Source organism: Bemisia tabaci, chromosome 10 (assembly GCF_918797505.1).
Source record: "Bemisia tabaci chromosome 10, PGI_BMITA_v3".
Taxonomy (NCBI): Eukaryota; Metazoa; Arthropoda; class Insecta; order Hemiptera; family Aleyrodidae; genus Bemisia; species Bemisia tabaci.
In genome coordinates this window covers 37,819,562-38,101,413 of record NC_092802.1, presented here as the reverse complement: position 1 = coordinate 38,101,413, position 281,852 = coordinate 37,819,562, and the positions used below count along the sequence as shown (strand labels likewise).

At 38.6% G+C, this 281,852-nt stretch overlaps 6 protein-coding genes and 1 long non-coding RNA gene across 14 annotated transcripts in view; 3 read left to right on the top strand and 4 right to left on the bottom strand.

Moving 5' to 3' along the window:
• Positions 1-18,907: 18,907 nt before the first annotated feature.
• Positions 18,908-30,794, top strand: LOC140225696 (uncharacterized). Its single transcript, XR_011900666.1, has 3 exons — positions 18,908-21,535; positions 22,706-22,755; positions 27,926-30,794. It is a non-coding gene; the product is annotated as an uncharacterized lncRNA (long non-coding RNA).
• An 8,201-nt stretch (positions 30,795-38,995) lies between these two features.
• LOC109040562 (uncharacterized) lies at positions 38,996-52,841 on the top strand. 2 transcript variants are annotated; one of them, XM_072305385.1, is made up of 3 exons: positions 38,996-39,622; positions 43,050-43,324; positions 48,388-52,841. In XM_072305385.1, exons 1-3 carry the CDS (start codon positions 39,499-39,501, stop codon positions 49,654-49,656), a joined length of 1,668 nt encoding a protein of 555 aa, XP_072161486.1. In that variant the 5' UTR covers positions 38,996-39,498; the 3' UTR covers positions 49,657-52,841. The 2 variants fall into 2 exon arrangements, with proteins under 2 accessions (XP_072161486.1, XP_072161485.1); XM_072305384.1 differs by having other exon boundaries at positions 39,001-39,622; positions 42,993-43,324.
• Positions 52,842-52,998: 157 nt separating this feature from the next.
• whd (carnitine O-palmitoyltransferase whd) lies at positions 52,999-166,176 on the bottom strand. 4 transcript variants are annotated; one of them, XM_019056545.2, is made up of 18 exons: positions 165,891-166,176; positions 156,310-156,392; positions 110,265-110,467; positions 93,331-93,467; positions 84,233-84,342; positions 74,164-74,333; positions 71,643-71,764; positions 70,264-70,465; positions 68,785-68,984; positions 67,549-67,753; positions 66,946-67,053; positions 65,900-65,925; positions 64,870-64,935; positions 60,981-61,230; positions 59,598-59,732; positions 57,693-57,842; positions 56,351-56,560; positions 52,999-55,318 (listed from the first exon to the last, which is right to left on the bottom strand). In XM_019056545.2, exons 3-18 carry the CDS (start codon positions 110,403-110,405, stop codon positions 54,983-54,985), a joined length of 2,568 nt encoding a protein of 855 aa, XP_018912090.2. In that variant the 5' UTR covers positions 110,406-110,467; positions 156,310-156,392; positions 165,891-166,176; the 3' UTR covers positions 52,999-54,982. The 4 variants fall into 4 exon arrangements, with proteins under 4 accessions (XP_018912090.2, XP_072161483.1, XP_018912089.2 ...); XM_072305382.1 differs by lacking the exon at positions 64,870-64,935 and adding an exon at positions 63,285-63,347; XM_019056544.2 differs by lacking the exons at positions 156,310-156,392; positions 165,891-166,176 and adding an exon at positions 140,036-140,356.
• Positions 166,177-171,593: 5,417 nt separating this feature from the next.
• Positions 171,594-202,285, bottom strand: Elp2 (elongator complex protein 2). Its single transcript, XM_072304792.1, has 13 exons — positions 201,838-202,285; positions 197,761-197,941; positions 195,578-195,712; positions 194,277-194,498; positions 192,336-192,554; positions 190,634-190,863; positions 188,271-188,435; positions 186,047-186,236; positions 184,738-184,890; positions 182,528-182,693; positions 176,513-176,649; positions 174,857-175,229; positions 171,594-172,031 (listed from the first exon to the last, which is right to left on the bottom strand). The coding sequence occupies exons 1-13, from the start codon at positions 201,973-201,975 to the stop codon at positions 171,857-171,859; spliced, it is 2,484 nt and encodes an 827-aa protein (XP_072160893.1). The 5' UTR covers positions 201,976-202,285; the 3' UTR covers positions 171,594-171,856.
• Positions 202,286-214,903: 12,618 nt separating this feature from the next.
• On the top strand, positions 214,904-248,010 carry LOC109040564 (uncharacterized). 2 transcript variants are annotated; one of them, XM_072305591.1, is made up of 10 exons: positions 214,904-215,103; positions 217,127-217,325; positions 221,232-221,450; positions 223,623-223,739; positions 224,652-224,959; positions 240,717-240,918; positions 242,361-242,569; positions 244,096-244,323; positions 245,642-245,761; positions 247,203-248,010. In XM_072305591.1, the coding sequence occupies exons 2-10, from the start codon at positions 217,205-217,207 to the stop codon at positions 247,215-247,217; spliced, it is 1,539 nt and encodes a 512-aa protein (XP_072161692.1). In that variant the 5' UTR covers positions 214,904-215,103; positions 217,127-217,204; the 3' UTR covers positions 247,218-248,010. The 2 variants fall into 2 exon arrangements, with proteins under 2 accessions (XP_072161692.1, XP_018912084.2); XM_019056539.2 differs by having other exon boundaries at positions 214,904-215,181.
• On the bottom strand, positions 225,326-231,206 carry LOC109040563 (uncharacterized). The gene has a single exon (XM_019056538.2). The coding sequence runs from the start codon at positions 230,499-230,501 to the stop codon at positions 226,170-226,172; it is 4,332 nt and encodes a 1,443-aa protein (XP_018912083.2). The 5' UTR covers positions 230,502-231,206; the 3' UTR covers positions 225,326-226,169.
• Positions 248,011-265,025: 17,015 nt separating the features above from the next.
• gpp (DOT1 like histone lysine methyltransferase grappa) overlaps positions 265,026-281,852 on the bottom strand; it is a 135,023-nt gene continuing 118,196 nt past the window's right edge. For 2 of the 3 annotated variants that reach the window (XM_019056541.2, XM_019056540.2), the window contains 2 exons: positions 281,097-281,308; positions 265,026-272,970 (listed from right to left, as the gene is read on the bottom strand). In XM_019056541.2, the coding sequence (XP_018912086.2) occupies positions 272,510-272,970; positions 281,097-281,308 (673 nt within the window). In that variant the 3' untranslated portion in view covers positions 265,026-272,509. Of the gene's footprint in view, positions 272,971-274,853; positions 274,950-281,096; positions 281,309-281,852 lie in introns of all 3 variants that reach the window. The other variant, XM_019056542.2, reaches the window with a different exon arrangement.

Here is a 281,852-nt window from a genome sequence, read left to right as displayed (position 1 = left end):
GAAATTGCCCATTTCGGCACCCATTATCACTTCGTGTGAAAAAATAAGAAGAGGTACATCCGATATTATTGTCCTACCTCATGAATTAGACACTTAAGTGCATTTAGTCAAAATTTCGAGTCGATCAGAGTGGTGCGCAACAACCGAACGCGCCGATTTCTAACCTCAAAACGCCCAAATTGCCCATTTCGGCACCCATTATCACTCCGTGTGAAAAAATAAGAAGAGGTACATCCGATTTTAATGTCCTACCTCATGAATTAGACACTCAAGTGCATTTAGTCAAAATTTCGAGTAGATCAGAGTGGTGCGCAACAACCGAACGCGCCGATTTCTAACCTCAAAACGCCCAAATTGCCCATTTCGGCACTCATTATCACGCCGTGTGAAAAAATAAGAAGAGATACATCCGATATTATTGTCCTACCTCATAAATTAGACACTTAAGTGCATTTAGTCAAAATTTCGAGTCGATCAGAGTGGTTCGCAAGTACTCGCAAGTGGTGGTGCCAGTACTCATTGCAATGAGTACTGGCAAATTCAAGTCAATAAATTAGCAAGAGGTTAGAAAGAATCCTAAAGTGAAAGGAAAACACTTTTTCAGTAAAGAAACTTTTTTATGAGTGAAAGAAACGGGTTTTTTTTTTAAATATAATTAATATTTACAATAAAATTGTAGAGTTGACAAAATTATTACTTAAGGTAAGACATGATATGCAAATCGGAAAATAAACAAAAATCAGTGGCAAGAAATAAAGACGAGTGATCAATGGTTTTAAGTTGCTCCATTTTGCTGGTGTCAATCGCAATTTTGCGTTTGAATTTACAGGATAGATTTTTTTTAAGAAGCACGAGATAAATTTGACCTAATTTGGTGGATATTTGGTATGATTTCTTATTGGCGAAGAAGGTTCATTTTAACAGACTTTGTCAACAAACACTTGCTCATTACAATTTTTTTTGTTTACCTCTGAAACAATGTGTACGTATATTAGATTAAAACAAAAACCAAAAACAAATTGAAGGTGTGGTTTCTTTTTTTTTTTTGAAGTGGGTCAGACTTCACGTGGTGTGTCTGGGGATTCATGAAGGGAATCCCTCGGGGCGAGCTGAAGGGTATACTGAGGCCAATGCTAGACCACGGTAAATACGACTATACATAAAGTCGTATTTACCGTTTTATATTAATTATATTTAAAAAAAAAAAAAACCCGTTTCTTTCACCCATAACAAAGTTTCTTTACTAAAAAAGTGTTTTCCTTTCACTTTAGGATTCTTTCTAACCTCTTGTTAATTTATTGACTTGAATTTGCCAGTACTCATTGCACCGCTACGTATTATGGAAGTTTGGAGGAGGGAACGCTTCTTCGTGGGGATGGGCGAGCCTCCCTACCGTCTTATATATCTTGGGAGTTTAGAGGTTTCCCTGAGTGCTTCTGTGTTGCGAACCACTCTGATCGACTCGAAATTTTGACTAAATGCACTTGAGTGTCTAATTCATGAGGTAGGACATTAAAATCGGATGTACCTCTTCTTATTTTTTCACACGGAGTGATAATGGGTGCCGAAATGGGCAATTTGGGCGTTTTGAGGTTAGAAATCGGCGCGTTCGGTTGTTGCGCACCACTCTGATCTACTCGAAATTTTGACTAAATGCACTTAAGTGTCTAATTCATGAGGTAGGACAATAATATTGGATGTACCTCTTCTTATTTTTTCACACGAAGTGATAATGGGTGCCGAAATGGGCAATTTCGGCGTTTTGAGGTTAGAAAATTGCGTGCTTGGGTGTTGCGCACCACTCTGATCGACTCGAAATTTTGACTCTAGGTACTTAAGTGGATCACTTAAGAGGTGAGACGATAAAACCGGATATTTCTCTCTACATTTCTCCACGCCTAGTCATCAAAGGAGGCTAATGGTGGCATTTAGGCCGTTTTGAGGTTAGAAAATTGCGTTTTTAAGTATGGCGCACCACTCCGATCAACACGAAATTTTTCCTGTATCTTATTGGATGTATAAATTAAGAAAAGAGACAATTTTTGTTTGTGTGCATGTTTCCATACGCCACCTAGCCGCGAAAAAAGGAAAAAAAATGATTTTTTCAAAAATTTTACGAATTTTTTTAGGGGCTAAAATACTATCCGATGATAATGAATTTTTTTCTACACAAACTAAGCTAATTGATGTAGATTCTGACAAATTTTGGTTCAATTCTATCGAAAATTACGAAAGTTATGAGGAAATGACGTTACCATAGTCAAAAATAGCCCAAAAAAGCGGTTTTTGGGGGTCTGAGGGGGGGCGGAGGGGGTTGTGGGGCTAAAACCCCCCAAAACCTAAGTTTTAGGACCCCCTTGATGACTTAAAATGGTTAAAATAAAAATCCATTCACAAGGGCATTTTGACATGCTTATCCCGGGATACCCTTTTGATTATGAAACGTGTATCAGAATGCAGAAATTTGAGCCTTGTCTACTGGTCCATTTTGCGCTGTTTTTAAAACTGGAGGACGCATATCACTATACCTTTTTACAGGTTTTTTCCATCTGTTTCACTTTAAAAAATGTAAAATAGGGAATATCGATATTTGCACGATTATTTTTTTTCTTTTTTTTTTTTGACATCGGAATTTACCATTAACCCGCATCAAGTAGAAAAAATTGATTTAAGATGGTCTCCTAAAACGAGAGGCGCACTCGTGGCTCTTTGCGATTCGGTTCTCTTGTTTAACAAAATCTCTTATGAATCGAAACAAGTATAAAATAAGTGTCAACATCCTTAGAGTCAGCTCTAAAGTTGAAAGGCTGATGATAATTTCATAGAATGAGACCTGATTCAATCGGCCTTAATTAACCCTCCAAAATGAGTTCGGAAAATTTACTCTCAAAGGTTGGGGCTAGCCTTTCAGGAAGGATCAAAGGCCTTGCCGTCCCGGGAAAATAAGTCAACGTCTCAGCGCAAATACTTATCCTCCTCCGCGCTTACTTCGACCGCAATTATCTATAGTGTTCCGCATTTTTCATCTCTTTTAATTGAACCGTTCGTTATGAAAAAAAAAAATACACCGAAGCGACAAAAACTCATGGCAGTCTTGGTATGAAAGCTAAACGACTCATAAGTTTCTGACGCTTGAGTCCTTTTAGACATAAACGGGTTGATTGACCGACCAAGCCCTTTCATTTCAAGGAGATTACACTGGGAAAAAAAAACACATTGGTTCTAGAGCCAAGACTCTTAAGAACATCGACAAGAAAAAATACTCTTGATTCAATCGGATTTTTGCTTAAATCAAGAACCGAGCCTCTTGATTTGAGCGAATTTCCTTTTGATTTAAGCTTAAATCTGATTGAATCAAGAGTATTTTTTCTTGTCAATGTTTTCAAGAGTCTGGACTCCAGATCCAATGTGTTTTTTTCCAGTGTAGAACGCTATTCATATTTGGACGTATTTCTATCAGACGAAACTAAGCGCCATTGGGAGAGGAAGGGAGAGGGGGGCTTGGATTGGCGGGTGTTGCGGAACGCGACGCGATCGTTCCGTCCTATACTCGCAATGCTTTTCTATGGCGCTTAGCTCCGTTTGACAGAACGCGCTATCCGGGATTCTAAAATCCTCAAAAGGAACTCAAATTGGCGCTTAGTTCCGTATGATAGAAATGCGTCCAGTGCATCTCAAGACCACCGGTCGCGCTTTCAAACCGTGGAGCAAGTAGATGATGATGAAAGAAGCAGAAAATGACGTTGACACTTTAAAATCTTATGCAGGGTGTCACATAGTAAAAGGTGAATACATATGTTATGAACGTATTTTTGAGATAAACATAAGACTATTTTGTTCTATACCACCAATGCCCCCCCCCCCCCCACCTAAAGCATCCCTTAAGGTGATTCGATGGACGCCGTATTTTGTGGCAGAACGGCATGCGATATATCGCATCAATTGGTTCTATTTTTTCAGCTACTCGTCATTTTTCTCCAATTTTGAGATCGCTATTCTGTTGTCAGGAGACTAAAGCACTTACTTACCAATCTATAACGAAGAAATTCAACGTAATAAGGGCGTGGTTTTCTTAGAGAGAAAATATCGCATTCTAGGGCAGTTTCGATATCAGTATCGAATGCGATGTTTTCTCTCTGAAAAAACCACGCCTTTATTACGTTGAATTTCTTTGTTAAAACTGGGAAGTGAGTGCTTTAGCCTCCTGAAAAGAGAATTGCGATCTCAAAATTGGAGAAAAATGACGAGCAGCTGAAAAAATTGAACCAATTTATGCGATTAATCGCATGCCGTCCTGACACAAAATATGGCGTCCATCGAATCACCTTAACTGGATTAACACAAGAATAAATTGATGGTTTCAGTTTTTTTCTTGGAGGCATTTACTTCGAAGAATCGACTTAAAGCCTAGCTATGCAACCATAGAGCCTTTCGAAAATGGACTTCATTTTGCGATTAGGAACTACAAATTCCGGCTCGAGAAACAACGTGTATAACTTTAGTTTCCCTGTGCACATAAGTGTTTTTACGGAGTCAGAAATTGCAGTTCCTAGTTACATATTAAAGGGAGCCAGCGGCCCGGCGACAGTGAATCAAAGAAATTCATCTATCTCTCAGGGGCCGTTTATTAATTACGTTACGCCCTGATGGGAGGGAGGGTCTGGGAGAGCGTTACGTCACGTTTAACGTGTTAAAGGATAGGGACCTACGTCACAAAAAAGTTATAAAAGGAAGAACGGGGGGGGGGGGGGGGCAAAATTCTAGAAAAGTGCGTCACGTAATAATTTATGAACGGTCTCTTAGCACTCGAAAATGGCTGTGTTGAAAGAAAGAAGAATAGGAAGGAGGGCGTTCTCATTGATCTATATGAAAATGGTCAAAAATATATGAGTTGGAAGGAGATGGAAAGAGAGGGAAGGGTTATATGGAACCCCCCTCTTTCTCCCCCCTGGACCCCCCCTTTCTACCCTTTCTACTGACCCTTGACCCTTGACCCTTTTTTATCAGCAAACCGACGGCCGTTATTGTGGAAACGCTTTCTCTTTTCGTCGTCCCTCTGACGTATAGGCGTATCTCGATTTCCTAATGAGCCCCAAAAAGCATAGATTTACATGTGATACAGGGCTCACCTGAAAATTGAGATACGCCCTTACATCGGAGGGACGACCTTCTTGAGTGTATGTACCGCTTTCACCTGGGAAACCCAAAAAAAGGGAAATTTTCGAAATTGAAGCCACGCCTTTGGGACGAATGAGGAAAACGTTGCAAAACTCGAGAGCTCGGAAGTTCTGACCGGGTAGTTGTAGTTGAGTAGCCGTGGCGTGAGAGTGTGAGTGTAGTGGTTAAATAAGTCGGAAGATTTCATAATTAGGATCATCTTGAACTTGTGATACGAAATTATATTCATCTCCGGTCCGCGTGTGAAAAACTTGTAATGCAAGTGCTTTACCATCAGTTTTATTTGTGTTCGGTATTTCATTTCAGTAATTTCTTTCAGCGAATAATTTTCTCGCGAGTAAAAGTGATGAAGTGAATATAGTTGAAAAGTCGGAAGGTTTCATAGTTACGATCATTTTGAACTTTTGATATGAAATTATATTCATCTCCGGTCCGCGTGTGAAAAACTTGTAATTGAAGTGCATTCCCATCAGTTTTATTTGTGTTCGGTATTTCATTTCAGTAATTTCTTTCAGCGAATAATTTTCTCGCGAGTAAAAGTGATGAAGTGAATAGTTGAACGACCGTGCCCTCCGCTAGTTTCTATCTGCCGAAAGTTCGCACTCCATGCATGGAACTGAAGGATACACTACATAAGGATATTGTGTGAGGTAAGAACTAAGTTCCGCATCACAATTTTAATATTATGAAATCTCGCCCCTCCTGCCTACAGTAAAAGCTCGTTAAGACGAAAACCGAAGGGACCGAAAAAAATTTCTTCATAAGCGGCTTTTCATCTTAACCGTTCTCTGCTTAAGACGAAATTTTTCGGCATAAGCGGCAACTGAGCTTAAGACGAAATTTTTCGGATTATTTTAAGTGAAGGACTTTTTGAAAGATTATTATTTATCAGTTTTAAATATTTAAATTTTATACAATACGAAATCCAAATTTTAAACTTTCCTAAAATACGCAAATCGGTTTATCGTCAACTGTCGATTGCATATCAGTCATCCAGCAAAACAGAGGATACCCACGAGCTACTCTCAACTTACTCTTTTTATGTCAAGGTACGTAAATCTAAGTCTATTTTCCCTAAGAATTGGCTCTTTTTTGTCGTTTTTACCCAATTTCAGGGGGAAAAATCGGAAATTTTTCTTCGTCTTAACCGGCTTCGGTTACGGGTCCAAAATTTCGAAATTTCGTCGAATCTGTATTTTTTTTTACATTGACTCTTATGGACGTGTCAAGGGACCGAAAAAAAATTTCGTCTTAATCGTATTTCGTCATAACGAGCTTTTACTGTACCAACGACTGCTAAAAACTTTCAGAAGAACTCGTATATTTTTTTATAAAAATAAATAAAAACTCTTTAATTATATCTTATTATCAACATTCTCGGATCAAAATTAATTACATTTCCATGCACGCCAATATATCGCAGCTCTACAAACTCAAAATTCCGCGCTCGAGATGGTCATCTGGAAAAATTGGCAACAGATCATTGCTGTCAAGTCCTTTCCCGACCAATCATATCGGCTTCATATTTTCAGCGTATTTTAAATAATGTCTAACTGAAATTTCAAAAATTTCCACACGCGTCGAAAAATCGTAGTTCATGAAACTCATTTTGCTGATTTCCTATCCGAGGCCAATTGATTGCAGGTGGAAATAACTTTTTTTTCTCTTTCTAACATTTCGCATTCCGGAGAGGTGATGTAGGTATGAGAGAAGTAGAAGTATATCCTATTAGAAAAATTGAAATGAATTTTGTCACTTGTTTCTGCATCATGAACTTGACCTCAAAAATCACAAATCATGATCTACGAGTACCTAGTTTTTTTTTGTTGTTTAAAGACGATTCTTAAGAGAGGCTCACAGTGATTACTTCTACCGACAAAATTTCCACCACATGACTCCATCTGCGCAATTTGCATCGGTTCACACTGGTCATATTCGACAGTAGCGTGGCGTGAATTGCGATATATCGATTGTTATGCCATTTAAACCCATGGTAAGAAATCGATTATTAAGGTGTTCGCTGCGGACACCCTGTTTATCGATCCTTTTCCATAGATTTAAATGGCATAACAATCTATACATCGCTATTCACGCCACGCCACTGCTATTCGAATTCTAAACTTAAAAACCTCCTGATCCTATTTCCAACTCGTAGACTTATTTTCTTTCATCCGGAAAATGCACTGGAAAAAACACATTAAATCTAGAGTCCAGACTCTTGAAAACTGACAAGAAAATATACTCTTGATTCAATCGGATTTTTGCTTGAATCAAAACGAAATCCGCTTAAATTAAGAGGCAAGGTTCTTGATTTAAGCTAGACTCTGATAGAATCAAGAGTACTTTTTCTTGTCGATGTTTTTAAGAGTCTGCACTCTAAATCCAATGTGTTTTTTTTTCCCCCAGAGTGTGACTCCCAATTTTCACTGTAAATCATGGCTCTCATCCCTTCGATACATTTCGATTATTCTTTTCTTTTCGTTTTATTTTTCAGATTTCCCAGCTTCACTACTTGTCTGTTTCAAAATTATGAGTCGCTGAAGGTATGTAGTCCTATTTTTTTTTACCCGTACCCGATTTCCTTGATTTTCACAATTTTTCCTGACATTTTTTCATTTTCTTAATTTGTCCTGACGAATTATTTTTCTCCCTGCTTCAATTTTCATGAGGGCATGTGCAAAGAATCTGCTTTCCTAATCTCCGTCAATTCGCCCTCCGCCCCCTAAAAGTACGGATCTCCATCTCAATGTTGCCAAATCTCTCCCCGCAAATTGCACAATATTAAGGAAAATTGAGGACATTTCTAACTGAAAATTTCACTGATTATTCCGTGGACCTCACGCCAAAATCGGACAGATTTTGACTAAGAATTGCTCGAGTACGTTTTAGTAAAATAAATTTATTTATTTAGTCAATTTTGGCAACCTTGGAATAGAGTTACGTTCTTTCGTCCGGGAGACTACGAATTGGACCTGCCTCTCACGAAGAAGAAAAGTCACGGATGTTTTTAAGAATTTATTGACGTAGCATTTTACCTAAAAAATTAAGAATGGCAGAAAATCTGATGCAACGTCACAAACCGAGCTACAAAGTTTTGGGAGTTTTTCCGTCGATATGACGTTAAGGTGATTCGATGGACGCCATATTTTGTGTCAGGACGGCATGCGATATATCGCATCAATCGGTTCCATTGTTTCAGCTCCTCGTCATTTTTCTCCAATTTTGAAATCGCGATTCTGTTGTCAGGAGACTAAAGCACTCACTTATCAATTTTAACAAAGAAATTCAACGTAATAAGGGCGTGGTTTTTTCAGAGAGAAAATATCGCATTCTAGGGCAGTTTCGATATCAGTATCTAATGCGATGTTTTCTCTCTAAAAAAAACCAAGCCTTTATTACGTTGAATTTCTTTGTTAAAACTGGGAAGTGAATGCTTTAGTCTCCTGAAAAGAGAATTGCGATCTCAAAATTGGAGAAAAATGACGAGCAGCTGAAAAAATTGACCCAATTTATGCGATTAATCGCATGCCGTCCTGACACAAAATATGGCGTCCAGGTGATTCGACGCGACGGTTGCCAGTTTCTGTGTCAGAGCGACGTACGGTATATCGCATCAATTCGTTCCATAATTTCAGCATCAACTTTATGCGCATTTCGGAACTTAGCGCGATTTCTTAGTCGAAAGTCGAGAGTCGAGAGTCAGGAGAAACGAGAGATCGGGTAGAGATTGCGCGATGTTGGAAGTATCCCTTTAGTTTTGCGGGCGCTTCCCATGATCGTTTGTTGCGCAAGGTTCAAAGCCTCAGACATTTTTTTGGGGAATGAGTCCCTTTTCACAAATTCGATCACAATTATGAAGGAACAAATCTTTCTCGCATATCGAGAAGGATGAAATGGACCGCGTTGAACAGAAAGGAACCAAGTCACATAAGCTATTGCCAAATTTAATCGGGCAATTTAATTTTTTACACGTAAACGGTTGTGCGGATTTTCGTGCAAATTTCGGTGAATTTTCTATACAGTGCGAAACAAATTCCTTAAAATATTCAAAGGAATCGCCCAAACGTTCTCTCGTAATGAATTAAATCGCCCATTTAAATTTGGTTGTTGGTTCTTTTCTGTTGAACGCGGTCTTAATATAGTTCGGTCTCTTTTTCGCTGACTCGAAGACTTTAACGCGAAGGTAGAAAAGTTGGACGGGGCAAAAGCCGAGAGCGAGACAACACTTCGGGTTCTGCCGCAAAGTGGATCGAGTTATCAGAGAGGTCGGACATGAAATTTTTGATTAAAACCGCAAATTTTTAGGTTCATTTCGTCAAATTTTAAATTTGAAGGGGTGTTTCTGGAGGAGAATTTTACGAGAAAACCAATGGAGCCATATTTAAATCTCAAAGTTTTGATTTAATGGAGTTAAAGGCAAAGTTTCCAGATTATGTCCGACCTCCCTATTGACCCGATCCACTGTGCGCCGTAGCGTAGGCTCGACGAGATAGCGCGATGCGTGAAGTATACCTACAGTTTTGCAGGCTCTCCACAATCGTTTTTTGCGCGAAGTACAAAGTTGCGGAATCAGAATTGCATACCTACCATTCATAGAAATGTTTGTGTTTATTTTCTGGGATACACCTTAAGGTGATTCGATGGACGCCAGAACGGCATGCGATTTATCGCATCACTTGGTTTCATTTTTTCAGCTACTCGTCATTAGAGTACCTGTACAGCAAGAGTATGGACAGATCGCTTCATGGAGATGGAGGTCTTAGGGCCCAAAAGTGCGGTCATCCCTATAATCAACTTCTACCACACAAAATCATCCCTATAATCAACTTCTACCACACAAAATTTCACCGCCAGTCTGCAGATTCTAATTCTAACCAAGATGGCCAAGAATGTACAGAAATGAGCGTTCTTCCGCACAAATGAGTAAATTTATGCATAAACTGAGTCAAATACGTGCTTTATAAACGACGGTTCGTAACAATAGTATTAGTAAATCGATCTGGATAATTGAAATTCATAGGTTGGCTGCATTTCTGGGCCCTAACTTTATTCGCCGAAGCATCGGTGAACGCCTGATGGATTTTCGGAGTTTCACATCTGTCCATACTCTCGCTATACAGGTACTCTACTCGTCATTTTTCTCCAATTTTGAGATCGCAATTCTGTTGTCAGGAAGCTAAAGCACTCGCTTACCAATTTTAACAAAGAAATTCGACGGAATAAAGGCGTGGTTTTTTCAGAGAGGAAATGTCGCATTCGAGTGCAGTTTCGATATCAGTATCGAATGCGATGTTTTCTCTCTAAAAAAAAACACGCCTTTATTACGTTGACTTTCTTTGTTAAAATTGGTAAGTGAGTGCTATAGTCTCCTGATAACAGAATTGCGATCTCAAAATTGGAGAAAAATGACGAGTAGCTGGAAAAATGGAACCAATTGATGCGATATATCGCATGCCGTTCTGACACAAAATATGGCGTCCATCGAATCACCTTGAACTTCAGAGGCTTATCAGCCTTTCTAAGGCAGCGCTTATCGTGTCCGTAAAGAACAGGCTTTTAAAGGAAATCTACTTTAATTTTGGCCTAAGCACACGGCGGCGTCTTTTAAACCGGTCCCATGTTCATTGTTCATCTAACGTCCACTTTTTCAATTTTTCTGAGGTATGACTATGGCGTGTGAGCAGGGCATGTAATTATATCATTACGTTCTCCTAGACGCGCATGGAGTAAGAATAATAATTTGACTGAATTTTGCAATTTAGAACTATAAATTCTGCCTCATCTGGAAAAACACTTGTGTGGATAGGGAAACTAATGGCACATATGTTGTTTTTAAACCGGGCCAAAATTTATAGTTCCAAATTGCAAAATGCAGTCCAATTGAAATAGCGTACGGTAAAAGTCTGATTCCTCTTACACGATGTGTTCTTTCTTACTAAAGTTCCATCATTTATACGTTGTAAATGTCCGTATATTTCCTCGAGATGGAAAAGACGAGCTAATAAGTTGACTCAAGTTGTTTTCCTAAATCTGTAAAACCAATCCAGAGACGTATTTCAAAGCCCAGTATTTTTTTTTTCTTTTCTTTTTTTTCCTTTTTTCTTTTTTTTTAAATTAATTAACAAGTTAAAGCCACAATCTGTGGTTCGCAGATGAACAATTATTTTGGTCGGTATTGTAAAGTTTAATTTTTTTGAGCCGTAGGGATCGTATACATACATCTTCATAACACGTAACGGAATAAATAGCGGGAGGGCGGTAGTAAATTTTGCTTTAAAATAAAATCAGCAAATGTTCCAATAAATTGCGATTACATGGCAAAGTTACTGCCATCAGATTGGAGTGATGCGTATATTGTCTAACCCCTGTCTGAAGGGACTCCTCTTTTAAAAATGTATTGGAATAAAATTGCGATAAGGTGCACTTTTTTGTATTGCAAATCGCTTGACTGTCTTATACATAGAACTATTCGATCGTTTACGATGGGAATGTATTAATCAAATCATGTAAAAATAATGCAATTCAAATGGTAAAAAATTTCAATTTTTTCCATTAACTTTGACCATTCTTTCAAATTTCCGTTGCTCTATGCTCCTTGGGAACAATATTATTATAATATTTATTACAATTTTATGTGGAATTGATTTATTAAAGCATTCTTTTCTTTTTTTGCAGTGATTCTTTTGCGGTTTCTCCAACATTCGTCAAGGCGGTGTACGAAAACTGGGAATTTTCACATTGCGTCAGAGCTTTCCCTGAATTCATGGATCATCGCTTCGTCACGGTAAAATCTCTCCAACTCCTTCCTGCTCTCAGAATTAATCGCGAACGAATCGACCATTTGTCTATTCTCTCAGTTTTTCAAATTGAGCTGGCACAGTATTCTTCCTCACCACTGATACTAGCAGTCGCCATTTGGGCGGATTTTAGTAAAATCAGCAGTGGCGTGGGGTGAATTGCGCTATATCGATTGTTATGCCATTTAAACCTATGGAAAAGGATCGATAAACAGGGTGTTCGCAGCGAACCCCTTAATAATCGATTCTTTACCATAGGTTTAAATGGCATAACAATCGATACATCGCAATTCACGCCACGCCACTGAAAATCAGTCTAACTGCATTCCACGTTGCCTATTGTGCCGTATACGGAAGAACGACGTATGAACATCCGAGAGTTGCCAAATTTCCTTCGATACAAGGTTGATTTTTGAGGAAATTTACGAATATTTTTCTTTTGAATTTTCAGGGGTTTTAGGTTAAATTGCGAACCAAATCATTCAAACAATTGGAGGAAAAATATGCATGCATTTAATAGGAAATTCGGGTTTTATCAGGGGAAATATGGCAACGCCTGAAGGTTCATACGGTGTTTTCCCCTAGCACGGCAGTATTATAATTGGATTGCATTTTGTAAAAAGGAACCACTAGCATTGCAGAGATGCTAAGATTGTGCAACTTCATCTTTTGCAATAAAATTGCGGAAATCGTGAAAAACTATGAAATTTAGATGGTAATTTTTGTCTTAAATTTACAGTTTTTAGCGAGTAAAATAGAAACTATTAATGGATAATCGGGTTTTTCCTCCAAGACAAAAGAAGTTGCACAATCTTAGCAACATTGCAATGTTAGTGGTTCCTTTTTGCAAAATGCAATCCAATTGTATCTCTTAGTTCGAAAACTATCAAACTCGGCATGGTGCTCTTGAAGGGGGTTTAAATCGAAGTTGGTCGTGAACGAAAAATTTGAGCTGGAATGTCAAGAGAACTCTCGGATACTAAAAACCACAATTGGACTATTTCTATCAAACGGGACTATGCGCATTCAGACATGAGCCCTGAGACCCTTAAGAATATGTGCAAAACAGAGCTCACGTCATAATGCACATAGTTCCGTTTGATAGAAATACGTCCAATTTTAAAACAGGTTGTTGGAGCTCCTACAGATATAATTGCGACTTTATGGGTTTTTTAGGCTTTTTAGAAAAAAGGTCCACGTAGGGCAACTGAATTCCCTCCGCAACATTTCTTATTGGATTTATCTGAATTTTTAGTACATATTCTCCTGTATAAGGTACGACTTTTCTGAAATTTTCATGACCAAGAAAATCTTTTTGCTTCCGTTGCAACGTTGCGAAGTTTTAAGCTTCACAATTATGAATTTTGCGAAAAAATTTCTAACATTGGCCCCTTTTTTTCTCGGATTGGTCTGAATTTTAATCTCCGATATGAGAGATGCGTAAATTTTGAAATGTGTATGATCGGGAAATTTTTTTTCCTGCAACGATGCTAAGTTTTAAACTTAAAAATTTAGGGTTTGGAGGTAGCACGATGGCATGGGCCCGTTTCTCGGTGAATTAATCTGACATTTTAGTCTCTTGTCCTCCCGTTTGAAGTGCAACTTTCCTGAAAGTTTCATGACCGAGGTAAATTTTTTTTCTCCCGTTACGACATTGCAAAGTTTCTAACTTCAACAATAGGGAGTTGACCACAAAGTGATGGCGTTTGGGCGGGATATTTTGCAGAATTTCCTTTATTCATGAGTAATTATACCAAATGTTTTAATAATTTATCCATTCGAAACTGTAAAATTGTCTTGTTGCCGTTTTCATAATGTTTTCCGGATGAATGTAATTCATCCTGCTGCAACTGCAAATATGCCGGTTTTTCATTCGCTTCAGCAGCGGCTGGAGGATCATGGAGATAAGCTTGTCTTAAATTTTTGTTGGGTTCAGTTTTTTTCTCTGGAAAATGTAATTGCCAGTATCCCACGTTTATTTTAAATGCAAGTTCTTCATTTCTAAATTTTTCCTCAGAAACATGTGAAATATACGTCCATTTTCTCTCATCAAAATATTATCTTCTTGTGAATGAAGCGTCCTGGATTCGGGCCCTCCGATTCCTCTGCGAACGGAAGACGAGTCCCGGGCCTGCAATTCTGATTGTTTCTTCTTTTTTTCTGTGACATATACATATGTTTACTTTAATTATCCTTGAAAAAGTGGTTTTTAGTTTTTCCTTCAGTGATATATTTCTGGGATTTTTCTTATGGTGGAGAGTCCTGGATTCGGGCCCTCCAATTCCTCTGCGGTTGGAAGACGAGTCCCGGACCTTCAATCATGATTTTTGGGTAAAATATACGTATATTTACCATTCATTTTTGAATGGGCGGATTTTAGTTTTCCTTTTTTACACAAGCTCATCTCTATGATTCTCCATGCGCTGCTACAGCGAATGAAAAAGCCGGCATATTTGCCGTTGCAGCAGGATGATTAAAAGTCATCCGGACTAAAAAATTATTGAAACGGCAACAAGGCAATCTAACAGTTTCAAATGGATAAATTATTGACACATTTGGTATAATTACTCATAAATGAAGAAAAGTTTGCGAGATATCCCGCCCAAACGCCATCATAGCGATGAGATTTTTGTTTCGGGGCTGAAATGCTCCCTTCTTAAACGTGAATCCAGAATTTTCGCAGTGCTGGGCGTCCCAAGATTTGCCATTGATTTTGCATTCTCTTACATCGAAATACTTTATCAATTGAGTGAAATTTATTCTACCAGAGAACACGAGACAGAAATAAAGATATAGAAGAAAAGCGAGAGAAGAACAGGAAGTAAAGAGAGAGATAAACAAGAAGAAGAGAGAGATAAACAAGAAGAAAGAGAGAGATAAACAAGAAGAAAAGACAGAGATAAACAAGAAGAAAAGAGAGAGAAGAACGGGAAGAAAAGAGAGATATTATTTACCTACCTGTATCCTAGCCTGACTGCTCATCGGAGCAAGTTACGCTTCTTAGCATCCCAAATACAATATCACCTCCAGCTCCAGTATGAATACTTGTGAGAAATACATGATGGGAATCTACGGATGAGGAGGACTCGCTCCAGTAAAGTTATTTTCGTCCGAAATTTATTTGATTTGCTACAATTACAATATGCAGCCCCTGCTGATGTCGAGTCGAAACCTACCGCAGATGGCGCCACTGTTTTTGCGGAAGTTAATGACACGTCTTTAATGTATATTATGCATTTTATTTTTAATCGATAATTGTGCTGTGTTTGAACAAGTATCAAAACTTCATAGATATATATCTGTTACAGGGTGGCAAAATTGCATGAAAAATAAAATCTTGAAATTTCAGGCGAAATATTTCATGAAATTTCAGAAATTTATGAAAGATATCGAAAAATACCGGTTGCTTTTCCTGTTTCGCGAAATGTAAAAATAGTGAATTTCCTCTATTATTGTGTGTTTGAGTGCGGGTTGCATACTCTAGCCCCTGAAAAATATGAAATATTTCACAGCCTCGTTGAATTTCATGAAATATTTCCAATCTTTCATTTCTTTCTTACGTTTCATGCTATCCTGATCTATTATCTATACTTCCCCACCATTCCCTTTTATATCTTTTTCAGCTACTTTAATACTTTATCGTATTGTACTGACTATTCAAACGCCTACATGAAACACGAGACAAGGAAAGAGACAAGGAAAGAGATAAGGAAAGAGAAAAGAAAAGAGACAAGGAAAGAGACAAGGAAAGAGATAAGGAAAGAGAAAAGAAAAGAGAAAAGAAAAGAGACAAGGAAAGAGATAAGGAAAGAGACAAGGAAAGAGAGTAGGAAAAGTGAGATGGAAAGTGAGATGGAAAGATAGATGGAAAGTGAGATGGAAAGTGAGATGGAAAGTGAGATGGAAAGTGAGATGGAAAGTGAGATGGAAAGTAAGTGAGTTGGGAAGAAAAGTGAGGAGGAAAGTGAGACGGTAAGTGAGACGGAAATTGAGATACAAAAGTGAGAAAGAAAGTGAGAAAGAAAGTGAGAAAGAAAGTGAGACACAAAAGTGAGAAAGAAAGTGAAAAAGAAAGTGAGAAAAGAGAGAGAAGGGTCTGGTGCCGGAGCCTCCTCGTGGTGGACCTGGGGCGGGTCTCTGACCCGTGCCAAACGCCGGCAAACTGTTGTGATTCTGCACCCTCCCTCGCCTCTGGTTGTTAGCCCATATCTCTTCACACATCGTAACGAGCAATTTAGGATCAAGCGCATCCTTGGTACGTTATTACCTTGGTTGTTAGCCCATATCCCTAATACGCTCGGGCATGGATCAACCACTTCCTCGGTGCCTTGCTTCAGCAAGGCTGTTCACACCTTGGATGTTAGGCCATATCCTTTCTCTGTCTTTTTCTCTGTTTTTTGCCAGGTGAGATTGATTAATACCAGCTGGGGCACCCCTGGATGTTTTGTTCCCTTAAAAACACGTATCACATTGCTGAGATATGTACCCTGTCGCCTAGGTCAATGATTCGCCTTCAATTGGCCGGCTATGCAAAATGACTGTCGTGACGCTTGAATAGTGGTATCAGAATTTACCATTAAGATTACATAGTGGATTGAAGGCTCTCTTATGTATTGTATCTGAGTGTCCCTGTACAACGATGTTGACCAGAAATGTTTAGAGCTTTGGAGTCTTCAATCGAGCCGTAATTTTGAAATATGCCCGAAGAACATTATTGCGCTTTCCAAATTTTTTTTTTCGGTAATTCTTATTTCAGAAAAGAGAGCCCAAACGCTCGGTTCAGATTGTGGTTTTAAGTCTTGTAGTTTTGGTCATCGTATTCTCATGCAAGATTGAGAGAGTCGCCGCTTACAAGATCGCAAGATGGAGTCTGAAAAAGCATCTTATTCTTGCTATCCTCAAGATTTATTGCCCTTCTACTAACAATAAAGAGGAATGTAGACAGTTTTTTTTATTATCCTGGGAAATCGTGTTTTCTGAGAGACGCACTTCTGCACTTTCACCATCGATCTATTCTAACTACGGGCCTCGCATGCCTTGGTTAGGCGTTCGTGTAGGTAAGAACGGTTAGTCATCCAAGGGTTTAATAAAAAATAAAAAAATAAAGTCGACAGTGAAACTGCAGGAACGCGTATATCAGATAATCAGATTGCGAACTTTGCGGATTTCCTGTCTTGCTTAATTTTCAAATGGAAAAATATATGAGTCCTCAACTTCATTTCTCGAAAATTGATTCTCCAGTCTCTGATTTTCTCATCTCTGTGTGAAAAATACTCCGTGAAAATGTTGGTTTTTTCATTCCTGATGAAATAAATTAAGAGCGGAGATTCAGAGTCGGACTGGCCATAAAGCCAATCTGCCATTGGCAGATACGCTCCCCTGACGCATCGAAGACGCGCGCCTCTGCCAGATATAGCAAAATAAGATAAGAGAAAAAATGCGGGAAATTCATAAATGAAGGAAAGAAGAGCGAAAGTAAGAGTAAAGAAAGGTCCTCGTACGCATGATAGTGGTGAATGGGGGTCCTGGAAATATAAACCGGATTTAAGTTCTCAGAGGCGCCTGCATGGGCCTACAAAAATGCTGGAAAATTGATGTTTTGGTTTTTTTCTATTTGCTGAATTCAGATTTTGTATCCGTAGCTCAATATTTTGAAGAGGAGAATGTGAAAAATTGGGACATTCTTGTTTAATCAAGCTGTAATGGATGACAATTATTTCACTCACTAGCATACATCGGATTAAATAAAGTGCAAACTTACGCTATCAACATTTACGCTTTTAGCTTTCGCTATTACCTACGTGAAAAATTGGTCAATCTTCATCGTAAAATTAGCTTTGAAAATTTTTGTTGATTATCCTTTTCGAAAAGGGGATTATGAGCGTCATTAAGTGAGGAAATCAAAATAGCTCTCGAACTTTTGTCAAGTGTCAAAATACCTATACCCACATGAACTTTCTGAGATCGGTAAAAAATTCTTTTCTTCGAAATTTTCACCTCTCTGGTAACATAGAGACGCATTATCACCCCCCGTCCTCATCCGCCATGTGTCACTCCCTCACATGAGGTAGCACAGTCAATTTATAGACGTGCGCCTTTTTGATCGCTTGAGTGACCTTTAACATTTTTTTTCTTTTTAAAATGATAATTGATCAGGGCACATCCTATTTTCGGCTGTGTTGCTCACGTAGCCCTTGAAGCACCACTACAAATGAGACAAACGAAACTAACACAATATGGAAATTAATAGCAGTGCAAATGGAAAGATGGCGCAGAGATACAACTATTCGTGCTTGCTGGATGTCCGCGTTGCATCTGCAAAATTGAAGGCGCGATGGCGCGAGCTGCGGATTCGCGATGTTCCGCAGCTCCGCTTTGTGCTGCTAATGAGGTGTCGTGAGAAAATTAAGAAAGGAGGCTCGATTATTACGCCTCTTCTTTTTACGGCTGTGTTGCCCATACAGTCTTTAAAGCACCGCTACAAATACAAATAAGACAAACTGAAACAAACATAGTATGGAAATAGAGCAAAGTAAAAGGAGGCGCGTTGATGACGGCGCAGAGATACAACTATTCGTACATGATGGATGTCCGTGTTGCATCTGCAAAATTGAAGGCGCGATGGCGCTAGGCGTGAACTCTCAATGCTCCGTCCTATGATGCCAGTGAGGTGTCGCTCAGATTTGAGAGAAAAATTTAAAAAACTTGGCCCGATTACGTCTCGACTCTGTTGTTCCTCAATTTTTTCTTCTTTTTTTCAGTTTGAAGTTTGATTCTTTCTCTAATGTATTAATATTTACAGAGCTACATCTACGGCTCGTATGTACTGCGCTCCCATACAACTCGCGTGGTACGTTTCTTAAAAAACGGGGGGGGGGGGGGGGCAAAATATCACTTTACGCCCTTTTAGCCGGCTAAGGGTCTACGCCTTGAGATGTGGGCCAGTCAGACCCTAGCGAAGATTTCGAAACATCGCATCAAACAAGTTATATGCTCTCTTCCGCTGCCACCCTCGATGTATTTCTTACAACATTAAGTACTAATATACTTACTAGGTACTTTATTTCTTACTATATTTTGCAATGGAGGGGCTTGGAGGACAAAGCGCATATAAGGGCAGTTTTTGTCATTTTGAGAAATATGTGTTTGAAGTTTCAAAATTACATGAATCCTCATGGTGGAAAGAAAGTTCAAATTGACTTTTTTATGCATAAAAATTGGAATTTGGGAGCGAATTTTTCATACAACATGCGTTAAGACTAGTTATACTTAAAATCGTTAATAACTCAATTTTTTTTTTTTTTAAATCTGCACTTAAGCACCTTGCCCTTCAAATCCCTTAATTACGAAAAGTCAGCACATTTTTTCTCACCTTGCACTGCGTTTAAATTGTTGGAGGATGGAGTAGGAACTGTTTGACTAAGAATTTGATGAAAACTGTCGGCAAGTCTCTTAGATCATGAGCGCATGTGATTCAATTGATGATTGATCCAATCGTCTCGATACAACCTCGGATCACTTATTTTAAGTGCGGCACGCTTGTATGAGTAGTAGTGAATCGGCGCCACTGAAAACACAAACAAGCTGAAGAATATCAAAGACGAAAAAGTTACATCATAGTGACATTTTTATAATTTAAAGAAGCATGCTCTGAAAATTAAGAAAATTACGTGGCAGTTTATGACACCAATAATGCCCTAATGCAAAACGTAAAGATACGAGAAAAAGATCTCTAATTCAATGTTTGCGAGTGTGCAAATATGGGGCGTAAAATTTCATTATAATCCAGCACCCTGTATACAACTGAATTACCTGGATATCCATAATCATTTCTGAGCATGGGATATTGGAATTTCAAGTAGTTTTCCCTCGAAACTACGTTCGTTGAACTGCTGGTTCCAAACCCTTCTAAATCCGGTTTGTTTTGATATCTCAGGATATTTTTCGTTCCAATGTATTTCAAACTAAATTTTACATGAATTTAGATTGATTACATGAATAATCCGAAGAAGTGGTGAAATTGTTTACTATGTAGTTTCAAGAGGGGGATTTTAAATAACTGACCGATCACTTAAATAACCCATACTGCATTGTGCCTTTCGGCTCAATTTCGTCAGATGGAATTCTTTACCATCGCGGTACATATTTTGGAGTGCCGAGTCTAAAAGTTACCTTCATTTGTCTTATGCATTCATCAATTTCCTTTTTCTTCGGGAAAATCTCAATTTTCCAGAAATTGGTGGGTATTGAGAAAAACTGAGGTCATCTTCGAACTCACACTCATGCGCTGAAGATTACATGAGATTCAACCATTATATTCCTGACGATTTTTTTTGACCTTTGTAATTTATTAAAGAAAATACGGCGCAAAAACACATTTTTCACAAAAAAATTTCAGTCAAATCAATGGCCGATTTTCATTTCCCCGGCCATTTTTTTCTGAAGTATTCCTCGGTAGTTTCCCAGTTTTAGATTTGAATATCGCGAATTTTTCATAATTTTGTTAAGACTACCCGTATACTGTTTGAGAGATTGTTCGTAGGTCCCTTTCACCCCCCCCCCCCTTGTCACAACCCTGCCCGGTTGGAAAAATCAGGTCCTTAAGTCTGTCGTCGCGTCGGCGTCGTCAAGAAGAGACCCAGACAGCTTGTTTTGATCAAGAGATCTAGACAGATGACAGAGTCTAGACGGGGTAACAATGAAACCGGCCTGAAAGACAGGTGGCAACGAACCCCAGACACACGCAAATTCCTTGATAGTGTGAACAATTGAACGTTCCTCTCGGAGACGACCAAAATTTCGTTCTCGAAACTTCGAAATGATTACATAACAAAGGACATGATGAGCGACAAAGGGACTGTTCGGTTGCCCGTCCAGAAAAGTGTCTCTGAAACGTCAAGGGTTGGGGGAGAGCCGGGCCCACACACACACACACACGAACACGTCTTTCAGTTCGCCAGGTAAAAATTCCTGGTGGTTTCAGGCCGTCCGAGTACACGTGCGACCCTCCCCCTCCACAATGCCTCTCCTGTTGCTCTATCCTTTTCCTGAGCTTGATGCTAGTTCAGTTGAGCGATTGACTCCCACACCGCCAACACGTAGTGTTCGTCCGGTCTCAAGTAGTCTAGCTCAAAATCTGAAATCGGATCACTCATCGTAAAAACGTTTCTTTTAAATTGTGCTTCTCTTTTCTCGTAATGGAATTTTCAAGGTATCGTGAGTGAATCCTCGCTAAAAGTAATCGTGGTGAGAAAGGCATTTTCGTTGTAAAACATTCTCGGCCTGATCAGTTCGCCCGGTCCAGATTGCTGTGGTTTTCGTGGAGGTCGGCAATTTATTTTAAGGCTCCGGTCGCGTTCGTCAAGTTTCTAAGTGACTCTACGTTTGCTCGTGTACTTTCTTAGTGTAAAAAAAGCAGCTTTCATTTTATATATTGTTCCGCGTGAGATTTTCTCAATTTCATTTCGCTGAACAGTCAGACTGATACCCGAATAAAATAACGCCTCCTCTACTTCGTGAAATTGCAGCATGTCACGCTGAAGTCGAGCAAATGGATTTCCGTAAGTAATTAATTTTCTCCTATGTCCTCCTAAAATGCGAGTTTATTTGAAGGGCTTGGAGTAAAGGGCGCACAGGTGCAGTTTTTGCTGTTTCGAGATAGGTATACGTGTTTGATGTTTCGCAATTATATTGATCCTCATGGTGGAAAGAAAGTTCAAACTGACTGTTTTATGCTTAAAAATTGAAATTTGGGAGTGAATTTTTCACATTATGTTGTTATAAGAACTCATCAATTCTTTCAAAAACTGCGCACTCACGCGCCTTGTACTCTGAGCCCCTCATTTTATTTACTTCTCTTTTCCTTCAAGGCTTCAATCGATACGAAATTTCGCAAAGATTTAAAAATCTTTAAGGAGTGTTCATTTAAATCCTAAAATTGGGTAACACCTGAGATTTCAATTAATATTTTAACTTGAAACAGGTATTAATTAGAAACTTTGAACCGTTCCAGTGGCGATATGTCGAATTAATCTCTATTCAAGGAAAATCCACTGCAAGGGGGAACCGACATTTTTTTTTTTTTTTTTTTTTTTTTTTTTTTTTTTAAGTTTTCGCATCTTGTATAATTGATATCTGATGAGAGGAGTATCCCATTATATTAATGAGATTAATATAAATATATTTGCATGTTCTTGCATCATGAATGTGGCCTCCAAAATCGCAACTGAGGGGTTTGGAGGATAAGGTGTATAAGTGCAGATTTTGACAAAAATTGAGCTATTAATGATTTAATGTAAAACTAGTCGTAATGCATATTCTGTGAAAAATTCGCTTCCTAATTCCAAGTTTTGAACATCCAAAAGTTAGTTTGAAATTTCTCTCCGCTATAAGGACCCGTGTAATTTCGAAACTTCTTACACGTATTTATCAAAGTAGCCAAAACTGCACTCATGTGACTTGTCCACCAAGCTCCTCAAATCATTATTTAGATTTTTATAACACTTTTTATCATACAGTCGCAAAGATTACGTTTACAGACAAAATTTCCACCACGTATCTCCTTCTGCGCACCCTCCCTGCATCGTTTCAAACTTATAGCTCCTTATACTGTATTTAAGTCACAGACTCATTTTCTCCCATCCTGAAAATGAAACGCCCTATTCTCACTTTAAATCATATCTCTGGTTCCGTACATTCCAATAATTATTTTCTTTTGATCTTTTTTTCAGAGTTTCCCACTTCCCAACTTGTTTATAATGAGCTTACGAGTCTTCGAACGGTATGTAGTCGTATTTTTTTACAATACCGCACGTTTAATGCGGTCATCTTAAACATTTTCTGAAATTTTACGTTGTCAGCATTGTATCATATTTAGTAAGGGTCACAACAAATTGCATACGTTTGCTTCAATTAAAATGGATAATACGTTAGCGGAGGTTTTAAGAGGATGAAATTGCATATCCACAAGATAAAAGAGAATCTCTTTTCGGCCGACTGAGAGACTTTAACGCAGGAGTAGAAAAGTTGCATGAGCCAAGAACCGAGAGCGAGACCAATAATCGGGAAACTTTCAATATTCTTGCTCTAATTTTTTTACGTTTTCATCCGCACTCTAATCTTAAGTTTTTTGCTAAGGCAAGGGAAATCCTTATCTTTCGTTGCAAATAAATATTTTATTAAGGATTTGGAAACATTGGAATGGTTTTACCGAATTCCGCCTTGGCAAGACGGAATTGGGGAGACGAAGAGAGACGGATTGCCCCCTCCCCCCTCACATTAGGTACATAGTGTGCCTTTTTCTTGAGAGGACAATTTTTAGCTTCAGGGGCAATTAATTAAGGCGGTAGGTGTAGAAAGAGCACTTCTTGATTGCCGTGTTTTAGAATCTTTATTGCTGAATTATATTTAAGAGAGAAAACTATTGGTGGATTTTCTAAAAAATTTTGTTTTCAGCATTGCAAAATCATAAGGAAACCAAGAAAAGACCTTTCTGCACCCGGCGCTTCAATATCCAGATTTTTTTTGAAATTTGCTCCACCCTCCTTCTAAACGACCCCCTTCCGCACAATTTTCCCTCTTTTAAATTTCTGTTACAATAGCGACCTCGAGCAAACGACAAAACGTGCTTCGTGCACGACGTCATACTGCCGCGCAAAGGAAGAACGCCGTAAAAGCCTTCAAACTTTGCCACATTTTCTTTGATAAATGTGACTTTTCACAGGAATCTGTGAACATTTTCTTTCCAATTTTTCATAGAATTTCATTCTATTCGCGATCAGATTTCAACTGTCCGCAAAAGTTATTGGAAATTATTCACAACTCTCCTCGAAAATAAACATTATCACGGGCAACTGTCGAATGCTGACACAGCATTTTCTTTAGGATCAGACGGCAGTACCTACTGCCGTGCTACGGAAAAAACGTCGTATGAACCTTCAGAGATTGCCCCTCCGCAATAAAGAACTGATTTAATGGAAAAATTAGGAAGATTTTTCTCCACATTTGTCGGACAATTTTCTTGCAATTTAATCTCAAATATCTGAAAATTTAAAGGAAAGTATGCATAACGTCCCTCAAAAATAAATATTTTAGTCGAGGAAATGTGGCAACTCTCGAATGTTTATACGGCGTTTTACCTTAGCACGGCAGAGTAATATATTTCGTAACGATGGAGATTTGCATTTGATGGGGGTGGGGTGGGGTGGGAGGGGGGGGGGGGGGGGGTGCGGTCAGTCCGTCAAGTTCTTCGTTATTCGAGTGTCCCAGACAGGTGTCTTATCACCATCGTTTTGACCAACAACACCTCTTTTGTCTTTTATGTTACCGATTTCTGTTTTCCTCCTCACGCCCTCGTCTCAATTTAAGGATTTTCTCCGACTCCGCGTCGCCGACAGCCAGACCGTCGTGCTAAGGAAAAACGCCGCATGAGCCTTCAGGCGTCGCCAAATTTCTTTTAGTAAAACACCAATTTCCTGGTAAACTTATGAATATTTTCCTTCCAATTTTCGATAATTTTGTCCGCAATTTCACCTGAAACCCCTGAAAATTTCAAGGAAAATTATTTATATCTTTCTTCAAAAATAAACATTTTATCGAATGAAATTTGGCAACTCTGGAATGTTCATACCGCGTTTTTCTTCACCACGGCGGAGAAGCCGGACCGAAATTCACCAAGCCGCCCGGATGTTCGGCACGTTTGACCGCCCCTAGTCCCCCTAGTCCTGTACCCCCTCTCCAGGATTGATCGGAGACGTTACCTGAAACGGCCGTCGCGGCTGAAGGAACGGCACGTGGCAGTTTGGCCCGTGAAATCGAGAGTGACGGTTCAGCCCCTTCAGTCGCTCCTGATTTTGAAAAGCCTAATTTTCTCTCCGGTTGGAAGTTTGCTGTGTTCCCCAACGAGCAGAGTTAACTATGTTGTCGCTAGTATCAGTCATCATTGTGTGAGTTTTCAGTACCCGTTTTTTCGCGGTTTAACTTCATATTTGGTTCGAGGATGTCATTTGTGAAGTCAGTTTGTCCATACGTATGTAAACCCCTCAGTGTTAATTTGGTAAGTCGCTGCTCATTTCATCTAAGTTTTCCTTTTCCGCCGAAATATTTTATGTACAGTATCAGTCTCTGACTTTAGAGTCTCTGAGGAGCGTTTTTTCTTTTTAATTTCCTCGAGGTTTCTTTAATCTTGAGAGCTTCACAACCAGTGGAAATACCATTTCGCCATCCGTGTCGGATGTCATTGTATGAGTTATTGATAACTTTATTTCCTCGATCCTCTCGTGATATTTGGTTTGAGGATATCTTTCAGGGAGTCATTGTTCTTACGTTAACTCCCGTTTTCATTTGATAAGTCTCTTGTCTGGATCGCAAAATATTTTAATTGTTTGTCTCTTTCTCCTTCATCGGCCTCTTATCTACTATACCGATGCGGAATGAAGCATGCAACTTATGGAGATTCTGCGTGTGTTGTGGTATCACTCGCAATTGAAGGGGCTCTCCTATTCGTCATAATCTATCGTCGTCGTCACGCATCGTCGCGTCGCGCTGAATGTCTGCCTCTGTCAGACCCAGGTCAGACCGGATTTAAGGTGATTCGATGGACGCCATATTTTGTGTCAGAACGGCATGCGATATATCGCCTCAATTGGTTCCATTTTTTTAGCCACTCAAAGCATCGAAGCAAAATGCTTTTTATTTTCTGATAGAAAGCGTGGTTTGGTTTGGTTTAACGAATACTTCTCTCATGAAGATCACAAGTATGTAATTCACATTCCGACACTTTGAAACTCCGTGCGAAAAATTATCGCGGGAAGAGTCTGTAAAACTGTATAGGTGTACTTCGAGCATCGTGCCCCCCCCCCCCCCCCCCCCCGGTCAGCGGAACACGGCGTGCGGCGCAACCCGATTTTTAGTCTCGCTCTCGGCTCTTCCAATTTTTTTACTTCTGCGTTTAAGTTTCTCTGACAACTGAAAAGAGATTCTCCTTTATCTTGTGAATATGCAATTTTATCACCTTAGAAGTCGAAATAGTCGTATCGCGCGTTTTGCCCCGTCCAACTTTTCTACTCCTGCGTTAGAGTCTCCGAGTTAGTCGAAAGGAGATTCTCCTTTATGTTGTGGTTAGGCAATTTTATCTTCTTCGAAATCGAAATAATAGTCGTATCACACGTTTCGTTGGATTCAACTTTTCTGCTCCTGCGTTAAGGTGATTCGCCGGTTGTCATTTTTAGTGTCGGAGCGACGTGCGATATATCGCATCAATTCGTTCCATAATTTCAGCTACTTGTCATTTTTTCCGAATTTTGAGATCGCACTTCTGTTGTCATGCGACTAAAGAATTCATGTACCAAATTTGAAAAAGAAATTTAACGTATTAAAGGCGAGGTGATTGTTTCAGAGGAAAAATATAGCATTCGAGTGCAGTTTCGATATCAGTATCGAATGCGATATTTTTCCTCTAAAATAACCCTGCCTTCATTTGTGAGGCATGAATGATGGACCTGTTATGAGAAAGAGCACAGCGTGTAGGAGGTAACAGGCGTTTACCGTACGTCATTTCAATTAGTACAGTTCTTACTCGGCGCGCGTCTTGAAGAACTTAATGTCATGACAACATGCTCCTCTCACAAGCTATAGTCGTGCCTTAGAAAAATTCGAAAAATGAACGTGTGAAAAATGAGGATGGAGAATGAACATAGGGCCGGGTTGTAAGACTCTGCCTTGTGCTAAAGCCAAAATTGAAGTTTAATTTCCCCTAAAAGCCTACTCTTCATGGACACTATAAGCTCTGTCTTAGAAGGGCTGACAAGTCCCGGAAGTTTTTAACGTATCGCAGAAAATAAATACAAAAGTTTCTGTGTATGGTAGGTATGTAATTCTGATTTCGAAACTTTGAGCTTTGCGCGAAAAATGATCGCGGAGAGCCTGCAAAACTGTAGGTATACTTCACGCATCGCGCCGTCTCACCGAGCTTGCGCTGGAACCCGTTGTCTAGTCTCGGTCTCGGCTCTTGATCCATCCAACTTTTCTACTCCTGCGTTAAGGTCTTTGAGTCAGCTGAGAAGAGATTATCCTTCATTTTGTCAATACATATGCAATTTTATCACCTTGGAAGTTGAAATAGTCGTGTCGCGTCCACCTTTTGTACCCTCGCGTTAAAGTCTCCGAGTCAGCGGGGGGGGGGGGGAGGCGAGTTTCATCCATTGCGTGAATACGCAGTTTTACCAGCTTAGAAATTGAAATAGTTGGGTTGTTGAGAGAATAGACAAATGGTCGATTCGAAAAATTTTTCAGGGCAGACTATGAAAAATCAGGATGTGAAGGTCGGTGAGAACGAAAAACACCAACACGAACATTTTTAAACGCTCAATTCTCTGTCATCAAACATGGTGTATCGATTTCAACTTGATGCATTACAAAGTCTCTAAGTACTTGTCCTTTGGCACCAAAAAGGTTTTTCTTAAACTAACTTCCTCGCCCGCTGCGCAGTTTTAGGTGTTTCCTGAACAATTGTTTTTCTTCGAGTTGTTGTGTTTTCGAACTCACTGATTCAATTAAAAGCAGCACATGTTCCAATAAATTGCGATTACACGGCAAAGTTACTGCTATCAGATCGTAGTGATGCGTATTTTGTCTATTCTCTGCTTGAAGGGACCCCTCTTTTTAAAATTTATTGGAGTAAAATCGCGATAAGGTGCACTTTTTTTAATTGCAAATTTCCTAACTGCCTTATACATAGAAGAACTATTTGATCGTTTAAAATGGGAATTTACTAATCAAACGATGTAAAAATAATGCAATTTAAATAGGGAAATATTGCAATTTCTTTCCATTACCTTGTACCATTCTTTCAAATTTTCGTTGCTCTGTGCTCCTCGGGAACGGTATTATTACATTTATGACAATTTTATGTTGAATGTATCTATTTCAGCATTCTTTTCTTTCTTTTGCAGTAATTATTTTATGGCCTCTCCAACATTCGTCAAGGCGGCGTGCGAAGATTGAGAATTTTCACTTTGCATCAGAGCTGCTCCTGAATTTACGGATCATCGCTTCTTCCCGGTAAAATCTCTCAAACTCTTGCTCTCAGAATTAACTGCTCCTGAATTCACGGATCATCGCTTCATCACGGTAAAAGCTCTCCAACTCCTACTCTCAGAATTAATTGCGAACGAATCGACCTTTTGTTTATTCTCTCAATTTTTCAAAGTGAGCTGGCACAGTATTCCTCCTCACCGCCGATACAATAAGCAGTCGCCATGTAGGCGGATCTTAGTAAAATCAGTCTAACTCCATTCCGCGTTGCCTATAATTGTATCTCAATTTTCTCGCAAAATCCATAAGATTGCGAAAGCGAATACTTACCCACTGAATCCCAGCAGCATTCAGTTTAGCAGTATAGTTAGTTTTGCATCGGCAGCATTTAGTTTTATATTTTTTATCTAATGAAATGAATCGTGAGAGAAATATTATATATAGGCCACATTTTGGAGTTAGACTAATTTAGCTTGAAGGCTTCCATCAAGCCACACGAATTAAAGCATGGCGGGGCGCTTGTTACAATCGATATATTTTCTTTTGTTTTAAATTTGTCCACCTATGAACGAGTCTGAGGAAAATTAAAAAAAAAAACCCTCCCTCAGCAAAGTCAACCAATTCTCCGCAATGGCGGCGAAAGGGAAGAAAAAATTCAAATATATTCAGCATCATTCCCCGAATAGGCTCACACAAACTGCATTGATGAAAAACTGTGCAGGTTGCATACCCTTCAAATTGCAGGGTATTTTTGGAACTTACAAAAATCAAAATTAAGGCCTCAATTATTCAGCGAACGCCAACTTAAAAAAGAGGGATAAAAAGCAGTGAACACATGAATCTCGAAAACTGATTAAATTGACCTCTTTTAGGCAAGGGGCTTGGATGACACTTGCGAAAAAACCGCTTTTACTATTTCAAGGAATACGTGTTTAATTGTGCAAAATTACACGGAGCCTTATGGCGGCAAGAAAGTTTGAACTTTTTTGCTGTTTAAACATTGGATTTTAGGAGTGAAATCTTCACAGCGTGCATTTCAAGACTAGCTTTAGTTGAAATCATTTACATGTCAATTTTTTCAAAAATTGCACACATCCCACTTGCCTTCCAAGCCCCTCAATTGACGCTCTCGTTACGAAAACCGCTTGATAGATTAAGGTTAACTAGTTGAATTCGCAGTTTAGTTGATAGGTATGAGATATTTTGATTTTTTAATTCTTGATTATTTTTTTATTTTTTTTTTTCTATATAAGCTTGATTAACTTTGAATCATACATTTCATGGCCGATTATATGGGGCGAATTCTTGACTCATGCATGGATTGCCTGTTTTTCTACAGCGTCCAATGAGAATCATGCATTTGGTTACATTCATTGGCTGCGTGATAACCAGTGTCTGAAGTTTATTACTGGCTACTGGGTTTCTATTCCTGGGAATCCTATTGACTATATACATTATGTAATAAGGAATTAATATTTGTGGATCATTCATAAATGCACCTATCTGTATAGAGAAAATCAAAGTGGGAGAGGAGGAAGAGCAAAGAGAAGAAGAAGAAGAAGAGGAAAAAGAATGGAAAGAGGAGGGAGAAAAAGAGACAAAAGAAAGGGAGAAGAATGGGTAGAAGAGAGTGAAGAATAGGAAGAAAAGAAGAGAAAGGAAATCAGGGAGAAGCAAGACAAGACAAGAGAGGAGAGAGAGGAGCATGAAGAAGAGAGGAAAGAAAGGAGAGCACGACGAAGTGAGAGAAGACGATGAAGGGAGAGGGGGCGAGAGAGAGGGGGAAAGGAGGGGAGAGAAAACAAGGAAGGGAAGAAGAGAGAAAAGAAAAGAAGGAGGAGGAAAGTTACAGAGAAAAAGAGGAAGGAGAGAATAAAGAGGGAAGACAAAGAGAGTAAATAAGAGAGAAAAGAGAGACGGCAGGAAAAGAGAGAGATAAAAGAGAGGATAATAAGGAAAAGAAGGAAAAGAGAAAGAAGATGATCAAGAGTAAGGAAAAGAGAAGAGGGAGAAGAAGTAAAGATGTAAGAGGAACTAGAAGAAGAGAGAAACGATGAAGAACAAAAATAGCAAGGAGAGGGAGGGTTGGACAAAAAGGAAGATAGAGAAGAAGAAGCAGCACACATTCTGCATAAGAACATAAGAACATTGATGGCACTTGCGCTGTTTTAAAAATGAGCCTAAAATATTAATTCCTCATTGCAAAATATAATTTTACATAACTAGGAATAAAGTAATGTTATCAAAAAGATTTCATAGTGTTATAATTCCTGAGCGGCAGGGATATATCTAACAAATGACGAAGGTGAACCTACTAGACCGCGCATCTCGTTTCGATTGTGCGAAGTCATCTGAATGGAGGGGAGTTATTGGTGAAAGAGGGATGATTAAAGTTTTCGTGAGTGTTCTACGTTTGGAAAATAAAGAAAATTTAAAATGAAATTTGTCATATTATCATCTTCATTCTACATTCTATCGACAATCTCCATTTCGTTCCGCTTTTTTTAAATAGTAATGATAGTTTCATCTTTGTTAAATAATTTCCATAGCAATATATTATTCCATTTATACAATTTTCGTTCTGGGGCTGCAATGCTCCTTTCTCGAACATAAATTTAGAAATTTTGCAGCGCTTGGACGTCTCAAGACTTTCCATTGATTCCGCATGCGTAGCCTCTTGCATCAAAAAACTTTATCAATTAAGTGAGATTTATTCTGCCAGAGAAGAGGAGGAAGAAAAAGAGATAAGAAGACAAGAGAAGAAAAAGAGGTAGAAAAAAGAGAAGAAAAGAGAAGAAAAGAGAAGAAAAGAGAAGAAAAGAAGAAAAGAGAAAAGAGAAGAAAAGAGAAGAAAAGAGAAGAAAAGAGAAGAAAAGAGAAGAAAAGAGAAGAAAAGAGAAGAGAAGAGAAGAAAGAGAAGAGAAGAAAAAGAGGCAGAAAAAAAGAGAAGAAAAAGAGGTAGAAAAAAGAGAAGAAAAAGAGGTAGAAAAAAAGAGTAGAAAAGAGAGAAAAAAGAGAAGGGGAGAGATGAAAAGAGAGAAGAAAAGAAAAGAGAGAAGAAAAGATAGGGGGAGAGATGAAAAGAGGGATGAAAAGAGAGATGATAAAAGAGAGATGATAAAAGAGATGAAAAGGGAGATGAAAAGGGAGATGAGAAGAGAGATGAAAAGAGAGATGAAAAGAGAGAAGAAAAGAGAGAAGAAAAGAGAGAAGAAGAGCAGGAAGTAACGAGAGAAAAGGAGAAAAGAAAGAAGAACAGGATGGAGAGAAAGTAGAAAAGAACAAAAATTCAATTAACTTTCGTACTTTACTTTTCAGTCCCTCCCCCTCAGGGATTTTAAATATTCTAGCGCCCAGTATTATTAGAACGGGGGGCGTACGATACCGCAGCTTTTGGTTTGGGGTCGCAGTAGTGCTTGCACTTCCGTTGGACGGTCGGCAGCCATGGCATCCGTTGAAGGCCGAAACCAATGACCCAGGACCCGGGTGCACGGCAAGGCCTGAGGGCGGTAGAGAAAACCCCTTCGGCAGATAAAATATGTCTGAGTTGGCAGGGGTCCATGATGTCGGGACGAATAACTAAAACCTCTTTCTCATCTCTGTTTTTTTTCGTTTAGTTTTTGTTAAAGAGTGGATGGGTTTAGGTCTAATGGGTAGGTATGGGACTATTTTCTTTTTAACTTTTCTTGATAATTCAAACGCACAATGCTCACGAAAATTCTATACCCTCCTCTTTCACCAATACCTAACTCCCATCCATTCATGTGACTTCATATGATTATCTTCATTTCGTTTCTCATCTTTTTAATTAGTAATGATAGTTGCTCAATAGGTAGTTATTTTTCCTAACAATAAATTACAGCTCCTCACCCCTATCTTTTTCATCAATACGATTTTTGTTTTAGGGTTAAAATGCCCCTTTCTCTAGCATAAATTAATTATTATATAGAATAGAGGATGAATAAGGAAAAAAGTTACTTGGGGGGGGGGGGATTCCGTCGTAGAGAGTGGAATTGAGACACTAAAAGTGGAGTAGAAGGTTTAAAAATTGAGTTTGATGCAATTGAACAATATTCTCGTCGTAATACCCTTGAGACCCAAGGTGTCCATTTGCTTGTCCTCGTAGCGTCGCCTGAGCAGACCCGTGAAATTGTTATGCGTGTCGGCAGTGCTGCCAATATTCGTGTTGCCCCGGGTATGTTAGAGTACTGTTACTGATAAAAAAATTGAAGAGATGGCAAACCGTCTAAATTAATTATTGAATTCGCCCGGAGATTTTATAGAAACAATTTTTTGAATCAAAGGAAAATATACAGCAAGTTCAGCTGTACAATTTAGAGTTGCAATGCACGTCCAGTGCTCTTATTTACCCATGTCCTAGCCTGACTGCTCATCGGAGCAAGCGACGCTGTTTAGCATCTCAAAAGCAATATCAACTCAATTATGAATACCTACTTGTGGGTAAGACATGATGGGGGATATACGGATGAGAAAGGACGGACTCCATTATCTAAAGTTATTTTCATTCGAAATTCATTTGATTTGCAATCATTACAACATGCAGCCCCTGATAATGTCACGTCGAATCCTCCAGCAGATGGCGCACAGTGGATCGAGTCAATAGGAGAGATCGGACAAAATTTGGAAACTTTAATCGCTTATAACTCTGTTTAAACAAAACTTTGAGACTCTAAAAGTGGGTCCATTGATTTTCTCGTGAAATCTTCTTTAATCACCCCTGAAATTTATAAAGGGACGATACAAACATCAAAATTTGCAGTTTAGTCAAAAATTTCATGTCCGACCGCTCCAATAGACTCGATCCACTGTGTGGCGGTACTGGCGGTACCGTTTTTGCCAAAGTTAATGAGCCATCTTTAAAATGAAGCATTTGATTAAATTTAATTGGTGACTGTGCTTTATTTGAACCAGTATCTGAACTTTATAAAAATATCTATACCTCCCTTTTACTCCCATGTACACATACGTTTTTACTTTACCGTATACAATTTTATTAAATTTCCAAATGTCAACATTTTTCTTTGCCTATTTAAATGGATGAGGTAATAAAAAAAGGACTTTCCAAATTTAATATGTATGCAGATTTATAATTAATTGAAAAATTATTTAATGTAGCTCATATAAATATTGAATCATTTGCATCTTGTTGGTATGAATTCGAACTAAAATGGAAGTGATTACTTGGATGTAAATGCCCTCACTAAGACACGAATAAAGAGATGAAAAGGAGACGAACAGAAGATGAGATGAAAAAGAGATGAAAAGGAGATACAAAGGAATGCAATGAAAATGAGACGAAAAGGTATAGAGATAGGGGAGATAGGTAGAGATAGGTATAGAGATAGGTATAGAGATAGGTAAAGGGATAGATGATATAGAGATGAAAAATAGATGAAAAGGAGATGAGATGGAAAAGAAATGAAAAGGAGATGAAATGAAAATGAGATGATAATGAGACGGAAAGGTGATGATAATGAGATGAAAAGGTGATGAGATGGAAAAGAGATAAAAAGGAGAGGAGATGAAAAGGAGAGGAGATGAAAAGGGGATGAAAAGGGGATGAAAAGGGGATGAAAAGGGGATGAAAAGGGGATGAAAAGGGATGAAAAGGGGATGAAAAGGGGATGAAAAAGGGGATGAAAAGGGGATGAAAAGGGGATGAAAAGGGATGAGATGAAAATGAGATGAAAATGAGATGAAAATGAGATGAAAATGAGATGAAAATGAGATGAAAATGAGATGAAAATGAGATGAAAATGAGATGAAAATGAGATGATAATGAGATGAAAATGAGATGAAAATGAGATGAGATGATAATGAGATGAAATAATAATGAGATGAAATGATAATGAGATGAAATGATAATGAGATGAAAATGAGAGAGCTGAGGGTCTGGTGCCGGAGCCTCCTCGTGGTGGACCTGGGGCGGGTCTCCGACTCGTGCCAAACGCCGGCAAACCTGTTGTGATTCTGCACCCTCCCTCGCCTCAGGTTGTTAGCCCATATCTCTTCACACTCGTATAGAGCGATTTAGGATCAAGCGCATCCTTGGTACGTTATTACCTTGGTTGTTAGCCCATATCCCTAATACGCTCGGGCATGGATCAACCGCTTCCTCGGTGCCTTGCTTCAGCAAGGCTGTTCACACCTTGGATGTTAGGCCATATCCATTGCAGCCTTGGATCAAGCTGAACCTTGGTACGTTATTACCTTGGTTTAGCCCATATCCCTGGCTTACGGAAGAGATCAAGCGGAACCTGAGGAACATGAGGGGAACGATGATCTTCAGAGGACCACTGATAGTAGTTAGGCCATATCCTTGAACCGCGAGGTGCAAGGATCAACCGGTACACAGTGGTCTGAAAATCCCGATCTGTGACCGACTTTGCGCGATTCGTCAGCGACCAAATGCAGGGGTGACCGATCGAAGCCTGGCAATCCTGTTCTGGTCAACCTCCGGTATCTGCCGATGCTTGCGCATTAAGTCTAAAGCCGTCATCCCCCCGGGACACTTTAGACCAGGCAAAGTCGGAACCGGAGGGTCGGACGCCTCTCAAACGGGCTGGTGGTTGGGGCGATGTTGCAGATTGAAGTAGGTTTTGATGCAGGAGAGCCGAATACTTCACGAGAGTTCCGGGGCCTCGTGGCTCAGGGTATTCTGTTCTCCTGGGCCGAACAAGCCGGACAAAGTTTCAGCAATCTCTATCTCTGTAGAGAGTATCCAGCTACGAGTTTGTTGTCTCACTGCTGGATCGCACGGTGGTAGAGGAGTTCCCTGCATTCGGTCATTGGCGAATTGTTCACTGTTGTGAGTGAGGGTGCGCCCAAATCGCCGACCCAACTCTTCATGGCATGAGATCTTGAAGAGGTCACTGGTTATCCTTACTAAATCTCACTCGACCAAACCTCTGATCTCGTAGGAACTGAGTAGATCCGTTGTGCTTCGTTCGCGCGGGAGTCCGTGTGAAAAAAGCAGAACGGAGAAGAGATCTTAAGGAGGAAACTGGTCGGTCCGGACCGGCTATAGGGCATCCGATCTCGAGTGAAACACAGGCATGAGCCCCATGCCTTTGTCTTTTAAAATTTCTTCTCAATTTCTTCAAAATTTCTTCAAAATTTTGAATTTCAAATTAACGTAATGCCATGGGAGTTGTAAGTTGGACGGTGGAAGCGTTGCCGTCTGATGTCGGTTCCTCCTCGTGGTGGACGGTGGAAACGAGGGTTTTACCCTCGGCTAAACGCCGACAAAATATGTGCTGGTTTGTTAGTAATACACAGGGGTCGATAATTTAGTCAAATTATAATGTCTCATTGTCTCATGCCCCTTTATCCCAGCACCTTTTAGATATGAATAACTCTTTAACTGATAATGTCTCCCTAGCATCTTTTATGCATAAATCAAACTTTAACTGATAGTGTAAAAACCTTTCAGAATAACAAAAAGTTTTCGCTCCGCACCAAAAAAATTATCCATTTTATAGGAAAATAATTGTAAATTTTAATACTACATATCTATATTATACAGCTACAAGCAAAATCTTGGAAGCACTATTCCTGACGAACTGCCGGACCGATAAGGATGATCTTTACATGTATGTCATCTGTAGTAGATGTAGATGTGCAAAAAATTATGAAACCCCGAACTTTTAATGTTGTAGAGCTTTTAAAGCTCATGTCACTTAAGTCCAATGTTAATAGCATGAGAAATATGTCGTTTCCGCTAGAAAGTCAAGGTGTGGGATTCTACCTGAGTGACTCGAATAAACAATAAAACAATGGAAAAGCTCGTGAAGGGCTCCTAATTCGAAGAGTTGAGGAACGGTGTATCGCTCAGGGCTCAAGGTCCAAGGTATAAGGTTCAACTCAATTTTTCATGCATTCTTCCGGCTTTGATTTGTGGCATTGGTCAATTTACTTGATTGCTGAATTTCTATTAATATCTATAGCAGATAAACAGCAGATACAAAGTGAGAAGGCAGGCGCTGCGTCGCGTCGGGACGGACCAAATATTATTAACTCTTAACGGTCGAAATCCGATTTTTTTTCCCTTTAAATTAAGTATTTCAAAATAACACAATAAATAGAAATTTCTATAGTAAGTGGACTGTGAAATTATGTACATCCAGCTATTCCTCATCATTTACAAATCTGCGTGTTACGTCAAAAATTTTGAAATCGATGCAGCTCGAACCTAAAATGGTGTATTAAAATGGAAGAACATTTTTGCCTATACATATGCGTGTAGGGCCCGCGAAGCGGGCCTGAGGGCGCGAGGCGCCCTCCCAGGGGTTGGGCCGCGTAGCGGTCGGGGGGCAGGGCCCCCTAGTTTTGAATATTTGTAGAAGAAAAGAAGTTGCACGATTTTGAGAACACTGTGATCGCGCTGGTTTCTTTGTGCTAAATGCGATCAAAATGGCTGTTCACCCCTCCAAAGTACATTTGAGGAGCTTGGAGAACAAGGCGCATAACGTCGTTTTCCTCACGAAAGAGCGTAACTACATTTCAATGTTGCCAAATTTCCTTTCGTAAATTGCATTTTAACCAGAAAAGTATTGGGCATTTCTAACTGAAAATTTCACTGATTTTTCTTCCGATTTCATGCAAAAATCAGACAAATTTGGATATAAATTGCAAACTTCCATTTTTGTAAAATAAATTAATTGTTGAAGTCAATTTGGCAACTTTGGATTGGAGTTACGTTCCTTCGTGCGGGAGACGACGATAAGTGCAGTTTTTGCTATTTCAAGAAATACGTATTTAAAGTTTCAAAGTTACATGGAGCCTTATGATGGGAAGGAATTTTAAACTAACTTTTTGGTGGTTTAAAGTTGGATTTTAGTTGTGAATTTTTCACAGAATATACGGCGCAACGTAAGTTAGTTGAGTTTATGAATATCTCAATTTGGCCAAAAACTGCACTTTTGCGCCTTGTCCTTCAAGCTCCTCATTTAAGTGGCGCAAGTCCGCGATGCATATTGGAGACCACCTACAACTGTTATAAGTAATTATTCATTTAAAAAAATCGTACCTAATAATTTCTTCCGGCAAATCGTTAAGCCAACTTAGATCGATAACTTTCGCGGTTACGCCTCAAGTACCTCATCTTCGAATTGATCGGAAGATACACCCGTATAGCGGAATTTTCAAGTACTCGAATATTTGAAATTTGTTTAAAGAGAATAAAAGCGAAGCTCCTTCCAAATTTGATTTATGCCAAAAGGACGTCGCGTCTGTTCAGCATCGGTAACCTCATGAGCATTGTTCCTGTACATATATCATAAGTCAGTGCAGATAGTTGATCCCTATTCTTAAACAGCTTATGTAACTTTAGGATGTTTAATTTGAAGACATTGACTGTTAGTTTATAACCTTTTATTGCATGTAGAAACACTGTTGGCTACTGCTGTATTGCTTTTTATTTGAATAAAATTGTATTTTTTTCCAAATGAAAAAAGGAAAAGAAGATTAAAATTGTATGCAAAAGTGTTTGTTGGTGATGTATAGAATTGTGAAAACCGAAATTTAAAATGAATGGAAAATGAAAACGATCCAATGAAATAAAAGAAATTCGAATTTACAATTTTTACTTATTTTATTAGATTTGTTTATTGCAGTGTCCTGTATAAATCCGTTTGTCGAGATACATTTCAATGGTCTCTCTCCTTACATATTATTTAAACATCCAAGGAAATAGTATTTCCCAAATATTATTTATCTGAGGAATACATATCGACGGGGAAACTACCAAACCACGTATCTCGTTTGCGGTGTTTAAAAATCTACGCTCGCATTTTATTTTTTTGAAGTCGACCAAATCAATATCATTCCTTGAAATTTTTCACAGAATTTGCTCCGCACAAAGGGGAAAAACCACAGAAATTTTCAAGACTAGACGTTAAGTAGTTTTTCATTTAAAAAATAAAGTATGACAGGAAGTCTGCGACGTCGCAAACCGAGATACGTGGTTTGGTAGTTTCACCGTCGATATATGAAACTATATACTATGTTCATGCCGCGAATCTCGGATTTTGAAGCTTTGAGATAATCTCGTTCCAAGTTTTTTAAACTTTGTATTTTTATGTAAGTGCAGCAAATGGGGTTGGATGAAAGTATAACATTTAGAGCAAATTCTCCTCTAAAAAATTAACTTTAGAATTTTAAATTTGAAGGCAATGGTCAACGATAAACAGTGATTTTATAAAAGACCACATCCGCTGTTTTTCAAAAGAGCAAGTGATTTTTCGCGCCCCGCATGGAGCAACCGTCCCCCGCCCAAGCCATCAATTTCATTTTTTTTCTTTCTTTTTTGAGAGTTAACAATTAACATCAATGTACAGAGCTATGTACTTGTTTGACATTGAAAAGGACACCTCACAATCAGTGGCGTGGCGTAAATTGCGATGTATCGATTGTTCTGCCATTTAAACTTATGGTAAAGAATCGATTATTAAGGTGTTCGCTACGAACCCCCTGTTTATCGATCCTTTTCCATAGGTTTAAATGGTATAACAATCGATATAGCGCAAAGCACGTCACGCCACTGCTCACAATTGGATTGCATTTTCCAGGAAGGAACCATGAGCATTCTAATGTTGCTAGGATTGTGCTAACTTACATTTGTTGAAAAAAAATTCTAGAATCATGCAATAATTTAAATGTACAAAAGTAAGTCTCGTCTTGAATTCATAGTTTATTGGGAGTAAAGATACAACTTTTTTATGTGATCAGTTTATATTTGCAAGGTAAAAAAAGTTTCACAACCTTAGTGACATTGGAATGCTCATGCTTCCTTTTTGCAAAATGCGATCCGAATCTAAACTCAATGAGAATACATAGCCGTCTATGGCGTTACTTTGTTGAACAGCTGACTTTATAAACATGAGCGAAACTGTATAAAAGACAGCCTTCCGAGTGGATTTAGAAACAAGCTGCAATTTTATGTAGATATAACTTTAGGGGTTATTAGTACATCACCGAAAGGAAGAAACCAAATTGAGGAGTATTTAAGGAAGAGCAGAATGAAATAAGAGGTCATTGATGCGAGCCAAAATTTTTGATTATGAATTAAACAATCGCACAACTCTGTTCAAATATCTTGAGTAAGAAGAATAATTGAGAGCCGTTGGAGGCTTGTGGTTTCTCTCACTTCCACTCCAAAAAGTTTTAAGGAGCAACGCCGAATGAACCTTCAGGCGTTGCCAGATTTCCTGTTATAAAATAAAAATTCAGCAGGAAGGTTTTAAGTAGTTTTCCTCCGATTCCTCAGAAAATCTTGATCGCAATTCAATCGTAAATATCTGAAATTTTCAAGTGAAAGTATGCATAACCTCTCTGCACAATAAATGTTTTATCAGACAAAATTTGGCAACATTCAAATGTTTATACTGCGTTTTTCCTTAGCACGCCGGTGTATCCTTCTTTACTTTTCTGTATCGGAACCGTTTTTTCATGGCCGACAAGGAGAGGTTAAATGTTAATTAAAAAGGGATTCACTTGGGCGTTTTTGACAATATGTCTGTTTTCATGTTCGACACTTTCCACTGGACACGGGAAACAGAATCAAGGCGATCGCAGAAAAAAAGAGTCTCAAAACGGTAAGTTCCGAGCTATAACCTACATTATTAGCCTAAAACTCTTGAAGGTGCGCACATGTATGTATTCCTGAAGTTAGTGATAACTGAGAGAAAATGCTAAATTTTTAAAAACAGGAAAAGTTTCTGAGTATTCGTAAAGTTGGATTGCATTCAACAAAAAGGAACCAGTGCGATTACGGTAATTTCATAATCGAGCAATTCTTCTTTTTATTTTAAAATCGCTCAATATAATGTACAGTACTGATACTGAAATTTACACAGTAATTTTTCTTTAAAATGAACAATTTTTTGGTGGGAAGCAAAAACTATTTTCCATTCTGAGAGATTTTTATAGATAATTATGAAGAAGCAACATTTTTACAACATTGTAACCGCGCTGGTTCCTTTTTGCTAAATGCTATCCAGTTGATGATACCGAAGAGAAAAAGCTAAACTGTCAATAACAAGAGAAATTCATGATATTACGTTAAAAACTTACTTTAAAAACGTGGATCTTTTTCTCGCCTGTTTAATCTCCATGTTCCATTTAAGTGAATTAAACATGCGAGGGGGGTCCCGAGCTTTTAGAATAAGTTTTAAACGGAATATTCCCTGGGAATTCTATCAATTCCTGTAAAGTCTGAAAAAATGCATTTTTTAATATCCTGATTTTTATGAGAAGTGCCTAACAATCTTCGGGGAAAACTGTGATAATTTTTATGAAAAATTCATCTTGTAAGTACCTACTCGGGTTGAATTCGCACAAGTTTTCACGAATCAAAGATACTGCATTGTGTATGGGATATCACATGTTGCTTATTCTAACATGAAACAATTCGTCGCTCCTCTGCCGCACGGTGGATCGAGTCGATCGGAGAGGTCGGACGTGAAATTTTTTTCTAAAACTGCAAATTTTGATGTTTATTTCGTCACATTTTAAACTGTATGGGGTGTTTTCAGAGGGAAATTTCACGAGGAAATCAATGGAACCACTTTCAAAATCTAAAAGTTCTGTAAAACTGGGATTATAAGCTTTTAAAGTTTCCAAATTTTGTCCAACCTCTCCTATTGACTCGATCCACCGTGCGACGTAAGAGCGTATCTCGATTTCCACATGTGCCCTGTTTTCCATATAACGCTATGCTCATTGGCGGATCCAGCAAATTGGCAACATTGTTTTCTCCCCATTTAAACCTATGGAAATGTATCGATTCTTAGAACGGCCAGATGCTCTGACAAGAATCGATTATTTAACATAGGTTTAAATGGAGGAAACCCGGTGTTGCCAAATTGCTGGATCCGCTTCTGGCTATGCTTCCCAGGGCTCATGTAGAAACAGAGATACGCCTTTACTTCAGAGGAGGGACGAATTCGTCGTTCCCCTCGCGAAAAAACGCAACAACATTACAATGTTGCGAAATCTCCTCTCGCAAATCGCGCCTTTACCGGGAGAATCTCAGGCATTCCTAACTGAAAATGTCACTGATTTTCTTCAGATCTCATACAAAAATCAGAAAGATTTTGAACAAAAATGGAGATGTTGCATGTGTGAGGGATTTGCGATTTGACTGTTGATTCTTATGTAAAGTTCGCGAGAAACACGATGGTGCCACTGGTTCTCTCTGAAATCAACTCCCAAACTCATAAAAAGCTCTCAAGTTAAGGCCAAAATGGAGGGGCTATCCCTCGCTATCCTGAGAGTCCACCTCTACATCAAGACAAACTCTCCATGCTAAGATAGGGAGCAAATACATTTACAGGGCTGCCACTTTATTTGGGGACTCCAAAACTGAAAACACGGCAACCCTGCTAATGTATTTGGTCCCTATCTTAGCATGGAGAGTTTGTCTTGATGTAGAGGTGGGCTCTCAGGATAGCGAGGGATATCCCCTCCATGTTGACCTCGACTTGAGAGCTTCTTTTGAGTTTGGAGTTGATTTCAGAGAAATCCAGTGGCCACATCGTGTTTCTCGCGAACTTTTACAAAAGAATCAACAGTCAAATCGCAAATTCCTCACACATGCAACATCTCCATTGCACAAGCATATTTATGTAAAAAAAAAGGAAAATTAAACTGTTAAAGTCAGTTTTGCAACCTTGGAATGGAGTCAAGTTCCTCCGTCCGATAGTATCCTCGTCTTAAAAATTTGTGAGTCTGCTCAATGATTATCGACAATTATGTGGAAACTGGAGGGAAATCTTCAAGGAGAAATCCGAGTTCGAGGGAAAATTTCGGAAAAAGACGGAATCTTTGGAGAAGCTGATTTTCTCAGTTACCTGATCATGATAGTGCCACGATTAAGCGCAACTCTCTGCACAGACAGATTGGAATGTGTAATACAATTATTTTAACTCCCGAGTGGATGGAATTGCATAACCTCTGGATTGAAGGCGGACTCAGTTCCGCGCATTGATTCTCGCTCGTTTGATCTCAGGACCCCGAGGCATATTAATATGGGCTTGAGGGGCGTTCTTTAAAACAGTAGAAAGGAAAAAAAGGAAACCCGATGAGAATATTTTTAAATTTAACGTAAAAATTGTATCCCGTTTTAGTTTTCTTTAAAACAGTAAAGGACTAGAGAAAACCTTATCGATGAGACTATTATTAAATTTAACATAATTATTGCACTTATCCTGCTATATTTTTCGTGTGTTTTTTTTGCTGAGCAGTGTTGAGGGGGGGGGGGAGGGGCACATGCTCCACTTTCATGTAAACAGATTGACCAGATCAAACTAGTTTATCAATTTTCTCAAGTTCTAAAAGTTAACGATAGCTCTTTAAAATTTAGACTTTTGCTCAGTAATACCTTCCGTATGCAAATAAGTACTTTTATGGATGAGTTTGAGATAATACCTAGTGCCTCATTGCGAAATGAAGTCTAATTGAACCGCATTGGCAGAAAGGAACCAAGCCACATCAGCTATTGCCAAATTTAATTGGGCAATTTGTTTTTTTTTGTTTTTTTTTTTTTTTTTTTTTTACAAGAGAACGTTTCAACAGATTCCTTTGAAAAGTTTCGGGAATTTGCTTCGTACTACGCAGAAAATTCACTGAAGTTTGCCCAAAAATCCGCACAACTGTTCCCATGTCAAAAAATGAACTGCCAAATTAAATTTGGATATAGCTGATGTAACTTGGCTCCTTCCTGGTAAGCGCGGTCCCACTAATGGACTGCACTTTGCAATTTGGAGCTATAAATTCTGGCTCATCTGAAAAAACACGTATGTGTATAGGGAAACTAATGGCACATACGTTGTTTTTAAACCGGGACGGAATTTATAGTTCCAAATTGCAAAATGCAGTCCTAATATTCGTCAGATTTGAAATTTTACCACAAAACTAGAGATTTGGGAACAGCTACGGTGAATTTTGATGTTGTTTCTCTTACAGACTTAAAACAGCAGTGCTCGAAAGAGCTAGGGAAGCCTGAAATGGTGCTGATTTCAGGTGCCCAGAAAAATGACCTTAACCTGGAGCCCCTTAATGTCGCGATGGCACCTGATGAGGTCTACCAGACCAAAGCAGGCGAGAAACCAATCGTTATATCTGTAAGCAACGATAAACAGGTTTTATCCGAAGAAAATCGGATACTACCCAATCCAATTTTGGTCAACGGAGGCAGCGTAGTTGATTTAGACTTTTTGCGCCAGACCTTGTTCGGCAATTCCTCTCTAGGGAAACACTCTGGAACGAGACCTGATTTCAGAACAACCAACGCAACAGTAAGTTTTCATGTTAGCTTATCATATTTTTACACAGTTCCCAACATTAACTGTACTGCGTTTAGCAGAAAGGAATTAAGCCACATCAGCTATTGCCAAATTTAACCGGGCATTTTAATTATTTACAAGAGAACGGTTGTACGGATTCCTTTGAAAATGTTGAAGAATTTGCTTCGTACCTATTATGCAGGAAATTCACTGAACTTTGCACAAAAATTCGCACAACCATTTACAAGTGAAAAATTGAATTGCTCAATTAAATTTGGTAATCGCTGATGTGACTCGGTTCTTTTCCGTTTAACCCGGTCCATTTGAAAACAGTCTCCAACACTAGCCTTCCTTGCCCTTTTAAAGCGACCCGATAGGCATATTGCAACAAAAAAAATTCAAAAGAATTTGTATTTAAATACAGTCACAATGGACCACTAGACAAGGTACGAATTTAAGCAATCTGATACATGTTTCTTAACCAGAATTTCACGTAAAACACGATTCGCGCAACGAAAATCACTGAAACTAACTCCTAACGAAGATATTATCGTTTTTATTTCACATTGGTTACGAGGAATTTGAACTGCCCGCTCTCAAGAAACTCAAAGCTCTACGTGAGTCAAATCGCTCACTACAACGGTTTCAGCAAGCTTCTCAATCGAGCAATGTTCATTTTCCACCATGTGTTGTTCAAACTATAGGTAAGCAATTTGCTATAGCTGAGCCAAAGCGTCAAGATTGAGGTTGCCAGATTTTTATACAGCAGAGACTGTCATAATAACATTCAGCGCGCGATGTGAATCACGTAGAGAATTGAGTTTTCATGAGCGGTGGTTTGAATTCACGTATCAAGAATCGTTAAATATCTTTGGAAGGAGTTGAATTCGGTAATTTTCGTTGGCGCGTCGTATTCTACGTGAAATTTTAGTTACGAATCATGTATCAGAATGCTGAAATTCGTACCTTGTCTAGTGGTCCATTCAATTTTTTACGATGAAATTGCAATATTTACACGCATTTATTTTTTTATTTTTTGATTTTATTCGATGACCTGAATGCGAAAACGCGTTTCTCCATTGGGATATTTCAACATTTTGGCTCTTACTTCATTTTTTTCGAAGAGAAACAAGGCAACTCTATGACTTGAAATCAATCAATAATATTTGGCAAACGAAGACGAAAACTCGAGGAAGTTTTCACGAAATAGCGTTGACTAGTTTTCCGAAAAAAAAAAATGATAGGAAGTCTGCAACGTCGCAAACGGAGATACGCACTTTGGTTATTGGACTACATTTTGCAATTTGGAACTATAAATTCTAGCCCGGTTTAAAAACGACGTATGTGCCATTAGTTTCCCTATGTACATATGTGTTTTTCCAGAAGAGCCAGAATTTATAATTCCTAATTGCAAAATGCAGTCCTATTGATGTGGTCTATGAAAGCCAGTTTTACACGATCAATGAAATGAATACCTTAAATTTGAAAAATGACGATGGACAAAGTACGAAAGGACGTATCTCCGTTGGCGAGGACCCAGCTTTTTTTGGGGGCGGGCGGGAGGGAGAACGTAATTTCTTGAGAACTCTCTTGATTTTTCCTCCATGTTACCAGCATATTCTGCATGAGAATCAAGCTACATAGTTGGCTCGCTTTCCTTCGAAAAAATAAAATAGGGGCGCAAATGAAACATTGCAATGAAGGTACGTGGTTTCCAACTTTGGCCACGGATGAGCATTTCACAATAGAAAAAAAGCGAAAAAAAAACAAACACTGAAGAAAAACTCCGGCCATGAAAGCCGTACTCAGGGTCTATATAGACATACCGTCTGCGTCCCGGACTCAGAGGCTGAAAGTTCCGGGCAGGGTCGGACTGGCTCTCATCTGAGGGTATAGACCCTTGGTTGGTTAAAGGGACCCAGGAGGGCGTACCCCCTACGTGGGGGGAAGGGGGGGGCTCAGAAAATGTTGGCAAAGCAACACAAGTTTACGCTATTCTCAGGTTCAAAGTTGATTAATCGTACGTAGGAAAATTTGCCAACTTGAACGTATTGAAGTAATCGATAGACTTTTGAAGTTTAAAAAAAAAAAAAAAAAAAAAAAAAAAAAAAAAAAAAAAAAAAAAAAAATTAAAGCTATTAGACGCATCCAAGCACCATTATTTTCAACGGAACTGAGCAAGAGCTGCGGTCCAGGAGAGCTCTAGCTGTGGGTCTGCAAATCCATCCTATAAAGGAATCAGACATGAACCTGAAAAAAAAAGGATCGAGTATCAACACAGTTGAATCAGTGAGTTCGAAAACACACCAACTCGGGTTTTTTTTTCGATTTTCACTTTTTTACGTTTTAGTAACACTCATGGATAGAAGCATCTGCACGCAAAAGGAAATTTCGAAATTGCAATCGGAAATGCTCGAAACAGCGACGGGAAAAGGGAAAAATCGAAGTATTTCACTGGAAATGGCAATTTTTGGCCATTTCAAGGGAAACGGGTGACCATCCGATTTTAATGTTTTCTTTTTTCGGTTCAGTATACCTTGCACCAACAAGTTATATAAATATTCAAGCGTTATCCAGGTCGAAAAATATACATTTTTCAGGGCCGACTATGAAAAATCAGTATCTGAGCGTCAATGAGAACGAAAACACCAACTCGGAAATTTTTGAACGCTTAATTCTCTGTCATCAAACATGGTGTATCGCTTTCAACTTGGTGCTTTACAAAGTCTCTAAGTACTTGTCCTTTGGCACCAAAAAGGTTTTTCTTAAACTAACTTCTTCGCCCGCTGCGCAGTTTTAGGTGTTCCCTGAACAATTTTTTTTCCGAGTTGGTGTGTTTCGAACTCACTGATTCAGTTGAAGATAGGAGAGAAGTACTCGGGCTGACAGCATAGCGATGCATTGAGAGTTCTCGCCTCGCGCTAGCGCGCCTTCAATTTTGCAGACGCAACATGGACATTCATCAAGTACGAATAGTTGTATCTCCGCGCTGTCAGCAATGCGCGTCCTTTTCCTTGCTCTATTTCTGTATTGTGTTGGCTCCGTTTATTTAATTTGTAGTGATTCTTTGAGGGGAGCGTGAGAAACACATCTGAAGATAGGAGAGACCGAATCTCACTAGCAGCGTAGAGCACGGCATTGCGAGTTCACGCCGCTCGGCCCACGCCATCGCGTCTTAAATTTTTCATATGCTATGTAGACATCCATCTTGCGCGAATAGTTGTACCACGTTTAGGTGTCTCTTATTTTTGAAATTTGAGATGAGCTGGGGTCAAGTTGCTTGAAGTATGGTATGATATGTCCAAATCAGTAGTAATTTTCTTTTTTCTTTTTTACTTTTTTCAAATAACACACAAGAGGTAATCCTTGCGCTTCCAGTTAAAGCTCCTCCCCCTCCGCGCCTATTCTGTACCAGCTCGAGGCAACCGTTGTTTGAGACCAACAAACTTGGGTCGCCTAGCCGGGAGTCTAACCCGAGACCTCTTGAATATAGAGCTAGCGCTACAACCACTACACCTCAGGAGGCCGACAAGAGGAAACAATATGTATAAAGGTTTCTCAGGCGCTTTATAAAGGCGCACGTTTAAAAATCGAACCGACCATCGCTTCCAAGAAGTTACACATGGTGGATGAAGGAGAGGGGTGATAAAGCGCCTGTATGTCAACAAACAGATGAAAATTTAATGTGCTGGTTACACGCTCAAATTTCCATCAATTTCCGATTAAATGGTGACTGGTGCGCACCATCTACCATCAAATTTCTGCGGCCTGCAAAAATCTGATGGTAGATGATGGAGCTGTGGGGCTCATCCTCCATCTGATTTCCACACAGACACAACCGTGCTTATTTCATGCTTATTTCAATCAACACGCTGTTTTAATTAATTTTACTCATCAATCTAGATAACTCTCGACCGCCATCTTGGTCATCATTTCGATTGGAATTTGACGGAAATTTGAGCGTGTTACCAGGCTATTACAGAAAAGTGTTTCCACTTCAGAAAGTAGTTCCTGAACCTCCATTCGCCACTATAATGCGTGCGAGCACTTTTCTTTACTCCTTACCCTCTCTTCTCCCCGTTCATTGAATACATTTTCCGCATACTTTTTCGACCGTAATTTTTTTTCTCTTCTAATTCTGCTATCTGTCAGAGGGGCGCGTTTTCGGCGCTCCAAGGAGGCGTATCTGCCAATGGCAGAATGGCCTTATGACCAGTCCGAGCCTGGTTCCGGGTGTACCATCCGGAACAGTTGGACCTACGACTTCAACACCCAGAACTTTCGGTCACAGAGCCTGGAACGACGCGACGTCTATATGTAGCCCGTAACTTTTTTTTCAGTGAACCTTTTTCGATGATTGTATTGCAAAATAGCAATACAATACAATGTAATTTCAATACGAGAGCCCCTTCAATTAATGTATAGGCAGACACGCAACACTGATGCTGTAGCAAATCATGTAATCTCAATTTACTATGCGCGATGGAGAATTTGCAGGTGTCTGAAATTTGATGAATTCCGTGTTTGAATGGACGCTACACAAAGTGAGCTGAACACGAGGATACCCTTGGTTCATAAATTGAACAATATTATTGGAGGAGATATGACAAAATGATCTAATCTGCTAAAATACATGCGTTTAAATGGGAAATGCCGCCAGATGACGTCACTAGGCGGTGCATTTTCTCACGTTTAAATCTATTTTTATACTATTTCCCATGGCCGGAAAAAAGATGAAAATTCCGCAAAAACAGTTCTTAAGGCACTTTCAAATGAAGCAATAAAAATTTGCGTGAAGTAGGGGGATACGCCCTCTGACCGCTTTGCGGTTCAAACCCCCGAAGCGATCCGATCGTCAGGCATTATGCGTTACGTGTTACTCTTATGATTTTATCTTGTAGAGTATGATTATTTGGATTACATTTAGCAATAAGGAACCACTATTTCTGGCAATTTTTAAAAACAACATTTATGCCATTGGTCACCCTATGCAGATACGCGCTTATATGGAGGAGCCAAAGATAGTGATTCCTTATTGCGAAGTGTAATCCATTTATGTTTGACTTTGTATTCAGACACCATCAAAGAATTCACCGACTGAGGCAAAATCAGGAGACCTAGGTCAGCTGAAAAGGAACGAGATGAGACCCACTTTAGCTGCCCTCTACAGGGATGAAACCGCCCTTGATGCTGCAAAAAGCTCTTCGGACACTCTCGACCAAAGTTTGTCCAGTGACCAACTTCTCTGCATCATTTTTAAACTCCTGTCCATGTACAAACCTAATATCACAGGCCCTGAAACCATTGCTGGATCCAACTTCCAAGAAACTTCCGACTTGGAAAACCCCTTGACTCTGAGGCCTACCAATAAATTACCGCTCAACATGGCACGATCAAAGTTTTCCGACGCACAGCAGTACAAAACCCCTCTGCTTTACCATCATTTCCACCCCTCTGATTTCCCCCATAGTGATATTACAACGGAGCAGAAAGCAGGGAAAAGGTACCCTCAGGGTCCCTCAGCTGGTAAAGCTGCTGAAATTCTGGATGATATTTCACTGATAAAAACCTTCAACAAACACACCCCTAGTCTGTCGGATGAATTAGGGATGAATATTTCGTTCCCTGCCTCCGAGTCTGACTTAGGCATCCCATTTAGAAATCATAAAAAAGAATTTTTGGACAGGGCTTCCCGAATCAGATCGCACGATGTTAAAAGTCACGACAGTGTATTGAGAGAACTTGCTGAGCTTTCACACGAATTCCCAGAGAAAAAATTTCCTTTGCCTGCAATATCCCCAAGATTACCTGCGGAAACTTTGGGTCTTTACTCGAGACTCTTGGAGCAAGTTCAGGATAAGAATCCTTCGCATCATCTTGACAATCTAGAATCAACGGGGGACTTAATAAAAACTTTATCACACATTCAAAGAGCTAACTCCCACGGCGATAATCGAACCGTAATTTTCCCTGAGCTTGATTTTTTTTCCAGTCATCTGCAAAAACATCCGGACACCATTAACTTTTTACGAAGCGTCCATCAGAAGGAGAGATCGGGTGTAAAGAGGACGAAAGAACCGCACTCTATTCTGTCGGACGTGGTGACCCAGGATTTGGACCCTCTAAATTCCTACAGCTGGGATCCTTTCGAGACGGATCTTCGATCAACGGCACAGATTAAGGGGAAAAAACATAAAGAAAGACAGCGCGGTAAAAAAATTCGTTTGAAATTCAAGAAGCGATCCAAGGAGGAACGAAGAAAGAAAACTCATGATTTAGACTTCCTAGACTTATTGAGTAAATCAATGATTCGGGAATCCAGAAATTTTATTGGGAGAATTTGATACGATATAATTCAATCAAAAATCCCTAGTAGCAGTGGCTGTTGAGAAAAGTTGTAAAAACTCGTAAACTTTAAGAGAACTTAAAATTAACTTCAAAACCACTTGAAAATTACGTAAAAAAACTATTGGAATATTCGTATCAGGAAACCCTTTTTGGGCCTCTTTTACATGAAAATGAGGAAAACTTTTGAGTGAATTTTATACGTAAGTTTTAAGTAAAATTTACGAATTTTTTTTTTTTGGTACTTCCTGCAGGCAAAGACGAGGAAAAAAAAGTGAACAGAAAAGAATAAAAGGAAAAGTTTCAGCCCATAAAAAAAGAGGATATAGTTTGTTGATTTTTACGTAAATTTTACGTTTTCTTTTAAATAAAATACCTAGGTAACACTATTATTTATTTAAAAAAATTCCCCAAAAGGGTTTCCTGAAACGAGTACTTTAGAAGTTTTTTCACTTAATACTTACGAACTCTTGAAATTTACATGTTTTTTACAATTTTTTTCGCAACTTTTTGTAGAATTTTTTTGAGAGCCATTGCTACCAGGGTGGCTTTGAAGTGGTCTTGTGACATCTCATTGGTAGTGATGATTTGGCAAGATTAAGGGATGGGTGGTTGTTTTAAACGTTTTTATGACTCTCACTCATTGGTGACTGAACCATTGATGAACCTGTTTGACCTATGTGGTATTGGACTTGGACCTACAGTTCAATGCTAGGTACAATAATTTTGGAGACAATTCTTAAAACTTTTAAAATTCTGATTAAAACTTGAAAACTCCTTACTGCTGATGACTGCATGTCATCAGTGAGTGAAAAATATGTGCGCAATATATTTGTCAAAGTGCAGACTTGTTATGCACCCCTCACAAGAATTTTAAGGCTCCATGTGTGTCATGAGAAAGTCCCAGCCTTGAAACTTAAGTGCACAAATCTTGGATTGTTTCTTAACTTAAACATAATTAATTGTTCCACATTTGACAAGTGGAATTTCAAAATCTAGTGAGCACCATCAAGTGTTGTGAAGATTGTGCTATTAATTTACTCATTTAACATCCAGTGTCCCAAGAATAAAAGAGAGAAGAATGCATAATTTTACATGTGCTTTTGTGGCATAAGAAGAGGAGAAAATGAGATCAAAATTAAGAGAAAATTCCTCAATAAAAGGTCCATCAAGCAGAGGTTTCTGGGTACTTTTAAAGTGAGGGAGGCCATGCACAATCTTAGAAATATCTGATGGAGCTTAATCACCAGGATTTGAACTTCCACTCTTCATTTGGACGTATTTCTGCCAAACGGAACTTTGTGCATTAAGACATAAGCCCTGAGACCCATAAGCATATATGCATAACAGGGTTCACGTCATAATGCACATAGTTCCGTTTGACAGAAATACGTCCATTTGTCCTTGAATGCTAATCTCTTTGTAGTTAAAAAGATAGATTCCTCTTGAGGAAAAATGAACGCTATGGATTCTTAATTGGTTTCGTGTCAATGCTTCACTCATTTCAGTAAAACTTTTGAGAACTATGAGCTACTTTGAGGCTGTAAAATTAGGAGGTAGAGCGACTTGATCAATCTTTGGTTCTTCGAGTTTTCCTTTTGAGTGAGAGTGGCTGGTTCAACTTCAGCAACGAGATAAGCAAATGGACCGCGTTAAACAGAAAGGAACCAATCCACATCAGCTATTGCCAAATTTGATTGGGCAATTTAATTTTTGACATGAAAACGGTTGTGCAGATTTTCGTGCTTTCAGTGAAAATTCTCCATGGTACGAAGCAAATTCCTTAAAATTTTCAAAGAAATCCGAATAAACGTTCTCTTGAAAAAATAATTGCTCAGTTAAAATTGGCAATAGCTGATGTGGCTTGGTTCCTTTCTGTTAAACTTGGTCCAAATATAATTGTATTCTTTGCAAAACTCTGTTAATTTTAAGTAAATTTGTACATAAAATCATCAGTTAGCGAGTACGTTCATTTTTGAAATTAAACACATTTTAAAAGAGGACTTTCCAACCAATACACATCTACCTAGTTTGACACTGTGAAAGTTAAGCGACATTTTTGCTGCTCGATGGAGGGATCTGCTTTGCATTTTCATGCTTCCCTGAAAACTTCAACGGAGGAATCTAAAAAAATTGGTGCTTATTTGCCTATAGGTACAAGGGAAAGTAGAAGCAATCTCAGTGACACTAATAAATCAATGGTGAAACTAACAAAAAATGTATTGCAGTTAGGGACATAGCAGATTTCTTGTTACATTTTGCTTTTTAGACGGAGAGTTGAACATATTTATCAACAATGGAACTGGAAAAACGCATATCTCAGGTGTGGAGTTTTAAAATCTTTGCTTCTATTTAATTTCTTTAAAGGACACTGAGCCATTATCATGGCTTGAAATTTCCACAGAATATTCTTGAAATATAAAGGAAAAACTATTGAAGTTTTCTAGAAATTATATGTAATAGTTTTCCATATAGAAAAATAGTATGATAGTTAGTCTGCAACACTGCAAACCGAGAAATGCATTTCTGTAGTTACACCATTGTTATCCTGAGAGGAACTATGCAAAAATGAATTAAATTAAAAAGAACTAGACGCATTAAGTTTTTGAGCTACATCGTCCCTTTTAACTTTACTTTTGTTACACGGTTCTTTGTGGCATAAATACACAAGTCCAACCGATCATTGTTTTTGGGTAAAATTTTCAGTGACTTTTTTAGCTCTTTTAAGCTTCTTCCCTGATTTTTTCCTGCAAAAATGTCGAAAAATATTCTTTTAAAAAATTGACGAGGAGATCAACATACTACATTGGAATTTTTAGATTTCGTAGTTTCACCATCAATATGTTCTACTGTCAAAATATTCAACTATGTTGGATCCAAAAAGATTGGTGGCATTGATAGATCTTAGTGACAATCATGAAAACTCTTTACGCACACATTGTACTATTTTCTAACTAGTAGTGATATACAACCCTCATTTAAGAATGCCACCATCAAAATTCGAATCAACATAGCACTTTGGATTTTCCTTGACAGTTTTTTGTGCCTTTAGGAATCTGAAGTCAAATCTTCTCTTCAGAGACTGATTCAAAAGTAAGAAGAACATAATGTTAGGGTTTTGAGTATGTTTCATAGTCAATACAAAATCTAGATTTGAAGTCACAGTAAGATTTTAGCCTGCGAGAATTTCCTGGGGCCAATTTTGACTACACTCATAAAATTATCTCCGAATTGGGATTGAAAAGAATTCCATTAACACCTTTACAGCAAGCTAAGAGTTTTCGCAGTTTTTGAATAATGAAAATCAATGGGTGTTCAGAGAAAAGAGAGAATCAAGAATCTGATTTTTTCATGTTTTGTACTTTGATTTCAGACGATATTCTTATATTTTTTACACATATCACAGAGGATAAAAATACAGAATACATTGAAATAGAAAATAAGACCTAGAAAAAAATAAATAATCAAATTGATAACAAAATGATAACATATTTGCGAATGATAGTTAGAAAATAAATGGTGGGGCGGTAAGTCTTCAGTTCCTTGGAATCAGACAGGAATTCACTATTATCAATATAATGAAATCAGCAGAACGTTCAAGGAGCAAAGAGTCAAATCGACCACGATACAGTCATTTAAAGTATGAACTTTGAGGTTAGAAACATAACAATGAGAGGAAGATAACGTTTAAAAGTCGGAACAACCTGGACTCTGAAAGAAACGCAACTGATCCTCCAAACGGATCAAACAAAATTTTTCTACGTGAATAACAAAAGAAAAATTATCTACACAAAAACAGTAAAGGAGGTGCTAGTTTCGTTCATTACTAATGAAACTGAAGTAATGGATACATTAATACGGCTCTTTCTAGAGTCATTCCTGAGGTAAGAATGAAAGTGGTAAATCTTCTTGTAAAATTGAAGACACAAAATTGCGATATTGAAATCAAATTTCTTGTTCACAGAAAGACTAAAAGAGAAAAAGTAATGACACTTGAAACAGCATTGTGTGCTGCTGTAACAAGCAATACTTTTCATTTTTTTAAAGCAAATAAATAAACTTCGAAATTAAAAAAAAGAGCTGGAAGAAAGTTGGCATCACTTGAGCTTTCTACTAAAATAATTTGCGGTAAAATTTTAAAATCAAACAGATGAAACTACGGAAAAGTATACAAAGAAAAACTTTTAAAATTGCTCTGTGATCATGAATTGAAAAAGATATGCTGTTGTTACCATTAATAAATAATCAAAAGACACAAGCAAGGAAAAATTAAATTACACAAGCACAAATAAATTTACAGAAAACTTAAATTTCATACGTTGATGTAATTATATACAACTTCAATTATAGTTTTGCTTTTCCTAGACGCAGTACAGTTGATCCACATGTTCGAAAATGATAACTTACAGTCTAACAGAACTAAAGTAATTTGATATCGTTAAAATCACACTCAGCTGCGCATAGTTCCGTATTTTCCTGCCTTTGTAGCTTGGCAGTCGTTGAAAAATTAGCACCTTTGTTTCGAGTAAAAATCATCAGGACCGAAAACGATGATAAACGGTAGTTTTCCACCACGAGGGTGAAAAAAAATTTCAAGTTGATAAATTTAAATTGGGTAGCCTTTGAGGAGTCTTGGATAATTTGCGCCTTGGAAAAAATTCTTAAAAAAGAATAAAAGCCTTCTTTGTAAAATAAAGTATGTTCTTTGTAAAATACACAGTAAAATCGTCAAATGAGATGGCTGACTTTTAGAGCGAGACCAAAGATCTACCATAGGAATTCTGGCCTTTAGTTTCCATGCCAATATAAAAACAGCCCATCTTCCGCAGCTCTCTTAAGTTGATCGACTAATTGGTCATGTAATCTGTTGAACAGATTAGTACAAAAAATAACTTAGGTTCTCTTAAGTTTGCTTTTTTACTGCGTCAAACAATCCAAAAAATTCCTCTTTAAACAAAAAACTTATCAGTCTTTTCACTATGAAAAGATGATCCGAGCATGTTCCGCAAAGACAATCTACGATTCGTCTTGCGAAAGGTGGGAACAAATCGAGTATAAATCAATGATATGATTTACTTTACCGCATAAGAAGTCTGAAAAAAAATTACACAGATTCAATGTAGTCCTTAAAAAATGAACTATCAAGGATTGACTAAATCCGAGTCTGAATCAAGACTTCATACCAGCGGAAGTTCGTTTTCCGTTCGATGACGAACATCCACAATTTTTACAGACTACAGCAGTGAGATCAGTACATAATTTTCAACGCCAAGGCAAGAATATAGGAAAACATGAGAAATACACATATTTGAATTGCTAGGGTCACTATACTTTGTTGATGAACTGTTTTGTTTCTAACAGCTCCGAATCAAACCGGCTCAACTTGTCGGACTTTCCGCTCTCAGAGTCAAGAAAGGAGCTTTGGCAGTCTTTACCATTGGGTATTTTTTGTTCGTTTGGCCTTGAGAGGACCTCTTCAGGTTTTGATCCTACATGGTTGCTTTCTAGTTTTTTGGTGTGCGAGTTATTGGAATTGGCTACTTCAGGTTTGGAGGCGTTTGCGCTATGTTTTTTCTGGTTTTGGATCCGCTTCCAGTCGGCGAACAGATTCTTTAGGTCATCTAACGCTTTCTCGACTGCGAGCGCGAACCTGCTTGAGTCCTGAAAGTAAAATGACGCAGAATGAAAATATTTGACAGATACCAAAATTAAATGTTTTGGGGGAAATTAAGAAAATATTCACCTCTTTCAATTTCTTTGAAAAATGGACACAAATTATACTCCGTTCGAATTATACTGAAATACAGACGTTGTAAATAAAGTGAGGCACTCGATTTGGCTTAATTATCTGATGCTCTTTACGCCATGGAATTTTACACACAAGGACACCATTTTGCATTATTTTGCATCTGAAAACTTCAGTAAATTTAAGAGACTTTAAGAAAAGTAAAGGGTACAGAAACCGATACAGTCCCTGAAATATGTGAACTAACAGAATGCATAGAAAGAAAAATTGTGAAAGACTGTTTTGTTAAAACCAGTGCATTCAAATTTTACAGAATTTTTTTTGAAATGCATTCTGTACATTTCAGTTATTTCAGTTACAGTTTTAGTGGTGGTATCCTTCAGTTCTACTTAAACTTTTTTGAATTCACAATAGGTGCCATATTTTATACTTTTTGATTCACTTCAAAATTGAACCACAGTGCATATCTTAATTACAAAATGTGTTCAATGACCTAAAGATGAGCTGAAAAATTCCAAACAGCCATCGTTGTCAAAAAAAAAAAACCAACTTCTTCTCATATGAGGCCAGCAAGAAAAATAATAAAGTAATCAGAATAAAACCCAACAAAATGGAAAAAACCATTTGACCCGGATAAATATTGCTCTCCTCCACTGCTAGTACTCCTGCTGCTTGTTGACATATCTGGACGTATTTCTGTCAAACGGAACTATGTGCATTAAGACATGAGCCCTGAGACCCATAAGAATGTGTGCATGACAGGGCTCTTGTCATAATACACATAGTCCTGTTTGACAAAAATACGTCCATCTTTGTTAACTAAGGTCCTTTCGCCAAATGAAAATCACAAATTATGTGCAGATGGTTTCACAAATTTTTTCATGGATTTACAAAACTTCTGAGAAAAATAATAATGAGTTTCTAGAGGTTGAGTTTTCAATACGTACAGTTACTGGTGAGCTCTTCTTGCTTGAAATATGGAAGAAGAGGAGATCTTCGCCGGCGATTATGTAGGAAACTCCATAACCATCGTCAGCTACGGGTCCGAAACCTCCTCCGGCTGAAATGCATTTTGGGTGCTTTTTCAGGTCCAGTCTTGAGGTCTGTCCATGAGGTGTTTGGGATGTTGATAACCTCCAGGGCTCACTCAGTACTTCCTGAAAAACAAACAGGAGAGTAGGTCTTAGTGAAGAGCGATAAATTTCTATCAATACATGGACGAGATTAAAGCTTTAACCTTCATTTTTGAAACCAATGGCGTAGCATGCTTTGCAATATATTGATTGATCTGCCATTTAAACCTATGGAAAAGGATCGGTAAACAGGGTCTTCGCAACAAACACCGCAATAATTTATTCTTCACCAAGACTTAAAGTGAGGAAATATCGATAATCGACCATTCACGATTTGCCACTGTTTGAAACCTGTATATTTTGCTTCTTATAACTATCGTAACTTGAAGGAAAAATATTGCCTTAGCTTCTGTGCAGTTAGAAAAAAGCTATGCTGGTCTCTTAGTCACAGTTTTAGTTTTCGAACACTTTTCACTGGTACTTCAAGATTTAAACAGGAATTTTGGCTGCGAACGTACTGAACTCAAAATCAGCTGATTGGAAATTAATTTGCTTTATTTTTTTTTACATTTTAAGTAATTTATTTTTCTTCTTTTTTTTTGTTTTAATGGTGCCTTTTGATCCGGTTCACCGTAAAATTTTGTGCAATTCATTTCCAGAAATATTCAAAGGATAATTCATAGAAATACTAGAGTTTTTTTTAGAGAAATGTCGAACCCACAAAAAAATGGGTACAATGATCATAAGTTCACACACTTTTCCATGAACCAAGGAAATAAAAAGGAATTTAAAACAAGTTCTGTTTCTCTCATCCAGAGAAAAAGAAGTTAAAATCAAGGGAAGAGAGGAAAATAGCAGAGAACTGAAAAGCGTAACAATTTAAATGTAAGAAACTTTGATATGAATAATTAAGTTTGATCGCTTCTTCAGACAAGAAAATAAATACCTGATGTATCACATTTTGCAAGTTTAAATTGATAAGAAAAAATTAGTTGGTTATTGATGCCCAAAATGCATCCATTATAAAAGACCTTTATAGACCTTGTTAGGGTGTTGAGATACAGTGAACAAAATTCTTCCTTATCACATTAAATAAGCATAAGAACCCCGTTTCTCTGCAATGGTGACTATAAAAATTGTAAGTAAAAATGAACTATTCACAACATGGCATTACAGCAATCAACTCGAAAAGTTCATAGAAGAAGTTGTGGCTTACCTTCAGGAATGGAGAATCAACTTCTAAATATTTCGATACTACATAGAGACAGAATAAGTGTCGGTCAATGCCTTTGCCGCACATGGCGTCCTGGTAACCTCTTTGGTGCTGCAAACAAGCATCGTTCAAGAGCTTGATGCGCTGTTCCGTCTGAAAAGAGAGAGAGAGTAATAAAAAATGAGTGACCGAGCAAATTAAAAAGAACAACGAAACAATCAGATAGTCTGAAATTTGAATGGACCATGTGTGTCCTGCTTACTCTGATTTTGCTTTAATGAAAATATAACTCCTACTATTGATAGATAAAAATGATTTCTGGTGTTATTTTTTTGTTTTTTATCTTTTCCAACAAGAACCTTGCAATTCAATAAGTTCTAACTAACAACTAATTTTGAGAAGCATAGAAAAACAAAGGAAAATGTCCATCACCATGTTATCATGATGATGAAACTTGCTTTTCGAAGGAAGACAAGTACAAGACCACACATCTCCGTCTGTGACATTGGAAATCTCCTGTTATAATTTGCTTTTCTGAAGGCAACTGATCCTCCCCTTCACGCTAAAATTCATTCAATTTTTCTTCATTCTCTTAACACTATTCTCTTAAAAATTCCAAGCAAAATGAATTTTTTGCTACGTTTTGTGATTTTGTAGTCCCAAATTACTTTGTTTCCCATAATCATAAAAGTTTATGCTGCTCCATTATTTTTCACATAAATTTCTATAGGATCATGAAAATATTTTACAGAGATAAAAGATGTATTGAATTTTGTTTTTAAATCTAGGAAAAATAAATGCAAAGTTGAAGGATCATGAAAACTTGATGATAGACCTACGCTCTGATTTCCCTGAGCTTCTCATTTCTGTTGAAGTAAAAATTCTGATCCCCACTTTTAAAAAAAATATCAAAAACTGTCAATATAAAGGATGGAGGCTTCAACCTTTTTGAAATGGCTGAAAGGGACATTAGAATGATTTAGAACTGATTGGAAAATAAATTCTTCCAATTCTATCTTGGATTTACATATGAACGAGTATTGCTGGGATGTCCTATTAGGCATCAGCTCAGGGGAATAAAGAAATGACACAGAAAACTTAAGGACTAGTTCAAACGCACAAGAAAAGGAAGCAAAGAAAGAGAAGTGAAAAGCTGTGGTAGGAAAAGGAGAAAAAAACTTACCTTATAAAAGGAGGCAAAAAAGAAACGTGCACGCTTTTTTGTGCTAAGAGGATAGTGCTCATCCGAAATGCTTCGGTCATCCATGCTGAAGGTTGCAGCCACGAGAAGAGAGAAGAGGAGGGTCAGAAAGGTGAAGGTAACAGGAGGTTGGAGAGAGGAAACCAGAAAAGGTTGATCTTTTCACACACATATCAAAAGCGTAAGCGAAAAGTATAAAATAAAATTACTTTCTACTTGCACTCTCATCTAGAAAATTGAGGAAAAAACAAAAAAAAAAACCATGAGAAAAATAGCACTCGACTAAAAAAAGTTAGCACTACATAGGGAAGCTTGAAATCTTTTGTAACAGCATGAAGAGATTAGCGGTGAGAAAACGAATGCGGGGAAAAAACAGAAGATGTGAGAGAACAAAAGCAGTGAGAAAACGAAAGCAGGAAGAGAATGAAAGCTGTGCTTGACTCGAATGATGACAGAGGAATGAGCAGTTTGCGTTTTATGGGCATTGATCTGACCTATTTTGAGCAGCATTGCCAGATTTCTCAATAACTCGCTTGCGCCTTTTGCAGTGGTGCAATAATTTCAGAGTACATGATTCTTCAGCGGATTCAACAAGGTCAAATGTTTTGATAGCAGAAAGTGTTAGCTTTCATAGGTTCATTGAAGAAAAGCTTTGGATGACTTTGAAAATGTTAAAGTGAAGAAGCAAAATATTTGCAAGCACTCACCGTGACGTTCTTGTCTTCCATTGCACGAACCCATTTGGCAGATTCGATTGTGCACGGCCTGACAGTTTCAGTACGACCTTCACGGTAGAGCCTGGTCATGGAGGCTTCGTAGGTGAGACTAAATTTGCCTGCATCCTGAAATGAAAGCAAAAATGTGAGAAAGACGTGTAGATCAATCAGACAGAGATATTGGATAAAACTTAAATATAAAAAGACACATGAGTTTCCTTTAAAATAAAGTTTCAAAGAGGGAGACTAAAATAATTTGAAATAAAAATTGAAGTCGGATAATTTTTTGTTCATTTGTTTTCAATTTCTGGTAACTTAACTCGAGAGTCCATGACTTGCAAAGGTAAAAATGACAGAATTTAACACAAAGGCAGCAACACCATCAAGTTTGAAATGAGAAAATGAGGTTGAAAGTTTCAAACCTCCAAAAACCCAGTTTTGGTACAAAGTTTAACGACTAATTTCACATTCAAATCTTTTTTTTCAGCTTTGAATTTCTAGCAGGTGGACCTCAATGATTAGTTGAATTCAAAACTATGTCCAATTCATTTTCTTCAAAATGCGACTTAAAGCGTTTCTGGTAAACTCGTTCCGAATAGTTGATTTGATTAAAACTAAGAAAGAGATGAATATGAGAATTCCATGGTATATTTTAGTTGACTTTTTATTCCCTTGTTCCTCCATCCTTCTTTGCCTATAGCATTTTTAGCATGAACAATGTATTTTCAATTTTTGTTTATTTTTTCCAGCAAAAAAGAAATGATGACTTCTAATTCTTACGTAAAATTTCACAAACATCACAGCATTGCACATTTTTGACAATGGTACATCGTCAGAAGTAACATTACTAATTCCTGAACATTTTCTAATGCTGAGTTCAAAAAAGATGCTTGTAAACTGATACTTCAGGATTTACTGGCAAATCATATCTTCCTCAACAGAGTTGCCTTCTCTGGAAAATATTAAATTTAATGGAAAACTGCGGAAATTTAATGCTTCATGGGCGTAAACCAAAGTTGTTTTAAGATTCAATGGCAACGAATACACAAAAAATAACCTTTAGCTACACAGCATACAGCTTAATCCTGACGAGGAAATCTTTTTGTTCAAACTATCCTTATTAAACCCTTTTGGCATTTACCAAATTAAACTTTTACATTTTATTTTGCGTCTAGAAGTAGGAGTGTAAAAATTTGGACAAGTGTCTGACAGTCAGTTTTTGCATTTTTTTTTTTTTTTTGTTGCTAAATTAGAAAATGACTGGTTATTTTTAATCCTCTAATTTTAGAAAATTGAATTTTCATCCCTTCAGATATAAATAAAGTAGAAAACTGAAAGCAGTGAAAAAAATAAAGTTCTTCAAGGAAATCTTACTCTAAAGTATGCTAGTTGGAGAGCCATTTGGATGTATGCGTCTGGGCTGACTCGGCACTCTTTCATGAGTCCTTTACCGTAAGCTGTGTGCATGAAAATTCTGAGGTCAATGTCATTGCACAGGCCTTGCACCACTTGGTACGAGCGCTCGATGGCTGATTGACAAGATGCGTTCAATTCCCACTGTAACCTTACTGGTTTCGGCGGGTTGAATTCGGGGGTTCCAAGAGTGTGTCCATCGGGTCCATATCTGTTGGAAACAAACATAAATGACAAATTAACATTAGCTGGCCGGCAAATTTCTGTGATAAACTTTTCTGGATATTTAAGCTGAAGAGGGATGTTACGTTCATAACTGAAGATTTTGAAAGCAAAACTTGCCATAGACCATTCAATGTTTTCAAATTGTGAAATTTTTTTTTTTTGCAATACTCAAGACCTTTCCGTACAGGCAGTCTAATATTCTGAGTTGAAGTCTCTCCTTAGGGGAACTGGCCGCATTAGGGGCAGGGAGCATACAGCTGTATTATATTTTTCCTAATTATAAAACCGTTCAAAACTTGATCAGTGCACAATCAATAGTTCTTGAGAGTCCCAGAGAGGATTAACATTTGAACAATCTGTAAAAATTGAAAAAGCCCTGACAAGTTTTTCATAAAACGTTTTTGATTGGTAGATTCTATTTTACGAGATATGCACCATGATATAAATAATGCGTTTTTGAGCAGCAGTTGAATAGTCGATACACTCTTGATGACTTTCCCTGTACATATTTAAAAAAGCGAGTGTTGACTCAACATCTGAATGTTAAAAAAATGTACACCAATAGTCGTGCATATCGTCTCATTGCTATTACACTGTTATTGATAACCAGTGTTATGTTTTTAATCGATGCTTCTTTTTCTTCAGGGCATCTCTGTCTACTTTCTTTACACAATTTGTGTTCGAAGGATACAAAACTGATTTAAAAAAATAATAATAATATTCAAGAATTAGTGTCGAAGGATTCTGTCAATCATATTTGAGATTTCATAAACTTTTATAAAGTCAGAGATTTAATTCATACTTGAGGTGCTAAAGTTTCACATAAAAATACCAATTGGTGGTGCGTAGGCCGTAGAGTTCTAGCTAAAATATTCAGAGCAGAAAATTTATTTTTCTATTGATACTCTTTACAATAAAATCAAAATGCAGATTCATGCCCAAGCTTAGAATTAGACGTATTTATACTAAAAGGAACTATGTTGCACGTGAACCCTATGCACATAGTTCCTTTTAGCATAAATACGTCGAATTAATGCAAGTTTTAAAGCGGATATGCGATTAAATTGTGGGGGAAAAAATTATTGAGGAGGATTAATAAATGGATGCTCAGGTAAATTTTGTGACAAAAAGTTATTTGCAAACTAGATGGTTTGGGGGAATGTTTGTTTCTTCCTTTTCTTTTTTTCATTCCTTTGAAAACGGACAGTGGTAACAAGCTGCGAAAGAAAGTTTTAGCTAATTGATTATTAAATTAAATTACGTCAGTGTGAATTCTCTGCAAGATAATTTTGAAAAATTTACTTCTCTCAATTTTGAATGCAGTATTAAAGCAACGAATAAAATAAAAATTGTATGCCTTTGCAGGATTTTTAAACTTCTCTTCTCATGGGTGAAAAATAATTGAATGATAAATACAGCAAAGTTACTGACTGCAAAGTCTTGGTGCTCCCATTCTTGAGAGACAATCAGGGGAGAAAAATACTATGAAAACCTATCTCAGGAGGCAAGCTACAAACAGCGCGTGCAAGAGTGAGGTCATTCATGACGCCTCCTTTCGATACAAATTCATAGGTATCAGAGCAGACACTCTTCACAAAATTAGAAATTCTATAATATATTAAAAATATCACTTTTAAGTCTGATGCATTACTCTCGAACAATTTTAAGAAGCGCTGGCAAGCAAAAAGCTCAAACAATGGCTGTGAAACTGTTAACTGGTCAAAATAAATCAGAGGATGGTGGGCAAAATAAAAGATGTTCTGTTTGTGCCTTTTTCAATCAGAAATGAAATAAAACAGAAAACAGTAAATTTATCAGGAAGTTTCAACGGGAAGTGTGAAATTTTATACAATAAAAATACTGGGAAAAGACTTGCGAGACAAAATTGTCCCATACATTACTAGTCACTTATTTCACTTCTTATTTGACACTTTTAGCGGAAAAAAATATTGGAGGGGTAAGCACAGAGCATGATTTTGAACAGTTTCCAGTACCAACAGCAAAAAAAATTAAAAAAATTAAGTGTTAAAAATACCATACCCTGATTCAATTTCAGTTCCGATACAGAACTCCCACAAATGTCCCATGACAGGAGCATCGGCCCTAAACATCAAATACCAACACCGTGAAAAATCAGTTTGTGAACGGACAAAGTCAAAAATGCAATGCAAAAACAGTCACCGACAACAACGATGAGCGACCACCACAAATCACCAGAGCTGTCATGAGATGTGTCGTTTTTCTTGGCGAGAGGGGGTAAAAAAGGCAGGTAGGTGGGGAGGGAGGGACCCGGACCAATTGGGAGGCAAATTTTGATGTATGGGCAAACCACCTAGCGTTAGAGTTTTTCAGGTGTTTGCTTTAAACCAAAATGTGCATCAGGATGACAGGGGAGAGGAATGGATAAGGATAGTTGAGGCGTTCTGAATAAACTAAAGTTTATCAATCAAACTGAATGAAAGTTTTGAAATGAATCTGCTGCACTTGTGAGATACAATAATTGAAAAAAACTTTTTCCGAGTAAAATCTCATAAAGATTACGATGAGAGCATAGGAAATGTTTAAAATCCACTCCCTAATGCACAATTTGCATGGTCTTTGTTCAAGTTTTCTGCGCCTGCAAGCTTTTTTTTGACACAAGCTAGCAACATCTCCTCATATTTCTTAGGTGGAAGATTTAGTTAGCTGCTGGCAACTTAGGAAAAAAGGCACCTCGGTGCAAGGAATTTGAAAATAACAATCGACTACACTTACTGTGCATCAAAGAGTGAATTTCAGCTTTTTATGATGTGACTTTTATGCGATCTTACTGGCAAAAAGTCTTCTCAGTTTCCTATGTCTGGCTTGTGCCATAGATCCATTTAAGAGAAAAAATCAGTTAAATGTAGTGCTCTATTTCTAAACTTCTCTAAAAACCATATTGCAAGGGGTAATTTTGTCACTATATTCTCTCATTATAATTATAATTTTACATTTCAGCTACTTTTGAGTATCTCAGACGACCTCAGAAGAGAGACAATATCGGGTAAATAGGCAAACGGGATGAGAAGGACATAAGGTAGTGATACAACTAGGAGGTATAGGTAAGTCAAGATCACTGCAAAGTCTGAAGTTTTACTTTCTCATGAAAGAATGCACACTAAAATTGAAAGGGACCGTACTTATTCTTCACTGGAGCAAGTGAGAATCCATTTGCATTTGCAAATGCTATTTTAAAAACAGCTAAATGTAGATACAAATGGTCTGCGTTGTGGTATCCAAATGACGCAGTCACTTGAACAATCTAGTTGCCATCATTCTTCACAAGACAATTATTTCATTCACCATCCCTTCTAAAAATTAAAACTTAGACAAGAGTGATGTTGACCAGAGTGCAAGAACAACGATCAGAGTTGAAATGAACATCATTTTGCAAATAGGAACTACAATTTCAGGCTCATCCATAAAAGCATCTATCTGCAAACGGAAACTTATGTCTCAAACACTGTTTCTAAAATGAGCCAGAAACTGAAGTTTCTGATTGCAAAATGCAGTCCGAATGAGGAAGAAGGGACAGAGACGGACAGAACTAGACAGGATAGAACGAACGGTACAAGGCAAGAAGGATATCAAAAAGGATCGTTACCCAGCGCTCATCGTTTCCTCGGATATGATAAACTCCCACAGGTGAGACATGACAGCTGCGTCGGCCCTGAAAATTATCTCATTAATTCAAGTTTCACCCAAAAATCCTTGGAGAAATAGGTTACAAAACAGATTCAGAATTTAATAGAGCGGTACCTTATGAAGGAATAAGGATGGTTTTAAGGTGTAGTGCATGGACCAATCTTTCAGAGTTACACAGTGGATTGGAAGTTTGAGGAAAGGGACTTGCCTCATGATTTTGAGGCGTTGTAACGCGGCTTTTACAACTCCTCTGCCGTCTACAGCGAAAACAGTGAAAATCACAAACTTAAATCCAAAAATTTTTCTTCAACACAAACTGTTCCATTAAAAGAATACCTAGATGCACTGGATAAAATTTGTTTATTATAAAAGCCTTATGATACGTCAGTCTACTAGAAAAAATGAGGTATGAATACTCTTCAGATTTCTTGTGAAACAGCATTTTGTCAGAAAACAGTTGAAAAATGTAGAGTGGAGATACTGTATTTTTATTTAGGACGGCAGTTCTGCTGAAAAACAAAAGTTGCTCTTTTTATGAGCTTTTGGTACTTGCTGTAAAAAAAATATTAAATACAATATGCTGAGGTTGCTTGATCGATTGAAAGATAATGAAATTTGATTGTCAGATTAGGATACGATAAAATGTACAATATTTTTCTTCATTTTTTCTTTTTAACCCGTGGACAAAACAGTCAAAAACTGCTTTTTCTCAAATTGAAAAATTTTACGTTATTTTTCTGTTTCCCACCAACAAGGGAAACTTTTGTGAACAGCAGAAATCATTAGATGGTTTGAATGTCAAGTGAAACAATCATAATGCAATAATAGACTGTTCAAAAATTAATTTTTGAGTTTTCTTTGATGGTTTATCATACCAAATTATAACTTTATTCAACAATTCTCTTAGACTTCCATTTGTAGGAATTCAATTTCTTTGAAGTGTTTATCGAGAAATCTTCATAAACAGGAATTAGTACAATTGTTCTTACCATGAGTGCTCAGCATTGAAACCAATCTGAAACAGAAAATAATCAAAGTAAAATAAAGTATGAAACAACGCACTAACCTCGAATTGAATCAGTGAGTTCGAAAACACACCAACTCGGTTTTTTTCGATTTTCACTTTTTGACGGTTTAGTAACACTTATGGATAGAAGCATCTGCAATTCTGCGCGCAAAAGGAAATTTCGAAATTGCAATCAGAAACGCTCGAAACAGCGACAGGAAAGGGGAAGAATCGAAGTATATCGATGGAAATACCAATTTTTGGCCATTTCGAGGGAAACGGGTGACCATCCGATTTTGCGGTTTTCTTTTTTTGGTTCAGTATACCTTGTACCAACAAGTTATATAAATATTCAAGCGTTTTTCAGGTCGAAAAATAGAAATTTTTCAGGGCAGACTATGAAAAATCAGTATCTGAGAGTCGGTGAGAACAAAGACACACCAACTCAGAAATTTTTAAACGCTTAATTCTCTGTCATCAAGCATGGTGTATCGATTTCAACTTGGTGCTTTACAATGTCTCTAAGTACTTGTCCTTTGGCACCAAAAAGGTTTTTCTTTAACTAACTACTTTGCCTGCTGCGCAGTTTTAGGTGTCTCCTGACAATTTTTTTTTTCCGAGTTGGTGTGTTTTCGAACTCACTGATTCAATTCTTAATAACAGTTGTAAAGCATGAAAGCTGTACTTTTTTTACCTCAAGAAAAAAAATACAGCAATTAAAGTATAAAAAATGCCAACTTTACTTTGACTAAATGATTCCAAGATGTAGATCTCGCAGTTCCAAAAGAACACAGAGAACTTTAAAAAGAAATTGAAATAGTGAGATTCAAAATATGAACAGAGATATTACAAACGTACGTATTTTAATAAATTAAATAAAAATTCAAAGTAAGCTGTGAGGTCTCATAAATTGCAAGATAAAAGCACTACTGAGTTTGTTATTTAGCAAAGTTTAAGAAAAATTTTGTACGGAGAACCATGTTTCACTGTGAAAATAATAATGTTGGTAGAGAATTTGAAGGAACTTACCCTTCCATTTGTACTGAAGCAAAGGGTGAATGACTTGTCAAACCATCTGTCGTAACCTTTACCACAAAGCAAAATTTTACCGTATTGGTCCAGTTTACTAGGGTCATTCTGGAAAGAAAAAATGAAAATCAATAAAGCAATGAAATCAGAAATCAAGTGGTAATTTAGAGAAGAGACTCACAAAAGTCTGTTAAATTACAATTTTTCAAAATTTATAATGAAACGTGGGGTGATTCAAAGGAGTATGGTTTTCATTAACAGCTCTCAACAATGACAACTAACACAACTTCCGGAAATATGCAAAGTTAATTTGAGAATAAACATTTTATAAGGTTCCCATTATACATATTGTAATTTCCAATTCCCTGACTTTTCCTTTACTTTTTTGAATTTTCCTGACATCTATAAATTTTGAACTACCTCGCTTTTTCTGACCTTTGAATAAAAATTTGACTTAGATTTTTTCCTTTAGTTACACTGCAAAAACCAATGCGCTACGCACACAATTCCTTGACTTTTCCCATAAATTCCCTAGTTTTCCAGGTTTATCAGATTATTGGAAAATCTTGTTTAGTTATTACCCCAAAAAATTACTCTACTCACTTCATCAAATTCATATGGGATATCGTCCAAAGCTACAACGAATGCAGCTTTCTCGACAGCGTCCAAGGATTGTCTGTTGGTGCCTTTGAAGAAGAATTCGGTTCGGGCATTGGCCCAGGCTGTCCTTTCTCCAGCTGTCAAAGCCGCTAGTCTCTCTTCACCTGCTGCAGGAGCTGATGTGTCTTCTAGGATCATTTGCATTTGACTGAGCAAAATAAAAAAGTTGTCAAATTATTGAATCACAATTGAAAGACGATAAAGAAATCATGGTTTTTAGGCACATGGAAAAAAATAGACACTCTATGAATTCTAATATTGAGATTATCCATAAATCAAGAGACAATAGATATATAGGTGCCCTAGAACGGTTTGAAATTGCAAAAGCAGTGAATGAAGGTATTAAATTATTGAACATCCAAACCGTGATCGATCTAGCCCAGAACTCACTGTACAAAAAATGTTGTGAGATGCTGCTCTCTGGTGGAGGATAAACAAGGCATATATCCCCACCACCCAATGTAGCCTTCAGCGTACCGATATCCAGTAAGCTTTGAGCCGATATTCGCATAACTGTAATTCAGCATTGATAATTGTGACGGCAAAATGTTTTTTAAGTGTTAATTGTTATGTGTTTTTTTGACCTTTCTAACCTAAGCTCTGATAATGGCCGAAAGCCGAAAAGCTTTGGCGCATATTTTATTAAATAAATAAATAAGTGAATACACATATATCACCTTGGCTACTCTTTTCTCTACAATCAGATAAAGAAATCAATTTTTTTTAAATATTTGAGTATCTTAGCGAATCAATTACTGGGAAAAAGAGTAAAAAAACAAAACAAAAAATAAATAATGAATACTAAATTCAATGCTTGAGGGTAAAATATTCTTTTTTGGTGCAACGCAAATACATAATTCTATGTTACATTTAGACACCAAAAAAGTAACATTTTGTTTAGCTTGAGCCAAAGAAAAAATTTGAAATGCCTTCGCCTTCAATGACAGAAGATAAATGCATGATGAATGGAATTATAAAAGTTTATCAGTTCAAAGAGATTCCAAACTCGTATTTGAGGAACAGCATTCGCTGAAGAATCATGACACTAAAACTTGCCTAGCGCTAAAACCATTGTAGAACTAAGAAAGTTCTCTAAGGACAGTGATACAAAAAAAAAAAAAAATTATATAAAAATGTACTTGGCAATTGCTACAGTAGTGGAAAACACTTATTTCTTACATTTCAATTTCACAAGGATGGAGGATTCTGTTCTGGTGGTAAATGTAGACTTTAAAGTAACGCCCTTTGTGGTAGACGACGATATGCTTAGTGTCGTTGTAGTGAACGATTTTGTCCGTTTCTACTCCAGGAACACGGGTTGTGTTGAACACTCTTTCATATTGCCAAGAGCAAAGAGGGACAAGTCCTTGAATGAGAATCTGGAAAAGTAAAAAATAAAAATTTATTAACACCGTAGCAGATTAAACGATTTTGTTTACATGATACCGAATCTGTCATGCACAAATGCTTTGAAGGTTGCCACAGAGGCTAAAAGGAAAATGGAAAACTAACGTAGACACCCAACGTAAAATAAGAGCACAAAGAGAAGCAAGCATCAAATATTTTCTGTGGAAAATGTATTACCCAGTAAAAGGGCGAATAGATGTTCATTTTGAGATGGCCATTTCTCATTGAATTAACACGCTGAATCTTTGAAATTTTGACAGGTAATATCGGAAGGCCATCCCTAAAATACGGATTCTTATTTTTTAAAATCAGATAAAGGCCTGAGAAATCTGAGCTTTCAACTAAAAAATACAGTATTTTTAGAACTACATTGTCTGCTTACACTTTTTACCATATAATGCTTCACTGAACGTATTTCTGACAAACGGAACTATGTGCATTGAGACATGAGCCCTGAGATCCATAAGGATGCATGGATGCAAAAAGGAACCAAAAGCATTGCAATGTCGCAAAAATTGTGCAACTTTTTTACCTTGCAAATATATACTAATCATCTGGACAAGTTTTATCTTTACTCCCAATAAACTACATATTCAAGACAAAAAGTACCTTTGTAGATTTGATTTTTTGCACGATTTTAGTAATTTTATTGCAAAGGATGTGAGTTGTACAATCCTAGCAACATTGAAATGCTCTTGGTTCCTTTTTGCAAAATGCAATCCACATGCATAACAGGGTTCACGTCATAATGCACATAGTTCCGTTTGGCAGAAATACACCCAATTAAACAGTGCCCTTTTCTTTTTAAACAGACACAAAAAGACCCTCTACTGGCCTCTTGGCGATGGGTGGAAACTTTTAATTTCGGGGATTCAACACTTCTTTAAGGAAAAGGGAGCAACACCATTATCCTTTTTTCGGCTGTTGACCAACAAACTGGGTGGATGATGAGCTTTGAGTGACGCAATGAGCTGAACAAGTTACCCAAGCTTTGGTATGTTTGCAAATGAAACACCAAACCTGTTCAACATCCAATTAGTAGGTAAGTCAATTCTTAAATAATGAAGTCCTGAACGTAAAAGCTTCCACCATTGTCAAGATAGCAATAAAGGGTCTCTTTGTGTCTGTGTTCAAATGAACGAACAAAGATTTCATATATTACGGATTGCAAAATTCTAGTATTTATTCACAGTAATTAGTCTACTTCATCAGTAATTCAATGTATAAGGTATAAAATGAAAAAGTACTAACCGGTTCCAATTCTTGTCTTTCGATGAGCCGACGGTACTGGAGACAGGTGTGGATTATCATGGCAGCTCGGGCAGCTTGCGACTGGGTCGGACTCATGAGGATGGCGTCGATACCGTAGAAGTTGGAGTTGACGATGAGGGGAGATCGACCTCTGAGGTAAACATACTCTTCCCACCAATCAGAAACGTAGTTACTGGACCACCTGTTGAGCAATACAACAAAATTACTTTAGTAAACGGCGCAAAAAGGTTTGAAACAAATTTTCGCGTTGAATCAGACAGGTGTTCTGAATCTACTCATCAGAAACTGTATTTCCTAGTGAGAGCGATCCTCATTGTCGAGGTTCACCAATCATTGGTTCCGTGAACCTCGAAAACTAGGATGCTACTTTAGTGCTCTAGGGGAATACAAGGTTGCTACTCTCGGTAAAAACTAGGTTGGTGCTCTTTGGTGTCAATATTGGGATTCAACTTGTACCCTGAGTACCTTATGGGCTTGGTGAATCTTGCGGGAAGCTCTGTAATTGGTCCATTCTGATTGATAGGTTGGTCGCTCTACTGATGGCCTCATGTCAGCCGTTTCGTTCGATTCAGATCTCAGATTTCGTTAGATATCCGATGGGACGCAAAGACTTTTTTTTTCTTTTTTTATACTAAACTTGACTTTTAGAAAGAGGGTAAGATGGTGTTGGATTGGCAACATACTTCAAATGACACATGTTGCCTTTGTTCATGAGGTTTTTTGTTTTGTTTTTAAACGCTTAAAATAGATATGACTGAATAACTCAATGCCATCAAATTTTACAAGAAGACATCAAAGTAAGGAAATGAACCTGTTACCTTTGAAAAAAGATTAGACATAGAGTCTCAGATCAGTGAAATTAAAACTTACCCAAAAATATAATTCTTATGATACTTACAAAACACACTTTTTCAGGATAATGGCATTAGCCTGGACTTGCTGTAAATCGACGGTGTAAGTTGGCAATCACATGACTCGATTTGCGACGTCGCAGACTTCCTATCATACTTCATTTTTTAAATGGAAAACTACTCAACGGCAATTCTTTAAAACTGCTATGATTTTTCTTCTCTGTGCGAAGAAAATTCTGCAAAAACTACAAGGAATGATGTCAATTTGTTCTCCTTTAATAAAATAACATAGAGGCGGAGATTTTCAGACACCGCAAACGAGTTATGTGATTGCTGACTTACACCGTCGAAATGTCAGTCTCAAACGCATCTCGATTCCAATTAAATCATGTATGGAAAACATTTCTCTGTGGTTTGTTTCTCACAAAGCCTAAAAACTGCAATGTCCCCCTTTCCCTACAGAAATTTTCAGCTGAACCATTTATGAGTGACTTGATTATTACTCACCAAGATTTAAGAACGAGGTATCTTTGCAACTTAGTGGCGATGCCACTTTGGAATTCCTCGGCTAGTTTCTCAACTTTGGTGTACTTCTCATCATCATACAATGGCCTCACACTTCGCAGGTACTGAAAAACAGAAGAATTAAAATGAAAAGTGATAATCTGAACACAATCAAAGACAAAAGAAATCCTGAAAAATAGAAACATCTAAAAAAATATACTCGAAGAGGGGCTTCATTCTGAAGTCATTGAATTTCATGCGTATAATAGACAATAACGATTTGTACATTGAGTCCAAACTTATCTCTAACTAAACAAGATGTTCTTGAAAAGCTTTTTGGATTTCAATGAAATTTAACAGATATAAGATGACCTACATCATATCATCGCCCTTGAAAAAAAACAATAGTTACTTCTGTCACTTAGCTTGGATACATCAGTCACTTGAATAAGCGAAAATAAAAATTTGCAGATAGTGATCTCAGCAACAGAATTAAAACAAAGTTATTATTCATACTCTAGTGGCAAAGCCATACAAAATTCTACCTCTTGATAGTTTTTGAACGATTTTCTGGCTCTCAATTGAATTTTCCTGGCCTATAAATATTTAGTACCCACTGGTATCCAGTTTTAAAAGTTTCCAGGTTAAAAGGAAATCTGTCAAACTGAAAAGGTACTTAATTTGTTTCCAACAGGAAAATCAAGAATTGTGACAAGGGGCTTTCGGATTTCACAACTCCATGACTTTTCAAGGGTGCTAGGCACAAAATACTTCCATTTACAGGTTTTTAGCAGGAGACTGTTGGAAAACAATAAATAATGCAAAATACCCAATTTTAGCGGGACAAAAATATTTAGAAGCATAACATGGTAGTTTTTTGTCTTCTTCATTACTGTTGACAGCGCAAAATTTACGGAATTTTCCTATTTTTCATTGAAATTAGACTCTTTCTCAGTATTAATACATAAACAAAATCGCATACAAGTTTTTGAAATATCCCAGTTACTTAATTCTTCAGACTTATTTAGAAACTAATACCTCTCTATTTTAAAGATTTTTGAGAGCTACAGACATACAGGCTAGACTTTTTTAGCTGTATCCACCTAGATAAGTGTGATTTTACTAGCCAGCGACAACAAATCCCTTTGATTTTTCCAGAATCCTAATTAAACTTTGAACTGGTACAGTAGGCCTGATTGCTCTGTCTCCGAAGAAAAGTAAGATTACAAGTACATTTCAATGCAATTTTGACAATTTATTACAGGACGTTCATATCTAAGGAATCTGATCCACTTATCAAAGGGAAATTGCGCCTAAATTCCTTTTTAACTATGAATTCATTAAGCACAGAAGCAAAGAACCATCTGATTAAAACGGTTGATGTCAAAACAGAGAAAACTCATTATCTGACAAACCTTAGAATACAAGCATTCTTATGGATCTCAAGGCTTGTCAAAAATTCGACTTACTAAGTTTTAACATCGACCATTCCAATTAACAAGCAACAATCGAGGGGGGTATCTGGGTGGCTAGGTGAGAACTTTGGATATCATTGTTCGAATGCAGGAAATGGCGTTGCACGATTATCATATTCATTCATTGTGTATCACTTCCATCGTATATCTAGTCCTCTCCTCAATCATGAAACGTTCCAATATTGAGGCACTTCAGAGACCAAAGGAAGCTTTTGTAGCACAACTCATTTGTCTCAGAGGTATGACACAATCACTCTCCGAGCGTTCTGATGGCTGATGACTCAAAAAGGCTACCTCTGCCTTTTAAATTTCTTATCTAACTTCACTACCACACAATCTTAATCTAAAAATATATTAGGGTGAATAATATTGAACACAGGAAGAATAAGACTCTTGGATTATGAGTCCAGACTCTTAACAAATTTGACAAGAAAAAATACTCTTCAATCAATAGGATTTTTGCTTGAATGGAGAGGAAAATTCGCTTGAATGAAGAGACTTGTCTCTCGATTCAAGTAAAAATCCGATTGAATCAAGAGTATTTTTTTTTTGTCATTTTTTAAGAGTCGGGACTCTGCATTCAAGGGGCTTCTCCAGTGAAATAGTTAAACTTTCCGCTTGAAAAAGCAAAAATTCCTGAGTCAACGTCGAATTCCCTGTGTCTCAAGCTTTTCCTCAAAAATTTAATTCCCTCGGTTTTCTCGATTATTCCAGGTAGTAGACATTGGCGGATCCAGCAATTTGGCAACACCGGATTTCCTCCATATAAACCTATGGAAATTTATCGATTCTTGGAGGGTCCAGGTGCTCCGACAAAAATCGATTATTTAGCATAGGTTCAAACGGAGGAAATTCGGTGTTGCCAAATTGCTGTATCCGCCTCTGGTAATAGAAACTCTGAGATAATGTAGCTAGGATGTGACTTTAACAGTCAGTGAGTTCATATCATCATCCAAAAGTTGTTGCGCATATTGTGAAAATTCCAGGATGTTTCAGCGAATTTTTCTTTCTGTTTTGATGCAAAAAAAACGATATTGATCCGGACTTACCCTTTTCATGGTCTCCTCAACGGGTGGCAGTGGGAGACGCGGCAAGGATCCCTGGTAGCTGTAGAGAAGGGGTTTGTTTCCGCCGGACGAGAGGATTTTAACTGCGAGGAGCCAAAGTTTCGTCTTGAGCGAGACTTGCCTGTTCTTGCCTCTTTGTTCGTACATCCATCCTGTAACAAAAAAAACCCAGTCGTATTCAATTGCAGTTTGTAATACACTTCAAAAAAGGGTGTTCTACAGCAGTCTCCAGGGTGATTTTACCTAAAGGGATCCTTAAGCAGTAGCGTCATTTGGTGGGGGCGATTCCCTTTCCAAAAATTTTTACATAAACTTGAAACTTTTTGGAAAAACCGATTAATATCGAAAATCGATTATTTTCGAAATGGTCATTGTGCATAGAGAGTAAGAAAGTAAGTGATATTAATCGGTTTTTCAAAAAAGTTTTAAGTTTATGTAATAATTTGTGTATAGTGCCGATAAAATTTTACAAACCGTGCAATAAGCAACAACATAGTGATTCCCTTTCCCCCACTGCGTTTCAAAAGGCCTGGATAAGTGAGAAAAAAATGATCAAATTGCTGAAAACTTGATTTTTTTTCTTCCGTAAGTGTCATGTCAAGGATCATGTTAGGGATCGTGTCAGATCTATCGTTTTGGTGAAATAATGGTACGGTCCTTAAAGGCAAAGAGTATATACTTACATAAGAAGCTCACAGAAAAAATTAAATTGCTGATTTAACAATTTAATTGCTAAAAAAAGTGACTGCAATGTTTCAATGTAGATTTTACATAAAAAAATGCTAATGTGACCACCACCGTGGTTAAATTAGCTCACAATAGTGATTAAAGTAGCATTTTTCTGTTGTAGGATTTACGTTGAGACGTTACAGTCACTTTTTTAAGCAACTGAATTGTTAAATCAGCAATTTAATTTTTTCCGTGTGAGCAAAGCGCCATCAGTTCAGTGTCGAATGCGACGAACACTATACAAGTTTTCTGTTAACTCTCGGATGCAACTATTCGGGCTCCATGGATGTCCGCGTTGCATACGCACGGAAATGAAGGCGTTTTGACACCCCAGGCACTCGCCACTTCACCCGAGCGCGGGCCTTACTGCGAGGATGCAAAATGTTGGAGCGCTTTCAATTCTTCGTTTAACAAAAGTAGGTCCTAGACACAATCAGTTGCATATAGGTGTAGGATGTGAGTATCTTTTGTGCTTTAGTTTTGATATCGCGATGTACTGAGCATGATTTTTAGAGCAACTATTCGCGTATAAGAGATGTCTTTGAATTATGAATGAAGAATTGAAAGCACTTTTGCCATTTTAGATCCTTGCACTAAAACCCACCGCACAATGAACCGCGCCTTTCAGAGAGGTTGGGCATGACAATTTCGACTCAAACTGCAAATTGTGATGTTATTTTCTTCTCATTGTAAATTTATGGGGTGCTTCTAGCAGGAAATTTTACGAGAAAATCCATGAAACCACTTCTAAACGTTCGAAAATTTTCCCGAAGATTCGTGATTAACCATAGGAAATTTGGCAACGCCTGAAGGTTCATACATCGTTCTTCCTTAGCACGGCAGTACAGCGAACTGGAAAAAAAACACATTGAATCTAGAGTCCAGACTCTTAAAAACATTGACAAGAAAAATTACTCTCGATTCAATCAGATTTAAGCTTAAATCAAGAACCAAGCCTCTTAATTTGAGCGGATTTCCTTTTGAGTCAAGCAAAAATCCGATTGAATCAATAGTATTTTTTCTTGTCAATGTTTTCAAGAGTCTGGACTTTACACCGAAACAAAAAATTCTCGGCGTTTTTACCGAGGTCCGTTCGTAACTTTACCATCTCACTTTTTTTACCAATTATTGGTAATCTTACCAAGACAGACTGGTAAGCTTACCTAAAAACCGGTATTTTTACTGTTTTTCTCAGGTAAGAACACCACTTTTATTGGTAATAAATTCCCAGTAACTTTGCCATATATCTCGGTAATTCTATCACAGTCGATAAAAAATATTGGCGTTTTTATTGGGATCCAGTAAAATTACCGAGAAAGTCAATAATTTTACCGAGATTTCTCGGTAAAATTACCAATTCCATAAATGGTAATTGTACCAAGAAAAAACTGGGATCAAATAGAACCCTGAATTCTTGATAATTTTGCCCTTTTCTTAGTAAATACACAGAGATTTTTTTTTCAGTCTAGATCCAATGTGTTTTTTTTTCCGGTGTTCGGTGCCACGAGACTCAGGCTCCGCCGCGAATTGGACGGAGCGACGGCCGATTACACCGGGTCTGGGGGCCGGTCTGTTTGTTTTCGCCGGTCGACCGGAACTCAAATAACAGGAACGAGTATGGTGGATGGAAAGCACTTGCCTCGAGTTCGTACTCGTGAATAATTCATTAATCCACCGGGGCTTGACCGTCTTCTGCCTCTTTTCTTGACTCACACTTGAATCAGTGAGAACGAAAACACACCAACTCGTAATTCGAAAATGCTCAAATTGTATTAAAGACAGTTAATTTACGTAAAGGCCATTGAAGTTAGCGCATCTGTTCCTAATTGGACCTTTAAAGTGTCCATAAATACTTGTCTTTCGGAAGCATAACGACGGTGAAACTACCAAACCACGTATCTCGTTTGCGGTGTTTAAAAATCTACGCTCGCATTTTATTTTTTTTAAGTAGACCAAATCAATACCATTCCTTGAAATTTTCACAGAATTTTCTCCGCACGATGAGGAAAAATCACAAAAATTTTCAAGACTGGACGTTAAGTAGTTTTTCATTTAAAAAATAAAGTATGACAGGAAGTCTGCGACGTCGCAAACCGAGATACGTGGTTTGGTAGTTTCACCGTCGATAAGTCTTTTTCTTAAACTAACTTCTTCGCCTACTGTGCAGTTTTAGGTGTGTCTTGATGATTTTCATTTTTCCGAGTTGGTGTGTTTTCGTTTTCGCTGATTCACTCACACTCGCTGTCTCAAATTCTCACTTTCAACTGATTCGAATCATGCACTGGAAATACAAGTCTCTCGGATTCAGAGTCCAGACTCTTAAAAAATTTGACAAGAAGAAATACTCTTGAATCAATTGGATTTTTGCTTGAATCGAAAGGAAATCCTCTTGGAATAGGAGACATGGCTTTCGATTCAAGATAAAAAATCGATTGCATCAAGAAAGGGTTGCCACAGAATTTAGAAAATGAAATTCCCTGACATTTCCCTGATTTCCTTGACACATTTTGGTGGAATTCCCTGACAATTGAAGATGTGACGGATGGTTAAGAGGGCATAATTGAAAATAGTTTATAGGCAAAATTTGTTGCTCGAAATCTCAAACTCATTCCAGAAAGCAAATGAAGGTGATTTAATAAATTTTCTCTGAAATTTCCGTTATTTTCTCTGACATTTCCCTGACTGTGGCAACCCTGTCAAGAGCCGAGAGTGAGACTAGAGATCTCGAGGAGACGGCGCGATGCTTGAAGTATTCTGTCGGTTTTGCAGGCGCCCTCGATCGTTTTCCGCGCTAAGTTCCAAGTTTTGGAACTTTTCCTCCCGAAAATGAGAGCCCTTTTCATAGATCCTTTTTTCGTCGTTCCCCCTGACATTTCCCGGTTTTCCCTAACTTCTTAAAATCCCTGACATTTTCAGGTTTTCCCTGACTGTGGCAACCCTGTCGAAAGTATGGGGAGAGGGTAGAGTACGCGAAGTATGATGTACGGGGGAGGAGTAGGAATTCTTCTCCCGCGACTGGTTTGCTGAGATGGGGGGGGGGGGGGGGGGGCAATTTCTTTCCCAAAAAGCCGGAACAATTCTTGGCGGCTGGACACTTATTTCACGACAGAAACCCGCACGGAGCTGGAAGAGTCAACACTCAACATTTCATCTTTCACCGCGAGTCAACATAAACCATACTCGGCGAATGGATGCCCGCGTGTAAAACTACTCGAAATTTTTGGCAACGACACGAATGTTAACGAGCCAAACTGAGAACAGCTTAGCAACGTTGCCAGACACGAGCAAAAGTGCTCGGTTTTCAGTGCAGCTGGCTGTTGATATGCCTGCGTGCAATTAGCGGTAAATTCGATCTTGTCCCCCATGAAATCACGGGCGCAACAGATTGGACCACATTTCGCAATGAGGAACTACTTTCTGCGACTCATCCTACAAACGACATATCTACGGTCTGGAAAGCATAGAATTATATGGACTACATTTTGCAATAATTGGGAACTATAATACCTGCACTGGAAAAAAAAACATTGGATCTTGAGTCCGACTCTTGAAAACATTGACAAGAAAAAATACTCTTGATTCAATCGGAATTTTGCTTGAATCAAAACAAAATCCGCTTAAATTAAGAGGCTTGGTTCTTGATTTACGCTAGATTCTGATTGAATAAAAAACCAAGAGTCCTTTTTCTTGTTGATGTTTTTAAGAGTCTGGACTCTAGATCCAATGTGTTGTTTTTCCAGGGTGGCTCATCTGCAAAAAACACCAATGTGCACAGGGAAACTAATGGTGTATACGTTGTTCCTGCATTTCCTGCAACGAACCAGTATTTGTAGTTCCTGATTGCAAAATGCAGTCCATATGAGTGATAATGCTCGTGAAGCAGGTACGACCTCAAGTCAGAGGAGCGAAGATACGTTGTCTCTGAAATGAACTAGAAATAGTGCTTCCTTACTGCAAAATGTGGTCTACAAGTCAACCTGATTTACTGGTTAAGCAAACGTGAAATTTATTGGGCTGCTCTTTAAATCTGGTTAATCCGAATCTATGTCTGAACTGGCTCAAAAGCCAGCCAGACAAATAATTGGACGTATTTCTGTCAAACGGAACTATGTGCATTATGACGTGAGCCCTGTTATGCATATATTCTCGTGGATTTCAGGGCTCATGTCTTAATGCGCATAGTTCCGTCTGGCAGAAATACGTCCAATTGGTCCCTCCTCCTTCCTCCCTCCCGATGAATTATTTGTGGTCAGGTGGTTTTTCTACTCCCCCATGATTTGAAGGTGCCGTAAAAGAGCGAAACAACCTTAAAGACATTTATAAGCGGTGGTGAGTAAGAGAATTTGATGACGGAAAAAGGCTGATTCCAGTTACGAATAGTAAAAAAACAAGCGTGGAAAAACTTCACCTGAAAACGATCCGAGTTGCAAGGTGTAAGGCATTTAGGCTCGGGGTAAATTGATACGTGGATAATTTGGACTACATTTTGCAATGTGGACCTATAGATTCTAGCCCGGTTTAAAAGCAACGTATGTGTCAGTAGTTTCCCTATGCACATAAGTGTTTTTCCAGAGGAGCCAGAATTTATAGTTCTAAATTGCAAAATGCGGTCTATTTGAAGAGTGTATCTTGGAAGGGACCCAAGGGTTGAGCGCTTTCGCAGTAATATTCTAAAAAATTCAACGCTTTCGCTTTTTTTGCAGCTTTATACAAGTCAGATCGTTCGCATTAATTTTCACAAAATATCAACATCCTTGTAATGAGTTTTCGTAAGGGTCAGTGTGTTGAGCGTTCACTCTTCAGAATAAAACCGCTTTTATTATTAGAGTAACCGAACGTTCAGTACATGTAACCCACCTTTTTCCATCGGTTTTTTTAACCTTGTAAGTTCGGTTATGTGAGCCGAACGTTTGGTTACACGAACTGAGAGTTGGGTTTGCCGAGCCGAAGAGTTGGGATAATGTAAACAGAACTGTTTAGTTTCCTTCATTTTGTGGATATGCAATTTTACCTTCTTAGGAGTCGAAATAGTTGTATCATCACGCATTTTGCCCCACCCAACGTCACTACTCATGCGTTAAAGTCTCTGAATCAGTCGGAAAGAATGTCTCCTTCATTTCGTGGATGTTCAATTTTACCTCATTGGAAATTGAAATGGTTGTATCACGCGTTTCTCCACGTCCAACTTTTCTACTCTGCGTTAAAATCTCTAAGACAGTGGAAAAGAGACCAAGCTTTTTACAATTAATTGTATTGGATATACGAGAAAATTTTGTTGTTTCATAATTGGGGCCGGATCTATGAAGAAGGACCACCCCTTCCGGAGGCAAATTTCCGAGACTTTGAACTTAGCGTGAAAAACGATCTCGGGACGCGCCTGCAAGACTGTGGGAATACTTCAAGCATCGCACTGTTTCCCTAATCTCTAGTCTCGCTCTCGGCTCAATAGAACATTCAAGTATGTTATTCAAGGGACCAATAATGGCTGCTTAGTCACAATAACATAAATCTAATTAAGTAGGTACTTCAAATTTCGGCAAAATTTGAAAAAGATATGGTCCCTAGGCGGTGGATGAAGAGCTTCCCGGTTTCTGGAACGAATGGAGAATTTGCATGCAAATTTTTTATTGCTTCATCTGAAAGTGCCTAAAGAGCTGATTTCACGGAATTTTTTACAATTTTTTTCTGGCATGGGAAATAGTATAAAAATAGATTTAAAAGTGAGAAAATGCACCGCCTAGTGACGTCATCTGGCGGCATTTCCCATTTAAACACACATATTTTAGCAGATTAGATCATTTCGTCAAATCTCCTCAGATAATTGTTCAATTCATGAACCAATAAGGGTATCCTCGTGTTCAGTTCACTCAGAAGTTTCCACTTAAACACGGAATTCATCAAATTTTAGACACCTGCAAATTCTCTATTCCCCGATTTTCCCTAAAATAGTTCTTTCCCTGATGAATCCCGATTTTCCCCGGTTATTTCCGGTTCTAGGCACCATAATAATCAGCCTAAAGTTTATGAGGGGACGGTTTTATGAGTTGTTCGATTTCAGGGTGTCTACTAAAACAGACGGGCCAAAAATCAGTACTTTTACTGTACTTTTCCAGTACATTCCCAAAAAATTCAGTACCTCTTCAACAGAAAAATTCAGTACTCTTTCAGTACTTCCATTTGACAAAATTCGAAGAAGTTAAAAAATTTGAAATTCTCGCTCGAATTGAGACAATTCACTGGTAAAAAAACCTCTTGGACCAATGCCGCGGAGCATTGACTTAAGAGTGCAGTTTCTTGTCGCCGGATTTAAGAGTCTTAAACTCTTGTTTCAAGCGGATTTTGCATTGAAACAAGAGTCCAGACTCTTAAATCCGGCGACAAGAAACTGCACTCTTGAACCAAGAGGTTTTTTTTACCAGTGCAAAACTGACGAGAAGATGAAAAAATTTCCGGACCTTTGGCGGAATTTCCGCTTTTTTCAGTACTTCCGGACCCTCTTGAAGAAATCGGTACTGTTTCCGTACTTTCCGGAAATTGCGGACTTGTAGACACCCTGGATTTATGACCGGAGCGGCAACTGCTGCATCCATGCACCAAGGATGAGTCACGGATCGGGAAACGTGTTTTCCAGCTTCTCGGGCAAATTACTGCCATTCGTATGCAAACTCTGCTGGTCAAACCGACCCGACGTATCCTATTCATTACCGGAACGGCAGGATTCGCACAGACTTCTCGGTTTCTAAAGCTACATCGGTATAGCCGAACGAGCCGGAATGGCGGCTTGTATACCTTACCAGGTGCGGTTGGGTAGAGTTAACTACGACGAAAAAGTTTCCATCACTGAAAGCTACCTAGTCTGCCGTGACAGCGAAGAGAGCAGTAAATGTCAAATTTTCGAAATCGAGTTTGCTTCAAAATCTAAAGGAGATTAAACGAATTTTGTAGGAAACTCAATTTCGAGAATTTGATACTACTGCTCTCTTTGCTATCAAGGCAGCACTCTAGGTGTAAGAAAAGCCAGTGCGCCTTCAATTATTGCACTATGCAACCTGGGCATCCATCGAGTAATAATTGTATCCAATGGTTGTATAATAATTGAAGGTGCACAGGTGATTCTATAAGAATGGCAGGAGCGAATACGCAGAACTGGTGGCGCAGCAACGCCTGGATACAACTATTCGTACTCGACGAGTGCCCGTTTTGCATAGGTAAGTAATTGAAGGCGCACTGGCTTTTCTTACACCGAGAGCGTTCGTTGCCTTGATAGCAAAGAGAGCAGTAAATGTCAAATTTTCGAAATCGAGTTTCCTTCAAAATTCGCCTCAACTCTTTTAGATGAAATCACTGAAATTGCTAAAACAGCGAAATTCATCTTAATTGTATCCAAACGAGACATATGAGAAAGCCGTAAGTGCGCAAAAAGTGACGTAGTTTTAGGCAAAACAGCAGTAAGTGACAATACTCCTCCAGAGAGCCAATAAAAACAGTGCTTTCAAGTAAAGTGCAGCCCTCTCCTGCCAATTTCTAGCTTGAAAATGTGTTTGTTGTGTCCAAAATGCAACCACGAAAGCATGCAGAAGATAGCACCTACGGCTGTCTTTCCGAACAATAACCTAGCATGAAAATGAAAAATACCCTTTACATGTAATTGAAATAAAATCAGTAGATTTTTAATTATGCAAACGATTTTAAGGAGTCTTTGGGACGATCACTGGAAAAAAAACACATTGGATCGAGAGTCCAGACTCTTGAAAACATTGACAAGAAAAAATACTCTTGATTCGATAGGATTTTTGCTTGAATCAAAACGAAATCCGCTTGTATTAAGAGGCTTGGTTCTTGATTGAAGCTAGATTTCTAATTGAATCAAGAGTACTTTTTCTTGTCGATGTTTTCAAGAGTCTGGACTCTACATCCAATGTGTTTTTTTTCCCAGTGATTGGTGGCAATTTGACAAAGAACGGATGTTTCTTTCAATAACATTTTCCGGTCAGAAGCTTCTGATTCCGTTTTCTCAAAGCTTTATTTTTGCACTTACTTTCTCTTCGCTAATACGGCAGACGTGAGTGCGGCACTTGCCACGGAAAAATTTCGGACACGATGAGATCGGGTCGGATCCGCTATCGATAAGAGCGAGACAACCGATGAAAAAAATTGCGAACGACCCGTTAAAAAGAAAGTCGGAAGGTGAATAAACAAATCGTCGTTCCCTGGACGAAGGAACGTAACTTTATTCCAGGGTTGCACAATTGACTTGAAAAATTCAATTTTCTACAAAAAAAAATACCTGGACAATTTAATCAAGAATTTGTCTTATTTTTGCATGATACCTGAAGAATAACCGGTGTGGAAATTTTCGGTTGAAAATGACCAGTTTCGCCTGGTAAAAACGCAATTAGCGAGGGAAAATTTGGCAACATTGAAATGTAGTTACGTTCTTTCGTGGGGAGATCAATGAAGTGAGGGAGATGGCAAAAATCGTTGCCGCATATTTGCCAGCAAAATTGGATTACATGCTGAATCATGGAACCAATATCTCCGGCTCTTCCATGAGAGTACTTTTCTGCATACAGAAACCAATAGCATATATGGATTGCATTTTGCAAAAAGAAACCACGAGCATTCCAATGTCGCTAAGATTGTGCAAAGTTTTTTACCTTGCAAACATCAACTGATCATCTGAACAAGTCTCATCTTCACTCCCGATAATCTATAAATTCAAGACGAAATTTACCATTGTAAATTTAATTTTTTCCATGATTTCAAAAATTTTACTTCAAAGAATGTATGTTGCACAATCTTAGCTACGTTGGAATGCTCTTGGTTCCTTTTCGCAAAATGCAATCCATACGTTGTTTCTAAAATGATCCAAAATTGAGGTTTCTTATTGCAAAATGTGGTCCAATTTATTGTCCAATGGAACTTAGCAACAGCTGATATCGATTGATTTTTTTTTCGTGGAACACCGCCAAAAATGACCCCAAGAAAACAATCTCCAAAAAAATAAAAAAATAAAAAAAAAAAATAAAAAAAAAAAAAAAAAAAAAAATAAAAAAATAAAAAAAATAAAAAATAAAAAAAATAAAAAAATAAAAAAAATAAAAAAAATAAAAAAAAATAAAAAAAAAATAAAAAAAAATAAAAAAAATAAAAAAATAAAAAAATAAAAAAAATAAAAAAATAAAAAAAATAAAAAAATAAAAAAAATAACAAAATAACAAAAAAATAAAATAAAAAAAATAAAAAAATAAAAAAAAATAAAAAAAATAAAAAATAAACTCAAAGAGATGGATCAACTTGGAAAGTTAAAAAGGAGACTGACCTTTGTACATAAGCAGTAGCTTCAGCGTGTAACGAAGGGTGTAGATAACAGTAAGCCAGATAACAATCGCCATGATGGTGCAGGCAGTGAATTGCCATTCCAGAGTTTTCCTAAACAAACAAACAGAAAAAAATTCGTTAATACTTTATCAATTATTTTTAAATACCGGAAAAATACTCCTGAATAATACTGTTATTTTTGCAGGTCGACGAGTCACCGACCCACGATTGGCGAGATTCCACCACTCGCGGGAAAACTTTCCACTCGCTTGAGGAATGGACCGTTCGAACTGGGCAAGAAAAGAAGAGACAAAAGTCACATCAGTCTGGATGCATCAATCATCAGTTGGCCCATAGGTCAGCATGTAAATGGACTACATTTTGAAATTCGGAACTATAAATTCTAGCCCGGTTAGAAAACAACGTATGTGCCATTAGTTTCCCTAGGCACATAAGTGTTTTTCCAAAAGAGCCAGAATTTATAGTTTCAAATTGCAAAATGCAAGTCTGAATATCTGTTGAATGGTGCAATTTTTGAATGTGACATTTGTCTTTTCTTTTCTTTCCCCAGTTCTATGCTCAGGAAAAACGCCAAATCTACCGGGTAAGAGAGAACGCCTCGGATGTTGCGAACAATCCTTTCAGAAATTATTCACTTTTTAGGAAATACACGAATATGATCCCTCAAAATTTTCAGAAACTTTCAATTAAATCACGAAATAAATACTCTAGAAAATTCCGGAAAATACACGATTTGCCTGAGTAGGTTTTTCAACATCTGATGGTCCATACGGCGTTTTTCTTGGCGCGGCAGATATCTTCGCTCCTCTGACGTAAGGGCGTATCTCAATTCCTGCGTGAGCCCTGTTTTACATATAGATCCATGTCTTCTGGGGCTCATGCGATAATCGAGATACGCCCTTACGTCAGAGGAACGACGATATAATCATTTGAATATTATTAAGCGTTCTTCGATAAAAAAAAAAAAAAAATAAAAAAAAATAAAAAAATAAAAAAATAAAAAAAAAAAAATCATGTAGTCCAGTTTTCAGAGGACCAAGCGTCTTAACAGCGGGAATTCAGCAACATTTGGACCACATTTTGCAATAAGGAATCACTATTTCTGCCTCATTTCAGAACCAACATATATGCCACAGGTTTCCCTACTCAGAAAGATGCTTTCATGGAAGAGCCAGAGATAGTGGTTCCTTATTGCAAAATGTGATCCATTTTGTGTGCATACGGCACTCACTCAGCAAATCGGTATAGTACATATAGGTCAAATGGGCTGAATTACGTAAGAATAACTTCTACTTCTGGCTTATTTTCGAATTAGATTCCTGCTTGGATGGGTGCTTTCTTGAATAAACCAGAAATGACAGTTTCTTATTACGTAATGTAGCCCGAATGCACCTTTCAAAACCATTAAATCTGTGAGAACAAGCCGCCACATTAAAAAAGCGAAAATGCGTTAAAGGGCGGGTAGGATTAAAGGCAGTGGAAAGTTTTTCGCAGCTGATTCAACAGCATTTCTGCGAATGAGTTCTGTTCAGTAATTTTCAATCCTCGCATTTCTGAAAAGTGGATAGTACGCTCGCTTAAGAGGAATTTTTCTTGGATTTTCATGAGCGTCATTAAAGTGAAAAGAACGAGTTCATGAAGTTGCGTATTTTAAGCTCCCATATAATCTGTGCCGGAGTATTGTTTTTGAAGCGGGAAGCTTTAAAAAACCTGTAGTTCTTAGGCGAACTGTGAGGTCCGGAGTAAATTTCAGACTTTCTCCATGTATTCATCGTGATTTTTGAGCTATTTTACTTTCAAAGAAATATTTCATGAAATTTCACGAGACTGTGAAATTTTTCATATTTTTCGTGGCTAGAGTATGCAACCCGCACGCAAACACACAAAAATGAAAGAAAGTCACAATTTTTACATTTTGTGACACATGAAAAGGAACCGGTATTTTCAATATATTTCATACATTTAATAAAATATTTTTCGTGAAATTTCAAGAGTTTACTTTTCCTGAAATTTTGCCACCCTGGCTGGCCCAGCAGGGTGTCTACTAAAACAGGCTGGTCAAAAATAAGTGCTTTTACAGTACTTTTTCAGTACATTCTCAAGAGATTCAGTACTTCATCCAACAAAGAAATTCCGTACTTCAGTACCTCCACACGGAGAAAAAAACTTCGTGCTTGGGACCCGAAGTGGAGGTCATATGGATCTCTGAAGTTTTCTGATCGCGCATCCGAAAACTTGAGGTCGAGTTGCCGAAGTTCGGGTCAGACATCGAGGCACTTCAGTATGTACCGGAGTACTTCAGATGTGTGACCCCAACCCTTCGGTATATATCGAAGTACTTCAGATGTCTGACCCGAACTTCGGCAGCTCGACCTTAAGTTTTTAGATACGTGATCCGAGAAACTTCAGAGATCCATATAACCTCAACTTCGGGTCTCACGCACGAGTTTTTTCTCCGTGCATTTGACAAAATTCGAAAAAATTCAAACATTCGAAATTGCGACAAAAATGACAAAAAATGACAAAAATTCCGGACCTTTTTGCGGAATTTCCGCACTTTCCAGTACTTCCGGACCGCCTTTAAAAAATCAGTACAATTTCCGGACTTTCCTGAAATTCCGGACTTGTAGACACCCCGCTGGGCCGCAGTGCAGCGTAAACACGTCATCCCATCATGACGTGAAACATTCGTCGACAAATGACACATACTATTCGGAAACCGGACCGGACGTGGCGGCAACTCGTTAGCGGATCGGCTGGAGGTAAAGAGTCGATTAAAAATAAACAAAACATTCCGGTCGGCGGTGTCGAGTGTGGAGTCGCGCGCCGCGCCGCACAGTGGATCGAGTCAATAGGAGAGGTCGGACATAATTTGGAAACTTTAAACGCTTGAAACTCCGTTTAAACAAAACTTTGAGGTTTTAAAAGTGGCTCCATTGGTTTTCTCATGAAATTTTCTTCTCGAAGCACCCCTTAAAATTTAAAATATGACGAAAATAACATCAAAATTTGCAGTTTTGGTCAAAACTTTCATGTCCGACCTCTCGAATTGACTCGATCCACTGTGCGCCGTGCGCTGCCGCTCGTGAACTTGGCATTGTGGCGCGCGCTCGGAGCGTGGCCGGCGACCTTGCGCCCGGCAACTTTTTGCAATGTACCCGTAGTCCAGGCAAGTAAGCCATGAAAAGGGCTATAGCCTGCAAAAATCCCGGGTAGCAATGTTTTCATCGATTCCTATGTAATTTTTGACGCTGAATCCGAATTTCAACTTTGCGCCATTAAATTCGGACCGGAAAGTTGCCAAATTTGGCAAAAATGGCCTAAAAATCGGACTTTTTTCCGGATTATGGCCTGTAACTTGCCAAAAATTGATCTGACGATAAAATTAGTTATTTTCAGAAATAAAGCTCGTTAAATTTCCTATAAAAAAGTCCAAACACTTTTTTGCTCAAGGCAAAATCAAGCGCGCTGGCGGGCTCCAAACTTTGAAAAATTAGCGAAAATTTGGTTATTTGCGGGTTATGGCCTGTGACTCGTCCAAAATTGATCTAACAACAATTTAGTTGTTTTAAAAAAAAGTTTGTTAAATTTCCCATAAAAAAGTTCTTATACACTTTTTTGCTCAAGGCGAAACTAAGCGCGCTGGCGGGCACCGAACTTTGAAAAATGAACGAAAATTGCGTTTTTTGCGGTTTTTGCAAAAATCCCGGGTAGTTATGCTCTCAGAGAACCCTACGTAATTTTTGACGCTGAATCCGAATTTCAACTTTGCGCCATTTAATTCGGACCGGAAAGTTGCCAAATTTTGCAAAAATGGCCTAAAATCGGCCTTTTTTCCGGATTATGGCCTGTAACTTGCCAAAAATTTATCTGACGATAAAATTAGTTATTTTCAGAAATAAAGCTCGTTGAATTTCCTGTAAAAAAGTTCTTATACACTTTTTTGCTCAATGGAAAATCAAGCGCGCTGGCGGGCTCCGAACTTTGAAAAATGAGCAAAAACTGTGTTTTTCGCGGTTTTTGCCCGATGTCTCCTGTTTTGATCGTCCGACGAGTAATTTCTGGACAAATTAAGTGAAGATGATAAAATTTACACTGAGTGAAATGAATTGATGTAAATAATAAGGATAACCCAACACATTACAGTATGCGCAATTTTCGCACATCTTACAAAGTTCGGAGCCCGCCAGCGCGCTTGATTTTGCCTTGAGCAAAAAAGTGTTTGAACTTTTTTATAGGAAATTTAACGAGCTTTATTTCTGAAAATAACTAATTTTATCGTCAGATCAATTTTTGGCAAGTTACAGGCCATAATCCGGAAAAAAGGCCGATTTTAGGCCATTTTTGCAAAATTTGGCAACTTTCCGGTCCGAATTAAATGGCGCAAAGTTGAAATTCGGATTCAGCGTCAAAAATTACATAGGAATCGATGAAAACATTGCTACCCGGGATTTTTGCAGGCTCTTTTCCTTGTTTGCCTGGACTACCGCTCGTGCAGACGTCTAAGTACCCGCTCGGTGCAGTGCGTTGCGACGCATGGATGACGCGTGGACGCCCGCGGGGGGCGCTGTTGGTAAACAAAGACTCGGAGACTCCACAAGGACGGATGGGCCTCGAGCTATGTTGGGCACGCCGAGAGCTAGATGAGATGGACTATCTACATCGAGAAGTTTGAAAAAGAACGTCTGTGTCAGAAATAATCTGACAGATATTGGCAACGAACTACACCTCTAGAATGGCTGACCAGTGTCAGAGACCCGTAACGTTTTGAAGTTGATATAGGTTAGTTTACTTGGGCTCTCACAGCAAGCTGCCATGTAAACCCATGTAAGTCACTGCCCAATTTTGCCCCAATTTATTTGAATAAAGTGATAGCAATGAAAAGATGGCAAAACAATCGCACCTCAAAAGATTTTCTTTACTCAAAAAATAGGAAATTTGAGAGCAAACCTCAAAATAATTATTAAACCCATATGTTAACCCTTGATTATGGTGTAAAAATACTGGCCATGCTCATTCCCCAATTTTTTCCTTGATTTCAGGAGCTCATTCCTAATGGAAAACCGGAGTTTTCTGCTACTTTCCCGAGATATCAGGGGGAAAAACTATAAAACTCTCCGAAGTTTCAGATATGAATATCGATTTTGTTCATACTTTGACCGATCGTATGGTGCACAATTACGGTTTCCTTACAACATAGTTTGTTTCAGCACAAATAAGTCCATTTGACAAACGGGTGACGAGCACGAAATTCAACATTGCCGGTTCTCGCGTTTAATTCCCCTCGCATATATGCTCGGCAAGGAAAAGCTGTACGGTTCACTGCGGATACTTGAACCATACATTTTGGTGATAGAAAATAAAATTTTCAGCTCATCCATAAAAACACATGTCTACGTAGGCAACTAATAGTACGTACATTGTTCCTAAGATGAGCCAGAAATGAACCTCATTTTGTAATACATACCAAGAGTGACTCATCTGTAAAATCACCTATCAGCATAGGGAAACTATAATTGCACATGTGTCATTTCTGCAATGACCCAGAAATATTAGCTCCTTGTTTTTAAAATGAAGTCCTATTTGACAACGATGTTGCAAATCGTTGTGAATGGAAAAGCGGATGTCGCGGTGAGATTGAAAATTAATTAAACCGGATATTGATTGATGGTTTCGACGGATTTCTGACAGTGGCGTGAGGTGCTTTGCGATTTATCGATTGTTCTGCCATTTAAACATAAGGAAAAGGATCGATAAACAGGGTGTTTGCAGCGAACACTTTAATAATCGATTATTTACCATAGGTTTAAATGGCAGAACAATCGATAAATCGCAATTCACGCCACTGATTTTTGAACACCCGTGTCCCAGCGCAGCGTTGAGCTGGTGTAATCCATATTCACCGACGACGCTGCATTGCGAGTCCATTAGCTGGACGACAGTATTTGCGATTGAGGTCGCTTCGGGCCGCTGCGGTTCGAAAATGAACAGCGTGAGTAAAAATGTGTTTTGCAGAAAGACCATTTTTCCGGTAATATAAGAAGTAGAGCCTCATACCGTATTTGCTATTTTTCGTTAGAAGTATACTTAAAATTTTGGCTAGTTATGCTCGAAGGTAATACCTGAAAACGGCTTTTAAAGTGTTTAGAAAATAGAATAATTATCAGCTTAGTAGGGCCTGCGTTTTGAACGATCAAATGCAATTTTTTCAGGATTGGATTTTGCTGTACGCGCCACTATAAAATACCTCAATAATCGTCGGGCGTTTTAAAATTTTAGCACTTCTTGATTTGATTTTTACAAGGTTTCCACAGAATTTAGAAAATGAAATTCCCTGACATTTCCCTGATTTTGGTGAAATTCCCGGACAATTGAAGATGTGATGGATGGTTAGGAAGGCATAATTGAAAATAGTTTTCAGGCAAAACTTGTTGTTCGAAACCTCAACCCATTCTAGAAAGCAAATGAAGATGATTTAACACATCTTCCCTGTCAGTTTCGTCATTTTCCCTGACTTTTTAAAATTCCCTGACGGTTCCCGGTTTTCTCTGACTGTGGCAACCCAGGTTTTAATACAGAAGCGAGGAATCATTGAAAGATTCCCATATTTTTTCTCACTTTGAAATATATTCATGTCCGCACTTGGTAAATGAATCGGTTGTTTTCAAAGGGAACAAGCCATTTTTTGCATGAGCCTTGGCTTGCATAAAAGGACATACTAACTAAAACTCATCGAGGAATGGACCTGTTTCTCTTTTGAAAACAACTGATTCAATACTGTGAAACTTCTCCTCGCGAGGAACGTAACTGTTGTTGATGTCAACGCGTGGATACAACTATTCGAACTCCGCGGATGTGCAGGTGGTATACGTCAGAAATCGAAGGCGCTCTTGTTTTACTGTTATTGGTTACTTCATGTTAGTGGTTTACGCATAGCGAAAGAAAGGGACACATCCTAATCTCATTCATTAATTTGTTCATCTATAAAATACCTTTCGTTCCTCGTCATTCTAAAATTTAGAATTGAATCTTCATCTCTCCACGTTGTTCCAAAAATTATCTGTTCCCTTGCGTTTCATAGCTAACAAAAGTCTTAGAGTCAATCAATTTTTCAAGCTATGACTACTATTAAATGTTTTATGATATTGTCCCAGGTGTCCCAGGTAAAAACGCCGTATGAATATTCGAGAGTTGCCTTTCCTCTCAGCAAATATTCATTAATGAAATATTCATTATATGTATTTTTCCTTTAAATTTTCAGACGCTCTAGATCAAATCATGAACAAAATTCTCCGTAAAACAGGGTGTCTACTAAGACAGGCTGGCCAAAAATCAGTACTTTTACAGTACTTTTTCAATACATTCCCGAGAAATTCAGTACCTCCTTAACGGAAAAATTCAGTACTTTTTCAGTACCTTCATTTGACGAAATTCGAAAAATTTCAAACATTTGAATTTCACTCTCAAATTGCGACAAAAATGGAAAATTCCGTACCTCCAAACGGAATTTCCGCACGTTTTCAGTACTTTCGGACCGCCCTTAAAAAATCAGTACTATTTCCGAACTTTCCGGAAATTCCAGACTTGTAGACACTCTGGTAAAATCTAAAGAAAAATATTGAACAATTTCCCCCGGAAATCCGTGATTTATTAAAGGAAATTTGGCAACGTAAGGAGGCTTATATGACATTCTTTCTGACCACACTGGAAAAAAAACACATTGGATCTAGAGTCCAGACTCTTGAAAACATTGACAAGAAAAAGGACTCATTGATTCAATCCGATTTAAGCTTGAATCAAAAAGAATCCCGCTCAAATTAATAGGCTTGGTTCTTGATTTAAGGTTAAATCTGATTGAATCAAGAGTCCTTTTTCTTGTCAATGTTTTTAAGAGTCTGGACTCAAAATCAAATGTTTTTTTTTTTTTTTCTTTTTTTCTCTTTTTTTCTTCTTTTTTTTTCTTTTTTTTTTTTTCTTCTTTTTTTTTTTCCCCAGTGCACGGCAACGTAACTATCACTATATCAACGACCAACATGCTTTCACCGTAACGTCTCCGTGACGAGCCACGAAACAAAATCGTCTCCGATCATTCAAACGTGTTCAATACTAGGCATGTCGCCTTCCTGATATAAGGACGTAACTCCACTTGGTGATGAACCCTACCGTCCATAAAACTCAATGCTTCTCCGGGCTCATCTCAAAATGTAGTTACGTCCTTTCGTAAGCCGAGTGACTATATCCGTCCTCGATTCCTGAAATCGAGAGCAGTTCGGCAGACAATCAATAATACATGATGAGCTCCGGTTGCATGCCAAATGCGGCCACCGTTTTCATCGCTCCGCAAAGTTTTCCTTGTTGCGCTCTTCGTCTCTTTAAAATTTAAGAGGGGAATGTCTGATTCTATCGGCATATTTAACAGCGTTTCAATAGAATCGCCCGATTCTCGAATTGATTTAGAACAGTGGCTCGCGATCCCGCTAAATTAAATTCGACGGATTACGGGCCGGATCGGTGGACCGTTAGACAAAGTTTGAGCGGTTTCTCGGAAACGCGACAAAATTTAAAGAAGCGAGTGACTTATTCCGAAAATTGAGATGTTACGAGGTCCTGTGATGTACCAGAGGGTGTCTAGTTTTTTTTTCATTTTGGGAAATCCTTATGAAACCCTGATTTATACTGATTTTTGACTGCTAAATCCTGATTTCAAAATTTTTCCACATCCTGATCAAATCCTGATTTTTTGCGGAGAAAAATTAAAAAATGTGCATAAGCGTATGCGAAAGCATAAAAAAATCCGATCGGACGGCCGACTTTTCTCAAATTCTTATTTTACGATCGATTTTTCCTCATATCCTGATAAAATCGGGATTAAATCCTGATTAACCTCAAATCCTGAGTAGCCTCAAATCCTGATAGAATCGGGAAAATCGTGGAAATCCTGATGCTAGACACCCTGTGTACTATTCAACCAACCTGTCCGCTCTCAATTCTCGCGAAATAGGATGGTGCGACTGCGGGCTTTTTTTGCGACTTCAACTTGGGGAAAATAAGGAAGAAAGAGAAATGGATTAAACTTACCCAGGTAGTAACGTTAGTATTTTGTCTGTTAAGGAGTAGGGCATCTTGAAGCCAGCAAAATGTAAACTCGTAATGATGGCCACCATCGCCCAAAGACTTTGGAGCGGCGCTGGATAGACGCCATTTTTTACGCTATTCTGAAACACGAGAAAAAGGAACACATATTAGAACCGAGAAAAGCCCAAACTTACGTAAAAAAATACAAGAAAAAAAATTGAATTGACGGATATGAAAGTAGCCGCGTTTCAAACACTTTCTTTGACTTCATGCAGTGAAAGGATGAGATAACATGAAATGTTGAAATTTTATTGAAAATCTAGATTTCGCTTGTCTGGAAATAAAAGGAGGAATCCACGATCTTGAAATTCTTTTAATTAATTTAATTAATTTATTTAAATAATTTAAATTAACTATTTTAAATAATTTAATTAATTAATTCTTTTTTATTCATGAGACCGCCACAGATGATCCGATCGACATACATTTTTCTGGCTTCGGCAATAATCACAATAATTTTGAAAATGTCATGACGGCATTTCCTGTCCTCAAAAAGTTGCGTAAAAGTTCTGTGTAAGACGGCTTTCAAATTTTGGATATTTAAATCAACTGTCCCCGTGAAACTTTTAGAACTAAACTATTATTTGCGGCATGAAAACGGTGGGGGGAGGGACTTTCCAGCATTTTTGCACGAAACCAAACAAGAACATGATGATGGACGACAAAAATGACGATTCAAAATAATACCTTCGGAACTGACGACAAAAATGACGATTCATTCAACATTTTACATTTTTTCGGTATAGTTGGCGCATATTTCCCCGACTTCACAATCTATGGGGAACTGCGAGATTACACTCTGATCTCCGGATTCTCAAAAATTCCGTCTTTTTCCTGGCTTCCAGGTCACAACCCTGAATGGGACAAGATTTTGCAATTAGACCGCGTTTATACCAAAAAGGAATCAAGCCACTAAAAACTGGACAATTAGAGTTTCTACATGAGAACGTTCGTGCGGATTCCTTGGAAAATTTCAAAGAATATTAGTGTATTTTCGTGCTATGATGAAAATCGACTGAAATTTGCACAAAAATCCGCACAACTGTTTTCATGTTTAAAATTAAATTGCCCGATTAAATTTGGCAATGGCAGATGTGGTTTGGTTCCTTTTTGCTAAATGCGATCCCATTGGGAACTACCAAATTCTGACTTGTCGATGAAAACACTTATGCCCGAAGTACTACTAATACCCGAAGTTATACTAATTGTAGTTACGTTGTTCCTAAACTGAAAGAGAAATTGTAGTTCCTAAGTATAAAAAGCAGTCCAACGTTAGCTCAAAATTGAGAATGATTTTCGATGCTCACCACTAGATTGTATACAGATTTCTTTTCTTTATTCAACTGATGGGGTAGGTATCGGAGTGAGAGAGCTCTGGTTAGAGCTGGCACCCGTTTCTGCTCTTGACAAAGACGGCACATTTTGAAGCTGAGATCAGTGTAGAAAGTGGTAAGATGACGCTTACACGATTACTCTAAAAATCGAGTCAAGCGTGACTAAGCACATTGGAAGACGAAACTTCCAAATCTACACGAAAAACTTGAAAAACTCGCAGAACGGGAAGACTAGAGTAGAAAACACTCGAGATAACTGAATTATAGAGATAGAAAATCACGAAAAAGTTTCACAAACTGATGAAGTTTTCAGACTGTAGAAACAGCAGAAAAAACGCCGTGCTTAAAATACGAACTGAGCGCAAAAAACTGATTCCGAGAAAAATATATTCACAACGCGCAAGCTGCAAATTTTAGAAACTGAAATTTCTGGGCTAAAGTTAAGTTAAAAATTTTGGCAGAACAAAAAAAAACACTTTCAGACCAGAGAGACTTTATATTCGGAGAATCCGATCGGGCAGTCCGGAAAAAATTTCGAACAACAAAGATAATTTTTGAAAAAAACTTCAATAAACGGGGAGCAGCCGAACTTTGGGTAGAACACAAACTTTCGGCCCGAAAACACTTTTGAAGGCGAAAACTGTGAGAAGTCGGGATAGATTCTTACACAAAAATTTCCTCCCAAAAATGAGAAAAACTCAAAGATGAAGAGAACTTGCAAAATTTCAGGAAACCGCGAGTTGATCAGTCACCAAACTATGCTTCGAACACAAATTTTTGGCGAAAAAAAAACCACTTGGACGAAAACGAAAAACTCAACGAAAACTCTTCGACGGTGAAAAACGATTTCCGGAGAAAATGTCACACGAATTTTCGGCAAAATTCAAAAACTCGAAGAAACTGTTCAACGGAGAAAAACGATTTCCGAAGAAAATATCACGAATTTTTTTTTCAAAAACGCGAAATTTGACGGTACTTTCGATCGACGAGAAAATTCCTTCAGGAAACTACTCGAGCGCGGAGAAAACCGTCTTGGGGTATTTTTCTCGGAAAACTGTGGCTTTCCACTGGAATCCGGCCGGGAAATGCTCCGGGGTTTATAAAGAAAATCAGATCGGTCTAATTTCCATGAAAACTGCGTTAACCTTCCCCGGGAGAACTGCAGGAAGTCGTCGAAATCGAAACGGCGGCCCTCAAGGTGAACCGACTCGCGCTGACGGAAAACTAACCCGCGGATGGTAACTTTGTATACTCGGTCGGGGAGACAAAGACCAGAAAACAGGTACGACAACTAACAGCTTCCAGAGAGAGTTTCGGTGAAAAGACGTGGAAAACTTGCCGGCTAGGATGCCGGTTTTAGTACTCGTATAGTGGGTTTGTTGTAAACTTCAGCTAGAGGGAGTAGGAGTTATTTCACACAGAAATTTACTGGCTCAAAAATCACGATGAGTGCATCACACGGAGAAAAAAACATCGTGCGTGGGACCCGAAGCTTAGGTCGTGTGGATCTCTGAAGTTTTCAGATTGAGCATCTGAACACTTTAGGCCTAGCTATCGAGGTTCGGATCATACATCTGAAACTTCAGTTCTTACATCTGAAGTACCTCAGATGTGAGAACCGCAGTTTTTCGGATGTGAAAACCGAAGTACTTCAGATGTAAGGACTGAAGTTTCAGATGTGTGGTCCAAACCTCAGCAGCTGGACCTTAAGTGTTCAGATGCTCAATCTGAAAACTTCAGAGATCCATCCTAAACTTCGGGTCCCACGCACGAGATTTTTTTCTCCGTGCAGGAACTAGAATTTTTGGCTTTCCTAAAAACGCGCATGTGCGTAGGAAAGTTAACGGCACATAAGTCGCAGGCAAATAGTAAAATCAGGCATTTTGTCAAATATTCTAACTTAGATTGAAATTCTGATTCTTTTCCTAACTTCAGACAAAATAATTCATTGCTCCTGCAAGAAAAAATTATCAGTAAAAATTTGCACATACAATAGTATTTTAAACAATTTTTAGCTCCTTAATAGACACTGATCTTGAAATTTTTAACATGTCGTAAAATACCAAATTTTTGGAATTTCAAAATTTTAAAAATATGAGAAGCAATTGAAGAGGAAGGTACAAAAAGAGTACGTAGGTTTTATGAGTTATTTTTCCAAAAATGTAGTGAAACATCGTGAGCTCTTCGCCATAAATTCACAAAATTTTGTAGACCGTCAAAATTTGACTATCTGCCTAGGCATTTGACAAAATGCCTGATTTTACTATTTGCCTGCGACTTAAACGTAATTCCTAAATTGAGTCCGAATACTGCCATGGAGGAAGAACGCCGTATAGACATTCTGTAGTAACCAAGTTTTCCCGGAAAAAATATGTATGTTTGAGGAAAATAATGCATATTTCTCCTTGAAATTGCCAGATATTTTAGATATAATTGCGAACAGTATTGGTTTAACAATTTGAAGAAAAATCCGGTCGAATCCAGTCGAAAAAACAGCCAAGAGTTTTAACGAAAATTGCGGAGACATCTTGATACAAACGGAGGCCTGGAACAGTTGAACCCCGGTTGACATTTACAATATCCGTGCGAAATCAGCCACAACATCAATTCACTTGTAAAATTCACACGTGGAATGGTGATGCTGGAATTCGCAGGAAAAAAACCGAGTCACTGCAGTGCTTCTAAAAAAATCTAGAAGGCAGGGAGCAGCAACAGCAACACCCAGTCCGCGACCTGCAGACGATCAAAGGTCGGTCGCACAGTTGCGTCGCGTGCAGACTTGCGAAAATTCGGCGACCGAAATCGCCAGAGCTCAACGAGAAGTCAACAGTCTCAATTTGATGTATTTCTGCCAAACGGAACTAAGTGCATCAAGACATGAGCCCTGAGACCCATAAGAATACATGCGTAACAGGACTCACGTCGTAGTGCACATAGTTGCGTCTGGCAGAAATACGTCCGATTCGAACGGATCGCCGCTAAAAATAATCTGCAGGAACTACATACACGAGCCTCTCGTAGATGTTGCCGGTGGGTGCTGGTGCCAAACCGATGGAAAAACTTTTATTTTTTAACCGCGAGCTTTCAAGAACAGTGTTCGAAACTCACCTTCGAGTTTCAGGAGCCATGTGGCGCATCAAGCTCGAATTTTAGGGGCCAAATTCACTTTTTGCCAATTTATCGCAGCGCATTTAGTGAAAAATAAGACGCAAGATGTTTTAGTTACAGAACTAGTTGCTGTAACTTGGGGGAAATTTCGAAATTTTGTTGGTGTTTTTTTTTTTTTTTTTTTTTTTTTTTTTTGGGGGGGGGGGCAATTTTTAGGGGCCACGTTGGCGCAGGGCATTCAATTTTTAGACGCCATTTCTTGGGCGCATTTGGCGCGTTGGCGCCTGTAAGTTGTTTCAAACACTGTTTGAGAATACGAATGGGATGTAAGTTTGACTGCGTTTTGCAATGAGAAGGTACTATTTACGTAGTAACTAATAGATATAAAATGGTAATTCCTTATGGGAAAATGTAGTCTGATTGCTATCATGTAAAAAGTGTTACACACATAATTTGGATAGGAATTGCTGCAACAACTTCTTGACCACGCGACGGTGGCGGTGGGTGTTGGATTGCGGTTTTCCTCCAGCGCGTACATGAATGGGAAGGCCCCAAAATCTTATTTAGTAAATAAAAAAAAATAAAATAAAAGAAACCTTTTTTTAAAACATGAGAGGTATACGGCTCGCATCATAGTGTCGATCGCGTGTTTATTGCAAATTCGTGGCAAATCGCGATGGACGAGCAAGAAAAATTGAGAGAGAGAAAAAATCATCATTTGAAAATCTAGGGAAAAGAGATTACAAAAATTGGGAGGCAAATTTGTGAATTGGGGGATCGAAGAACATTCTGCATCCCTGAAAAAATATTGTGAGCTCAGCTCATTAGAGACACTTTCCCTTGCTTAATGAAATTCTCTCGCGCAAAGTCTTCATTAAGCTTTATTTCATTGATTTAAAGGAAATTGCTAATGACAAGATTGACCATTTGCACTTCTCCTTCAATTTCGCCGGATAGGCAACAAATATTCCTGAGAGCTCGAATAGTTGTATTCAAAAATCGTACATTTATATCGCTCCATATGTATACTTTGATTCAATAAAAAAGACAACGCAGGAACTAACTGAGACCTATTTTTCAAGGTAGCAATAAGTTCTGGGGCTCCCATTTCTCAAAGTTGCCAATTTTAAAAACGCATTTTCCCTTATTTTGAATGGATTAATTCCGTTCCTTTCTCTCAGTTTAAAGGAAGCCAACGGGCCGATTATAGAAATTAATAGACAAAGTTATAGACAAAGAAGACTAAATGAATATAAAGGGACCCCATTGGTAGAGGCGGGTGATTGCAATGGCCATAGGAGGTAGGTAATAGACTAACTAACGGCATCCCCTATAGAGTGTCCATCATTTTATCCTTTAGTCTATAAGAACCCCTCATTTCAACCAATAGGATCGCTCCTTACTCCCTATGTCTTCTTTGTCAATCGGTATGTCTATACATTTCAATAATCGGCCCGCTGGTGAGTTAGGTATATTTTTTGGGGACAGTCATGATGATATTCTCTTCCTTTTTAACTTTTACAGAAAATAACCTACTTTTTCTGGTATCAGGGACTTTATACAGAGATATAACCTCACACTCCGGGGTAAAGAGGGCCGACAATTTGGCTTGCGGTTCCCAAAATCATTCCTTTGCTCTCTGTTCGTGGCCGTGCGGGCCCATTCACCCGCAACAGCAATTACTCTTTTATCAAGTGTTGAATGTAATGAGCCAGACGATAACACTTCGCAGAACGATGGATGTGTTTTCCGCACAAACAATTTTATGTGCTTCGCGAATAGCTCCTAATCAACTACCTCTGCTCCGAGACTGATGTCTAAACACTTCGCAGGATAATGCCCTTACTGACGAAAGAAAAAAAGGGGGGAGGGATTAAAACCGAAGTAAGATTTCTGCTGCAGTTTCTACTTGAAAGCCTCCAGCCGTTGCGGCGCATTTTCTTATGAATTATTTTTTCGCGCGGTGTGCAATGTAGATGATCGTTGCTTACATGTTTTCCAGGATTACTTAAGACATTTCTGAACAAATAAGCTGGAGAAAAAAAACGAAAATCAAAAAGCCATTGGAGTACATTTTGTGACGAGGAACTACAATTTCTGGCTTAGTTTAGAAACAACATCAGTGTCATTAGTTTCCCTGTGCAGCTAAGTTTTTTTAAGGATGAGCTAGAAATTGCGGTTCCTTATTGCAAAATTAAGTCCAATTTTCCCTCGATTGGATTGCGTGAAAACGGCGGAGCATGAAAAGAGATCGTTGCAGATGCATGGACCTTGTCGATCATCATTTGGACGTATTTCTGTCAAACGGAACTATGTGCACTAATACATGAGCCCTGAGATCCATAAGAATATATGCTTAACAGGGATCACGTCATGATGCACATAGTTCCGTTTGACAGAAATATGTCCATTTATCAAAGATCCTACAAAGTATCTTTACTCTGTTGAAATCTATGAGGAAATTCGATGTGTGCGTCGCAGTCAGCAATCGCCGGCAATCAGTATGTATGTACTGAAAGTAAGAAATACCTCTCTTTTTGCTCCAGCTGAGGTTTGCAACAAATCCATGCGTCCTTAAGTTTTTTTCCTTATTAAATAATTGAATTACTTTTCAGATATTTCATGATTATTTCATTAGTTCCCTCTAGAGGGAATCTAACGGTTGGGCGGAGTTGCTATCTGGTTTGTTTACCTACGGCCAGTATAGCGAGGCGTGAATGATCGATTTTCGATACTTCCCCTTTGGATACTTTTGACGCTGAATTTGGCAGCTGAATGTGGTAGTCAACAGTCAGCGCTCAACAGCGGAAAGTTCACTAATTCGAATTATTTTTATCCAACTGTGTATCAAATCTATTCGATAAGTTCAGACAAATCCGACATTATTCAATGGTCGCTGAGAATCAGCATCGGGCCGATGACTTCCACATTCAGCGTGTGATTCCGGCATGTGCACGGCCGACCAATAGGATCGTTCCTTACTCCCTATGTCTTCACTGGAAAAAAAACCACTTTGGATCTAGGACTCTTGAAAACATTGACAAGAAAAAATACTCTTGATTCAATCGGATTTTTACTTGAATCAAAACGAATTCCGCTAGGCTTGGTTCTTAATTTACGCTAGATTCTGATTGAATCAAGCGTACTTTTTCTTGTCGACATTTTTAAGAGTCTGGACTCTAGATCCAATGTGTTTTTTTCCCCAGTGTTCTTTGTCTATCGCTTTGTCTATACAATTCAATAATCGGCCGGCTGGGCGTGAACCCGCTGAAACGGCGGCGGCAAGGCGCTTGGCCTGGAAACCGGGTTTCTCCGGTACGACCGCGACCGGTTGCGCAAGCGATGAGTGGAATGAGAGGTAAACGATTTTGAAATAAATCCCGGGCCGTTGCCAACGGAGCAATAAAAACACTCCATCTTCCAACGCGAGAACCGAAGACCCGACGGATTTTAAATTCAATCGTGACGACGGCGGCCTGGTGTCGTTTCTTAATTGTTGGCTCAAACGCACTCCGAGGAGCGGCCAAGCTAGGAAACAACCTCTCGGAGACTCTGCCGTCTTGGGGAAGAACGTCGTATGGGTCTTCAGCACTGGAAAAAAAAAAAAAAAAAAAAAAAAAAAAAAAAAAAAAAAAAAAAAAAAAAAAAAAAAAACACACATTGGATCTAGAGTCTAGACTCTTAAAAACATCGACAAGAAAAAATACTCTTGATTCAATCAGATTTAAGCTTAAATCAAGAACCAAGCGTCTTAATTTGAGCGGATTTCCTTTTGATTTAAGCTTAAATCTGATTGAATCAAGAGTCCTTTTTCTTGTCTATGTTTTCAAGAGTCTGGACTCTAAATCCAATGTGTTTTTTTTTCCGGTGTTCAGACGTAGACATATTTCCTCCGATAAAAGTCAAATTTACCGGGAAAATTGTGAATATTTTTTTCGAATTTTTCAGAATTTTTTTTTTCACAATTTGGATTGCATTTTGCAAGAAGGGTCCAAGAGCATTTCGATGTTGCCAGGATTGAGCAACTTACATTTTTTGCAACACAATTACTGAGATCATGCAAAAAATTAAAGGAGGAGTTGCGTTTTGGGCCTTTTCCGGCCCCACCTGGATTTTGCTAAATGTTTCATATTTTCAAAGTACTAGTTTTAGGTAGACTCTGTGCCAAATATTAGACCGAACGGAGCCCATGCAAGGGCGCAGCAGCGCCTCAAACCCAAAATCCTGGAATCGAAAAACAATTATTTTCGTCGACTTTTTCGACTGTTATCACTCTTCCAGCATATGATTCTTATGTTTTTTTTGCGTACTTTTCGTTTCTGGCCTTTTTAAAGGCCTCCGATAAATTTTAAGGGGCCTTATGGCCCATTGTTGCCATTTTTGGCCCATTTCTAGGGGTTTTTTCCATTTAACACATTCAAAACTCAACTTAATCCAAAAACTGTGTACATTTTTGAAAAGTACGTAAAAAAATGAATAAAACATGTTCAGTAAAATTTTTTCCTATGTTGCCAAATTTCCGAGAAAATTGGTCCCAAAGTGTCGAAAAACGGCAAAAAATCGATAAATCGCCGCGTCTAAGGTTCAAGAAAGTGGAGTACATTTTTCATACTGTACCAGATAACAGCTCTTATCCATCCATACAACATACTAAAATATCATAGTTGTACCTGGATTCCCACGATGTGAAAATTGACCGAGGTGCCGATTTTAGCGGCCTTTTTATACTTGAAGGCAGCTCTTTTGAATGTTTTTCGACCTTAGTCACCCTCTATGGGTGTGTACTATATGTATTTTTTCTACGTACTTTTCATATCTGGCCATAAAAATGGCTTCCTGTGAGTTTTAAAGGCCTAACGGTCCATTGTTGCCAATTTTCACCAATTTTTAGGGGTTTTTTCAAGTTTACGTGTGTGAAACTTAATTTAATCTAGAAACCGTGTACAATTTCGGAAAGAACGTAAAAAAAATACATGAAGTGTAATTTGTACCTTTTCCCTACGTTGCCAAATTTTCGAGAAAAATCGTCCTGAAGAGTCAAAAATGCCAAAAATTGGATTAATCATCACGTCGGAGGTTCCAGGAAGTGAATTTCGAGTTTTTTTTCACTACAAAATCGAAAATGGAAAATTGCAATGCATCTCAAGGAACATGTAATGGCGCAGATGAACGTGACAAAACGGGCCCTCAAGGTGCTTTTACTTTATTCTTCACTCCAGTTCACCTCTTTATTCCTGTAACCTCGAGATAATCCTTGGTTCTCAAGATGCTTGCTACAGGCCAAATATACCGAAGAACAGAAAATGCGTGGAGAAAGTGTCCCACGATCCACATGAATGTCATAATTCACTTCCTGGAACCTCCGACGTGATGATTAATCCAATTTTTGGCATTTTTGACGCTTCAGGACGATTTTTCTCGAAAATTTGGCAACGTAGGAAAAGGTACAAATTACACTTCATGTATTTTTTTACGTTCTTTCCGAAATTGTACACGGTTTCTAGATTAAATTAAGTTTCACACACGTAAACTTGAAAAAAACCCTAAAAATTGGTGAAAATTGGCAACAATGGACCGATAGGCCTTTTAAAACTCACAGGAAGCCATTTTTATGGCCAGATATGAAAAGTACGTAGAAAAATACATATAGTACACACCCATAGAGGGTGACTAAGGTCGAAAAACATTCAAAAGAGCTGCCTTCAAGTATAAAAAGGCCGCTAAAATCGGCACCTCGGTCAATTTTCACATCGTGGGAATCCAGGTACAACTATGATATTTTAGTATGTTGTATGGATGGATAAGAGCTGTTATCTGGTACAGTATGAAAAATGTACTCCACTTTCTTGAACCTTAGACGCGGCGATTTATCGATTTTTGCCGTTTTCGACACTTTGGGACCAATTTTCTCGGAAATTTGGCAACATAGGAAAAAATTTTTACTGAACATGTTTTATTCATTTTTTTACGTACTTTTCAAAAATGTACACAGTTTTTGGATTAAGTTGAGTTTTGAATGTGTTAAATGGAAAAAACCCCTAGAAATGGGCCAAAAATGGCAACAATGGGCCATAAGGCCCCTTAAAATTTATCGGAGGCCTTTAAAAAGGCCAGAAACGAAAAGTACGCAAAAAAATACATAAGAATCATATGCTGGAAGAGTGATAACAGTCGAAAAAGTCGACGAAAATAATTGTTTTTCGATTCCAGGATTTTGGGTTTGAGGCGCTGCTGCGCCCTTGCATGGGCTCCGTTCGGTCTAATATTTGGCACAGAGTCTACCTAAAACTAGTACTTTGAAAATATGAAACATTTAGCAAAATCCAGGTGGGGCCGGAAAAGGCCCAAAACGCAACTCCTCCTTTACAAAGGTAATTTTCCTCATGAATTTATTGTTTGTTGAGAGAAAAGATGAATCTACTTCAGATGATCAGTTTATATTTGCACGGTAAATAAAGTTGCAAAAGCTTAGCAACATTGGAATGCTCTTGGTTCCTTTTTGCAAAATGCAATCCATTTAATGTTTGAAAATTTCAAGGGAAAATATGCATAACTTTCCTCAAAAATGTATATTTTGTCGGGGAAAATTTGGCACCATTCGAATGTTCAAACGGCGTTCTTCCTTAGCACTGCCATCCTATGGAAGAACGCCGTATGCGCACCTTCGATAAAACACACAATTTGCTTATAGTTTTTCCAATTTTTCGGAGACTTTGAATCGCAATTAGATCCGTGGTATCGGAAAATTCCAAGAAAATACATTTTCAACTCTCCTCTGGAATAAACATTTTATCTCAAGAAATTTAGCACCATTCATTTCGAATCTCCATACGACGTTGCCAAATTTTCTTCGATAGAACACAAACCCCCTGGTAAACTTATGAATATTTTTCTTTCAATTTTTCAGAGAATATTCTTTGTATTTTGATCTAAAGCCCTGAAAATTTCAAGGAAAAATGTTTATTATTTTCCTCATAAATAAACATTTTAGGAAATTTGGCAACTCTCGAATGTCCATACGGCGTTCTTCCTTAGCACGGCAGTATTGTAGCCGTAGTCCTGAGGTCGCCACCGCCGTCCGAGCCACATCTGGACTGCATTTTGCAATAAGGTACTACTACTATTTCAGGCTCATCCATATAAGCACCTATCTGCATAGGGATACTAATGACACATCCGTTGTTTCTGCGGTGGGCAAGAAATCGTTGTTCCTTATTGCAAAATGTGGTCCATCTGCCCGGCATCGAATCCAATTCAAATAGTCTATCGTCGATATCGAGTATATCGCGTGCTTGACTATTAAAGCTTTGTAATGAGGAAAATCCAAGGCAAAACCGAGACGGTCGGATCCGCGATACTTTGACATTCAGCGCGCCGTCTACTCAAACATGGTTGAGCATTCATTGAAATGAGAAACAAATAAAAATGCAAATCTACCACTTGCTGAGAAAATTGTTGTGTATCGATACACCTTGAACCTTTCAGCAACTGATGGCTGCGATCAGTGTTGCTTGAATGGAACTCTGGCAATTGGCAGATCCAGCAAATTGGCAACACTGTCTTGTCTCCATTTAAACATATGGAAATGTATCGATTCTTGGAGGGGCCAGGTGCTCCGACAGGAATCGATTTTTTAGCATAAGTTTAAATGGCGAGAATCCGGTGTTGCCGAATTGCTGGATCCGCATCTAACTAGCATGCGTCGCGGATTTACAATGGAGATGTTGCATGTGTGAGGAATTTGTGATTTGACAATTGATTCTTAAGTAAAAGTTCGCAAGAAACACGATGGTGCCACTGATTTTCCCTGAAATCATCTCCCAAGCTCAAAAAAAGCTCTCAAGTTGAGGCCAAAATGGAGGGGATATCCCACGCTATCCTGAGAGTCCACCTCTACATCAAGACAAACTCTCCATGCGAAGATAGGGAGCGAATACATTAGCAGGGTTGCCGTGTTTTCAGTTTTAGAGTCCCCATATAAAGTGGCGGCCCTGTCAGTGTATGTAATCTCTGTAGAGAGAATTGGCAGTTTCGGTCAATTTTTAACCGAAATAATTTCCCGCACTGAAAGATGCGATCCGAAAATGATTTGGCCGTGTAGTTTCCTATCTCGTGAGTTCGTAACTGGATTCGGCATGCACCTTGAACTATGTACGGACGCATTATTTTCACGACTCATGTTAATCTGGACTGCATTTTGCAATTTGGAACAATAAATTCTGGTCCGGTAAAAAAAAAAAAAAAAAAAGAAAAAAAAAAGAGAAAAAAAAAAAAAAAAAAAAAAAAAAAAAAAACAAAACGTATGTGCCATTAGTTTCCCTGTGCACATAAGTGTTTTTTCAGATGAGCCAGAATATATACTTCCGAATTGCAAAATGCAGTCCATCTGGGAATCATGAGTGCATCGAGGCTTAAATGGACTGCATTTTGCAATTTAGAACTATAAATTCTGGTTCGATTTACAAACAACGCATGTGCTATTAGTTTCCCTATGCACATACGTGGTTTTTCAGATGAGCCAGAATTTAAAGTTCCAAATTGCAAAATGCAGTCCAAATGTAGAGGCTTTGTTTATGCCCTCTCGCTCAGTGGCGAGGCGTGAATGATCGATCATCGATAATTCTCCACTTGAAGCTATAGTAAAGAATCGACAGTTAAGGTGTTCGTTGCGAACACTCCGTTCATCGATCCTTTCCCATAGATTTATATGACAGATCAATCGATATATCGCAAAGCACGCCACGCCCCTGTTCTTGCTCTCCTTTGTCCTGAGAGTGGCAAAGAAATCAACTGCAACAAACGAAAACCTGTTTTTATACGATTTAATTAGTGTGCACCGCATTCGTGCGTCTACTTGGAAAAGCCACAAATGAGGTACATAAAACGGATTGCATAGATTTAATTATTTCAGATTGAATAAAATCGACACTGAGCGTGCGTGGCTTCTCAGACGGTAAATAAATAATGTTGAAGAAATTCCCGGTAGGTCCTCAGAAAATTGGCGGAGAAAGTTTATTTTATAATGGGGAGGCAAGCTTTTAAATAATGCACGTGTTCAATGTTAAAAGTATTTGTATAGGTGCTAAAAAATAAAAATGTAAAACGTAAAAATGCACTGAATCTCCAAAACCTCCATATCCTCATATTCAGTTCATTGGGTAGTTTCTATTTAAACACGAAATTCGTCTTTGAGACACCTGCAAATTCTCTATTCCCGAAACAAAGGGCGACTTTTTGAGCGGCTTCAGCTGGTTTTGACTGCTTATCACCGACGTTCCTTTAAAATCTCACGGATCCGCCCTAGTTTCACTGGAGCTTCCGGAAAGCTGGCCGCATGGACGGACATAGAGCAGACCACTTGTTGACGTTGTCTTCTGTCTGTATGGGACTTCCGGAGTGGTGGCGCTGGCGCGTTGAGCCAAGGTTAAGGCGGGTCACCGCGCGGATATCAGTATATCACCCGTTTGAGATCACGTCTCCTACGATATGAACGTACTTCTGTCAAACGGAACTATGTGCATTACGACGTGAGCCCTGTTATGCATATATTCTTATGAGTCTCAGGGCTCATGTCTTAATACACATAGTTCCGTTTGACAGAAATACGTCCATATATCAGTCCGGTCCGTCTCCGTAGAAATAAATAAACTATCGCGTGCATCACGTACGAACACACTCGTTAGTAACTTCCCTGTTGCCGCACTTTTCCGGCGCTTGGGACTAAAACTGAATTAAGTGTTTAGACAATTTTTTTTTGGTTCAAATTATATCTGTCAAGTAAATCAATTTTTTTTTGCGAGGTGAAACAATTTTTGTTTTCGATTCACGTAAAGTTTTTTTGTGATTTTGAAAAGTGTAATTCTGTCGTCGATGACAGTTCAATTCGATTTTCATTTCCAAAATTTCAATTTTATTCCCTTTGAACGAATTTTCTGAGCTAAACAATGATTAATTTGAATTACTTCGAAAAATTTTATTTAAAACGTATTTTTTTTTTAAAAAAAAATTTAGATCAAAAAGATTTTTTTTAAAAATATTTTTATCGATTTTTTTCAACGAAAATGAAGATGAATACTTGATTAACCACTAAGAAATATCGAGCGATAACTGCTGATACACTGGTTTCATTTCAAATTTTTATTGGATCCGCTTTCGGCCGGAAAATGGAAGAGAAACTTTAAACTTAGCAAAATTAACTCAATAATAATTGGACGTATTTCTGTCAAACGGAACTATGCGCAATATGACATGAGCCCTGTTATGCATGTATTCTTATGGGTCTCAGGGCTCATGTCTTAATGCACACAGTTCCGTTTGATAGAAATACGTCCAATTATTGAGAAAAATTAATCAGAAGTTCGGCAAGCTGGAGGATGTGACACGCGTTGAGACCAGTCGTAGTTTTATGGATTCCGAGCACGGCGTCAGTAGTTTTTTAGGTTCTTGCAAGTTTCCTTCCTTGCAGCAGCTTTGTTCTCGCTCGATGGAAAATAAAAGTTACTTCATGGCGGCCGTTGAAATCGAAATGGAGGCTTGTGTGGAGATCGAGATACTCCCTTTACGCCTGAGAGGAGCGAAGATTAAAGAGACGAGACAGTGAACAGTTAATTTTTGAAGTGTTATCATAACGATTGTTCTTTCTCGATTGATTTTTTTCTAATCTTTCTTGCTAGCTCTTGCCTTACGTTCCTATTGAATCAATGCATTTAACTGATTGTAATTGTTGAGCCACTAGGCTGTAATTTCCCCGTGAATCATATCGGCAATCTTCAGTTCAAGTTTATCTCGAGACCAGCAATCAATTACAAGCGTGAATTTGCACTTTATGAATGGGCGCGAGATTGCCCGCTTTGTGAGTAGTGTTTTTTCTGACTGACCAATGACCATTCAGTCCGATTGATTCATTAATCAGTAAAGACTCACGGTTCATCTCGGTTATTTTTCAATTTGCAAGGTCAGGCTTGAGAACTCCGTACTCTCCTTGCAAAAATGTTCTATGTCTTTCGAACGGCAATATATTCTTTAATATTGCGTGTATACTACCACAAAAAACGGGTCCTGGTAGATATTTTACGGAGAATACGATAGATGCATTGAACATATTCGAATTCGATTCATTAGTAAGAGAATAGAACTTTGTATAGGTCAGGTCACAATTTCAACAAATCCAAAATTGAATTTTCTTCAAAAGCTGAAATTTCTTGCAATTGCATGTGCAATGAAGCGATGTTATGTGGATTACATTTTGTAATATGGAACCACTATTTCTGGCTAATTTTAGAAACAACATAAATATGCCATTGATTTCCTTATGCAAATACGTACTTTTATGGAATAGCGAGAAATAGTGGTTCCTTATTGCAACATGCAATCCATGTGATGTTTTGGCTGGAGAAAAAAATGTCACAGGGTGTCTACTAGAATTTCATTTTGGATATTTCTGATATTTTCCTGATTTTTCTTGATATTTAAAATGAAATTTCCTAATTTTTTAGCACGAATAAATGGACACTCGTTTGAACTCACAAACCAACATATTTAATGAATTGAATCAAATCTAAATTTTCTGGCTTTTACCTGACTTATCACGGCTAGACAAAATTACTTGACTTTCCAAGATATTTCTAGGCATTTAAGGAACTTGTTAGTCTCCTAAAACGTTGCTTCATAATCTATTGTGCGGATATTCTCATGATCTACTGTGCGGCGGATAGTATCTTACTCTATTGTGACGGATATTATTGTAATCTACTGTGGCGGACATTCTCATGATCTACTGTGGCGGATCAGGGTGACTATTAAAACAGGCTGGCCAAAAATGAGTACTTTCACAGTACTTTTCCCGTAATTCCCAAGAAATCCAGTACCTCCTCAACAGAAAAATTCAGTACTTTTTGAATACCTCCAATTGACGAAATTCGAAAAAGTTCAAAATTTGAACTTCTGGCTTAAAGTGCGACAAAAATGACAAGAAATGAAAAAAATTCTGGACCTTCTTGCAGAATTTCCGCACTTTTTCAGTATTTCCGGACCGCCCTTAAAAATCAGTACTATTTCCGGACTTTCCGAAAATTCTAGACTTACAGACACCCTGCGGATATTCCAATAAACTATTGTGGCGGATACACGGAAAAAAAAGAATTGCTGATTCAGCAATTCAATTGCTAAAAACAGTGAGTGCAATGTTTCAACGCAGATTTTACAACAAAAAAATGCTACTTTAACCACCCCGTGGTTAAATTAGTTTACAATGTGGTTAAAGTAGCATTTTTTTTGTTTTAAAATCTGCGTTGAAACATTGCACTCACTGTTTTTAGCAATTGAATTGCTGAATCAGCAATTCTTTTTTTCCCATGTATTCTCATAATCTGCTAAGGCAGATATCCTCTGTTCGACGAGACCCAAACCCATGGAAAACTGATGGTTGCGACTTACTTTGAATCTGGCGAGCCTCTTCTTCCAGGAGCGGACGCCGGAGGACCAGACGAGGTTGAGAACCTCGCGGTCGAAGTTGACGTCCCACCCCTCGTGGGTGATGGCGAAGGAGAACGCGACCGCAGAATGCGCTTCTGCCATCCTCGGCGAGGGCTAAACCACTCACTCGGATACCCTCAACCGCTCATAAACACAGGATAACTCTGCAACAACAACAACAACAACAAAAATCAATCGGTGAGTTTACGTCAGAAAGAGATGCACCATCATCGGGTGAATCCTTGGTTGATCTTATCGACACTTTTAACATGGAAAAGAGAGTTTGGTTCTCGCTGCTAGGCTGATTTTTGAAATTTATACGAGGAGGACATAGGGAGCAGGGAGCAATCCTCTCAGTTGAAATGGGTGGTTCCTATAGACTAAGGGAGAAAATGACGGACTAACAGGTATAGGGTCTCTCGTGGGTTGCCGTTAGTGTCTATTGCCTACACTGGAAAAAAAACACATTGGATCTGGAGTCCAGACTCTTGAAAACATTGACAAGAAAAAATACTCTTGATTCAATCAGATTTAAGCTAAAATCAAGAACCCAGCCTCTTAATTTGAGCGGAATTCCTTTTTTTGATTTAGGCTTGATTAGGCTCAAATTAAGAGGCTGGGTTTTTGATTTTAGCTTAAATCTGATTGAATCAGGAGTATTTTTTCTTGTCAATGTTTTCAAGAGTCTGGTCTCTAGATCCAATGTGTTTTTTTTTCCAGGGTATCTACTTCGTCCATTGCAACCACCCGCTTCCACCAACAGGTCCATACCCTTCTTGTCTTCTATGTCTAGACAAAGAAGACCAATTTTAACGATCTAGCTGCAGGAATGCCTATTCACTGGGAGAGAAAATTTCCTAACTTTTTCAGGCATTCTCTGATAAAATTCCCTGATTTTTTAGAGTGACAATTAGCAAAAGAAAATGAAAAATTAGTTTCGGCAGTGATTTAACTACAAATACCAGACACATGTAAACCTTTTTTCTTCAGACATTATATCATTTAAAGGAACTAAAATTACAATGCCGCATTGAAAAGCGTTCCTCTTTAGCAGAAACGCACCGTGGCGCATTTGAGGAAAAAATGAGTTGGGAGCAGTATTTAATCATCAATTATAGTCGTGAATTTTCTCGAGGATTTGAGTAAATATCATGGTCATGTAGGCAAATAAAATAGCATTATCTGCACCTAGAAATAGTCTGCATCCGACGTTCGCGATTTTCTCGGATCCTAGAGGCTCCATAAAAGGCCCAAGATGGCTGAGCCAATCGAGAGTGCAACCTTCAATGACTATGTTCCGTCTTTCAAGGTACTTCAAGAAGGGTCTTCTACGTGGTCACAAATTGCTTCCTCTGTAGCAAGAAGCACGATAAACCCACGGTACCAATGCTGGTGGAGTTAAGAGTACTAGTTACGCTGCTTGTTGTGCTCAAGTGTCTTTCGAAAACAGAAGAAAAAGTGCACGCAGTATCTGCATGCACTTTTTTACTTTAAGAGGGCTTGATGAAAGCACGTGAAAACTTTCTTCACCTCGTCTTTTCAAGCCGAAGCTAGTATACAGATTCGAGAAGTAATGTCTCAAGAGCTTCACCATACCATGCAAAAATACACTACGTTATCACTAAAACAAACCTATCGTTTCCTCAAACGATTTATTGTCAAAACACTTGAAAGTTTTAAGCCGGGAAACGGTGTAGACGATAAGGCTGAAAAAATGAGGCAATAAGCTATTCCTGTGAAGCTAATATTCAATAATCGTTCTTCCTACCTAAATGGAATACAGCTATGCTGGATGAGTTTGTATGTAAAAATCAATTCGGCTTGAAAAATAATTGATGTCGAGATTTGAATCAAAGATCCGCGCCTTGGAAGTTTTGAAGTGCCGGAGATCAGGCCGGCCCCTTCAAAAGTAAGTTGAGCGTTACATCGTCTGATTGTCTGATTTATTGCATATTTGACTTTTTTACTCACAGCTATGTCACCGCACACGCTCTTTCAACAACGCTTCTCTCAAATGAATGATGCCCACTTCTTTTAAGAGGTTGAAGTTCCGGAAATGGGAATTATTACGGAATCTTTTGATCAAATGGACGTATTTCTATCAAATGGAACTATGTGCATTAAGACATGAGCCCTGAGACCCATAAGAATACATGCATAACAAGGCTCACGTCATAATGCACCTAGTTCCGTTCGACAGAAATACGTCCAAAAAAATGGCAGCACTGGGGGGCGACGATTTTCGAGGCAAAAAGGGGTCACGGTCAAGGTGCATCCTCTCGGTCCCTAATTGGGCTATCGAGAAGGGCATGGGCGAATCACGGATTGCAGCAGGCAGGCGTCGCGACGCCATCGCTCACGTCGTTGGACGGAAGGAAGGGGGGGAGACGTGACGTCACGCGAAAAGTGAGAGTAGCGGCCCGGTCGCGGGGCGGGAGTCCGGGCGAACGCAAACCGCGGAGCGATCGCGGAATGGAATGGAACGGGGCCATAAATAGGCTAACGTCCCCGCCACCACCGCCGCACAGTGGATCGAGTGAATTAGAGAGGTCGGACATGAAATTTTTGACTAAAACTGCAAATTTTGATGTTTATTTCGTCACATTTTTAATTTCAAGGGGTGCTTCAAGGAGAAAATTTTCCGAGAAAACCGATTTAGCCACTTAAAGAACCTTAAAAGTTTTGTAAAAATGGAGTTATAAGCGTTTAAAGTTTCCAAATCTTGTCCGGCCTTTCCTTTAGACACGATCCACTGTGCGGCGCACAGTGGATCGAGTCGATAGGAGAGGTCGGACAAACTTTGGAAACTTTGAACGCTTTGAACTCCGTTTATACGAAACTTTGAGGTTCTCAAAGTGGCTCTATCAGTTTCCTCGTGGAATTTTCCTCTAGAAGCACCCCTTGAAAATTAAAATGTGATGAAAAAAACATCGAAATTTGAGGTTTTAGTCGAAAATTTCAAGTCCGACCTTTCTGACTGGCTCGATCCACTGCGCGCCGCGCCGCGACGCCGACGACGTCGACCGACGCGCGTCCGAGACGTCGCAGCTCCACTCCTGACACACAAATTCGTCCACGGCAGCCCTCGCTTTTTCGCTGCTCCGCCCGAACCGAAACGCCGGACATCTTGACCCGAGCGAGAATGCAATCAATTCATTCGTTTGTTTTCAGACTGTTTTCCGGACAAAATGGGTCAGTTACGCTGGCAGGGTGTCTGCCAGTTATGCAAAACCAAAATTGGGGACTTTCGGGGACTTTTAGGGAAGTTTTCCAAGAAGATCGGGGACTTTTTTCCCGAAATTGCTTGCGATCCCGCTAAAATCAGTGGCGAAGCCGTTATTATAAAAAAACATAATTGGGGACTTTCAGGGACTTTAAGGGGAGTTTTTTCAAGAAAATCGTGAACTTGAAACGAAAAAAGAAATTGCTGATTTAACAATTTTGTATAAAAAAAGTGACTGAAAAAAGTGTTGTTTCAATTTAGATTTTACCAAAAAAAAATGCTAAAACCGCCTCCGAAAAGGAAATGGCCTTCCACTATTGTAAAATGTACATTAGAAACATGTCAGTCACTTTTTTTAACCACAAAATTGTTAAATCAGCAATCCATTTTTTTCGGTGTAATAATTTGAAACATAATCTGGTCTATGAATGTTTAAAGAGAGCTGCAGCTGCTGCTCTATACTCTAATAAATAATTTTCTGTGCAACAAGTTCTAACTTCAGATACAAAGAGGATGAAGATTGCGCACTTGGCTCTTTAAAGCTGGAACATTCATGCTTCATAACCATAGATCCAGCATGCAACTATTTGAACTCTCAGGAGGGTATTTTGCCTAATCGAAAAACTGAAGGCGCGAAAGATACGAAGAGGATGAAAATTGCGCACTTGGCTCTTTAAAGCTGGAACATTCATGCTTCATAACCATAGATCCAGCATGCAACTATTTGAACACTTAGGAGGGTGTTTTGCCTAATCGAAGAACTGAAGGCGCGAATCTCTGCGCGGAATCTCTCGCGTTCAGAAGTTAATAATTGTGTCTGAGTGGATATTTCCAGTTTTTAGCGCGAAGGGTCCGGAAAACACGCGAAAACTGAATACAAAGATATTAGTTTGGTGAGTACCATCGCATTCTGTAGGTAGAATCTCCGGACCAAACGCGTTTAGTCGTTTCAAGCGCGACTATCTCCAAGGTCTCGCAGGTTTTCAAGCAGTTTGAAAGGAAAAAGAGTATCGTGCGTATGCGCCGACGAGTAAATGGATAAAAAATTGTCGACTGGTTTATTACCTACTTCTGGGCGTACCTTTCCACGAGAGGAATATTGAAAGTTTTTCAATAAGTGTTGCCCCATGAGGAAAACTGTTGCCACATGAGGAAAACTGAAAATTTCCAAGCTTTGAATTTTTACTTCAGCCTTGAAGCTCACGTGGGAACAGCGTTGCAATTTTTCATGAAAAATAAAATGTTGAAATTGTAGGTGAAATATTTCATGAAATTTCAGAAAAATATGAAAAATACTGAAAAATATCTGTCGAAATTAAATGCAACATTAAATGAAGGGCGACTGGTTTTTGCTTTATTGTGTTTTCTAGTGCGTGTTGCATACCTATTCCTTGAAAATATTTTTCATATTTTTCACAAATTCGTGAGATTTCATGAATTATTTCACGGAAATTTTCCATATTTCATATTTTTCATTTCACTCGCGTAACCCTGTATGGGCCACGAAAAAAAACCCGACTTGGTGCGGATTCTGGCCTTCGGACCTGAGTCTGATCCTCCATTTCGTACCCAAGAATTTTTGTTCTCGCCGAAACACAAATGGATTGCATTTTGCAAGAAGGAACCAGGAGCATTGCGATGTTGCGAAGATTGTGCAACTGGCACTTCATCCATTGCAATTTAACTATTAAAATCCTTAAAAAATGTGAAATTTACATGGTAATTTTTGTTCTAAATTTACAATTTTTAGCACGTAAAGTAGAAACTGTTACTAGATAATCAGGTTTTTCTTCCAAGATAAAAGAAGCTGCACAATCTTAGCAACATTGCAACGCTCCTGGTTCCTTTTTGCAAAATTCCATCCAAATGTTTTTGTAAAACAGTCATCATTGACAAAATATCGAAAAACCTCTGAATTTCGGGAGTAGCCCGATTTTGGCCTTTATCGATACCCCTCCTTTCACACATCCATTCAATTTCCAAGAACAGATCGATTCTGAAAAAATGAGCTGAAGCCGCAAATCCATTTGAGCGGAGGCATTAAAAGCGGGTGACGACCTTGCTCCTGGTGCTATCATCTGATTGGAGTCCCGCTGACCCCCTCGGTGATCGCGCACACGCACTGGTGACCCGGTTCAGCGCCGCGAGATAATTACCTGTATTATCGCCCAACGACTGTTATTACGACAAATTAATTCCCTCTCGGAACGGCAAGGATGCCCAATACGCCGCATTGCGCTGCACGAGTACAATTACGACATTTTTTAAGGCAGAAACCACGTATCAGCTTTGAAATGCTGCTCAGATTGTGCGAATTGATATGTATTTTCCGTTGAGAAAAACTGATAAAGAACATTCGCTATCAATTAACACATCAAAATTATGTTTGGATTATAGAAAAATGTTCAAGGTGAAGATAATTTTCCTTTTTGTAGAATGCAATTTTTTGCATTGAAGGAGAGATTTGATAATGAAAAAGTTACTCTGGTAAAAATTGGCGGTAGAATCTGTGTTCCAAAATACCATAGACCTAAAGCCGGCTGTACAATTTCTTATAGCCTTTTAGAGCCGATGGCGATTAAGCAACAGCCAGACGATAAAGTTTATGCTAAACGTTACAAAATACGGATACTAGGACTTAGTTAGTTTTCGGACTACCGCTCTCTTTTTGTATCTTGATTTATTTTGCGAGGAAAGCTCCGTACTTTTGAAAGATGCCTGTCATTCTTAATAAGTTGGAGCGCCTTCAATTTCTTATGATACTGTGCAATACCGCTGGTGTGAAATAGTTGCTTCAGACGCCGTGGCACGCTTAAATATTGCGCAATGCGAGAAGTATCCCTGTTAGGTTTGTAGGCGCCAGTGCGTCGCCGCTCCGCTTAGTGTTAGGCTCCAATATTTAATCTCGGCGGAGTCAGCGTTTTTCAACTCATGATTTTGAAATGTTTGAACACTCTGTAATTCTGTACGGATTATTTTCTTTTAATTGATGAAAAAAAATATGTTTTAAAGGAAAATATGAATAATCTGTGTACAAACGGAAAAAAAGTTGGGTAGCGTTTACCATACTCTCAGGTTAAAAAACGGAACAACCAGACAGTATGGTAACTTCCACCAAAACTAATGTCATAGTAAGGAAAAATCTTGTTACTTCCACGATAATTTTGATGAAAGTTACCATACTCTGTGGTCGTGCCGTTTATTGACCAGAATATGGTATATGCTACCAAATTTTTTTTTCCGTGAGCACACCGAACAGACAAATATACTGCCGTGCTAAGGAAGAACGCCGTATGAACATTCGAGAGTTGCCAAATTCCCTTCGATAAAATGTTCATTTTTGAGGAAAGTTAAGAATATTTTCCTTTAAATTTTCAGGAACTTTCGGCGAAATCGCAGGCAAAAGTATAGGAGAAATTGGAAAGGAAATATTCATAAGTTAACCAGAAAATTTGTGTTTTATCAAAGAAAATTTGGCAACGTCTGAAGGTTCATACGGCGTTTTTCCTCAGCACGGCAGCATAAAAGTCAATCATTTTCATGGAAAAAAGGGTAAAAATTGAGTGAATTTCGAGGTAAACATTTTAAAATGACCTCCATCATTTACTTGCAAATGAAGCACCAAGTCGAGCGATCTGAATAGCCTCGCGAGGCTGATACGTCGTTTCTGCAAACAATGGTTCAATCTATGGCGACTAAACGAGATTACACGCACGAACGAAGCAGCGCATGCGTGGACGATTATCCGATGACACGAAGCGTGGTCGTCATTACCGAGATTATGAGAGGTCTCGATTATTTTTCAATGTTATAATTCAGCGATGGAAATGCTTTAATGGACCAGTGGACAAGGTACGAATTTAAGCAATCTGATACATGTTTCTTAGCCAGAATTTCACGTAGAACTTAATTAGCGCAACGAATATTACTGATACTAACTCCTAACGAAGATATCAACAATTTTATTTCACATTGGTTACGAGGAATTTGAACTGCCCGCTCACAAGAAACTCAAAGCTCTACGAGAGTCAAATCGAGCACTACAACGGTTTCAGCAAGCTTCTCAAACAAGCCATGTTAATTTCCCACCGTGTTAACTATAAGCAATTTGCTATAGCTGAGCCAAAGCGTTAAAATTGAGGTTGCCAGATTTTTATATCGCAGAGACTGTCATGATAAACGCTTAGCGCGCGATGTGAATCACGTAGAGCATTGAGTTTTCATGAGCGGGGTGGTTTGAATGCACGCATCAAGAATTATCGAATATCTTCGTAAGGAGTTGATTTCGGTAATTTTCGTTGTGCGCATCGTATTTTCCGTGAAATTTTGGTTAAGAAACATATATCAGAATGCTGAAATTCGTACCTTGTCTAATGGTCCATTCAGACGATTTGTTTTGATGCTAAAGCTTGGACCTACGCGTTGCAAAATTTTGAGAATTTAAAATATTAGAAGCAATCTTAATTCAGGTCTGGAGGTTTTAAAAGTTCTAAAAAGTAAATCGCTTTTTCGCGAAGCAGCGAAAAGCCATCACACACGGTGAAAAAAACTTCCTGCGTGGGACCCGAAGTTGAGGTCATATGGATCTTTGAAGTTTTCGGATCATGTTTCTAAAAACTTGAGGTCCAGCTGCCGAAGTTCGGGTCATACATCTGAGGTACTTCGATGTATACCGAAGGGTTCGGGTCACATATCTGAAGTACTCCGGTACAAACCAAAGTTCCTCGATGTCTGACCCGAACTTCGGCAGCTCGACCTCAAGTTTTCGGCTGCGTGATCAGAAAACTTCAGAGATCCATGTGACCTCAACTTCGGGTCCCATGCACGAAGTTTCTTTCTCCGTGCAGGAAAAAAGCAAAGCCTCACGTTTGCCCTGATACGTGGCTCATGAGATAGGGCATTTTAAGCACCCTTATGAATAAAATTTCAAAAGAAAAATTCTTTGTTTTCCTTCAATGGACCACTAGACAAGGTACGAATTTAAGCATTCTGATACATGATTCTTAACTAGAATTTCACGTAGAATACGATTCGCGCAACGAAAATTACTGAAACCAACTCCTGACGGAGATATTAACATTTTTATTTCACATTGGTTACGAGGAATTTGAACTGCCCGCTCACAAGAAACTCAAAGCTCTACGTGAGTCAAATCGCGCACTATAACGATTTCAGCAAGCTTCTCAATCGAGCGATGTTCATCTCCCACCATGTGTTTTTCAAACTATCAGTAATTTGCTATAGCTTAACCAAAGTGTCAAGATTGATGGTAGTCAGATTTTTTTATCGCAGATACTTTCACGATAACGTTAAGCGCGCGATGTGAATCACGTAGAGCATTGAGTTTTCATGAGCGGTTGGTTTCAATTCACGCACCAAGAATCATTAAATATCTTCGGAAGGAGTTGATTTCGGTAATTTTCGTCGTGCGCATCGTGTTTTACGTAAAATTTTGGTGAAGAAACATGTATCAGAAAGCTGAAATTCGTACCTTGTCTAGTGGTCTATTGTCAGTGGGATGATTATTGATCTTGATAGACGAAGCGATAGACAGAGAGGACAAAGAGAAAAGAAGCGATCCTAGTGGTAAAAGCAGGTGGCTGCGATACAGGCGAAGGAGGTAAGTACTGCCGTGCAAAAGAGAAACGCCGTATAAGCCTTCAGGTGTTGCCAAATTGCCATCAGTAAAATACGAATTTTCAAGGAAACTGTCGGATATTTTTCTTTAACATTTTTAGACACTTCAATCTAAAATATCCGAAAATTTCAAAAAAAAAAAAAAAAAAAAATTAGCATAACTTTCCTCACAATACATGTTTGATCCGGAGAAATTTGGCAACTCTTGAATGTTCATACGGCGTTCTTTCTTAGCATGGCACAGTAATAGACAAACTAAACGACAATCCACAACTTGTGGACCACAAGGGACCCTACCCGTTAGTCCATCATGCTCAGTCTCAGTCTTTATGAACCACTCGTTTTTAACAAATGGGATCTCTCCATTTTTTAAAAGGTCTTTTATGTCAATGGCTTCGTTTATCAGTCACAAAAACCAGCGCACAGAGGCGGGAAAACTTCTTCTTGCGATTTTCCGAGAGTTGCCAGATGGAGAGCAACCATGCTGAGCTTCAAACGTTTTCCCTGGATTTTCATCGCACACCGCACTACAGCCCTGATAACGGTACTTAAAGTAATTAACTTCACCGTGTCGCCTCTGAAAAGCGCTTCGGCGAACTGAACTGGAGCGAAGCGCATTTCCCGTTCTCAATTTCCGATTTTCAATTGGCCCCGATGACGTAGTCCACTGCCGCAGCGAACGTTAATCGAATCGCTACTTCTACTTCCAATCTTCTACTCTTTCCCGCTTCCACACTTTCTATTTCAATCCCAAAAGTTCGGTGTTCAATATGAACCGAAGTTGAGTTTCTGCAACCGAAGTTTTATCTCGAAGTATTCTCCATCCAATGACAAATTCAGGAAAAGAAATAATTGCATAGCACGTTTATTTTAACGAAGTGCCTTAGTATCTGAGGAGCCACTTTAAAAAAAAAAAGAAAATATTAGTAGTTTCCAATTTGCTTACACCGAACACGCACCGGAAAAAAAACACATTGGATCTAGAGTCAAAACTCTTGAAAACATTGACAAGAAAAAATACTCTTGATTCAATCGGATTTTTGCTTGAATCAAAACGAAATCCGCTTAAATTTAGAGTCTTGGTTCTTGATTTAAGCTAGATTCTGATTGAATCAAGAGTCCTTTTTCTTGTCGATGCTTTTAAGAGTCTGGACTCCAGATCCAATGTGTTTTTTTTCCAGTGCGGTGTTGGTGGTTAAATCCAATCCATGCCGAAACCAACAAAGAAATGACATAACCACAAAAAGTTTGTCTTTCGATCTATGGTCGAAAACTACGCTCATTTGGACTAAATTTTGCAATAAGAGACAGATAATGCTAATTCATCCACAAAAGCACCTATCTGCCTGAGGAAAGTAATGGCGCATACGTTGTTCCTGAGTTGAGCCAGAAATCGTATAAATCATTGCTGCAAAATGAAGTCCGAAACTTATTTCTCCTCATACTCTCTTTCGCCTTCTGGCTTCTCTTCTTTCCCGAAACTAAAGATCACAAACATTTACTAAAAATGGTAATATTCGTCAATTTTCACCGACAAAATTTCATGTTTCAGAGCCTGATTCAATAAATACTAATTTACAGAGGTTTAATTTTCAAAATTTCCGGAAAGTGAGTTGGAAGGTCGTCCAAAATGGCCCCCTCCTTAACCTCTCTCGCTATATCTCTCTTTACGAGTCCTGTTCTCTGTTTCCCCCTTCTCCTCTTCTCTCCCTCTCTCCTCTCTCATAGAGTGGCGAGCGGATCTACGAAGTGCGTCAAAGCTCCAACAAGTTTCCGGCACGAGGCGCTAGCAGACGCCCACGCTGCCATGCTCAGGAAAATGAAAAACAACGTGTGAACATTTGCATGTTGCCATATTTCTCCCAATAACCATCCGTTCTTGAGAAACAAAATTGATATTTTTACAGGGTTGCCACAGAATTTAGAAAATGAAATTCCTTGACATTTCTCAGATTTCCCTGACATATTTTGGTGAAATTCCCTGACAATTGGAGGTATGGCAAATGGTTAAGAATACATAATCGAAAACAGTTTTCAGGCAAAATTTGTAGTTCGAAACCTCAAACCCATTGTAGAAAGCAAATAAAGAAGATTTAACCAATTTTCCCTGACCTTTTTGACATTTTCCCTGACATTTCCCGGTATTTCTGACTGTGGCAACCCTGCAATGACATGACGCCCTGAAACTTTTGGCAAGGTTCCCGTATGGATCATGAGGGGTATACCTACAAAATTTTAGGAGAGAAATTGATTAATTTTCTGTTGAAAAAATAAAACATAATAGGAAATCAGGCAACGTCTGGTGCAGTTGGGCTGATATTCTGGTAGAATCCGTCCATTGGACGCTCGTAAATTCTGTCCTAGAATGAGGGCGGAGCTCTGGAAAGACGACTGTTGCATCTGAAAAAAAATCTGAGCTACTAAACGCTGTCGATCACAATTATTTCCTCAAACAATGCACCGAGCTAGGCGTGGTTTTATTGGTTTAGTCAGCCGAGAGCGCGAACGCCTGAAGCCGCGAAGCCCGAGTCGGTCACAACTGTGCCAAACCGTGCAACTTTTAAAGTTACGCGAGATATTAAAGCTTCTTGTTGGTTTTCATTTTTAAGTCTCCTTGTCAAGATGACGATGCTCTGAAACATGACTTGGAATCCAGGAGTGTAGTTTTTCTCTAGTAGCTTAATTTACGTCTTAATTCCATCCAAACGCATGATTTTACAGATTTTCTTTCTTCGAAGCTTGCAGGCGCCATGCAAATATCTATTAAGACGTTAAAAGGATTTGTGAATGGTTTTCTGAGTCGGGGAAAAACTGGGAAATCTCTTTACAGATCGTCGTAAAAGTTTGCGAACTTCAGATCACTCTTGAAACTTGAACTTACATACTTTATTCCCTCTCTTTAAATACTAATTTATCAAATAGAGTGGTGGTTAAATTTGCTGAAAAATGTGAAAGAACTTCCTGATCGGTTCCTTCTATTAATATTTTTTCAACTTGTTTTCTGTTCTTAAACTTTCATAAAATGCAGGAAATAAAATCAGGGGACTTCTATTGAATAAACATACTATTTGAACTTTTAAACGCTCAGCCCTGAACACTCTGCACATAAACCAGGAAAAATGTTAAAAAAAGTCAAAGTCACTCTGACCTCCGGCATTTTAACCCTTTTTTACTTACAAAAACAGAGTGACAAGTTTTCTTAAATTTAAAAATTCTTTAACTTCACAGGGATTCCAAATATAAAATTCTCTGAATTTTTAAGGACAGTATTTCCATTTGGAGGGGGGGCGTAAATTCTGATAAAAATTCTTTTCACGAAAAATTTTGAGCACGAATTCTCTTAATATCAAAAAAAATACAAGATATGACTACAGGCAAAAATGTCAAGGTTCGGCCGCAAAATTCCTACGTTTTTCAAGTACTGTCACCCCGCAGAACGTAAAAAAAAGGCATGTATCAAAAATTTCCGGTGAAGATGAATGAATTTTTCTACTCTTTACAGCCATCGCGCGGCGTCGTTGAGCTGGTAAGCTTCATTGCCAGCCAAGGCCGGCTCTCACGAAGCAAGCTTGTTCTGCACTCGTGAATGTTGATATTGCACGCTGTTCTCCTCGCCAAGAACCACGCAACTCCTCGAGACAACACCACGAAGATGCGTGGTTTTCCCGGTCCAACAACGGCGTACACACACCGGGTAAAAGGCCCCCTTCGCTCGCCTCTTGGCTCCGCGGCACCGACAGACACGCTGAGTCTCGCGGTTGGCGGAGACCGCCTCTGGAGGTGCAATCGTTTGGAATTTTTTCCTCGAAAAGAAAGACAGCACTATTAAGTTGTATTTTTTCGATGTCCTTGAGGGGAAAAAAGTAAAAATTTGCAGACCGCAGACAAAACCCATCAAGCTTTTTCCGGGTTGCCATAGAATTTAGAAAATTAAATCCCCTGACACTTCCCTGATTTCTCTGTCCCATTTTGGTAAAATTCCCTGAAATTGCGGATATGCTAGATGCTTAAAAAGACATAGCTGCCTCAGCTCGCTACGCTCGCTTGCGCCGCTAGCCGAGGGCTTCGCCCCCTGTTAGGAAAATCCGTGCAGCGTCTCTACAATATTTTTCCCAAATATGAGAATACAGAACCTGTCGAGAAATGCTCTCATTCAATCTGGTCCACCGACCCAATCCACTACATGTTTTTGAACTTGAGACATGGACACAGTAGCGAAGACCAGCCACGGGTTTCCCTCGAGACGTGAATAATTCATCGCGATTTTGTTGTTGCTCACCGCCGACCGCTCATCGCGGCGCACAGTGGATCGAGTCAATTACCGAGGTCGGACATGAAATTTTTTACTAAAACTGCAAATTTTAATGTTTATTTCGTCACATTTCAAATGTCAAGGGGTGCTTTAAAAAGAAAATTCCACGAGGAAACCAATGGAGCCACGTTTAGAGCCTCAAAGTTTTGTATAAATAGAGTTGTAAGCGTTTAAAGTTTCCAAATTCTGTCCGACCTCATCCATTGACTCGGTCCACTGTGCGGCGGTTGCATCCGAAATCACGGAGTTTCCTCGGATTTGGAATGATATTTATGGCGATCTTGGCACAGTTGGCCGCTGCTCGGCCGTCCAGGATTCACGCCGAGCACCTCGAGAGATTCGATCCTTGAAGGGCAGTCGTAAGACAACTAGGTGGCCACTCTTCACGCTTGTCTAATTTTCAGATATTTCACTTTGCGCCGGCATGTGTGGCGTTGAAATTTTCTGACAAAATACGGAAAGCAGGCACTAAAAGCCCTGGATAGACGATCAAATTCCCGAACCAATTCCGATCAAAGTAGCGTCGAAGTGTCGGGAGTCATCAGTCTTAAACTCATTAATTTGCTTCATTTGAAAATGAAAACTTGGCAGAAATGTTTCCTGTGGCAGGAAATGATGAATGGTGACACTCCATTCTGATCTTACTTTGAACAAATAAGTGCGGCCCGTCAAAATTTGATGGTAGATGGTGACCACCAGTCATCAGCAATCAGCATGTCTACTTTGATCAGAATTGGTTCGGAATTTGATCGTCTATCCAGGGCTATAAGATCCGAGAGTTTACCATATTATCCGGCATTGGAAAAAAAGTCTCTTGAAGCCAGAGTCTACACTCGTGAAAAAAGTGACGAGAAAAAATACTCTTGATTCAATCGGATTTTTGCTTGGATTAAAAGGAAATCCGTTTAAATTAAGAGTCTCGGCTTTCGATTCAAGCAAAACCCTGACTGAATCGAGAGTATTTTTTCTTCTTGTCAAATTTTTGAAGAGTCTGGACTCTAGATCCAAGAGACTTTCTTCCCAGTGTACGGCGTCCTAAGTACCAGAAAATGTCATTTACTGCCATTACAGAGTAAAGTAATGCTATTCTATCAAATTTGTAAAATTTGTTCGAATTTGTTGTTGTCGAATTTGCATATTGCCCATTCCCGCGGTTTTCAACCGGTGGTCCGCGACGGTCCGCCGACATTTTTCGTCATCCGAAAAGTTGAATAAAAAAAGCATCAGACCAATAAAAGAAGAAAGAAGGAAAACATCGTTAAATTTTGTTGGCGTTTCGCAGCCTCCCCCTAGGCAGGAGTCCGTGGCCAAAGAGGGTTGGGAACCGCTGGTTAATTCACGGATTGAAGAGGCTTTCTCTTATTGTTAGGTTAGGTTAAAATAAGTCGCAAATTGTTTTGCTGCCTTGCAAATTGCCTACCTCTCTACGTGAAACTCATTTTGCTGATTGTTTAAAGTCGCCATTTACTGACCAAATGACGTGAACAAACTGCAATTTGCACAAACAATTTTTTATTCACAGAGGAAAAAACAGGCAACTTTTTAAGAAATGAAGTTGAGTGTTTATAGGTTTTCTCGTGTTTTTGAGTGTTTGTGAAAAATAAATTTAAAGAAGAAGTCTGGAAAGTCACAAACCGAGATACGCATTTCTGCAACTTTACCGTCGAATAATGAACGTGTTTCTATCAAACCGTGGAACTACGTGCATTATGACGCGAGCCCTGTTATGCACATATTCTTATAGGTCTCAGGGCTTATGTCCCAAAGCACATAGTTCCGTTTGACAGAAATACATCCAAATACTGTTCAAATTTAAAGAAGAAGTCGGGAAAGTCACAAACCGAGATACGCATTTCTGCAACTTGGCCGTCGAAATGAACGTATTTCTATCAAACGGAACTAGGTGCATCATGACGCGAGCCCTGTTAATGAACATAGTTCCGTTTAATAGAAATACATCCAAACACTGTTCACTTGAATGTAAAAATTGCATTTCTAAGGAACTCTCTGCGAGGTTTGCAGTGTCGTCGTGTATAAACCTGCGAAAACAAAAAATACTCCAGTCCGTTTGAGTGTACAACGTATGCGGCTTAAATTTCTGCTGTTCCCACATTTTCCACGCGGCGTTGAATGCACACGATCCTTGAAGGTTTCTACAGTTTCGCGTCATTTCGCAACGGAGCTGTGAGGGGACTCTTTGTTCTCCTCGGTGATCGGGGAAACCGCTCATACCCGTGATTAGCGCGTCGAGTGCTTCGCTAATGCGCTATCACAGGAATGCGCCGATCACCGTGTGTACCACTGTCAGGGTTGGGCTGTGTTTGAAGTTCCGACTCCGAGACAGGAATGGAGAAATGTTCAGGCGAATGGAGAATTTTAAAATTTGGCGAATTTCTTCGTTATTAAGATGAAATTGAGCACTAGAATATCCTTGGACTCTGAATGGAGATGTTGCATGTGTGAGAAATTTGCGATTTGACAATTAATTTTTGTGCAAAAGTTTGCGAGAAACACGATGGTGCCACTGGTTTTCTCTGAAATCAACTCCCAAGCTCAAAAAAAGCTCTCAAGTTGAGGCCAAAATGGAGGGATATCCCACGCCATTCTGAGAGTCCACCTCTCCACCAGGACAAACTCTCCATGCAAAGATAGGGAGCAAATACATTGACACGGATGCCACTTTATTAGGGGACTCTAAACTGAAAACATGGCAACCCTGCTAATGTATTTACTCCCTATCTTTGCGTGGAGAGTTTGTATCTTGGTGTAGAGGTGGACTCTCAGGATAGCGTGGGATATCCCCTCCATTTTCGCCTCAACTTGAGAGCTTTTTTGAGCTTGGGAGTTGATTTCAGAGAAAACCAGTGGCACCATCGTGTTTTTCGCCAACTTTTACATGAGAATCAACAGTCAAATCGCAAATTCCTCACACATGCAACATCTCCATTGATAGAGAGTGAATATTTATATGAAAATCCGCGGAGGAGTGTATGACAACCGTGCAGTCACTAAGTGGGATGGCAACAATAGTGGCGATTATGGTAATAGCAGGTCTATCAATTATCGTTGTTGATTACTAATGGTGGAAATAACCAGGGATCCGAGATCTTGACGTAATCCGCTCCTCTCGTGTAATTGCTACTCCGCGGAAAAAACTCCCAATCCTCCGTAGTTTCGCAAAATCGTGGAATTTTTCGGGTTACTCATGAAAAGATGCAATTTTCTTCGTTTCGAAGTATACGCAAATTGAAATACTAGTAATTCTTCCACTGGTAAACTTTCTTTAAAATACTACACTGGAAAAAAAACACATTGGATCTGGAGTCCAGACTCTCAAAAACATCGACAAGAAAAAGTACTCTAGATTCAATCAGAATCTAGCTTAAATCAAGAACCAAGCCTCTTAATTTAAGCGGATTTCGTTTTGATTCAAGCAAAAATCCGATTGAGTCAAGAGTATTTTTTCCTGTTAATGTTTTCAAGAGTCTGGAATCTAGATCCAATGTGTTTTTTTCCAGTTTACCGTAATACTGCCGGGCTAAGGAAAAACGTCGTACGAACATTCGAGAGTTTCCGAATTTCCCTCGGTAAAACATGTATTTTCGACGACATTCATGCGTATTTGGACTGCATTTTGCAATTTGGAACTATAAATTCTGGTCCAGTTTAAAAACGCAAGTGCCATTAGTTTCCCGAAGCACATAGGTGTTTTTTCAGATGAGCCAGAATTTATAGTTCCAAATTGCAAAATGCAGTCCATTTTTCCTTGAAATTATCAGATATTGTAGATGATGCGTACAAAATTGTATGAAAATTTTTGGGGGGGAATAATTCACGATTATCGAAGGAAACTTGGCAGCGTTTAGAGGCTCATACGACGGTCTTCCTTAGCACGGTAGAATAATAGGACGTATTTCTATCAAACGGACCTGAGCGTCATAGGGTGAGGAAGGTAGAGGGGGGCTTGGATTGGCGGCGGAATCGGACGTCGGTATATTCGTCCTATACTCGCAATGCTTTTTCATGGCGCTTAGGTCCGTTTGATAGAACGCGCTATCCGGGATTCTGAATTCCCCAAAAGTAACCCAAATTGGCGCCTAGTTCCGTTTGATAGAAATACGTCCAATAGGTCCCTATCTTGCACCATAAAGGTCGCTATTTTGCAGATCGGTTAAACTCTGGTCAGAGGGACCTGCGGGCTGATTGTTGAAATTGATAGAAAAAGCTATGGACCAAGAAGACAAACGGAAAATTGAGCGATCGATGGTTAGAAAAGTTTGTTGTAACAGACTAAGGTAGAAAATGATAGACTAACTGGGCGTATTTCTGTCAAACGGAACTATGTGCATTATGACGTGAGCCGTGTTAAGCATATATTCTTACGGATCCCAGGGCTCATGTCTTAATGCACAAAGTTCCGTTTGACAGAAATACGTCCAACTAAATGGTCTCTCGTGGGTTGTATTTACTATTCTTGTTTTTCCATGATTCCGATTTTGATCCCTAGCATCCCTGATCCACCTGACAGTCGCAATTCTCCGCCTGTTGTTGCGCGACATCATACGTCACTGCGACGGGGCTTCAATTAAAACAAATTCATCGAGGCCGGCTCAGACGGGACTGGCAGGCAACCGCGATGGGCTGCCGCTGCGATGATTAAATTGTTTTTCGCCGATGCACACTGCGCATAAATTTTGTTTTCAATTCGCTCGGTCACTGCGCAGGCGCTGCACATGCCCATGCGTCGCGACGCGAGCTTGGCGTCGGCGGTAAACAAAACTGACCCCGAGGGATACCGCACCGGTGGAGAAGGAAGGTACCACAGCCATGGTAACCTTGCGGTGTCAACGCGGGGCACAGTTGCTGTTAGCTTGCCAGTGGCGCTAACAATAAGTCTTTTGTACTGGTGGAGGATAAATGAACGTAATGGAGAAATTGCATGCAAATTTTGTATTGCTTCATCTGAAAGTGCTAATAGAGCCGATTTCGCGGTATTTTTTCAAATTTTTTTCTGATATGGGGGATAGTATAAAATAGATTTAAAAGTGAGAAAATACACCGCCTAGTGACGTGATCTGGCGGCATTTACCATTTTCACACACGTATTTTAGGAGATTAGATCATATTGTCATATCTTCTCCAATAATTGTTTATTTCATGAACCAAGGGTATCCTCGTGTTCAGTTCACTCTGTAGTTTCCACTTAAACACGAAATTCATTAAATTTCAGACACCTGCAAATTCTCTATTATGCTAAAAGGAAGTATGTGTAAGTAGAAAGATGGGGTGTGCTCGTGCAAACTGCATTAGAAACAATGTAAGAGTGTATATAGTTCCTTTTGAGAAAATGGAAAAGCGGGATTTTCAATTAAATTAAAAGGAATTGAGCGCTAACTCGTGAGCCGTGGGCATGTGACAAGAGCGTTGTGGACAGGGCTCATGAGTTAAAGAGTCCCGCCACCCATCTCCCCGTCGTACCCGGGCTCGATCGTTGCCGCTGACGTCACAGGCGCTTTTAAAGGCCCATTCATTCTTATGACCTTCAACAACGAGCATACCCCATCTTTCCACTTGCACATAGTTCTTTTTAGCATAAATACGTCCAAATATACAAATAGAAACTGAAGTTACTGATAATCCCGAATCGCGAGGCGAATTGCGATGGCTACTAGGTCAATTCCAAAATTTTAGGGCCTGCCTGTGGTCTACCTGTGTTCGGAGAAGACCGCAGGAAACCGAAAGTACTACTTTTTCACGTCTCAACACTGAATTGGGCTGCATTTTGCAATTTGGGACTATAAATTCTGACTCTTCTAGAAAAACACTTACGTGCATAAGGAAACTAATGACACATACGTTGTTTTTAAACCGGGCTAGAATCTATAGGTCCAAATTGCAAAATGTAGTCCAATTAATACTCCGGCCGAGGAGGCCGTATTTACGGGCTATCTATACTATAAGCTCCAAGACCTCCTAATTTTGCGAAACTGGTAACGCTTAGTTCCAGCGTTCTACCGGGCCGATTTTCATGATTTTTGCGGCTATCGACGGGCAATTGCCTCTAGATAAGCCAACTCTTTTCAGATTTTCAAAATATGGCCCAGGTTTTTTTATATTACGTGGTAAAGTTGCGAATTCTCCCATTTAAACAATGTAAATTTATACTTTTTGTCATAGTTCGTTTGAGCGTTCTACCGGGCCGATTTCCATGATTTTTGCGTAAATCGACAGGTAATTGGCCCTAGATGAGCCCGCTGTAATCAGATTTTGGAAAAAGGATCCAGGTTTTTTTAAAAACACGTTATAAAAGTGAGTGAGTTTACAGAATGCTCCGGTACTGCTACCGCTATGCGCGGGAGGATGCGCAGTGGTCAAGGAGGTTGCGCAGTAGCTGTGTAGCCTGCGCATCAGCTCTACACTTATCTACACAAGATTCGTATCCAGAACCTCACGTCGAGCGGTGGCCGAGTCGTCTAAGACGTCGAGTGCGTCCACTTTGATCTCGGTGTGGGTTCGATCCCCGACTCATGGATTCATAATTAATGTCTGCCTATCGTTGCTAATCGTTTTACTGCAATATTTCATCAAGCAGTCATTCCAAAACGCGTCCTTTTAATTTTAAAGTAATTTCAAGTAAAGTTTAAAATTAAAGTATACCTCATATTGTAATTTTTTAGGGGAAAAATAAAACTAACACTGATAGGGGTAAAAATAGGGCCGCGAAGCGGCCCATTGATGGCGCGGAGCGCCTTCAGGGGGTTGGGCCGCGTAGCGGCCAGGGGGCGTAGCCCTCTAGTATAGATATACCGTCCGCGTTCCGGGCTCAGAGGCCGAAGGTTCCGGGCACAGCACCCGGCGCAATCAAAGCTACGGCTTCAGCACCCGTAAGTTTCGGCCTCTGTGCCAGAAAAGGAGGTATGACTATATAGCCCGTAACTTTGTTTTTCAGTGAACCTTTGAAAATCTCTTTCTCGCGAAAAAGGTTACTCGGCTCACCTCTTCTAAGTGAACGAAATGAACGTTCGACTCAAAAATGTTGAGAGGGAAATAACTGTGAATGACTTGACTCACCACTGTTTCTTTATCGTTTTAGCGGGATAAAATTTGTAAATGACATTGTCTCCTTACCTGAAACAGAGAATAGACAAAAAACAATTAGTATATTTGCATGAGGAAAAAGGGAAGAAATGAACCAGGAAATCTTCTAAAGAATACGATGGTTACAAAATGAACAATTTTGTTTTTCTCCTGGTTTTTGCTTGCAATCTTGGCCGCAACGAAACAGATATTTTCCGATGCCATGTAGGTTTTTTCGGCGATGCGCATTAAAAATGGACCTCAAAATTCGCCCCTCATGGAAACTCAAGTTCCGTAAGTTTGAGTACACTGAAAAAAGAACTCCGACCGTGGGAGCCGCAATTACGGGCTATATAGACATACCGTCCGTTCCGGGCTCAAAGGCCGAAAATTCCGGCTACTGGAGCCGTAGCTTCGGCCTCTGGACCCGGAGCAATCGAAGCTACGCCTACATGCAGAAGGAATTTTCGGCCTCTGAGCCCGGAACGGACGGTATGTCTATATAGCCCGTAATTGCGGCTCCCGCACGGCCCGAGTTTTTTTTTCAGTGTATCATTCAAACAAATGCGGGAAAATTCCTGAAACTAATTTCACTCTCTACTTTTCAAAAAGTGGACAAGTAAAAATTACTAAACAAGCTGATTCTTCTTCAAGTTTTATTGGTTGCGATACATTCGAGTTCTGCAACTTAATAATTGTTCATTCATATTAGCATCCTGAAAACCGGCGGAACTAGCTAATCAGAGAATTCATACGTGGTTTCAGACAGGTCGGGTCATTTGCAACGGAAACAAGGCGGACAAGAAAACTTGGAGCCTGGCCAACAAGAGGCACAATTACTCATCGATGCGCCATTCTCTGCGCTCATTTCATGATGTGAGAAAAAACATTTGACACCGTGATAGGATATTCATAAACAGGAGCGACATTCATATTCTGCTGATGATTAACTTACGATCAGCACATTCAAAATATTAATTCCAAAAGCGTTTTCAAAAACGCAATAGTGTATTACCTTCGGAAAATACACTAAAATGTCATTCGTGAGGTGGATAATGGCGACTCAGGTGCAATAACATAAAATTTAAAAACGGTAGGGGCTTAAAATTCCCGCATTTAAAAACAAAATGGTCTCTCAGCGGTGGAAGAAGAGATTCTCGGTTTCTGGAACAGTTTCTTTAATTTTCCCTAAAAGCTTTCATTCCCTAATGAATTCTGGTTATTCCAGGTCTTATACACCATGCTTTCTGACACATTTTGGTGAAATTCCCTGACAATTGAAGATGTGACGGACTGACGGATGGTTAAGAAGACATAATTGAAAATAGTTTTCAGGCAAAATTAGTTGTTCAAAACCTCAAACCTACTCTAGAAAGCAAATGAAGGTGATCTAAAAAATTTTCCCTGATATTTTCGTCATTTTCGTCATTATCCCTGATATTTCCTGGTTTTCCCTGACTGAGGCAACCCTGATTCAGAGCATTCCGCATTTCAGTTCATCCGCAACAATTCATCAGTCCCCGATGAGTTTTTTTTCGGCGGACATAAGGTCTGGATACACGATCAAATTCCGAACCACTTCTGATCAAAGTAGACCGGTTGATGGCTGATGGTCACCATGCAACAGTCCTTTTTGATCAAAATTGGATGGGCCGTCAAATTTGAGCAGAAAGAGTGGCAACATTCATCCTTTCCTGCCACAGGTAACATTTCCGCTAAGTTTCCATTTTAAAATTAAGCAAATTAATGATTTTAAGACTGATGATTCCCGACACTTTGATGGTAATTGGTTCGGTAATTCGATCGTGTATCGAGCACGAGACCTATATTCGCAAGCGTCTATCGGCGCTGTCTCAACCGGTTGGAAGGCTGTCGGTTGAGTGAACTGGGGTTTGCGGCCATTGTTACCGGAGCGACTTCCCTGCCGCGGACGTCTACGACGTCGGGACGTCCTTGATGAGCAATTTTTTCAGCAACGGCGTTGCGTCGCCACCGACCCGACTGTTTGCGATTTCACTTCTGGCGCAGCGCGACCCGCGACGCCCGCGTCAGCGTCACCGCCGCACTCGCCGTCGCACAGTGGATCGAGTCAACGGGAGACGTCGGACAAAATTTGGGAACTTTAAACGCTTATAACTCCGTTTATACACTACTTTGAGGTTCTAAAAGTGGTTTCATTGGTTTCCTCGTGAACTTTTCTTCTGAAAGCACCCCTTAAAATTTAAAATGAGACGATTTAAACATCGAAATTTGCAGTTGTAGTAAAAAAATCATGTTCGACCTCTCCCATTGTCTCGACGCTGATAATCACTGTGCTGATAATCGAAATTATCAGCCGGCGGGCTGATAAATGAAATTGGCTGAAATCCGTCGAAATGGAGAATTTGCATGCACATTTTTTATTGCTTCATCTGAAAGTGCTTAAAGAGTCGATTTCACAGTATTTTTCTTTATTTTTTTCTGATATGGGAAATAGTATAAAAATAGATTTAAAAGTGAGAAAATACACCGCCTAATGAAGTCATCTGGCGGCATTTCCCATTTAAACACACGTATTTTAGCAGATTAGATCATTATAATATATAAAAACGCTTATAACTCCGTTTATACAATACTTTGAGGTTCTAAAGGTGGTTTCCATTGGTTTCCTCGTGACATTTTCTTCTAAAAGCACCCCTTAAAATTTAAAATGAGACGATTTAAACATCAAAATTTGCAGTTGTAGTACAAAATTTCATGTCCGACCTCTCTTATTGACTCGATCCACTGTGCGTCATGTCAGCGTGCCAAGTGTTTGTTTACACAACTTCCCCGCAGCCACCGCGCAGTGTGGAGCGGAGGTGTGCGAGAGTGTTGTGTATTTACACCGTGTCGCACCCCCCCCCCCCCCCCCCCCGCGACCAACTCTGCGCTGCCGTCTGGTGTATTTCTCTGCAATTCATGGTGCAACAGATAGTTGCGATTATTGAAACTTGGCAACATCGTTTTTCCTCCATTTATACCTACAGTCCCTTTGTACTGAGAGTTAAGACAATGTGAATCCATTTCTGATTGGTTCCCGTATTTTGGACCTCCGCAGTGTCACAAACGGGAATAAAGATTGCATTTTCACCGATTGGACTGCATTTTGCAATTTGGAACTATAAATTCTGGCTCATCTGGAAAAACACTTGCGTGCATAGGGAAACTAATGGCACATACGTTGTTTTTACACCGGGCTAGATTTATAGTTCCAAATTGCAAAATGTAGTCCAAGTCATCTGACTGATCTTGACGATGCAAGGAATTCCGCGCGCTGCTTTTTCAAGAAACAATTGGACTACATTTTACAATTTGGAACTATAAATTCTAGTCTGGTTTAAAAACAACGTATGTGCCACTAGTTTCCCTATGCCACATAAGTGTTTTCCCAGAAGAGCCAGAATTTATAGTACTGCATTGCAAAATGCAATCCAATTAAAAGTACTTTGACTAATCCAAAGTGAAATCAGAGTTAAAACTTGTAGAATAACGGGGTTTGGCCACCTCGCCGGTTCAGTCAACCCGGATTAAGCCCCTGATTCACATTCGCGTAAGAATCACGTAACATAGCAACGAGCGTGGCTATTTTCTAATGAGCCACAATCAGTCACGAGGCGTGAATGATCGATTTTCGATATATCACCCTTTGAAACAATGCTAAAGAATCGATTATTAAGGTGTTCGTTACGAACACCCAGTTGATCGATCTTTTTCCCCGGGTTTAGATGGCAGATCAATCGATGTCTACCTAAACAGGCTGGCCAAAAATCAGTGCTTTTTCAGGACATTCCCAAAAAATTCAGTACCTCCTCAATAGAAAAATTCAGAACTTTTTCAGTACCTCCATTTGGCGAAATTCGAAACATTTGAATTTCTCGCTCAAATTACGACAAAAAAGCAAAAAAAAAACCAAAAAAAAAACGGATGGTCACCCGTTTCTCTTGAAATGGCCAAAAATTGTTATTTCCAATCAAACACTTCGATTCTTCCCTTTTCCCGTCGCTGTTTCGAGCACTTCCGATTGCAATTTCGAAATTTCCTTTTGCGTGCAGATGCGATGCTTCTATCCATAAGTGTTACTAAACCGTAAAAAAGTGAAAATCGAAAAAAACCCGAGTTGGTGTGTTTTCATTTCACTAATTCATTTGAGGCTTCGAGTGGCATGTGTTCAAACAAAGCGGGATGCGACTCGATAGGCATCGCTTGTCGGCTACTAATGCATGCAGTTCAAGCGGTCGAATTACGGCCTCTGAATCCGATGCAGGTGGACTAAACTTGCATAATTTTAACGAGTCGCGTCATCGCGCACTATTTCTCAGCTCAATTCGAGGCGACTCGTCCGGCTTTTATACTCTACTTTTATCGTGCGGTGATAGTATGATGAGTAAATTATTCCCAAGTCGTCCCGAGAGCCAGACGATATTAGTGACAAACTCGTGATACAATTTTTGACCACTTAAAACAATAGCCGACGTCCAATGCAAACTGCCTGAGCTAAACAGTTTTGTACTGATACTCGTTAGAGTTGAAAAAAAATGTATTTTTGACTCTAATTATAATTTTTGGAACTTGTTGGCTTTGATTTCCCCGCGAAATGGTGTGGACCCATCATTTCTCCACCTTGTTAAACATACAGTATTCGGGACATTTCTTAGTGTGTTTTTTCTTTTTTTTCTCATTTAAAACGATAGCCACGTACTGACAAAGAAAATGGTCCTTTGCCACTTTGTAGCGTGTGACATTACATGGCAGAAAACCATTTTCTATATCAGATTAAATTTGTCAAATTGTTTTACGATTTTGTTATTAAATATTGTCTGGCTCTCGGACAAAAGAGTGCGTTTTAAAATTTGCAAATGAAAAGGGTTAATAAGCAGTCTAAAAATTGTCTACGGAGGAAAAAATCAAGTGTGAAGAGTGGTCAAGTGCTTTGAAAGCGAAACAAAGTGAGTAGGGTTGACTAAGACAAAGAAAGATGGTTATTAAATATCGTCTGGCTCTCGGACTAAAGAGTGCGTTTTAAAATTCTCATATGAAAAGGATTCACGGTCTGAAAATTGTCTACGGAAGAAAAAATCAAGTGTGAAGGGTGCTTAAGTGCTCTGAAATCGAAAAAAAGTAAGTGGGGTTGACCAAGACGAAAAAATTTAAATAAAAATAAAGGAATGGCTAAGAAAGGGATTTATCGACCAAGGTCACCAACCCAGACACCAGTGGACTCTGTGCTAGAGGCATGACAAAGTTTATTTTCCTTAGAAGTGAAAATCACTTTCACTGTTAGTAGTATACAATATATTGGACACTTTCCTTGTTTAAAAAAATCCGTTATGAGAAATTTCAAGACTAATGAAAAATCGGTCGTTCTCTGCGTGAATATGCGATTTTTTAACCCATGCGCTCAAGTTTCCATTACTTCGCTAAATTGTTTTCCTTCTTTGCCTCCGTTTTTTTCCACAACCAGATGGGCTAAAATAAATTACCACCACACGAGGTTTATCTCTAGAAAATTTGAATTGATATTCATCCAACAGTTCTATAGATTCCACACGCCCAGACTTATTCTGAGCGTATTTGATAAGATTTCCACTCGAATGCGGAATTAATTTGCGACAATTAAGAACATTAATTCTCCGAATTGTTTGCCTTTAAGTAATTCTAGTCAAAATTTGATTGCATTTTGCAAAAAAGAACCAAGATCATTGCAGTGGTTTCAAAATCGTGCAACTTCATTTTTTTTATAAAAAAAATACGAGATATATGTACAGTATTCAAAATCACACAATTATTCCCCTTTAAAATTAGCAATTTTTTGGTGGGATGCAAAAACTATTTGCCATTTGGGGGGTTTTCTAGAGAAGTATGAAGAAGCAACATTTTCACAACACTGTAATTGCGCTGGTTCTTTTTGTTTAATGCGATCTAATTAATATTGATCAGATGTTGGAGACCGATTTTTATATTGTATTTACTTCCAGATTTTTAGGGTTAAGATAATTCTGACGTTCCTCTGGCGCGCAGTGGATCGAGCCAATCAGAGAGGTCAGACATGACATTTTTGACCAAAACTGCAAATTTTGGGGTTTAATTCGTCACATTTTAAATTTTAAGGGGGTGCATGTAAAGGAAAATTTCACGCGGAAACCAATGGAACCACTTTTGAAACTCAAAGCTTTGATTTAAGGAGTTATCAGCTTCTAAAGTTTCAAACTTTTGTCCGACCTCTCCAATTAACGCGACCCACTATGTAGCGTGAGAGGGTACCTCGATTTCAGCATGAGCCCCGGGAAGCACGGATATATAGGTGAAACAGGGCTCACGTGAAAATTTAGATACGCTTTTGAGTCAGAGAGGCGACTAATTGTCACTATCATAAAATAGCAAAGGACTCATTGCGCCTGAATGACGATTTTTCTATTATTATTTTTATGCGCGTCATGATTACTCATAGGAATAACCCACCTCCGGCTGATGTAGCTTTATTGCTGTTCTTGAGATTGTAAACAACGCGGCGGGGACAAAACATTTGCAGCAGAAATAATTGTATGCAAATCCGCTGATATGAATACGAAAAATTCCAACGGTACCAAAGCCTTTGACAATCACGACCAAACGCTTCATTTATGAGCTTCCAAAGTTCAACCATTAAATCTTTCCATGAAAAAGCTGAGCTTTCGGAGGAATGACTGCATAACGATGGCCGAAGCGCGGAACCACGTAACTCCATTGCGGTTTTTCAAAATTTCCGGAATTTTATTTCGTCGAAAAGAGGCAAGCCAACTTAAAAGCTTGAAATGAATACAGAATATTCCGTTAACAGAAAAGAAAAATTAAGGTAGTTATCAAGAAATTACTGATTTTCCGAAGAAGAAATAAAGTATGACGGGAAAATATCATAAGGAAACTAATGTTACATACGTCGTTTCTAAACTGAACCAGATATTTCAATTCCTGATGGCAAAATGCAGTATAGTTGGTTGCTGCTAACCTGGCAGTTTGTGGATACTAGTAAAGAGTACCAATCCTATCGGTGCACATCATCAAATAGACTACATGTTGCGATAAGGAACTACTATTCTAACTCATCCATACAACTACCTATCTGTGTGAGGAAACATGGCACATACGTTGTTTTTAAATTGAAGCAGAAATATTAGTTCCATATTGCAGAGAATTTCAACTGGGGTTGGCTGCGTCAACGACATTAACTTTTTTCACCGTGTAAGGCTCTAAAATTCACCTGTTGCACCGACTTTACGATTCACATGTTGCACCTACTCGGTTTAAACTCTTCACAAAAAATGATCAGATTCGTAATCCTTGACAGTGACCTTGCGACGGGGAGGTAAAACAAAGTAAAATAACGGCTCATAAATATTCAGCGATCGAAAAAATCGGAACTCAGAATCAATCAATGACAATCAATTCAACTAGATAATGAATACTACCACGCTTAATTGTCTTTATATCTAGAGGAAATCAGTCTCTGTTCATAAACCTCGATGAGAAAGTCCTTTGTTGGTTTGAACGCGGAACCAAGAATCCACCGTTACAATGAGGATATGATTCAGTTTTACGGCATTGGATGTTTTCGCATTTGATGTTTATGCCATAATGCGCTCTGCATTCTTAAAACGGGAGTGTTTTATTCAGACAATTTTTCCGGCGACAAAACAACTGCCTTTCTTCAAACAAAATAAATGCGGGCGTCAGGTAAAAAAGCATGATGTTTACAATAAGTATTGACGCAATTTGAATAATGCAAGCAGTTTTTTTCAATTGACAAGACAGTTGTTTTTAAGAAAGAGAGGGAAAAAACTTCATTTGAATGACAAAAATACCTTCCGAGTAAGAAACACGATCGAAAGTTCAAAAATTAACTTCTGAACGGGAGGTTTATAAAACGGGTGCTTAAAAAGCTGAATGCTTGATATTCTTTACGTGAAAGTTCACTTCCTCAAGTCTTTGACTGTACTGAGCTTGCAGTTCCATTCATTTGAAACTTCTAAAAGAAAGTACGATGTCTTCAGTTTCTTACAGGCTTCCTAGCCAAGAACAAATGTAAACTCTATTCCATGCTCTCAGATTTTCTTGATAGTCTCTACAACGAGACGAATATGAAAACTTCGACCAAAGAATTTAGCTCAAGATTTCTAAGTATGGATTCAGGAACGATCGTAGACTCATCGACTCGAGACAATTTTTTAGTCGGTAATATTTTACAAAATGCTGGTCTTAGTTCATGCTTTTCAAATATTTCTCTGTTTTCGACGTTTCCAGAATCACTATCTCCATCATCTAGAAATGTCGCACAGGGGATCGAGTAAATTACAGAGGTCAGACATGAAATTTTCGACTAAAACTGCAAATTTTGAAGTTTAATTCGTCACATTTTAAATTTTAAGGGGTACTTCTGGAAGAATATTTTACGAGGAAACCAATGGAACCACTTTTAACACATCAAAGTTTCGATTTAACGAGCTAATGAGCTTTTAAAGTTTCCACATTTTGTCCAACGTCTCCCGTTTACTCGATCCACTAGGCGTCGACCCAGGGATCCTAACCATAAGCTGCGGTTGTTTAATTGCTCATACTCACTTTATTAGCGGCTCTGGTGGCTTCACTAGAGCCGCTCTTCCGGACCGTCCCAGCTGGGGTTAATCGAATGCAGCATGTTACATTGTAGAGACCCGCGCTTGGTTTATCAAAGTCCCTGCCTTTTCAGATCCGCTGCCTTTCCTGACTTTTCAGACCGCCGTTTAGTACTTCCCTGACTTTCCCCGACATTCCCGGTATTTCAGACCACTGAAAACTCTTGAACCAGCATTAAGTCCGAGAAAATACCCTGAACAAGCTGGTAATAGGGTTGCAGCAGAATTTAAAAAATGAATTTCCTTAACATTTCCCTGGCACATTTGGGGGAACCTCCCTGACACTTGAAATTATGTCAGATGGTTATAAAGGCATAATTTGAAACAGTTTATTGGCAAACTTGCTTCTCGAAACGTCAAGCTCATTTCAGAGAGCGAAAACACTGGAAAAAAAACACATTGAATCTAGAGTCCAGACTCTTGAAAACATTAACAAGAAAAAGGACTCTTCATTCAATCAGGTTTAAGCTTAAATCAAAAGGAAATCTGCTCAAATTAAGAGGCTTGGTTCTTGATTTAAGCTTAAATCTGATTGAATCAAGAGTATTTTTTCATGTCGATGTTTTTAAGAGTCTAAACTCTAGATCCAATGTGTTTTTTTTTTCCCCAGTGAAAGGTGACTTAAAAATTTTTCCCTGACACTTTGGTTATTTTCCCTGACATTTCCAGGTTTTCCCCTGACATTTCCCGGTTTTTCCCTGACATTTCCCGGTTTTTCCCTGACATTTCCCGTTTTTCCCTGACTTTCCCAGTATTCCCTGACTGTGGCAACCCTGTGATAAACAACGAAACACTCGACAAAACATGCATTTACCTAGTGAACAGCGATGACGTGGAGCCGGAATAAGTCCTGAAACACCACAGCTCGAAAAATCACACAGAAAATCCGACACTCGGTCGAGAAAAAAAAGCACTCCGTAACGACGACCGGACACGAAAACGGGCTAGAAACCTCGCGAAATCCTGGCAGGACTATACGAACGAGCCAAAAACCCGAAACTGCACTTCGGGTGCTTCGGAATCCGGAATTCGGGCTTCGGAGCGAAGAAAAACACTTGAGAAAACACTCGGGGAGCGACTGCACGGGGACAATCCGCTCGGGACGGGGACGGCTGCGCGACTGGCGGGCGTCGCGGCGGGTCGTCGCGACGCGCGCTCCGTGAAGCAACCGCGGATCCTCGCGCAATTCGGGGGGGGGGGGGGCGTCGTTGCCGTCCTATTGTTTACTTCGGGAAATTCGGTCACGGGGGATCCGACGAAAGAGGGAATACGGCGAGCCGCGAGCGCTCCTGTCCTCAGGGTTGCCACAGAATATAGAGAATCAAATTCCCTGACATTTCCCTGATTTCCCTGACACATTTTGGTGAAATTCCCTGATAATTGAGATGTTGCATGTGCGAGGAATTTGCGAATTGACCGTTGATTCTTATGTAAAAGTTGGCGAGAAACACGATGGTGCCACTGGTTTTCTCTGAAATCAACTCCCAAGCTCAAAAAAAGCTCTCAAGTTGAGGCCAAAATGGAGGGGATATCCCACGCTATCCTGAGAGTCCACCTCTACATCAAAACAAACTCCTCCATGCATAGATAGGGAGCAAATACATTGACAGAGCTGCCACTTTATTTGGGGACTCCAAAACTGAAAACACGGCAACCCTGCAAATGTATTTGCTCCCTATCTTTGCATGGAGAGTTTGTCTTGATGTAGAGGTGGACTCTCAAGATAGCGTGGGATATCCCCTCCATTTTGGCCTCACTTTAAGAGCTTTTTTTGAGCTTGGGAGTTGATTTCAGAGAAAACCAGTGGCACCATCGTGTTTTTCGCGAACTTTTACGTAAGAATCAATGGTCAAATCGCAAATCCCTCACACATGCAACATCTCCATTGAAGATGTGACGGATGGTTAAGAAGGCATAATTGAAAATAGTTTTCAGGCAAAATCTGTTATTCGAAACCTCAAACCCATTCTAGAGAGCAAATGAAGGTGATTTAACAATTTTTCCCTGAAATTTCCCGGTTTGCCCTGGCTTCTTAAAATTCCATGACATTTCCCGGTTTGCCCTGGCTTCTTAAAATTCCATGACATTTCCCGGTTTTCCCTGACTGCGGCAACCCTGGATATATAATGGCACTCCATTCTGGTCAAAATTTGACGGCTGGTCCGTTGCTTGTCCAATTGTGATGAAAGAGGACTGTTGCATGGTGACCATCAGTCATCAACTGGTCTACTTTAATCACAATATTGGTTCGGAATTTGATCGTTTATCGAAACCTGAAAAGTGGTTGGACACAGACGTCAGCCAAAATCCATCAGTCAACTGAGTTCAGTTCTTGACTTCAACGGAGCGTTTTCTAATACACACTGGAAAAAAAAAACACATTGGATCTAGAGTCCAGACTCTTAAAAACATGGACAAGAAAAAGTACTCTTGATTGAATCAGAATCTTGCTTAAATCAAGAACCAAGCCTCTTAATTTAAGCGGATTTCGTTTTGATTCAAGCAAAAATCTAATTGAATCAAGAGTATTTTTTCTGATCAATGTTTTCAAGAGTCTGGACTCCAGATCCAGTGTTTTTTTTCCCAGTGCATCTGCATCATGAATGCTTGCCATCCAATATTTTCCGGCATCAATGCACTCGATCCACAGTGCGCGCCTGCAGACACCTGAAGCGGGTTCGACGCGCTCGTGAGTACACAAAAGTGTTGCAGGAGTTGGTCCGTCATGTACGACGCGGTTGCCTAATTTCCAGGGGCCGGGACGCACGCAGCGAGCTGCACTTCCTCGAGCGAGTCTCCGGCGGGGTTGCCCAATTTCCGGGGGCCCGCGTGGACTCGCGCTTCTTGCTCGCGGCTCGCAGCGATCGGCCTTGAACTCGCCGAGTCGCGCCGGAATACCGAATGCCATAAAAGCCGAACGCGAGAAGAATGGCGCTTCTACACTTAGAGCGACAGCTCGCCGTGAGCTGCTTCCAATATGAGCACCGATCACCTGTCTTGCCCGGGCACATTGACTTCGGAGAATGCGATATGTGAAATGATTGAAACAGGAAAATGATTCAGAATGCACTGGAAAAAAAACCACATTGGATCTAGAGTCCAGACTCTTAAAAACAACGACAAGAAAAAATACTCTTGATTCAATCAGATTTCAGCTTAAATCAAGAACCAAGCCTCTTAATTTGAGCGGATTTCCTTTTCATTTAAGCAAAAATCTGATTGAATCAAGAGTATTTTTCCTTGTCAATGTTTTCAAGAGTCTGCACTCTAGATCCAGTGTATTTTTTCCAGTGAAATGAGGATAGAAGGATGCATTTAGAGGGACAGTATGGAGAGGGGGATTCCGAGATAAATGTCTAAATAATTTGTTGTAATGATGATAAGACGCATTTCTGCAAAATGAGTTGATGTGACAATCAGGGTGTCTGCTGGAGTGCTGGTCCGGCAGCACTGATTAAGATACATTTTGCTAAGATAAATAAATCTCACCCCGCACTCCTATTCGGAATCGGAGGGTAGAGATTTTATCGACACGAATCGATTGAAAAGTAAACACGTGGGAAATGATGGGCGTGAACCGATAGACATTGATTCGATCGACATGAATCTATAGAAAAATGAAAATTAGAACCGATCAACATGAGTCGATCAAAAAATAAGAACGTAAATCGATCTAAAAATCCGAGAATGGATCGACAAAATCCCTGGAACTATCGTCAGATGCGTGCATTGATTGACTAACTGTAAGCCGCGAATTGATCGACAACACTATGAATCGATCGAAAAGGCAAAGAATCGATCAAATTGGCGCATCGAATGATTCGCGACTTATACAGTTGTCAATCAATGCACGCATTATGGCGATCGATCCACGAATTTTGGCGATCGATTCACGGGTTTGTCGATCGTTTCACGGGTTTGTCGATCGAATCACGTCGATCGGTTCTCATCTTTATTTTTCTATAGAATCATGTCGATCGAATCAATGTCTGTCGCGGTTCACACCCATCAATTCGTACGCTTTTACTTTCCAATCGATTCGTGTCGATCAAATCCATACCCTGTCTACTAGAACAGGTTGGCCAAAAATCAGTACTTTTACAGTACTTTTTCAGTACATTCCCGAGAAATTCACTACCTCCTCAGCGGGAAAATTCAGTACTTTGTCAGTACCTCCGATGGACCAAATTCGAAAAATTTAAAAAATTTGAATTTCTCGCGCAAATTGCGACAAAAATGAAAAAAAATCCGGACCTTCTTCCAGAATTTCCGCACTTTGTCAGTACTTCCGGACCGCCCTTAAAAAATCAGTGCAATTTTCGGAATTTCCAAAAATTCCGGACTTGTAGACACCCTGAGAATAGGAGTGCAGGGTAAGTTTTATTCATCTCACCGAAATGTATCTTAATTCGTGCTGCCGGACCAGTAGACACCCTGATAGTAAATACACTCATTTTGCAGAAATGCGTCTCATCATCATTACAACAAATTAATTCAGAAATTTATCTCGGAATCCCCAAAAATCATACATTTTGCACATTATCGAACGAGCTTTGCGTTTCCTTCATGTTTTCTTCGTTAATATAATGTATTTACGCACGTAATGACATGCAAGCGGACAAGATCCTGCGCAAATGATAGTCATCGGACGGCGAAGGTGGGTAAGAGCGTAAACAAAGCAATCAAGGTTCATTAGCACAAGTTCACATCCAACAAGGCAGACGTCCGAAAGCTCTAGGGAAAAACCGCAGATGCACATACGGGTTCCAGTTGGAGATGGGTGGTTCTTGCTCGGCAAGACAGACTTGCTCCCCAGTCGAGCGTCGCCGGCTGTTGAGTGGGTGAAGCCTCTCAAATCGTCGCTCCTTTGACCTACGGGCGTATCTCAATTCCTCCATAAGCCCCAGAAAGCAATGATCTTCGTGTGAAATAGGGCTCAAGTGGAAATTAAGATAGGGAAGGGCGACGGAATTAGGGCGTTGTGCAGGACGGCGAGCCTTGACATTAAATTGAGCCGTTGATTCCCCCTTTAAACGCCTTTCATCGGGTCCGATAAAGACGGATCCGAAAAGCCTCTTTGGACCGCTCTCTTAGAGGCCGTCGAAAGAGATGAAAACTTAGGAATGCGGCAACTTTTGGGGGAAACGCTTCCAGCTGCTTGCCTCTGTAAACGACGTAGGCTTACGCCAATTGGACCGAGTTTAACAGAAAGGAACCAAGCCACATCAGCTACTGCCAAAATTAACTAGGCAATACAATTTTTTACGAGAGAACGTTTGTGCAGATTTCTTTGAAATTTTTAAGGAATTTGCTTCAAACTATGGAGAATTTTCACTGCAATTTGCACGAAAATCCGCAGAACAGTTTTCATGTAAAAAATTAAATTGCCCAATTGAATTTGGCAATAGCTGATGTGGCTTGGTTCCTTTCTGTTTAACGCAGTCCAATTGAGGTGTCTAGAACTCATAACCATCAGGGTGTCAACTAAAACAGGCTGGTCAAAAGTAAGTACTTTTACAGTACTTTTTTAGTACATTCTCAAGAAATTCAGTACCTCCTCGGACAGAAATATTCCGTACTTTTTCAGGACCTCCATTTGACGAAATTCGAAATATTTCAAAAATTTGAAATTGCGACAAAAATGACAAAACGTTGAGAAATTTCCGGACCTTTTTGCGGAATTTCCGCACTTTTTCAGTAATTCCGGACCGCCCTTAAAAAGTCAGTACTATTTCCGGACTTTCCGGAAATTCCGGACTTGGAGACAACCTGACCATGCTCATTCCCTGATTTTCCCTTATTTTCAGGAGCCTATTCCCTGATGAGAAATCAAAGTTTTCTCCCACTTGACTGGGATTTTCTTTGGAAAAACCATACCCCTCTTCGGAGTTCAGGATACGAACATCGAATATTTTCCCACTACGATCGTGGAAACACATGTTTAAAAGCTCACTGTATCACCGAGTTTTAGACCACCTGTGGAGTGACAACTTTCAGAGCAACGAAAGAGACAGACAGAGAGGAGGAGAGTGAGGGAGCTATCTCGCCGGTAAAACACAACGCAGTTGATGTTACATAAGGAGCTAGCCAAACTAGACAATGACCTCAATCTCCTAGTAACCTCATTTTTTCAACGGAAGAACTTTCAAAGTAACACTACGAAAAAGACAGCTGTAAAGAAGTAAAGGAAACAGCAAAAAATCTGAATTAGAATTGATCTAGTTCGAGTCTTGATGCTGACACTTGCGCCGATGCCCGGTTGGACCAAATTTTGCAATAAAGAACTACTATTTCTGACGCATTTTAAGAAAAACGTATCCGCCATCAGTTCCCCAATTTGATTGCATTTTGCAATAAGGAACCAGAAGCATCGCATTGTTGCTAAGATTGTGCAACTTCATCCTTTGCAATACAATTACTGAAATAATGAAAAAATATGAAATTCACATGGTAATTTTTGTCTTAACTTTACAGTTAATAGGAAGTAAAATAGAGATTGTTAGTAGATAATCAGGTTTTTCTGCCGAGGCAAAAGAAGTTGCACAATCTTAACAACAATGCAATGCTCCTGGTTCCTTATTGCAAAATGCAATCCAATTCAGATAGGGGTATTTATGCACTAGAAAAAAAAGTCTCTTGGATTATGAGTCCGGACTCTTAAAAAATTTGACAAGAAAAAATACTCTTCGATCAATCGGATTTTTCCTTGAATCAAAAGGAAATCCACTTAAATTAAGAGACTTGGTTCTCGATTCAAGCAAAAATCCGATTGAATCAGGAGTATTTCAGCTCGTCGATTGTTTTAGAAATCTAGACACAGGATCTGGAAGACTTTTTTCCATTGTGGATGAGTGAAGAATAGTAATTTCAAATTGCAAAATGCAAACGCAGTACATTTTTTGGCCGAGCATATGGGAAACACGCTGTAGCTTTTCTGACTATCCTCTGATAGAATAATTATTTTGGAGGAAAGGTATGAATATTTGTCACTGAAATTATCACATTGTCTAGAAAAATGGAAAAAAGAATGTTCTTGGAAATTTGCGAAGAAAATAAATTTACTAGCTCATCAGAAACTTCTATTTTACCGGTGGGTAGAAATTTGGCAACGTTCTGATCTTCATACAGAGTTTCCTTAAACGACTACACTGGAAAAAAACCGCATTGGATCTGGAGTCCAGACTCTTGAAAACAATGGCAAGAAAAATACTCTTGATTCAATCAGATTTTACTTGAATCAAAAGGAAATCCACTCAATTTAGGAGGCTTGGATTCTTTATTTAGGCAAAAATCCGATTGGATCAGGAGTATTTTTCTTGTTATTGTTTTCAAGAGTCTGGACTCTAGATCCAATGTGGTTTTTTTATCCAGTGTAGGACACGCCTCAAATTTTTCCGGTTGTCTCCGACGGTATCTCTGTTTTCCTTTTCAGCTTTCAGTTTCCTCCGAGAATAAAAAAGTTAAAAGCTCTCGATGACTGTTTGTTTAGATTTCCCATATAAGCTCGAGATGGCGGTCTCGTCGTCACGTTCGCGGAGTTGGCCGGCCACGTGTTTCCAAGTTACAGTAGTTTAGATGTTACGATAAGATGATTGTTAATTACTCCGAGTCATGAAACACGATGACAAATAAGAGCGATAGAAGCTACCGTTGAGAGCTTCGAAATGATCGGAATTAATTAACACTGAGGTCTCATGAAGAGTGGCGATGGACGCTTGACTGCATTTACGCAGGATTCGTTGAAGAGTTTACAACGGATTTCTCTGAACTAAGAGCAAATTATCAAGTAACCAGGGAAGGCGCGCAATAAGGTATAGACCTTTCAGTTTACATGCGTACAGCTGGACGTATTTATGCTAAAAGGAACTATGTTACACGCAAACCCTATGCACATAGTTCCCTTTAGCGTAAATACGTTCAGTTGGACGTATTTATGCTGAAAGGAACTATGTTACACGCAAACCCTATACACATAGTTTCCTTTAGCGTAAATACGTTCAGTTGGACGTTTTCATGCTAAAAGGAACTATGTTACACGCAAATCCTATGCACATAGTTCCCTTTAGCGTAAATACGTTCAGTTGGACGTATTTATGCTGAAAGGAACTATGTTACACGCAAACCCTATGCACATAGTTCCCTTTAGCGTAAATACGTTCAGTTGGACGTATTTATGCTGAAAGGAACTATGTTACACGCAAACCCTATGCACATAGTTCCCTTTAGCGTAAATACGTTCAGTTGGACGTATTTATGCTGAAAGGAACTATGTTACACGCAAACCCTATGCACATAGTTCCCTTTAGCGTAAATACGTTCAGTTGGACGTATTTATGCTAAAAGGAACTATGTTACACGCAAATCCTATGCACATAGTTCCCTTTAGCGTAAATACGTTCAGTTGGACGTATTTATGCTGAAAGGAACTATGTTACACGCAAACCCTATGCACATAGTTCCCTTTAGCGTAAATACGTTCAGTTGGACGTATTTATGCTATAAGGAACTATGTTACACGCAAACCATATGCACATAGTTCCCTTTAGCGTAAATACGTTCAGTTAATCATCAAGAGACCCGAATCTAATTGGGAGCTCTACGCTGTCGCGCTGAGGAAAAACGCCGCATGAGCCTCCAAGCGTTGCCAAATTTCCGTTGACATAGCACGAATTTAAGGAGAAATAGTAAATATTTTTCTTCCAATTTTTCAGAAAATTTAGTTCATAATTTCGTCCAAAACATCTGAAAACTCGAAGGAAAAATTTGCATAACTTTCCTCAAAAATAAATATTTTATCAGGAGAAATTTGGCAGCCGCGGAATGCTCATACGGCGTTCTTGCTTAGCACGGCAGTGCGGCGATGTGCTAGCTTTACACGCCCTACAGTGGATCAAGTCAATAGGAGAAGTTGGACAAAATTTGGAGACTTTAAAATCTCATAATCCCCGTTTTACAAAACTTTTAGATTTTGAAAGTGGTTGGAATGTGATTTTCTCGTGAAATTTCCTTCCGAAAACACCCCATACAGTTTAAAATGTGACGAAATAAACATCAAAATTTGCATTTTTAGAAAAAAATTTCATGTCCGACCTCTCTAATTGACTCGCTCCACTGTGCGCCTGCGGACCGTCCCGAACTTGCGTCGCACAATAATTATCGAACAACCTGACAAGGACTTCCGACGAACCTGGTCAAGGCGACGAGAAAACACCGAAACACCGTCGTTGTTTTCCGAATTCTTTGAGCAGTGACTCGGCCGAACCAATATTTTTTATTCCGGTTTCCGCACGGCCGGATGGTGGTTCCCGAAAGCTCAAAGCTCGAGTTCTAGTCTCGAAACATGAGGCAGCTTTCGCATCATAAAACCGCGCGCCAAGAAAAGATGTTACTCGGTCATGAGGATCGCTAAGCGGTGCTTTATGCATACTGCCGTGATCAGTTGCGATTTTTCAAATTGGCAACACTGTATTTCCTCCATTTTCATAAAAACATTCATTATTTTTATTCGGACCATGTACCAAATAAAGCGTTTGGAAAATTTTCCGGAGGATTTTTTTTCCAGAATTTTCTTCCCAAAATGTTCAAGTAGAGGTAAGGAGTTTTCATACCTCCTTGATCATGTCTAATTTCCAAACAAAAATATTCATACATTTTCTTGGAAATGAACAATTGTTCATGAGAACTTTGGTAACTATCTAATGCTGTTAGACTGTACGATTAAAAATATTTTCCATAAGATTCGGTGAGAAATCCAAGGGAACATTTTCAAAAGGTTTCCAGAAATGTGATGTATCTATGATCACAAAAAATGTGGCGAAGTCCAGGGGGAGAAATACTAAAAAACTCCAATTTTTGGTAGGCATGTGTTCAAATTTGTTTAGCCAATGAAGAAGTTGCATATTCTCGATACACCCCGGACAACTGTCATCGAAAAAAATAATGGGAATAATTTTGAACTTATTTCCTCAGGGTTCTCTTCCACGACACACGAAAAAGCCGTAAAAAAAGTCAGGGAATCTTAAAATAAAATGTCCTCACGGGTAATTTTTACAATTTTGTATTCCATTCTCCTTCAAGAATCCAAAACTATCAAAAAATATATGCGATGTTTTGGACACTCGTGAAAGGAAAATATGTACGTAGAGGTGCAAGTTATTCCGAATAAACTTGTTTTCCTTCAGTTGCATAATTCATTGACGGTCTTTAACGTAATGTTACATCATTTACGGGCTACTCACAGGAGGCGAAAGGCAAAAATTAAAAGTCAGCAGACTCATTTACGTTATCAAACTGATAACAACATTCGAGCTCTAGTGGAGTGTAGTCTTCAGAAATAATTAAATATAGAACGAGTCAGATATTGTGATGGGACTGAATTACAAAGGAAGGAACCGCTATTTCTGGTTCATTATAACAGCGTAAGTGCCATCGGTTTCCCCATGATAGATCTGTTCGCGAATGAGCTAGAGATGGTGTTTCCTGATTGCAAAACGAGGTCCAATTATAAAAATCTCCTTTCCCTTTACCAGAACAATATGCTCCCGCATGCAAATTTTCTTGCAGAGTGTAAACCTGATTTTTCAACGAAAATAAATGTTTACACAGATTAAAAGTAACATATAAACAAGGTGGAGAAATGGTGCTGGGTCCACACCATTTCGCGGGAAAACAAAGCCAAGAAATTCCAAAAATTAAAATTAGAGTCAAAATAAATTTTTGAACTCTAATGCGTACCAGTACGAAACTGAGGCTGAGGAAATTTCTTGGCTTTGTTTCCCCGCGAAACGGTGTGGACCCAGCACCAATTCTCCACCTTGTTACATACAGTTCGGGCCACTTCTTAGTGGTTTTTTTATAATTTAAAAAAAAAAAAAAAAAAAAAAAAAAAAAAAAAAAAAAAAAAAAAAAAAAAAAAATCATGAGTAACATATAAAGGAGCACGATTTCTACAAAAATATTCAGAGCTGAAAAAATTATTGATCGAGCTACTTACAGATCGTATGGAAAATACGAGATTGACGAATTTAGTTTATGACATTATCAATAAAAATGAGAATGAAAAAAATTAAATTCGACGAATTTCGGAAAGATTAGATTAAAATTGATGACAGGCAGGCGACTAGATTCAAAAATCGAAATTCCTTGACTCGTCCTTCATTTTTTATTATTATTATTATTCTTTTCTTTTTGTACCTAGGTAAAAAAAACCGAATCCATGAGTAACTGTAGAGCAAAATCCTCCGTCTTTTGCTTTTACCTAACTTTAAAAGGAAGCTTCTCTGATTCTTAAGGAGCTACAAGGCATCAGTATCCGAAGACATTGAACAAGGTGTCTAGATTTTATCATTTGAAAAATCCTGATATTTTCCTGATTTTTCCTGATATTGTATAAAAAATTCCTGAATTTTTCATTTTGAAAATTCCTGATATTTTCCTGATTTTTCTCGACTCCTAGCACGGTAGGCAAAAAGCAGTAAGACTTTCTCCGCTCAGGAGATTCGCGTAAGAAAAATTCTTGATACAACGTCCGATTTTTCTGATTTTTTCCTGATCGGCCAAAATTCCTGATATTTTCCGATTTTTCCTGATGATAGACACCCTGTTAAAACACCTGACCTTCTACTCCACTGCGAGAGAGTGCGTATGTGATTAAAGTCATGTTGTGTTACATGTTTTTCATTTTAATGTTTTCTTGAAAAAACTCATGGTTTCACACAGTATATCATAGAAGCCACGCGCTTTTTCAATTGTTTTCAATCAGACGAATAACTTTTCCCTGAGGACGATTGATACGGCCTTACGTCTCGCGGCTTGCTTTCGTTTACAGATCGAATCTTTTCTGTTCGTTTCATTCTGTTCATTTTTGCACGGCGGCACGTCATTCCGACTCACGCACGTAATCGAAGACTGAATCAGCAGAATCCTATCAGGAAGAAATTGCACTGCAGAAAATATTGTCGGAACAGTGCACCGATTTCTTTGAGATTCGGTTATAGCATCACGTCAGAGTCAACTCGATAGCGGACATGTCCTAGCAGCAATTATGCCCGTTTCAAACAGCATTTAATATTGTTAAAGAGAACGTTAACGGAAAAACAGTCTTAGGGGTTATACTGTAAAACTGTGGAATTACCCCGATGGGGAATTCGCATGCTAATTTTTTATTGCTTCATCTGAAAGTGCTTAAAGAGCTGATTTTACAGTATGTCTTGTAACTTCTTTCTGCTATGCACTGGAAAAAAACACATTGGATCTAGAGTCCAGGCTCTTGAAAACATTCACAAAAAAAAATACTCTTGATTCAATCAGATTTTTGCTTAAATCAAAAGGAAATCTGCTCTAATTGAGAGGCTTGGTTCTTGATTTAACCAAAAATCCGATCGAATCAAGAGTATTTTTTCTTGTCGATGTTTTTGAGAATCTGGACTCTAGATCCAATGTGTTTTTTTTACAGTGTGGGAAATACTATAGAAATAGACTTAAAAGTGAGAAAATGCACCGCCTAATGAAGTCATCTGGCGGCATTTCCCGTTTAAACACACGTATTCTATCAGATGAGATAATTCTGTCATATATTCTCCAATAATTGTTCAATTCATAATCCATGGGTATCCTCGTGTTCAGTTCACTCAGAAGTTTCCACTTACACACGAAATTCATCAAATTTCAGACACCTGCAGATTGTCTATTTCTCAGATGATATGGACATTTTCAATTAATTGTTGTAGTATCGCAATACTTGGGTCAACATTTTTACATTTACCTTTCATTCATTGTATGAAATAGAATTTTTGTACCGATTCTTTTTTAAGCGGCAAATAAACAAAAACAAAAAAAAAAAAAAAAAAAAAAAAAAAAAAAACTTGGGTTAGTAATCTAATTTATTGGGGTACTACTACAATTAATTGGAAATGTCCATTTCATCCAACAACCTAATTTTAATAATCTGTTAATGACAGGTGATAAGGCGTCAAGCCACGATGAGAATAAAAGGTAGTGAAAATGATCGAAAAAGGTACGACAAGATAGGATACAAATCAACGTGCTCCTGGATCAAGAAATTGCCTACCTCGGCTCAGTGAAGGCGAACTTATGAACGCACCAAGAGCGCCGATAGCGGGAGTGAGACTAGAGATCGGGAAGGTGACGCAATGCTTGAAGTATTCTTACAGTTTTGCAGGCGCATCCAGCGATCGGTTTTCGCGCGAAGTTCAATGTTTCGGAAATTTTCTTCCAGAGGATGAGGTCCTTTTATACCAATCCGATTACAATTGTGAAACAAGAAAAATTTCTCTCATAACCGCAACAATGAAAAAGAGTTTGGTCTCTTTTACGCTGACTGAGGGATTTTAACGCAGGGTAGAAAAGTTGGATGGGGCGGGACGCGTAATACAACTATTTTGACTTCCAAGATGATAAAATTGCGTGTCCATAAGATGAAGGAGAACATGGTGCTCTACATCATCTCAACTACTCGGTTCATCAAACCCAAGTTTCAGTTCATGTGACCGAACTTTCGGTTCGTACGATTGAATCCGTGAGGTTGAAAGAACTGATGGAAGAAGGTCGATTACATGACCTGAATGTTCGGTTACACGAATCAAAAAATTAGTTGTATTCTTAAGAGTGACCACTCAATGTACTGTTTTTTACGAATTATGATAAGGATGTTGAAATTTTATAAAGATTAGAGCGAACGCACTGATTGGTACAAAACAAGGGCAAAAGCGTTGAAGTTACGAAAAAATTACTGCGTAAATTTTAAATTTTTTTGGAAAGTTGCTGCTTTACTCGTAGTGTTGAATTTAAGAAAAAATTACTGCGGAAGCGTTGAATTTTTAAGAGAATTACTGCAAATACGCTATTTTTGGGTGAAAAATACATCGAACGCGCAATATCTTAGTACGTTGCAAAGTCCCTGACTTTCCAGGTTTTTCAAACCGCCGGCAACCCTGCAGGGTGTTCGCAACGAGTACCTTAACAATCGATTCTTTACCATGGTTTCAAATAGGGAAATATCGCTAATCGACCATTCACGCATCGCCACTGCACTGGAAAAAAAAACACATTGGATCTAGAGCCCAGACTCTTGAAAACATTGACAAGAAAAAATACTCTCGATTCAATCGGATTTTTGCTTGAATCAAAACGAAATCCGCTTAAATTAAGAGGCTTGGTTCTGATTTAAGCTAGATTCTGATTGAATCAAGAGTACTTTTTCTTGTCGATGTTTTTTAAGAGTCTAGACTCTAGATCCAATGTGGTTTTTTCCAGTGTGGCGAGAATAAGGGATGATCGTTATCATAAACATTTGTGAGCTCTCGATACGCAACACGCATGTAGACTGTGACGTCGCTGGCGCGAAGCCTGAAGAAAACAATTTGGCTACAGGACAAGATGTCAATTAACGCGATTTGTTTTCGCCTCGCGAAAGGCATCCACGCACCGAAAAGTTCGAAAGCTCGCCGCCCGAAAAAATTATTGTTTACCGTTGTAAAAAATACATATGACGTTGTTCATTTCGTCTTTGATCAATGTTAATGCGTCAGCTGCATGCATTGTGAAGCGACGAAAGGTGCCGCACAAGGGAGCGAGTCAATAGGAGAGGTCGGACAAAATTTGGAAACTTTAAACGCTTGAAACTCCGTTTACACAAAACTTTGAGATTCTAAAAGTTGTTCCATTGGTTTCCTCGTGAAATCCTTCTTTAAAAGCACCCCTTGAAATTTAAAATGTGACTGAATAAACATCGAAATTTGTAGTTTTAGTCAACAATTTCATGTCCGAACTCTCTAATCGACTCGATCCACCGTGTGCCGTGCCGTGACTGTTTCTTGCAATATAATCGTAGGGGAAACATGAATGTATACGGATAAATTATCTCACAATCAGCTGAGCATTGTGCTTTTTTGTGCGACTTCAAAACAAATGACGTCACTAATGGAGCTGATGCATCATACCTTTCCTAGGTACATTGATAAAAATATTTGTCTTCTTGTGTTACTTTTGGTTATTATAGGAGGTGTAACACAAGCAAACCCAAATTTTGTGTTGATTCTGGAACAGTTCACTGGAAAAAAAAACACATTGGATGTGGATCTAGAGTTCAGACTCTTAAAAATATCGACAAGAAAAAATACTCTTGATTCAATCAAATTTAAGCTTAAATCAAGAACCAAGCCTCTTAATTTGAGCGGATTTCCTTTTGATTTAAGCTTTAATCTGATTGAATCAAGAGTCCCTTTTCTTGTCATTGTTTTCAAGAGTCTGGACTCTAGATCCAATGTGTTTTTTTCCCCCAATGTTTGCTGTAAACTTAGCGCAGAAAAAACTGGAGCGACTGAGAAACCATATAGTTAACCGAAAATTTGGGTTATTTTTTGTTTTACTTCCTATGTGAACCAAACCTTTGTCACTCTTCTCTGTGTATCACCATTACAATGTCCGTTACGTTGTAACATGCCCGTAACGGTGTTACGGGAAACATATGTGGTTATTCGTTTCGATAGCAAAAAGCAATATAAAAATTAAACTACACGCAAATGGATTTTACAAGGACAATATTTGATGAAAATATTTGCGAGACTGAGAATCTAATTTTTTAAGAACAAAGAACAAAGACTTTTCGAGTTTTTTAATCGAACAAAGAAAAGAAGAACCATATTTCTGGGCGTTTAATTATTTGGAAATGGATCTTTGCGAAGAATTACAAAGATTTTTTACTGCCAAAAAATACAATGAATGAACCTAGGAAAAAATAAGGCTGATATTGCAAATTTCAAAGTAAGTAGGTCCACCTCTACCTTAAATTATAACTAATTCATGGGAATGTTTCCTCCGCATTTATATTTTATACAGTGCCAAATCATTAAATCTATTTCCAAAATTTAACCGTTAATTTTTGTTGAAATTTGTAAAATCGTCCGTAAAAACCGAACCCAACAGCGAACGCTTCGCTGACTTGGTAATGATCGGAAAATCGCTGACAGGAACTAGTGGGATGTCTCGGAAAAATCCGGATGAGAAAAGAGAGGTCAAGAAGCGCATGTTAATGATAACGTGATATCCAGCAAACTCTGATATATAAGCATTAATGACGACAAAAGAGTTAATGATAGCGAATTGACTTGGATGCAAATTTTTAAACCGGTCTAATTACTGCAAAAGAAGTCTATGTACACAGGAAATTCGTGGCAATTAGATTTCTTCGTATAATCACATACAGCTGCCTCGCGGCCGCACGCGTAAACACATCTACTTTTTGCTAGTATTTTCCATGTAGTGGTGTCATTCTCCCCCCCCCCCCCCGGGTACTTGACGAGCCCCTTCTCCTAACTTTATTACTTTGCAGCCCTTTCCCCCTCTAAACAGCCGCGGATTTGTAGGGGATGTCCGCGGACTCCCTCCAGAGGGTGTGGGAGGGGGGTTTGTGGGGCCTCCCCCAGTAAATTCTGACAATTTGACCCGCTCGAAAGGCAATTTGAGGCTAAAATCAGCTTTGTCTCCTTTTCCACTGCAGAAATTTGCTTAGTTTTCACGTAAAAATATAGCATTGTTTTTTTGTTTTTTGTTTTTTTTTTAAATTAAACGAAACTTTTTCACGAAAAACGGGGAGGGGAGAAGTGAAGAGGGTGGAAAAGAATATGACCAAGGGAAAAAGGTAACACTTCGGTGGATTTACAGTACTTGACCGCCCAAAAAACAAAAAAAAAGTCACCTCCCAATTTCATACTTGATGAGTTGCTCGGCTGCAAAGATGGCTACTGACACCACTGCCATGATGAGTGAAAAACTATAATCGCGAAATTAAACTATTACATGGAATTATGTAATTAGTTCAACTTGCGATTTCCCTCTCAATCGCGCCTCGGCAGATAAAATTAATCGGTCGACCCGCTTGAGACCCAGACCAGTCGGCGATTTGTCGTTCTTTGACCCGTGATTAAGATTTCACCTTCTGGCAACTGGTAAGAATAACTTCTAGAAGCTTGCGCATTCCCCAAAATAATGATTTTGCTTTCACTGACGATACGTTGAGAAAAAAAGTAATCATTGAAAATAATATGATAAGAATTTCATCAAACTTACCAAAGGCCAAAGGTGTGAGGAAATATATCGGACGACGAAATACTATCAACAGGAAGACCGGACGATGGAAACCTCCATGCACCCTGTGAAGAAAAGAAAAACAAGAAGCTAGGTAAAAATATTTGACTGCGTTAAACAGAAAAAAGACACGCAAGCCATAATCTTCATGACATCTAAAAAACTGTGAAAGGCTCTCAGAGATGAGGCTCAACGATTAGGTCTGAATGCAACTATTCGTGTTCTCCGGACGTCTGTGTTGCATACACAACAAATTTCAGGCGCTCTAGCTTCCTTAGGCACAAGGTAATGTTTCCGCCCGTTGGTTCCAAGTTTTACTTTCTGACCTGCAGTCTCCTCTTTTTTCTTTCTTTCTTTCTCTTTTTTCTATGTGTGGTGTGCGTCACACTAGGGGGTTTTAAAATTCCCAAGGAAACACCCAGATCCGTAAAACATTTTGCCTAACAACAAAACTGCACAAGAAAAATTTGGAAGAAATTCGAAAGAGCTTAACGAATTTCTATGAATTTAGCACCTACATGAGAAAGGAATACACGCAGTTTCTTTGTTTTTGTTTTTTAGTTTACTACAGAAAATTTAACTTTGAGTTACTCTTTTTAAGCGTGCCAGTAGGGCTCGCTTTTTTTCATTCAAAGAGAAATTTTTACTATGTTGTTGCTTACATGAAATTTGTATAAAGCGAAAGAAGTTTTTTAATTCAGAGAAACATGAGTTTGTCATCGGTGATATAAAATTAGTTCCTTTTCAATGAAATAAAACTTGACTTTGATTAGAAAAACAATTATTTCACTTTAAGTTTCCTTGAATTGAATGAAATTTTTCTTCAGAGAAAAACAATTCTTTAAATCAAATATTAAAAAAATTAAAATAAAAATTAAATGGAATAAAAAACTTTCCGGGATGTAATATTTTTTTCAGAACGTATATTTTTATGTCAACGTGAAATCTGGCTGTATGACTCATATTAATTTCATGCGTGATTTCAAGAGAAAAAAAAGAGACACTCGAAAAAGCAAAACAAGGTATGTTGAAATTTCCGAGTTTTATAGAAGATACGGCGAGACTTGATAAAATATTAAGAAATACCGCATTGATAGTCCAAAACTGGCGGTCTCAATTTGCATAAAAAGATAACTTATTCGTTGATTTCATTTTTTGTCCTTCCTTTTTTCCTATCATAGATGAAGAGTGAGATTATGGCTTAGATTATTACGCTCGGTGGCGAGGCGTGAATGATCGATTATCGATATATCCCCACTTACCTATGGTAAAGAATCGATTAATACGTTGTTCGTTGCGAACACCCTGTCAATCGATCCTTTTCCATAGGTTTAAATGGCAAATCAATCGATAGATCGCAAAGCACGCCACGACACTGATAACGCTCAGTCAACGGGCGCTGAGATCAAGGCAATGCATTCGAAGATTTCAACCGAAGTAGTAAAAAATAACTAGGAAATAGTCAATGTTGGTCGAGCTTGTATAAAAAGTGTCCTAGATTCAATTAAAGCAATATTATTATTTATGGTATCATTAAAAAAATAACTAAAACATATATCATTGGTATTAGAATATTTTCTAAAAAAGTTAAAAAAAACCGTTTGTACCAAGTCGCCTAAAATTACCTTGATAATTAAATCAAATGCCGGTTTATACCTAGCACCAATTCCCTGACGAATTCTTTGACTCCGTTCATTTTTGTTCCATTCTCCGATATTTCTCTGATACGTTTACTGATTGATCACCGACACACTGGAAAAAAAACACATTGGATCTAGAGTCCAGACTCTTAAAAACATCGACAAGAAAAAATACTCTTGATTCAATCATATTTAAGCTTAAATCAAGAACCAAGCCTCTTAATTGGAGAGGATTTCCTTTTGATTTAAGCTTAAATCTGATTGAATCAAGATTCTATTTTCTTGGCAATGTTTACAAGAGTCTGGACTCTAGATCCAATGTGTTTTTTATTCCAGTTCACGAAATTTACTGACGAGGGTTCCGGATTTTCTCTCAATTTCTGCCAGACTTTTTTGCGAAAATTTTTATTTTCTTCGAGAATTTGGAGAAAAATAAATCCGCTTTTTCACCTCTCCCTTAGTGATTCCGAAACTGCACTTATGCGCTCCGAGCCCCTCAAATTCCCTGTTTTTTCAGATCTTAGATACCATGCTTTCATAAAGTTCTGCCATGACAGAACTTTACGCGAGCGCCGAATGGAAGAACGCCGTATGAGCTTTCAGGCGTCACCATTTCCTGCGATAAAACACGAACTTTTAAGTAAACTTATGAAAGTTCCTTCCAATTTTTCAGATGATTTTGTTCGCAATTTCACTTAGAGTCCCTGAAAATTTCAAGGGAGAATGTTCATAACTTTCCTAAACAATAAAAATTTTACCGGAGAAAATTTGGCAACTTTTGAATGTTCATACGGCGTTTTTCCTGGAAGTCCCTTTCAAGAGAGAGTTGAGACAACGCGGCTTATGGATGTTACAAACGGGAATTCAGATCACACAAGTCGGACGTTTTTTGTAATATTTGATCAAATCATTCCCGAATTCCTGTCTCTGTTCCCTCTTTCATTCCATAAGTTCCTTGCCGTACCTCCGATTCTCCGGTCCACTCCATAGTCCGCTCCACTGGTTTTCTCTGAAATCAACTCCCAAGCTCAAAAAAAGCTCTCAAGTTGAGGCCAAAATAGAGGGGATATCCCACGCTATCCTGAGAGTCCACCTCTACATCAAGACCAAACTCTCCATGCAAAGATAGGGAGCAAATACATTGACAGGGCTGCCTCATTATTTGAGGACTCCAAAACTGAAAACACGGCAACCCTGCTAATGTATTTGCTCCCTATCTGCATGGAGAGTTTGTCTTGATGTAGAGGTGGACTCTCAGGATAGCGTGGGATATCCCCTCCATTTTGGCCTCAACTTGAGAGCTTTTTTTGAGCTTGGGAGTTGATTCCAGAGAAAACCAGTGGCACCATCGTGTTTCTAGCTAACTTTTACGTTAGAATCAACAGTCAAATCGCAAATTCCTCACACATGCACAGAGTTGCTAAAAGTTTCATCGAATGAAATTTCGTGAAATTTCACAAGAAATTTCATGAAATTTTCCTTTTTCCCCATGAAACTGGAAATTTCCTCATGAAATTTCTTCTTATAATCTTTCACGAAATTTCTCAACTCTGCACATGCAACATCTCCATTCTCACCCTCGCCGATTTCCTCGATGCCCGCAGTCTCAAATTGTCGGCTCCGACAATGGCGGCGAAAAAATTCCCATTTCTTCTCGACACTCGGACTCGGCGAGGCGCGGGAACTGGTTCTGGACGGTTGGGAAACGAGCCCCGCGACTGGATGTAAACAAAAAACCAGTTTGGAGGCCCCCTCGCGCCCCTCGCGGCCGCCGCGCCGGTTGTGAAGGAGGGTGCCCCCGGAGTGGACGACCGACGACCAACCCACTGACGAATCCGATTCCTCGTCGATGGCGCATTGCGTCACTTGTTGACGTCTCGCACCGATTTCGACGACCCGCGGGACGCGAGACAACGACCTCGACGAACTCTTAGCGGGTGAGCCAACCGGGGCACACAAAATTTAGAGTCCCTTCATACTGGGAGTCAAGACAATGTGAATCCATTTCTGATTGGTTCCCGTATTTTAGGCCTTCACAGTGTCACAAACGGGAATAAAGATTACAGTTTCACCGATTGCAAAGATTATAATCTGGAATGGATCGGGGAATTACGGGTTCGGAAAGGAACAAACGGAATTAGAGAAGGAACGGAGAAAGGAATTTGAGAATGGGCCGATCAAAGATTACGAAAAACGTTCAATTTGTGTAATCTTTATTCCCGTTTGTGACTCCATGAGGGGGTGTTGTCTTGACTCTCAGTATAAAGGGAATCTAAGCCAACCGGGGCACATAAAATCAGGGGCAGGCACTGATGCAAAATGAAATTTCGTTTTGACGAAAAGTGGAATTTCGACGATTTTACAGGAGATGATCATCAGGGTGCCTGGCGATTTTCAAAAAAAATCCCCTGACATTTCCCTGACAAAAACGGCTAAACAAACCGGGAAAAAGTTTAAAATGCCCTGACGGACGGAAAAAATAATTGCAGGGTGTCTACTAAAACAGGCTGGTCAAAAATAGGTACTTTCACAGTACTTTTCCAGTACGTTCTCAAGAAATTCAGTACCTCCTCCAACAAAAAAATTCCGTCCTTCTTCAGCACCTCCATTCCACGAAATTCGAAAATTTTCAAAAATTTGAAATTGCAACAAAAATGACAAAAAATAGAAAAAAATTCCGGACCTTTTAGGGGAATTTTCGCACTTTTTCAGTACTTCCGGACTGCCCTTAAAAAATCAGTACTATTTCCGGACTTTTAGACACCCTGAATTCCCTGCGATTTTCCTGACAAAACGGAAAAATATTCCTAATGTTTCGACCCGTTTGAACTGATCCGATGTAAGTGAGAATTTGTTCATGTTTCAAAAATATAACGCAATGAATAGAGCAAATTATATGGCGCTTAAACTTGATATATTTGCCTCATTTTTAAAATTTAAAAGTCATTGGAAGAAATTCTGGTAGAAACCGCGAGAATGGAGTAAAAATCATAGAGTTGAGGTAATTCAATGAGGGTGGGCCCAAAAACAGCCCTCATCGATACCCCTCTCCTTCCGTGAAATTCCATGAAATTATACTTTCGTGATAAAATTTCATGGAAATGGAGAACTTTCAATACAGAGATTTTTTTTCGGTCTATCATTTCAAATATGTGGCTCAAAAAACTACTCACGCCGAATCGCGCATCAGAATTATTTTGACGTGCGTCGAGGTTCAAGGGCTTTTCACCGTCCTCATTGTTTTCGTGATGTGTTTACATTTGCAAGCACCGACCGAGTGCGAGACATACGGAACACGGAAAAAAAAAGTTGGTCGTCAAGTCAAGGACCACGCGGTTTCGGTAAACAAAGCTCTGTGCATCACTGCATGAGGGCGCTAATATATGTTTTTCTCCAAATTAGTGACGCAGAGTGCTAACGAGGAAACGCGATTTCATGGATTTCAAAATTTCCTGACTTTTCAAGACTCATACAATTTTGACTATACTTAAAATCACGCAAAATTCCTTAAACTTCTATGACATTAATTAATTTTGGATCTGAAATTCTAGGGGACGCTAAAGTATTTTGTAGCTTGCATAAAAAGCATTTGGTGCACTGGAAAAAAAACCACATTGGATCTAGAGTCCAGGCTCTTAAAAACATCGACAAGAAAAAGTACTCTTGATTGAATCAGAATCTTGCTTAAATCAAGAACCAAGCCTCTTAATTTAAGCGGATTTCGTTTTGATTCAAGCAAAAATCCGATTGAATCAAGAGTATTTTTTCTTGTCAATGTTTTCAAGAGTCTGGACTCTACATCCAATGTGTTTTTTTTTCAAGTGTGCCAATTTTTTTTCAAAATTTTAAATTTTTGGGAATCAGATATTCAAAAAAAGAAAAAACTAATGAAAATTTGCACTATCATGCCACAGAGGAAAGATTCAATTTTTAGTAACCCAAAAACTACGTTGTTCCGAATTCGTAACGCTATGCCATAGAAAAATTGTCATTGAAAGGAAAATTTGCAAAATTCGAGAAATTGGAAGAAAAACCACTAACGACCAAGCCGTGGAATATCTTAAAATACACAAAGACAATCACGATGAGATTGAGATTGAGATTTTTTCACATTTATACCTGCTGGGATTAAATTGGCTTCCATCTGCCAGTCACGAAATTTAAACCGATAATTCATGAAAATATTTATTTAAAAAATTCAGGAGAAAAAATCATGATTCCAAAGTTAAAAGTAGCGCGACGAATTTTCCTGACTTTTCTACGTTTTCACTGGTTTTTAAAAAACCCGTCACTTTCGCGACAAATTTAAACAAGGCTCCGGCTCCCTACATACGTTCACTGGAGTCAGAACATGAGCCAGGGACATAATTGCATCGCAAAGTTGCACAGTTTTGTTAAAATTTACGAGTTATTTTCTCACTCAAGAACAATGGCAAATTTTCTTTGAACAATATTCCTTGATTTTCTTGGTAATTCGACGGGAGTCTGCTAAAATTTCCGTACGAAACGTGCAATCGTCGAGTTGAAGAATAGAGACATAATTTTTCGGATGAAACTTGGCGACGTTGCAATGCAATTGAATCCCTTTACCACTCAGTCAAGCTACAGAATAACGCTGTATGAACATTCGAGATTCGTCAAATTGCCCCGGATAAAAGTGTATTTTGGAAAAGATGAGCCTAATTCTCCTTGAAATTTTTTAGATATTTTAAATTAAAATGCGTACAAAATTTGCTAAAAAATTTAGGTAAAATATTCAAAAGTTTCCTAGTAATTTGATTTTAATAAAAAAACTATGGCGACGTCTGATGACTCATACGGCTTTCTTCCTTAGCGAGGCGACATTGATTCCTTGTCCAACACGATTTCATAATATTGTAGGGGTTTCTTTTGCCCCCAACACTGACGAGTAAGATCGATCTCTTTTGTAAACGTTTAATTACACTTAGGGGCTATTTCATAAAATTGATCTCCATTCCTAACGTCTTAAACCATCATGTGTCAGTGAGTTGCAAAAAAATCAGCCACTCCAATTCTGAAACACAGTATTGGACATCGGACGTTTTAGCACGAGCCGATTCAATTTTTTTTTCCAATCTGGCAGCGTAATTGCAAACGTAACGAGGTCTCTATGCGTAAGTGCACAACGATGGCACTCTTGGCAGCCTGGGTCATAAGCCAGGAGGCTATTAGAGTTGGTGACTGAGATTCTGATTAGAAAGTGGGTCAGACGTCAGGCCCGCTGCCCTATGCGTGCAGTAGTGCAGTGCAATCGGGCAGGAATTCCAGCTCCCCGGGCCTAGGCTAAAAACACCGTATGAGAATTCAAATGCTGTCAAATTTCCTCTTGGAAAATATTTATTCTTGAAAAAAGTTATGAGTATTTTACTTTGAAATTTTCAGACACTTTAGATCAAAGTACGAAGAAAATTCTCTGAAAAGTTGGAGGACAAATGCTTAAAAATTTGCCGAAAAATTCGTGATTAGTCCAAGGAAATTTGGCAACGTTGAAGCCTCATACGACGTTCTGCCCTAGCGAGGCAGTATGAGCTAATAGAATTCCGAGACTGATGGCACCGATGGTCATCGTTCACTTCGACTATGCAAAATGCAACCGCGGCAACATTGCCGCAATATTGCCAGGGGTAACTATAATGTTACCAAACGCAGATAAAAATTATTGGTGCTCGAGTCACTAAGGGAGCTTGGTCAAATTTTGAAGCTGGATTCTTGGGTAGGTGTTTTGGAAATTAATTTTCCGGGCATTCCAGCTCCAAGGGTGCCAATAGAATCCCCGGCAGTCATCGCTTACTCTAGTCTTGCAAAACGTAGCCACGCAACCTTGCCGCAATATTTCCGAGGGTAACCTAATGTTGGCACTATACAGTCAAAAAGTTGTTGATTTTGGAGTAAAAGGGTGTACATCAAATTTTGTTTCGTAGAAAAATGCGAACTTTCGAATTTTGTGACTCTGCAATTCTTTGAATAGCTTTTATTGCTCTAAAAGAGTTCCGTCAAACAATATTTCTTGTTTTCTGAGAATTTTACTCTTCTCATTACCTACTTGAAAAATAATGATAAACTTTTTTATGCATGTACCTATTTAAGTATTTCGGTTGGTTTATATGAAAAATTAAAAATAAAATATGGTCAGAAATTTTAAAATTGCATTATAGATGAGCATTTCTCAACTTCAACAAAGTATTATACTTAAATATTGCTAAAAATAAATGTATACGCTTAAATATTTTTGAATCTGGTTCTTGTACTAAAATATCGTGCTTTGAGCATTTTTCTTTCTTTGAATATTGAAGGATTCCTCTGTTAAAGCCACCTACATCAGCATTTGTATGGCTATAATTTTTTGATATGACGGTTCATCAATGAACTCGTATTATTTGCATGATATGACCATTGATATTTGGACCGCATTAAGCAGAACGGAACGAAGCCACGTCAGCTATTGCCAAATTTAAATGGAAAATTTAATTGTTTACATGAAAACGATTATGCGATTTGTGTGCAAATTTCAGTGAATTTTCTATACAGTACGAAACAAATTCCTTGAAATTTTCAAAGAAATCTACACAAACGTTCTCTTGTAAAAAATTAAATTGCTGTGTTGACTTTGGTAATAGCTGATATGGCTTGATTCAATTCTGCTGAACGCGGTCCATTTGTCGATGTAGGTAGTCTTTAGTAAAACTTGTTGACTGAGATTTATCGCCATTCTAAGTAAGTAGACGCTGTATTATCTTAACATTGATACAGTGACAATGTGTGGCTGTCTTAATCTGGTAGTCTCATCGAGTGATTTCAGAGATTCTGGTGCTCCAACATTTGCCCTATAAAGTAGCAACCAGTCAGGACTGATACGTTAGAGCCCCAAATTGACGGTGTAAGTCCGCAACCACATATCTCGGTACGTGACGTTGCAGACTTCCTGTCATACTTTATTTTTTAAATGGTAAACTTCTTAACAGGGGTTCTTAAAAACTGCCATGATTTTTCTGCTCTTTACTAAGATGATCCTGCAGGAGCTTCAAGGAATTATGTCGATTCGTTCGCTTTTAAAAAAATAAAACAGGAGCGGAGATTTTCAAACACCATAAATGAGGTACGTGATTGCGGACTTACACCATCGATATGTCTCTTATGACCTATGATATGCCATTCTAGATGACTATACTTGGTAGATATACATAGAGAGAGAAGGATAGGTCAATTTTCTACTTTGACTTAAAAAAACATCTTCACCGGATCATCACCCGCATCATCGGAGCAGGCCTTGTGCGTGACTGCACGCTTGTTCCAGAACACATCCTACTGAATCCCCTAATTATTTTCTTCTCTTTCATTTATAAAACTTATAAGCACACAGAGAATATCTATGATTAGGGCCACTTGACATTTTGACTTAGTGGTTATACTAAAAGCTTTGAGCCAAATGAGTTTTTCTCTGTTTGGATACCCCCTCCCAGAGAGAGAAGACAGAACAGATTCACTACATAGCAATCTCCTGCTTTTCGATTTTCCAGACTTAGATGTAGTAATCCATGAGCTGAATAACTCTGCAAGAATGAAGGCCTGTACCTTCAAACCTGAGTTGTAGAGGTAGAATCAAAAATGCCTCCCTACGTTCAACGAAACTTAGATGGCAACATATCAAGAAATATAGTTTCCAGTACATGCCTACAGTGCTGACAAAGTGTCTCAACTGTGAATCGAAGAATATAGAGTAGAAAAAGCACTGTGCTGCTGAGACGATTTTAAAATGAGAGGTTTACTCGAGCTAAAAAGAGTCGAACCCCCCAAAAACTGCGCACAGTGGCCTGTTTTCAGGAACCATAACATGCATCGAAAATATGAATCAATATTAACTGAAGTAAAATTAATAGAATACTGGATGGAAAAAATACTAACTGAGTGAATGAGGGGTCGATAATTCCGGCCAAACACAACTGAAACGTGGAGAGAAGTCTGAGTCACTTCACAGGCTTCAGATGAACACACAAGTTAACCACAAAAATGGAACTCACAGGTGCACGAAAAACACACGACCCGTCCGAAATCACGATAAGATTTGACACTTTAATTCGAGCAGTAAAACCGCGTGGGCGGAACCGTAATTGCGTACAAACAAACGTAGTAAAAACACGCTGACCGACTCAATATGCGATGTTATTTACGTTTTGCAAGGAGACGGTTCGCGATTTATCGGATAATTCGCTGATGTGCCATCAAAAAACTTCCGAGAGCACTGTTGCCATATGTCACCGAAAATCTTCAATTCTAACAATTTAGAAACTTCGATTCTGAAGTACGGTTTTTTATACTCTGAAACAGATTTTATAACTTTCGTGCTCAAAAATAAGGTCTATATATGTTCAAAAGGAGTATTTTCCCTCTTAGGGGTTTCCTGTTATCATTTCCTCAAATAGTGAAAACCTGGCACCTACGCTTTTAAAACAGCTGTTGTCGGAGACACGCAATTCCCGCCCTTCTCTTTCCCCCTCCCCTCGTCCCCCTGCGATTTAATCGATGACCAATTTCTTCCATTAAGAGTCATAAATTTTAATAGGATTAAACCCTAACTTGCACTTCCGTAAATCCTGCCCACCACTGAGGTAATGTTGAAGGGAAGAGGCACTGCTAGTCCAAATACGTCACTTGTATTCCACCAGAAAAACGAATTTCGATGGCTTTCATTCAAAAAGTGCGTAACTAATCTCGCTCGTGCCTACCTAGTTTTTTCTTTTTTTAAAAAAATAGAAAAGCAATTTACAGTTTTTCTTGAAATTTCTTATGAAGTTTCCACGCTCATTCGTAGATGTTTCCAGAAAAATTGAAAGAAAATTTACTATGGTTGGTCCATTGAATTAAAACTAAGTATATTTTTTTTTAAAAAATGTATAATTTATATATTTTATTTATATGTTTATATATTGTTACTTATTTATAAATATTATTATAAATAAATAATTATGATAATAGGAGTGTTACAAACGACAAACTAATTTTGCGACTGCATCCACGATTTCTCGGGGCAACTTCCCTTTTCAGCCTGCAGCCAAGATCACCCAGAGTCTCCGAGGCGGTGATAATCGCCTGCATTTTGCCGTGTAGGCAAAAACAGTTCCTGCGCGTTAAAATAGTCGCATCCGCGAAGAACGTCGGGCGTACGACGTTTTCTTGCAAGGAAAGGGACGGTGAGTCACCGTCGGTGACGCGCTTTTTTTCTTCTTCTTTTCTTTTTTTTTGACGCGCTAAAGCCCCCGAATTTGCATCGGGGCTTCGCTCGGTGCTAGACAAGCCTTATCTGAACGTGTTCCGGCCAAACAGCGTGAAGATTTAAAAAAAAATCGGATATTTTTTCTCGTTTTTCGGCAATTATCGGAAAACCGTTGATTTTTCGACAAAGTAAGTGGACCTTACTTGAAAGCAGATAAGATTTTGGTCATTTTTAACCGGGTCTGAAATTTTTCTGATGAAAAATGCGCTCGTTATAGGGTATTCAAAGAAAAGCCAAGATTTTCAAAATTTCGTTTTTTAATGGTTTTTTGCTTAAAATTTTTTTTCAGCAATCCTTTAGGAAAAGCATATTGATTGTAAAATGCAGAAGGGCGTATCTCGGAAAACTCCCCGGTGGCTCCCCTCTTGAATCCAGAGTTTTTGGCGAACAAGAGGCAGTCATATTTTAATGATATTTTCATTAACCCTTAAATGCTGAAGCCCGGTCAAATTGACAGGAGACTTGTTTAAAAAAACGTGCCACGAGAGTTGTGACTGTTGTGAGGGACCGCGGTACATACGAGCCGTAGATGTAGGTCTGTAAATATTTGTGCATTAAAAATATAATCAAACCTCAAATTTAAAAAAGAAGAAAAAATCGAGGAACAACAGAGTCGAGACGTAATCGGGCCTTTCAATTTTTTCTCTCGAATCTGAGCGACACCTTACTGGCAGCATAGAACGGAGCATTGCGAGTTCACGCATAGCGCCATCGCGCCTTCAATTTTGCAGATGCAACACGGACATCCATCATGTACGAATAGTCGTATCTCTGCGCCGTCAACAATGCGCCTCCTTTACTTTACTCTATTTCCAGGTTGTATTTTTTTCAGTTTATCTTATTTGTATTTTTAGCGGTGCTTTAAAGGATGTATGAGCAACACAGCCGTAAAATGGAGAGCCGTAATAGTCGAGCCTCGTTTCTTAACTTTTCTCACGACACCGCACTGGCAGCAAAGCGGAGCTGCGGAACATCGCGAATTCACAGCTGCATGGCGCCATCGCGCCTTCAATTTTGCAGATGCAACACAGACATCCATCAAGCACGAATAGTTGTATCTCTGCGCCGTCTTTCCATTTGCCCTATTTCCATATTGTGTTTGTTTCGTTTGTCTCATTCGTAGTGGTGCTTCAAGGGCTACGTGATGAGCAACACAGCCGAAAATAGGATGTGCCCTAATCAATTATCATTTTGAAAAGAAAAAAAATGTTGGAGGTCTCTCTCAAGCGATCAAAAGGGCACACGTCTAAAAATTGACTGAACTACCTCTTCTGAGAGAGTGACACGACACATGGCGGATGAGGACGGAGTGTGCTAAAGCGTCTCTATGTTACCAAAAAGGTGAAAATTTCGAAGGAAAGTCTTTTTTACCGATCTCAGAAATTTTATGTATGGGTATTTGGACACTTGACAAAAGTTCGAGAGCTAGTTTGATTTCCTCACTTAATGACGCTCATCGTCCCCTTTTCGAAAACTATTATCGAGACAAATTTTCAATGCCCCAATGTAGTTTTTCGACGGAGAGTGGCCAATTTTTCGCGTTAATAGCGAAATCTAAAAGCGTAAAGCGTAATAGTGGAAGTTTGCACACTTGATTTCATCGAATGTCTGCTAATGAGTGAAATATTTGTCATTCATTACAGCTTGATTAAACCAGGATGTCCCGATTTTTCACATTATCTTCTTCAAAATATTGAGCTACGGATACAAAATCTGAATTCAGCAAATTAAAAAACCCAAAACATCAATTTTCCAGCATTTTTGTAGGTCCAGGCGCCTCTAGGGACTTATTTTCGGTTTATAGTAGTTCCAGGACCTCCAGTCACCACTATCATGCGTACGAGGACCTATTACTCTTACTTTCTCTTCTCCCGTTCATTTATGAATTTTCCGCATTTTTTGTGGGTCATAATTTTACGAGTCTAAAAATTTACGAGTTTTTTATAACTTTTCTCAACAGTTACTGCTACTAGGGAGGTCGAGAAATTGCCTACCTCGTCACAGTGAGGGCGAACTTGAAAACGCATTGGGGACGGACGCCAAGAACGAAACAAGAGATCGGGAAGACGCAATGCTTGAAGTATTCCTTCAGTTTTGCAGGCGCTTCCCGCGATCTTTCTTCGCGCCAAGTTCAAAGTTTCGGAAATTATCTTCCGGAAGATGAGATCCTTATTCACGGATCCAGTCACGATTAAAACTTTCTCGCATATCCACACCGATGAAAAAGAGCTTGATCTCTTTTCCGCTGACTCGGAGATTTTAACGCAGAGTAGAGAAGTTGGATGGGACGAAACGCGTAATAGAGAATTTGCAGGTGTCTGATTTGATGAATTTCGTGTTTAATTGTAAGTGGAAACTACTGAGTGAACTGAACACGAGGATACCCTTGGTTCATGAATTGAACAATTATTGGAGGAGATATGACAAAATGATCTAATCTGCTAAAATACGTGTGTTTATATGGTTAATGCCGCCAGATGACGTCACTAGGCGGTGCATTTTCTCACTTTTAAATCTATGTTTATACTATTTCCAATATCAGAGTAAAATTATAAAAAATACTGTGAAATCAGCTCTTTAAACACTTTCAGATGAAGCAATAAAAAATTTCCATGCAAATTCTCCATTTCGACGATTCCAACCAATTTCAATTATCAGCACAGTGGATCGAGACAATGGGAGAGGTCGAACATGATTTTTTTACTGAAACTGCAAATTTTGATGTTTATTCCGTCACATTTTAAATTTCAAGGGATGCTTGGAGAGGAAAATTTCATGAGGAAACCCATGGATCCACGTTTAGTGTCTCAAAGTTATGTATAAACGGAGCTATAAGCGTTTAAAGTTTCCAAATTTTGTCCGACCTCTTCTATTGACTGGATCCACTGTGTGGCGTTGAGGTGCAAGTGGACGGGTCTAGAGTGACGAACAGTAGCGGACATTCCAAGTGGGTTTCTTCATGGTATGTAGTAAGGATACATTCACCTTGCTTGGCGTGGAAGGGTTTGCAGGCCTGTCAGCCAATGAGAATGAAGCTGTGTGCCTGTATGACCCAACTGTGTGGCAGTTCTCAATAAACCGAGGGCTCAGGTATGAATGATATCGATGACTTGACGTCAAAAAGTGCGCACCTCAAAATCTCCCACAAGTGTGTGTAGTTATTATTTTAAAATATACTTTAAAGAAACCAGACTGTAAAATTTTCGGTCAATATTTCAAGATGAGGGAAGATAATTTTTTTTAACAAATAAATTATGAGCAGAGATTAGCAACATCACATTAGAAGATAGGTATATAATTATTTACCAACCGTACCCATCTATCTATACATGCCTCTTTACTGCCTTGAGACGGTTTTATCTGACTCATCGAGTTGACTCTCTGAGCGTCTGACCGAAGTTATGCTTTTGCTAAAAAATTCGAGGAATTTTAAAATCTTCACCTCTAAATATTGGTTTAATTATTATTCAAAAGATTGATGGGCAAAAACTGATGCACCGTATTTTTTAAGGCTTTTTGATGATAGGTGCCTCATTAAAGAAAAAATAATTAAATATTTATGTTTCTTTTTTCTTTATCCGGTTGTATCATAGTACTCACATTTCTGACATCGTGGTCCACTGATCGTGTTGCATCAGCTAATCACGATATATCTCACTTGCCAGTTTCGCGCAGCGCCTGCCGGAGATGATGCACTAATGTTTTAGCTTCCATTTTTGTTCTACATTTTACTGTGTAATTCACCTGATGATGGCTGATACAGCCAAAATGGCCATAGTGTTTCAAGTTTAACAACCGAGGAAAAATTCACATCGGGCGAAAAAGAAATAGGAGTACCAATTAAATATTTTACTCGAATTAAAAATTTTCACTCTTTGGCACTGTTTTCTTGAAACAAGCTAAGTAATACTTAAGTATTTTACTTTCAGAGAATATGCCTCGATACCAATTTATGGAAAAATCATGCAAAATTTTGCGCACAGAGACTAAATGACCCTAGTTTAACAGACAGGGGCAATTCAACTTAGAAGTTTTGACAGGAAAATTGTGAAAAAGATTGTGGGGTTGAGTAAGCTAGAAAGTTGAAACTACTCCTGACTCATTTTTTCCGCCAAAAATGTGACTTGGTTCCATTCTCTTTCATCCAGTTCAAACTCTTTGCAGTCTAGTTTATTTCAATGTGAATAGAAGACTTAACTTTGCATAACAATCAGAAAGTTTTTACCTAAAATGACAGGACAAACTGCTAGTTTGTCTCTGTTATTCGGCACGTCATCATAATTTAAGAGAAAGCTTTAGGATTAGGAAATTGGTTAACAATGAAAATTAAGAAATAATAAATTAAAATATTCATTGAAAAAAGATTAAGTTTGGTACATAAATCATAACAAGAGAAAACAAATTTGTTGTTTCCGATAATCATCGAAAAACAGTTTTTACAACAACGTTCAGCAGTGAACATATTATTTTTTACGGGACAGTTAAAATACAAAACTTACAAAATCACGCATCACGCTATAAAGTACAAAAGAGTTGCCAGGAACTGTTTAACTGGAGACTATAATTCTCATCAATATCACAGCGTTTTGGGAACAGTTCATGAGTTTACACCTGAGATCAGCTTTTCTAGGAAAAGAGTATAGACTCTGACTAAATGATCAGATCCAGCGCTTGCAAGTTGAAGAATTTTATCATTATCCTTTGTGTCTTTTCCAGCTTCACCGAAAACAGGACGGAACGCAAGTTTTTTCACTGTTAAAGTGTGTGATTCACTGTAACAAAAGAAACACAAAAATTGATAATGAGAGCAATGGAAGTCATGAAAATTAGAAATTGTCATAGGTTTCATTATGTACCAAAGAAAATATAAAAAAATATTGGAAAGTATGTTTCTTTCTAATTCTGTTCTTGAACAGCTGCTTAACCAATATAAATAGTAAAACATCACTTTTTACAATTTTAGGCAATTAATTTATTCTTAAAAATGTTCATCACTTTAAAAACTTCCTTGATTTTCAGCAACCAATCACCAATCAACGATTGGCCCCTCTTATTTGCTTGATCAATGGTTTTTTACTTTGTATCTGTATTGCATGGCAAGATTTATAAGAGTTAAAAATAAGTATCTCCATTGCATTACTCAAAATTCTCAGACTATGATCTATTTTTCCAAAAGAGAACTGCAAAATATCTCCATCAAACTTTTTGGGAGTATTTTTAAAAAAGTGAAAATAAAAATTACAGAAAATTTCAGGAAATACAGTCGGTTTGTGATATTTCAAAATGATTAACATGAACAGAGATTTGCATCATCGCAATCAGACGTATTCATTGGTGTTTGATATTAATTTATCATCAGCGCTGTCATAGAAAATTACATAAATTTTTTTTGAAACTGAGGAAGGACAAAGTCCTAACATTTTTTAAAAATAATTGCAGCAAAAAGTTGAGCGAAATATCTTTATTTTCAAATTTATGAGAGGAAATAAGGCAAACTCACTGAAAAACAAAATGCGAGCTACTGAGAGCTTCCATTTCGTTGTTGGTTGCAGTCAGAGTTCGAAACTTACATTTGAGTTTTACAGGTCTGTTAGATTAGAAACCGGATTTTGGTGATAACTAGCCCACAATGCGTTCGAATTAGGTTTTCTTGGACTTTCCTGATAGCTGAAAATATACTTAGGAACGCTACGTTCACAAATTTGAAAAATCCTAAATAGCTTCATTGGTATGTGGCTTGAAGTAAGGCAACCTCATGGGTGTTTTGCAATTTTTATATTTGACCAAACTTATCTCTCTATTTTCGGTCTTGCGCTACCTTTTTCAAGCTACAAGGATGATTGGAGTTTCGTCTCCATATCATAGCCGTACCCTCAAGTTTTGTCACCGAAAATTATCCTATCAAAAAATGTAGGATCATTGTTAGAACGTTCAAGCAGCTAAAGGGAAATTGATATTCGGTTGGATTTTTGTTCAACGGACAACAATCAAGGGACAAGTTTACCTGAAACTTGATGCATGTCTATATACGCTATCAAAATTGTACAAGCAGAGCCTTCAGAAATATTATACAGTTCAGCAAGCTCAGAACAACCATTTTCGAGTACTTTTGCCTGCACTTCTTCCACTTGGCAAATGTCAGTTGCCGTTGATGGTCGATTCCCGTGCTCCTCATCTTCGACGGACTCCTGACCAGTTTTGAATTGTTTAGCCCACACAAAACAGTGAGAACAATTCACACAATGATCTTGGTAAACTTTACTTAGCATACCAAAAGTTTCGGTACAAGTTATACCGAGTCTAAAACAAAATTTAATGTTAAATCTTTGCTCTATCAGTGATCGCATGATGAAAATCGCAGAACGCACCTGACTCACTCATATTCAAGGGGACACAGAATGAACACTGATCAAAACAAACAAAATCTGTGAACGTAGCGTTCTTAAGTATATTTCCAGCTATCAGGAAAGTCCAGGAAAACCTAATTCGAACGCATTGTGGGCTAGTTATCACCAAAATCCGGTTTCTAATCTAGCAGACCTCGTACGAGCCATGTGGCCTATCAAACTCGATTTTTAGGGGCCATTGAAGATTTTTTAGAGGCCAAATCGACTTTTTGCCAATATATCACGGCGCATTGAGGGAAAAGTTTGATGCAAGATGCTTTAGTTACAGAGCTAGTAGCTGTAACTTGGGGAAGACAAATGCACTAAGAATGAAAATGTGAATAATAGAAAAAGCTTTTACTCATAATACTGAAAGTTCTGAGTTCAAAATGAACGTTGGATTTGCTAGTATGTTAATAATCATACAGTTACTTACGAGCATTCTGGCTTTTTTTGTTATTGAAATTCATGGCAATTTCTTTAACAAAGAGAGCCAGAATGCTCGTAAGTAACAGTATGTTCTGAGTTTTTTCAATTCGAACAGCTTTTTTTTCTTTTAAATTATGTGACTTCCTGTGGGTTTCTGCGAACATATGTGATCTCTCCCTTCCTTCCCCTTGTCCCGTTCAACACCAGTCCTCATTCTGCTGTGCCGCCATGCCGCAGCAAAATTGCATGCGCAATCGCTTGAATTCCGTGAGTTCAATCTGGTGCCATGCGTCAAAATTTCGAAAAATCACCCAACAGAAAAATTAGGATTTTTGGGGGAAATTTTAGGGGTCACACTGGCGCAGTGTCTCCATTTTTTAGGTGCCATGGTCGATTTTTTAGGTGTATTTGCTGTGAGTTTCGAACACTGGTTGCAGTAATTAGCTTTAAAAAAATTAAACTTAACTGTTAATACTTTTGCATGCTTTATTGCGGCAAGATATTGTGCAAAAATATCTGACAGAGACGAAGTCTGGAATACCTGTGAAACTTTTAACAGTATAAGGTTAGCAGGAGTTTTTTCTTTGGTTTCCTTGATCAAGTTTCATGGTATTTTACTTTTCTCTTTCCAATTTCTTTGGATGTTCTTTCTTTGTTTATGACAACTGATAAAAAGAATCATGGGACGAAAAAGGAAAGGAAAAAGTTAAAAATAAAGTGTTGCTCACAAGAAAACGTCAACTAAGTATTTTCTAGAAGCACCATCAAAATATATCCATTACCTTCCTTTCAAAGTCTGAAGAGGAGACCATTTTGCTGCTACAGACCAAAGGTACAAGTTAATGTAACCACTTTCACAGCCGAGGGCGATGAGATAAGAGCCAGTGCCACCAACATATCCCGGCGCAATGGAACAGCTTGTGATTGACTCGTTGTTCAGCATCAGCACCGAGCTAACTTTGTCTGACAAAGTACTAACTTCCTCCTGCATGCTCTCTGCGACACTCCACACAACAGCTTTGCTGTCTCGGGACCCAGTGCAGAAGATCTTTGAGTCGTGACCCCACGAACAGCACCAGATGATTCGAGTGTGGATGCCCTTCTTCCCGCCAGTCTTAGCGAAGAGTTCAAAATGAACGTCACTAGATTCAGACTCTGCAACAGGAAGGTCATTATTTGGAATTATCTTGATTAGTTGAGACCAGACTGATCTGGATGATGAAAACATCCAGCAAATTGATAGAAAAACTGACACATTAATTCTGTTTGTCAGTCACATTTAACTAGAGGGGCACTACTGTTTTGAAAAAACATGGAGACAAATTGCTGTTCACTAAAGGGCCAGATACACCTGCGCACTACACGCGCGTCTTGACCCGAAAAGTAGGATCCGATTCTACTTTGAGCGAATTACGAGTGGCGAGTTGCGACCTGATTGGCTACGAAGATTGCCGAAAGCCTAATCGCCGCTCAAGAAGCGCGTCTAGCTCGCAGGTGTATCTGCTCCTTAAGGGCGTATTACCCCTAGAACTTCAATTTATTCCTTGATAATCGGTTACAAACCACCTTTACCAGATGTCACAAAAAGTCACAAACAATTCTTAAAAGGAAGAAAAAGAAGACATAGAATCGATAGAGGAACTTCAGCACTTTTGGTGGACTGCGGCACTTCCCAATCAAAGACCAGAATTTACATTAAACATCTGGTTGGAGCAATTGACAGGTAGTCAAAGTACCTGTTGATTATTTTCCAATGATTCCTGCTGTTGAGATAAATTCAACCAGGAGTTAGGTGTAACAAGAGGTGACAGAGCACTACTTTCGTGGTTATCCATTGTCAAACATGAATAGCATTTCAACCAGAGGTAATAGAACTGGCCCTAGGAGCAAATTTACCATCACCAGAAAGCCATAGAATGACTTGTAAGTAAAAAAGGGCATATCAGCAGTGAAACTGCAGGAACGCGTAGCTTGTTTGCAGAGTTTAAAAATCTTCACTCCTATATCACTTTATTAAATGAAAACAAACCAACGATTTTGCTTGAATTATTCATAAATTAATCTTAACATAGAGAAGAAGAATCGGGGGAGTTTTTGAGAAACAATACTAAGTATTTTTCCACTTGAAGAATAAAATATGACAGGAAGTCTGCAACATCGCAGACCCAGATACGCATTCTTGCAGTTTCACTGTCAATCTGCTCGATGAGAGTTTCACTGCAGTTAAGTCCTTCTTCAAACAAGCCACTCAATTTAGACTTCATTTTGCAATCAGGAACTACAAGAAACTACTTTCTGGCTTCTCTGTAAAAAAACTCATCTGTATAGGGAAACTAAGGGTACACACATTGTTTCTGAACCCAGCCACAAATTGTAGTTCCTAATTGCAAAATGCAGTCAATTTAATTTGCAAAGAGTGCTATTCAAGTCAAACTTACTGCTCCTTTTGAAGAGACTCCAGTCACGATCCCTCGATACAGACAACAAGTAAAGATCATTCGGGGAAAAACTCAGTTGCGTTATTGTTAAAGAATGAGAGACCAAGCTTTCTATTCTCTTCCAAGTTCTCGTATCCCTGAAACAGAACGATAGAATTGAATTAAACGAATACTTAACAGGGTAAAAAAGTAGTCTTCAAAATGATATATCAGAGCTTTATAAATAAATGTTCTTGCCTGGCATTTCCTATCTGAAGAATTGCTCGTAGATGAACATGAGAGAAAATAGAGACGATAGTGGACTCAATCTTAAGATCATTTAAATGACTACTAAACAAAAAGCGAAATTAAACACCACCGTATATACTTCCTTATCAAAAGTTTACATAGAATGCTGTGAACACATTAAAACTTTCAAGTCTAAGTTAATAAATAAGTTAGGAAATGACAGGTTTTGTCTATGTTCATTCACACTTGCCTCCCAAAAATAAACCAGAACCCACTCACGTTAAATCTAGCATTAATAATAACAAATTTCAGGATGGAAGAATTTTCTTATGTACTGATTGTTTTCAGTAAGATTAAGGGTACCTTGTATCAGAAAGGGAAGGGAATTTGTGTGAAACTAATCTCTTGTGTTATTTGCCTAATGCAAAGATTAATTTCAATATGGACATAACTTACTTGCCTTGATCATGGTTCTTTCGCAAGCTGGAAGTTTGAATTCTCTATGGGTACACAATTACATAAATTTTACATTCTCTCACTTTTTACAAATTAAAGGGGAATTTTTTTGGAGGTGCACACTCCATCTTCAGCTTTATAAAGTCCTTAAATTTGTAAAAAGTGATGAACTTGGAGTTATGAAATTGACAACTGGGCGTACCCAATACCCATTGTTTCAAAAGTTCACAGTTTAGTCACCTATCCTAATCCACAATGTTTGAATTCTCTGTTTTTAATGGAAACTACAAACATTAATCTTTCACTTGTCACGGCTCCGTTGAAGGGAAGTTATATGAAAAGTGATTGGTCGTCTTCGAACTCTTCGGCATCTTCAAGTAGGGTAAAAATACTATGTTTTTAGCCAAAAATCGAAATGTGTTGTCCGAGCTCCTCAAAAAATAAATCGACTTTTAGGTTTTTTTCTCAAAAAAATCACGAAATTGAAGAGATTTCCATTTTTTTCAGGGACAAATCGTATCGCAATCTAAAATCTAATTATACTGTTAAAAATCCCTTGCTTTCAGCTTTCTAACGGCCTACAGTTTTTGTGATTTGGAGCAACTGACCGTCTATAAACGGAATTTTACTGCAATCATATCAAGGAATTTTCCGCCAACTCGGACGGCCGGTTCCCTTGAAGAGATACATATCTCTGCTATTTTTGAAATTAAGAAATAAAACATGCACACCGTTGAAAGATCACACTCTCAGCTTTCTATTGGTATAATAATTTTTGAATTTTGAGCAACTTAACGCTGGCACAAAGGAATTTTTCGAAAAAATGTCCAAAAACAAAGAAATACGGGTGGCTCCAGTCAAAGTCAATTTCTAGCCGCACAAATGCACCAAAATAAAAAAACCATAATGTCGTTAGAAAGCTGAAATCGTCAGCTTTCGAGTGGTACCTTGGTTTTTTTTGTAGCGTTAAAAAATCTTGATTAAAAAATACGAATCTATGTCGGAGATGAAACCTTGTATTTTTGCCACTCTTTTTTGTGGGGAGGCATCTCTTAATTTTTCTCCCCTCATTTTTGGGGAGATTTTGGTCACTCTAAACATTACCTGAGAGTCCTGTGTCTCATATGACACATTATGAATCACACCTGTCTCAGCGAAAATTCATGGTTGCCAAATTTGGCCATTTATCATAGCTTTTCCGAATTACCTGATGTAATTATCGTGTTTTTGGCTAAAAAAATGTGTCATAATAAGTGCAAAGTCAATAGAAAATAGAAAGCTGGAGTTTTATAAGAAAATATGAAAAGGCTGTTCATCGAGTCTTTTGTTTCCTTTTTTTAATGTTTTTTTGTTTTTTGTTTTTGCACTTTTAATACTTTATGAGGGAAAACATGTAAAATAGATGACGATTCAGTCTAATTTGTTTTTTAAAAAAACCGATTGTTAAACAGAAATAACATTTACTTTATTACATAAAACAAAAGATATCTCTCACATAATAGCACAATAGAATAAACAAGTTACAAGAAAATCAGTCTTAGTTAATTAGAGGTGCGATGTGTTGTATGCACAAACGGCGCGCAACAGTGCGGGTCCGTAATTTTCATGGTTCTCTGCCACTTTAAATTTTAGCCACGTTTCATTAAAATCATGGTGGGTAGCCTCTATCGCTTGCTCGGCATAATATCCTAACCCATGCTGGTACTTTCTACAAAAATCTGGCACATGGTAGAAAACCACATGAACTTTTGGGGTTACAGGGATGTCTAAATAAAGATAACTATCCATAAATTTCTGAATACATTCCTGATAATTTTTTTTTAATTCAAGAGAGAAGCAAGAGTCCACCACAGATTTAAAGGTTTGGAACGCAAGATACATACTTAAGGCCACATACTTAAGGCATTGAAGAGAATCTCTTCTTAGGAAATCGATTTTTTTTAACAATAACTGACATGCATTGCCATTGAATGCGGGTGAGCCGTGCCGCATCAGACGCTGCACGTTACAGATCTTTGCCCACTTTTGTGCATCATATTCAAACTCCTTGTGCATATGATTATACAAAGTATTTACGACCCCCAGTAATAGGTGTAATTTGGGGGGAGGGATGAGATCGAGGAACAACATGTCCTCGTCCATATTGAACACAGTTGGGTAAATACAATTTTTAAAGTTCTGCGCTTTTTGTTTGTTTTCGCCTGATTTTATCCATTCGGAATAGTTATTCATGGTGCTCCCTACGATCCTATATATGCCTAGTTTATCTAACTCACTTTTCTTGGCATCGCACCAGGTGCACGGGTGCGCACTGGAATGCGTCATGATACCAACCAATATATTAGCTAGTTTAAGATCGGTAGCAACAGTTCCTAGAAAATTATTAATCGACAATTTCGTCCAGAGAGTGTGAATATTGATGAAATTTTCTTGGGTATGGGGCAAATACCCAAAATGAAAATTTTCTTTACCCCAGATGGTGAGAAATTCTTGGTCACAATACCTTCATTATATTTTCCTTGAAGTTTTTTTCCCTTCTTCCGGACTATTTATGACTAATTCACATGGTAAAAGGACAGACACACAAATTTTTAAAAAACCTTGGCCGCCGTCAATACCAAATTTATAATGCACATTTTCCACTTGCAGTTTTTCTTTCACAAAATTTAAAAAACCTCCAAGATCGTTACAGAAAATTAAAGTTTCCACAGCTTTTGTTTCTGATGTACCTTTTATGTTTACAAACTCAACTTGCTCAGCGTTAAAATAATTATCAATCTCATGAGTGGCATGCTGAAGATTTTTTTCAAGGTAAGGCTCAATAACATTCCTGTTTTTTGTGGCCATTCGAATGATCTTTGCAATCCCTAATGTTGTCTTTGAACTTAGATTAAACGAAGTTTTAATCTTTTGAAAATCTCCAAGGGTAAATAATGGCTTCTTTAACTTTTCATTCACGCCAACCATTACTTTTAAAGGCCTGCCTCTAAGTTGCGAGAGTGATAACACCCCTGATGACTTAGGTTTTACATCATGACCTTCACTCCTTTTTTCCTGAACAATTCCCTTCAGCAATGCTGCACCTACATGTTCTTCAAATTTTAAACTACAAGAATCTTTAACGAGTGTTACAATATTATTTACCAGAGCTACAGTGTTGCACTTATGTTTCCGTCCTTTTTTCAGCAAGTTCATGCATTTATTGCACCGCTTTCCGATCCCAGCTTTTTTTGTTACACGTCCAGATTCCACTTCTTTCCTTGGAGCGGTACACATTTGAAACGGCTTGGCACATGAAGGCATAACTTGTTTGTTCTTTTGTGAAAAGTTTATGTTCGCAGGCATCCTGGCAAGATTGCACAGATAACACATACAGGGGTAGCCATCACTCCTCTCCGCAACGGCTCTAGTTTCTTTTTTCAAAACAAATTTTGAAAAGTCCGGTATATTTAGGATTGCTTTCCCACGGTTGACATTTGCTTTGCATTTGCCACACACAACACATGGTAAACATTCGTTTTCAGAGTCATATTTCAGCACTAAGACTTTAATTTTAGCCCGGAGGGACTCGGAAAGCTTATGCAGAGGACCTTTGCGACAAAAGCACAACAAACACACCGCATGCCGAATTTCTACGTGATTTCTTTTATGATTTAAGCCCATTATTAAGATCAGGCACTGACATCGGGTCAACGACTGCTGTCAAACTGTCGCATTTTCCTCAATAATCAATGCTCAGTAATCATTATCATCTTATTGTGCACCAATCTAGTGACATTATCATCAATCAATGTTTATATTAAGATAATCATTAACGCGAAAACCTGAGCAATGTAATAACCCAAGAGAACTCGTTGTCGGACGGTGGGATATTACACGGAAAAACACGATAATTACATCAGGTAATTTGGAAAAGCTATGATAAATGGCCAAATTTGGCAACCATGAATTTTCGTTGAGACAGGTGTGATTCATAATGTGTCATATGAGACACAAGACTCTCAGGTAATGTTTAGAGTGACCAAGTCTCCCTAAAAATGAGGGGAGGAAATTAAGAGATGCCTCCCCACAAAAAAGAGTGGCAAAAATCCAAGGTTTCATCTCCGACATAGATTCGTATTTTTTGATCAAGATTTTTTAACGCTACAAAAAAAACCAAGGTACCTTTCGAAAGCTGACTATTTCAGCTTTCTAACAACATTATGGTTTTTTATTTTGGTGCATTTGTGCAGCGAAAAGTTGACTTTGACTGGAGCCACCCGTATTTCTTTGTTTTTGGACATTTTTTCGAAAATTCCTATGTGCCGGCGTTAAGTTGCTCAAAATTCAAAAATTATTACACCAATAGAAAGCTGAGAGTGTGATCTTTCTAACGGTGTGCATGTTTTATCTCTTAATTTCAAAAATAGCAGAGATATGTATCTCTTCAAGGGAACTGGCCGTCCGAGTTGGCGGAAAATTCCTTGATATGATTGCAGTAAAATTCAATTTATAGACGGTCAGTTGCTCAAAATTACAAAAACTGTAGGCCGTTAGAAAGCTGAAAGCAAGGGACTTTTAACAGTATAATTAGATTTTAGATTGCGATACAATTTGTCCCTGAAAAAAATGGAAATCTCTTCAATTTCGTGATTTTTTTGGAGAAAAAAACCTAAAAGTCGATTTATTTTTCGAGGAGCTCAAACAACACATTTCGATTTTTGGCTAAAAACATAGTATTTTTACCCTACTTGAAGATGCCGAAGAGTTCGAAAACGACCAATCACTTTTCATATAACTTCCCTTCAACGGAACCGTGTTGTGAGTTGATTCTGGAAGAATCTGATACGCTCAAAGTTTTCTGCTTGAAATTTTGATGAGAAAAATATGCTGTAGTGCTAAATTTCTTACCCTGTCTAAAGGTTAATTGATTTAAGACAATATTAATTTTTCTTTTTTTTTCCTACATTTTTGTTCAGTAATTATTTTATGTTCATGATAGAAATGGAGCACCAGCTGTTTCATTTGCGTTCTTGGTATTTTCAACTTCATACAGTGACAGTATCGATAAAATTGAGACAAGTATGCTGATTTGACCTTCTTTGGAATGTGGAAATTTTCTCAAAACAGTGAATTTTTTGGATGACATTTTTTTTATATATTAACATAAGCGCAGGCCTATAAAGAAATGTCTCAGAGTGACAAAGCATTCAAAATTAAGTAATTGAGGTGAGAAACTTATAAGATGTAAATTAAGTCTACCAGAAAGTGGATGAAAAAAAGTCACACGTCATTAAAAGAGGAAATACTACCGGAATTTTGATAAGCTGAGAACTGCACCCTTCGACTTACCATAAAATAATAGCGGCATGTTCCGTTGAGGTTGCTTTGCAAGCGGATGCCAAGATTGAACCATCATGAGAGGCTGCCAAACTGAAGATTTCATAACCATGACCGTAGAGTTTTTGGATCTCAGGCCACAAAGTATTTTGTACCAAATCTTCTTCTGTTGGAGGCTCTGTAAAGTCAAGCTTCAATTTTTAATATTTTTTTATTTAGTTTCATTAAAAGTAGATAAAGAACTATGGATTCTAAAGATTAGTCTCTCCATGGCAGACGTGATTCATCAGATCAATTTAGTATACTGATACTACTAGATTAATATTGGTATACTACATAGGGTGTTCAAAAAGTTTTGCACACTTCCGGATTTTGAGCGAACAAAAGCAGCTATCAATTTGCGGTATATGTGTGCTTAAAGTAGACGTAATTACCAATAAAACAAGACCAAGAACAACTCTCTAGCTTAAAAAATGACAGAGATACAGGGTTTTGAAAATGACATGTAGCGTTACCCCCTCCAGGATTTTTAGCTACAAATATGTTTATCAAGGGAAAAAAATTAAATGAGAATTGAGTGTTTTTATTGAAAAAACTTACAACTCTTACGGAAATTGACGAACTTCAAGTTTCTTCATCGGATGACACCGATGACTCAACATTCGGCTGTTTTTCGAAGTATTTTCCACCACTTTGAACACAAAGCTTCAGCCACTCTGTCCAATTCACAAGGATCGTCTTTTCGAAGTCTTCTTGACGGAGAGTTTTGAAGCATTTTCGAACAGCAGTTTTGATCTGGAAGCAGTTTTGGCTTTGGAATGGTTCTTTCCTGAGTTGAAGAAATTTTTGAGAGGCACACGGTTTGATTCCATAGCCTAGATCAAAACCGCTGTTCGAAAATGCTTCAAAACTCTCCGTCAAGAAGACTTCGAAAAGACGATCCTTGTGAATTGGACAGAGCGGCTGAAGCTTTGTGTTCAAAGTGGTGGAAAATACTTTGAAAAACAACCGAATGTTGAGTCATCCGTGTCATCCGATGAAGAAACTTGAAGTTCATCAATTTCCGTAAGAGTTTGTAAGTTTTTTCAATAAAAACACTCAATTCTCATTTAACTGTTTTTCCCTTGATAAACATATTTATAGCTAAAAATCCTGGAGGGGGTAACGCTACATGTCATTTTTAAAGCCCTGTATCTTTGTCATTTTTTAAGCTAGAGAGTTGTTCTTGGTCTTGTTTTATTGGTAATTACGTCTACTTTAAGCACACATATACCGCAAATTGATAGCTGCTTTTGTTCGCTCAAAATCTGGGAGTGTGCAAAACTTTTTGAACACCCTTAGTATTTCGTATAATTTAGTATACTTTAGTAAATAGTGTAAGAAACTTATTTAAAACAAGAAAGAGACTTAATACGTAAAATAGATAAAACGAAAAAGTAATTATTCAAATCTCACTTCACTCCCTTTCCTTTGTTTTTGGTAAGACGTATTTCGTACCTATATGCAACCGATCTTCAGTTCCTGAATTTAGTCTAATTGAATCAACAGATGCAAAAACGTCCGATGTCCAAGACAGTGTTTCAGAATTTGAGAGGACAATTTTGTTGTAACTTGACAACACAAAATGGTTTAAGACGTTAGGAATGTAGAACAATCTTATAAATAATCCCCTAAGTGTAATTAAACGTTTACAAGAGAGATCGATCCTATTCATCAGTGTCGTGGGACAAAAACCCACCATAATTATAAGACCCTGTATTGGACAACGGACGTTTTCGTATATGTCGATTCAATTAACCAATACAGTCTTAATTACGTCAATGTCAAAAATTCCACTTAAGGTAATTATCATTTGACTAATCATTTAACCAAACAAAGAACATACAATTTTGCAATAAAATCAAAGAGGCATTTTCAGGTACATGGTCCATTTTATTCTATGGTCAGTTTACATGGACTGCCTCTCTGAATTTTAGGCAAAAGAACCAAAGTAAGTCCACCATAAAGAAGAAAATGAAGAAAAAAAAGGCGCAAAAGCATTGTTTTTGGATTCATAGACAATTTTGTCGAGTATTATTAAAAATCTTTTTTTCATCGATGGATGTGAACGTGAAGTTTCAAAAAACTCCACAATCTAGAGAATGGAACTACTTGCCAGCACTCATTCAATTATGATCATAAATGTGAGGCAAAGTTGATAAAATACACAAAAGATCACTCACGCTTCAAATCCAATGGTGAGAAGTACGCCTCAGGGTAGTTATTTTTGTCGGTTTCCAGTTCGGTTTTCGTCTCTTCACTCTTATATACTGCTTTATTTGATAAACCTAATGCAGGCACAGATGCACCAAGAGGGTTGATTGCGACGCTATCTCCTTAAAAATAAGAGAAGAAAACATTAAATAAATTACAGAAAACAAGTGTCTCTGTTATTTATATATCATTGACTGTGAAAAAGCTACCCTTAAATTACTTTCTTGAAAATTATTATTTTGCTAGTCCCTACCTACTGGTTCCTTTGGACACCTGACAATTTGTAGGGTGATGAGAAAATTTTAAAAAAATCACACGTTCTGAGAAAACCTTCTAGTTGAACAAAATTTGAATTGACATCATGCAGCGGTTGACTTAAATTACCGATTTTAATTTCAGACACTGCTCTGAATGATTTTTCCCAGCATCCTACTACAATACCAAATCATAGGAGAAAGTTTACCTGATTTATTTCGGTCAACTTAGCTATTATAAAAAAAAAAACACTAAAAAATAAGGCCCGAACTATGTGTAACAAGGTGGTAAAATAGTGCTAGGTCCACACTATTTTGTGGGGAAAACAAGGCTAGAAGAGTTCAAAAATTTCAATTAGAGTCAAAAATTTTGAAAAAAACTTTTCTGATTTTAACGTTGATGTTCGGGTTTGCATAAGAACTTAATCATTTAAATTTTTAAGAGAACTCACTTGCATGTTGTTTATTTCCGTAATACCGGCTGGATGCGTTTCGGTCTCATCAGCGACACAAACAACGTCAAATTATCAACGTAAAATTATGAAAATAAACAAAGTGCAAGAGAGTTTTCTTAAAAATTTAAATTATTTTCTGGTTTTGTTTTCCCTGCAAAAAAGAAAGGACCCAGCACTATTTTACCACCTTGTTTCCTATTATATCAAGAGAAAAAGGGGCAATCTCAGTAAATTAAACAAACTTTTTGAACTGTTCAATTAATCTTCAATTTTTTGGCAAATTTGAAAGATTTAATTTTTCCCCTCTTCCTTTCAACATTGTGTTTATTTTTTTTCATTGAATACACAAACACTGATGGTTAAAAGGGTTTAAAAAAAGAAATAAAGTCGAGTATTATTATGAGATTTGGAATAATTTTGAACAAAAAGCTACCCATTAAATGTGTCTGCAGCCCATAAAGGGTGCAGCCAACTAAACGGACTTTCCCCCGATAAAATTGCACAAAAATCACCTCCAGTACATGAGAAATCTTTAAAATCTTTTCCAGATTATTCCAAAAAATTCTTACCATCTCTTAGCCCTTCTTGGAGATCAATATTGGATAATGACTTGAAATTTTTTAAGAAATTTGAAGGAGCAGCAAAAGTGCGGACAACCTTTTCCTCCGCTCCTGAAGCGAATTTGGTCCTTGAGATCGCAGCGATGCAAGATAGGTTGTAACCATGGACCTGAGGCCTTCCTAATTCATGCCAAACAACCTGATGGTTAGAGAGAGGATAATTAACAATAGTCGGTGATATAACTCTTCAAAAAGAGCATAAATTGTACAGAGTTTGCAAGGGTCTTCAAGGAACAATACTTCTTCCTTGAAATTACGGGTAGAAAAATTTGCAGCATGTGACAGAAAAATTGAAAATCAAACATTCAGCTAGAGGTCACTGTTTGAATCTTGATCTAAAAATTGATAATTACGGATTTAATAAAAATTTAACATTGGTTTAAGAGTAAAATTTCTACAAATTTTATAAAATCAGCAGAGGTATTACCGTTTAAGACCACTTGTAAATAGTGTAAGTCATGCTTTTTTGGAGGTAATACCAATATTCATTTTTTACAGAGAAGTTACATGGGTATTTTCTACCATAAATTAATGAGTATTTACCAATAGGGCGCAAATTTGTGGAAAATGAACATTTTGAAGTTTACAGATGGACTATAATGAGAAAGGAGGAAATACTATTTGAAAAAGTCTTTAACATTTTCAAATTACTTCTGTTAATTCCAAACAAAAAAATTTCGATCATATAATTTGCAAAACATTCTGGTTTTTCAGAGTTTTCATTTTCTGAAACTCTGACGTGCCCCTGATTTCTTTCTTCATTTTCCCTTACTCCAAAATTTCTGAATTCTCTGACTTTTCCCTGACATTCGATTACAACCTCAACTTAGATTTTTTCTTTTGATGATGCTTACTTTTGCTAAACTATGAATGGCATCCTCACTTCTAGAGTTTCAAATTAAGGAAAAAGGGACACTGCGCTTTCTTGAATGGCACCGTTTGAAGATGCTGCGCCATTGCATGATAATCGAAATTCCCTGATTTCGGCATGAATTTCCTGACTCTCTAGATTATTCAGACTGCCAGGAACCCTGGTTTTTTCATCACTCTTCTTAAAAAGAAAAAAACAAGAGACGGAAAAAACAAACAACTGCTTTTCAGGTTGAAATTCCATTAGTCTCCTTTGCAAACATTTATTCTGATGATAGGGCACTCGAGTTTCTTCAGACAATATTCGATAACTGGGCGGTGTTCTTTAAAAAAGGACTGAGTGACATGAGTGTTGTCAAATTTCATTAAACAGTTTATTTTTTTATAGGAGAACTATTGCACTGATCCTCTTGAAACTTTCACGAAGTCACTTGTTGCCGCAAAGCAAATTCTTCGAAACTTTTGAACGAACAGGTAATGCTGTTTTCTTGAAAGAAAACTAATTATGCATTAAAATTAGGGATCTAGAAGCAAAGTGGGTACTTGCATCCCCCTTTTTATAGCAGAGAACAATAGAATCTCCCAACCAGCTAATGTGAGTCTCAGATTGTGGACTAGTCACAACCGAGCGCGAGGTGGACTAGTCCCATCTTGCAGAGCATGATGAGAGAATATGAACCTCGTGCAGTCAAAAGAACAGTAAGTTTTCCTGCCATTTGAGACCTTCACTACAAGCTCAATTACTTCATTGAGGAAAATTAATATTCAGATGAAATTTTTAGAACACTTACTTCATCACACTATTAATACATTCCATCCATAAAGACTTTCCATTTCTACACTCGCGAAGCACTCTTCTTCGCTTCTACTCTTGCACTTAAAAAAACGGAATTTCCCTATAAAAATACTTGGCGATTTGAATTCCCGCTATGTACGAGTCCTTGGCTATATTCTGCGAGTACCTGCTTTGCTTCTAGATCCCTGAATGAAATTTTTCTACCGATGACATCACTTGGTTTCTTTGAGTGAAGGACCACCCATTTAGACTACATTTTGCAATTTGGAACTACTATTTTTGCCTCACTTTAGAAATAACTTGCGTGCCCTATACTTTCTCTATGCAGATGGATGCTTTCATGAATTAGCCAAAAATCGTAGTTCCTTATTGCAAAATATGGTCCATTCATTCTTTCCCATTTTTCATAAATTCCAGGTAATTTAAAATTTGTTAGGTTTTGGTAATATTCACCGCTCACCACTTACAACTCTGCCATGGGAAACTAAAATCGCTAAACTATTATACCTGCTGCTGTTCTTTTTTAGAATGACGAACCCACGGAGCATGAAGCCTGGTTGTTTGATCTTGGCTGACGGACAGTAAATAGGCACCTTTTGGATCCCACTGAAGATCTGTCACTTCGTCAAAATGACCTCCTATTACAACATCAGGATCCCAACGCTTTCCATTCTTAATGAGAAATTAAACAAAAATTAGTATGTAAAGACAAAGAAAGGGGGGAAAAAGAGAGAAAAAAGAAGAAAAAGTGGAGGTAGAAAATTTGGTAGATGCCAAAATCTTAAAGCTTGTGTTACACTGACTCTACAAACAGAGTATCCGTGTCTAAGCAGAATAAGGTCACCTGTACCTTTTTAGTACAGAAAAGTTGTGCCGCTATTTGATTGGTCGACGAATTTTAGACAGGGTTGCAATTTTTCATGAAAAATAAAATCTTGAAATTTCATCAGAAATGCTTCATGAAATTTCAGAAAAATATGAAATATGTTAAAAACTAGTTTTCAAAATTGAATGAAAGGCAAATGGTTCTTGCTTCTGGATGTTTTTAGTGCACGTTGCGTACCTAGAATATATGTTTAATACTTTTCATATTTTTCACAGCTTCATGAAATTTCATGAAATATTTCACAGAAATTTCCAGTATTTTATGTTTTTCACTTCAATTTCTCGTGCAATCCTGATTTTAGACTATCATGAAGCTATTACGGCCATAATTGAACAAATGCTCAGATTGGCCTATAGGCTTCTAAAAGATTAAAATTACACTCTCACAAGAAACTACTCCAGATGTACTGTTACCAACCCTCTCTTTTAGAATTAACTCAATTAAATCATTGCTTCCTTATAATTATCATGTTGGTAAGACCTTAAAAAAATTTTTTTAAGAGCATTACATTCTTTATCAGAACGGTTCCTTTCAACTTCACGGTTCCTTCTTCCTTCTTTTTTCTATAATTTCATGATTACTCAATTGATTCTTTTTAGAGGGAATTTAACGGTTATGAGGAGTCGCCATCATGTTGGTTTACATGAGGCCATGGGAGCATCATATCAGCATATTTGTTGAAAATGCGGAAACAAGGTTAAAATACAAAATATAAAGGCAGGACGTTTCAGTACCTTACGGCACCATTATCAACTGCTAAAATAGAATTAAAAATAAATTAAAATAAAAACCAGCAAACGGCGTTACTGGCGGAATCTGGTATATATGCCTGGTATATATCTGATATATATCTGTGCCAATTGCCATACTTCATAAATCGGCCAAACAAAACAACTTTAGGCCAAACGCTTAAATGGACACAAGTATAATAGGAAGGAGGTGACAGCTTTACACAACCATGAAGATCAATTACAACATAAGTTTGACTTCGAAAACGTGAGGATTTTGTGCCATGAGAAGAAATATTATCCTAGGTTAATAAGAGAAATGATTGAAATCCTGAGAAATCAGGATTCCGTTTGTAATTCCCGCTCAGATATAAATCATTTAAACTCGATCTATTTCGGCTTGTTTCGCACGCCGTGAACTGCTGCCACCTGGCAGCTACCCGTGCAATTTACTTCCTTAATCATCGGTGATCAGTTTTCTCTCATTTCGCAATGTTTGTTGCATATCGTACCTTGTAGTTTATTCTGTTATCATTGCAGTCTCATTTCAATACCAATTTCACCATGTAATGCCGTTTGCTGGTTTTTATTTTAATTTCCTTTTTATTTTCAATTCTATTTTAGCAGTTGACAATGGTGCCATAAGGTACCGAAACTACTTGCCTTTATATTTTGTATTTTAGCCTTGTTTCCGCATTTTCCTGTGTTTTCGATTGTCGTTTCCGTTTCGGGCTGCTTTTACATTCTCTTTGTTTTCCATATTTGTTGATTTAATTTAATGGAATTAATGAAGAAGCAGCACACAAGTGGCTATACTCTTCCTGAATAGCCACTTTAATTAGAGTAAAAGAATACTCCAATATTACTATCATAGATTCCATTGAAAAATCAACACTTTACATTAACAATTCTCTGCATTCAGAATCTACCAGATACGCCCATAGAAAACCCTCACCTTTTTACCCGAATTCTATGCTCAAAAATCAGAGTGCAGGTTATCTGTGAAGCTCACAGAAATTGCATACCCATCAGGCGCTACTTGATGATGCAAATGAAACAGACCACCATGGCACACATGGGGTAACCAGGAATTTTTTTTCTTTTTACCCTCTCAAAATCTGGGGTGCGGGTTATCTGCAGGCATATACAGTATTTTCCTTTGGTTCTTTAAAAAAAAAAAGAACCCAAGATTTTAAAGATAAGATATAAATTTTACAAAATATAGAAGGATATGTCTCTTTCATAGATTGACTTACCTCAGCACTCTTCCACACGTGAAAAGCTCCATGATAACTGTATGCTAAAATGAAGTCACCATTCGGTCCAAATTTTCCACCGCGGAATCCTAATGTATTACCGCCTACCTCCCCAAGGCGAACAACTTCTAACCAGACATCTGAGCTTTCATCTGACTCCCATATGATTAAAGTTTTATCCATTGAAGATGTGAGTAATTGCAATTTGGATCCACTGCCTTCCTTCTGATCTACAGACAAAAACGAATACACGTGATTAGTTATTGAGGACAACGAGTTTTCAGCATTGATTAAAAATACTTCATTCTTCCTGCTGTTGATTATATTTTTTAAGGAATCTTGGCTCACTCTCTGAATTTGACAAGTCAGCACCTTCTGGCCAAAGTATCACAAGCGCCATGCGACGTTTTAGAATTTCCGCTGCCAGTTTATTTTCCTACAGAGATATTGTTCAATGAAGCTGTCCGAAAATTTAACTGAATTTTCTTGGTGCTGCCGATGAATTTCAATGAAATTTTCAAACAGATTCAACTAACAATTTCTCTGTCAAAATATAAGATGGCGGCAGAAATTTTGAAAAGCCGCATGGCGCTTGTGATACTTTGGCCAGAGGGTGACACTTGTCATGGGCATTCTGGGATGGATATGCATTGAGGAATATTCTCTACCAAGTTCTGACGACAAATTCTTGTTAGTTCAATCATTTTCCATTAGAGACCATTTGTCACCGCCATTCTCATTGAGAGTATTATTCACTCATCAATAGTTTTTCACTTTTGCACAGTAATTTTTTTATTGTATGATAATATTTCATTTAATCTCATAATTTATGTGGTTCAGCGTTTTCCTTGATTTTGACAGCTGTAAGTAAGCAAAATAAAAGCTCTCAACAGCTGTCCATAGTTGTTTTCTGACGGAGTATATTTTGGATGCTAAGCGCCTCAATTTTCTGCACCATCAGATGAGTTCTTGGACTATTCAGAGGTACTCAAAGTTACTGATCTAGACAAAATTAATTTGAAAAACTGAGCGCAGGTTGCAAAAAAATAACAATTGGGAAATGGGTTAAAAAACATACGGGGTGTGTTTACAGGTAAGAAAACAAAATCTCAGGGGTGCAGAGAGTTCTTTGCCTTCACATTTTTTGAGGCAGCATTCACATTGCTGTCCACATAAGACTCTTTTCCCTTCACATTTTTTGAGGCAGCCTTCACAATGCTGTCTATATAAAACTGCACACTTCACTATTATCTTCGCATGAAAGCATTCCTATAGCAAAAAGTAACGCACTAAGCAGTTTCCTCCTCAAAAACTTAACGCCTTTAATAGTTTCCTTTATAAAAAGTAGAAACAGGCAACACAAAGTAGCACATTTTTCTTCTCAGGTGCCTTTACATTTCTCCCGCAACCGGCTGATTAGCTAGTTGCGCACTTAGTACATCCCTGCAAAATATCTTGATTTTTTTGGGTGTTTTCGCACCAGAATAACAGAAAATGTTTCCCTTTTCTAAGTATAACAGAAAAACCATCATGCACAAAAAAGAGTTGATTTCTACTATTGGTTTTAGAAGTGACCTAAGGGGGGTAAGTGTCATATTTTTTAATGTTTCAATGTTGCGCAGAATGTTTTTCAATGTGCTTCATAAATATGAAGACCTGTTAAAGACTACTGTATTTTATTGAGTGCATGGAAACTACATACTTGAGTTGTTCCAATGTACACCATAGACCCAGCCTTCATGTCCACTCAAAACCGAGTCAGCTGTGATGACAAAACTTGTTTTTTCATCAACTTTGATCACCTTCTCTTCCACCTGAAGTTCGTCCAAATTGATGTTTTCATTCTCTTTCTTCCTGGAGAACCTCCACAACCGCACCGTTGTATCTTGAGATCCACTGGCGAGTATTAGATCCTTATTTGCTAGTGAATAAAACAAGGTAAAATAGTATAGAAAATTTCCAGGGGGAAATAAAATCCACGCTTTCATAGATATTTTAAAATTTTACTATACCTAGTGAAAATTACCGAGAGAAAAGTGACTGACAAAAAATTATAATTTTACTGAAAATTTTTTCTAGTATTCTTATGAATGTTAGCAATATTTAATTTCTTGCCTATGTGTTAACACTTATCAATGATGGAATAAAACAAACAAAGCAACTTGAACAACATTCAGGAGCATTTTGATCTCGAATCTTTTCTTCCTTAACTGTGTGAGATGGCTGTTTAATTAAGAAAACTAAAATGTAGTATTAGAGTCATAAATCAATCAATTATAAAACGTATCAACGGGGTAAGTCGATAATCACATAACTCGGTTTACGACGTCGCAGACTTCCTGGCATGCTTTATTTTTTAAACGGAAAACCACTCAATGGCAATTCTTTAAAACTGCCGTGATTTTTCTTCTCTATGCTAAGAAAATTCTACATAATCATAAAGGAGTGATGTCAATTTGTTCTCCTTTAAAAAAATAACATACAGGCGGAGATTTTCAGACACCGCAAGCGAGTTATATGATTGCTGACTTACACAGTCGATATCTATACTATAAGCTCCGAGACCTCCTAATTTTGCGAAACTGGTGACGCTTAGTTCCAGCGTTCTACCGGGCCGATTTTCATGATTTTTGCGGCTATCGACGGGCAATGGTCTCTAGATAAGCCAACTCTTTTCAGATTTTCAAAATATGGCCCAGGTTTTTTTATATTACGTGGTAAAGTTGCGAATTCTCCCATTTAAACAATGTAAATTTATACTTTTTGTCATAGTTCGTTTGAGCGTTCTACCGGGCCGATTTCCATGATTTTTGCGTAAATCGAGAGGTAATAGGCCCTAGATGAGCCCGCTGTAATCAGATTTTGGAAAAAGGACCCAGGTTTTTTTAAAATCACGTTATAAAAGTGAGTGGGTTTACAGAATGCTCCGGTACTGCTACCGCTATGCGCGGGAGGATGCGCAGTGGTCGAGGAGGTTGCGCAGTAGCTGTGTAGCCTGCGCATCAGCTCTACACTTATCTACACAAGATTCACACCAGTGGCCTCACGTCGAGCGGTGGCCGAGTCGTCTAAGACGTCGAATGCGCCCCACGCGAATACGGTGAGGGTTCGATCCCCGACTCGTGGAATTTCAGTTATTACCTGACCATCAGTGGTCATTGTTTTACTGCAATATTTCATCAAGCAGTCATTCCAAAACGCGTCCTTTTAATTTTAAAGTAATTTTAAGTAAAGTTTGAAATTAAAGTATACCTCATATCGTAATTTTTTAGGGGAAAAATAAAACTAACACTGATAAAAGGGTAAAAATAGGGCCGCGAAGCGGCCCATTGATGGCGCGGAGCGCCTTCAGGGGGTTGGGCCGCGTAGCGGCCAGGGGGCGTAGCCCCCTAGTGTATATTATTTGCTTCCATTATCTGTTCTAAAAACGGGCGCTTTTTCACCTTCCTCTCCCTCTTTCTCGAGGATTCTATTTTACTTACTGATTTTCATAGGTCCTTATTAGTGTGATTCAAATTCTTATTCAAATGCTCCACTTGTGTTTCATTGTAGGCAAACTTTAATTTCTTGGTTGGGAAACAACTTTATATTAAGTTTTTAACTAGACAATTCATTAAAAATAAACTAATCAAAAACCACCTACTGTCAACTGTAAAATCTAGACTCTGGACCCAATCTTCGTGTCCTATGAGAGCTTCAGCAGGCACAAAGTCTTTTTTATCCTCATCAGCTGAAGATATATACAAGTTTATTTTGCAGTCATCAGTGGCAAACGCAGCTAAAATTCTTGAAGTTCCAGGCAGGAAGGCCAGACTTGCTGACAAGCAAAGTCTATTTTTCAGGTCAATAGTTTGACAATCCACATCTAGAAATCGAAAATTACCAAAGTACATTAGAGAAGAATCATGAGATGATTGCTTTTAAATTTCGAAATTACCTTCATTTATTTCTTGTCAGAATGTTCATATCAATGGCTCTAGTCGAAAAAACTGAATCTCAGATTGCGACATTGTGAGTCTCCTCTAATGTTCATTTTCTTTGAGGAAAACTGACCGGCTATTTCTGGTGAAATTTTCTGTGATTTTCTTCACTCATTATTGAACAAATCACACAGAATTGCAAGGAATATTCCGATTAATTTTCCTCCTTATGATCACAGATTTTTAAAGTTTGCAATTAAGATAAACAATTTTGGCATTTAACCATCCATTCCTCTAGTGAATTCCGTAATTTTTTTCTTTTTTTCTTTTTTTTTTTGAATTTTACAAAAGTTCCATTAAAAAGGAAAATTTTGGGCCTTTTGACTGTCCTACCATGAACGACTAATTCATTCCCAAAAATGATTTTCAACTCTCCATTCTTAATGAAAGAATAAAATTGTAATTTTACATAAAAAGTTCATGACACTAGAGGGATGAGTAAAATTTCTTAATTCGCACATTCTCCATCACATTTATTTTAAAAGACGGAACATTAATTGGATTACATTTTGCAATAAGGAGCCACTATTTCTGGCCCATTTTAGAAACAACATACATGCCATTGGTTTCCTATGCAGATATGTGATTTTATAGGAGAGCCAGAGATAGTGGTTCCTTATTGCAAAATGTAATCCACTTAAAGCTGTACCGACGACTGCACACCGATTTTCAGGATTTCTAGAGACGATCTCCGGTGCCTGCGCACACCCGTTTGTCCATTTCCACCTTCCACTATCAAGGAAAGTAACTGAGATTTTTACAGAGAGATTTACTGAGATTTTAAACCAGGGAAATCAATTTGTACTTAAAACTTTTATGTAAAAATTATCATCTAATTTCTTTTGAGAAGATGAAAAATAGACAAAATTTTCATACAGCCAGCCAGGATGCCAGGCTTCTTTGATCTGACTTAATTACCCTTTAATTCATGGGCAAGTATTTGAATTAATTCCAATGAGCTTACCAGAGGTATTACTGACTGTCCATATTTTGATGATCGAGTCATTAGATGCTGTGAATATGACTATCCGCCCACAACCAGACTCTGACTTAGGTTTGACATACAAGGCATCGATTACTGTTATACTGTCTGCGTGACCTGAAAGTAAAACAATGCATGGTTATCGTCTATTAACAAATTAAAACTGGGAACTGATTAGAGCTGGGCAATTGATCAAACGTTAATCACAATCGAATTGAAAAATTAACTGATTGAAAAATTGAGCCGATTAATTTGACTTGATGAAATTTTGAATTTCCCGTCACGTTCTGAAGGCAACCCCGTGAAAATATTCGCAGCGAGCGTGTTTCATGATACTTCTGATGGGAAAGCTGGCTGGCAGTCACGGTGTCCATGGAAACTGACAGGCAAAAAATGAATACTTTTACGGAACAGGGGTGCTATAATTTCTTCATCTTCATTTTCCCTGACTTTTCCTGGACTGTTTGTGCTTACTCTGAACCAGAGGCAGATCCAGAAATTTGGCAACACCGGATTTCCTCCATTTAAACGTAAGTTAAATAATCGATTCTTGTCAGAGCACCTGGTCCCTCCAAGAATCGATACTTTGGACCTGCGATCATGGTCCAAGGGCTCAGAATGTTCACAGGCCATTGGCGGATCCAGCAAATTGGCAACATCATCTTTCCTCCATTTAGACGTATGGAAATGTATCGATACTTACTTACTTGGAGGGGCCAGGTGCTCCGACAAGAATCGATTATTCGGCATAGGTTTAAATGGAGGAAATCCATTGTTGGCAAATTGCTGGATTCGCCTCTGTCACGGACCAACGACCGATAGGTCGTTTACGAATGGAGTAGGCAGTAGGAAATTTGCTTAAGCTACGACCTTGAATAATGGATGATATAAAATTGATTACATTTTGATCAAAATACGCTCCAATACTGCCAACATCTGATCGTGCGCGACCCGCGACCCTACACATTTCAAAAGAGCGCGCGCGCATCTAGGAACTTGGCGCAATTTGAAAGTCAAGACAGGGTTACCACAGAATTTGGAAAATGAAATTCCCTGACATTTCCCTGATTTTCCTGACATATTTTGGTGAAATTCCCTGACAATTGAAGATGTGACGGATGGTTAAGAAGGCATAATTGAAAATGGTTTTCAGGCAAAATTTCTTGTTTGAAACCTCAAACCCATTCACGGAAGCAAATGAGGGTGATTTAACAAATTTTCCAGTACATTTTCGTCATTTTCCCTGACATTTTCCGGTTTTCCCTAACTGTGGCAACCCTGTCAAGAGCCGAGAGTGAGACTAGAGACCTCGAGGAGAAGGCGCAATGCTTGAAGTATTCTGTCAGTTTTGCAGGCGCACCCCTCGATGGTTTTTCGCGCCAACAATAGGTTCCAAGTTTCCCTCTTCCCTTCCTTGTGGATTAGGGCTCATGGCGATACAACGTTAAAAAAAACGCGCCGAAAGCTCTACCTCCAGGAGCAACATCGTATCCTCTGCCTGATCGGGCTTTCCTAAGGTGGTGTGGAAACGAGCCTGTCAAAATAGTTTCCCTCTCCTCCTTCTTAGTTGTGAATTATGGCTTTTAGCAGTACAAAACTGAAAATTTCAGGTAGAAGCCACATAAACCTATTGGAAGTGTGACTTTTTTCTTGTTTATATGCGGAGATTCAAAACTTGGTAAGTGCCTCAAGATGTTGCTATATTCTTCTTTGGATATGCCTCCTGTGTGCATTCTACTCAGATCAAAGTCTATTTGAATCAGTGCAAACGAAAACACACCAACTCGAAAAAATGAAAATAATTAAGACACACTCAAAATTGCACAGTAGGTGAAGAAGTTAGTCTGAGAAAAAGATTTTCGGTGCCAAAGGACAAGTACTTCAGGACACTTTAAATGTTGGAGCAAATGCAGTAACTCCAATGACCTTTATGAAATTTAACGGTCTCAAATGATAATTGAGCATTTTCAAGTTATCGAGTTGGTGTGTTTTCCTTCTCACTGATTCATTTTTGTTTAAGATTGATGACCAAAAATCGCAGTTTGGGAGGTCAGGGATATTTTTACCTAAATGACTAATATTTCGCCGAAAGCACACAAACAACAAAAGCACATATTGCTCTGGTTAGAAAAATGGTAGTTGAAAATATTGAAAAGAATACATGCCTTTTAAAGTCAATGTTTGAGTAAAAAATCCATCTTCATTCAGTGTCCACAGATTGGCAGTTGAATCTGCTGATACTGAGATTAATTGTGCCTTTGGAGGTGATCCTTTCACCCATTGGACAGAGTTTACTCTTTTGGTGTGACCAGTTAAAACTTGGATTACCTTACCTCCGCTATCAACCTGGATTTAACAGATGTTAGAAAATAAAAAAAATTAGGAGGAAGGATGTTTAATTTCTTCAGTATCATTTTTTGAATTAATCATTACGTGTTTGATTCATATGTCATTCATTTGCTTATTTCAGTTTGTGGTGTAATGTGCAAAGGTATATATAAACGATTGACTTTAGTTCAACTTCGATACCAAACCAAATAGTCACCAATCTACGAAGAAGAGCAGGCAAGAGCGAAACAGAGAGGTTTGATTGCTGACAGGCAGCGTGGATTATGTTCATCTATTTATCTAAACCACATAAGTGAAAGGGTCTAGAAGTGACACAGCTATTGCAACACAGGATGATTAGAATTCTACCGTGCGAAGGAAAAACGCCATTTGAACCTTCAAACGTTGCCAAATTTTCTTCGATAAAACACGAATTCCGAGGTAAAATTAGGAATATTTTTCTTCCAATGTTTCAGAGAATATTCTTTGTATTTTGATCTAACGTCTCTGAAAATTTCAAGGGAAAATATTCATAATTTTCCTTGTAAATAAACATTTTATCAAAAGAAATTTGGCAACTCTCGAATGTTCATACGGCGTTCTTCCTTAGCACGGTAGAATTGACGTCTGAAGTAAGGAGTGCTGAGACTTGGATGTGACTTCCCAGGTAGCAATAGTAACAGTTCAAAATTGCAATTTCACAACAGTTTTTACACTGTTACTTTTGTGCACTTTTTCATCGAAAAATTTGCTCTAGTACAACAGTTGAAAAACCAACGGAAAAGAGAAGTCCTTTGCGACTATAATCACTGAAAAATTTTTCTTACATACTTAAAAAATACCAGTGGAAAATTTATAATTTAGTCATGTTTTCTGAAAATATAACACAAATTTAACTAGTGTTATACACCGATCGAAAAGGAAACTATTATTGCAATAAAAACATACTTAGATTTGAAATAAAACGACGGTTTAAAATTCTCAATCAAAATCACTTACTTAACAAAACTTTTTTAAAGAAAGGAAAGTAGATTAACATTTTAATAACTAAAAAAAGTTAAAAAAATTATTCTAATTTATTTTTTTTTAAAGTTGATTTCATAAAACACAGAAGTAGACCATTTTGTTTTAAAAAAGCTATTTTACAAAACATAAAGTATTATACTGTACTAATGAGAAAAATTTAATCTAAATCAATAAAAAGATAAAAAAAAGACAATAAAAAACAAATTTAAATATCTCATTTGTTGCCATATTTTTGCAAAACACATTCTTATAAATAACCATGAAATATTAATTATTATTACATTATTTATTAAACAATATTGGTGAGAAACTATTTTTAAATCATTGTTTCCTGAAAACCGGTGTAGCTTTAATTTTTGTCGAAAAAGAATCCTTATAAAAAACTTTGATAACTATTTATCACTAACAAGGAAAATATAATTTAAATCGATAAAAAGATACAAGTGATAGTGATAAAATGACAGTTTAAATATCTGATTTATTGCAGTTTTTCTGCAAAACATTTTATTTTAAACAGTTGTGAAATATAAATTAGTATTACATTATTTTTTTAAATACCGATTTTAATTTCCGATTGTTTTATTGTAATCGGGGTGTTTCCTTTTATTTCCGATAGAGAGCTCCGATTTATTTTGTTTTTGGATGGGTCGTTTATGGTGCCTGTCTAACCTTTGTGTGTAGTGAAAACATAAAATATATTATTTATATTCTACGACATACGTTTTTTTATCGACGGCTTCTATGTTTGCTTTGTTCGGTGCATATGAGTGGATTTTCTTCTCACATTTTTGATGACCCCCCTGTGGTTAACTGTGCCTAGACAGGGCATGGGCCTATCTATAGCGTTGATTGTAGTGTGGTGTGTCGAGTGTAGTCACATCCCTGCTGCATAGTCTTTGTTGCTCCTCCTTAGAGGAAGTATCGGTGCTCACCGTCATCGGTGTTCAAAATAGAAATATGAGGCCTGAAACTGGGGAGTTCTATAATTGATCTTTTAAAACCAAAAAATAACAGTTTAACAAAATATTAAAAACGAATAAAATTTCATATATTGACACTGTTAATTTTCAATAAAACTACAATTTTACGAGTCGTTCTATTATTAGAAATTAGTTTTTCTATGGATATTTTAAGTTTTTTTTAATACTTTACAAGAATAATTCAAAACTCGTATTCAACATTTAAATTTTTTATTTTTATTTTAAGACAAGTGTCGCTTTACACCAGTAAATTTTCCAAATGAAATTTGTTTTTCACTACTTTAATCATTGTTGATTTATGTCATTAAATTATTTTAAACTGTTATTTTTAACTTCATAAAATAGGAATATAGCGCCTGAAACTGTTGTAACTGGGGAGTACTTTAATCGATCTTTTCAACCGATATAAATTGTTTTTTTATAATATATTAATAGGAATTAAAACTCTCATTTAATAGCAATAAAACTGTTATTTCGAAGATATAATAAAAATTATTTTATAGCAGACCTTGCTACCTGGGTTGCTTAAGTCTTTATCTTCAGGCGAAACGCTCCGATTTTGAATAATTCAAGAATTGCAATGCATTGACTCAGGAGCAAAATCAAGTATCTCTGTTTGAGATGTCACAGGCTTCCTGTCATGCCAACTTTATTCCTACCAAAAAAACCAGTCAACTTAAATTATTGAAAACTTACTTGATTTTTCTCCTTTATTAGCAGTGTATTCCTTAGAAACTTCAAGCAATTAGCTGACTTGTTTCTCCTTGAAAAAATAAAACAGGAGCAGAGATTTCAAAGCACTGCAGTACGAGGTCTGTTCAATAAGAAACCGGATTTTGGTGATAACTAACCAACAATTTGCTCAAATTAGGTTTTCTTGGACTTTCCTGATAGCTGAAAATATACTTAAGAACACTAAGTACATTCACAAATTTGAAAAATCTTAATTAGCTTAGTTGGTACATGGCTTGAAGTAAGGCAACCTCATGAGTGTTCTGCGATTTTTATGTCTGGCCGAATTTGTCACTTTTTTCGGTCTTGCACTACCTTTTTCAACCCACAAGGATGATTGGAGTTACGTCTCCATATTGTATCCGTACACTCTAGTTTTGTCCCCGAAAATTATTGTATCCACAAAAGTAGGTCCATTGTTCGAACGTTCGAGAAGCTAAAGGGAAATTGACATTCGATTAAATTTTTGCTCAACAGACAGCAATCACGGGAGAAGTTTACCTGAAGCTTGATGCATGTCTAAACATTCTATCAAAATTATAAGTATGTGAAGAGCCTTCAGAAATATCGCACTCTTCAGCGAGCTCGATACGACCATTTTCGCGCAATTTTACCCGCACTTCTCTCACGTGGCAAAATTCAGTAGCCATTGATAGTAGATTCCCGTGCTCCTCATCTTCGACGGACTTCTGACCAGTTATGAATCGTTTAAACCACTCAAAACAGTGAGAAAAACTTATAAAATTATTTGGGTAAACTTTACTTAGAATACCAAAAGTTACAGTACAAGGTATACCAAGTTTAAAACAAAATTTAATGTTAAATCTTTGCTCTATCAATGATTGCATGATGAAAATCGCAGAACGCACATGACTTACTCGTATTCAAAGTGACACAGAATGTACATTGATCAAGATAAACAAAATCTGTGAATTTTGCGTTCTTCAATATGCTATCAGCTATCAGAAAAGTCTACGAAAACCTAATTCAGGCGCATTGCGGGCTGGTTATCACCAAAATCCTGTTTCCAGACCTCGTAGAGATGTGTGATTTCCGCACTACAGCCATCGAAGCACTGTTCATTGGTGTCTCGGAAATTTAGAGGTTGGTAGATATTCATCTGAAAATTCAGTGAGTACTATGTCCAACGTATGCTGTCAGGGAAGCTTCACTCACCTTGTCATAGTGCTTGTAAATGATGACGGAATGACAGGATGCAAAGCATACTAATCCTGTCGGGGAACAGTCAACGCTCTTAGAAGTTCTGTTGCAAGAGGTTGCAACATAAGTATTTTCAAGGTTTGCGGGAGGCATGATTCTGAGAATTACTGGTACAATTCGTCGATGAAAATAAAAAAAAATTGGATTAAATGTGGTGGAGACCCACGTGGGACAAGTTGGTTATCAGTCACATACAAATGGGACGCACACGTTCACTGACGCACGAGGAAGATGACGAACGATTTTGAGTGTTCTCTCACAAACGATAGATGAACTTCTCAACAGAGGAAACGCATGGATTATACGAAACACTTATTTATTGATAAAAGTCTACTAAATCTAGTAAAAATGAAATTCCATACAGGTCTGATATGAGTGATATGTATCTGTTATCTTCTCTGCTTCTGCATGCTATTGTTTTGGTATGAAGGAAACATCCGGTTCACTCCACTCTCCGTATTTTCCCCGGCAGAGATTCGTTTCCGGTCCAAGGTTAAATGGATGGTCGAAAAGTCCATCTCGTGTGGAAATACCGGAAATACTTTTCCAAAAAGGCGAGAAATAGAGCCCTGCGCAAGCTTCGTTCCACCACCCTATAATATGTTTGCAGAGCACCGGAATAACAAGAAAATAAAAACTAGATCAAATCAAAACGAGCAATAATCGGAAAGATTCGGCCGCCATGTTGAATTTCGCGCTACAGGTGGACGAATTATCGAATACCGTATCGAATGCGATTGTTCGATTATCGCACTATCGATTCTTTACCATAGCTTCTTACGGGGACACAGCTATAGTCGATCATTCACAAACTTTGGCAAGAAATCCACCTCTCAGCCACTCTCAGGCCACGACTCCGTTCTCGCACCCCCGGCCCCGATCATCGCCTTACTTACTTACTTACCAATACTTGTCTCGGCTATTCCACTGGTTTCTGGGGATTTCGTGCTAAAGTAAAGTAATCCTAGGTTATTTTGATCGTAGAATTCATTTTTGACCTTACTTTTCTTAATTTAATGACGCAAATACACAATTTTACGCGTTCTTTCAAACTTTCCGTAGAAACATAAAACTATAAGTTACTCGAAGATAAATTTTACTCGTTCTTGTGGGCATTTCGTGTTGAAACTCGGTATCCTTGGGGACTTTTGATCGTAGAATTCATTTTTCACCTTACTTTTGTTGACACAAACAAAACAAAAATAGCTAAAAAAATTGGCTGCGAAGCAAAAGAAGGCTGTACGAAACATGGAAAATTTTCCCTCCAAAACATGAGCAGTTCGAGAGCCAGACCCAGTGTGCATAGAGGTAGCATGTATACCGTGAATTCAACGAATAAAAAATATCTCATTCATTTGCAATGGCCATAGTATTGATATATCGACGGTGAAACTACCAAACCACGTATCTCGTTTGCGGTGTTTAAAAATCTCCGCTCACATTTTATTTTTTTGAAGTAGACCAAATCAATATCATTCCTTGAAATTTTCACAGAATTTTCTCCGCACGAAGAGGAAAAATCACGGAAATTTTCAAGACTGGACGTTAAGTAGCTTTTCATTTAAAAAATAAAGTATGACAGGAAGTCTGCGACGTCGCAAACCGAGATACGTGGTTTGGTAGTTTCACCGTCGATATTATAGTGTAATACACAAAATGGTGAACCAGGGCTCAGTATGAAACTGGTCATTGCGCCTTGAATGCTTCGTTTTGTTTACCTACTATCAATCCCTGGTAAGGGCAGCATTCAAAATTAAAATTTTAAAGGAAACGATCAATCAAAAATTAAAACGAAAGTACTCACACTTTACGAATAAGTTTCCTATTCAGCTATTTCTTGCTCTTGCGTCCATTATTAAAAATTGTATCAATCGGCTTTAGCACAGGAACGAAAACGCATGAAGACTCGCAGCGCTCCTAACAATGTCAAACAAGCAAGTCAGCTTCCATCATTTAAAATTTGAAATAGTGACATTACTCAGGAGCTTACATCCCCAAAAGCACTTCTATAATTAAAAAAATTGCTGAAGTAAATGATTACGATGATGGCCGCCATGTTGAATTTCGCGCTACAGGCAACGGCTACAGGTGGACGAATATCGAAATACTCGACTATTCGAATATCGAACTATCGATTCATTACCATAGCTTCTAACGGGGACATAGCGATATTCGATCATTCACAAAATTTGTCCAAAAAACCGCCTCGGCTCACTGACGGTTCTCTCACCCGCTCGAGCCGAGGCATAGGTAATTTATCCGGCCACGGTCATTTGCCTTATACTTACCAATACCTATTTGTCTCGGCTATTCCACTCGTTTCGGGGGATTTCGTGCTAAACAAAAGTATTCTAACGTTATTTTAATCGTAGAGTTCATTTTTGACCTTACTTTTCTTAATTTAATAACGCAAATACACAATTTTACGCGTTCTTTCAAACTTTCCGTAGAAACATATATAGCTGCTCAAATATAAAGTTTGCTCGTTCTTGTGGGCATTTCGTGTTGAAACTCGTAATCCTAGGGGAATGTTGATCGTAGAATTCATTTTTGTCCTTACTTTTGTTGATTTGTTGACACAAACACATGATCTCAGGGGTAAAAAGAAAAGGTACTCACCGATAAATTGACGTCCTGGTAGACATTTCGTGTTGAAACTGTGCAAACTAATGGTATTCTGATCGAAAAATTCATTTATGGCCAAACTTATGTTAATATATAATGACACAAACGATGATGACACATGATTGGAGGTTATTTTCAAACTTTTAGTATCAGAACAGTGGCGTGTAGTCCGGATAAGCAGAGGGCAGCTTGCCCAAAGATTTCAGAAGAAAGAAGAAAATCACACATATTACCTACATTATGTTTTAAATTTTGGTAAATATTATTGAAAAAGGCGGAAGGAAGTAAAATGCATGAAAATAAGAAAGAGAGAGAGAGAGAGACAGATATACATAGAGAGTCACAAAAGTAGAAAAGCGGCAGAGTGGATGATTGCGGAGCGTGCTGCCTCTTGATCCTTGATCTCTGGAGAATCGCTTGCGATGGGCTGATGCGCGGAGAGCCGAGCCACTGCTCAGCGGCGGAATCAAGGCGGGCGGGGAGAGCGGTACGTTCCGAGTCCGAGCGCTTCGCGCCGCGCGATTCTAGCGGGGCTCCACTACGCTGCCGCTAGCTGCCTTTATGGGGAACGCATTTTCGCGTTAATTTATTGCTTGTACTTGTAACTCCAAAATTGTTCGACTTAAACGAGAATGAACCAGACTCATCCGAAAGAGCCCAACATTTCCTATTATCAGTATCAAAAAATTCGTAAAAAAAAAAAAAAAAAAAAAAAAAAAAAAAAAAAAAAAAAAAAATTCCTGTGACCGAAAAATGGGTTTTTAAAAAGGCCGCGGCAAAAATTCTTACGATCAGTGATCCTTTTTTTCTCATTTCCCCTTGAAACTGGCAATTTTAGAGAAAAATTTTCTATCAGATCATTTCACAAAATTTTCGAAAAAGTAATATCTGAGGCCGAAAATATGGAATTTGAAAACGGCCGAGGCAAAACTTCTTATGATCAGTGACCTTTTTTTCTCATTTTTCTTTTAAACCGCCGACTTTTGAGGAAAATGTCACAGGACTTATCAAAGAAGACGTAAAATTTACTATCAGTTTATTACAAAAAAATTACAAAACCAAAAATCCTGAGTGGAAGGGCTGGACAGTGCGTTTCCCTGTCTCGCCGTGCTTGCGCGCGGCCAGGATGGCGATCGAGGGAAGAGAGACAATACAAAGAAGGCGAGGCCAAGGAATGGGGAGTGGGGAACGAGGCGGAGACCAGGCGGCGGGCGCGAGAAAAACAAGGAAAGGTGGGCGAGGCCGAGGAAAAGGGAGAAGGGAGAGGGGCGGAGCCCGAGCGCCAAGCGCAAGCGAAGCGTGCCACGCGGGCTCCGCGAGGGAGGGGAGAGGCTCGGGCGGCAACCAAAGGCGGCAACTGAAGGCAGCGGATTCGAGAAGTCCCCGCAGTATGAAGGGCCGTTTGTAAAAAAAGTGTCAACTTCTTCCGGAGAGAGAGAAAGACTGGAGAGAGAGAAGATGGCTGGGGAGAGGGGGTGAGAGGGCAGGGAGAGGAAAAATTGGCAGAGAGAGAAAAATAGATAGTAGAGAGAGAAAAAAATTAGCGAGAGAGAGATGAATTATTCATGGCGAAAATAATTTCTCCGCGGAAAATAATTTCACCCGAGGTTGAATTGCTGTTCTAATGTTCAGGATTGAGGTTATACCCTCAACGGTGCCATCGGTTGCACCGGCCGATTTGCTCCGTTGCCACATGGATATTATTTACAAATGGATGTTATGTTGGTAGTACTTGGAAGTGTCTGACAGTCTTGTCTTGGCGGGCTTGGTGCTTGGCACATGCTTGGTATGTAATTGGTATGTACTGATTGTGAGCTACACGTGCTACCTATACACAGAACAGAACAGAACAGACTTAGACTTGTTCTCAAGCACGGCACGGCAAGCAAGCACGGTGTGTACCAACAAATCAAACCACTGACCACAGCTTTTCGTATTATCGGGAGTAAATTTCTTATTTAAAATTATTTTCTTTTCCCTACTGGCTTTACTACTGCTTTGTAAATTTTATTTTCCTCAAGAAGTGAAATAATAATGATGGAAGAATGGAATGGTGGGAATGGATGAGCCTGGACTGAGTGGACTGGAACTATCCGAACCGAAGTATAAAATTGAATATCCTTATCCATGTGGCAACGGAGCAAATCGACCGGTGCAACCGATGGCACCGTTGAGGGTATAACCTCAATCCTGGACATTAGAACAGCAATTCAACTTCGGGTAAAATTATTTTCCGCGGAGAAATTATTTTCGCCATGAAAAATTCATCTTTCTCTCGCTAATTTTTTTCTCTCTCTACTAACTGTTTTTCTCTCTCTGCCAATTTTTCCTCTCCCTGCCCTCTCACCCCCTCTCCCCAGCCCTCTTCTCTCTCTCCAGTCTTTCTCTCTCTCCGGAAGAAGTTGACACTTTTTTTACAAACGGCCCTTCATACCCGCAGCTTAGAAGTCAGCCAACATGATCTTCCCGACGCTATCGACAGTCGATACATTATCGATAATCGATCTATCGCCGGATCGAGAGAAGCGGGCATGGTGAACGGAGATCCCGTGGTTCGATTACTCGCTCACCGTCTGCACAGAAAACGGTCGGAGCTGAATTGCTGCCCGGCGGCCGAGCTGGGAGAATCACCCGAGGCCAGCGGCGCGGCGCTCAACTTGGGCACCTCCCCCGGATGAACCGGACTGACAATACGGAAATGACATAAAACACCCGCTAATGCGCTAGGGTTTTTGAGGGTGCGCTTAGCCTTTAGGTTGAACTGAAGATCTAAAGTCATGATACAGCAAGAATCTCAATTAAATAATTTAAATAAATCATTTAATTGATGCAAGTGAGAAAGATGCGCGGAGACGAAGAATTTATTTTGATCAGTGTTTGATTTATTTTTTATTTTGATCGTAGAATTCATTTTTGACCTTACTTTTTTCAATAAAATGACGCAAATACACAATTTTACGCGTTCTTTCAAACTTTCCGTAGAAATATAAATAGTCACTCAAAGATAAATTTTACTCGTTCTTGTGGGCATTTCGTGTTAAAATTCTGTATCCTTGGGGATTTTTGATCGTAGAATTCATTTTTGACCTTACTTTTGTTCACACAAACGAAACAAAAATTGCTGAAAAAATTGGCTGAGAAGCAAAAGAAGGTTGTACGAAACATGGAAAATTTTCCCTCCAAAACATGTGCAGTTTGAGGGTCAGACCATGAAGAAATAGACTATAGTCTATTTCTTTCATGGTCAGACCCAGTGTGTGCATAGAAGTAGCATGCAGACCGTGAATTCAACAAATAACAAATATCTCATTCATCATCAATGGCCATTGTATTAATAGGTAGCATATTACAATACACAAAAATGGTGAACCAGGGCTCAGATAATGAAACTCGGTCATTGCGCCTTTGAATGCATTTTTACGTACTATCAATCCCTGGTCATGGCAGCATTCAAACTTAAAATTTCAAAGGAAACTATCAAAAATTAAAACGTAAGTACTCACACTTCATGATTAATTAAGTTTCCTGGTCAGCTATTTCTTGCGTCCATTATTAAAAATGTTATCAATCGATTTAAGCACAGGAACAAAAACACATTATGACTCAGCGCTCCTCATGCCGAGATAGCATTTTAAGCCACTTCAGTCATTTCGGATTTTCGAATTTTGAATTTTTTGAATTTTGACAGATTTTGATTTAAAACGCGTGATACTCAAAATCGAAGCTCAGATTCGGATTCCTAGGAACGAGCTCGTTGAAAATCGATGCAATTTCATGTATCATACCCGAGCATAGCGTGAAGGAAAGACACGTAACGTAGGCATACTGATTCGAGCATATGAATGCAACGTGGCAACATGGGTAGTGCTCAGGAATGCCTCGGGACGAAACCGAACGCTTGTCAGCGCTAGAGTACCTGTATAGCGAGAGTATGGACAGATGTGAAACTCCGAAAATCCATCAGGCCTTCACCGATGCCTCCGTGAATGAAGTTAGGGCCCAGAAATGCAGCCAACCTATGAATTTCGAATGTCCAGAGCGATTTTTAAATACAATTGTTACGAACCGCCGTTTATAAAGCATGTATTTGGCTTACTTTTAGCATAAATTTACTTATTTTTGCAAAAGAACGCTCATTTATGTACATTCTTGGCCATCTTGGTTAGAATTGAACTCTGTAGGCTGGCAGTGCAATTTTGTGTGGTAGAAGTTGCTCAGAAGGGTGGCTGCACTTTTGGGCCCTAAGCCCTCCATCAAGCGATCTGTCCATACTCTCGCTATAAAGGTACTCTAGTCAGCGCCGGCCGGCGGCGCCTCCCCGTTCGGTTGCATCTCGGGCGACCGGCGCGGCGGCGTAGTTTGAAGGGGTTAGTACGACGGATTGGTCTTGATCTAAACGCGTCGTTAAACCTCTATCCTTCATGTTATGCTAACATATGATACATGAAATCGCATCGATTTTTCACGAGGAATCCGAATCTGAGCTTAGATTTCGGATATTACGCGTTTTAATCTATTTAAAATTGTAGGAGAAATTACAGAATTGTCCTTGAAAATTGATCACGCATTAGTATTTTTTTACCCCGTTTTTCTTCTGCGTTCGGTCTTGTCTCCACGGGCCTTTTCACGAGATTTGTCCCAGGGAAAAATCCCACTTACGAAGTTGGGAAAAATATTGAGTTTATCAATATTTTTCCCAATACCAAGTATGGTCCTTTTACTCCTAGGACCCACCGAGGGAGGAAGAAGAAGTGTAAACGGATTGTGCGATATTTTGTTGAATACTCCATTGTTCCTGTTTGTTTAGTTAAAATATGTGTCTAATTGTCAATTGAGTGCACTTATTATTTTAATGACGGTTAAATACTCGACTTTACCTATCTAATTTATCTTCCCGCGCCAACTAGTCGCAGGACCATGAGCCTCGTCCCGTGGAGACGGTAACTGAGAAAAATCCCAGAAGTTTCATTCCTGCGATTCGAACTTGGGACAAATCCCATGAAAACGTCCCGTGGAGACAAGGCCGAACCCTTCGCTGAGTTCAACACTACACTGACACTCCTTTCTTCGGTACCTGCTACGCCTTCCCGTACGCGTTCCCTTGGTTCCCATACGCGGCTCCTACTTCCATGAAATTAAAGCTGGAACATCTCACACGCAGTGGTAGTTTATGTGGACACTTATCAACCAGAAGTATGCCTTTTATTTGAAACCTGGCAGTGTTATAATTTCTATTTGTTGTGAGGAATTAGTTTAATAATTCAACGACATGTTGATGTGAGCGCAAATTAAAGTGTTCGTCGGTAGGTACAAAAATACCTATTGGATACTGGTTTTGTCGTGATCATGGATTGAAGATAGGTGAGACCTCTGAGAAATTCCCCTTTCCCTCCGCCTCTGTTCAGTTCGTATGTAACGTTTCTGCTTGGTATTCCAAAGTAAGTAATTATTGTTGCTTAGATCTTCAGCAATTAGGGAGACTTAAATAGTACATTATGAGGACGCATTATGCCTCTCTGATAACCCCCCCCCCCCTCCCCCCAAATACCTATACTTTGACGTTCGAATGTCAAGTTAATGCTATTCCATTTTTACCTCTTCCCTAACGAAGTATTATGTATAAAAATGTTGTCTGAAATAAACACGTCTTAGCTTTGATCAGGGTTATTGTGAAGCTTGGTTCTCCTGTGATATGCAAGTTTATTTTTAATAAACACTGACATTTTTTTAAAAAATCTGCTGAACTTTTCTTATGCCTCTAAAAGAAAATAAAAAGAGTTTTTAAATTTTCTTGTTTTCGCGCACTTTGATCATTTGCTCCATATTTGGAAACAATTTCAAGGTTTATTGGATAGGACCCAACCGAAATGCCGTAAGAGGTAGAAAATCTGGATAACTATAAAATACTGCAAGTAGATACTGAGTGGAGTAAGTGCTCAAGCTAGAAATTACAACATTCAAGAGGAGGAAAGTAACTCTCACTGATTTGATTAAATAGGTAGGAAAATGTGCTAAGTAATATCTGCCGTACTAGGGAAGAACGCCGTTTGAACCAAAAAAACCCTTAAGTATTTCGAAACAATTAATAAATGATGGCCAAGAATGTGAGAAACAATACAGAGTAGAAGACCGCAAATAATTATCGGGCGCGGCATGCGGCGCGGGGTGAGAGAAAATCTTGTGACGCGGAGCGAAGTCGGCACCGGCTACCGAAGTACCGAACCGAACTGGATGAGAGCGAGGGGGGATGGGCGGGGCGAGCTCAGCGGGCTGCCTGCTACGTTCAGTGATCAGGAACAAGGATGCAACGATGAAGGGGTAGACGAGAGCGGAGAGGTACCGGCGCGCGGGGGGGGGGGGGGTTACACAGCAGGAGAAAGGGAAGGGAGAGAGAAGGGTGGCCCCGCAGCCACCGCCCGCCGGCGGCGCCGGGTCTGCCGCGGCACGGGACGGGGCTTAGTTCAAAGCGCCACCACCAGAGTGCGCTCCGCGCCTCTTCTTCATTTGCATCAATTAAATAATTTATTTAAATTATTTGATTGAGATTCTTGCTGTTTCATGACTTTAGATCTTCAGTTCAACCTAAAGGCTAAGCGCACCTTTAAAAACCCTAGCGCATTAGCGGGGTTTTATGTCATTTTCGTAGTCAGTCCGGTCCCTCCGGGGAAGGTGCCCAAGTTGCGCGTCGGTGGCCTCGGGTGATTCCTCCAGCCAGCCCAAAACTCTCAATTAGGTTCCGACAATTTTCTGAGCAAGCGGTGAGCGGGTAGTCGAATCATGAGCCCTCCATCTATGGATTCAGGATTTATCGCATTGACGCTAAGTCGGAAATCGTCAAATTATCGATTAATCGATAGTGAGATAATGGGGAAGCGCACGTAGAATTTCTCCAGCTCAGACTTCCCCTCGCGGTGCTGGCATGGATGGCACGCTCCGCCCGCGCCTAGCCTGGCGTAAGCGTGAAATGAAAAATACGAAAGATTGGAAAGGACCCCGCACACCTCTTATGGGAAGCTGCACCACGAGGAATTGCCTTCTGACTTATATCATTGGATTCTCCTCAGGATGCTGATCAAAAGTTATAATTGCGCCAACTTTCTACGATGCACCGTTTTCGCAAAAAAGCTAAGTGAAGATTCAATTATTTGGCGATAAAAAGCCAGAAAGATTCCTCATTTCAGCACTCGAGTGAACAAATCAGGGGAACTCCCGCAACGACCGGCAGTCTTATCTCGGATTCCGCACGCCGTTTTCCTCGACCATCCAAATCAGTTCCTCTCTCTCTACCGCTCTATTCAAGATCAGGTCAGTCATTGCGCAGATTTCCCCGCTCGGGGTAAGCCCCTTTCCATTGGCTCGTGACGTCAGCATTACTGCCGCGAAAACCAGAAAAGTCGGAAACAATGCTTTTCTTATGGGAGAGAGCAAATTTTTCTTAATGAATCATTTAAATTTCTTACTTTTAAATCCTTTGAAACTTTCTGTGTGTCGAAAAGAACGTTTAGACATTAGCATTCAGGGTTTCGATTTTGCCGAATTTGTGTTCTTTCATTTTTACAGTTTACTCTGCATCAGCCATTTTTACACGCGAATCTATACTTCTAGATGGCTTGTTACATCGCTGACTTCAAAAATCATTTAAAAATATAAAAACGCAAATTCAGCTGAATTGAAACCCTTGACGCTAATTTCTAAACGTTCCTTTCGACACTCAGAAAGCTTCAAAGAATTTAAAAGTAAGAAATTTAAATGATTCATTAAGAAAAATTTGTTCTCTCCCATAAGAAAAGCATTGTTTCCGACATTTCTGGTTTTCGCGGCAGTAATGCTGACGTCATGCGCAGAAGATTCTCATTTGGGTTTCGGGAATGACTGACCTATATGGATGGATCTTGGCTCTATTCACCTCTTCCCCATGTCTCTGAATCGTTGATCAGTGATCGACATCCAACGTTGCCTGGTTTCACTAATAATTTTTAGTTTCATTTTCGTTTACATTAATTTAGCGGTTGTGATAGAGCTTTTTGAAGGATTGAAGGAGGAGAGGCCTTCAATTCTTCGAGGCACCGATACTGATCTAGGAAGCAACATATCGTGCTTTGCGATTTATCGATTTTTACGCCATTTAAACGAATGGAAAAGGATCGATAAACAGGGTGTTCGCAGCGAACACCTTAATAATCGATTCTTTACCATAGGTTTAAATTACATATCAATCGATATATCGCAATTCACGCCACGCCACTGATTTAGCTATGCATGTAAGTAGTTCACTTTAGCACAAATACATTCATTAATGATGGTTTTAAAAAAATAAATTGGCAACACCGCCAATTTCGTGAGGAGCATATGAACAGGAAAACGAGCGTCAAACGGACGCATCGAGAGTGGGAGGAGGGGGATAGACCCTAGAGTCGGCAGGTACAGATAAGAAGACGGACACGCGCTAGGTACGTTTTTTCCTTATTTACACCGGGCCTGTAAATGCTTTGTTCTTTTTTATTCATAGTCGCCGAATAATTGAATCTTCACTTACCTAGCTTTTTTGCGAAAACGGTGCATCGTAGAAAGTTGGCGCAATTATAACTTTTGATCAGCATCCTGAGGAGAATCCAATGATATAAGTCAGAAGGCAATTCCTCGTGGTGCAGCTTTCCATAAGAGGTGTGCGGGGTCCTTCAGGAAAAATTTCATGAAATTTCACAAACCTGTGAAAAATATGAAAAATTGGACTTTCTCGCCGCAAATCGACAGATAATATTGACATCAATACTTTTACTTAGCAAACATATAATTCCAGCAAAAATATATTGTTCCTGTCTTTGCTCTAATTAAAATAATTTCTGAGGCCGAAAGGCAAAACTTTTTACTATCAGTGACCTTTTTTCTCATTTTTCTTTTAAACCGTTGGCTTTAGAGGAAAATGTCTAAGGACCGTCCCTGATCGTGAATATTTCGAATATCTGGAGGAGAAATGAAAAAAGTAAAAAATCCTCCCCTCCGCCATAAGGCGGATGGATCCGCCAAGGATGGAATGGTCCAAGGATCTTGCCGCGGTAGAACTGCTTCCCAGTGGCGCGGCATCCATAGTTTCGCTGTGTTCGCCGAACACCCTAAAATCATTTGAAATAATTAATAAATTGGACGTATTTCTGTCGAACGGAACTAAGCGCCATCGCGGGAGGAAGGTAGAGGGGGGCTTGGATTGGCGGCGGAACCGGGCGTCGGGCTCATTCGTTCCATAGGTACTCGCAATGCTTTTCCATGGCGCTTAGTTCCGTTTGACAGAACGCGCTATCCGGCATTCTAAATTCCTCAAAAGGAACTCAAATTGGCGCTTAGTTCCGTTTGACAGAAATACGTCCAATTATGGCTAAGAATGTGGGAAACAATACATAAAAGTAGACGGCAAATAATTATCGGGTGCCATTGGAACGGCGGGGCGAGCTATGAGTGGGGGTGGTGGAGAAAAATGTCTGCGGCGAGGAGCCGATTGCGGCTGCTTGGCGCGGAGAAGGATCTTGCCCACCGCAACTGCTCGGCGCACTGTGGTCCACGGACTGGATTTAACGGAACTTTATTCGGAAATGCAATGTATCGCTTTAAAAGTTGATGGGTTCTAAGGACAGCGAGGCTTTGTCAGAGGTTAGTAGAGGTCAAACTCGGGTTCGATGGTTCTTAAGACATCAGAATAGAACTAAAGAGGATCTCGGAAAATTTCTAAAACTCCTCAGAAAAGGAAAATCGTCGCAAAAATACCAAAAAAGCTCGTTCTCCGAGGAAAATCGACTTTGCCGGGAAAATGAGGGGTGATAGGAAAAATCACAGGATACTAAGATATTTATGTTATATACTCGTAAGTTAATAGTGCTAAATATGTATTACATAGATGTGCTCAATAAATAATAATAATAAAAAAAAAAATTAAGTTTAGCAAGTCAAAATACATAAGAAATCGATGTATCACACACCGAAAATATTATAAAATGTACTTTATACAGACTCTGAGTCCGGGAAAGGTTTTACACAAAAGGTTCGGAAAAATGTGCATATGCCAATTTCACTCTCCGTAGAGAGTTTCTCGGTCAGGATGTTAATATTTTGTTAAAGTAAGAAGTACAATGAAATCAGCGACCCAAAAATCATTGGTTCCGTTACTTTTAAAACGGTGCATTGCATTTTCGAATAAAGTTCCGTTAAATCAGTCCCTGGGCCATAGTGCGCCGAGCAGTCGCGATCGGCTTCTCGCCCGCGGCGCTAAAATGGCCCCACACCTCTAGAAACGTTTTTCTTGCCACTCATATCGGTACATCGAAAACAGCGGAGCCACGCGTAAGATCAACGTGAAAGAATCGATTCTTCGATCCTATCGATCCTATCGAAGATCGATAGGAATGCGCCATCACTAGTAAACAAAATGGCGCACGTCCCACTAGGAAGTGGTCTTTGTGATTTTCTCCGTAATCGAAGTTTACTTTCAGATTCAGACCTAATAACTTTTTGTGTAGCTCATGAACTTAAGTTTTCTAAATGTGAAATGTTACTTCCAACCGTTTCGCCCCTTTAATCACCAATCTTATCTTGTATGGTCACTAGGTATGCTATGCCTACTTCCACTCTCATCCTCAAGATGAAGTTAGCTGAGTCAGATATCTTTCGATGTAATGTCTCATTGTAAGTTTTAATTCCACCTCATAACTTTAACTCGATAGCTCACTCACTCATTCTTTACAGTGAGCATCCATCTCTCAACGAATCGAGGAACTCAGGGACCGTCCTTTCAGTCAATGTCGTCAGTATACCTAGCAAACCTGAGCATCCTCTTTCGACATTAACTGAAGTTTTTTCTTTGTATTACGATCTCTGACAGACCTCAAAGTCAACTTTTGAATCCATCTACCCTATTACCTACTATGTCAGTGTGAGTGCATTGATCAAATGCTAAGATGTGGTTGATGGCCATTTTGATTAACTTATCTTGCTGGCTGAGTTATGGCACCTCAGTTAGAGCAGCGGACGCATTGTATGTTGAGACCAGAGGCGAAAGACCCTCCACTAGTATCTTGGCCATTGTGGAAGCTTTTACTTTCAAGACTTCAGCATTCTACTGTTGACTTACCTACCTACATGGTTGATGTTCAACAATGTGTTGGCAGTGCCGTTGTGCAAACAAGCCGAAAATGGCTGACGCTTGAGAAACTTGTTTGTCTCATGATGTGATCCGAAGCTCATCATCGACCATGTAGGTAAGTCAATAGCCGAAACTAGGGTGATGAGTGTTGCTCCCTAGTAATTGTCCATGAGGAATTGTTGAAACCCCAAAAGTAATAGCTTCCACCTGTCGCCAAGAGGCCAGTGGAGGGTCTCTTGTCTCTGGTTGAGACAAATGTCAATCTCTGATTACCGCTGAATCAGCACCACTCAACAGGTTAATACATGCAGTTAGATGGCACTAATGATGAGTGGTGACCTAAACAATACTTTACTTTTGTCTCAACATATGATGCACCCGCTCTAACGGCCATTTTAATGTGACTTGTCACTGTACATATCAAGAGTGGATTCATCGTACGTTGAGACAAAAGTCAAGTATTGTTTACAGCCATCAGTGGTGCCATCTGACTGCATGTGACCTGTTGAGTGGTGCTGATCTGGAAGTAATCAGAGATCGACATTTGTTTCAACATCCGATGAGTCCGCTCCAGCAAGGTTGAACTGGCGTGTGACACATTTCATCGACTAGGTGAAAAAATCTTGACAATTTCTTAATTTTATCTCAAAAGAAGACATGCGCCCCTGCGCATGAGTCTATAGAATCATTCTAAGCGAAGAAAATAGCAAAATTTAGAGAAACAAAAGTAAGATTTGTTTTAGATAGAAACCTTGCATTCAATACAGCCATTAATTTCTGCATCAAATGCTAGGTTTTTCCCCCTAATGGATCCTCCTTTCATTTCTCTAAATTCTGCCAATTTTCTTTGTTTTGCAAACAATGATTCTGTAGAGGCCCACACGCAGGGGCCATTGTCTTCTTATGCTGTAGGCTATAAACTAAGAATCTGCTAAGATTTCACACTTTATCAATGTGTCATTTCGCAAGCCACACAGGAGATCAAGCCAATAAGAGAGGTGGGACATAAAATTTCTTACGTAAACTGCACATTTTGATGTTTAATTTGTCTTTTTTAAATTTTAAGGGGTGTTTCTGAAAGAAAATTTCACAAGAAAACCAATGGAACCACTTTAAAGATCTCACAGTTTTCTATGAATAGAGTTATAAGCGTTTAATAGTTTCCAAATTTTGTCCGACCTCTCCTATTGACTCGATCCACTATGCGCCAGTTTGACCACGTCAGAGACCTTGATAAATCATTTAAGTAAGTCTTCGACATCAAGCGTCATGCTTTTTGAAGGAAACTAAGTATACATCTCAAAACGATTGAAACTACAATTCTGACTCTTTCATGGTTGTAGTGTAATCACTCCAAGAATATCTATATCTTGAGCAACAGTGTTTGCAAAGTTGTGTGAGGCAGCCTTGAGCCCTGCGCAACCTGAGCACAAGGACAGCCTTCTATCGTCAAAATTTATTTTAATGACCTAACTATTATGATTACAGAATTGCTCAAGTCTTCTTGGCTTTGCTGCAATAGTTGCAAAGGTGAGGCGAGCTCTGGTTGGCAGCACTGGTGTCTAAATGGCCGAAGCAGGCACTTCGTGTCTCATTGCTCAAGAATTAGACTCAACAGACCTGAATGAATACAGTTTAGCTATCTCGAGTGCTGATATTTACCTCGATGCAGCAAGCGGGGACGGCAGTAAGTCACTTTTGAAATTTCTGCTCTCTGTCTGTTTCGTAGTCTGAGTAAAAAATTGAGGACGTTTTAGTAAAAAGGCGCTTGAGGCCGCTGCTGGCTGCTAAGATTTTGCAATTTTTTCTAGCATTTGCGGCAGTGAAATTCATTCGCAGTCGACTCACTTCCTTACCATAGTGAAGAAATACTTGAAGCAGATTCAGGAAAAAATTCATAGCTGAGCTGTCAGATAAGTTGCTTACAACTAAAGAACTATGTTGCACAATCTTTGCAGCACTGGAAGTCTCGTACGCCCTTTTACTGAAAAATGACTCAAGTGTTCTCAGTAGTTTTCAAGGCCACTTATTTCTCCTCGTAAGTCTTCAGGAGAATGGAACAGAATAGAGCCTGAACTTTCGAAGCAAGTCATGAAGTTCTTGCATAAAATGATGAAGTCGTTGTCTAAAAATAATAGAGTTTTTGTGATGATTTTTAAAATCAATAGGTTTAAGCAATAAAGGTCTCAAAAGGTAGAGAGATATTGCAAGTTTGCAATGGGAATGGTATTTATTAATGTAGAAGAAAATAAGGACATTTTTCTTGGTAATATAATAAGGAGTAATAAAGGAACCTTGATGCTCATACTTGTTTTATTTCACTTACATCTAGTACATGCAGAGGTGATAGGAGCCGAAGCTTTTCGAACATCTAGCGTTTATCATCAGGGGCTAGTGCATGCATAGTAACAGCGGAAGAGCAAAATAACAAACAACAAGCACTAATAAACTACATCATGCACATAATTGAATTAGCTCAAACAGTAAATAGCATAAGTTTGAAGCTGTACAGGTAAGAAAGGAGACTCATAGAAAGTTCATAAATTTGTTACTGTGCAACTAGATATAGACACTTGTTCCAATGTATTGATTGATAACTGCCGCTCCCTGTGAGCAATCACACTAACTACCCATAGGTTCATTTCCTGTTCACCTCTGTTCTATCTTGTTATGCTCCTAAATAGTTTCTTCATGCAGTACGTTAACAGCTCTAATCACTTGTCAACGTGCTCTCTCCTTTCTTACCTGTGCAGCTTCAAACTTTTGCTATTTACTGTTTGAGCTAATTCAATTTTGTGCATGATGTAGTTTATCAGTGCTTGTTGTTTGTTATTTTCCTCTTTTGCTGTTACTCTGTATGCACTAGCCCCTGATGATGAGCGCTAGACGTTCGAAAAGCTTCGGCTCCTATCACCTCTGCATGCACTATATGTAAGTAAAATAAAACAAGTATGAGCATCAAGGTTCCTTTATCAGTCCTTATTATATTATTTATAGATGCTACTCCAATCATGTTTAATTTTTCTTGGTCACAAACGTCACATTTTTACACTTTAAAGTGCAGTAAAAACTTTTTAAAAAAATATTAAACCTTTGCGAAGGGGGTCCCCTTTTTCTCTCTCACAGTCTCACTAGAAGAATCAAACCCTAGAAATTGGCTTACTGGATAAACTGGAGTCACAGATATGACATAAGCTCAAACACAGCACTAGTTGAGATTAGAAAAGTGATAAGAACAAGTCTACGTTATGGTGTTGTGATTTTTGGTCACCAGTGCCACCGGCGTCAAGTGAGCCCGACTCGAGCTCTGATTGGCCACGACGCATGAACACTGCCGAAGCAGTCCGGGCGCACCCTAATCCGACGGACCGCACGGCTTTGGCAGCGGCAGATTCGCGAAAAGCTTTATTTCAACCCCCTGTTTCACGAAGAAATCATGATGGAGAGCTTTCAAAATTGTCTTAAAATTATTAACCAAATTCTGAAATTTTAATTGACGCAAAGAAATCAAGTCCAGATCCAAAAATCGATTTTTCACAAGTTTTTAAAAAGACCACATTTACACGTATTCGACATAAGGTGAACCAAGGTGCATACCATGTGATGTTACGAAGTCCTAGACCCGTTTCAAATGGCTTTTGACTTTGAGGAGCTTTTTCTCAAAGTTCCGGTGACTGGAAATTCTTTTAAAAAAGACCTCAATACTCAGTAGACCTCAAACTTTTGTAAATTGAATTAAAACAATTTCATGCAACTACCCCATTACCTCCTCATGACACTTGGAGGTGTCACAATATAATAGTCTGTGGCTAAAAAATGAAATAAAAAAAAATAAACTGTCCATAAATCCACAAATTTAAAACCAGCATATTATAATGTATTATAGCCTCCCAGAAGTATTTAAGAGCATTATCGATTAATGGATAATCAGGTTTTTCCTCCAAGACAAAAGAAGTTGCACAATCTTAGCAACATTGCAATGATAGTGGTTCCTTTTTGCAAAATGCAATCCTATTGATCCTCTCACTTTTAAAAATTTCATCAAACATCTTTTTGAAAGCAAATTATCTTATGGTGTGAGTCTTACAAGGGGAACTTACGGACCTGCCGCCTCCGATTGGGCTGAATTTTTTTTTACAGACTCTATGGACCAATTCTAGAGGTCAATTTGAGCCGTTTTCCCGAATGCGCAATAGGAAGGGCGTAAAAAATTCCCAAAAGTTGCGTTTTCGGCGTGTGATTTGGTCGTGCGGCGCGTGGCAACACTGAAGCAGCCTCTAGTACCGCTTTATCGGCCTGAAGGTTTCAGCGGAGTCCGGAGCCCTACTGCACACGTACTGGTTCCATGATAGTGATGTCCCGGGTTCGATCCTCGACTTTTTATTTTCCGCATGATCACGTAACATTTTATTTTTAATTCTTCATCCGCATTTATAAATCAAGCAGTTCCGATCACTATCCCCCCCTCCCTCATTTTACGTACATTTTCCCCCGATATTTATTCACATTGGCCACATATAATCGTATGAAACTTCATTGATATAAATTAATGAATTAAAAAGCAAAGGGCTAAAATAATGTGTTTCTTGGTGACCCTTGCATGCACATGGGTTTGGGGTTGCTCTTCGATTTATTTACACATTACATATTTTTCCAGGAAAACATTTGAAGATAATGTAGTAACAAATAAGGTTTTCTTTTGCTTTTTAATTCATTAATTTATATCAATGAAGTTTCATACGATTATATGTGGCCAATGTGAATAAATATCGGGGGAAAATGTACGTAAAATGAGGGAGGGGGGGGATAGTGATCGGAACTGCTTGATTTATAAATGCGGATGAAGAATTAAAAATAAAATGTTACGTGATCATGCGGAAAATAAAAAGTCGAGGATCGAACCCGGGACATCACTATCATGGAACCAGTACGTGTGCAGTAGGGCTCCGGACTCCGCTGAAACCTTCAGGCCGATAAAGCGGTACTAGAGGCTGCTTCAGTGTTGCCACGCGCCGCACGACCAAATCACACGCCGAAAACGCAACTTTTGGGAATTTTTTACGCCCTTCCTATTGCGCATTCGGGAAAACGGCTCAAATTGACCTCTAGAATTGGTCCATAGAGTCTGTAAAAAAAAATTCAGCCCAATCGGAGGCGGCAGGTCCGTAAGTTCCCCTTGTTAGCAGTCTTAAGGTTTAAGTCTTGGCAACTGTATTCAGTGACTGTCAGAATATGAACCCTGTTTATTTTTAGATAGTAACTATCTTATCTTATCTTATCTGACTAATGTGCGAGTAACCAGTATTTTCTTCCTCATTCAATTCCTACTCTCATTGATCGAAGTTCACTCGTGGCCAATGGCATACTAAAATAATTTCATTGTGCTTTTCAATCAAAGAATTTTCTCTGTTTGGCAATTATTTTCTCAAGTTAGCAAGTACTACGGTAAAAGGAAAAATCTTGTAAATCTTGACTCCGAAAATATGGAACTCATAATTTCCTACTCTCTCACTCCAATGTGTTTTGAACCACTTTTGAGTGTCCTGTTATTCACGAACCCTAACATCCAAACCCATTTTGCTCTTTTCTTCAGATGTCGAAATGGACTTAGGAGATCACATATCGACACCCACTCTAGATGGGTTTTTTGAGGTCTCTGAATCTTCGGTAGATTTAAGTGGCGCAGGCGATGCTGGTATCCTGATCGCAGGGGATTTGACGTGTGATGACCTCTCCAACTCCGCCACACTGGTTACATTACCTGATGGATCGCCAGCAATATTGGTTGGGCAACTCGATCCAGGGGCTCCAGGTTAGTAGTACTTATTGTTAGTTATTTAAAGGGGATGGCAACCTTAAAAACAAGTTTGGCAAAATTGACGAAGAAAAAAGTGCAATGAATGATGCCGAAATCCGTTTGCCCCTATCAAGAAAAAATAGCTGAGCGCGTGACGTCATGAGCTCCGTCTCGCACATCGCAGTCTGCACTCTGCATTCTGTCTCCGGTGTCAAGTGGCGGATGCGTGTTCGCACCAAGTTGTTAGTTCACCCTGATTTCGCTCGTTCCTGGCCGACTCTTTTTTCTTTGCTTAGGTGTGACTATTAAGGCGACTTCGCGGTGCCAGACTTGAAGTTGTGTGCGTGTGAACGGCAGTCACTCTGGGAGAGCATGACGTCACCAGTCAGACTTAAAATCTTTCATACCTCTGCTGATTTTGCGAATTTTTCATTTGGGACAGAGCCATTTTGCTTCTTATACCTGCCCGCTTCGATTTTTAATACTATCTCATTTTCGATTTTAGGGTTGCTGTCCCCTTTAAATTTCACTCAACCAGCTCAAATTTTACTTTGGATCTGTCAGAAAAGAAATACATTCATAAACCATATCAGTGTAAAATTTGTTCAACTTTTGGTGGATTTTCTCAGAAACTTCCAGATCTTCAAGCTTGAAGTTTGCATGCATGCTAATATGACTGTTGGCTACAACTGAAACCAGAGATAATAACCAGACGGAAATTTGTTCGCCTGAAAGTTCCATTTTATAAGTTGAAAGTGGGGCATATTTTTCGCAATTTTTCTGAGCTGTATTTTGGCGTCAAAAAAGTCTTGTGTCTGCACCTATAACTGTAGTTCCACCTACAACCCTAGTTTCAAGGAAAATTTAAAAAAAAAAGTTTATAAAGATAGCACTCCTAGTTTCCGAGAAACATTCACCTGAAGGTACAAAACACTCTCTTTTCAAATTGTGAAAAAGGACGGGACAAGAAATTATTTAACTAGATCAATGTAGACGGGCGCTCCTCACTTTTGAATAATCGTAACTAGAACAGTGATTTACATCATTTTGACGGTAAAAGCGTCCTCCACAAAAACAGACAGAAGAAAAGTCACCTCATTTATTTGGGATCCACTTCTTACCTTGAATTTTAATTTATTGATTACAATATGCTGCAATAAACTTGACTACTTTTAGTCAAGTAAAATAGGTTTGGTCAAGAATTCTAAAAATTCATGTATTTTGGAAAAATAGTGATAGAGAGCAGGGTGTCTAGCGTCAGGATTTTCCCGATTCCATCAAGATTTGAGGTCAATCAGGATTTAATCCTGATTTCATCAGGATTTGAGGAAAAATCGGTCGTAAAATCAGGATTTGAGAAAAGTCGGTCGTCCAATCGGATTTTTTCGATTTGCACTAGTTTTTAATCCTTAGAACTTAATTTTAGAGTTCTGCTTTCGGATACGCTTATGCAGAAATTTTAATTTTTCTCTGCAAAAAACAGGATTTGGAAAAATTATGAAATCTGGATTTAGCAGTCAAAAGTCAGGATTTCATCAGGATCACCCAAAATGAAAAAAACTAGACACCCTGGAGAGAGTTGTGCATTGATAAGTGGAACAGGTACTTAAGTTTATTTTTGCAGCAATGGGCCTTTAAACAAGATCTGAATTAAAGTATTACGAAACATGCTCCCTCTTCAATACTTCTTGACAAAAACAAACACTGAACAGAAAATTTGGAAATTAACTCCTAAAGAAGATATGAATGTTTGCAATTACATTGGTTAAATGGCAGAATTACATTTGTGTTATCTAAATTCCATTTTAACTGTGTTTAAAACACTTGTTAATATCTTATTTAAGAGTTGATTTCTGAACTTTCTGTTTTGTGAATCGCCTTTTACGAAACATTCTCAAGAGGAAACATGTAATGTTTTCTTCTAGTTCTAACTTTGACTAGTGGCTTATTACGCAACTTCTCAGATGGTTGGAGAGATCAAAAGTAAGCATTAATTTAAAAAAAACCAATGGTTAATGGTTTTGGTTTAAAAAACCTACTGTCATCCATCTTCAGTTGTGGAAGCTCAAAATTCCACTCATAGGAAGTTTTAATTAAAAATCCAGCCAGGTATTTTCGGACAACTGCTTTTTATGTTTTTTTAACATTTTTGAAAAACTCATGCTGACTTGTTAATTTTTGTTCCAGAAACAAAACTAGTGGAAACAGCGATGCTCGAAACGTCTATACTGCAACCATCATTTTTAAAATTTATAGATCATAAAAAGAGCAAATCCAAAGAACGAAAAATCGTTTATGTTAAATGTAAGTCCAATAGTGATACTTAAGTCACTTTCATTGTTGAGTTTCCTAAAGTAACAAAACACCGCTTAAGCTACAATTGCCAAAATGATTCAACTTTAGGTATACATCTTGCAGGGACAAACAGCTAGACTCTTGGAAATTTTTTCCAGAAAAATGAAGGAAAGTCCAAAAAACATTACTATTGATAATGATCAGCCTAGATGCTTTAAGAAGTATTTTTAATTACGATAAGTTTATCAGTTTATGTTAACATACCGATACATTTTGGTTGAAAAAAAATTAAGAGTAAAGTTAAGACCTGCTTCCAATTTTGTCCTTTGCAAAATTAATGTGAATTTTCTGTGTTTTCATGTATGCTCAGCAGATAGTTAATTTTAAAATCAGAGATGCTACTGTCAGAGAATACGGCAACATATCAGGGAATTTTAAATATGCAGAGCAAACGTGGAAATTTCGAAGAAAATGTTAAAGTGTGTCCACTTATGGAAGGGAAAATTGTGAAGTCACATTTATTTGCTTTCTAGAATGAGATTGATGTTTCAGACAATGAATTTGGCCTGATAATGATTTAAAGTTATGCCTCTTTAACTGTCTGGCGTATATTCAATTGTCTAGGAATTTTACGGAGATGGGTCCTGAAATTTCATTTTCCAAATTCTGTAGCAACCCTGAGAAGTAGTAAGCGGCAAGTTCCTCGATTTCTTTTTTCTTCTAACTAAGAACAGGGAGAGGTACAAAGAAATAATACAGAATCTCACAGGGAAATTTTTTCCCCGCATCCCTAAAAGCTTTCTATCCCCCTTGCTGTCTTGAATTGTTCTGATAACACATTAACTACTCAGAAGTAGACATAAACCACTTGTTGACCTTTTTTCTAATGTCTTTAATTTTGTTTTTTGTTTTTTTTTCCAGATGACTCTAGTCCTAAAAAAGTCAATTTAGTTAGTAAAGAAGTAGAAAAAGTTGTAGATAGTGAGAATGATTTAGCAAGTCTGATAATTAAAAGTGGAATTGCGGATGATCCAGCAACGACTCTTCTGTCCTCGAATAAGACTGATAATTTAGAAACTCAAACTCAAGACCCTAGTGAGAAATTCCTGTCTTCCATTAAAGAGAGAACCAAGGATAAAAGCAAGCGGGATAGACCACCTCCGAACAAACAGTTCATGTGCAGGCATCTCGGCTGCGGGAAACAGTACTCATCATTCCATCATCTCAAAGTGAGTTCTCATTACTACTATTCATTGAAAACTACATTTTGAACTTGATATCCACAGCAAAAGTGCAAAACTCAATTAGCGACATTCCAGATTCCTTATCACATGTACTTTATTTTTTTTTTTTTTTTGTAAACTAGTCAATGTAATCTTTCAGAAAACTTTCTTGGTTTCTTCTTTGTTAGCAAAATATCCCGTTTAAATTTCCAGCTTTGAAGTCTGCTTGTTTCTACTCGAAAAACTAAAATTAAATAAATAAACTAAATAAGTAAAGCAGAAATTTTGAAACACGGTAGTCAAGATATGCACTTTGGCCTTTGATATGGAGGTATTAGGCCATGAATATGTAGGTATTAAAAAAGGAAAATTGGTGGTGGCAGTTTATTTTTATTCATTTACATCGCGACATACTTCGGTGGATACAATTTGGTGTTGATATTCCTGCAAAATCTTAAATTTAAATTATGGAAAACATAGTGTAACATCCATTATTTCTGCTCAATTCATTACAAGGTATAAACATAAATCCTTTTTATAATAAAAAGTAAAAACTATTTTCTTTCATTTGATTTGAAACAACAGAAATTAACATTTGTTTGCATAAGATACTCCTTAGTAGCCTCAAAGAACAAATAATGACAGTGTAGTTCATTTTTGTACGAGTGAAGTGCTGAGGTCTAGCTTTTTCAATCAGATAATGTTGAGCTTTGAACATGGCAGATTAGACTGCAAATGATTTTGAACTGCAATCTTCTGTATCAATACACCATCAGTACATTTTTGTGCCAAAATGTTTGTAACAGACTCCTTTTAACAGGCGTAGCAACATTTTTGTAACACAGAGGGGAAAAAATGATTGCAAGATGTTGGACTTATTTTCAAAAATAAAAATGATACATTTGAATTTAAAATGATTAACCTAATAGTTGCTCTTCTTTTAATTTGTACGAATCTAAAGACACTTGGTGTTGAATAGTAGAATGGGGGTGTCCCAAGTTTTTTCGATATTCTGAAGAACGCCTATGGAAAAAACTTTACTCTTTTATTAAAATCCAAATGCTCTTAGGCTCCCATGGTGGTTGTGTAATGTAACTGACAGTAAATAGTTTGCATGCACTGCCTTGTCCTTCTTTCACATTTTCTTATATTTCCAACCCCTCATTTTGATTTGACCTCTCAAATAAAATAATTTTTCTTAAATTAAGTTAAGTAGTTACAAAACGGATTTAATCTTAGAAGCAGCAACTAACCTTCTCAATTCTCTATCATTCAAGTAAACTAAAATCTTTTCCATCACATCATCCAGTGAGCTGTCAAAATGTTGGACAAGGAATGTAAGTGCTACTGCTCCCCGCTGTAGCAAATCTTTTCGAATCCTCCCTCGGCTGAGTTGAACCTCGATGATATCTGCATAGATAGGGAATTCAGTTCTCAGGCTTATTGTCCCCAGAAACTGAGAAGCCTCTACATTTTTTGCAAACAAAACCAGCTGGCTCAAATCTTTCTTCAAAAGATCATAAAAAGTCGTATCAGTTTCACCAATTTTGCTGCTTTCCATTTTGCAAATTTCAATTTCGCATGCCTCTCGAAAATTTTGCGTGGGTATCTCCGCTCTGATGAGTGGCTCTTCCAAAATTTTTGCAGAGGGTTGCAGTTTTGCAACTAGCATTTTGACAGCATGAAATATGGTCGCTTTGACGCATGATGGAGGATGAGAAGGCCTACTGAGTATAATCTCTCGTATATGATTTATGGCGGATATAGAATTTACATTAGCACCATACTGCAACAGTAGTTTCGTTATGGCATTCCTTTGATTGAGGTCCGGCACTGAGAAAGCTCTCCCTAGAGGCATGTCTTCGAAAAAGGGTTCCATTTTGTTGGGATCAGCGCCAGCCTCAAGCAAAGCCTCAATATTCCTAATTTCACCTCCCCATATAGCTTGGAGCAGTGGTGTTGATGTGGTTAAGAACCTTTCTGCGTATGAGTTCACATCAGCACCTGATTCTATCAAGAGCTCTAATTTTTTTGTATCTCCATAAGCTGCATAGTAAATAGGAGTTTTCAACTCTTTATCTCTCTTTTCAGTATCTGCACCAAACTTCAAGAGAGTGGTTAAAGCAGTTACAGAAACTAAGTTGCCAGTAGAAATACTGAGTGGCGTTCGTCCGTCCAAATCCTGTGCATTCATGTCAGCACTGTGTTTCAGCAAAAATTCGATCCAGTAAGAACTGCGCTGCCCCTTAAATACAGCCAAATGAATTGGTGTATTGCCTCTTGATGTCTTTGCATTAACATTTGCGCCTGACTTTATTAGCGTATCTGCAATGTGCAAGTAATTTTCTTCAACTGCACATAAAAGTGGCTTTTGAAATCCTAAGTCAATGTCATGCTCTGCTCCGTACTTCAAGAGAAGTTTGACAATCTCACAGTGGCACTCTGTAACAGCAAAATGAAGAGATGATCGTCCATATTTGTCTGCAGTATTCAACTTTGCTCCAAACTTTAACAGACTTTCAACTGTACTTAGATGCCCTTTCTCAGTTGCTGCCATTAAAGGCGTAAAATCATTTTGATTCCTCACATCAGTTGCTGCTCCATGTTCCAATAGTCGCTGAACAACTTGAGTGTGCCCCCTTTGGGCAGCTTCATACAAGGGTGTTTTCCCTTTCAAGTCAACCGAGTTGACATCTGACCGGGATCCTAGTAAGTTTTCAACAATGGTCACATAGTTTTTCCGGGCAGAAGTAGAGAGAGCTGTTTGTCCTTTGCAAGTTTTTAAATCCAACTGTGACCCCCACTTCATCAGTAACTCAACAGTTTCAACATGGCCGTTTTTACTTGCATTGTAAACAGGCGATCTTCCTCTTTTATCGAGCAAGTTAATAGTTGCTCCTGCTATTAGTAACGTTTCAACAGTACTAATGTAACCTCGAGATGCAGAAATAGTAAGCGGTGTCTCTCCAATATTAGTCTGACTATCAATATCCGCCTTGTATTTCAGCAAAACTTGAATCATTTTTAAGTCTCCCCGTAATGCTGCATAGTGGAGGGCTGTTTTTCCCTGGCTCACAGTGGAATTAACTTCTGTCCCTGCCTCCAATAACATTTCCAAAATCTCCAAGTATCCTCTCTTGGCACTTATTAGGAAGAGAATATTATAATTGTCACTGTGGAATTTTGCTGAGTCGTACTTTAAGAGGTAGTTTACCAGTTTCTCTGCGTTATTTTTTGTAGCATAGTGAAGTATTGATAATCTTTGTACTTCTCCTAGAGTCGTTTTCGCTTCAGTACTTATGAGAGCTATGATGAGTTCTTGCTTCCCTTGCTCTATTAAAGTTTTTATAAATGTAACAGGTTGTGAATCAGCATCCCATTCCGTACTGTCTTCCAGAAGCAATTTAAAATTTCTTTCAGGATTTACCTGTCTCTGAAAAAGTCTTGCCTCCTTCTCCTGATCTCCAAATCTTGCTCCATTTTTCAATAGAACCTCCACCACTTCCCATCGTTTAGCTTTAGCTGCAATATACAAGGGAGAGCCGTATTCTGACCAGAAATTTAGACCATGGTCTACTAATTTTTCTACAAAAATTTGTACCACCTCTAAATGCCCTGCTGCCGCAGCCTCATGCAATGCTGTGATTCCTTGTGCATCTGCGGAAAATTTATCAACTCCTTTACCTAACAGGAATTTGACAGTTTTGGTACGGCCTGCACGAGCTGCAATTGAAAGAGGATTTACCGAGGAAATCGGCGCATCAAAAGCTGTAGGCAGAAAATCTCGGAAGCATCTGAAATTTTCTTGACAAGATTTAGTCTTCTCTGTCAACTTCATATCCTGAAAAGCCAAAAAATACTTAAGTTCTAGCTCCCTTTCTACACACCTTCGATGACTTTTTATGAACTCGTTTTGTGAGTAGAGACTTTCCACCACCTCAGTGTCACAGTTTGCTGCTGCAAAAAGTAAAACAAGGTCTTCGTCTATAATGACAGTGCTTTTTTCGGCAAGTGTTTTTGCAATAGCTGATTCTGAAAGTAGAACTGCGTACAACAAAGGGGAGTTTCCATCTTGATCCTGTACATTAGGGTCTGCGTTGAAGTCTAATAATAATTTGACCATTGTTGCATTTCTTCTAGCAACAGCAACGTGCAAGGGATAAAGAAAAAATCCATTTAATTCCTGTGTGCCTATATCATCATAGTAATAAACACCATTAGGGTCCGAACCATTTTCGAGCAATAGCTTGGCAAGTCTGAAAAAATTCCCACGAACAGCCTTAAACAACAAATCGGGGTCATCAGTATTCAAAGAAAACCCATGCTGCAGTAGTTTGGTAAGAATGATCGAATCTTTCTCTGTTCCTATGAAATTGATAACAGTATGCAGAATAGTCCTATTTCTCTCATTATTTACATCAGGGCGATAGTTGAGGACATGAACTACAATATCTGGACACCTCGTTTGAACAGCCAGCTCCAAAACTGTTTCACCCCTCCAACTTAAGGCATTTACATTAGCTCCTTTTTCTAAAAGCAGTTTCACCAACTCTGTATGTCGGCTTTTAATAGCAGCGTGAAGAGGTGGTGAAGTTTTCAGTGTATTTTGGACTGCAGAAAAGGGTGTGGCCCGTTTCATAACCAAAGGACCCATGAATTCTTCATCTGTCCGTAAGTCAAAACTCTCAATGCGATAATCATCAAGGAGTCTCTGCTCACTTTTCACTCTTCTTTTGGTGTTTTCATTTTCACTTTTATTCAAATTGACAGTCGGATTAACGTCCGCACCTTCTTGAATGAGATACTCAGCGATTTCGAAGAGGCCTTTCTCTATTGCAATGTGCAGTGCTGTCAAGCCATTGCTTTTTGCCGCATTCATGTCAGCACCATAGTTGATTAGCACTTCTACGATAGCCCTGTTTCCACATTCCACAGCTCGGTGCAAAACTGTACTCCCTTCATAGAAGTCAAAGTCGAGGGGATATCTAGAATTAACATCTGCGCCATAAATTAGAAGTTGGTTAACTATCTGAACATGCTGTCTGTATATTGCTATGTGTAAAGCTGTAAACGGTCCTAGAACTTTCGAGTTAACGTCTGCTCCCTCACTCAGGATTAACCTGACCACCTTATTCTCGCCTCTAGCAACTGCGAAAGCCAGCAAGTCTTTATCATGGGCCAAATATTCTTTGTTACTCATAATTATTTCTTCTGTCTCTCCATTTTCTAAGAAATCAGTTTGGTTGGGATTCTCTTCGGCTCTTCGACACCTTAAAATCATTTTTGCAATGTCGCTTTGTTTCGTAACAATGGCATGGTGGATCCACGAGTAGAACGTTTCCATTGATATTTCAGTATAAAAACTGATGATTTGTATTATTTCCACCAAATTCCTCTCATTTATTGCTTTAATTACTGAGGTTCGTAATTTTGTATCCAGTCTCTCATTCCGTGTCGTAGAAGTCCAACTTTCATCAGAAATGGAAGAGTTAGTATCACTGTCAAACGGATCAATTAATTCAAGATCTTCATCACAGCTCTCCATCATATTTCACCATAAAATTTCAGACAGTAAATTATCATCTGTATACTTCATGAACTATCAAACTGGCTGAGCTAGTTCTGTCTATGTGTTCTTTTAATGCAAAATTTTCTCTCGGAAGAATAGAAAAACCATTATTCAAGGAGGTAGCAAATTGTTGACACTTAAATTTCAAAGAACACCAAAACAATATATACTTCCAAAATTTTTTCTGGAACCCAAGCATCCAATGTGTTGTAATTAAATTATCGTTTAATCGTGTACTCTAAAACTTAATCGTAAATAGTGTCCGTTTAGTTTAGAGTTCTCCTTTCGGAAAAAAATTTAGAATTTGTCTCGGAAGGTAGAAAAACTTTGACACGTTTCAATCCTGGAGAGCAGTATTATTCTAGCAATTCCTGCAGCAAAGCACTCAGTGTGTTGTAGCTGGAGACTTATCGCTCCGCAAACTATGCAAATTTCAGCGTAGATCGCACGCCGTTAACAATTTTCTCATGCGGTGATGAAATCTGCATTTCGTAGCCGCCGTGGCGAGAATTTTGCACGAAAACGGAAGAATCGCGTTACTGAGGGCATGATCTCGGATCAATACAGCACTCCCAAGTTTCGAGTGGATAAATTTTAAAGCCACGGTCCCACAAGCAGTGCACGACGCGAAGTCGATCGCGCGGCAGTACCGGCTTGTTGCCTCGGACGCTAGTGATGCGAATTGTCTGAAATGTTGCATGTGTGAGGAATTCGATGACGTGATCTTTGAAAAGCATGTGCACGATGGTGCACTGGTTTCTCTGTAACCCCAAGTTCATGAGAAAGCACTCGAGTGAGTGCCAAATGGATGTGTATCTCTAGCATATCACTGCGAAGTCCAAAAATAGCAAGTCTCAAGTTGCATGCAAAGATAAGGAGCAAAGATACAGTTATCCTGGGAATCCACCTCTTAGCACACGTCAAACCTGCAAACATGGCAAACTGCTATTGACGTGCTCCACTATCATTTGCGTCTATGAAAACATGCTACTGCTTATGTATCTTGAGAGATCTCTATCATTCCTTGAAATTTTCACAGAATTTTCTCCGCACGAAGAGGAAAAATCACAGAAATTTTCAAGACTGGACGTTAAGTAGTTTTTTTATTTAAAAAATAAAGTTTGACAGGAAGTCTGCGACGTCGCAAACCGAGATACGTGGTTTGGTAGTTTCACCGTCGATATTCGTTAGCTCGAAGTATGGCATGCCGCTAAACAGTTGCCTACCCTGGAGCTGCAGGGGACTAGGGGACCGTTTTTATTCCAATGCGGTATCTGGAGTCCTTAGTAATCTTTGGTGTTGCTGCTGATGATAACTGGCAACAAACAGCTTTAAAATCTTTGCAATCAGTCGCGTGGTTGATTTTGCGCAATCGGCTTCGCATCGCGCGCTGTCAGTGGAACCGTGGCTCTAAGCCTCAGCCGCGCCTCAACTTGGATTGGCCAATGAGTGGTCGGGTGTTATCGCATCGCGAGATCCGCAGTACCAACCCAAGCCGGAAATTTCATGGGTTGACTCGCCCGGTTTGCTGAAGATTAGGTCGGTAAAATGATTTTTTCAGCAATTTTTGAAGCCTCTGACGCAGTTTTTAACGAAACGTAAGAGTGACTTTGGCCAATGCTCATGAGAGCAAAATTTGTTGGTCATAGAGGAAGGGACAAAATGTCAAAAATTTCACTTATCTCGCGCTCAAGAAGTGATAAAATTTATGACGCAGAAAGGTGGCGCAATCACTTCTAACGCCGTAAAAAAAAATTCGAAGGTTGCCGAGTTTCATTTGACAATTTTTTTTTTTTTTTTTTTTAAGGAAAGTTATGAGGATTTTTCTTTGAAAATTTCGGAAGATGGAGAGAAAAATTCTGTGAATTTAAAGAAAGAAATTGGTACTTAAATTTTCAAGATAATTCAGTTTTGATCACCAGAAATTTGGCGATGTCTTACGGCCCATGAGGCTTTTTTTCTCAGCACGGCACTGTATTGGACCACATTTCCCGAAAAAACCTACAATTTCAGGCTCATTCCTAAAAGCACCTACCTTAATCTTTACTCCCGTTGGCGACACTGAGGAGGCCTAAAATACGGGAACCAATCAGAAATGGATTCACATTGTCTTAATTCTCAGTACAAAGGGACTGTAATCATAGCCAGAGACCCGAAAACTTATTCCACACCCACCAACCGCCTTACCCTCTAAATTATTCAATCTACCTTTTTCCAAACAAATCGTTTTCTCTTCCACACTCAACTCCTACCATATGTTCACTTTGTATGTTTTCCATTACCCAGTCTCTGGTCATAGGAAGTCGCTCTGCCGGGTATCAGAGCGTTAAAATGGTAAAGGGTTCTCACCCTCTCCCTCTTCAACTCTACTTTTTTTTATCAACCCCTCCCTTTTTTTTCCATGTTTCTATATTTTTTTTTTTGCATCCCACACCTTTAAAGTCGGTTCCTAATCACGTATAACCTCCATTCGATAGATACACACTAGTCTAAAGTTGGCTGCAGGTGCTTAGGCACAAATAGAGTACCTATATTGAGAGAGTATGGCCACTTGAGTTACCACCTCTGATTGGCTCAGCCATCTTAGGCTGAATGGAGCCCGTAGGACCCAAAAATGGCGGACGCCATAAGTTAATGTAATGCAAAATGACTCAAAATGTAGTTGTCTTTGCTTATCGTAACGAGAAATTTACTCAAATGCACTATTGCGACATCTTTACATATTTTTAAGGCTAATCGTGTGCAATTTTTGAGAAAAATGATCTTAGATGTAGTAAGGTTGGCAGCAAGTGCGGTTGGTGATAACCGTCAAAAGTTGGCAATGACCCCCCTCCCATCCACAAAAACCAAAACAAAGCACCGCCATTTTTGGGTCCTAAGCCTCTCCATGGGGCCCAATGGCCATACTCTCTCAATATAGGTACTCTAGGCACAAAGCCATTAAATAGCAGAACAAAAGAAGAAAAAAAAACGGTGAGTGGCAACCTGCACTACTCCCCCACTCCATTCCACTGACGCCACTCCACTCTAAAATAGAAACGCCGTTATCGACCGCGGAGTCGGGCGCGGCTGTTAACGTCGTTTTTCGTGTCCACTGTCATTTATTGTGCTCGTGGATCTCAGTAGGAATCGTTCTACAACGCGCGACGAAGCCTCGGAATATTCCACGGTTCGTGCGCCCTTGAAAAGTACTCGGTTTTGAGAGATTCGGCTCTCGGTTTCGGACCTCGGCGTTGACTTTGAAAATTCTTCACCAGTCACCAGCGAAAAGTGCTCGTCGCAAGCTTAAATCGGAAAGCGTTTGACGTTCAGGAGTTTGAAGGATCGCGACTAAAAATCCTTGAAAAGTGCTCGATTTTGACGATAAATCCAAAGCCTCGAAAGTGCTGGATTTTGAAAATTCTTCACCAGTTACCAGCGAAAAAAGCTCGTTGCAAGCTTAAAGCAGAAAGCGTTTGACGTTCAGTAGTTTGTAGGATCGCGACTAAAAATCCTTGAAAAGTGCTCGATTTTGACGATAAATCCAAAGCCTCGAAAGTGCTGGATTTTTTAAAGTAGGTGCGTGGAAAGTACTAGACTTGTACTCGTCACTAGTTACCAGCGGAAAATGCTCGTGAGTGAAATGAGAAAGCGTCCGACGTCAAACAGATCGTCGGTGCGGAAATCGCGATGTGCCATCTGTGAAAACAAAAGAAAATTTCCGATGTGTGCTTGGAGTCCTCGGTACGACAGAGGCAGCGGCTTCCGTATTGCGCAGTCCCTCGAAGAGCGAAAGATAACAAGAAAGAAAAAAAATGAGAGAATCTCATCGGCGGAAATCTGGGGGGAAATCTGTGCGTGTCGAGGAAAATTTCAAAATGGCGTTGAAAATTCTTCATGAAGTTCTTGATTTTTAATATCCGCGGCTCCGCGAACCACGTATTTACAAGCCTCTTCGCAGTCTGAATGATTCGAGTGGATTACCATTGTGTTGCTAATTATAGCCGACCAGGATGTTTGTCATCGGAACGGCGACGTAAGTGTCTACTTTCTCTAAGATCACTTTTCCCTGCGGAGACGATCCCATAATCGCAGTGGCGTGGCGTGGCGTGCTTTGCGATATATCGATTGATCTGTCATTTAAACCTACGGAAAAGGATCGATTAACAGGGTGTTCGCAACGAACACCTTAATAATCGATTCTTTACCGCGGATTCAAATGGGAAAATATCGATAATCGATCATTCACGCCACGCCACTGCATAATCGACGACACGAGCGCGGAGAAACCGCTTATCTCCGTTTGCGACGTTGCAGACTTCCTGTAACACTTGACTATTTTTTTTGAAAAATTTTCCACCGTGATTTTTGGAAAATTTCCTTGATTTTTCAGGGTGTCTAGCATTAAGATTTTCCCGATAGAGAATTCGCAGGTGTCTGAAATTTGATGAATTTCAAGTTGAAGTGGAAACTACTGAGCGAACTGAACGCGAAGATACCTTGGTTCATGAATTGAACAATTATTGGAGAAGATATGACAAGATGATCTAATCTGCTAAAATACGTGTGTTTAAATGGGAAATGCCGCCAGATGACGTCATTAGGTGGTGCATTTTCTCACTTTTAAATCTATTTTTTTACTATTTCCCATATCAGAAAAAAATCATAAAAAATACTGTGAGTTCAGCTCTTCAAGCACTTTCAGATTAAGCAATAAAAAATTTGCATGCAAATTCTCCATTATATCAGGATTTGAGGTATATCAGGATTTTATCCCGATTTCATCAGGGTTTGAAGAAAAATCGTTTGTGAAATCAGGATTTGAGAAAAGTCGGCCGTCCGCTTATTTTCCGTTAGTTATCCGTTATCCGTCCGTTAATATTTCTCCGCAAAAAGTCAGGTTTTGATCGGGATTTGGAAGAAATATGTAATAATCAGGATTTAGCGGTCAAAAATCAGGATTTCAGCAGGATTTCCCAAAATGGAAAAAAAACTAGACACCCTGTTTTTCAATTATGTTAGCAGCAGTGGCGTGGCGTGCTTTGCGATGTATCGATTGATCTGCCATTTAAACCTATGGAAAAGGATCGATAAACAGGGTGTTCGCAGCGAACACCTTAATAATCGATTCTTTACCGTAGCTACAAATGAGGAAATATCGATAGTCGATAGTCCACGCCACGCCACTGATTAGCAGAATGGACCGCGTTTAGCAGGAAGGAACCAAGCCACATCAGCAATTACCAAATTTACCTGGGCATTTTAATTTTTCACAAGCGAACGTCTGTGCGGATTCATTTGAAAATTTCAGGGGATTTGCCTCGTACCATGCAGGAAATTCATTGAAATTTGCACAAAAATCCACACAACCGTTTTTATGTGAAAATTCAAATTTCTCAATTAAATTTGGCAATAGCCGATGAGGGCTTTCTGCTTGACGGGGTCCGATTTCCATATAACCTCCAGCTACAAGTTCGGCTTCGGAAAAATGAAATAGGAGCGGAAATTTTGAAACAGCGCAGTGGAGATATGCGGTGTTGAACTTTGGTCATCGTGATATTGCGTGGTAATTACATCCGATTGGGCAGCTTTGTAGATCAAAGATCGAACAGCATTCAAGATTTGTGTCCAAAATCTGCAATTCGTCAATACTGCTGAAATGCTGACCTTGCGAAAGATTGGGCGTAGCGTTGGCCAGAGACGCTGTGAGCAAGTTTTTCGGTTTGCATGATCTGACCTTGCCAGTTCCAGCTGCTATGACTAAGTTAGTTACTTAGTTAGTAGCCGAAATTCGGCTGTTTGAAAACATTCTTGGTCACTGGCTTGACGTCGTCACCTTTTGGCCGAAGTAACACAAGCAAGCGCCACATTGGAAAAAAAACACATTGGATCTAGAGTCCAGACTCTTAAAAATATCGACAAGAAAAAATACTGTTGATTCAATCGGATTTTTGCTTAAATCAAGAACCAAGCCTCTTAATTTGAGCGGATTTCCTTTTGATGTAAGGTTAAAACTGATTGAATCAAGAGTATTTTTTCTTGTCGATGTTTTCAAGAGTCTGGGCTCTAGATCCAATGTGTTGTTTTTTTTCTTGTCAATGTTTTCAAGAGTCTGGACTATAGATCCAATGTGTTGTTTTTTTTCCAGTATATGCGACTTCTAAAAATTTCCGCTGCCCTTTTATTATTTTACTGAGAAATCGTCCGACGAGGCTGTCCGAAGATTTCACTGAATTTTATTTGTGCTGCCGACGAAATTCAGTGAAATTTTCGAACAGATTCAACAAACCCGTTCTCCCCATTTCTCTGTAAAAAATAAAATAGCGGCGGAAATTTTTAAACTTCGCATGGCGCTTGTGGTTCTTTGACTGAAGGTTGACGACGTCTGTCGAACGGTGTACAGTGATGACGTGTCGCGCGTAACATGTTTTTCTCGTGACGATTTTTTGCTCATTCAAGGTCTATATTTTACGAAATGGATCGTAATTTGGTAATTTTTGGTCTCTTTTCATGTCCAATACTGGCGTACCTAAACATAGAACCGAAGGCCGGTTTAGGCGGAAAATATGAGTTTGTCGGCATTCCCTGGTAAAAATTGGCGATAAGAGCTGCGTTTCAAAATACCGTAGGAATTCTTATAGCCGGCTAAAGAAGGCTACAGAAAATCATATAGCTGGATGTAGAATGCGGAGAAAACCATACGGCCGGGCTATACGAAGCGATAAAAAATTATGCAGCCGGGCTTTATCGCCAGGATGTTGCTTTTTCGCCATCGATTATAAAAAGCTATAAGAAATTATGTAGAAATTCGTGTGCCTTGAAAATCATTAAGTTTGATACGAAACCACCTTAATATTTACAAAACACACGTTATATTTTCCTTTCATACATATTTTTTTCATCAATTAAAACGAGAATGATCCATACAGGATGTGCAAACTTTTCAAAATCATAAGTTGAAAAACGCTGACTCCGCCAGATGGAATATCAGAGCCTAACACAAAGCGGAGTGGCGACGCACTGGCGCCTACAAACCTAACAGGGGTACTTCACGCATTGCGCAATGCGTGAAGTATCCCTGTTAGGTTTGCAGGCGCCAATGCGCGTTCAGCGCTGGCTGCCCGCCCGCCGCGCCGCGCCGCAGCGTACCGCGGCGCTTGAAGCAACTATTTCACACCAGAGGTGTTGCACAGTATCATACGAAATTGAAGGCGCTCCATCATATTAGGAATGTCAGGCACACTTCAAAAGTACAGAGCTTTCCTCGCAAAATAAATCAAGATACTACGGCCCAAAAAGAGAGCAGTATTCCAAAAACTCACTAAGTCCTAGCATCCGTAATAAGTGACGTTTAGCGTACTTTTTATCGCCTGGCTGTGAGTCGCTTAATCGCCATCGGCTATAAAAGGCTATAAGAAATCGTGTAGCCGGCTATAGAAGCTATTGGAAATCTTCCAGCCGGCCGTAGGTCTATGGTATTTTGGAACACAGATTCTACTGCCAATTTTTACCAGGGTTCGACTGTCAAAGCATCTTCCGCCAAAATCAGTCTTTAGACCCTTGTCTAAGCCGGTATTAAATTATTAAATGTGGCGCCAGCTCTCCCACTAACATTGCGGCTCTATGTACTCTATGTTTTCGTTCGCGAAGCTGAGGTCTTGGTTATTCAGTAGTGAACGTCACACATTCATTCGCGGAGTTCGCATTAATAAGTATTTTTGCCCGCCGCACAGTGGATCGAGTCAGTGGGAGAGGTCGGACATGCTTGAAAAACTTTAAAAAGCGTATATCTACATCAATATGTAATGTTGATGTTTTGAAAGTGGTTCCATTGGTTTTCTCGTCAAATTTTCTATCGGATTCCGCCCTTTAAATTCAAAATTTCACGAAATAAACATTTAAGTCTGCAGGTTTTGTTCCGAAAGGTATGTCCAAACTCTTCTATTGACACGCTCCACCGTGTGCCGTGTTCCAGTGAAAAGAACTCGCAGTTTACGGAACGGTAATTTCGTCCGCATACACAACCGAGGTCAGCCAGAATGACTTCCTATATATTCGAAAGAATGCCGTATGAGTTATGTGATTGCCGACTTACACCGTTGATATACATCTCTCGATAAAACACGAATTCATTAAGAAATTTTTTAAAGTTTTTCCTCGAATTTTTCAGACGATTTTTTTTGCAATTTAACCTGAACAATCCCAAAATTTTCCACATGTTGCCGACCTTCCCCCGACCAAATATTTATTTTTTAAGGAAAGTCACGCACATTTTCCCCCGAAATTTTGGGATTTTTCAGATTAAATTGCAAAAAAAATCGTCTGAAAAATTCGAGGAAAAATATTAAGAAACTTCTTAGTGAATTCGTGTTTTATCGAGAGATGTATTTCGACGGTGTGAGTCGGCAATCACATAACTCGGTTTGCGACGTCGCAGACTTCCTGTCATACTTTATTTTTCAAACGGAAAACTACTCAACGGCAATTCGTTAAAACTGCCGCGATTTTTCTTCTCCGTGCGAGGAAAATTCTGCAAAAACTTCAAGAAATAATGACAATTTGTTCTCCTTTAAAAAAATAACACAGAGGCGGAGATTTTCACACACCGCAAACGAGATATCGACGGTGTAAGTCGGCAATCACATAACTCGCTTTGCGACGTCGCAGACTTCCTGTCATACTTTATTTCTTCAACGAAAAACTACACGACAACAATTCTTTAAAGCTGCCGTGATTTTTCTTCTCTGTGCCAAAAAAATTCTACAAAAACTTCAAGGAATGATGTCAATTTGTTCTCCTTTAAAAAAATAACATGGAGGCGGAGATTTTCAGACACCGCAAACGAGTTATGTGATTGCCGACTTACACCGTCGGTATGTGATCGCGGACTTACGCCGTCGATATGACAATTCCAGAGCTGCCAAATTTCCTTCGATAAAACATGTAATTTTGACGATATCCATGCACATTTTTCTTTTAAATTTTCAGATACTTTAGATTAAATTGCGCACAAAATAGTCTGAAAGTTTTGGAAAAAAATATTCACTATTTTCCCAGTAAATTCGGTTCTCATCCAAGGAAATTTGGCAACGTCTGAAGGCTCATACGGCGTTCTTCCTTAGCACGGCAGCGTTGTGGCCACTATCGATATATCGATATATATCGATGGATTAAGTCGAAAAAAGCATATTTCCGAAACAACGTTTTGAAGCCTCCGAGAATGTTTTATTTCTAAAAAAAAAAACAACTAAAACAACTCATTCATATTTTCTGAGAATGTATGAAAGAAACTCTCGGAAAATGTCGAGAAAAACTTTCGGTCGGATCTCTTCGCGTAAAGTAAAACGTGATTGGAGATATTGCAACGTTACAATCGGAGACGCGCACTATTCGACTTGAGCCATTGACGTAAATGTCGGGAGTCTTAAATCAGTGCCGTCTCATTGCCTCCTGAGCAGTAGCGTGGCGTACTTAGCGATATATCGATTTATCTGCCGTTTGAACCTATGAGACAGGATCGATAAACAGGGTGCTCGCAACGAACACCTTAATAATCGATTCTTTACCATAGCTTCAAATGGGGAGGTATCACTAATCGACCATTCACGCCTCGCCACTGCGGTCCTGAGCACAACCAACTTTTTGAATCGATCCTCTGTGTGCCAATGTCGTAAAAACCGGGGCTTTATAGTAAATTTGAACGTATTTGTGCCAAACGGAACTATGTGCATTGAGACATGAGCCCTCAGACCCGTAAGAATGTATGCATAACAGGGCTCACGTCATGATGCACATAGTTCTGTTCTGCTGAAACACGTCCATTTTGCGTGCGTCCTCACTTGGAAACGTGGCACTTCTGCGCTGGAAAAAAAAGCACCTCGCCTCAACCACTTCTCTGCTGTAAAAACGGCGTAATCAACTAGGTTGAATATTTTCTAGATAGAAAGTCATGTCCGTTCAATCAGCCTACTACTTCCTTTAATACTTGAGAATAAAGATGTGGTGTAGAAACGACGTAATCAACTAAGATGAATATTTTCTGGACAGAAAGTCATGTCTGTTCAACCCGCCTACTACTTCCTTCAATACTTAAGAATAAAGATGTGAAAGTAAATTTCATCGCTCGCAATCAGTCTTAAATTTATCAGTATCCAAATCGTAAAGGTGTCATCGACTAAGATTTTTCACTATGAAATATTTTTCTTTTGTTCACAGGTTCATGATCGTAGTCATACCGGTGCGAAACCGTTTGAATGCCCTATAGAAGGATGTGACCGAAGTTTTGCCACCAGCTATAGCCGCAAAGCGCACATACGAACACACACCGGAGAAAAACCATACAAGTGTCCGGAACTAAATTGCTCGAAGCGATTTAAAACCTCTGGAGATTTGCAAAAACACATCCGAACGCACACTGGTACGCTTGAAGCTATTTTAAAATGACCAAAATTTCCATTGAGGAGTTCCAGAAGCTGGATTTTAATGTTAAATGCCAATTTAGAACTTTTTATCCATCCAAGAGAAACTATTGTCTCTCATTTTCACCAGTTTTTGGCCTTTTTTAGTAAAATTGACTGCATTTTGGGCAAAAGAATCCATGAATGCATGGAAATAACAATGGACGATAACATGGTCACACTTCTCAGATTTTCTAACATGAATTTTGATCATCCACAGGAAAAGAGGTAGTTATGCCAAAAAACTCAGAATTGAGTCATTCATTTTAAATTCTACTGCTTGAATGAGTTTTTTAACAACATTATGACTCAAAAAATTTTGAATCAAGTCAGCGGTTTGATGGTTTAATAAAATCGATTAAAACAAATTGCAGTAAAAAATATGAGATTTTATAGGTTGTGCAAACACCTTCAAACTTCGTCAAAAAGCATGTTTATTTGAATAGAGGAAAACAAGCAGTGTAGTTACAAGGTGGTAGAGTAGAGGTGGGTCCACACTATTCTGCGGTGAGATCTAGGCCAAAAATTCAAAAAATTTCAATCAGAGTAACAAAGTTGAGCGCTAAAGAGTATTAAAGCGAGAATGAGGGGTAGAGTGCCCAGCTCAAGTAGATGCATTGGAATACTAATCTGGAGTCACGCCGAGAGGTCTATAACATTTTGGGTCATTTTAGACCTCATCAGTTGATCTTACTCGTCAGTGAGCCCAGCCTAGCATCCTGCCAAATTCTAGACATCATTGAAACGCCGTCATGAACATAACGCCTTGCAACAAGGTGGTAGAATAGTGCTGGGTCCATTATTCTGGGGGGAAATGAAGGCCAAAAAAATTCTGATGAGAGTAAGAAATTAGAGCTCAAATGTTTTACTCCAATTAAAATTTTAAAACATTTTTGGCTCTGATTTCCCTGCTAAATAGTGTGTACCTAGCACACTTTAATTCATAGTGGCTAGGACCGGGAAAACTAGTTTTCATCAGGAATGAAATTTGAGGGAAAATCAGAGAATCTGCTCCAGAAACTAGGAGTCTCTTCTTCTACCACCTGGAGGCCATTTTGTTTTCAGAAGCCGCCATTACTGAACTTTTGAATGACGTATGAATCCTCTAATCATCAGAATAATGGAGAAGCTTTCATCGACCAAATAATGTAAACATCAGAAATGCTTTTAGAAATGAACAATTGAATGTGCGCCAAAGAATCGATATTCATGTCTGAACTCCGCAGATTCTTGTAGTTTTTCGGTAGGAAATTCCAAGGAAGTTGGAGAAAACTGGTCTCTGATCAGGGAATGAGCTCCTAAAATTCAGGGAATTAGCATGGTCAAGAATTCTAGACACCATGCTTCAGTCGAACTATTGAACAAATTCTATGATTATGTAATAATGGATCGTTCATTACAGGTGAGAAGCCATTCCCATGCACTGTGGAAGGGTGTACGCGCTCATTCACGACTTCAAATATCCGTAAAGTTCACTTGAGAACGCACACCGGAGAGCGTCCATACATCTGCCCAGAACCTGGCTGTGATAGAGCATTTGCTTCGGCTACAAATTTCAAAAACCACGCTCGCATCCACTCTGGAGAAAAACCTTACGAGTGTCCTGTTCCTGTAAGTAGAGAAGTCTTAATTTGTTTGACCCCTTCTCATTTCTCTATGAATCTTTAGTCTTTTACTGTGGTCTGTTTTGAGGAAGGTTATTTCTATCTTCATTTTCCTCAATTGAGAAACTTCAGATTTTCGAGAATGGGCCAGTTGCGCTAGCCACAGGATTGTGCTTGATGGTTTTAGCTAATAGATAAGAAAAAAAATAAAATTTGTTAAAACACCAAGTTTTTACATCCAATATTAACTGACTTCCAATATTAACTTGTTTCTATTCACGTTTCATGTCAAGCAACAGGTGCACATTTGTGTATCACTAATCGATAAAATCAAGGTGGAAGGAACCATTTTATGCACTAATGCTTTTTTTCAAGTCCTTGTTTTTTTTCTCCAGGGATAAGTGATCATGAACTTTTGCTTAAAACGGGGAAGGCTCGGATCTTTCTGCACCCCTTTTATTGCATATTAATTATGAAATCAGAATAAAACCCTTAAATAGTGAAACTGTAGAAATGCATGTCTCAGTTTCTGGCGTTGCAGACTTCCTGTTATACTTTATTTTCTCCGTGGAAAGCTATGAAACGTCATTTTTTTTAAACTTGATTTTTTTACTCCAAGTGAAAAATTGTCTGTGAAAATTTCAAGTCATGATGCTTGTTAGGTCTCCTTTGAAAAAATGAAGTAACGGAGATTTTGAAGTACCGCAACCAAATTTTCACTCGCTATTTCATTTCTGGGACGAAAAGTTACCATTATTTTTGTATGGAATTGTTAGATTTTAATTGAAACAAAACACCTCCAAAAATATACACCCATAGAAAGAAATATTTGGTTTTCCCAACCACATTAAAATAAAATATAGCTAGAAGTTGAAGTTTCAAGTTGAGAGACATGCTTTTTCAGTTTTCTCATTCCTCTATTCCAAATAGCATGTTTTAATCATGCTTTAAGTTAAATGAACAAAATTTTGCTCATTGTTTAGTAGTAGAATGTTGAGATCTAGGTTCTTAAAAGCGTTCAATAATTAATGAAGCTCTCTTTGACTATCTAATAGAAAGTGCTCATGCTCTTTATCAGCAAAACGACGTTTTGATCTCTTTCAGTTACTTTTATGTCTTTTATTGATTTCTTTGATTATTCAACCAAGTGTCTTGAGCTGCGTTGAAACTTAGCGCTCATGCTGTTTTTCCGTTGTTGTTTTGTTTACCCCAAATCAATGCAAAGCTGTTTCCGAAAAAACTGTCATTATTGATTCTCATTGGCATTGAGACTAGAAATTATGTAAGTGATTATTAATGATAGGAATGATGAGCTCAGTCATTCGAGTTGCATATTTTTCATGCCTTTTTCCATGTTTGAAAAATTGAAAAATAAGGGGGGAGGGCAAACTTCATGTAGAGTCACAGTCAACGTTTTTTTTTCTCTCATTTTCTGAAGCTTAAAAGGCTAACAGTTCTAAGGCCTATCAAGAATTCTGTATAACGGGCAGTGTGAACTTACCAATAATTTTTCTTTGTTTTTGTACTTTCCAGGAGTGCGGAAAAAAATTTACAGAATATTCCTCCTTGTACAAACATCAGTTAGTGCATAAGCAAACTAAATCGTATCAATGCGACTTGTGCAATCGAAAGTACCGCCAAGCCTCCTCACTGGCGATTCACATGCGAGCCTCACATAGTGTCGACGATCCTGACGAACCTGCAGAGCTCATTGTCAATGATATATTGGCCGTCAAAGAAGATTCACAATCCAACGCCGATGTAAGATGTTCAAATGAGAAAAAAAACACTAAGAAGTGGCCTGAATACTGTATGCGACAAGGTGGTGAAATGGTACTGGGTCCACACCATTTCACGGGGAAATCAAAGCCAAGAAGTTCCAAAAATTATAATTAGAGTCAAAAATAAACCTTTTTAACTCAATTGAGTACCGATACAAAATTGAGGGGGAAGAGTGTTCAGCTCAGACAGTTTGCATTGGAATATTAAGTTGGAGTCCTGACGAGAGATCTATACCAGTTTGGGTCTTTTTAGACCTCATCAGCAGATCACACTTGTCTTTGAACCGGACGTAACATGCCGTAAAATCCAAGACGTATTCCTCAGTTTTGTAGTGGTACTCATTGGAGTTGAAAAGATTTATTTTTGACTCTAATCATAATTTTTGGAACTTCTTGGCTCTAATTTCTCCACGAGATGGTGTGGACTCAGCACCATTTCTACACCTTGTTACATGGAAGATGTTCTTTGGATGATATTTTGCCGTATCAGTATGAAATAGGCGAAAATTCACCTTTCTTTGTGGAATATTGTCATCGGCATAGCTTTAAACACCAATTTTGCCATTATGCAAGAGAAATCAAGGGTTGCCGGCATTTTGGAAAATCAGATAAGTCAGGGAATTGGAGGCAACCAGGAAAAGTCAGGGAATATCTGCATGGAAAAAAAAAAGAATTGCTGATTCAGCAATTCAATTGCTAAGAACAGTGAGTGCAATGTTTCAACGCAGATTTTACATAAAAAAATGCTACTTTAACCACATTGTAAACTAATTTAACCACAGGGGTGGTTAAAGTAGCATTTTTATTGCTACTTTAACCACATTGTAAACTAATTTAACCCCGGGGGTGGTTACAGTAGCATTTTCTTGTTGTAAAATCTGCGTTGAAACATTGCTTTCACTGTTTTTAGCAATCAAATTGCTGAATCAACAATTCTTTTTTTTTCCGTGTGACACATCTGCGAATCACTGATCTTCCATCTGCTTACCTTTTCAGTTCATTTTTCAGGCTTGTCATTTTTTAAGCAGCTACGGAATGGAATGCCTTTTTCCATAATTTGAGCTTTAAACAAGGAAATTTAGTCCAAAGATAAGCGAAAGTCAGCATATTTATAAATATTAAAAAAAAACTGGACGTTTTTTTAGAAGATCAGGAAAAGTCAGAGAATTTGAAGATGAAGAAATTATGGTGACCTTGGAAATCAAATCAACCTTTTCAAGGTCAGTAAGTTTGGTCAAGCATCAGAAGGGGTCTCCTGCAGCTACACTTGTTGTTACATTTCTTGTCTTTTTTTCCAGATGACATTAGAAAATTCTGAAACATTTATAATTTCCGAGAACAATGTGCAATTAGTCGAGGATGAAGAATCGGAGTATCAAGTCTTGCTACTTACAGACGATCAACTTAAAACATTCCTTGTGAGTAACTTTTTTATGTTAATTGACAATTTTGAGTTTCTGACGAATATCATGAATATACCAAGGCCAAAAGGACCTTGATACCAAAAATTCAAAATTAAGTTCTTGGTATCAATGCAGCCAGAGATTTATTCTACGACTCTTTTGGCTCTAATAGTGTATCTATCAAATGGACTACGTTTTGCAATTAGGAACTGCAATTTCTGGCTCATCCACAAGAAAACATCTTATGTCTGTAGGGAAGCTAATGGTACAGATGGTGTTTTAAACTGGTTTCTAATTGTAAAATGTGGAAAAATTGTAAAATCGGAAAAAGTGGAGGAAGAAGTCATTCAAAAGTTACATTAAAATTTCCATCAATAAAATTTCATGGCAATTTTAAGTGGAAAAAGGATAGGAGAAGACCCCAGATACATTGAGAGGTGAAAAAATTGTTCCAAGTCAAAAGTTTTCAAGTTTTCATTTTAGGCTGCGTAGAGATCGATGATACTTGTGCCTTGCTGCAGATGGTCTATATAGTGCAATTCATGTGAACTTTTAAATTATTCTAGGTAGGGGAGAGAGACACTTGTCAGAGATTTCTTATTTTGCATGTCTTGTTTCTTTTTTCCACTTCCTATGGCTGTATTGTTTCAAAACAAGAAAAACGATACAAAAATGTCCCTTTTTTCCATGTGAATGTGTGGAATACTTTTCCTGATTTTCAGAACCATTACATATTTCTTCTGTCTGAATGAAAGTAGTTTGAAAGTTGCGGAAAGACACTTCAAACAAGAAAGGCCCTTAAATTTGCTCTATTTTTATCATCCTTCCACAACTCATGCTTTTTGTTTGTATTCTCTATTTTTATTGCTCTTTACTCGGAAGACTTTCCACGTTTTCAGGGCCTCACATAATAATTTCTTTATTTATGATTTCAACAACATTGAAACATAAAACAGTGCAAATACTTAGTGAAATAGTAATCAAAGTCAGCTAAGTGCATTACAATCAAACTACAATAAAATAGAATTGAAACATGAAAACATTAGAAATCATCTGCTCAATATTTTCAGAACCTTTCAACATTTTTGAGGCCTTTTCACCCCCACCCTTGTTTTTAACTTTCCACTTTGCGAGCTTTTTCATATACTTAGACCCTTTCATTCAGCTGTCTCTCGCCTCGTTAATCTGGAACTTGTTATAACCCTAATCGAGAAAATGTTTCTATTATTTTTTCGTTCTACAAGCAATACCTGTCTCTCTATCTGCCAAGTCGAGAAAAAATCATGTCAATTTTTTCTAGTATATTTTCTGGGAAACTTAGATGTACTGTCTTTTGTAGAATTTGAAACCCAAAATTCAACTGGATAAAAAAACAAACATTTCATAATGATTCACTTAGTATCCAAGTGCGGCTGCAGCTGTAACTAATGCGATTTTTTCCTTCTTTTTTTTCCAGGACAGTCAACAATAATTCTGAACAACTGCGCTGTTAAAGTTTAGCCTCGACCTTAAAATCCAATAATTCACCAGAGTTCCAGAAGTGCAACTCAATAACCAGGTCACAAATGTTTTACTTCATCACAGGACAACCTTACAAATCATCCTCCTACTGTACTCCATGATAACGTGTAAAACTTGTGGTGACAATTTTTTTAAATATTTTTTTGTAGTATCCAAAGAGGTGTGTGTGTGTGCTGCTACTCAGGTGCGCACAGTCTAATTTTTATGTTCCCAGCAGTCACTTTCTCTGCCTAGTAACTTTTTAAAATTGCCAGGAACATACACTTAAGTTCCTTGCTGTAGCTGTTAAAGAAAAATGTGCTCGAGCAGGAGTGCAAAAAAAAAGACAGCAAAAAACTGTGATCACATGTTATAATGGCCTTAAAATAGTCCAAAATCGTTGATTAAGTATTATCATTTGACATAATTGCTCTAAGAGCGAGTTGCTTGTCAATGAACCAGGTACCGTCGATTTTATTTGACAATCAGATAATGACGGCAACTCGGTTTGAGACTGTCCTCGACTGAAACTTTAGCTGCCCTCCGTCTACCGCTGCATAGGTATATTGCGATATTACTCCACCTTGCTTCGCTGTATTCACATTTTTGGCGATTTCGGCGAGCCAGCCACCTCCCGAACGGCCCTCGCAGGTGCTTTGTGAGGTGCTTGCAGGTGGTTTGAGACTGTCCTCGACTGAAACTTTAGCTGCCCTCCGTCCACCGCTGCATAGGTATATTGCGATATTACTCCACCTTGCTTCGCTGTATTCACATTTTTGGCGATTTCGGCGAGCCAGCCACCTCCCGAACGGCCCTCGCAGGTGCTTGGAGGTGCTTGCAGTGTTTGGACTGTCCTCGACTGAAACTTTAGCTGCCCTCCGTCCACCGGTGCATAGGTATATTGCGATATTACTCCACCTTGCTTCGCTGTATTCACATTTTTGGCGATTTCGGCGAGCCAGCCACCTCCCGAACCGCCCACGCAGGTGCTTTGTGACTGTCCTCGACTGAAACTTTAGCTGCCCTCCGTCACGTGCTAGGTATATTGCGATATTACTCCACTGCTTGCTGTTCCTTGCGATTTCGCACCTGCATGCGTGACTGTCCTCGACTGAAACTTTAGCTGCCCTCCGTCCACCGCTGCATAAGTATATTGCGAGATAACTCCACCATTCCTCGCTGTATTCACGCTCTTGGCGATTTCTGCGAGCCACCCACCTCCCGAACTTCCCGCGCAGGTGCTTCGTGATGTAGCACCTGCACGTGCTGTTTGAGAAGCGGCAGGCGTGAACACAGTGGAGGTGGCAGCCGTGGACGGAAACGATGAAAGTCCCTGTGGAGAGCCGAGCCAGCTGCTTTGAAATGACCTCCGGATCTCGGTGGGCAGCTCCAAGTCGAAAAACGTCGTGTATGACGTATCTTCGACCATTATGTCCACCAAATCCGGAACGCCACAGGTCAACAGCTTCTTTCCTTGACCTACTAAAACTTTCATACATCGTTTCAACGTACCTGTTGCCAGGATCCCCCAGTTCTGCACATCTGAAGCCAGATTCGTCAGTTCGCTCGTCATCAGTTCCAGTGTCCGAGGGAGAGGTGCCAAGCCGCATCCACTGAGGTACACCAGATTCGTCAACAACAGGATCCACTCGTTCGTCTTCGCCTTCTTCCTCAATTTCTCTTTCTCCTTGTCTGCCTTGTACTCCTTTTCCTCGTCCATCAATGCCTGTGTGCTCGGTACTTCCTCCATCCAGTCCTGCTTCTCCCTCGGTTCCGGAGAAGGGGTCGGAGAGAGGTCCAGGACTAACCTCTCCTCCTTGTCTTCCTTCTCCGTCCGAGGAGACGTACATTTCCTCTTCGCAGAAGAGGAGCTCTTCAATTGAGTTGTCGGATTCTGAGGACGACTCGGCGAGGAGCTCCTCTTTACACCGCCGCTCGACTTCGGCTTCCCACTCAGCTTGGAGAAACACTTTCTTAGAAGGGAGGAAGTAGAATGGTTATGGGGGATGTGGCCAATGTGTAGCCTTACAGGTTTTCCGGAGCCGGGTCCTCTGTTCCATGAAGGTCGGCACCGGAAGGTGGTACCCCATCAGGAGGTGGGCCATTGCCGGTGGGACGTGGAGGGATGCCCAGGAGAGCGCAAATCGGGCAAAAGGAATGGCCCAGATTGTTTTAACCCAAGCGAGCGTACTCTGGAAGCACGTTTGAGGACGAAACCAACCTTCGCGAGGTCCTTGTCCCTCCAAATTTCGATGATAGAAGCCCCATCTTGAGTCATCTGTGGTGGGAGGACCGCTGGGGCTCTGTTCTCATCTGTCGAAAAATCTTGCGAGAGGTGTGACCGCCGAGCTCATGATCATTCCTAGGATTGTCTCCCCTTTGTGTTGCCTCTGTTGCCTCTGTCCGCTTTGTTGTCCGATGATGTCGTCCGCGCCACCTTCTTCTCGGTCCCTTCTATTTCTGATATTTCTTTCGCCTTCCGATCCAATATGCGCTTGATTGTCTGCAAGTCCGGATCCAGCGGCGAGTTGAAGTGTACGAGCGCCCTCGTCCTCGCGTTGCGCCACCAGTTCAGGCGATCCTCGTTGACCACTTCGGCGAAGGGGTACAGCTCGATCTTCACGACCTCGTACCCAATCTCCCCCGGAGTGGTTAACCTTAATGATGTACCTCGTTCCTGATGAGAGATATATTGCGATATTACGCCATCTCTGGTAAGTGATGTTTCTAGTGCTAACGCTTGTTCGAGCCACCCACCTTCCGAACCGGCTGCGGATGACTTTTGTGATGTAACATCTGCACGTCGAGTTGAGGTAGTCGCACGTGTGACAGACGTGGATATGGTTTCCGTGGGCTCCGACGATGTATGTTCCCGTTCTAAGCCGAGCCAAGAGTCGCAGACATAATTCTTCACCGCCTCGTCCAACACAATTTGAGTAAACGTCGTGCAAAAGGGCTCTTTTTCCATCAATGTCTCTAAATCCGTCCACCCACATGAGCGTAGCGAGATGCCTTGCTTTTTCAGATTCTTCATCCGTAACTCCCACGCTCTCATGATTTTCAACAGATCCTTCTGAACCGGATCGGCAAGATCTGAATAGAACATCGGGTGTAGCATCATCCGACGAAACTCGTCGATAACTCTCGGCAGGGGAGCGAGCCCCTCGTCCGCGAACGTCCATGGTCATAGGCTAAAACATGTTAAGTGTGCCTGCGAGGTTGGGGTGGGTCAAATTCCTCAAGAGAAGGATCCACTCGTTCTTCTGGGCCATCTTCTTCAGTCTCTCCTTCTCCTTGTTCTCCAGGTAGCTGTTCTCCTCTTGCTCCTGCTTTCTCGGTTCCGGCGAAGGGGTCGGACTCAGGTCGTGGACTACCTGAGATTCCTTTGCCGTCGTCCTAGGAGAACTGCATCTCCTCTTCGCAGAGGTGCTCCTCCAGGGAGACGTCTGATCCGTAGTCGGAATCTCGGAGGAGCTCTTCTTTGCACCGGCGTTCGACTTCCCTTTCCCACTCTTCCTGGCAAAATACTCCGTTATCGTCACTTTCTTCCGTTGTGTCCCGGAAGTGGAGGGCGTTGACATGAGGTTTTTCATCACAGCGTTCTAACAAGACGGAGCACTGTTTCACGAGGGGCGATTCCGCGAGGGTTTCGGCACTGTTGGAAGTCACTGGAGAGCATGGAAGCGACACTACAATACACTCGATCGGTGAAGACATTATGTTTATCCTACTTGCACTGACAGAGATCATTTTCTCTGAAAGGTCATTCATTATTTCCTCCTCTGGCATGGAGGGTGGGAGACCCTTACAAAGAACCTTGATGTTTCTAGTATTTTTATTCGATAGGGAATACCACTGAATATGTTTTCATTTAGTTTATCTGAGATGGCTCTGTAGGAGTCATTGTTCGTAGGATTGATTTTCCAGGTTTCATTGCCTTGGAATCTGATGATATAATTTTCCTCATCAGAGGTTTCTTTTAGAAGCTGTTTAACATTTTCATATTCCTTAATTCCAAATATTCTTAAGTGAGGGGGGGGGGGGAGAAGGGACGGTATTGGTACCTCTGCATCTACTGATGATTGACTATTGAGCCATACCAATACTCTTCATTTTTACATACTTAAAAACAAAAAAATGATCCCATCTTGCTGCGTTGAACTTTTTTTTTGGTATACCGCTCGAACACGGCGTCCTCCGAATCGCTCTTCGGAGTCTGTTCGAGATTCCACAGTTACAGGTGCTCTTTTGGTACTTGCAGATGTGGACGGCATGTACGTGTCGTCCATGTGTAGCGACGATTGAATTGGTTGTCTTTTGGGTGGGGTCGTGTAAAAACGTATAAACGCCCGTTTCATCCCTACGCCAATTTCCAGTGTAGTATAATTCTCCTGGACTTAACCGTAGTAGGACAATTCTCTCGTTGTCATGTGCGGAAAGAAAGACTCGATGCCAATCATCTTCAATTGCTTTGGAGAAAAGTTCTCTTTTATTATTTTTTTCAACAGAAGAGTTATTACAGTCCACTTGTATTCCATTTGGTTGTCCTCTTGGGGGTTCGTTTCCATCCATTCGCTCATATCAGTCATTGTTCTCATTAATGGAGCCAGTCCGAGATCCGTTAGTTCCGTCGCTTCTTGGATCAGAAGTGTCAACGGGCACCCTTGAAGTTCGTCCAAAGATACATGGGAAACTTTCTTCGGGGGTGGTTCTGACACGAACTCCTCCTCTAAATAATTTTGGGTGTTCGGAGGAGGAGTCGGTTCTTTCTCGGCATGGACTTTGGCTTCTACTTCGATCACGTCGTCTTCCCAATAGTTCATCCCAATAACAGTATGTTCTCTGCACCCTCGATCCTACTCGGTGTGGTCCCGGAGATGTAGGTCGTGCTTCTGGGGAGCTATTTAGTCTTAGACGGGCAGTGATCGATGTCCCAATCTTGAGAGTTGGTGGGTATGAGGTCTGGGAAGAGTAGGTGAAGGTGTTTAGCCCTCTCCTAGTAGAGTAGGACGGAGTTAGGTCCTACGCGTTTCGCGAAGTGTGAAGAGCAAATAAAAATCTATGGGGGGGGGGGGGGAATGGCGAGAAAAAAATATAAAAATCGGAAAATATGATAAAAATGGGGTATAATGTAAATATGTGGCAAAGGAAATGGACAAAAATCAATAATCTATCGTACACATAAACTGTAGCTTTAGTTCGTTCTCCCACGAGGAGGGATCAAGAGACAGATGGCTAGGATCCAGATCTTGGAGATCGCCCCATTGATATCGGTCGGCACCTTGGTGCCCATAGCGGGTACCCTATAGGGTTTTGTAAATCCAAATGGTATTATTTTGCTACATATTGTTTCTCAATATGAATGAGTACTTAATCAATAGTTATTTAATCTTGATCAGTATTCAAAACCAGAACGCTATTGAGTGTAGTTTGAAAGAGGGAAAGAATGATCAAAATCTTATGTCTCAAATTTAAGGTTCTTGGTTTATTTACAAGAAACTCTCAAAAGAATGCCATTTCGTTAACTAAATTTGTGAGGATCCTACTCAAACTACACTCAAAATTATGATAATAATAATTTACGATAGATAATTCTGGAAATGAAACAAAAGGGAAGCCGAAATGCTACTCACTAACGTGCACCTCAAGGATTGAAATTCCAGGATTCAGGAGTACAGGAGAGAGGAGAGGAGGAGTGAAGCTGGGGGAGGGCGCTCACTAGGCTTATGGTGATCGCCTGAAGGGGCGAAAAGTCTTGGTTCACTCGACAGGGGGCTCGCACTTCTTTATCTCCAAAGTCATATGTCCACACGGTGGCAGGTTCATTGGTGCAAGGTTCGAACACCATATGGATAGCTTCGAGTATGAATTGGATTCGAGGATTACTAGGCTTATGGTGATCGCCTGAAGGGGCGAAAAGTCTTGGTTCACTCGACAGGGGGCTTGTACTTCTTTATCTCCAAAGTCATATGTCCACACGGTGGCAGGTTCATTGGTGCAAGGTTCGAACACCATATGGATAGCTTCGAGTATGAATTGGATTCGAGGATTACTAGGCTTATGATGATCGCCTGAAGGGGCGAAAAGTCTTGGTTCACTCGACAGGGGGCTTGCACTTCTTTATCGCCAAAGTCATAAGTCCACACGGTGGCAGGTTCATTCGTGCAAGGTTCGAACACCATATGGATAGCTTTGAGTATGAATTGGATTCGGGGATTTTTACAATGGAGCAGGAACTGTGTCAACTCGGGTGACCCAGTGGATCAAAAGTATAACAATCGTAGCTGGCGCGTGCCTTGAGTCTCCTCGTCTGCTCTGCGCTTCTTCGGCGTTGAAGCCGCTGCCGGTCCTCCCATCGAGCAACTGAAACAGGAGACTTAAGTATTTTTCTTTACGCATTCCATAAGGGGAAATGCACAATTTTTATTAGAATTTCCGGCATGGCCACAATTTAGCATAAATTGAGACACACAATCAAAGAAAAAATTTTTGCCAGCGTTAGGATCAGATTTTATTAATAAACAATTTTTTTTTGGAAAACGGCAATCAAGTATATCAACCAAAGCGTTTAAAAAAGAAGGAAATTCATCTCCAAATTGATGAACTAATAGCAATTCTGAAATTTGACTAGATTCTTTTAATGGAAAAAATTCATGCTTTGGATTACATATCACTATTAAAATAAAGTTTTGATAAAGGAAGTGATAAATATTTTAATCCCCAATTCTATAACAGATTTCATATCTGTTTCATGAATTACTAAGTATTTATTGAATATCAAATAAAACTACAACTCAAAAAAAAGGGAGGAAGCTGGGTAATTTTTGCGAAAGGTAACCACGGCCTTGACTTGACCATGAGCACTGCGATCAAACTGCGTTTTTTAGACAAGGGATCCTGGTTCTTTTATATCAAAAGATGAAGGAGCCAAACAGTCATCCGAGGCGCATGTTCGGAAATATATGGCATTCAAATCACTTAGTGTAGAGCATGCTTTTTGAAAACAAAGTTTTTGAATTATATTCAACTAATCGAGCCGCATGAATGCTGATAAATCGTGGCGCTCCATGGCCGCCCACAATCTTTGGCGGCCACCGGGCGCCTCGGCCACCTTTGGCGCCGCGGCCCCAGCGGCGCACGCCCGCTTCCTCACAACACGAGGTTCGGACACATGGGGCTCTAACGGGCGGGGTTCAGACGGAGTTGGCACAGCTAGAAAAGGTTCCAAGTCAGAGAGGGGGGAACCCCAAACCCTCGTGCAAGAGGGTGTGGTGTCTCACGTTCTTTCCCAATGCCAGGCACTTCAAACAATCCTTCACGCTACGGCAAACTGCCGAGGGGTGGTTCCCCAGGTAGTTTAGGCAGTGGCCCTGCTCTCTGACGTAGGTCACGCGTCCCTCTGCGGATAGGCCAGACAACCACCCGCACTCAAACACGCTGTGCCCCTCTCGACACAGGGTACACCACACGGACGGGTGATGGTTCGAAAGATCTACGGATGTGGGAACTTCTGTCCGGAAGCCGGGGGATCGCGCAGCCTCGCGCTGCCTCGCGCTCGAGTTAAGAGTTTCCTCTTTAAATAAACTGTAAACAATTTGACAAGGTAGAAGAAACTTTTTATTCCGGAATCAAATTACAGATTTTAATGAGTTGATCGGGAATATTTGTTAGAAGAATGAGCATCTTTACAATGGTGTTCAGAGTTTTTATAGGATGAGAATCACAGATAACAATTGGGTGATGATATATTTGGATGATGAAATAAATAAGGAAAATTTAGTAACATGAATTTTAGCGAGGCGTATGAGGCGGATTATGTTGTCAAGATAGCCGTCTAGGATTTTGACAATATAATCCCTTAATATTTGGCAAATCAAATTGGCAACGCAAATATTTTATAAGATAAGCGAACGGATCCTGCGGATCCTTCTTATCAAGCATCTACGGAAACAGTTGGCACTCTCGACCATATTTGTTAATACAGTGGAGATGGATTTAGTTGCAATTCAGCCTAGGGTCCTAAAGAGTAGGTATCACGGTTACTTACTTCTAAGGCGACAAGCACCGCCTTCATCAAAGCGGCTTACCACAAACTTAGTTGAAATCTTTGGTAGGGGGTTTTTTTTTGGGTGGGGGGGGGGTTGTTTGGATTTTCAGTGGACGTGTTTTTGCCCGTAATTTCAAAATCACTTGAATTAAAGAATTGGTCAGCTGAAAGATCTACAGGGATCTTGTTTTTCTTCTCCTTGTTTGGCACAATTTTACGTCCACACACTTGTCAACGTCTATTTTTTCAACCTCGGACTTGCCACAAAACCTATCTCGAGGTTCGTTGCAGGGATATAGTATATATATTAGTATTACATAGGCATGAAGTAATTAACACGCAGTAAACATTGCGTACTGACTCCAAGTGAGTAATAATTGTAAGGGTCCGGCCAGTGAACTTACAATTAAAGGAGAGACTAAATGGGTAAGCCAGCGAGGATTGATGCACTAACCTGCGTTGACTATAACTACCTCAGATTACAATGCTACGTATTCCTCGAGATAAGTGAACGCTGGGATCTCAACTCTCCAGGGAGGAGAACCTGAAGATTTGCTGTCTTTTGTTAAACAAATATTGTGCGGAGACGTCTGATCCGTAGTCGGAATCTCGGATGGGCTCTTCTTTGCACCGGCGTTCGACTTCCCTTTCCCACTCTTCCTGGCAAAATACTCCGTTATCGTCACTTTCTTCCGTTGTGTCTCAGAAGTTGAGGGTGTCGATATGAGGTTGTCCATCGCAGCGTCCTAACAAAACGGAGCACTGTTTCATGAGGGGCGATTCTGCGAGGGTTTTGGCACTGTTGAAAGTCACTGATGAGCACGGAGGCAACACTACAATCCACTCGATCGGTGAAGACATTATGATTATCCTACCTGCACTGACCGAGATCGATTTACAGTACCGAAATGACAATTTCGGTACTGTAAATCGATCTCGGTTAATGATTATTCTAGAGTCTTAGCCTAGTCTTAGCCTATTAGAAGTACGTTTCCTGCTGTAATCGTGATGAAGGGTACATTCTACTCCAAATCTACAGATTCTGTCTGCTACAAAACTGGAACATTCTTCCATTTTGCCCCTTGATCACTTCTTTGAATGTATATCACTTGCTTCAAATAATTTTTTTAACGCCTTACCTCGAAGTTCATCGCCCCTTTTCCCAAGTATCAATTTCCATGTTTTAGTTTTTTTCCGGCTGCTTTTTTATTATTTCTTGGTCTTTTCCCTGTTTTTTAAACCCTTTGACTCTCTTACTGATACAGTACAGTACTAGGGCCCGCATCCTCCTGTCGCATATCTCCTTCAAAATAACCAGGTCCTGGTCGGACGGGTCTAGGTGGAACAGAGTCCTCCACTCCGCGTCTATCCACCAATTGTACGGTTTCTGCTGCACTATTTTGTGAAAGGGAACTAGACAAAAGAACTAGGGAAAAGGTCTAGGGAAGGAGGACAGTGCTTATACTATATTAAAATACCCTCTCTAGGGGTTGCCCTTTAATATAACAATATTAAAAAGTTACGCCTTTTTTTTAAAACAAAAATGAACACTAAATTTGAGCTCGACTTAAGTAAGCTAAAATCCAATGGTATGAAAATAACATGGAATAATTCTAAGATTCTAATTATCCAAATGATCACGGCACAAGTGCTCTAAATAACGACGTGTCTCATCCCGGAGATAGAACACCGCAAGTCCATCTGCATGAGGGTTTAAAACGCAGTTAAAGCAGCTAAGAAGCGCCGCGCGGAGGACAAGAAGGACCTCCCACCTCCCGCGCCCGGTTCCTCGGTTTTATCTCGAGGCGGACTGAGGTGTGACCAAAATCACCCTTCGACGCAAACTTTAATTGGCGCCCGTCCACGGCAGCATAGGTATACTGCGGAAGCACACCACCTGCTTTCTGTAAAGTCACGTTGCGGGCCATTTCAGCTAGCAATCCACCTCCCGAACTTTTCACATAGGTGTTTAGTGATGTAACACCTGCATGTTGAGTTTGAGAAGCGTAATAATAGCTTTAAAAAGTAATATTTGCTATCCTAGGCATTTGCTCTGAGATTTTTTTTCGTTCTTTTCTTCTTTTTACGAAGATGAAGACTTACAATTTTTATAACAATGTGATCACAAGTTTTGACAGAGAAGTGTGATGCACATGCATATTTGTGCGCAGTTATCCTGCTGCATTGCTCGGTAATAATCTCAATTTGGTTTGTTTTTTTAGACACATTGACTTTGGCCGCTGCCTAAGTAGAAAAATTGAATTTTAAAAGACGTAAATCGATTTTTTGATAATTTGTATCGTATTTGGCAGAGAAGAGACGATTTCAGTTTTTTTTTGAATCGAACAACTTTATGGGCCCAAAAATATTTTTAAAAAATAACATTTGCTATCCAAGGCATTTGCTCTGAGATTTTTTTTCGTTCTTTTCTTTTTTTACGAAGATGAAGACTTACAATTGTTATAACAATGTGATCACAAGTTTTGACAGAAAAGTGTGATACACACATGCATATTTGTGCACAGTTATCTTGCTGCATTGCTCGGCATCATACCTCGAGAATGTATTCGCCTAAAGTGTGACTTTTTCACATCTGCACCTGATAGCTCCCCCTCCACTACTATGACACCATATGACGAAAATCTTAGTTGACCATGGTTTTTGGAACAGTTATAGGTCTCGAAGCAAAATTAATTTATCTTCGGAGCAATGAAAAAACGGTGAAGCATAGGCTTTGCCGCGGTAAAAATGAGGAATAATGGCAACAATTTATAAGGCTCCTTCGGTCGTTAACCCTAGTCTGCCAAACGGATTTTTGTTACAAGTCTGCCAATTACGGGTCATTTTGACCCGTATTTGAAATACATGTGTTTGCTGTATTTTACTCTTTTTTTTACACTTTTTTTTGGTAACTATATATTCTAATGATAGTTAGGGCCTACATTTTGAATTTTTTATTTTCCTAAAACATCCTGCACTGTTCAGGTTATGCAATTTGCACTGTTTTTGATCTAGCATTATTTGTACAGCCCGATAATCAAGGATAATTTTTAGGTTTTTTGGGGATTTTCTTCGCATTTTGGGTAGGACCGACTGGAATACTCACTCATACACATTTTTGGAAAGAAACAGTTATAATATATTACTTTGAAGGCTTCAAGGCTACAAATAATCATGAAAATAGAAAAATTTACTAATATTAGTACAAAAACTTTTCTAGTTCAAAAAATTTCTGAAGTATCGTCACTTCGAGATCTTATTTATTTGATGAAGCATAGCTTCTTATTAATGGTGAATGACAGCTGTCCGACACCCCCCTCCTCTCTGTTAAAACTGAGAGTTTGTTTTGTTTGAGATGAAATCTCAATTGCACTCTGTCCTATGTCTCTAAGTTGATGGATCTGTGGTGTTATCCATTCCGAGGTTGACACCTTTCGGATAATGCAGTAATTTTTGGTAGTAGTTTGAATACCTCTCGTAGCGGATGTGACTCTCTGACTTTAATCGTCTTTTCGTCACTACAGTGATCCACTCGTCTGCATTTGAGAATCCTAGACATAATGTTCTGGACTTTATGCTGTAGGTCTTCTGACTAGGTAAATATGTGAAAGTACTTCGATCTTGATTTATTTGTACCTCACTCGGCATTGAGAATATGATTGCCGGATGTTCCCCTAAGTCATCCAATCTACTTGTGAACAATGATGTCCCTTCTAATTTGAAGTCATTGCTCTTTTTGTCTTTTGACACCTTTTCTAGCTTAACGCCAATGGCGTTGAGAGCTCTATACACGTTTTGAGACATACCAGTGGTAGCTACAACAAGTCCAAACGCTACAGTGTCTGCTGCCGCGGATGTAACAGTGATGTGCTTTATGGTCTCATCTTCTGATATTAGTTTACGCTTTAAGCTATATGCTAGAGTGTCGTCACATTGTGTACACATTATCGGTTTCGCACTTTCAATGCTCTCGGCTGTTTTCGAGTGGATAGAGAAATAGCTATTTGATAACTGATGTGAGTAAGCTAGTGATGTTAATCTCTTATCGTTTTCTCGATGGTGAATGAATTCACCTTTAGCCGCTATGCAAATCTTAGCACGCGTGTACTCCACTCTCTCGTTAGAGAAAGTCTGACCAAGCTTCTTCCATGAACACCCTAAACAAGTATCTCGCCTAGTTAGTTCTGGAATTAAACGAAAATACTGTGGAGTTAGATCTCCTTTTCTGACTGGAGGTCGTTGTTGTCCTCGCCTACTGAGATTGTGAAGGTAAAGCCCTAAACAAAATCGTGTAGGTGTCCCGTTGTAATAAGGAGCGTGAGTCCTGATTTGGTCTCTAGTCCAGACCGAAGTCTGAGCTGGATGGCACAAACGCCCTTTACAGACACAGTCAATAGTATGCACGTTCATTTCGCTTGTTTGCCACTTCGAACTCCCGGTTAGTGAAATTCAACGCAGTGTCGTCTTAGCGGTGACACGGTAAGATGACGCGTGATTTATTAGCCTCACAGGCACCAGATCAACATTGAGCGAGGTTTTCTCCTTCTCAAAACTGGGCTAAACAGTTATAATATATTACTTTGAAGGCTTCAAGGCTACAAATAATCATGAAAATAGAAAAATTTACTAATATTAGTACAAAAACTTTGTCACAATAGTTCAAAAATCTTCAAATACAACTAGAAATTGCCTCTGAATTTGGTAAAATTTGTCCTTGTTTATTCTTTGGATCGTTTTCAACCCTGAAATTTTAGATTTATATAGGAACTCTCCAATGAGGGTTGGGTGTTTATTACCGATACCAGGTTTACTAATAGCTACCATAAAGGGTCCTGTTGCATCTTCTTCGTAACGAATGTCATTTAATCTTTTTATAATGAAAGCATTACGATTACCTGTAGATTGAGGGGCCGCAGATTGATTGTTATTATTAGTAGGGCTTTGAGTAGTTTGATCATTATTATTGTTGTTTCTACTAGTTAAATGCTGGGGATCAGGGTTGCCCCCAGGATCTGGGGTTTTTTCTTGATCAGGCATAATGAGGTATACTACTTCCCTACTGGGAATACTGAGAATACTACTTTCCTTAGAGGAACGTGGTAACAAGATAAAAAGAGAAAAATAAAGAACTAAATCCAAGTCAAGTAGGAAAAATGGAATTCCAGTTCCAACGCATGTCTTCAAAATTAACTATAGGGGAATTATCTCTAGAATTTGGTGAATCCAAAAAAGCTCTCTACTTGGTGGGATCGAACGATAACTTTTCTGATGCAATATTTGTTGATGGTTACATAACCTATAACGTGCGAATCAAAACACACAGTGATGCCAACATCAAATGCACTGAAAAACAAAAATTCCCTATAGAATTGCATATGGGTCAAATAGACCCCTCAATTGCCGTTTGAGGGGTAGTCTTGAATAAAAATTCACCACGGGTCGGAAAATTTTTTTTTTCACAAAATCATGATAGTTTTGCATAAATGAGGGTTTTTGCATATCTGAAGCACAGGTCCGTGGGCCGAAAATTAAGAAAGTTATGCATGTGTTTAGAGCCTGCCGGGTCAATTTGACCCATGTTTGGCAGACTAGGGTTAAGCTGAAACCTCGGTCACACATCATTGACAGTGGCCAAATGGTGATGGTTGATTGAGTATATTATTAAGGAGTTACCTACTAAGTGTCAGATTTTATTAATGGGCCCCCAGATAAGGTCTGAAACAGAATGGAACGTCACAAGTTTTCTCTTTAAAATTTTTCATAGTAAACGCTTCAATAGGGAGTTTTGGAATCAACTCCTGAACGAGATGTGTTCAAGTCACTTAAACGAAGATCAAATGGAAGTTATATCATACAAATGGCGTCATTTGTAGTTTTTCCATTCAATCAGTGTTAATAGAAAACTTTATATCCTGTCAAGGAGTTGACTTCCAGACTACCCGTTGTGTACTCGTAGTCCTCATGAATTTTGAAAATTAAGCACGCGGCATCGTGCTTTTGTCAGGCTTATCTTTAGGCCTTTTCCCAAGCCGCTCAATGACAATCGAGTAACTTTGCAGATTTGCCAATTTTACCAGTCTATTTTATGCGAGGAAATGTTTGTTTTTTCAAATCCCATGTGCAAATGTACTTTTTGTCTAAGTCAAACCCACTACTGTATATTATAATAGTCAAAAAAGTGATAATAGATAATTGTTTCTAACTTTGTAGATAATTAAATAAAGTTGTTTCTTTTTTATGTTAATAGAGTCTCGAATTTTTTATGCACTACCCTACTCTTTCGTCCTCTTTTTCAACATATGCAATTTCTCTTCGTGAATATCTACTGTCACATTTTTTTGTAGATTTTGACTGTGTTTAGCCGACAGGAACTGATTCTCATTAAAGTCCATTCAGCTACAGGTTGGAGAAAGTTCATCACCTTACGCTGCTAAATTTTTGGCGTCAACAGAAAAAGGAAGAAGAAAGGTCTAACTAAAACTTATGATTCTAATCTTAATAGGACTCTGCAATTTTAACACTAACTTGAGGGTTTATGGTAAAGCTGCACGGACTCCAGCAGCATAATCCAAAAAACAAAAGCAAATTATAGCAGTAGCGTCCTATGCCTGGGAAAAGTTTTCATCATGGTAGGCTAGAGATTTACCCTATGGCTGAACAGAATGACCAAATTACCAGAATTACCTGGAACAAAGTCTCACTAAATCGATTGAACAGGCGATAGTAATCTACAAGATTTCCCTTGTCCTTGTATAGCTCCAAGATTTTTCTTGTGTATGTCCAAGATAATGCATGCAAACGCACATGTTTTTTTTTTTAGAAATCTATCTTCAAATTTGTTGATTTCATGCCAAAATACCGTCAAGTTCCATGTTTCAGGCTAATCCATCCGCGAAAAACCGAGGTGACAATATTTGGCAATTTTAAACTTTAAAACCGGCGGCCGTTTTGAAAATTTCCGTTTTTTTTTTCAAAAACCTCACGTCAAGTTCTTTTCTCTCGTGCCAAATTACCTATCTTTACCGATTTTTACGCAAATCCATTGACAAACAACCGGTGTTAGTTTGCGGCCATCTTGAACCTCAATATTTTCTAACGATCTGAGATAATAACTTCAGGTTTGCGCGGAAAAATTTCCTTTTATTATGCTCTTTCGAACGAGGTACTACAAAGGGGAGTCTTCCTATTTGAAAGAAAGGACCCCCCCGGAAGGCCTCCCTGAAAATGTTAGTTTGACCTAGGAGCATCCTCCAAGTTTCAAATCTCTACCTCAATGGAACCAGTGAGTTCGAAAACACACCAACGCGGTAACTCGAAATTGCTCAATTTTTACCAGAGACGGTCAATTCTTATAAAAGTCATTGAAGTTAGCGCATCTGTTCCAACTTGGACCTTTAAAATGCCCTTAAGTGCTTGTATTTCGGCACCAAAAATCTCTTTCTTAGACTAATTTCCTCATGTACTGTTCGGTTTGATTCTTTTCAATTTTCCGAGTAGGTGTGTTTTCGTTCTCACTGATTCAGTTAGGTTAAAAGTTGGAGAGGGGGGGGGACTTTTCAAACACTCCGTAGTACCGTGTATAGAGTGCGACCGTGATAGGCCTTAACACGGCTCAACGGTTGCATAGGATGAAAATTTGTTCATGAGGACTTCTTTTCCTCAAAAACAGCTTTCATCAAATGTACGCACTTTTTCCATTGAGCACTTTTCTCTGTCCAAAAAGCTGGTTACAAAACGTGCCTAATAAATCTTGAAATTCCATTGAAAAAGCTTTCTGCAATTTTTCTTTAAGTTTCTTCAGAGTTTAAAGGCCAGATACTTTTTTTTTGAATCCTCAACATTCATTTGCACCACATTTTTGCTGCGGGAAACCCGTTTCTTTAATTTTTCTAAGAACACGTCGACTCAACAAAAATAAGATTAAGCTCATATTTCACCTATGTATATGACCTTAGATATCGTACAGTAAAGTAATTAATCAGAGTGAATAATAATAAGATTGTTAAATTGAGTTGACTGCGCTCCTGGGGTGCACATTCTTCTCTATGTTTGCCACACTTTTTCGATTAATAAGTGCAATATCTGTCATTCATCTTTTTCTTATTTCCCGTAATTTAAATTAATGATACTACCATGTGGGTGTTATATATGACGCAGCAGGTCAAAATGCGCCTTTGTCTACTGTTTTTTTGTCTACTGTTCAGTAGACCAGAAAACCGTTAGAGTAAAAAAAAAACCCCAATGTTTAATTCTCGATGATGGTAATTTCTTACGTGAAACTCTGAAAGGCATTGGGTCAGAGTTTAAAGCCATGATTTGCATTTTTAATGATTTAAGCGATTAGATCGATTGTTCTGCAAGACTGTCAACAGAGCAGACAAACTTTAAGCGCTGTTTATTAGAAAAACTTGTTTTTCTTTCTCGGACTTTGGAATGCTGCCAAGTGGTCAAATTTAGGAATTTTTCAGTTATCTTTGTGCCAAATAATGCAGAACTACCCCTCTGAGTTATGGTACAATTCATCTTAAGGCAAATTTTGTCCTGCTGCGTCACCTACGATGTTCGGTTTCCTGGATGGAATTGTGTCCTCCCATATACCAGACGATCACAACGACTCTCCTACGGTTTTCGTGCTTCTCAAGTGTATTGGCGATTTCAATCTCACTAGAAGTTGCTAATGTTAACTAGCTCAATTGATGGCATGTTTCTCCCTGGATATTTGAAAACAGCTCCGATTTTATGTAAAGCCATTTCCTTTTAATTTCTGAATTTTGAGCTAAACACTGAAGAGGTAAACATTTGGGAGGAATTTACTGTACTTCAAGAATGTTGCACCGAATGTAAGGGTGATAAAAAAATACTGTTCAAGCTGATCATCAGTAAGCGTTGTAATTAAATGGTTGTCCATTCTCATGCCCAGCGCCTCTCAAGAAAATTCATAGGACGCTTCTTAGATCCTCTGACATGATAGTTGATAGTTCACAATAGAGAACTAAAGATCCATTGAACTATTAAAAGCCTTAATTTGCAAGAATTAGTCTTTATTTAAGCATGATAACTTAAAAAAACCAATAATGTGAGGAGACATTGACAGAAAAAATTAACATATAAAGCATCCCTCTGTGAACATCCTCCTCTCTCATTCTACTCATTTTAGCGTTCATTGGCCGTTTTCAGACTCTTCTTGGTCACTTTTAAGTTCACAATTTTGTTTTTGAAAGTTTTGCCAGCATAAAAATGGTTCCCAATCCCAGTGCAAATGCTCGAGAATCACTCGCCTAGCTCAAATCCTCATAGCATGGTTTTCTTGAAATTTTTGATCAAATCTGGCATCAGATTCCGCTGCCCAAGGAGCCCGGGCGGCTAGAGTGATCACAGAGGTGTGAAGCGCTGGAAATTTTCGTCAGTTTTGCTCTACGACCAATGGTTTACGAGGTGTTTGCATTTTTCTGCTTGAAAAAATTGATCCACTTTAATCATGATGAAAAATCGACAAGCACCAAAATTTTGAAAATTCGAAGTGACCCTAGAGGACCCCGACTCCATAGGGGGTGCAAAAGTATGATCACAAGAATGAAGAGGAGCTATAAAATGTCGTCCACTTTGCTTTACGACCAACGTTTCACAAGATATTCGCATTTTTCTGGTTGAAAACATCGATCCATTTTCATCATAATGAAAAGTCGACCAGCAATAAAATGAAAAGGTACTGATCAGAAAGAAAAAAAACGATTTACTATTAATACTTTTATTGATGAATCTAAAGAACACACAACATTCATTTACATGCTTTAATCACTTGATTGAAAGGTCCCACAGCTTTTTTCTTTCTCTCTCTATCTCTTCAACTACGTGAGGAGAGCGCAAAATGCGCAGTATTCAAAGAGTCCAACGGACTAAGTAAAAGAAAGACGGAAATATGTGACAGCATTAAATCTACAAGAATATGAAAGAGAACAATCGTACCTATGTACAAATTCACTATTTTGAGACAAAAAGCCTTTTAAAACCCAATAAAATTGAGGATGCTTTTGACCAGTCTAAAATGTTGCATTTATCTCACTTGGGGGTAGAGCTTTAAAATTTCGAATACAGCCTAGGTGAATATACAATTTTTGAACTATTAGTCTTCAGTGGGGACTGAAAGCTGAACATAGCTGACACCGATGCTATTCAAGCTCTTTTGTATCATTGTTGATAGCACAATACATTTCTCTTACGGTTTTTCAGTCAATTTACCGTTTTTCCCAGCTGATGAACAGACGTAAGCACTGATTGTTATTTGGAGAGATGAGCGCCTTCTATTGGATGGAAAAAAGACTTTATCGACAAGACAAACTCAATAATACTCCTTTGGGGACTTGAAGTAGTAACAAACAAGGGTGTTCTGATAGCTAAAAATAATTAAGAACAAAAGTAAAATACAAAAGGGAAACTGTACATATGAGATGAATGGAAAAGGAAAGGGATTAAATTACAAGATTTGTACAATAATAAACACAAGGAGTCCTTTCGAGGAATGGCACGTGCCTGAAATGAGCGAGATAGTAGATTTTTCTTCCCCCATAAGAAACTTAACAACAAAAGGATCCTCATAAAAACGGATACTTCTTTATTTCCATAAGAAAATCATTGCATTACAAATTCAGGCCCGTCCAGATCCAAAGGCTAGTCAAAATTACAGAAACAGTTCTTACAGAAAAAAACAAGGAGTATAAAACACATCCTATCACTGAAAACGGAAAATTTCTGCTTTTCTTTTTAATCAAGAAACAGGATAAAATTGAACTAAAAGTCTCATTACACACGCTCTAGAAAAGATAAACAGAATTAAAACAAACTTAAGGATAAGATTTGCACAGAAAGTCATTGAAAAGAAAAAATTATTTTTCGAAAGTGGATTGAGCTGCATCGTCATTTGATCTATCAGTGCTGATGGTGGGCAATATCCTACTAGAAAATGATGCGTCCCGGATAGTGAAACTTTTTTACAGTATGAAAATTTTCCTTTTTTCTTCCTGTTCTTAGAATTCCACAGAAAACGCCTCATTACATAAGCAAAAGGAAACATGGTGTATTAAATGAACATTAGGGACCTAGATTCTCAAGCCTCAAAATACTCAGCACAGGTGAGCATTCTAGAGTGTGAATTTTGAAAGAACAGTTTGTTAAAAATTCTTTGGGACCCTCAAAAACTATTAAAAAAACTTGATGAAAATTTAAATTGTTAATTTGGAGCAAGAAAATCAATTTCTGGCTTAGGAATTACATCACACAATCCGAACATAAAAAGTACAGCTTTCTGTTTTATTTTGCTAGAGCTGCTTACTTCATGTTTTGCCCAAACCATACAAACCGGATGCACGCTGCACCCAGGTAGGCATCACAGAAATATAATTAATGTACAGCGAGATTAATTTGTACTTTATGTTATTGATAAGATATCATTGGTGGTCATCTACACAGACGATTGAACTTCCTGACTGGCCAGTTAAACGTATCTTCCAGGATGACTGGCTCTTCAAAATTAAGACACCCTTCCTTTGTTCGGTTCTTAAACTTAAAATTATTAAAGCGATGCAAAAATTACTCACAGTATGCTAGTAAAATATTGTGGAAAGAAGGAACGTGCAGAAGTGCGCAGAATTAACGCAAAGAGCAAAAAAGCAATTTATTTTGAACTTAAATTTGCTAGTGAACCTGAGTGGTTTAGATCTAGTCCATCTGGTCACCCTTTCAATGGCTAAGGAACAATACCGCGTATCTGCAGACTGACAGCTTTACAGGACAAAGAAAAAACTTCCCCATATTTGTAATTTGGAGGATGAATTTTCAATTTCTATTCAACTCATTTCAGCAACATTACAGCTCTCCTATGCAGAATTGAAAAAAATAAATAACATCAGCTTGCGTAATTTACACTGTAGAATGCACCAGATTCTCTAATTTTTTTTGTTTCTAAACTGTCAGTTGGGTAATATTGTTCCTTGGCCCTTGATTTGCGAAAAAGAATCTGAGGCGAAAAATTCGAAGAAGGGAAATATTGGTTAATCAAAAAATTCGTGAACAACTTTTCTACGTTCAAGCAAATCACAGGAAAAATCGCCTGTTGTAATTTTCTCCCCATCAATTACAAATTAAACATATTTTAATCATTGTTTGGACCTTGCAAGAGCAAATTAGAATTAGTTGGCCAATATTTCCAGGTCTCCTCAAGAAGCAAAAAATTAATATCCTTCAGATATATTTAGTAAATACCCTGCATTTTACTGCACGTCCTCCCCACAGAGGGCAGTTGTAAGATGTCGTGCAATAATGGTAGAAACAATACTGCTGGCTGACAGAACAGATAAATTAAAGGCAGTGACAAAGAAGAATTGGATTATAAATTATTGCACTCTGTACAAGATAACTGATTGTACAAATAGGTTCTTGCACCTGAAGAACCTGGAGAATTGTCTAGACTTAAAATATCATCCTAGATCGTTGATAATAGTTCTAATGGCAGTGAAGATTCATATTAAAGGATAATGCTACAAAAAGCGACGCATAAAAGATCTTCCAGATTAGCATTCGCTCCAGAGTTCCGTACAAAAAAACTGGAAACTGGATTGTAAGCTTAAATAATTAAACTTGCAATAACACATTCATCACCAAACTTTGAAACCAAGTATCTCAATTGCAGTTCTTTAAAATTTATCCTGTAATTGAATTTTTTCAAAGGAGAACTAATACACCATCACTAGAAATCTCCATAGAAAACTCTCTCCACAGGGCAGAAAATTCACAGAAATGCCGTTGATTAGACGTTGAACTAAAGCATACCTCATGAAAAGAAGTTTAGAATGCACTGACTAAGATACGTAATTCCATAGCTCAGCCATGGATATTCAATACCAGGGAGCTTACAAATGACGTTTAAGGTGGTGACACCGCCAGTAATTATGAATTTTGCTACAGCTTGGTCTCTTTTTCCAGTTTGCCTGCTGTATTTCAGCAGCCATCAGACTGCAAAAATGAAAATCAAATAGCGCTGATGACGCTAGGATAATTTCAAAGATTGACTTCTAAAAACCGCAATTTTTAATGGAGGCCATTGGTAACCTTCCTGGCTGATACAAAACTTGGTAAAATAAGAAAACACTATTTATGAACAAGTGAAAAGGTGATGAGTTGCAAGAAAATTCTTTAACTTGCGAGCAGAAAACTGACATTTATAAAAGCACGATTACCAGCAGAGACTCAAAGAAGATAAAAAAATTAGACTAAGATTTTGACCCAGCTGATCCATCTAATTGCTGATGACCCGATCTCAGATTTCAAACGCTCAACAGTTCCTCTTGAAATAGATATCACTCATTCAAGCCACTTGCTAATAATCTTGCCATCAAGAAACATGCACTGACTAGATATTCTGTTTTCTGGACACAGAAGACGAATTTACACGAGAGGATGCATTCAAAATTCTTATTTACAGCCAACCTCTGTTACAACAAAACGAAACTCCCTCCCAGCAACGGTGTGCCTACAACATTTGGACTTCATGTTGGCAGCAATGACCACCATATCAAAATTCTCAACCACCTCCCGATGAGGGTCGTGCGATGGGTGGAGCTAAACATTGGCGCAAGTTATCGTACCGCAAAGTTCAGCTCTCGACTTCTAGCAAAAGTTTTCCTGCCTCAATTGGCAGTTCTGTGAAATGTGGCTCTAAAATGAACCAAATCCTCTCATGGAAATTCGCCTGGATGCTAATTTAATTGGCTATTCCCAAAGAAGTACAATGTTTCTCTGATATCTGAGGTCAACGTTTTTCACTACATCAAAATCATACACAAACACAATTTGCATCAAATTTCTTTCTGAAACAAGGCTGAAACTAAGATAAATGTACTAAAAGTAGAAACATAGCTACATGGTAAATTTTATGTTCGGAGACTTGCAAGAGTAGGCACCAATTATATAATTGTTCTTGAGACATATTGTGCTTTTTCTAGTAAAATTTTTTCCAGGAAGATCTTACAATTGTGTGGCTTGACTTCCTATCCAGGCAATAAGACATGGTCAGAAGCTTTAAAAAACAGTAATTTAGAAAAATACTTTCCTATTTTCATAACGGATGTGGCCAATAGACTCAAACATACATCTGATCATTCAGTAAAAACCTAAAAAATTCCGTTCAAAATCTTGTAAAGACCTTCAAAAATTCAAAGAAAGCCCTCTGAGGATATTCATTTTTGGCATGACTGTATCCAAAATTAATTTAACATCTTGCTGACTCATTTACTGCCACAGTGCATTCTTTTTTCCTTTTTATATTGGGGGGGGGGGGGATTCTGCTAAGCTGGCAACACTTTTTTCTCTCTTTAAATTTATTTAGAGTGACTGAATCTAGATGATGTAGCTGTTATACAAATTAACTGTTTCAGTTTCATTTAATCAAACAAAACCCAGAGTTGCTAACCAGCAAGGATCTCCGTTTTGCAATCAGGAACTACAATTCCTGGCTGAATTTGGAAACAACATTTATGCCATCAGTTCCCCTGTACACACAAGTGTTTTTGCAGATGAGCCAGAAATTGTAGTTCCTGATTGCAAAATGTATTCCAGTTAATAGGTCCTAAACCCTTCTCTTCTCTGCTGTGCGGTGGTGAAATGCTGTAAAAACACTCAAACATTACCAAAACTCAGCTGCTGACAACTGAATTTTCTGGAGAATTAACACATATATACTTTTCTTTTTTTTTCGCAGGTTTATTAAGTCTATCAAAATTTCAGAGAAAAATATTTGGGGCTTATCTCTAAAATAATTATTTTGTGATAAGAAATTTTGCAACATGAACTCATTCTTACAGCATTCCTCATTGGCACGACAGTATTGGACAAAGGGTAAGTTGGACATTTGGCAATCAGGAACTAAAATTTCCGGATCACTTTAGAAACAACATAAATGCCATTGATTTCCACAAGAGGGTAAAAGCTTTTACAATAATGAGTCAGATATTGTAGTTTCTAATTGGAATTGCAAAATGAAGTCTAGTTGAGTAAAGTGACACTAGCTTTAAAAGGCGTAAGAATCACAGGTAAAACAAATTAAATAAAAGAAGAAAGTTTTGACAAAATGCTTGAGCAAAAATTTTCGGAGGTTAAAATGAAATGATATGAAAAGAAAGGTGAAAAAAAGACTTGAATTTTTGGGTTGATACTACATTAAAAAATTTCATGCATCATTCATCCGTGAATCCCAAATTTACGCTAAATATATAACGATGATGACACTGACAACATCATTGATAACAAGGTATGGATACTAAGAAGTACAAATAAACATTGAGTTCGTTAATAAGAGCAGACACTTAGAACGTAACATTAGTAGAAAAGAAATGAAATAGAATCCACGCATCCTTGCATGTTTCAACCATGCCAGGAGAAGTGGTAGAATTTTTTTGGGAATTTGTCGGTTAGCAAAAGTTACCTTTCATGTTTTTAGATTTAATAAGATTGTACATGAGAATGAGAAAATCCCAAAAAATTTCTTTAGTGGCAGGAGGGGTACACGATTAATTCTGAGAGGAACGAGCATTTAGAGCAATATCCCTTAATCCTAGCTGATGTGGAAGCATAAGAATAATATGGAGGCTGTTTTATCCATGCACACAAAATGCGCTAGTGAACAAAGACACCAAGATACTCTTATTGGTAGAGATTTCCTTTGCAAATTGCTTCTCAGCAGATTTGCATGAAAAAACAAATCTACTTGAAAATCAGATTTTATCTGGTATGATGAAAATTGATTCACTTCACCCAATCACAAATGATGATTCCTTGTATTACGTCTAAATTTCATCATTTCATTGTAAGCATTGAAATTTGTCTGTAAGTTAAGGAAGAAATAAGAATAGAACTATTTTGAACAGACCTTGTCTATCTGTTCACGCCTTTGTTTTTTGAACCCCAAAGAAAAAAATTAAGGGTTTCTGGGTGTGGAATCCCTTCTTATATTTGACAAGGAAAAAAGAATTGCTCTAAAATTGCGATAAATATTGATACTAGTTTACAAATTACAGCTAACACTGGTTTTATAAAACACTGCTTTGTAAAATAAATGGCTAGATATAATTAACTAGATGCCGAGAGAGAAAACTCACTTGCAAACTTAAAATTTGAGTCTTGATTTCTAAAAATTACCAAAAACGAGAGGTAACTTGGAGTTGAAGAGCACTTTGGTTCGGTCAGAACAAATTAAACATCAAGCTCATCCACTTTGTAAACTTTCATGCATAACTTTTGGTTGCGGTGAGTCAAGTATTAAAAATGAAGACACACTTTCACTTGTCTGTTCATATCTGAAGAAACTCGTGCGAGACGCAGGCCCTGATTCAGGAGAGGCACCAGACTTGGGAACGAGAAATCGAGTTGCATTAATAAAAAGTCTTTTCCAAAGCAATAACAAATCGAATGACCGAGAGATTCGAAAAAATACAGCTCGCGGGCAAAAAAATTTAACAAGAGATAAAGAAGGTCTCGTTTTACGAAAAAAAAAAAAAAAAACAGTATCAATTCTTAATGGTTGTCCACAAGTCCAGGCCTGCCACTCAGATTTTTCAAAATTCTTGATTCGATAATCTTCTAACACAGCTTCGAGCGATTAAAGGTGTCGCATTAAAATTGATGATGATTAATGGTCAGTGATGATGAAAATTCTACTTTTGTTCACTTCATCAGATTTCGAAAGCATTAACTGTCATTACAATGCAAAATACTTAGTTTCATAAAAGGCCAATATTCAATAAAATTTAAGAAATCCACGTTGCCAACAGGCTTAAGACTGATTTAGTAGCTTTGATACTAAAAAAAAGCCTGCACAGAAATTACATTTAAGGCTTAAATTACTGATCTTTGAGAAGAATGAGGAGGATTAGAATGGCTTAAAGAACTACGGATTAACTTTGAATTCTGTAAGACCAGCAAATTTCAGAGAAATTAACAAGATATTACTGTGATGAGCACAGGCAGAAAAAGCGAGCTATTAAAAAATGTCGATACTAAGTTGAGAAAAATGAAAATTGGCTATACTTTTTTTTTAAAAAACTATGAGAAAATTCAGTCAATTGAGAAGAAATGGATTGGTTTTAATTTATCGTTTCACGCATTACTTCAACACTTCAGAGAGCGTCGCTTAAATTACTGAAAATTCATTGATGATTCGATCTTGATCAACACCACTCTTGACCCTCTTCTTGAACGTTGTGCCAATCCCATTTGCCCTTGGGTCGAAACTTCTTGTTGTGGAAGAACTTCTTCTTGAAGTGACGGTCGCTTTCTCCGACGGGGACTGAGGGCGGTAAGAGAGGCGGACTGGAGGGTGGGGGTCCTGGAGAGTAGGGTGCAGGCGAGTAGGGTAACAACGGTGGAGGCGGTGAGGAAGGGGACGGAGTTCTGGGAGGATCCTCCAACGACGGAGAGTCCGGCCGATAGAGGCGAGGGGGAGGTGCGGCGGGGGCATCGCATTGACTGATGCCCGAGTCTGGACTTGTGTTGGCGCTCAGCCCGCCGTTGCAGGTCCCATTGACAACGCTGCCTTCGGTGCTGCGCCTTCGCTTGTCCAGTTCTGTCGACGCGAAGGCGACCAGTCTGTCGAAGCCGCTGCTTATCTTGTCCTGCCACTTGTCCAGAACTGTCCAACAAACAAAGAAGACACTTGATAAGCACTCTAGTACAAAATTATAAATGGGAATAATTTAAATGATGTCTACCCATGAATGCCAATAGGCAAATTGGATTGAGTTTATCAGAAAGGAGCCAACCCACATTATCGAAAAAATTGAGTTAGGAACGTTTTCGAGTTCACCAAGTCGTTCCGAAATCTGCCAAAATCTGAAAGTCGAAAGAAAGAAATTAGTTTGTGAAAAGAGGGGTTAAAGTTTATTTTCTCCATTGAGCCTTATGCAGCAATAAAACTTCAAACGTATTTTTCTCGTTTTGACATAATGTGAGTTGGTTCCTTTCTGATGAACTCTGTCCAATTTTGAGTCACTGACGAGTCTTGAAATTCCTTCATGGTCTAATCTTTATTAGGTCGTCGTTTTCTCTCAACACACCCCTTCTTCTGCTTAAAGTACCATATTTTCTTCCTAGTGTTTTCCCATCTATGTCTCTCTTTTCATTGTAAAGGTATTGATGTAAATTTCAGTGACAAAACTAAAAAAAAAAAAAACATGGTGTCTAGAATTCTAGACTATGATCATTCCCTGATTTGAAGAAGTTGATTCCCTGATTTGAAGAGGTTGATTCCCTGTTAAGAGACCAAAGGGCTCTACCACGGCCCCAAGATTTTCTAGAGAATAACTGTATAGTTCTCTCGAGTGTCAGATTTGGATACCCACTTTTCTTTCATCTTTCAGCTGATTCTTTAGGGTACATTCAAATTTTGAATTCCCAAAGCGACTCTAATGTTTCTATTGTCTGGTCAATGGAAGCTTTTCTATCACTATGATGATTTGAGGATTCAATTATGTGATACAAAAGGTCGATAATGGCGACTTAGGTGCAAAAACGTGAACTCTAGGCAATAAAAAAATAGATTTCCAGTTTCTAAATGCATAATAAATCTAATAAATCTGACAAGTGCATCATTGAAAAGATAAATTTGAGGATTGCATTGAAATAAAACTGTAACTAGGACAGAAATTCTGCGTGAACCAAGAAATCAACTGGAAAATGGGCAAAAATCTTAGAAGTTTCAATAAGGTATAATACACCATGAGAATGAACGATAAATACGAAAAAAGGGAAATATAATTTTATAACTAAAAATTGATTGAGTTAACAGGTAAACAAAATTACATACTTCTTAGAAAGAGCAAACTAGAAATTTTGCAAACGAATACATGAATCAAACAAATACAGCAAGCACAAAAAAATAAAAATAAAAAAAACCTGGGAAAGCTTGCTTTAAGAATTTGAAATGAGATAAAACAGTAAAAATGCCGAATATTAAAGACAATGGAATAAAACTAAAGAGAAGAATTTTGCTGACATCCCCTTCCCAAAAATCAATTCCCACACAGAAGACCTTGAAAAAATGTCATGATCTGATAGAGAAATTTAAACTATGCCACCAAACGCAGGCGGACAAAAATATAAGAAGCAATAAAAATATTTCTCGCAAGTTACTTGAATGCAAGCAAACTCCATCCACAGACAAGTTAAGAAAAATTGGTAGGACACACAACAATTTGATATCATTCCGAATATGGAATCTAAAGACAGGGTCAGTTTTCAAAAAACATTATTCACTCACAAAAGATCTATTTTGCTGAGCGCCTTTTCCAAAATGTCCATGAAGATAGATCTCATTTCCTTAGTGACATCCGATTATTGTGGCATGTGTCAAGCGTCCATAATTTGACACGCCAAAAATTTTTCAATGATTAAATTTAGTGCCTTTCTTTAGGACTGAGGGATAATATCAAAAATGGGTTTACAAATTCAGCTCCTGGCTAAGTTTTTGCCAAAGCCAGAGCTTCGTTGATAATATTGAGGCGCTGAGCGACTTACCTCTTTTGGCGTTGTGTCAGGTGCCACGCACAGAGATGCTATTAGGGTGGAATGGTTTGTTCGCGCAAGGATGCATCATGGACGATTGGATCGTGCCTGGCAAGAAAGATAAAAGACAAACCTACAGGGAGCGTGCATTACAACAAGCAACAAAAACAGCCATGCATTCAAAATCAACTTGGTTTTTGACCCTGAACATGTTGGGATAGCCTTGAAAACTTAGATATCTCCCTCATACAAAGGCAACAACTACAGTATCCTTTGACCGTCTTCTTTCAAGATCAAACTGGTCGGATTATAAAGAAATAAATTTTTATCATTGATGAAATGTAGGAGGTAAATTTTCTGGGGGATTACCCTGTTTTGTCATCAGTAGAAATTAAAAAAGCTTAAAATCTTCACAGAATTTCAAAATTAGAGAAGAAATTGGGTAATATTTACTTTTGAACTGATGGTTCATCATATACATTTGAAAGCTGTTTTTCACTGTTACTTCGATAGTTTAAGAATGCAAATTTTTACCTTCTCTGTGAGAATTATCTGTTCCTTATGAGCCATATTTCTTTGAATTTAATTTTACAAAATTTCATGAAAAACAAATTTTATTTGCACAAAAACAAAAAGCTCCAGGTCTTGTTAAAATTTTGATACTAAGACCATATTTTTAGGTAAATCTCGGACAAAACATGTCATACTACCGATTCGGACTTTGTTTCCTTCCTCTTTTTTCTTGCGCTTAAAACTTGAAAACAATACGGAGTCGCAACAACAAGAATACATGCCTACCATCAGCTTCACATTGACTGACCCTTGATATTTAGAAATGGCTTTTCCATTTTGATACAACTACAACTACTTCCGTGAATTTAAGTGAAAAACAAATGGCACAAATCACTACTGAAACAGGCATATATTTCGCTAATTTTGTTAAGACTTCCGAGGACTGGACATAAATAATCCACTAATGACTACGTATCAAATGGCAGAAAATTCTTTCGTAAAAAAGCTTGTGAGCGACTACTTAAAAGTTTCTTTGAAGCATCTAAGATCAAGTCTGAAAATCTACGGATTTATCATCCTTCATCATTCCTTCATTAATTTTTTGTTCAATTTACACGAGCAATGGTGATTTTTTTTCTTCTTCTTTTTTAGAAATTCTGGATATTCAATGGCAGACATAGATTCGCTCTCTACTACTGGTGACAGAATTGTTGAGAGAACTCAAAAAGAGCTTTGATAGCCAAGATGATTCGTCCATTAGTTCCAGAAGCAGTGAATAAGTAGGATTTGATGCTTCATTTTGTGTTCAGTAATTAATTAATGGCAGTAAAGTGAAAGGAGTAAAAAAAAAAAAGAATCAAACAAGGGGAAACAAAAACCGACAGTCAAAAATAAAATACGACCAATCAGTTTTATAAATTAGATTGACTTTAGACTTTAAAATAAAAATTCAATCAAGTGGCTGAGTAAACCAGGACAGAAAAATTCAAAAATACTTAATTTTTTTGACTCGTTATTTTTTGATGATGCGTCCTTAGGGCTAAAAATACAACAGTCATAATCTACGATGAGCTACAAAATTCATAAAGGCAACAATCAATCCTTTTTTCTCGAATCCTTTCAGCATTGATAACACCAGATTGAGCTTGGTCCATTTTATCTACGATAGCGAGAGTCTACACTGCACAACTTATGCTGTGATGCTTTTTGACATAGCGACACAGACAATATGACGCATCATTGTTTCCCAGACAAAGGAACCCAACTCTATTCCAAGGTTGCGACCTCATCTTAAACAGTTCAATTCTTCATACAGTTATGACTTCGCAGGTTTTAGTCAAAAATTTGTCTTATTTTTGCCCATTATCAGAAGAAAAATAGGGTACTTTCCATTGGACATTTAAATTTGTACTTAGCAAGGGACAATTTTGCAGCGTTGAGATGTAGTTAAGTTCTTTTGTATGAGAAATGACGAAGTGAGAGAAGCGATAATTTCGAGGTTGGCTTTTTCTTATTTATTGTAATATTTTTTAGAGGGCAGTTTCAGGAGTCTAAATCTTTGTGCGCGGTAAAAGGCTTAGAGTTTAGAAACACCGTAAAAACTGAAAACTCATTTGGACACTAAAAACTTTGATAGGTCAATAGGAGGTACAAGAGTTATAAAGTTTTTAAATTTTGTTAACTTTTAATAGGAAGTTAGCTTCAAGCTTTGTTCCTACTTTAGGAGAACGCAAAGGAAAGGGAAAATAGGAAATTTCTGATAGGGAAAATTCAATGCTTAAGCAAAGCCCTCTCTGGACACTTGGATGGAGGTAGTGTACTCCATTTTTTAGTGCCCAAAAAGCCACTACAGAAGAACTGTAAGAAGGGATCGATGGCTGACGGAAGCAGTTCTCAAATCGTACTTGAAAACGTAAACAGGGATTTTCCTTCTATAGATACTTAAAAACTTGTTAAAAATAAACCCATCTCACAAAGGCTATGAAATTCCCACGCAGAGACACAGATGAAAAAATATCGGTTCAGAGATGGAGCTACTTTAACATAAAAAATAGTGGCAATGGACCGTAACTCACACAACACACAAACAGAGAAGAAAGATATCTAAAAGAAAAAAACTTACACCCTGAGATCTATGATTGAAGACACATACACGCACACACACACATATCAACCCAAACAGAATATAATTTGACGGGAATATTTTGAACAGGACATCCTTCTCAGATAGGCAAGCAATAAATCAACAGGAACCCATAATTTTTAGTTTCAGCAAGGAAAAACAAATTCTTAATATTATTGTCTGTAGTTCTCTTTTTTTTCTTCTTTTTTCGGGTTTAAAGTTGCTTGTATTGAAAAAATTCAGGCTCTAGGTGTCACAGGAATTTTTTCAGCGGTTTTTGACCACTGGAAACTTTCAAAAACAACTTAAAAACGTCCTAAAATTTGAACTTTCAAAACGGTCACTTTTGGATGGGTACGGGTCCAGTAAGCTTGCTACACTGTCTTAAAATTTGCATTTGAAAAGCAGCTGCCAATTCGGCGCAAACGGAAAAATACACTGTAGGTGATGAAAAGATCAGGTTTGCAATGTACTGTGACATAGCAAGTATGCTGTTCCCATCCTGATGTGAGCATTTTGAGTGGGTCGGTCAGTTCCAATGTAGCTTTCTTTTTTTCTATAGTTTGTGGGGGGATTTCAAGATTTTGAAGAATGCTCTTGACATGAGATTCGCTTCCGGAACCAGCTATTGATAATTCACCAATTCCCTTACCTTGCGAAAGGCCCATTTGCCACTTTCCCTCTAATATTTAAAAACGAAAAAATTTACTTGATTCCGGAAATAATGAAAAGAAATCTAGTTTAACTGCTCATAGAGGGAACCACTAAGAATTATGAGTTTTTACCTTCCATCTTTCAAAATCACCGAAATTTTTTGTAAAGGTATTAGTGTTATTAACTTCATAATTTGTAACCAAATGCTTTGCTTGATATGCTTCACACTCACTTATTCAAAGAGATCACGACAAAATAAATTGACTCGAAAAATGAAATTACATCAATGGCTCGCTCTAAATTTTTAATTTTGTTTTGAAACCCAGAGATTATGCATTCCTCTTGGTTGAAGGTCTCTTGTTACCTAAGGAATCCAATTCAACTGCCATTTCTTTGAAGCTTGAATTTTAGTGATTTGCTTTGGGGAATGGTGGTGTTCAAACGGACTTTAAGTGTTTCATGTTGATAAGGTAAAAATTCTTGACAAATCAAAACTTTTATGCAAACCAGATAATATCAATGGCAAAAAGCAAATCGACATTTCTCAGTGTGCGATGTTCCAGACTTCTTATCATACTTGATTTTTTCTTCGGAAAACTTGTCAACCATATTTCTTGAAGACTTTCTTGATTTTTCTTCTCTATCAGCGAAACATTCCATAGAATCTTCAAGCTATATCGTTGACTTGCTTCTCTTCAAAAAAATGAAATAGAAACAGAGGTTTTTCAACACCACAATGAAGAAACCTGGTTTGGCATCTCAGCCATCGATATGGTAGCCTTGAATCATAGTTCTGAAGAGTTATCAATATCCGAAAATAGTACACAATTTGGAAAAATAAAAACAAGATTCGTTAATATAAAAAGTACTTCAACAAGATACTTTCATGGACAAATGCTGTTCATATTTCTTCAAATTTAGAGGCTTTCTTTGGAAGCAAATGATGATATCATCAGTGGAAAAAGTAAATTTACAGGGAGCAAATAAGCAATGAGGAGGGAACTTTAATGAGCATGAAAATTACGAGTTGAGAATTAATTTTTAGTATTCTAGATTATTTTAGTATTCTAGATTTAAGTTTATTTACATTTAACTATGTCTTTATCTTTTTTTTTAAATAGTAGTTTTGCAAGTGGAGGAGACTGATTAATCGAGAATCTATTGCGGTGTCATATGACGTTAGGTGGATTAAAACAAAATTTAGCGAGAAGCAGGCATAAAGGAGCATTCGGACAATACGTGAAGCATCAGGACAGGCAATTCGATGAGCTTCATGCCAGACTTGCGAAATTAGGCTGAGCATTTTCAAATGGTGAAAGTTGAAAAACAAATACGTGACTTCATCTGAGAAAATGGACTTCATCTTCCAGAAGAAAATTTTCTTTGAATTTTTTGCAAACCATTACGCAACATTCTTCTACAGCCTGAAAATTCTTGTCTTGAGACATCAGGAGTAATATCTCCTTCAATTTAAGGGATCTTAGGGTCGAACATGCCACGAAATTTCCATATTTTCTCCCGGCATGCATTTGCAAAAATTAAGGAAATTGTTTTCCAGGAAGACAAGGTCCTTTGTCACAGATGCTGTCACAGATATCCGTTCACAAAAATTCATTTTTTCAACGGAAAACTATTTAACAGAATTTTCACTCATTATTCCTTAACTTATATGAGCAAAAACAGCATCTACCTGCTTTTCTTCGAAAAATTGAAACAGAGGTGGAGATCTAGAAACACCACAACTAACATATTCGTTTGTCAACTTTCACAATTAGAGGGAGGTTTCTGTGCGTATTGCGTTCGGCATGGCTCTCAAAGTACCACTCATCTGTATGCTCAGCGTACCATCTAGTTCCATTTTCATGAGTGTAAATTGATAAAATTCTTTGTCAGTCCACGATTGAAAATTGAAATAGACTGGGTAAGAACTAAGCTTTGGTTACGGACAGAGTGAAAAGGAATTATTGCTGCCACCATTACTTTTATCCTTAAGGAAACTGCCGCTCACATTTCAGGTTTTAAGACAAAACAGAAAAGAGAAGAAGGAAGGTTGTCTTCTAACATCAACAAAGAAAACTAAACTACTTGTTAAAGATAGTGGCTTTTGTTTTTTGGGGGGAAAAAAAACCAAAGAACTCAATCAATAATAGAATTAATTTCATTTCTAATTTCATGTGATCAAACTACTGGATGCCACCTGAATTGCGATTGTGATGATGGTATTAATCTGTTCCCAAATGATAGAAAAAGAAATTACTATTAATTTTACAGACAAACAGAGATGTCCTCTCTATTCCTGAACAATAGTAGCGCAGGGTGTCTACTTAGATTTTACTTCGGATTTTCCTGATGTTTTTTTTTTATACTTTAAATGACAATCCCTGATTTTTGAGTAATTTGCTTCACTTTTGCATGATCTAAACTGCATGTAATTGAAAAATGCTTGAGGCACTAGGAATTTCCTGATCTATGACCGATTTTCCTGATATTTTCTTTCTTTTCCCTGATGACTTCAAACGTCCTGATATTGCCCGATTTTTCCTGATGGTAGACACCCTGTTGCGCTGTCTTTTGATTTATACCTATTTGTCATGACTTGTGCTCCAGAGGAGACAGCACCAGGATTTTAACTTAGAGTTAGGCAGTTGCATTTTTTTAAGAGCACTGGTGCCAACAGCAAAAATTTCTTAGTCATGAACTTAGAAGCTGCAGTCATTAAGAACAGTGATTTTGGCAGGCATGAATTGCTTGTTATCATGAAAGCGTTCTATTAATTTGAACATCTACAACAAAAGATCACTATAAACAATTTGATCACATGAACGAACCCATAAAAATACGTTTGGGTGACGATTTACTTCAGGAAATGATTGAGACACTACCAGTTACAAGGAAGTAAAAAACATTGACTCACCTGAGTTACACTCAATTGAAAAACAAAAACTACAGTAGAAATATGCGCTTACCATCTTCGGTTTGTCGGTTTGAGATCATTTCATGCGAAAGGTGTTGTTTTTTCATGGGCGGCCGGTTCAGACTCGAGGGTGACGGGCATCGCCGCTTGAGGTGACTGTCCACCTCCCCTTTGCCGTCCATGTAGCCGCTCGACGAATCCTCCTGTTTGATGTTGTCGTCTCCCTGACCGTGGAGTATTCGTGCTTGTAGCGTTGCTGCCAATCTAAGCAAACCACATGCATTTTGTTATACTAACTTGAGATAAAAGGTTCATTAAATCAAACAGAATCTTCAATAGAATGGGCTCCTAGATAAGATATGAATTAAAACACTGCGCAAGATATTTCCTCTATAATCTTTCATAGAAATCGATTTATGCAACAGGAAGTATAGAAATCAACTACTGAACATGCTATGAGTGTTCACAATTAACATTGGTGAAAATGCAAAATTAAAGATGACGTCATTTGTATAATCTACCTTCCATTTGATTTGTCTTAAAGTACTTGTTAATATCTTGCTTAGGATTTTACTTCCGAACTTCTTGTTGTAAAAATTGTTTTCTACGGGAGATTTTGAAGAGAAAACATGTGCCATTTCTTTCTACTTTAGATCTTGTCTAGTGGTCCTTTGGACAAATTTAAAAAAGAATTGATTGAAAATTCTGAAATTAAAATTGCACTACCAGTAATTTTTGAATTGGCACATGCGAAGATATCTACTGTCAAAACCGTGTTTAAGAATGTGCATGGGGCTACGTCATATTT

Excerpts from the sequence above, each read along its gene's own strand:
- whd (XM_019056545.2), bottom strand. The coding sequence starts at position 110,405 with ATGGCAGAAGCGCATTCTGCGGTCGCGTTCTCCTTCGCCATCACCCAC. Across the intron at positions 93,468-110,264 it reads AGAGGCTCGCCAGATTCAAA|AATAGCGTAAAAAATGGCGT; the intron begins GTAAGTCGCAAC and ends CTCGTGTTTCAG. Across the intron at positions 61,231-64,869 it reads GAGGAAACGATGAGCGCTGG|ATATGGACCCGATGGACACA; the intron begins GTAACGATCCTT and ends TGTTTCCAACAG.
- LOC109040562 (XM_072305384.1), top strand. The coding sequence starts at position 39,499 with ATGTTAATTAAAAAGGGATTCACTTGGGCGTTTTTGACAATATGTCTG. Across the intron at positions 39,623-42,992 it reads AAAAAAAGAGTCTCAAAACG|ACTTAAAACAGCAGTGCTCG; the intron begins GTAAGTTCCGAG and ends TTTCTCTTACAG. Across the intron at positions 43,325-48,387 it reads TCAGAACAACCAACGCAACA|ACACCATCAAAGAATTCACC; the intron begins GTAAGTTTTCAT and ends CTTTGTATTCAG.
- LOC109040563 (XM_019056538.2), bottom strand. The coding sequence starts at position 230,501 with ATGATGGAGAGCTGTGATGAAGATCTTGAATTAATTGATCCGTTTGAC.
- Elp2 (XM_072304792.1), bottom strand. The coding sequence starts at position 201,975 with ATGCCTCCCGCAAACCTTGAAAATACTTATGTTGCAACCTCTTGCAAC. Across the intron at positions 194,499-195,577 it reads GACAGTCAGTAATACCTCTG|ATGTGGATTGTCAAACTATT; the intron begins GTAAGCTCATTG and ends TTCGATTTCTAG. Across the intron at positions 176,650-182,527 it reads CATGCCGCTATTATTTTATG|GGATACGAGAACTTGGAAGA; the intron begins GTAAGTCGAAGG and ends GTTCTGTTTCAG.
- LOC109040564 (XM_072305591.1), top strand. The coding sequence starts at position 217,205 with ATGGCCGAAGCAGGCACTTCGTGTCTCATTGCTCAAGAATTAGACTCA. Across the intron at positions 217,326-221,231 it reads TGCAGCAAGCGGGGACGGCA|ATGTCGAAATGGACTTAGGA; the intron begins GTAAGTCACTTT and ends TCTTTTCTTCAG. Across the intron at positions 244,324-245,641 it reads ATTCACAATCCAACGCCGAT|ATGACATTAGAAAATTCTGA; the intron begins GTAAGATGTTCA and ends CTTTTTTTCCAG.